The 285,956-nt window shown below is 45.5% G+C and overlaps 4 protein-coding genes and 1 long non-coding RNA gene across 17 annotated transcripts in view; 3 read left to right on the top strand and 2 right to left on the bottom strand.

Annotated features, from left to right (window-relative positions):
* Positions 1 to 21,277, bottom strand: part of PPP4R2 (protein phosphatase 4 regulatory subunit 2) — a 26,872-nt gene extending 5,595 nt beyond the window's left edge. Inside the window, exons 1-4 of one of the 3 annotated variants that reach the window (XM_079317365.1) lie at positions 21,083 to 21,276; positions 20,306 to 20,387; positions 4,508 to 4,678; positions 1 to 40 (exon numbers count right to left, since the gene is read on the bottom strand). The exon at positions 1 to 40 is cut by the window's left edge and continues 54 nt beyond it. In XM_079317365.1, the coding sequence (XP_079173491.1) occupies positions 1 to 40; positions 4,508 to 4,678; positions 20,306 to 20,387; positions 21,083 to 21,116 (327 nt within the window). In that variant the 5' untranslated portion in view covers positions 21,117 to 21,276. Of the gene's footprint in view, positions 41 to 4,507; positions 4,679 to 20,305; positions 20,388 to 21,082 lie in introns of all 3 variants that reach the window. The other 2 variants (XM_079317367.1, XM_079317366.1) reach the window with 2 other exon arrangements.
* Positions 21,278 to 24,369: 3,092 nt separating this feature from the next.
* On the bottom strand, positions 24,370 to 47,788 carry GXYLT2 (glucoside xylosyltransferase 2). 4 transcript variants are annotated; one of them, XM_079317362.1, is made up of 8 exons: positions 47,201 to 47,788; positions 46,517 to 46,682; positions 37,918 to 38,107; positions 37,582 to 37,713; positions 31,631 to 31,882; positions 30,551 to 30,674; positions 28,141 to 28,313; positions 24,370 to 27,521 (listed from the first exon to the last, which is right to left on the bottom strand). In XM_079317362.1, exons 3-8 carry the CDS (start codon positions 38,056 to 38,058, stop codon positions 27,339 to 27,341), a joined length of 1,005 nt encoding a protein of 334 aa, XP_079173488.1. In that variant the 5' UTR covers positions 38,059 to 38,107; positions 46,517 to 46,682; positions 47,201 to 47,788; the 3' UTR covers positions 24,370 to 27,338. The 4 variants fall into 4 exon arrangements, with proteins under 4 accessions (XP_079173488.1, XP_079173489.1, XP_079173490.1 ...); XM_079317363.1 differs by having other exon boundaries at positions 47,718 to 47,740; XM_079317364.1 differs by lacking the exons at positions 46,517 to 46,682; positions 47,201 to 47,788 and adding an exon at positions 45,187 to 45,848.
* A 526-nt stretch (positions 47,789 to 48,314) lies between these two features.
* Positions 48,315 to 85,863, top strand: SHQ1 (SHQ1, H/ACA ribonucleoprotein assembly factor). Of its 5 annotated transcripts, none has more exons than XM_079317354.1 (12): positions 48,315 to 48,384; positions 50,235 to 50,417; positions 50,883 to 50,947; positions 51,408 to 51,530; positions 52,315 to 52,457; positions 53,144 to 53,256; positions 55,104 to 55,231; positions 60,397 to 60,551; positions 61,779 to 61,832; positions 63,626 to 63,749; positions 66,272 to 66,392; positions 84,686 to 85,863. In XM_079317354.1, the coding sequence occupies exons 2-12, from the start codon at positions 50,275 to 50,277 to the stop codon at positions 85,332 to 85,334; spliced, it is 1,818 nt and encodes a 605-aa protein (XP_079173480.1). In that variant the 5' UTR covers positions 48,315 to 48,384; positions 50,235 to 50,274; the 3' UTR covers positions 85,335 to 85,863. The 5 variants fall into 5 exon arrangements, with proteins under 5 accessions (XP_079173480.1, XP_079173478.1, XP_079173479.1 ...); XM_079317352.1 differs by having other exon boundaries at positions 48,330 to 48,624; XM_079317353.1 differs by having other exon boundaries at positions 48,330 to 48,714.
* Positions 85,864 to 124,542: 38,679 nt separating this feature from the next.
* Positions 124,543 to 130,009, top strand: LOC306807626. The gene is made up of 3 exons (XR_013775760.1): positions 124,543 to 124,822; positions 128,710 to 129,043; positions 129,561 to 130,009. It is a non-coding gene; the product is annotated as an uncharacterized lncRNA (long non-coding RNA).
* A 2,919-nt stretch (positions 130,010 to 132,928) lies between these two features.
* Positions 132,929 to 270,106, top strand: RYBP (RING1 and YY1 binding protein). Of its 4 annotated transcripts, XR_013775757.1 has the most exons (6): positions 137,360 to 137,632; positions 138,457 to 138,582; positions 170,481 to 170,657; positions 170,770 to 170,868; positions 174,744 to 175,910; positions 270,095 to 270,106. XR_013775757.1 is itself a non-coding variant. In XM_079317369.1 (5 exons), exons 1-5 carry the CDS (start codon positions 137,601 to 137,603, stop codon positions 174,994 to 174,996), a joined length of 687 nt encoding a protein of 228 aa, XP_079173495.1. In that variant the 5' UTR covers positions 137,360 to 137,600; the 3' UTR covers positions 174,997 to 178,591. The 4 variants fall into 4 exon arrangements, 3 of the variants coding, with proteins under 3 accessions (XP_079173494.1, XP_079173495.1, XP_079173496.1); XM_079317369.1 differs by lacking the exon at positions 270,095 to 270,106 and having other exon boundaries at positions 174,744 to 178,591; XM_079317370.1 differs by lacking the exons at positions 137,360 to 137,632; positions 270,095 to 270,106 and adding an exon at positions 137,692 to 137,851 and having other exon boundaries at positions 174,744 to 178,591.
* The last annotated feature ends 15,850 nt before the right edge of the window (positions 270,107 to 285,956 follow it).

The following is a 285,956-nucleotide window of genomic DNA, read 5'->3' as shown; positions in this document are numbered from 1 at the left end:
TGTCAGCAACTCACAGAGTCGCTGGATAGTGAAGGGGATGCTGCAATGAAATAATTATTAACAATTTAATTTTATTTTAGTAAGTACAACTGTTAGGAAGCAACAACATTACTGTCTTCTCTCCCTTACTGAGAAGGTGGAACAAAACCAGTAGTGAAATTTGTAGCCATGAGCAATATTGGGTGGCACCTCAAGGCTTTATTTCCCCCCTATCTCATACAAAGCTGTTTCCTGTGCTCACCACCACAAAACCCAAGTAAAGACCTAATGCATCTTCCCACAATTCAAAAGATTCATTTAAACAATGAAAAGGAAATCAGATCATCAACAGTAAACTTTCTGACTGTGCTACTCCAATATACAGAACAGAAGCTGTAAGGGATTCAAAACAAATTTGAGTCATACACACTAGAGCTAAACAAGTCTCAACTTGTAGTTTATTTCAGGTTTTACAAAACACAGTTACAGAAAAAGCAGTAAATGTTGGAATTAGCAGAACCATTGTACTTCAGCTGTTACAAATCATCTATTTTGCTACAACTGGACAATATATTAATCTATCAAAGAACAGACCAGGAAAAATAAATAAATTAATAATAATCATCATAATAATAGATGTATAAGCTCATAAGAGCCACATAAACACATTTTTGTTTTTTACAATTCTGCACTCAGTTTCATCCCTGCTGAAGTAAGAAACTGACCTTTCAGACAAGCAACACTTTACAGACAATTCCCAGTTACCTGAGGTCTCACACATTTTCAATCCAAGTTTAGTGTCACATTTTAACAAATTTCTGTCAAAAATATTTCAGTAAAATTACGAAGTACCATGCATTTTTACAGTTAACTATTTGAAATTGAAGCCATAAACATTTAAAAAGTTACCTAAGAAGAATATTTTATACAATATTTATGAACCATTTCCTGGTTGGGAATACAACTGACACCAAATCCAGAGCAGCAGCAATCCAGACTGACATGTAAGTGTGTATATATCCCCACACTGTAAATTTCCATGTTTATTATTTTCTCAGGAAGTCAGTATGTGGTATGCCCAGCCTGTGTGGTGAGCTAACACAGCATGGATCTCAGGTTTTGCTCAGTAGCTAAAAATCCACATTAGAGGTGCCCAGATCTCCACCAGCTCAGTGCAGAGGCCAGCACAGCTGCAATCCATCATCCCACATGACACCTCACTTCAACTAAAAGCCAGTAGTACCCAGAGAGTGACTATGTATCAACAATTTAATTATGTTTTTCTGAACTGCCTGTACATTATGTTACTCAGGAAGTCCTAATACTCAACAAACCAGAAAAACCACAGGAACAAGTGTTCCTTCTAATTCAGTTTATTACATGAAGGCTCTTAAGCTTGAGAATAGTTCTGGCATTATTCATTTCTCTTTCCTTGTTCTTTATTGGTCAGCCAGCAATCTTTGACACCCAAATTCTTCATAAAATCATCAAGCTTAGAAGAGACCTTTAAGACCAAGTCCATACTCACAATATTCAGCTTCTGCACAGTGCCTTCTTTTAACAAATTCCCAACTTTTAAGTAACAAAGGATTTACTTGATCTGTTAATCTTTCAACATGGATAAAATATTAAGTTGATCTTACTATTTCTTGTGATGGTCGTTTTGATTTTCAGTTGGAATTTCACAATTAAAGAGATTTTGGGTTTTTGGGGGGTTTTTTTAAAATAGAATAGACAGTCCATTCAAAAATCCATTTATTCAACAGAAACAAAAACATACAGATTTTTTAATTACTCTACATCAGCCAGATCTGTAAGACATCCTGGGGAATCAGTATCTGGCTCATTTGGGTTTAGCTGTACTTAACTGGTCCCCTGGAATGCTGTGACATGAAATGTTCTGGAACATCATTCCCCAAGCAAGACAGAAAACTCAAGAAACTTACAGCCTGCAACTAACTCCAGAAGGAAAAGCTGTGTTCCTATTTTACTCTCAGCTACAAGAAGTTAAAAAGAAAAAGGCAGAAGCCAATTTCCCTTCCAATTCTTCACAGCAAAGTGAACTTCATGCATTGAGCAGCAGGTGGCACAATCACCCCTCTGCATGGAACTGCTCCAACATTTACACATGGTTTTAGTTGGCAAAACCCAAAGTTAACTTCACCTCAAAAACTCTTCCTGGTGAAAAAACTATTGTTTTAGAATAGATCAACAACATGATTTTAAAACAGAAGCAATTTAAATTGGTGTAAATCTATAAAGGAATATCAATGTGAAGTTTGTAAGCAGTATGAGAACTGATAGTAAATGCTCAGAAATTTAATTAGTTCAGCACATGAGCTGCATGAATAGTCCTGATCTGCCCACTTAAGGTAACCACTTAAAATTCTATACCAACACAATCAAAACTGCACTTCCAGCAATACAGCCAGAGTGAATTACAAACCAAAAATTCATTTGCACAGGATTGCAAATTACTGGGAAAATTACTTATAACAGCTATATTAAATTGTAGCAAAAAAAAACCCCAACATAAAACGAATTTGGATTATGATCTATTTCATTCATGCTGTGAAAACTTCTGTCATGACAGATTCCCAATAACTTAGCTAAGAACTTCCCTGTTTCACTAACAAAGGATAAAAGGATTTTTAAAAAGGCAGAAGTTCCTACTCCAAAGGAATTGTAAGAGAATTGTAAAGAGAATCTGGTTTTGCAAACCTGTGCAGATACCATGTCAAGTAAGACACAGACAGGTTAAAAGAAGCAGTTTGTACTTTGTTTGAAAGGCACTTCAGCTAGAAAGACCCCAAACCAGGGGTCATTCTTAATGTGTTACTTCTTCCACTCAAATTAAGAGTTTTTACAAAGTTGCTACTTTGAATGAACTCTTTCCCTCTCTCTTAAACAAACACTACTGAAAACATCCCAGTAACAAAGACACATCAAGTAGGTTCCTCGCCTGCCCTGGCACCCTGAAATGACACCCAGTTCTAAAGGAGTCTGAATATACAAATCACACCCAAATCCAATCCAAAACCTGCTGCTGCTGTTACTTTTTGGACACATCTCCACACGATTCAGCTTTTACAATCACATCTTCCCTGTGGGGGTTATGAACCACTCTGCAATCCCAGATCCTGAACATCCCCAGGCATTATTTCCTTTAAGGTAACTAATGGATGCAGTTTGCTTCCTCAAAGCCTGGGAGTTTCACTGCAAAGTATGAGGAAGTTGAGCACCCTGAGATGTTAGAGCAAAGGATGAAAATAGCACAGGCACAGCCCAAGCTCCAGACTCATCATCCAGAGGTTTGTTCAGTGCACTTGGGAACAACAGCAGATAACAGCAGCCCATTCATTAGCTGTCCCTGGGAGAACATTACCCATTCTGTGGGCAATGAAGCATTAACAAAAAGCTGGGGGAGGCGGGAGAGAGGCAGACTTGAGCATAAAGGATAGGTTTGTTTTTAAATTCCTGCAGTGAAGCAGCCCGGTATAAATATTGGGGAGCTGAGAACAAGCTGAATTTCACATTCTTAGAAGTCTCCTACATGAGAGCAACTGTGGGGGAAGTGGAGATCTGACTTAAAGACTCCTAAAGTGCAAATAAACGAAGCAGCATGGAGCCACGACAGTATAAATTATAAATACAGCATCAAATACAATATTAAGGACATGTCAGTAGCACTTCTAAAACTGAAATTTCAGAGTATCAGGAAGGCAAGATTTAGAACATATACCCATTTATCAACAAGCTGAGAAAAATGCTTCAAGTCTCTTAACAAGCACTGAGCACCACAGCTAGGATGACTCAGCTTATGGCAAGTATGTAATCCAGTTTAGAAACAACAAAAATACTACACAAGTTTGTAAAAAGAACACACCAAGTAAGACAAAAACATCAGGAGCTTTATTTGAAAGGAAACAAAAACTTCCAAAATTAGGAAACCAGCAAAGGGCACAGGTACATTTCAATCTGGGGCACTGTCAGCAACAGATCAAACACCCCATGTCCTTCATCAGTATCATTTCAACTTTAAATTTGAACCTGGCATAATTTAGTAATTCCAACCCAGGTACACCTTCACCTCCTGGTCACACCCTGTTTCTCATAGCATGATTTCTTCAAAAGGTGAACTGCCACAAAACAATCAGGAACTGAACACCAGAAGATCTCTTTCCATTTGGAATTTCAAACTGCACTAAAACAAATCTGACTTTACTGTCTATTTAACCTCCTAAATGTACACAGTAATATGATATTTCTTTGAACTGCACTGTTTAAAAACTAACTACATATTGAAAACACAAAGTGAATGACATCACACCATGTCACATGTCACACTTTTCATTCACTGACACAGTAATAAAGTTCAGAAATTACTGTAATAAATTTCCAAGGTGCCATATGTGCTTCTGCTCGTCTATTCAAGGAAGCAAAATGAACAGTCACAGTACAAACTACTATGTTAAAAACTGGGGAAATATGTTTGTTATCCTGATTTTAGAAAACAAAGGATACATACCCATTAAATCCAGTGACAATTTTCAGGATTCTTTCTTTCATCTCTTCAAAGGGAATATATTCCACGTTTGGATTGGGGGGCCCTCTTGGTTCAGGAGCTGAGGTTCTGAAATCATCCATGACTTTCTCCAGTTTGAAAATAAAATAGCCTTTAAACTGAGACCACTGAACCCTGCATAAAACACAAACATTGAGACATGGGCAAGTTAATTCTAAACCCAAAGAGTAACAGTGGAAGTTTATGTTTGAATAACAACCCTGGCATGCCAGCCCTAAGATAAACGAGGCAAGTGATGCTGTGCTCTTTTCCTTCCCGGATTTAAAGCATGGTAACTATTCCAACAATTACACTGGAACAATGTAACACAAATCAACTGCCTCTAACAGCAGGGGAAGTCATTTCCTTAAAGAACCCATATCCACTGACAATGCAAACCTAAACATGAAATACACACGTGTCTATACAATGTAAAGGGAGCCTACAGTGCTGCCTGTAGCTTTCACTGTGCTAGTAAGAGGTAAAAGCAGAAAAAAAACAACCAAACAAAACCATACCCCCCCCAAAAAAAAAACAAACCACCAAAAAACTCCAAATCACCAAAAAAACACAACCCCACACACACACACCAAAACACAAAGTGAAGTGTTTCAAGTCTGGAATCCATACAGTAACAATACACAACATTATCTGCTTCCCTCACTAAACCTTAACAAAGGCATTTTATAACTCTACACATTTTAAAAACATTTCACTCTTTTTTACTTCTTTTTCTCAAAAAAGGCAACTATTTTCTGTGTCACAGTTGGCACTTGTTGATGAAAAACTGAGCAAAACAACTTTGACTCCTGATAAACATTCCCACAGCAGTAAGCCATTAAGATGTTTTCAAACTACCTCCTGCCTTACAGCTTCATCATTCATAAAATTCTAGATTTTGAAAATTTCCAGCAAACAGGTCCCTGTGACTGGGTACAGGAGACAAGTGCTGAGCCCTTCCCCAGCCATGGCCCCCCAGGAGACACTGGGATGGTGCATGGCAGAGCAGCACAGGGAACCACGTGAAAGCTGATTCAGTTCAGGATTGATTTGTTTCTATTCCTGTTGATGCAGGAGCTTGCACAGCTCCAGAACAGAGAAAAAAGAAGAAATAGGGAGTAACAAACCAACAATAAAGAAAGAGAGAAAATGATCTTTGACATTTATCTGTAGCACATACGATCTGGCATGAGCAGCTTCAAACCAAACAAGTGTAAAATGTGAGTCCCTGGACAGCCCTTCAGTTTCTGCTCAAACCAGTATTAAACTGTCTAGAAAAGTATTTAGCCAAAGCTCTATCTCTACAGGCTGCCTTTGGCAGCCCTGACTATTTCTGGCTCCATTAGCAGCTGTCCTTCTGTGGGGCTGACCCAGCTATTAGTGCTGTGAGCCACGGGTGCTGATGCTTTTGTTTCTCCAGCAAATCCCAAACCACAGGCCAAGGAAGCTCCATCAGCCTCCCTGCACCAGAAGAGCAGGGCCATGTCATCTTTGCCCTAATTTCTCCTTTGTCTCAAAGAAATAATTAAGAGATGAAAAGGGGGGGGGGGGGGGAAATACAGCTCAGGTTTATCTATAGAGATCCAAACACAAAGCCCCTGTCTTTCACTAGGAATGATAAATTTGCAAGAATTCCAAAGAGGAAAAGAAATCTCTGTCTTCCTTCACAAGAGACCTTTAGGCAGCTCACAACAGGAGGGGTCAGAGAACTTAATGGATAATAATAATAAAAATTAATAAATAAATAAACATCAAGGTCCCAAAAGGGAATGGCATGGATTAAAGAGCACCACTGAGTCTCACTGGATTGTCTCCAACCAGCATCCTACACCCCAAGCAGAATACTATGTTCCAATGTACAAGATCAGCCATTACTACTACAAATGTTAAAATGTACAATTCTGCAGTGTTGCCACCATGAAACCAAAGTGTTAGTAACAAATCACAGATTTAATACATAAACACACCACAGCCACAGTAAATAACCCCATGACAGTGTGGGATTACTCCCCACAGAGCATCCCAAGTGCTTACTTGCCTCATTTAAAGGAAATTCCACTATTATTCTAAACATTCTTTGACAACCCCATTTGGATATATTTCTGCACTTTAAAACTTGAGCTGTTTTTTGCTTTCATTGTTACTTATTTCTTGCTGAATAGTAACACTTATCTTTTCACAGACTATTAACCCATCAGTGTTTGAAATAAATCAACAACATGAAGTTTAAAATGGCAATTTACTGCCTGAAAACAGCACCCACCAGCTCCTTCACAATGCCAAAACTACAGAAAATAAATATTGTAACATTTTGCCCATATGGAGAAGTTGAGAAAACTATCACTTGGATTTGAAACAACATTAGTATTTCTCCCATTATAAAAAGGCTAAGAACTTACATCTGTAACACACTGAACTACTGACATAGAAAGCATCACTCAAGCTGCATTCCAAACCACTTGCTAAATGACTGCTGACCAGGCAGCACAGGACAGGAACTCACAGAGGCAGCAGAGCTTAAGGATAAACTCATCCTGCAATGACAAGGTGACCACAGCTAACCCAGACACAGCACAGCAGCTGAAATCACCCCAGCAAGCTGCTGCTAAAGCAGTGGAAGCACAGCAGAAGGGGCTCAGCACAGCCTTGCTGCTCCCACTTTCACTGTTTCTCCAGCAGTTCTTTCCAGCACTGCTGGATTCTCACTGCTGGGGCTGCAGCAGCAGCAAAGCTGAACTGCTCAAAGGCCACTGAGACACTCAGTGCAATCTCAGACACAACTGCAATTCAAACAATAAACACAACACTGATATCAGTGTTGTTTAAATAATAAACTCATTTCTGACAAAAAAAGGCCAAAATTATTTCTGCAGGGACAGTATGATTTTCTCAGTTCCCATTTACTCAGTGGAAGTGATCAAAAGTGAGTGTCAAAAGAGCCAAGTCACCTTTCCTGTTTTACCAGTCTATAAAAATGACATGTACAAATTGGCATCAGCTGAATTTTTCAAACTCAGGTGTCTCATCCATAGAGAAAACCAGTTCCTTCACAACAATGGGGAGAAGTATTGGCAATACAAAATTAAGATGAAAAGTCACATATCCTACTAGCTATCCAAGTAATCCTTATCTACCCCTCTAGAAATTTTAAGTTATCCCCATTCACTGAAAGACTGGTTGATTAGAAAGACAGAAAACAGAAGAGACAAACAAGTGCCAAATATCTGTTTCCCAGGAAAAGAAAAATATTCCAGATGTATCACAAGCTTCCTGAGAAAGGTCTCTATTTTGTCTGCTTTATTACACAAGGTGAGAAACCAAAACCAAGAGAAAAGTTTGGTCAATACCTCCTATAGTTAGATCAAGAGCCAAACAGAAGCAAAAGAAAATTCTTCTACTCTCTGCTTTATGTACAAGCTCATCAAGTTTTATACACTGGAAAATAACTGATAAACATCTTCTTAAGTTCTGTAAGAATAACAAATGGAAGAAATTCCATGGAGAAAATACTGTTCATACTTTTTCCAGAGCAGGCCTGTTTATAAATACTTGCTCTTCCCACTCCCTATTGCACATAATCAGCCTTTTCTTCCAAATCATGCTCTTCCTGTCCACTTGGGAATGGGAATCAGCAACTTTGAGAGCTTTTACAGCTCAAAGAAAAAAGTTACTCAGAACGATGCATGATCTGAAACAACACCTTCAAAAATAATACTTTAAAAATTAGCTCATCCCAAAATGTTTTGGCTCAGTGTACTTTCATTCTAGAGAATGATGGCTCTGTAGTTATACATATTTTCTGTACATCAAGGCACCTTTCACTACAATAACTGGGTCACCCTGTGTAAATGTACCTGTACAAAGAGCTCTCCTGGGCTAATGAGCCTGGAGTTCCACACATGCTCCAAATCATTTAGGAAGAAATGCCAGCTTATCCTAAGAGTCCTCTGCTTCCCCCCCACCAGCTCCTGCACCATCCTTCCCTTTTATCAACCTAAATGATTTGCTCTGGCAAACAAAAAAATCATGAGGAAGAAACTGACTTGAAGTAAAAAGCACCTAACAAGAAGAAAAGTCAAAGGATTGGCTAAAGAGAATCAATCACAGCACTACAGAACTACACATTGTATCCATACAGACACCACCCATTTCAAATTTTCCCAGGACACACAAATGCTGGCAGTTGAACTCAAAAATTTGTTTTTAAAAGCACCTTTAAAAGTCAAGGAACAAATGAGACCATGGAAGCTCACAGAGGGTCCAACAATTCAGTCTTTCTACCTTACTTCAACATTTTATTCATGCTAATAATGTGCTTCAAGGTATGAGAAGATGTTTAACACCCTAACACTGTATCCCAGTGCAGGTCCATTAAACATTAAACATTAAACATAAGAGAAAAATGGATGGAAGAGATGTCAGTGTTTGAAGACACTCAGCTGTGTTTCCAAAGTCAATCAGGAAAGCAGACAGCACCTGACCAAACAGCCAATCCTACAAGGAACATCAGCAAGCTTTGAGAAGATTTACATGTAATTAGAGACAACATGACAAAAGGCTAGGAAAGGGTGAAGGAGGACATGAGACATGAAATGAGCAAGTAGAGATTTAAATAAATGACAGACTGAAAAAAAAAAAAAAGTTTGTAAATTTTTTTTTTTTTCCGAAAAATCCCACAAAACCCCAGAATGGGTCCAAAATGAGCTGAAGACAAACTTAAACCCTGAGATGAAAGCCACAAAGGAGGGAAGTGTAACTCCACAGTCAGAACAGTGCAGCAGTAACACACTGTGAGTCACTGAGAGCTGATGAAGCAGTAAAAATATCTCCCCCTCACAGGGAATAGTAAAAAACAACAACAAAAAGAAGAGAGATTAATTTAGACACAATCTAACATTGGCAGAGCAGAGCCATGGAAGAACACAATCCTAAATAGCTCTGTTCTCTAATAAAAGCAATCAATCTATTTCACACCTATACTTGAATTACATGATTTGCTCTTGGAACTAATTCATTACTACAGATCAACAGAATTTGCCAAGTTTAGAAATGCACCAATTCTACCTGATGAACAGCATCTTCAGCAGAGAACAGGCCACCTCAGACAGAAAGCAGGGCAAGCAATCTGATGCAATGCTTTGATTTCAAAGAATTACTAGCACAAAGTTGCTTGCAAGGAATGACTGCATCTCTATTAACATGATTTGCATAGGATTCATCCTTTCAAACATGGAAATAATCTAATCATATCATTCCCAGAGTGTAAAAGACATCCCCCCATTCCCTTATCTCCTGCTTATGCAAAATGCCTGTCCTGGAGAAACTCTGAAAGCAGCTTTCTGTCTTACCACAATGGGGAGGAGGAGAAGCAGCTCAACTATTGTGTGCCACAGAACTAAGTGATATTTTCTTCTGACCACTGGGTAAGTTTGTATATTTGATTCTTTTGCCACTTGGTATAGTCACTTTGGGAGATAAGGTGTCAACAAGAAGAGCAAAAAGCCTGAAATATTTAAGGAAGTTGTTTGGCAAGACCCAACAAAGATACAAATCCCTCCTACTATTAATGGAAAACTATCCACACTGAACACATTGCATGGCTCCCCCTCACACACTGAGCACTGCAAGGCTTTGCTGGAACAGTGCATCCCCACACCAACACATGACTTGGACAACAAGCTGGAGGCTGGGCTGCCAAGTCTCCAGGAGAGCAGAAGACAACTACACTGACTTACTCATTTCCCTCCTTAAAAACTGCCATACAACATCAGACATAACCCTAAGGGGTGCATATGGCTCCTACTGTAGACAAACTCCAAAGATTTTAAGGTTCAAACTCCACTAAGCTCCCATCAAAGCAAAGCAAGATAAAACCTAAAATTGACTGAAGAACTGGAGGAAGAATTCAGAGTGCCTGAAACAAGGCTAACTCCTGAAATGAAGTACTGCAATTATTCCATAAATCTTTCTGGAATTGCCTTACAGATTACAGGTTTAATTAAAAAAAACATTATGTTGAAGAGATGTTAAGCTTCCAGAGACCCAGCTATGTACTTAAAATGTGAAGAGTCCCAGGAGTCCTGGTGGGATGTCTGTCTTCAGATTTCACAGTGTTTAAGTTCATTACAAAATTACTTGATTTAAATTTTAAGAGGATGCCATCTGTTTTGGAGAGATGCTGAATACCACACAGAACATAAAATGAAACCAAAGTACATCTACTATTGATTCTGTTCATTGAGCAGGCCATAAAAGAAATATCAGAACTTAGTAAAAAGGAAGTATTTCCCTCTCCACACTTCTGCTACTATTGGCTCTTTGACAAGCAGAAATTAAAAAAAAAAAAAAAAAAGCAAAAAAAAAAAAAAAAAAAAACAAAAAACAAGCAAAGAAGCCCATTGAATTAGTATATTTAAGATGTAAACACTTGATATGCAGCTAAACTGATTTTCAGGCAATGTCATCAGAACACACAAGGAAAGAACAGAGGACAATGTCTGAGGGAGTCACATAACATGGGACAAGACATGTGAGTCACTGGTACCACCTTTGCATCCCCAATTTTTGCTGACTTACATGACACCCCCACAGAGACCTGCTAGCAGGAAACAGGTGTTTTGAAGTGTAGTAACTTGCCAACTTTAGTAACTGTTTTTTTTCTTTTGTGCCTTGTTCTAGAGCTCCTGGGAGATGAAGATACACTCCAAGACACACTAATTTCCCCAGGCTGTCAAAGACAAAATTAAAGTTTCATCCAAAATAAGTTTATTCCTTTTCTATTCTGATCTATCAATGGGATCTCCAGAACTATTTGTAAAGTGAAAAGGCAGAGAAAATGAAGTGCAATTACATATCTAATTCAAACCCCTGGCAAGGCAGCAAACTTTCCAGCATGTTCTTCCATAGCCTTGATGCAAGATGTATCCAACAGGAATATTTTCAGACCAGCAAATAGCAAAACCCAAACCTGTTGCCATTTGCTATGTTAGCTTGATTAATTATGATATAAACAGATTGCTTCTTAAGCAGGTGTGCTTTCAATTTCTTCAGAAAATGCCTGTGAAGATTTCAGGGATAAAAAGCTGCAGCACTGAACTGCCACGACCAGGGAGATGAGCCATGCTGAGGTTCCCACAGGGATCCCATCCCAGTGCAGAGCAGGAAGGTGTTGCCCCACCACACACAACCTTGTCCTTGGTCTGCACCAAAAGGGACAAGCCTGCTCTGCTGCTCCCACACATTGCTGTGATCCCACACACTGGGAGGTGAGGCAGATCACTGATCTAAGCACAGAATTAATGCTGAGATAAGGCAGAGTAAGATGTGTGATGTGACTAGCAGGGAACTGAGCCATTTCTTTAAGCAGCAGCACATATTTATCAGGTAAAGGAACTTATCTCACCTAATTCCATTCCTGTGTCAAATAGCATTTGTATTTTAAACTTATTTTTCTATTTCCCTTGCTTTATTTTAACAGTATTTTGATGCAATTCATTTTAGTGTCATGATGTTGCATGCTGCTGCTATTTTCACCAGTCACACAGTACAGATAAACACAGGAAATTCCAAACAATGACAACAGATTTAGACAGCAAAATCCCCTGTACCCCAATGGAGACTGGCTTCTCACATGCTTCTAGCAAGTAGACAAACACCTCAATCTAGCATCAAATCAAAGCCTTAAGTAAGTGCAAGATTCTTTATGAGTGTTTCTAAATGAGCAATAAATGTTACAAGTTGAGGTAGGGTGGATTTCCTGGAACACTGTGCCTTGCTGCAGTCTGCTCCTGTTAGGCACTCGTCCTGGGGGAGCATCCTGTTCCCTTTCACCTGATAACTCATGGAAAATTAAACACTCTCACATTTTATCTTCAGTAGGATTTTACCTCATGTTACCTTTCACTTTAATTAAAAATATATTGAAGAGTTCAAAGGAGGAAAAACTGGTATTTCCCACAAGCAGAGGAGGTGTTTTTCCATTTTCACTCACTGATTGTTGTCAGCCTAAATCCAGTCTTTGCTCTCCTTGGGAGCACAATGAGCTCATTCCAGAACCAGGGAAACTGTCAGACATTAGAACTACATCTACTTCAGTAGTGTGAGTGTTCACCTCTGCTGCTTGCAAATTACTACTGCTCTTGCCAGGAACAACAAAGATTAAGACTTAGTTATGGAAACAGGCAGCTGAAGAAGACATTAAAGCACTATCTGTAATCATCAAGGGACTCATTCTGATCTCTGCTGATAAATACTCGGCTGACTAACAGAATACAGCTGTCCCACAGAACAGAAAAAAAAATTTCAATCCAAAATTTTCTAGGAAATTCATTTGTGAATACAGTTAGCTAAAACCAAACTCGAGTACCCTTCTTTTTTTTTTTTATTTTAAAGTCATAAACTGACTACAGAACAAAAAAATACAAGATTACAACATTCTTCATTCAAAAATTAACTTCCTTATAGCAGAGTAGAAAGTAATACAGGACATCAGTGTTGCCTCAGGTATCACCAGTTTGCCCAGAATAACCAAATCCACACAAGAAAAGCTGCAGCTCCTCTGGTAAGTGTAGCTGTCACTGTTGTCACCTCAGAGGTGCTGCAGGCCACAATGAGATAATATGATCAGATGTTTACTGTATCAAGCAATAAAGCTGGGGAATCAGATTAGGGAAATGCACCCTGTGCAGCTACTCCTGGATGTCTATTGCAGTGAGTCCCTGTGCTTGTATGCAGTGTCCCAAAAACCCAGAGGCCTCCCTCAGGTCTCACAGCTGCACTGCTGGGATCAAAGAAACTGCACTTGTTACTGATTCCTTCCAAAAGCAGGAACAAAAGCCACTCAATTGGCTTCTCCACAAGGCAGTTCATCTGACACATTCTGAGTTTGGGATGATGAGGTGTCCCCTGCCTCACTGCCCTAATCCACAGGCATTAGGTGTTAGTGCATCATCACACTCCCTGCCACTTCCAAGGCAAGCATCAGGTATTGCCATCATGGAAATCTTGTCATTGTCTTCAAGTAGTTTTACTTCAAAAGCTGAGAGCTGCCAGACACCCATCAGCTTTGTGGAAAAGCAGCATCAGTCTGGTTCATTCACAAATTGCTAATCCACTTTGCCCAAGTCAAGCAGACTGCTTTGTATCCCTCCTTCTGTGTGCACTATTGCCTGGTTCCTTCCCCCCACGTGCCATCAGGAACAAACCTTTCCAAAAGATTCAGACAGAGAGAGGGATCAAGGCTCACAAATCACAGTCAAAATGGAAAAACATCCCTGCCACTGAGAAGTGTCCTAAGGAGTGAACAATACCCAAATGCCTGGGGAAGTCCTTCAGATGAAATACTAACAAGCACAGCCCCCACAGAACAGAGATTTGAGGCCCACTGGAAAATATCAGAGGTCACACTGAGGCACCCACTACAGCATCATCACTGGGAGGTGAAGGTACAATCCAAGAGAAACCCTGAGGATGACAACAAATCCTATCCATCAAGGCAGAGAATGGAGCTTGAGGAGAAGGATGACCACAGAATACAAGTGACCACCAGAAACATGTGCAAGTACCAGAGAATACATGGTGGGAGGTTTTCTGTGCAAAATGACATGGACTGGTTGTCAAAAAGATTATAAGATTATCAGGAAATGTGTTCACAAGAAAAAACTGTGTATAGCAACAGGGAAGGAAATCACACCAACTGCAAATCTGAAAGTGCAAAGAGCTACATTTGTGATTAAAACAGTCCAATCACTCCAAAAACCTCAGTGCTGCAATCAGAGTTTGCCTTTTGCCTTTCCTTACACGTGTATTCCATGGAGAGTCTAATGTTTATTACACTCAGTTCATCACACACATTTTATAATGGCAGTTAAAGTCTGACCTTTACACTGCAAACCCCACTCCCAATAGATATGAAGTGGCAGCACTTAAAATAAAACACTACAAGAGTGTGTTTCCCAAAGCAGCAAGTGATTTCATTGATATCACCACTGACTGCTCTGAAGTACTACACAGTTCACACACAGAGAAATTTTTGTTTCTAACAGAGGTAAAAGAGCAAGGAAGCTAAATTAGTGTTGACAAAGGTGCATCAGCAGGTTTTTTGACCAAATATCCTTCTGAGACATCAGTGAACTGTGTAACAGAAAACAGTGTCAATGGAATGGAAATTAGTGGATGCTGAATGGAATGGGGTTAGTGAGGAATAACAATGGACAACAATGCAAGGAAGTTTACTCACATCTCTTGCTTTACTGAGAACATGGAAATGGAAAAGTCTTACACTATCAAAGGCACATAGAAACTTCTTTCAGAAAAAATATGATCCTGGTTATTACAGCAGAAACTTGAGAAATTTTTCTTTTTCATGTTTTAAAAAAAATCATAAGGAATTCCATTCCCCAAATAGGCATTAAGGTTCCCAGAAAGTAAGCTGTCTCCAAATTAAAAAAAAAAAAAAATGCTAGAAGACACATGCTGAGCAAGTAAACTCATTGTTGAATAAAAAGCAGAGAACATACTTTAGGGAAAAAAAATAGATCTAAATTTAAGGATGTGAAAAAAGCCAGAAGACATATGGCTAAAAAAAACCTATACATTTGTAACAAAAGAAAGGATATTATACAAGTACTCAGAGCACATAGTTAAAACACTTAAACTGAGATGCAAACTTATTCTTGTAGGAGTTCATGGCTACTGTATCTTCACTTAGCTCTCCTGCAGCTGACAAACTATTGCACTGCTGTAATAAACTAATAAAAAAGTTAAACTGATTAAAAAAAAAAGCTTAAAAGGATAACAAGAAAAAAGTTCACAGCTACATAAGGTAATGAAACAGCATCAAAAGGTCAAAAGTATTTTTGCCATTATCTTTGGTGGAACTGCAGTTATGTAAGTTACATTTACAGTTATGTAATTTACCAAAGGCGAATCATCCCTGATCCACCTGACTGACTGCGAGCAGGGAAGAACCAGGGAATGCTGCAGCTCAAGCTGGGCCAGGCACAGCAGCACAGGCTGCACTGCAAGGCTGCAGCCCCAGTGCAGCAGCAGCTCTGCTGCAGGGATCCAAAGGGCAGCCACACCCAGTGGCAGAGGCTGCTGCTCAGAGCCCACAGCAGGGCTGTGCTGGCAGGGCAGCCTGTGCTGTGAGCCTCTGCAACACAGGCTGTGCTGGTGGAATGCAGCTGCTGCCCCCCACTGCATCCAGGGAGGTGGAAACACTCCTTTTGAGATGCACAGGTGTGGGGGGAGAGGCACTGGGGCCAGGATGCTCCAAGGGAAAGGCTCTCCCCAGGGCACATGGCTAAGCAGTGAAACAGAGCCAAACTGAGCCTATGGAATTGCCATGAGTGGAGATTTTCAGAAATGCTGCACAAAGCCCTCAGCAATTTTATTTAACTTTGGAAGTAGCTCCCCTTGAGCACAGGGTCTGCCTGGGTCACCTCCAGAAGTCTCTTCCAACTATTCTATGATGATGGTATGGATTTGCCCTACAATCACATGACTTAAACTTGACTCAAGAAAATCTGCAAAAAACCACTTATGTTGGCCCTCAGGAAAACATGTGAAGAAACAACTTCTGTTTTCAGGCTCAGATGGGGTTCAAATTAACATTTCAGAGCTTTCAAAAGAATTTCACTACAGGAAGGAATAAAACCAGAATGTATTTGAATGGCTGTTTATGCTGCACCAAGGGGAGGAACTGGTGGAACTGCATCACATCCTGGGCAGTGCTCTCTACTCAGGCCTAGGAGGATTTTACAATTAATCATTTCTGCCTAGGAACTGTATTGCTCCACATTTTGGTACTTCACTACTTTCTGGATTCCTTCACTGTCAGTAAGCTTCTGCATTATACTTGCCACTACAGTAAGCCATTAAAACTGCACTTTACAGGTTCCCTGCCCCAAGGCAGGAGTGGGCAAAATACATTAAAAAAACAACATAAAATTTTTGATTGCTTTAGTTTCCTAAGTTTTATTTTCCACTTTAGAAAAACCTAGTTTTCCTTTCCAGTCCAACATATTGGATTTTCTTGGTAAATGGCCTAAATAAATACTTTTAAAACATTTTTGCTATTGAAGTGGCAGAGTGACTCTAAAACCAAGAGAATTTCCTATGAGATAAAACATTTTAAATACAGGACACAAGATCACAATTTTTAAGTGATCTTCATATCTATTTTTAAGAATTCTTTAGAAACAATAAAAATTTTCACTGTTGCATTTCACTTCCAGTACTGCAGTGCTGCATTTTCCATCCCATCCCTTAAAGCTCTTTCTACTTCAGGAAAAATAGGTGGGTTTCTTATGAAAAAAGAGCACAAAACCTCATCCTCTTTCTAGAGGTCTCTCAGATATAGTTAAGTAGTAGAAGTAACAAATTTCCTCCCTCTTCACTTTCCTCAATGTTGCAAGTCACACTGATCTGTTACAAATTGGAGACAAGGAGGTTATAACAAACTTCCCTGACTGTACTTGGTCTCACTAGGGAAATTCCATTTTAGTATCTCAGTAAAAGTTAAGGACTATGTTACTCCTCTGAGAAGTAAAAAAAAAATCCTAATAGTCAAGACAACTTTTAAAGAGGTTGAACAACAAACTTTATATTATATTTCACCTAAGGCTAAGTCTTACCATGACAACTGTTAAGAAATGAAAATATTTCAAAGCAGCCAAGCAATCAGGCTTTTGCTTCTGTCACCTCTAATATAGGAAGTTTAGACTGGCTTTTGTAAATGTAGGCCATAATCTCACCTGCAATTAAGTGAATGGTTAACTTTGCACAAGAGGAAAACTTCAAATTCAAAATTATGAAATGAATGCACATCATTGTATGATCAGGATTTTACTGCACAGCACTGATAACACAACTAAGCTTCCACTGATAACAGAACCAAAATTAGCAATGGTTTTGTTCCACACCTCCCTTGTAAGTGAAAAAGACCTCTAATTACAATAAAGATAGGAAGAGCCTTATCAGAGCTGCAGTGGTGGCTTTGTCACCTCTCACCCTCTGCTCCTCCCTTCACCCCCTCTCCAGTTTCTCTGCAGTTGGAAGCACCAGGGACAAACCCCGTGGATCCACGATCTGAGCCTGTCCAGAGGAGTCAGGGCTGTGAGAAGCTGCTGGCCCAGCTTCCCCCTGGGCTGCAGATGCAGCAGTGACCCAGGGGCTGCAGCAGCCAAGGCAGCTGCCACAGAAATCCCAGAAGAGCAGAGCCTCAGCTAAACCTGCACCTACCTGTTGCCAGCTCCCTCAGGTGAACAAGCACTTTGGAACAAGAGGGGGCAGGGAGGTACTCAGAGACCTTACCTGAGCCTGTGCTTTCCCTCTGGGGGGAGAGCTACTTGGGCCATGACCAGGGAGCTCTGACAACCTAAAAAGTCACTTCAATTTATTTCATTACTATCTTCTAATTAATTCTACTGAGCCACCAAGATCTGCTGCAACTGTGTCTGGAAATGTATGGGGGATGAGAATGATTTTTACTCTCTAAAAAAATCAGTATTCATGATGAAGTTAAAAAGCTGACAGAACCTCCATGAAGATCATATAACTCCCCCAGAATAAAAGCTGAAAGCAAAAATATTTCACATTTCACTTGTCCTGATTTTCACATTTCACTTGTCCTCAGTACTTTTTGTTTGTTACATTAGGAACAGGCTGTGACTGAGTAAGATCCATTGTTTTTCAATAATCAAGTCTGCAAACCACGGGTGTAATTACCCCTGACTAAACCATCCTCACTGCTTGTTTTTTTTAATCTATACTCTGAACTCTGTAAAAATCCTAACAAATGTCACTGCAAACTAGTATTTTATCTTCTCACTCCAAAGTATCTATTTGTTACTGGTTTAGATTCTATTACACAAAGTTATTTTTACATACATGAAAATAAATACTATCTAGTGCATTTTAAATTTGCATGTATTTGGTAGGTTTGCCTCTTCCAGAATACTAATTGTACAACAGTCAAGCTGGGCCAGCTTAAAAATACATCAAGTTCTTAAAAGGCACATTATCAATCTTCATATGAGTGATTCCCAGATTTTAATTTTACTCATTTTTTTCCCCTGATATTTTAATACATAACACATCAGTGAGGACCACAGCATACAGACTTTGGTAGATAATTTAAAGCAAATTTAATATTATAAAACAATATTTCCATGCCTACCTCAGGATTATATTAGAACTTCTGATGTTCAAACCCAACACTTTAAAAAAAAAACAATTTAATGCAACTGAAAGGTTCAAGATGGCTGAAGAGAGCTACAGACCTCAAAAAACCCACAAAGAAAACTCTGGAAACATGGAAGGCTGGATCTGTGTATCAGATGACACATCCCAGTTCAGGTTTAAGTTTGTAAAAATAAAAGAAAAATACTAAAAAATTAACCTGGATTTCCTAAATGAAAATAAAATCAGAGAGGAAATAATTTTTCCAGTAACTTGCCCCTATAGAATCACTTTTAAAAAATTACTTTGGAATATACACGATACTGGCAGAGAGAGTAAAAACAACCTGAAGAAATATTTTAGAATGGAAAATTATTTTAAATGTAGTGTGGACTTACTGTGGTGTGTTTTTTTTCTGTATAATAAGCACTACACCAAAATATTAAGCATTACAACTGTGTATGTCTGCTGAGCATGAGCCTTCTATTCAAAGAGCAAAGTACATTTCAGAACTTGTTTTTCTTTCTAAACCATTAATCCAAGCAGCACTAGCAAGCTACCAAAAAAAAAAAAAAAAAAAAAAAGGAAAAAAAAATAAAGAAAATCACCAGAACCTACAAAAGCTTTTACAAGTTCTACTCTAGAAATTCATACAAAGCCCCTGAGGTCAGTGGCTGGTCAGAAAACACTGGTAAAAGCACATCTCCCCTGCTGGAGCCGTAGTCTGGCACTAGGCCTCAAAAACAAGGAGACAGCCTGGGCGCCAGAAAGTGAGCCACGCTCCGGCAGCGCGGCCGGGCAAGCCTTTCCCCTTCCTGCCAAATAGTGATCCGCGAGGAAGTCACAGCAGCGATCCCTGGAAGGAGCGCGGCTCCCTCCACCCGCACCTCCCGGGAAACCGCCGGGAAACCTCCGGGAAACCTCCGGGAAACCTCCGGGAAACCGCCGGGAAACCTCCGGGAAACCTCCGGGAAACCTCCGGGAAAACGCCGGGAAACCGCCGGGAAACCGCCGGGAAACCGCCGGGAAACCGCCGGGAACCGGCAGAGCCACGGCAGCAGCACGGAAACTCTCCTGAAACACTCACAGCAGCACCTCGCCTGCAAAAGCAGCCCCGGATTGTCCCCTCTGCACCAGCAGCGCCCAGACACAACCACAGGATGGTTGCAGAAAGAAACAATCCGAGCCACTGGTATCTTTATGTAAATAACACAATTAGATACTGCAAACGCGGTTATACAATAGTGTATAGCACACATTGCAACAGCAGCTGAACTTGCCACTTACAGAGCCCGAATAAAAATCCTAGAATAGCAACAGGTTTTTTTATTGTGCTGAGCAGGATCTGTAAGACCTGGCAGACATCTCACAGCAAATATAGGAGAAGCCTCCCCTCTTTAGATCAAACTATCAGCAAACTAAATTAACCTACACAAAATTAAATAGGAGCTAAGGAAAGCTTATTTAGCTCACTGAAGCAACCTACAGGCAAAAAAAAGAAACCTGGCAGAATCTCATTGACGTAAAATGCAAGAATTGTTTTAAGTCACAACTGAGGACCACCGAAAGAGTCACACTTACATCGTCTCTCCAGTCTTAGCAACATGACAAAGAAACTGATCCAGTATTGGACACACTTCCTTCTTTCCTCTCTTCTCAAAATCTGTTGGCGTGAGAACGACACAAAAAGAATGGTAAAAGGAGACGGGACAGAACAAAAATTCACAATAATTAATGATTTGCTTCAACTATCAGTACAGCTCCCACACAAACACTGTCGTGCTCTCACAATGCTCCGGCTGCTCCCATGAACTCCACCAGCCTCCCAGCCCTGGGAAACACTTATTATTTTTCCTGCGGAGAAACCGCACGCACCAGAGTGGCAAAAGTTGATTTGCAACTTCTTCTGAGCAGCTACGGCACAGACAGAGGCCGATATCCCCAAGCCGAGCCCAGAAGAGAGAGGGCTGGGGAGGGAGAAGGGGACAGGTCCGGGCTGGGCCGGGATGCGGGGGAAGGGGCCGGGATGCAGGGAAAGGGGAGGGAGGAGGGGAGGCCAGAGCGGGGGTCCAGGGCGGCAGCCGGGGAGCCCCGAGAGTCTCTGATCCCCCCTCACGCCGCCCCGAGGGTCGTTGGGTAGAAATGGGGGGCTCTGTGCCCTGCACTTTCCCCCAGCGACCCCCGGGCTCTCCCCACTGTGCGGGATCCCCCCTCCCCAGCGAGCATCCCCTCCCCAGAGCGCGGGGACCCACCGCCCTCAGCGAGGGGCGCTCCCCCCACAGGCTTTGAGGGACCTCGGTCTTGCCCTCAGCGCGGCGACACCGCTCCCCCACCCCCCGCCACCAGCCTCGCCGCCACCTTTCAGCGCCTCCTGAAGCCTCTCGACGTCCATGATCCGCCCGGGCGATTTCCCCGCGGCTCCGCGCGGCTCCCCCGCCCCAGCGTCGCGCAGACCGGGCCGCGCTCACAGCCAGACCCCGCGCTCAGCGACGCTCCAACATGGCGCCCGCGCCGTGCCCGTGCGCGGCCCCGCCGCCCCGCCCGCCGGGGGCGGAGCCGCGGGGCGGGGCCAATGGGCGGTCCCGCGGCGGGGGCGGGGTTAATGAGGACCCGCGTGAGGGGGCGGGGCCGGCGGCCGTGAGGGAGCGGCGGGAAAAGCGGCGGGAAAGGCTCGGCCCTCCCGCCTGAGCGCAGGGCTCCGGGGCGGCTCCGGGGCGGCTCCGGGGCGGCTCCGGGGCGGCTCCGGGGCGGCTCCGGGGCGGCTCCGGGGCGGCTCCGGGCGGCTCCGCGCTGCTTTCCAGCCGCGGCTTATGGTCACCCTCACCCCGGCCCCGCCATGCACATCCTCCGGGAGGGAACGCGGAGCCTTCCCCTTCACTCCCCGGCCCCTCAGACAGAGAGCTCTTGTTCTTTCCTCCCCGCTTTCAGGCTGAGGCCGCGCTCCCCCCGCCCACCCCAAGGCCTTGTTAGTAAAGGACGTGCCTCTCTTTTTATTCTCGCAAGAATTTTGTAGGTAGTTTCATCATCGCTGTGTTGTGTGATCTCAGGCAAATGGGTGAGGCAATCACACCTGAGCTTGTTCATTAATGAAACATAAATGATAATTACTCCTTGTAAGGTATTTGACACACCTTGTAATAAAAATGTATACAGGATGATTTCATTTTGTGTCAGTTCCCAGCCTGCTTGTAGAGTATTCACTGAGACCCAACAATAGGAATAATCATCTTGTTGGGGAAAATGTGATTTAAACATCTAACTAAAGAACTATGAGAAAGTGTTTCACAATCCAGGTGGGTTTTTTTTTCCTTGCACTAAACTTACACAAATAAGATTTACATTTCAGATTTAAAAACATAGTTTTTGCGAGTTGCAGGCTGTCCAACCCCTGGGCACGGATCAATAATTAAAATTATTTGTGGTTTAAGACCAGCAGCTACTTCTGCTCTCAGTAATGAAGCTCAGATTAGGTATCGAGAGATCCTTGAGCCAACCTGACTTAAAGCAGTTTCCCTTCACTGATGTGTGACAGCAATTTGTAAGGTATTTCCACCCAGTTAGAACTAAAATTGATTGTTGTGCTTTGAAACAATCTGTAGCAATTCAATACAGCATTCAAGCAAAGGAGATGCAGCAGAATCCAGTGAGAACAATAAGAAAATGAGAACAATCTTATATTTCAAGACCCACTTAGGTCTTCAGAAAATATTGTATGTCGATACACATCAAAGGGTTTACAAAAGGAGCGCAGAGATTTTGTTTGGTTTGTTTAAATTTATAGCTGCAGAAACCTAAATATGGTACAATAACTTGACACTAAAAATCACTGATCTCTGAATCATCCACAGAAAGCAAGCTGGTTTTTTTTTTCTTTGAAGTATATCACGGCCACCTCGAGACAAATTATGTTTATCCTCTGAGAAAATGACTAAAAATCAATTGTGCTTTTAAAAAACCTGGAAGACTTAGGAGTATAGAAAGATGAGAACAGCTCACACAGTGCCTTAAAAAAAGAGGCTGAAAAGAGAAAAATGATATTTGTGCAACTTGTTTCTTTTGAAAGATTACCCACAGGAGATAGAAAACAACCAAGGAACAGTCAGATGTGACTGAGAAACATTCCAGGCTTTACCTGGCTCAGCCACTGACCCCATGGGCTTGTCTCCTATTAATCCTCAGTGTGAGGAACCCTGGTGTCCTTTGGAAATGCTGAGCAAAATGGGAAGATCTCTTTTTGAAGGTGTGAACCCTGAGAAGGCACCTGTCATGCACAGCTCTAACCCTCACAGGAGGGAATTAACATTTTCAGGAGAGTCAGGAAAAGATGCTTCTATAATAACAGGTATTTAAAATAAAGAGCCATGTCATTTCTGTGTCATTATTTCAGGATTAATTACCAAACTGTACTTACACACTTTTGGGCTATACTGTAGTTTTCAACAAAGTAACAGCAACAACTGAGGTGCATCTATAGAAATGTAAAAGTGAAATCAAAATATTTTGCCTCAAAAGAAAACATTAACAAAATGCTTTGTTCATCTTCAATGCTGATTCTCATTTTGGTGTTTTGTCTCCATTTTCATTTCAAAGGAACTGTTGACAGTTTGGTTTTTATTCTGATCCAGAATGAAAGCAAAATTTCCCAACGTTGCTGTGTCTTTTGAAGCTCAGATAACAATTCCTTATCTCATCCCAGCAGGAGGTGCAGGCTGATCCCAGCACAGACAAGCACTTGTCCCAAGAGCAGTGGGGGAATGTTCCATCCTCTGCAAGGATGATCCTGGTGACTGTCCCATCCCATCTCACCTCACCTCTGGAGGGATGCTCACAATTTCCTACCATCCTACTTTATTCTACCTGATGGAGAGGAGAAAAGGATTCTCTGATGGTTGACAAAGTGTCAATATTTATTTTTTTCAGTTCATTGTATTTATTCCCAGCTTGGGAAATCTCCCCACAGCAATCCTGGCTGGGGCCACGTTTGCAAGTGAAAAACCTTGGCTCACCAAGCAGTGTGAGTGTTTAAAACACCCCCCACACCCACAGCCTGCCCAGAACCCCCACACAGGCTGGTGTTTTACAGCTGTACCCTTCCATGTCAATTAGAGTTTTATTTGATTTTGAATTCAGGGAGCTGAGGCTGAGCCCAGCACATCACCCAGCTGGGAACAGTGTCAGCACCAGGATTTGGCTGAGCAGACAGCCCAGGAGCTTCTGTCACACAGAGATGTCACAAGCAAGGACAGCAGTGGCCATACAAAAATGTCAAAAAAATGTATACAAGGAGGAAGGGGAAATAATGCTAAATTACCTCCAAGGAGTGAAACATAGTGGAGAAGCAGTAAAGAGTAAAAGATACAACTCCAGTTTGCTTTGAGAGAAGGTTCTGATCTATGCTCACTGTAACACAACTGGAGCTGCAGCATGACACACGAGCACTTTGTGGGAAGTTAAATGTATTTGTCTCTTTAAATCCAATATCAGACTCTTTCACTACAGTAAAACTGTAAAAGAGGAACATTTATCTGTGTTCCCTGCTGTCAAACCCTGTATACACACACTGTAAAATCACACCTGCAAAACTCTATCCCAACCAGACCAGCACAAAATCTTGTATTTAAAAGAAACCTAGCAAATCACAGAGCTTGCTTAAAATTTCATTTATTTGTATTGCAAGCCAAAGGATCATTCTCAACCCAGAAATGCACTGCTCAGCCTCCTTGGGAGCTGTAACAATCAGTGCACTTGTCAAAGAAAAATCCACAAGTGACAGAGAAAACAGACATTTTTTTACACACATACTCGTGCTGTGCACACACACACACTGAGCAGTTTCCAGTTTCCCCTGTAAGCAAAATGCTGGTGAGCTCTATCCATTATACCACTGGAAATAACTAAAACACGGGAGAGGAAGGGGAAATGAGGACATAAGTCTTTGAAAGTATTTACACATCCCATTATTAAGATAAATGAAGGCTAATTAACATAGAATTAACCACAAGTATGAAATACAAAATGAATTAAAACTGGTTTCTAAGTAAGATGAATATTACAATCAACTACTGTTAAAACTAAAATATAACAAGGTTTTGGAAGCTGTAGTGAAATATAAATTAATAATTCTAACAACAACAAAAAACAAAGTTATATAATTGTTTTAGAACACTTTGGAGAGCTCAAATTATTGGTTTTTTCCTCAGAAAAAGCCCAGCAGGGGGGAACCTCCCCCATTCTTCCTGCCAGCTGATATTACATTAACAAGAGCCTTCATGTTAAAGCAAATACTTCATATATTTAATAGCTGTTGAGAACACAACTCAGTTCTTCCTAAAGAAAATGTAGCACCTCCTGTGAACATAAAAAGCACTGCTTTAATCTCTAATCAGTTCATGTGCAATAATGCCTTTGTTTGGAATGAATTCCACTCCTTCATTTGAATGTGCCTGTAGTTGCAGGGCTCTGCTGAATCACAGCTTACACAACCACAGCTCCAGAACTCCAGAGCCTCAGCACTGGGGCTGCAACTGTCTGGGCAGCAAGACTTTGCTCTGCAGCCTTCTGTGGCTTGGAGACACCATGGAAATCTGGAATTCATCCTGCCCAGCATGCAGTTTCACCAGCCTTGTTAAACCTGCATCAGCTTTACCCTGATACTTGAAAATAAAGACAAAAAGCAAGATAATACTTTATACAAGCTCTTAGAATTGCTGGCCTAAAGGTTTACCTGTGTTGCATTATTTTAAACTTTTTTTTTTTTTTTTTTTTAATCAGCAGCTTTACCTTCTTTTCTCTGCCTTCTGATTCCAAAATTTTCAATGCTCATTTGGGTTACATTTCAAACTTCTCTCAGTAGGTACAAGTGTACTCTTGTTTAAACTGGCAATTGAAACCTCAGCTGAAACAGAAAATCCTAAGGCATGTTGGAAAGGCATCTCTGCTCAAGTTTAAATGAGTTTCTGGGTCCCAGGCTTTCAGTCACAACAGTAGAACTGCCTCTGCCCTTCACATATCAATTGACACTGAGGTGGTTAACACTGTGAGATAAGGGCTGCAGTCAGAGCACATTGTTTAATCAAACTGGGATCTGCAGCAGAGGTGCAAACAAGGTTTCTGTTCCTGTCATGCTGTGAGGTCTGGCAGTTCTGCTGTCCCTTACCCCAAGCCCCTGTCCCACTCAGCTGCCTGCAGCCCTGCTCTCTGCTGGGCTGTGTCACAGACACCCACACTCCAGGCTCTGGGAAAAGCTTGCTGGAACTCCATCCTGTGCACAGGCTTTATCTGGCAGCCTGGGATAGCACCAAGGTCATGTTTTCCCTCCTCCCAGGAACTGCCACACACAGACAGAGAAATGTGTGAGATAAAAAGAGACTCCTGCAGTCTGTTTTCTTGTGAAACCTGCATTAGTCCTGACTCGATGGAGGAGAACACCCAAAACTGCAATTCATCAGAAATCCTATTTCCACTTTGGGCACATATCCTTTCCCTCATCCACAGTCCCCAAGCATTTGTCTCAAACATATGTATGATACATGGACAGGATATCCCACCTGTGCCAGTTTTCCTTTCATTAGGGGAAGGTTTCATTATCTCACCCTGCTCACCCCACTCCTACTTTGCCTGTCAGATACAAAAATGAGCAGTTTCAAGTAATGGCTGATGTTTTCTGCTCAACAGACTTGAAAAGTAACATCATTTTCTCTGCTGCTTCCTTGAAGCACTCCTACACACACCCCTGGGGCTCACACCCAGAAAATGCCCTCTGGGAGTCTGCTCTTGGATCCCTGCTCTGTAGGAGTGTCCTCACTTCCAGTTCCCCAGGGAATAGTCCCAAGCACCTTTCAGCTATGCAATTTAAATAAGCTCTTTGTGCATATCACGAGATGATCATCATACTTGGGAAATTTAGCTAAATTAAGTATTCTAAATAAACATCAAAGCCATTTTGTATCTTCTTCCACTTTGAGGCTATTCATTTTGATCCCAGCATAAAGATCTCAACTTCCCCCTCCCTGGAAATGCTCAAGGCCAGGCTGGACAGGGCTGCAGTACCCTGGTCCAGTGGAAGGTGTCCTTGGCCATGGCAAGATATCCATGATGGTCCCTTCCATTCCAGAATTCTGTGGTTCTGTGATGCCAGAAATGGAAGTGCCAGACAGAAATACATTTCCATGAAGGAGAGGGGAGTCAGGGGCAGCACTGGCCATCTCCCAAGGCAGGGATGGAAAACTGTCTGGCAGTGGAATACTGCTGTTACTGTGCAGGAAATAGCACTTGAAGTGGAAAATGGATCAACAGTACCTGGGTTTGTGCTCCTCACTGACAACAGTCTTGGACTGTGCCTAATGCAATTCACATTACCAAGCCAGAGAATGTATTCTTCAGCTCTAAGGGACTGGGGAGGCAGGCCACAACTGTACCCCACAAAGAAAGGATTCTCGTGATGTTCTCAGCAACCATCTGAGTAGGCTTCTAGGATTTCCTGCTTTTTGTAATTTCAAGGGTTATTAGAAAAAGAAATGTTTTAATTCTGAGTTTCAGTAAAAGAGTTCATATTCCTCATTTACATCCTTCATGAAATGAAGTATAAAACTTAAAAGTAAGAAGAGAGCTACAGTTAGTATCTGTGGTTGGCCCCCAAGTACACAATGACACGATTTTCATACACCTTCTTCATAGTTTTCTCAATTTGCTTCAAAAATACTTGTGGAATTCTCCCACATAAAGTGTGCACTGTATCCAGAAACTTCGACTGCAGAGGGTAGTACAAGGACTGGAAGAGATTGTCTTCAAATGGAAACTAAGGAAAAGAAAGACAAAAAAAAATTAGTTTTCACTAGTTGTGAAAGGGCATTTTATAAATTCCTGTAAGAGAAATCCTTCCACAGGTAGGGAATGCCTTGCCCCTCACCTGCTGAGTGTCACCAACCCCACCACTTCACACCCTGCCTGCCTGAGAGTGTGCATTGACAGGAATTTATTAATGTAAGGATACTGTAAGGAAACAGGAGTTTTGGCAAGCAGAGCTGTACACACACAACATCCCAAGTGGACACAGGCACCTGTGCCAGTGAACAACCTTCTGCCCTCCATGTGCCTGGAGGCTTGAGTGCTCAGGGAGGACAAGCTTTCCCTGGGAATTTATGGACCAGCAGGAGAAACTCCACTCCAGCATCATTTTTCTGCCTTCAGTATTTACAGAAAAGCAATTTATCAGTCTTTTTGATTACTATAATATGAAAGAGAAATCTTTAAACCACCTCAAATGCACGACTGGCCAAAGCAACCACGATCATTCGCACCTGGGTGGGTTTTCTACAAACACAGCTCTGCTGGCAGAGCAACCTGAATGAAGCAGGAAACTGCTGTGAAACCCAGAGCCTGGGAGAGCAGGAGGGCTCTGTGGGGACAGCACTTACATCCCTGATCACCTCGTAGAGGGCTCTGAAGGTGGGCTGCTTGTGGTCGTGGTAGACGCCCCTGTTTCCGTGCAGGATGGAGACGCCCTCGTCCTCCGCCCCCCTGCAGTTGCTGCCGTACATGCAGTGGTCAGGCCTGTAGTTCCACTGGCAGGGGAACACGTACAGACACTCTGCCCACGCCAGCAGGGCACAGGGAAGGAGAAGAGACATGTCAGACAAGAGTTACAACAAATTTAACCAGACTAGGATTGATGATTGGGGAATATTCAGGTACATCTTTTGCAAGTATCCCCGACAGAGACACTTCCTTCTGTCGTGGGTGACTGCACTCCTCAGGTGAACAGACAGGGCAACACCAAATTTGGGACTTAACACAACCCAAGGGAGCCTTTTAGAAAGCTGAAGTGGAAGAATCAAACCAGAGAGCACACAGCAGGTGGCACTGTCCAGCACCCTCTGCCATAGGAAGGAGTTTCTGGAGTGAAGCACACACAGCAGTGAGGATTACGAAAAACCCAGACTCCTCCTGGAGCCAGCATGGGAAAACTTGCAAAGTACATCCAGTGTTTGTTGCTGAAGCTGTCATAGAGGCCATGACAATTTGTTACACAGCAGAGCATAAGGGGTGGTGTATTTTATCCACAGCTCTCCAAAGAGTCATCATCCATTAATTTCACAGGTCTAGGTTATTTAGAGATGAGCCTAATTTCTCAAAAGGGCTCATAACTCCCTTCCTCCTGGTGATTTTTTTAAAACTCTGTGCACACAGTGCTTGCAATCTGCTTGTCATAAATCACTGCAGTCCCTGCAACCTTTCTGCCTCAGCCCTGGGGAACAATGAATCATGGCTGGTGCCAGCAGGGCATGCAGAAGCACTAAAGATTGAATTCTTCCCTTGGCCTTTCCCAGCTTCTTGGGAAGCCTGCAGCTGGTCCCATGTGCTTCTTGAAAAGCTAGAGAAACTTTCTGAACTTTTCCTTCCTTAAGGTGTCTTCAGCAGAGTTCTCCAGAAAGGGAGAGCATTCTTTGGAGATGGGCAAAGGGAGCAGCTCCTCAGGCTGGGGGAACAGAGTTCTCTGTGGTTTTAACTCACATCTATAAAAAGGCACCTGCAGCAGTCTTGGCCAATTCCCTCCCCAGGCAGCCTCAATAACCCACAGCTTAAGACTCCAGAAAGTCCAGTTTTCTGTGTTAATTGTATCCAGTTCTTTTGATTTCTTTTCTTGAGCAGTCTGGTATTATGCAATTCATAAAAAATTCTTTACCAGTTCTGAGGAAAGGACAGACTGTGGTGCAGAGGAGTCCCCACATGTAGCTTTGATAGAGACTACTCATCTCAATATTGAAGTGTTTTTGCAATCTTAGTTTTTTCCTGCACACTTCAGTGAACAGCTGGTGTCTGACTTCACAGCTAATCTGACTCCATCTCTTTGTTTCTCCAGCAGACCATACACCCATAACATTCGTTTCTTCTTGAAAATTAATTCCCACTCTATTTTTCTCTAGGACTGGGGGTAATAATACATGGTATACAGGGACACTGATGGGTTACATCTGTCTGAAGGAAACAGATGTTTGCTTTTTGATTTGCTTCTCCTCACTCCAGCAGTTTGCCTGGATTTGGGTATATCCAATTACTACCCTGTGACACCTTAGAGAAAAAGGGAGCAGAATAAATAAAGATAATTCCAAATTTGATTCATTCTTAAGATCACTTGAGGTGACAAGGTCACACAGGAAACCAGGAGAAGAAGTAGGGATGGTTACTCAACATTAGTTGGAAGCATGAAATAAGGCTCTCAGCTTCTCTGGGAAGTGTGTGCTGTGCTCCAGTGTTTAAATCCCTGCATTTCTCACCAGCAGGACATGGATGACACCATCCTGGTGCCTGCTGAGTCCAGGCCACTTGGCTCAGAAGATGACTTAGATATTACCATGGCTGTGTCCACTTTCTCTCTATATTAGCTTTGTTACTTTTTTGCCTAAGTCATATGAATTTTGGGGCTGAAAATGGGGCTTAGCTTTGCAGAAAGTGTGGCACTTTCACATTCAGATAAATATCTGAAACAAAAACATCTTTGCAGCTACACTCTGGTCCAGTGACACCCTGCAGCACACACAGACATGAACTTCACCCCTTCACTTCATCATTAATTTTATACCTCATTATTTTCTCAGATCTCCAGAAAGCAGATTTACATATTCAATGGAACCAAGTCCAAGCCCCATCACCTGCAGCAATGCCAGAAACACTTGCACAGGTTAGAAATCCTTTGAGGATGCAGTTACACAATAACTCCATACCAGAGTATTTATGCATACTATTAATAAAAAACAGCAGTTAAAATATCAAGCTCAAGATATTTTCTCAATGCAGATAATGACAACACTGAGAATCTTTCCTTACCTGGGTTAAAGTAAAAAATGATATTTAGCAAATCCTGGTCTCCCCATGTGATGTAATTTTTGTACTTTTGGTACAATGGATATAACATTTCCTCCCAAGTCAAGCCACCTGGTATCAAGCTGTTCTGCAGGGCAGGAAAACAGAAGCAGAGGGTTAATATCATGAGCAGTGCTGTGGTACCTGGCTCAGAGTGGGCACACAAAAATCCCTTAAGTTCTGCTAAGCCATGTTGGACACACAGGTAAAAAATGAAGAACTGACAGGAAATGTGTGACCTGGACAGGGCTGTAACAGCAAAACTCACAGTGTTTATCTAAACAGGAAAACAAGTCTCATGGGCCCAGCTCTGATGTCAGCTCCTGCTATTCACAATCTTCCTATTCCAAGTAACAGGAGGAAAAAAAGTGAAAAATGTAGGGACAAGGTGAAAACCTTGTATAGGTATAAAAGCAAGGAAAATTACAGAGTAAAGATCACCTTCCTAGGAATTATGGTAGTAAGAGCAATATTTGGGTTTTTTTTCCCTCAACTGTTCCTCTAACAATGAGGGAAACCCCTGGCCTTGCCTGAAGAACCACTTGGGGCAAGCAAAGTTTTAGTGATTACAGAATATGTGTTCAACAACACAGATCTGTTGTGAAAATGTTCCCTTCTCACTTACACCAGTTCACAGTCACTTATCTGCAGCAGGATGCAAAAGTCTATTCACAACAGATGCAAAAATCACCAATTTCTCTGAGTATTCACATCAAACTTTCCAACTTTAAAAAGAATACAGTGACTGCACTGAAGATCCTTGAGCTTGTTCTTTCATGTATCTTTTCAGGGAAATGTAAGAAGTTGGGGAAGCCATTTTTAGCACTGCTACCAGACTGCTTCAGCTGCACGTTCTCACTGCTCTAGCCTTGAGGAAGCTGCATTATTTCAATAATCACATTCACAATAGATTTTGGCATCCAATTATACATCTGTATTTCTCTGATCCTCTACATTACGAACTTTATCCAATTTCACATTGAGCTTCCCAAGATGTGAAAAACAGCCATCCTGAGCTGCTGCAGCAGCTGCAATTGCTCTCACCTTGAAGTGAGTGCTGCGGATCCGTGTCAAATTCATCAGCATCACCCCGGAGTTGAGGCCGGTGGAGCCGTAAAAGGGGTGACGGGCAAAGCGGCTGTACCAGCCAATCTTGGGGATCTCGTGCTCGGGGGCCATGGCAGCCAGCTGGGTGGAGTTGAACTCCCTCAGGAGCTGCCAGATGTCATCCATGGGCCTCAGGAACAGCACATCAGTGTCCACGTAAAGCAGGGAATCCACATCCTTTAAAATCACCTGTGGGTTCGCGCAGCGGGGTGAGAAACGGATCACAGAGACAGCAAACACAAAGATTATTGGCAAAAGCACTTTTGCTTTAAACTGGTAATTTGGGAGAGGTTATTGATTTATCAGCTAAATGTAATTACACAGAGGAACAGTTATCAGATTATTGGCTTGTTGTTTGCTGTGGGGTTTTTTTGAACTGCACAATAAAACAGCTACCAAAGCACTGGGGCTGCGTTAACCTTCTTATGAAGCAGCAATTCACTGAGATCCCAACAGTATCTGCAAGGACTACTTAGTAGCTGTTCAGAGATGCAATGTAAATAATATGTATTTACAGAGCTCTTTTCAAGATCTTAACTGGTGAAGCATACAGTGTTCTCCACAGGCAGAAAGGGTAACCCAGGAGACCAGAATATTTAGACTTACCTTCATATATAATTAATGTATACAACTGTTTCAGATTAATTAAGACAACCCCATTGATCACCAATATATGTGCATCCCCCTGAAGAATAAATTTTGGCTGTTAAACAGAAATGTCACAGTGAAGCACACCAGGTTGTATTCTGAGCTCTGTTACCAGATTCTGTATGAGGAATAACCACAGCAAAGCTGGGCAGGTCAGGAGGGTGGAAACCACAAATTAGAGCCAGGATATTTCAGCAGTTCCTGCTGCCCATGTTCCCCCTTGTGGCTGCCCAAATCCTTACACACTCCTCCATTAATATCCACGGTGGGACAAATGATCTGGTGCTTCAAGTCTTTGTAAAATAATAAAGATCATTACCTACAGCTGACCATCAGTTCCAACTGCATTTTTGTTGCTTTCCTTCATTATTTGCTAAAACTGTCCAAAACTTCCTGAGGGACTGAAATTTTCTTACTTTGGTCTAGCAAAAAACTCTATCTACTTCTCTCTCTTTGAAAAGCAAATCCAAAAGGCTTTGGATTTTCACCATGTGGAACACAATAATCACTCTCTCATCCACCTGTAATGACATTAATGACAAACTCTCCTATTTATGCAGGTTACAAGAAATTCGACCAAAGAAATTGGGTTTTACATAAATTCTGAAGTATTTTGACTGAGGATTACCTGTGAAATAGAGTGAACAACATTAGGATTTTCAACAAGTGGGTGAAAAATATCACCTCTAAGCATGCTCAACAGGAATCCACTAAGATGCCAAATCCGTGAGTAAAGACTTAAATGAGATTTTTTCACCTGACTGAACACTTTGGGATTCAGGCTGACATTTAGTCAAGTTTAACAAATCCCTGACCTGTATTTCTGACAGGATAACTACATGTTCTTCCTACAGAACAGGGCAAGCAGGAGAAGGAACTGTCTCTGCATTTTAAACAGAAGTTATACTTAAAACAAATTCTAAGTCAACACATTCAACACAATGCAGATCTCTCTTATGGATGGAAGATTATAGCAATACAGCATTTTCCCACAAAAAAACCCACAAACCAGCACGTGGAGTTATCAATAAATAAATGACAAAAATAGTCCCATAATACACTAAGAGTTCAGAGTAAATATTTGCAGATATAAAGTATCCTCAAACCCAATACTAAAAAACCAAACCAATAAAAATATAGCTACTGTAAGAGTAAATCAATAGAAAAAAGAAAGTCTGAAAGGAAGAAAGATTTTCAGTTTAAGGATATCCTGGGTATTGTGTATTAATTATTCTGCAGCACCAAGGAGCCCTGATTCATAGGGACCTGCTATATGAAGTCACATAAAATCAAAAGACATTAAAAAAGAAAAATAACCCCCAAATTTAGTCTGAGACAGGAGGTAACACTGGAATACAAGCAGAGCAGAAGTTATTAGACTTTGCCTGTGAATCCACAGCACACTGCAGACCATGTAGGATTTTTGTCTAAGGGGGCAAGTTGAGTCATTTTCCAGCAGGAAAAACAAGTTCAGGGGGAAATTTAACAGGGGCCTACAGACCTTCCTCATCCTTCCCAAGCACAAATGACAGTGGTCACTGCTGGCCACTGCTTCTTCCAGCAGAAAAACATTATTTCAGCAACTTTCAATACACAAATAATTTGCATCTGTGGAAATCTATGGACTGCAATAATTTTCCTACAGATTCAAGTAGGTATTTCAGTTCTTTGTGCAGTGCCCACCAGCACACCCAACCCCACCTTGTATTCCTCCTCTCAGGATTCACATGCTCTCCTTTCTGCTGGTTAAGAGATTCTCCCCTCTTCTGCATCCCAGTGTTACCCTGCAGTAACACCCAGCTGGCTAAAAAAAGAGCTGTGCTACCTCCTTTAAGCCCTTCCCACTTTCACAAGTTGAGTGCTAAGACTCCTTGAAAAGCTGCAGATGTCAGTTTGAATTGCTCACATCTCTCCTGGCTGTGCTTTGGGTAGGGGGGGGATTCAATTTCACCAAGTGCAGCTGCAGAGTTTCTCACAGAGCAGGAACCTGCAGTGCAGGTTCAAAGTGACACGCAGTGACCTGGAGCAGGAGCTTTGCCAGGCTGTGTCTGCAGGTCTGAGCTCACACCAACCATGCAGACACACCTGGGATTTTGGAAAGGGATGGCCAGAAACACAACTGCCTCTGCTTGTCTTCCCCTTGCTCTGCAGGCACTTACAGCTTAAAAGTGTGATTTTTTTTTTTTTTTCAGCTATATAGAACATTCTTGGTAAATCTGTCAAAAAGTTCTGCACAGAACTGGCTATATTTAGCCTGGCACTTCACTTAAATACTCAATTATCTGTAATTTGATTTCACAACTTCTGTCTCCATAGATTCTCCCTGTGTTAGCAAGGTTAGCAAGGAATAACACACTTCTGAATAAACACATGCTGGTGTACTGTGAAGCTGGGCTACCTAAGGGTTGTGAGGGCTCATGTGGCACCTTAGCACAGCTTTATCCAAAATTAGGAACAAATCACTAAGCTTGATGCTAGAGTTACATTACCACAAAGTTGAGTTACTAAACCTCATTGTAGTAAGAGATTAACTCAAGTTACAGCAGAGGCTTTTGTCTAGATAAGGCCCTGGCATCTATTTCCCACTGGGCTGGATACTTGAGCATCCCTCAAGAGGAAAGCTGTAACACAGGGATATTGCTAATCTATCTTAAAAGCTCTTAAGTAGATTAAGTGTTTTGAGAAGGGCTCTAAATGTTCATCCAAAAATCATCCAAAAATCCCTTAAGCATTTCAGGATACTTGAGCAGATTGTTTTGGCAGCTCCAGAAGAGCAGCACAGAGACAGCTGCAGCCAGCCCTGAGGGACCAACATCCCAGGGACCACAGGATGCTCCTCACCTGCTGTCTTAACACCCATGTCAGGAGCACAAACCAGTTCCCAGGGACTGCTGAGAGCACTGCCCTCCTAGTTTAATGTTAAAGTTTCATTCTATGCTTAAAAAAATATCTACATCTTCCTCTCTGTGTCTCTGTAAATGCCCTGGATGGTTTTATTGCAGCAGAGTGCAACAAGAGATTGACTTGTGAGATTATTACACAGAGGCTCCATCTCCATCCCCTGCATCCAAGTGGCAAATGTGATCAGATGTCTCAGAATGTCTCTGAAAAATGCAGGGATGCTGTACAGTCTTCCTTAATATTTTAGCATCCTGGGTAGAGTCAACAAGTTGGGAATGTGCACTTCAACCTGTTGCCCAGAACAGAACAGCTCAGTACTGTAAAATGCAGGGTCACATCCCACAGCTCTACTTTCATCACCAGGTAAAACCACTGAAAGGTTTTACCCAATTTTCCCTGAGCACATTCCTCAGACCCTCCTGTCCACTTTCACAGGCCTGCTGGTGCTGCAGAGGAGATTTCTTTGGCAGGAGAGGCACTTGTGAATCAAAGACTCACATTCCACTCGGGCTTAGCATTATCAGGAGCAAGACAATTTGCACAACTGAGAGCTAAACAGCTGATAACTACTGCTCTCCTGGGGTCCTCCCTAAATCCTGGCACATTTCATGCTGCTGCAAGGAAAAATGCTCAGAACAGGGAAGGATAAAAAAAAAACCCTGATATTTTGCTGTTATTTATTAAAAATAAAAGTCAAACTAGTTCTCTAAACAGTAAAACTTGGAACCCTCTGCTTCCACTATGTGCTGACAGTTTAAGTGGGATATCAGAACCCAGTTATCAAATACCAAAAAAACCAAAATAATGGCTGGAATTACCCATAAACAACCCAAGGCTGTGTCAGCCTGTGAACTCGAGCACCAAACCTTGAGGGTCCCACAGGACATTTGCCACCTCAGCTTTTACTACAGCTTGTTTATTATACCCACATCAACTCCCTGTCAGCTGCAACTCCTCTTGGACAGCCCCTCCTACACAAAGCCATAAACCCCAGCCTGACCACACACAGCATTTTGCAACTGCCCCTGGAGAAACAAACATCTACAGTCCAAGCTGCCTCTCATTCTGCTAACACAGCGTGCAACAGTCTAATATTCCTTAAAAGAAGTAACTGGAGAACTTCAGCAATGTGAGTGACAGAAAGGGACCAGTAAAAGCACTGCCCAGCCTGAAAGAATCAGCATGAATGTATAACTCTTTTCTGTCATCAAAACAGCGAAGAGAAATAAAAGTTAAGTAATTCCTAGTTAGTCTCTCAAAATGGCAGAAAGTATCACAGAAGAACAGAGATTTCAGTTCACCCAGGACACCATGACACTGTATGGAACAAGCTAAGGCTTCAGGATTATTTTCCAGGTGCTACAAATATTTACTCAGGGGAGAAAGGATCCCTGCTGCAGTTGGAGTTTCTTCCAGCCCATCTGGCCTTTGTGCTGTTGATAGCCCACCCCTAAATGGCAGACCAGCAGAACTGCTGACAGCACATATTTTCTCACATATGTAGTCACAGGCTACATATCTGGACATGCAGCTGTCTCCTGATTGCTTCCATCTGAAAGGGGAAAGATTTCTTTGTGTCCCCCCCACTTCTCCTAAGACAGTGATGAAGAAATCTGGATCATGTGAACAGCTTGTCACTTCACTGGAGTCACCCCAATCAATAGCAGCCCATGAGATATTTTTGATAGATGTTCTCAGTTCCACAGAAATTGCTTTATGCAAAAATTCTTTCAACTTCTGATAAGCAAAACTGCTATCAACACTTCCCTTCTCTCCAAGTTATTGTTGTATACTCACTGAGTATAATACAACTTTTCAGTGAATTTGAGAAGTCCAGATACACCAAGCTCCTGCATGAAATCCAACTTCAAACACACTGGGAATTAGTACCTTAAGGGCAATTCTGACAGTCTTGGAAAAAAGAAGTAAAACTCAAGGAAAAGGGAATGCTGAGAGCATCAGTTTAAGGGCTAACATACAGAAAGGAAGATGGTGGGTAAAGGGGGCATGTTGCAAAGAATGTTATTTACTGAAGGCACACAGCATCTACCCAAAAGATCTGCCCTGAGAGAACTCTCAAGACTCTCTCTGGAGTCTGGAGAGCCCAAGAGGCTCATGGAACTGGAGACAAATCAGAAACACACATCCTTTGTTAGCCAGGAAAAAGCCAGGCTGGATTTCTGAGTTGTTTTTTTACAGTGTCTTAAAGCACGGACTAAAATTATCTTTGAGCAGATGTTTCAGCCTGAAAATGGTTTTAATATTATACCAGCAAAGCTTCCTTTCTGTGGAATTAAGCTTTTCCTGAAGCAACCCACTCAGAAATCCAGGTGTCTTACCGGGAGAAACAGGCGCTGGGCAGCACATGGTTTGAATAACTTTTTCCATTCCTGAGCATTTCCTACTGAGAAGGTTATTGGGTAAATGTTGGACTCAAACTTCTTGGTATATGAGGAAGGCCACTCCTTTAACTGAAAGACATGGTGGGAGGAAATCAGACACCACACATTATAGAGCTTTTGTAAAAAAAAAAATTCATTCATAAGGAATTCATAACTGTGTGCAGTAAACACCGTGCTCAGCTGCCACTTGTTGATGTCAATATATTTTTTCTCAGAGATGTACAACTTGTAACTAATCGCTTTATTTATTTACCAAATGACAAAGAAACTCACCTTCTTCTCAAATTCAGGCTTAAGGGAATCCTCAGCAAAGATGTGGAAGCAGAGCCTGCTGCTGCTGAAGAGAACTGCTGACTTCAGCATGATCAGAGTCTCCTCCAGCCGGTCCCCACATGCCACCACTGCCAGGTGCATGCACTGCAAGGATGAGGGCTCCTTTGGATGCTTCTGCTCTCCAGGCTTCCTGAAAATTCAGGGATGGGCACATAAAAATTACTGAGGTAGACATGAAGAGAATCCCTCATTAACAGACATCAGGGTTTGTTGTTTTTTCCTTCATCATTTTGCAGAGATCAGGATGGTTTTTTTTTCCTGGTTAGATATTTACAGAATAAGCAAATAGCATGGTAATTTCTGTCCATGATGCAGATCAATAGTGTTACAATTACAGCATAAAGAAAAAGGCTATTTTCTGTTATTACTACATTTCTGGGTTTGCAAGAATCACTGCACTACAGACACAGATGAAGGCAATTTCACAGCACCTCAAACCAGACACCACTTTGCTCTGTGCAAATGACAGCTCCTTCCCCAGCCCCGAGGTCACCAAGCCAAAACAGAATTGTAACTCCCCAGCCAACTTTCTAACACAATGCAGAACACACAACTGCATCCAGCAACTTCATTTCCAAGCCCATAATAGCTAGACTGGAAGAAGACATCCACACTTTAAAAAAACCCCATTCCATCCATAAATTGTTCAAACAGTTAATTAATTTTGCTATTAAAGATGCATGCCTTAATCCTGGCCTGAAGGTACTGGCAGAGTTTCAAAGGACTGCTCTCCATTTCACCCCATGGAATCAATGAGATTTTGCTAAAACAGAGATTTTTGAAAACAAATATAGTCACATATCCCAGATGAATCAGACTATATTCTAAGGGCCAAACTATGGGATTTTCACTCAGCACCCACCTGTGGGGGCTTTAAATACATTTCATCCCAATACAGGGAACATAGTAAGAGGCATAATGAAGCTTCCTGCTAGCCTGAAAAATCAGCTTCTCCTGGGGAGCTGAAGACCTTTTGAAAACACTCCTTTGGTTCTGTGTTTAGTGTGGAGGTAAAAATTGCATCCTCCAGGAATGTTGCACCATGGTGTATCCACATTCCAACACAGATGGCCCTTAGCCTCCATCACACGGGATGGACTGACCAAGCAACTAAATCCCAGGCACAGTAATCACTCCTGGAGAGTTCAAAAGGCAAATCACAGATCACTGCCTGCTCTGGACATCAATCCCTGCTCAGCACACACAATTACACATGCACAATTAATCACTGGAGTTAATGCTACAAACAGAAGTTCTAAATAAAGTGAAAAATGACAGCTTTAAGCTATTATTATTTTTTCCAGACATTGAAGTGCTGCTCTGTGTCACAGCAGCATTCCACCCTTCAGAGTAACCCACCTCTGTGTAAAGGAACACCAGGCACTGGCACTTCACTTACTATACAAAGCAACATGTTTCATCAAGGGTTTTACATCTTCTCCTTTTGTCTTAATTACCCCCACTTTCATCAACAATGAAATATTACATCTATGTGAAGTAGTATTTACTTTCCAACCTATTAGTGGAAAAAAATCACTGAGTTATTGACATGAATTATTAGCTGCTCACACAGATCCCCTTTTCCCCCTTCTCCCTATCTGTGTAATGCTTCCCCTTAATTGAGTCTTTAAATCAAGCCATGCACAGGCTGGGAGCTGCTTTGATGTAGTTTCTGGCAATGGAATTTACTGGGAGAGGGGCTAAACCCTGCACTTTGATTGCAACATTTCAAAACCCCACACCAAAGCCCTCAGCTTTCCTGGCAATTTAAGCCACGATGAGCTCTGCATTATGCAGCTGGTTTGCAGTGAAAAAATCCAGTACATGTAGACAACACTTCCAAAAGACAGTCTCAGCAGAAGCAATCCTTGGTAAAAGCAGAATGCCTGGAAAGCCAATGGGAATAGGGATAACAACAGACATCCAACACAGACACCATGGAAGAGAAAGCTGAGCCTTGGAGGTGAGGAATTTCCAACAGTGCAGGAGTTCAAGAGCTTGGTGTGGCCTGAATTGGAATAAAAATCCCTGAAAAATGAGCTATTTGAACTCCATCAGTCACAGTCTGGGGCATTGAGGGCAATAACCAGTGAGAGAAGCAGTAGTGAGGTACAGAAGAACTTTGGGACACAACATTTTGCATCTTCTTCATAAGTACGTAAAGAAACTTAGAGGATAGTGAAAACAAAGATGAGCTGCAATGGGAATTAAAACAGTGCCCCAGCAGGATGCATTTGACTGCAATTTTAACTTAGCCTTTAAAAAATAACAATTATCCAGAAGCCTGAGAAGGGGCAGGTGTAGAAGAGGCAAAGTCAAAAAACAATATCCCAGCTTCCCTTCCCTGCACATGCATGCACCTCATGCAGGGCAAGGAGAATGGAAGGAGAATGTTCCCAGTGAGGATCAGCAGCTGGATGAAAGCACATCCCCTAAAGATGTGCAGGACACAGCCAAGTTGTCCCACCTGTAAAATGAGAACAGCTGTTACAGCTCTAAGAATTTTGTACCTCAAGAGACTCCCAAGACATTAAAAAGCCCATAGATCCACAGAGTAATGCAATTATCATCATTAACCAATTCTTCCTACCATTTACATCCATTCCTTTATAGTTCAACTTGTCTGTTATGAGCAGTCTGTAGTTGGGTTTTATAACCTAAATTAAATGTTTAAACACACTGAAAGCAATGCAGAGACCTGGGCCCTAACATTTCATGCGTTTGACAAGAACAAATACACAAACTAAGATTAAGCACTCCAGAAAGCATCACAAAATACTTGCAGAACACATCCCCATGGAGTGGCTGAAGACTGAACTCAATCAGATGAAGCACAATAAAATGTTTACAGCAAAGACCTTCCAACAATACAGAGCAATTCCCATCCATTTGCTCACTGGTGTTTTATTTACTGAATACATTTTTTTCAGAAAGCCACTGACACAGCAGGAGCAGCCTGAGTGCTCCAGCACAACAGTGTGCATTCCTAGGTCTTAAAGTTTAGATTACATGTAATTTTCTTATTAGTCACAGCCAAAGTGTCTCAAACTTAATTAACTCAAAACCTGTCTAAATCAATCCAAATCCATTCAAAATAATGTGTTCCCACCTCATTTCAGAGCCTGCTAATCTATTCAAGCCTTCAAATTTATTCCTGAAAGATAATGCATGCAGATGCTTCCAAAACACAATACAGTTGTTAATTTTTGAAACCTTCTTCCCATTATGATCTCATTTACTTTTGCAGCACAAACAAGGGTAGATTTAGGCACAGTATCAAAACTGGTGATTCACTGAACAGGCTCCTTCCCTGACAGCCACCCCTGCCCAAGTCAACATCCCAACAACAGCTCCAGATGTGAAACACATTTTCTTGCACACTTTGAAATACAAATGTTTTTAAATCAACCTTTCTCACTTTGCAGCAGTTGCACAAAACCAACTGTACCTGCTGTCAATCCAAAAATGGCTGAAGTTTCAACCTTCTCCTACCACTCAGAGGAATGGAAAAAAGCCACTTAAAACCAGAATGTGTGTTTCTCTATCCTTTTACAAAGTGGGTTCTATATGAAACAAGTATGAAATACTTAGGGTTTAACATGTTATTAGCAAACTCAAGCCAAACTTGCATGTGTGCACACAGGCTGCACAGAAAGAAAAGTATCTTGACAGGTTTCCATGCAAGGGATGTTTAGCATTGAAAAAGTTACTTTCAGGGAACTAAATGTGCTGGCAAAGGTTCATTTCCCCAGCCTTGCCATGCTGGTTTAAGAGAGAGTGTGGTCACATCTGCCCTTCAAATGTAAAATTATCCTCCTTCTTTTCGATACTTTGCAAACATGGGTTTGGCAAGTAAATGTAAAACAATCCTCCTTCCCTTTGATACTTTGCACACATGGGTTTGGCAAGTAGTTAAAATTCTTTATATAAAGAGGCATAGGATTTTTACCAAAGGCATAAGATTGCTACTTCTAACAGGAATGAGCAGTAAAACCCCACAAAAAAAAAAAATCAAGTTTTCAAAGCTTACCAGAAACTTACCAAGATATGTCAGCATTATCTAATGACCAAAGCAGGATACATGAATGTCACAAATGAAATTAGTGAAACACCAGCCAGCTAATGGCATGTGCCTACATTAACCTTTATGTATAGCTTATGTTTAAAGAATTCTGGACTTCTTAAAATTTAGAACTTGATGTCTGATAGTATGTGACTAGAGAAAGCAATATTACAAATCCCAGTCAAAGTACAATTCATCTTCCCTGCAAGATGCTGTTTCTCACAAAGCCAACACAAATCCTAATTAACATCTTGGTTTCTGAGCTGAGCCCAAAACTTGCATCTTCTGACAAAACAACTTGACAAAACTGAATTTAAATGTTTTACATTCACACAGAGACAACTTCACTAAAGTTCTGTTAATCAATTCTGCAGTCTCATATAAGCATATACACTGTGATCACCTCACAATTTCTTACACAGTCCCAATCAGATTTGTTATTATCCTGAATGAATCACTTAGATAAGGTTGGATCTCTCACATGAAATAAAAGTAAAATCTCTCACACGAAATAAAAAATGCCTTTGCTCATAAGGAGGAACTAAAATGATAATAATGGCCCATTTCTTACAATCCAAATTTAAGCTCCTTTCACTGCTTTCAGTTTAGCTTGAATCAGGCTCTTTAAGCCCAGCAGATCCCTGATGCCTTTCCAACCAGGCAAGCATCACCTCCACGTGAACCACTTATATCACAGCCTCCCAACAAAAATTATTTTTTTACAGATACCCTCACCTGAATAAATTTTAGTTGTGACTAACATAACACAGAATCTTTCAGTAAATGGCTGAACAGGACCCACAGAACTGTGCTTCTCAGTCATACAAACTCCTGCTGGGGCCAGTGGTGCAGGATGACAAGGGAAAAAACAACCACCTAGCCCCACAAGCAAAATTCTGAAGAAAATCCACACTTTGAATACCAAATCCCTCCTTTTTTTCTTGCTGTTGTGTTGCAGACCTTGTAAAAAGGACTTGCAAAGTCAACAAATAATCAAGAAGTTAGATAATGTCAAATTGTGAAACATGAAGATGCCACTGAAAAGCTCATTAAGTGGAATGGTTGTTTACACTCGCTGGCAGCTCCATACTTTCCGAGCTCCCTCCTTCAGTGTTCTTCTTGATTTCCATGATAATCACAGAGATATGCCTTAAAGAAAAATGACTTCAGGAGGTACAGTTGCTAGTGGAAATAATCCTGCTTTAATACCAGCATTTGAATTCTGTCCATGGCCCACTCTCAGCCCCAGAAAACATCTCCTGCATTCAGTGGGGTAACAATGCTGGGGAGAAACCAACTGCTTTAATAAGTTAAGGAATAAGAGCTCAAAAAACAGGAATAGTTTTTCATTCAGAACATCTCTGTGAAATCATGAATCAGAGACACAAAGACATACCAAGTTAATTAGATATATGAGGTCACACTGACCATAATATAATTGGAATGCAGAGGGGAAAACAAGCCCTCCACCCACTGAAAGCTGCCCTTTCTCAACTAATTAGTTTTTTAAAAAATACCCTGCCTGTAAGGCGCTGGGAGAGGAAACACCAAGACTTAAAACACCTTTAAAGTTCTGCTAAATGAATCTACATATAAAAAAACATTCAAAACAAAAAAAAAGCTCCAAAGCTTAAAATCTGCCAGTGCCTCTGCAGTCCGGAATCCAGGGTCACCCCACGGCAATTGACGAGCCGCCCTCGCTTTTCCCTGGAAATCCGCAAAGCGCAGCTCCCGAGGTGACAGCAGCCCCGCATTCCAGCCAGCACCACACTGCCCACGTCAGCCCCGCAAACAAGGCCAGAAATCACGGAAAACTCGCTATTTCACCAGCTGCTCCCGCAGAGGAGGGAACCCCCCCGCCCGGGCACAGCGAAAACCTTTCCTGGCATCTCTGCCAACTACGCTGCCAGAGGAAACACGCAGGGAAAAGTTTGTACTTGCGGAGCTCAGCAGTTTGCACTGGGGTCTTTCACCATCGCCCAAGAGCGGGGGAAGAACATCTGGAGAGAGCAGCGCCGGGCACACCGGCACCAAAGCGACCCCCGAGGGCAGAGCCGGGCACACCGGCACCAAAGGGACCCCCGAGGGCAGAGCCGGGCACACCGGCACCAAAGCGACCCCCGAGGGCAGAGCCGGGCACATCGGCACCAAAGGGACCCCCGAGGGCAGAGCCGGGCACACCGGCACCAAAGCGACCCCGGAGGGCAGAGCCGGGCACACCGGCACCAAAGGGACCCCCGAGGGCAGAGCCGGGCCGGGCACAGGGGATCCCCGGGGGCAGAGCCGGGCCGGGCACACGGGATCCCCGGGGGCAGAGCCGGGCCGGGCACACGGGATCCCCGGGGGCAGAGCCGGGCCGGGCATACGGCATCCCCGGGGGCAGGAGCCGGGCCGGGCACACGGGATCCCCGGGGGCAGAGCCGGGCCGGGCACACGGGATCCCCGGGGGCAGAGCCGGGCGGTGCAGCCGCCCCCGTTACCTGGCGCTGGCGCTGCTGCCGCCCGCGGGGCTCCTCCTCGGGGGGCTCCGGCCGAGGCGCGGCGGGCGGCGGGCGGGCGCGGAGGGCGCGGGCGGCGGGGCCGCGCTGCCCGCCAGCAGATAGAGCAGCAGCAGCACTGCCAGGCACAGCAGCGCCGCCGCCACCTTGCAGGGCCGCCGCATGGCCGGGTCAGCACGGCCGCATGGCCGGGAGCGCCCCGCGGCACGGCCGGGCCAGCAGCGCCGCACGGCCGCGTCCCGCCGGCCGCATCGCCGCAGCCCGGCCCGAGCGGGGACGTGGCCGCACAGCCCGGCCCGAGCGGGGCGGGGCGGGCCGGGCCGCGCCCACCGCACTGCCGCGAGTAGGGCCGGGCCCGGCAGCGCCCGGCACGGCGGGGATCGGGATGGGGCTCGGGATGGGGGCGAGCAGGCTCGGAGGGAGCTGTGGTTTCAGGGGTGGGCAGTGCTGCAAAGCGCCGGTGGGTACAGCGAGGTGGGTCTCGACAGCGCGGTTGCTCTGCCTGTGCTGACAGCGGAACCGACCGCCCTCCGCCCTGCAGCCCCAGGTTATCACCTGTACGCGCTCCTCATTCCATCTGCACCGAGGGCAGGGAAACGATCGAGTGCGATACTTGTAAAACTGCGGAGGAACAAGGAGCTCACTCACCTGTGGGTGGCTTTGTCCCCGTGTGACCCATCGTAGCCAGTCTGCTGCGGAACGTCCGCAGAAATCACAACATCGAATTTCACAGAAGTGAAATTTCCTCCTTGGGGTCATGATCTTGAAATGTACAGAATGACAGAAATACAAGGAATCTTGCTGGCCCGTGGAGCTGGAATACAAGCTGTGCAAAGAATGGAGACACCAAGGTTGGAAAGGTGAGAGAAGGGAAAGTGGAGCCTCGCAAGTTTAATATTGGAGGAGCCTCATGTGTCCTTCATAGAGCCACTGCAGCGACACTGGCATTCCCTTGGCAGTGGAACTCTACAGTTTGTCCATTTTATACTGCTCACACCACATGCCTTCACCAGTGGGATCTCAAAATGTACTTTGCCTTAGCATCAGCCCAAATGCAATGAACAACTACTGTTTCAAGAGTTTCATCCAACTCGGATTGTGGCCAGATGTGAAAATGTAAATGACTTCATGCTAAGAGAAAACAGCAATACTAAATGAGAAACTGCAGAAAAGCCACAATGCATAAACATATGCTCTTTCCCAAGAACGTATGCACTATAATAAAACCCTACCAAACTTCATACTTTTTTACTCTATAATGAAAAAGAGTACCAGTGGCAACCTGCTGAAATCCTCCAGCTGTTCAAATGTGTGATTTTTGTATCATCAATACAATCACTTTCTTCTCTAGACGTGTCAATTAAGCCCTTTTAGTAATTTAGGTTTGGATTACCATTTCCAAGGTTGTCAAATTTACTTGTTATTATTAGAGATGTAGAGCAAATTATGCTTATCAGTTTCAAAGCTTCATGTTTCTATTTCTCAAGCAAGCAGCAAGTTGTCCTAATTACTTGCCCAAAACATTGTAGATAATGCATTTTAATTCTTCTGTGCTCCATTAAATATATACCAGCCAAATTCCCTTCATCAGAAAGATGCACTAAAAGATGTAGTCTTTTGTACATTTCCAGATAAAACTTTTTCATAAAAGTTCTAAAAAATTCAGTATGCATTTTACAGAAGAAAGCAATATACATTGCTTAGAGATGCTACTTCATCCTCTGCTTGGATGGAAAAGCAGAATGGTTGATGCACCACTTTCTTCACTAAAATCAATATATAAATAGTTGTTTTACAAGGAAAGTATTAGCACAAAAAAAAAAAAAAAAAAAAAAAGAAAGAAAGAAAAGGCTGGGAGTTCTTAGGCTCTAAAAAAGTAATTCTGAGGCAGTCTTGGAAAGTAACAGTTAGACAAGAATAAATTCTTAAATGAAACTTCTTTATCTTTCATAGGCTTGTCCTGCAAATCTGAACTTACCCAGAGAAAATGGTGCCTACTGATTCATAATCCAGCTTCCTGTCCAATAGAATTATTACAGATTACTTTGTAAGGTCCAAAAGTTAATTAGTGCTGAAGTTCTCTGGAAATGCATCAAAAGTTTCTGAGGACATGACTGAGGCCTTGGTCCAAAACAAATCAGCATCTGAAATTAGATATTATTAACTTCTTAAAATGAAAAAAAAGCTTTTTATATGCCATGCATTTTCAATTTCTGCACATGTAAAACTGGGACACGAGGAAGTTTAGGCTGAATATTAAAACCATCCATCAATTTCAAATCAGTAGGGAGAACTATCTATTATGAAGCAAATTATTTAATTGTTGTGCAGTACTTGAATTGCTGGCTCAGTTTGCAAGAGTAAAGAAATTTTCTCAAAAGATGTCATATTCAGTAAATTTCCAGCCTGGAGTATTGTTTATGTACTTTTGTTTTTTTTAAGAAAACTTTATTAGGAGAGGTTACAGAATTATGCTTTTTCCCTCCAGTAAAAATATTTGAATGCAATTCAGACGGGGCAGTAAGAGGAAGACAGTCAGCAGTATTTTAAAATGCAGAGAAAAATCTAGAACCAGAATACCTCTCATGGGCCAAACACAGAAATAAATGGAATAATTGTATGTTAGGTAATATATTTAATATACTGCAGCTTTTAAACCAACTTTTCTGCTCTTGGATCTTCTTTTTCTCCTTCGCACTGCATTTGTTTTGGTCCATCAGGATCCGTCCCCTGTTCATCCTGTCAAGATTTGCATTAATCCAGCAGCTTAAAGAGTTTTATGTAATTGGGAATTCCTCCTCTGCCAGTGCTCGTGGGGTAACTATTCTGTTTACTCATCTTCTACCTTATCTGCAGCAAGGGAAAAGACAGATGGGTGTAAACAGAGGAGAAAAGCACATTGCTTCACTGGAATTAGTACTGGATTAACCAGTGCTTTCACAGAAAAGAAACAAACCATCTCCCCAACACACTCGGTTTCCATTTCCACACTTCTTTATGAAAAGCAGCTGCTGAAATTAAATATGCTCAGTCTGTGCAAGATGCTTTATGCCATTTGTCCAGATGACAGATTGATTTTCACCCTCCACGGCCCAGCTTTACACAGTCACACTGCCCACCCCTACTGACTGTCAACCACCCGCTTTCCAACAACCCGTGCAAACACCAGGAAACTTCACCGAATTTACGGGCAGCGAGAATTTATAGCGGATGCTTCAATCGCCGCATGTTTCACACAGAGGAGTGGAGTTATAAACACGGAGAAGAGGAGCAGAGTTACAAACAGGGAGAGGAGGGACAGAGTTACAAACACGGAGAGGAGCGGAGTTATAAACACGGAGAAGAGGGGCAGAGTTACAAACAGGGAGAGGCGCGGCACAGTTATAAACACGGAGAAAAGGGCCAGAGTTACAAACACGGAGAGGAGAGCACAGTTGCAAACACGGAGAGGAGCGGCACAGTTACAAACGGGGAGAGGAGGAGCAGAGTTACAAACGGAGAGGCGCGGCACAGTTATAAACACGGAGAGGAGGGGCACAGTTACAAACACGGAGAGGAGCGGAGTTATAAACAAACACGGAGAGGAGCGGCACAGTTACAAACACGGAGAGGAGCGGAGTTATAAACAAACACGGAGAGGCGCGGCACAGTTATAAACACGGAGAGGAGGGGCACAGTTATAAACACGGAGAGGAGAGCACAGTTATAAACACGGAGAGGAGCGGCAAAGCCCGCAGGACGCGGGCGGGCGGTGGCGCTGAGGGGCGGGCACAGCCCCAGTGCGCATGCGCAGCTCCGCCCCGGTGCGGGCGGGCGCGGGAAGCGGCGGCGGCAGCGCGGGGCTCAGTGAGTGACGCGGGCGGGCACGGCCGGGGCTCTTCCCGGCGCTATTCCCGGGATTCTCCTGCTGTTCTCCCGCTCACAGCCGCCTTCCCCGAGGGCTCTGTCCCCTTGCAGGGCGCGCTGCTGGGTGGCTGAGGGAGGGGACGGCCGCAGGTCGGCGCGTGGCCCGGTGTGGCGGCACCGGCTGGAGGCTGTGTCCCGTTCTGGGCTGCTCAATACAGGAAAGATAAGGAAGGAACAAAGGTGGTGAGGGGGCTGGAGCAGCTCTGTGATGGGGAGAGACTGCGGGAGCTGGGGCTGGTGAGGCTGGAGAAGGGAAAGCTCATGAAAGGGGTGTCATTAATGTACATAAATATCGCCACGTGTGTGAGGACGGGGCCGGGCTCTGCTCAGCCCAGCCACGGGACCAGGAGCAGTGGCCGTGAAATGAGACACAGAAAGTTTCATATCCTCAGCCTGAGGAAGAAGGTTTCCCATGGCGAGTGGCAGAACGATTGGTGTTTTAACCCGAGCCTCTCATGCATCATCCCTGTCGGCCCTGCTCCCTCTGCCTCATGCACAGCACAGGCTGGAAATTGGGATTTTTTGGGATACCTGTGCTTTGGATGTGGCTCCTCAGCTGTGAGACACCAGGGATTTGTGTAGGAGCCACCCAAGAGAAGTTTGGGGTGATTAATTTGCGCCAGGAGTGCTCCCAGTGCAGCAGGGACAGCTGGGCCTGGTTTTGGGGCTGCTGTTTGTTTATAAAACTCTGACTGGGGAAAATAAAACCCCATAAAGAGTCCAAGTGAGGTGCTCGGGTTTTGGTACCTCTTAACCATGCTTGTTTTGTTGAGAGAATGAGAAAAGCCACAGAAAAGTGCATCAGGTGTTCTACAAGCCTGGTGCTTCCTATTTAGATACAGTTCCATAAAACACCTGGCAGCTTCTCAGCCAGGAATGGGTGGAATTGTTGCCCCTGAAATAGTGTGAAATGGGAAGTTTAAATATTTTTCATACATGCTAAGCAAAGCTGATGACCCATATGAGAAAAAGGGTGATCTGTTAATTGAGCCTTGTTAATGATTTCTGGCTGTTCACAAAATTGTCAGAATGGGGATGTGCTTAGTAAAGATAACTGAAAGTGAGTGGAAAGTAGTTTTTTCTTAAATAATAGTTCTAGTCTGATTTTTATTTGTTAAAACATTTTTGGTTAAAAAAGCTAATTTTTGAAGCCATGTGACTTTTTATAGGCATATCTTCCAAATTAAAAACAAAACCAAACCTCAAACAATCCATAACTGGGTTTTCAATAGTATTCTATAAATTACTTTTCATGTGCACAGGTCAGTGTATATGCATACATATGGTCCTGAGGAATATTATTTAAACTGTCCTTTAATTTGTTGCTCATATTCTGGTTAATATGTGTGTGATTTGTAAAACACAGCTCTATTTTTTTGGAAGCATTGCTTGTTTTCAGGATTTTTTTAATAGTGGTTTGTGGTCAGTTGACTAGAGAACAGCAAAGGGCTGAGGTCTGCTATTTGTGAAATTATAAATAACAGTTATGAGGAGTTTAAAAGTTTTAGGGCTGAGTTTTAGTGTGGTTTTCACATGGGATGTAACAGGTGCTTTCCTGTACTCCAGCCCTACATTCAGTTGTTGCATTAAGGTGCAGAGTGGTGCTGCCTTGTTTTTGTAACACTTTGATGTTGTTGCTGTTCTCATCAGTGTTTTCTTCTTGAGCACAAGGAGGATAATTATGTGGGAATCTGAAATGTTCTTACAGAATTTTGAAGAGATACCACTCACTCTCATCAATCAGAAGCCACAATAATCTCTTTTTTCTTTTTCCTTTCCTGTTTCTATAGGGTCACACAACCAGTGTTTGCTGTTCCTGCTGGATTCATCATGATAACTCCAGCTTTTGAACTGACCCAGGATCCAGATTTTCTTACAATAAAAATCAGAGTGCCCTATGCCAGAGCTTCAGAGTTTGACATTTATTTTGAAGGGGAAGACTTCAAATTTTATGCTAAGCCATACTTTCTCAGGCAAGTAGTGGAAAAAAAATTTAAAAATTTATTTTCATAGTAGCAAATGAACTTATTTTCAGAATGTTCTTCATCTGCAGTTCTTCTGTTGACTATAGACAGCTCAGTTCATGCAAAGATTTGGATTTTTTGATTTGGCCTTCTTGTTCCTAGGCATTAAATCATGTTGAAGGGAATTGAAAGAAATACTTTTCTGTATTTACTGTACAATGGCTTTTTAATTGTAAATGAATGGCCAGACAACTCTCTGGGTGTAAATTTTGCAGTGTGTGTCTTTTCCTGGGAGGAACACAGGAGGATTGAACTGCATGGATTCCATTGCTGTGAAGAGGAGTCATGTAGTTAAGTCCTTTGTGCTGCTTTTGGAATGTGCCTTACATTTTTAGAGGCTGAGACATTAACTTGCAGAATTAGTCAGGCTTTCAGTGAGGCATCTCTTTTTTTTTTTTTTTTTTTTGCTTGCAGATTGACACTTCCTGGAAGAATTGTAGAGGATGGCAGAGAAAAAGCATCTTATAATACAGATGAAGGTACTGGTTGATGTAATTGATATCTGTCTCATAAGAAATATTGCTATTTCTAGTAGTCTATACTTTAAAACCAAAAAATACCAATAAAGCAATACATTTGTTGCTTGCAGAATCTTTGTTACATAACCAAGACAGCATTCAGGTTGGTGAATGTAGCTTCTGTGGATTGTTTGGTGGAAGGATTAAAAATAAAGTAAAGCTTGCTTTGTTCTGTTGGTTTGTGTTTATACAATATAAGTCAGGAGACTCCAAGTAGTTAAATATTCTCTTTCATGTTTTATTATTAAAATCCTGCATTGTTATGAAATAAGGTTAAAAACATGCACAGGGATCAATGCAAAATAAAATGCTACCTGCATGTGTCCTATTTCCTCTGAGCCTTTCTCATTAGAGGAAGAATGCATATTTGTCTGTGTCAGATATTTTAATGCAATAATGATATTTTTACTTTCTTTTCCAGGTACTTTTACCATTCAGTTGCCCAAGGAGGTTCCTGGCCAATATTTTGAGGGGCTGGACATGCTGACATCTCTTTTAGCACCAAAGAAATCAAGATCAGCAAAACCCTTGGTAGAAGAATTGGGTATGAAAAAATAAGTCTTGTTTATACAAGGTGATACAAGTGTGTAATGAAACAGTTATAGATCTATAGAGTGATACATGTAGAAAAATACAGTATTTTATTTTTGACTAGTCCAAGGTATGAGAAGGGTGTGAATAAATCAAAAGTGTAGATAAGAGTAGAAATAGATACATTGCAGATGATAGATATTTCACCTTGATAGGTTTAGTTAGTTTAAATTTTTCCAAAATGTGCTTAAAATATGCTTTTAAAGTATGCTAATACTCTGTAGGTCTTTGTACCCCTCTAGTGGCTGTAGATCACACACACACAGTTGAGTTTTCTGCTTTCTACAAACTACAACTAGAATATTAGTTCAAGTGAGAAGCTAGTTAAAACCACAGGTTCTAGTGCATGTCTTGTTTAGCATCAGTATTTAACAGACAAAAATGTTTGGCTGTCTCTGATTTTTAAATACCTGCCTTAAATTATTGATAACATCCCTTAGATTCTGTCAGGGCTCTCCTAGCATCAAATGCTGGTCTTGTATTCAGTGGAACAGATATTTCAGTCTGAGGGAGTGCATTTAAAATGTAGTGTTCCTGCTTTTCATTTTTGGAAGTTGGGGAGTTTGAAGCAAGACCTGTGAGTTACAGATCTATATGACCCAATGTTGAGAGAAATTTCTTTCAAGATTCAGTAAAATGAGAAGGGCAAACACCAGTAGCACAATAAACCTTTCAAGGAAATAATATTAATTTTTCTATGCAATAATTTTCTTTTTCTGACCATGCCATAAATACAGCTGCATCTGCTGAGCTGTCTGAGGAGAATGAAGAAGAATTTGACTGGGAAATGGAACAGATTCCTTATGAGGAAAACTCTCCAGTACTGCAGCACCCCTATGGATTTGGGAATTTGCGCTCGGGGGTGTTCCAGAGGCTGCAGGTGGGTGCATTTTGTCTTTTCTGCCTTACAACTTCTGGGTAACTTGCTGTGGCTTCCTGGCTTACAAGACAACAGTTTTTCACAAGTGCAGCTCAGTTGTGTAACTCTTAACTTACTATTGTGTGATTTGTAGTACTCACAGATCTTGGAGCAGGATTGTTGTTTGTGGAGAAAGTATTCACATTCTGTTAGGGCATGTATGGTGCTTTATTGCCATGAAATTTGTGGAGAAATACATTTCCCATCAGCATTAATGGGATGAGAAATAACTACTTAATGATGTTTAAAAGGGCACTATTAACTGATGTACAGTCATTTCAGAGAGTGAGAGTATTCTCAAACATCACAAGAATGGTGTGTGATTCTTACCTTGTCTTTGTTGGGGTTGTGTGCTTTTGTTTAACATTGCAAATTTATCACAATGCAAAATAACCTCCATGCCTTATGAAAAAATGGTATTTTGATAATATAATGAATTCTAAGGAGCTTCAAATAATTGCATTTCCTTGGAATTTTGATGTTTTATTTGCACAGTGGAGCTTGAATTTGGAAGGCTTGAAAGGGAGGTTGAAACTTTTCTAGGGATTTCAATGCAATGCTGATAGGCTTCCTTCTTAAGTTCTTCCTGAATAAATCCCCTGTGCCATTCCAATGGCTTGGTCCTGTAATTTTGTTTCCCTTTGCAGGATGAGCTCAGTGATGTTATTGACATTAAGGATCCAGACCAGACTCCTGCAGAGGAACGCAGGAGGAAACGTTTGGCAGCTGAGGCTGCCAAGTTTGAGCCTGATCATTACCTGTGAGTGTTGACTTCACCTGGCCAAGTACCTCTGAATTCCCTTCTCACAAAGGATTGGTTTTAAGATCATTTTAGGAAAAAAGAGCAGGTTTACTTTTGGTCTGGCTTTGTCTTGTCAGGTACCCTAGAGGGTATTCTTAGTGTGACACTGGCACAAAGCCTTGCTCATCTGTTTTGGGGCTGCTCAGCTGTTTAATTACTGTTTGAGGGGGGCTGTTTTCAGCTGTTGCATAATTTTACTTCATTCTTCAGCATCTGAGCAGCCACTCCCTGCTGGCATTTTGGGTTGACAAAGTCAGAACTTTGTTTTCACCTTGTGAAAAAAGGATTAATAAGCCACACTTGTCTAAGAGGGGGGGAAATTGAGTTTTGAAGTTATAAACTTTTGTCTTGGCCCACTTTGTTTTTTGCCTTCATCACGTGAAATTTGCTTTACAGCAGAATGAGGAAAGCACTCAAGACTTGGTGTTTCTTTTGTGCTTCATTCCATGTAGTGAGGTGGAAATAGTTCTTTGTGCCTTTCAGGTTGTAGTGTTTCACATCAAGTTAGGTTCAGATAAGTAAAAGAAATGAAAGCCATGAGATTTTATTAATATAGATTGATTGCAGCAAGATGGGTTTGGTGGGAGAAGAGGGTAATCCCCAGTAGGGAAAATTAGTCCTGAAGTTTTATTGTTTTGTGGGGACAATAAGGATCAACTATTTTGAGTTGTTTTAGAAGGTAACTTTGGAATTTTTCCATGATTGAATGTTTTCAGAGGCAGCCTATCTTCCTGTAACATACAAGAAATAGAGGAGCTTTCTTGAATTGCATTTTACTAGAACTGAAGTAGTTCCTAACCTCTAATGTGATGCAAATTGCAGTAATTTCAAGTTTCAATTTTAGACTCTGTGTTCTGGTCTGGTAGAGCTACACGATTTACTTTAATGGCTGTGTCTTGGTTGTTTCAGAACAGATGATACCAGCCTTTCTTCAGCAAAAATTGTTTTCCTGAGGATAACAGAAGCTGTGGTAGAAACAGAGGCAAACAACTGTTCTGGTGGCCTTAAGGAAAATGCACCCTGGCTGATATCTGAGTTGCTTTGACATTGAAAGGAGGCAAAAAAAAAAAATCTGTCAGTGTGAGAGGGAACCAGATTGCATTCTGTGTTCAGGTTGTGTGGTGATTAAGAAGGTGTTGAGAAATTTCCTGTGGTTTTTTTCAAATTCTCAGTATTTGTACCGTTGTTTGGCTTGAAGAAAGAGCTCAGATGATAAGAGGAGGCTTAAAACTTGAATCCTTTAAGATAAATCCTCCCAAAATTATTTGAGATTTTTCCCACAGTGGCTGTGCTGAGATGAAGGTGATTTCTCTTCCAGAATTCATTTACAACTCTTCTTTTCCCACCTTGCTGCTTCATGTCCTTGCTTAAAATCCATCCCCATCCCTGCTTCACCTTTACCCTTCAGCTGCACAACTTCCTCCCCACAAATTCCCTGGGTCTTAAGTGGGAGAGCTGCCCAATAAAATCAAATTTGTCTGAGGAGCCTTTGGAGTCTTTTCCTTTAGCTGCATTCAGGACAAATCAGGTTGGTTCAGCTTCATGTGATGCTGCAAGCTCACTAATTCCCTGGGCTTCTGGGTGGCTCAGGAAGGGTGGAGGAAGTAAGGAAGGAATACTGAAAGGTAGGAGAATATTGGGGGTTTTTTTTAATAATTTTCTGCTTTAAAGTCAAAGAACATACTTCTAACATGGAAAATAACCTGGAGCCAAGTGAGATGTATTTTATGGATGTGTTAATATGTACCCACATATAATATGAATTGAAATAAATAGCATATGAAAGTTCTTTCTATTTTCCCTAGGGCTGATTTTTTTGAAGATGAAGCTATTAAGCATCTTTTAAAGTACAAACCTTGGTGGATTGATGCTCATAAAAAGATGACAGCCTTGCAGGGAGAAAGTCATCAGGAACATGACAGTTCTGCATTTGGTGAGAATATGCATATATAAATATATATATATATATATATATACACATTTGTTGCTTGAATGATGATTGCTGTAGTGCCATGTTATAGCTTATTGTTCTTAAAGGACATTTATTTCTCTATTATATCTATTATTTATTACTTTATGGGTCTCATAGACCTTTTCCAAAGAGAACTCTTTGTGTCCATTTGGAAACCTAGAGGGATGTTTCCAGGGTGAGTAGGTGACCTTGTGGAGCACTGCTGACAGATAACTGAGGCTGCCTCCCTGCACACAGTGATTGCAGGGAGCACTACAAGTTCCTGTTGTGCATTTTCTCCTATTGTTCTTTGTTCATTTCCTGTAGTATGAAAATCTGATATTCCTGAAGTAGATGATGATGATCCCTTCACCAGAGGTTCTCAGTGCACTGATAATACCTGTACTTCTACATTTTCTCTGGGAGAACAATGGAATTTGGGAAGATGTTGTGTATTTTACTGTGAATGTAATCTGATCTTCATTCCTGGTTGCTTTTCAGCCTCTGAAGCCAGAAATTGTTAATTATGTCCATCATAAACACTTGATTTAAAAAGCATTGGACAAAGGTACAATAGGCTTGAAAGTACAATAATGAAGGGTTCCTTTGTTTGTTTTTATCCATTCACTCCTTAGTCAATGAAACACTACTCCTGTTTGTTTGGCTTAAGGAATATAATTAAAAATGAAGAGCTGCTGGATTATTTTTTGATAAGGAATGTTTCTCCTCCAAATTGAGGCACTGAGGAAAAACATGTCTCTTTTTGGGTTTTTTGGGTAACAACAAGTTCCTCAAAAGCCTGGCAGGCCTGCTAATGGATATTACACAGGAAAAGGACTTTATACAGGATGATCTTTCCTCCAAGTAAGGATGATAAAAGAAAATCTCACCTGCATGGGGCTGAGTGGAAAGGTTCATGCATTTCTGTCAATCTTGGCACTGAAGTAACAAAAGAGACAACCTGGAGTTTGGATGATGTTAATGACAGCAAACCCACCCTTTTCCTTGGAAAGAACTCAGTTTTGGTAACATTTGTGCTGTTTTGAATAAGTGACTGAAATCAGTGGAGGTTCCTAAACCAGAGCTGTGGTGAAGGAAACCACCATGAGAGGGAGTGCAGGTTCTATTGAAGGTCTCCTGTGAGTGGGAATGCAGAAGGGCAGGAGGGGGCTGCAGGCTGATCCCCCTGGACTCTGATCACAGCAGGATGGAGCCCTGTGGATTTACACTGCTTTACCCAGCCAAAGGAATGTGCAGTCAGTCAGCAATTCCTCTCTGTCCTGTGAGGAAGGATTTGGTTTTGAAGTTAAATGTAAAAATGACTTCAGAGTGGGAAAGAATAAAAATTAGCAGGTTATTTAAAAGTTTATTTTCTTATTCAGAAGCACTGAATAAAGATAATTACTTTTTTGTCTTCTGTTTCCTGTCTTATATTGATGTCTTTTCAGTTATCTTCTTTGGTTTCTTGGAACTAAAAACTTGATTACTTTTGTCTTTATAATGTCTTTGGCTGCAAGGAGTAATTAGAAGTACAGATGGCCTTTTTTATTTTTTGCATGACATTGCAATTAACTGAAGATTTTTCTTTGGTTGATTACTGCTCTTATATTTATCCCTGGTTATTTTCTCTTTGTTTTTACATCATCAGGTTCTTCTAATGTCTCATTACCAATTTTTTTTTCCCTTTTTGGTTCATCACTTCTCATTAACATTTAAAGTTTTCATTTCTCTTCTGTCCTTACTTTGAATCTATTTTTATTTGACCTTTTAACTTTTTCTCCTGCTTTTGTGCATGATTTGTATTTTGCCTTTTTAAAATTTTTCCTTATCCCAAGTGTCTTTTCTTTGTCTTTTTTGTACATCTTACTGTGTATTCTCTTCCAGCCCTTTTTGTTCACTTAGTCACTCCTTCAAGTCAAGTAATACTCCATAAAGCTTTATTAATTACACAGCCTTTCCCATGAGGGGATAACATTTTTGGAAAGCTTGCTTTCTGCTGCTGCTGTTTAGTGTCTTGCTTCTACAGATTCCAGATGAAAGGGTTTGTATTTTCTAACAGCTTGGTTAAAAGTTCATTTTTACTCTACTTCCAATTGCACTACTGTAAAAAAAATTGCACTACTTCAAAGGCTCAGGCTGACATGTGTATTTAATCTAACATTTATATGCTCCAAGGATATCTTATTTTGTTCAGGGTAACCTCTCATGCTTACAGTGACTGTTCTCTTTCTTATTTCTTTATAGAAAGAGAAGCAATTTCCTCTCAAAGTTCCACCTTTCAATAAGACTTGGCTCAAATATATGCCATTACTGGTGGATTCATAAGTTTAAGATGGATTACTTTTCTTTTTCATCAAATTTCTGCAATTGTGCTGTCTACCTGCTTTGCTCAGTTTTTGGGGCTTTGCATCATGTGTTCCTTCCTGGCACTGCTCCTGCTGCAGAGCAGGTTTTATTATATGAGGAAATTGTGCTTTTTATGCATGCAAAACTCCTAATGATCAGGCTCCACTCTAAAATATCTCAGGCTTTAAAAGGCAAGGACAGTAGGAAGAAAGAATGATATATGGTGTTGATATGTTTGCAGGAACTGTGGATTTCTTAAAGAATAATAAAAATGGGTATAAAGGAAATTGTGAGATCCAGAAAAGGCTGTCCAAGTCCAGTGTCTGTAGAGGATGCCTGGAGGAAGAAGGTCAGAAGTGATGTGGTGTAAAATATGCTGGAAATGTTGATTTGAGAAGTGGAGGCTTGAGAGGGAGTAGATAAATGATGGAGAGAAAATTTGAATGGAAGAAATGCAAAGACAGGGATGGGATGAACAAACCAGACTCCAGTGACTATATTAGTGTGAAAATGGGTGTGTAGAGGGAACAGATCTGTGTTTTTAGGACTTTTGGCTCAATTCCTGAAAAACCTGTGCTCTTCTGATCATTTTGGGGAGTCTCATAGATGGCCAGAATCTGCAACTTTCCAAAAATGGTCCCATGTATGAGGGAAAGGGCTTTTGCTGAATCTGCAGTGCCACATTCTCAGGGGCAGGCTGTACAGGAAAACAGTGGGAAGTTCCATTAACCTCTCACACCTCAGCAAGTTGCAACAAATTTTAAGAAATTTAGCAGAAAATCAGCTGTATTGCTTCAGTTACTTGTTTAACTTGACATTGAGTGTTTTTAAGGCAGTATCCAGCAATGGGGAAGATGCTGACCCTGCACAAAGGCTTTGGGTGACTCCAGTCAGAGTTTTTCTACTTCTCTTCTTGTAATGGCTTAGGAAATGCTTGAAAATAATCTTGTTTGCTATTGATTAATATCACTAACTAACTTTATTCTGACTACTCTGCTTTCTGCTGACTGTTCTTCATCTGATTTTGCTGATTCTTTAACCTACAGAGATAGAAGCACACACTTAAAACCTTAAAATTGTAGCATAATATTTTAGTTTGGGGGGAAAAAAACCAGGAGGGGTCAGTTCTGCCAGTTCTTTCCCTTTGGGAGAGCTGTGGGATTCCAGACTTGGCTTGACAGGATCATGAACTGAGGCTCTGCTCTCACCAGCAGATTATCAGAGGTGCTTCCTGACCTGTACTTTCCTGACTGACCACTGAGTCAGCTCTCAGTGTGGGTCCAGCACATTTTATCTAAGTGCTCCTAACACTTTTAAAACTGGAAATGTCATAGTAGTCTGGAGATACAGATCTCCCAGTGATTTAAGTGGTGTTATCACAGTGTAAAATAGCAGTAGGGCTGTAACAAAACACCCTCTGGCTGTCAGACCTCATCCTCCCCTCAGAGATTAAACTCTGCTTCACTGACACTCTGCTGCTGGAGGACAATTTGAAGTATCTTCCTTTTTAACATGAGGAATGGCCAGCTTAAAACAAGTAGAAGAGGTGATTAAAATGTAAAGGTAATGTCAGCAGTCTCATCTGTCAGAAACTTTGGGATGAATGTCTAACTCCTTTAGATGTGGATATATTAACACACATTTATACTCTGGCATGGTTTTGCCACTGGCAGATACACAAAGCAATTTTAAATCAAAGTTACAAAAAATTTGCCAGTGTAGCTTACTTGATAAGTAGCAGCAAGTGCTGCTTTGCATTAGATTAATACTGATTGTGGTACAGATTGTTAGCTAAAATTTGGCAGTGTAAGTGTACAAAAGTGTACAGGCTTGGTGCAGCAGAAATGTAATTGCAATTTTAATTGTTCTGATAATTTCACACCATGTACTTGGAAGTTTTGAACAGTGAAAACAAAGTAGGTGGTGGTTTGGACATGTTAATAATGAGTTTCAAGCCTGGATAATTAATTGTTCAAAAACTTCAGGCAATGGATAGAATTTTTTTTTAACATTGAAATCTTTTCTCAGAGAAAGGTATTTTATTTTGAACACCTGGCACTTTGCAGCAACTTAATGAACATCTTGTAACATTTATCTTTGGAGTTGTCTAGTTTACATCTTACTTGCTGTTATTTTGATAGACCTGGAATTTCTGTGTTTATGGTCCAGTTGTAGATGTTATGATGGTTCAGAGTTTGAATTTTAAAGGAGGAAAACTTTACTGCTGGATTTCATGCATTTCACTAGGAGTTTGTTTGCTGTTTATAAGTAGAGTGTGGCTCATATTTACATTGAAGAATAAATTTATAAAGAAATTTACTGATAAAATAGAGATGCATCATCTCCAGTTGTGGTTCAAGGGGTGATACTGACCTGCTTTGCATGAACATGAAAAACAGAGTTGGAACTGCCACAGTCTTCCTAAATTGTCACTTGCCTCTGGATTTTTGTGCCATAAATATGGGCTGAAGAATCCTCATTTTACTCAGATCCTGATTGTTCATTTATCCCTGTATAAGATATCCAGGCATCCACAGAAATCCTTGGCACCTGGAGAGTTCAAAATCATCAGTGTGTACATGCAGTGCTGTGCTGGAGCTTGACATTGAAATGAAAATACCAGAGCTTAATAAAAGCTAAAAAGGAAAGTAAGAGTGATTTAGGCTTTTTCTTGAGTGATGGGTGACTTGTGATTAGTTACACACTCCTTTTTAAAGACACTGTTGAAGTAGTATTACCACCTGTTAAAGTGAATGTGCCAGCTTTAAATTCACAATCAATTATCCTTTTACTTTTTATAGTTGTCTTCTCTGAGGAAGAGAGAGAGCAGATGAGAAAGTTCACAAATAAATCTTATCTTCTGGATAAAAGGAGCCGTCACCACGTGTATCTTGGATTAATTGATATTCTTCTGGCATATTGCTATGAGATCTGTGTCAATGAAGGGGACAAGAATGTGAGTTTAAAAAAAGTGAAAAATGTGTTTTAGGAACCTGCTGCTGGACCCTGTACTGCCATTTAGGGAACTTAGCTTTAAAATTAACTAATTGCCAGGCATTAAACATAGATGAAGTTAAAATGAAAGACTTTATATCTCTAGATTTGGTGCACATGGGAATTAGTAGGATTTCTAAATATTTGTGTTCTTCTACAGCAGCACTGTAACAGGAGAGACACAGAGTAGCAGGAGATGGCAGACAGTTGTGTAGTTGTGATTTGTTTATCTTGGTTTATGCAAATTTAACAATATAATTGTACTTTTCTGTTCAGTGTGGATACCTTGCCCTCTTGGAATTGCTTCCCAGAAACAACTTTCATATCTCCTGTGCTGATATGAACCAAGGAGATGTTTTTTCAAATGCCTGTAACCAAAATACTGGCACATGTAATCAAAACCATTCTGACTTTATCAGATTGACACGTAGAATGACAAGCAAAATGTCCAGAGCTGCTGATTGACCAGAATAATCTGGGATTGTTGTTGTGTTGCATGTTAGAGCTGCACATCTGCCAGGACCACAGTTGTACAATTCTTTATTGGTTTTGCAGTAACTGTTTGATGTGTGTGGAAAACACACTGGGGTTTTCTCTCCTTTTCCCCCCTGCCCTTTTTTTTTAATTCCTATTTAATAGAAAAACCAAGACATTCAGGCCACACAAATCTTTACTAGAGCCAGGATTATAGATCAAGGCTTTCTGGCTTCTTGCCCCTATCATCCCACTGGACCACACTTCCACTCAAATACTATGAATCTGTCACATATTAAAAATAATGACATTTTACATGTACTGCTGGCTTTGGGACCCTCTCTGTATGCCAGAAGTTTTAAGCTATTTTCATGAACCAAGGCATTTGAGCCTGGCTTTTGTTGACTCAAGTCTCTTGCTTTGTGCAAAGGGACAGAATTCCAGTAAAATACCATTTCTTTTTGTATTGTTGTTTTATTTTAAAGATTTTGGGCATGGACTGGATTGTCCTGTTGTGGAAATGAACTCAGTTATTCAACATCTGCATTGCAATCTAATTTTTAATGCTGTCCTGTGACCATTTCAATGCACATAATGTAATTACTGCTGCTTATTCACAAAGGTTCTCAAGTTGCTGCCAGAATGTTATCTTAAATAGCTTGCCAATAGTGTTGGGTTAGATAATTCTTGTTTAACTGTCTTCTCTTAAAATCAGGTTGAATCATCTTGGAACATCAGGAAACTGAGTGCAACATTGTGCTGGCTGGAGGTAAGGTAAATTTTGTGTTGTGTTTTTGTTGAATTACTTGGAGTTTTTTTAGTGTTTTGTGTTGTTTCTGTGCCAAGTTTTCTCTTTCAGTATTGAAGATTAATTAATTGTATATCCTGTTTTTAATGGTACCAGTAATTGGTTTCTGGGCACATATTGCTTTACCTGCTCCCTTCTTTTCAGCCTTGCTCTTGGAATGGTAAGGTTGGAAAAGACCTTTAAGATGCTCAGATCCAGCCATTACCAGCACAATCACCATGTTCACCATTAAACCCCATCCCTGGTTCAGTGTTAAATCTCTGGTTTAGTGCTGCTCCCCCTCTGGAATCAGCAGAGATCAGAGGAAACCCTGAATTCCATTCTCTCCACATTCAGATTATTCACTGGAAGCACCCAGGCCTGTGCAAAGAAGTTTTTACTGAGCTGGAGGTGGGAAGGACTTGACCTGGCTTGAAATCCATTAATTCTTAAAATACAGGAAGGTGGAAAGGACTCTCCCAGCTCAGTCCTGAAATGGCTGAGCCAGGTCTCACTTTGCAGGCTCAAAACTGGAATTGGACAGGGGTTTTTGGGCCCAGCCCTTCAGCCTTTTCCACTAGTGCTGAATCTTACATTCAGGTATAACTTGTCCTGTGATAACTGGTTTTCTTTTATTTTGAGTTCTGCAGTAGCAGGTTGCAAAGGGCAAGTTAAAATGCCCTGATTGCCTTAATTAATGATTTTTTTTTTTTCCCCCAGATCCATGATCTAACCTAGTGAAGGAGTTCTCTGCATGTGATAGAGCAGTTTTTGGTGTAGCCTGTGCTAACAGTGTATTTCACACCTAGAAAACTCACAATCCTGGCACCAAGCTGTTAGTAACTATCTCTGTTAGACAAAACCATCATTCTGTACAGAAAAAAATTGCCTCAGCTCTGGTTTGTTCAAGCTGACTGCCATTTTGCTGGTCATGGCATGTACACACCTTAGCCTCTAAATATTAAATCACAAACCATAAATGATTTAAATGCTTGCTGGTGACCAATTAAAATGAACAATGGCTTGAGGTACTCACAGAATCCAAAGAAATGCTGGCTGTCAGCAAAGTGCTTTTATTAATTTTAATAGATTGAGAGTTCAAGATGAAATAGGGTTTTTTTTAAATTAATTAATAAGTGGAGCATTTTGTCTTGAAGTGAAAGCTGGAAGGGAAATCACTCTTAAGAAAGTCTTTAATAACTCCTTAATGCTTCTGGCCTGACTAAATTAGAAGTGTTCCTCACTCATGAAAGAGGACAATGAACTGTTCTCCCCAGGCAGGTATATTTATCCCTGTCTTGAATATCTACAATTTTCATGAGAAGCACAGTCACATATCATTTTTAAAGATCTTATATGTACATATGTATTTGGTTAATATCATATGGATTTAATTTTTCTTTATTCTTAAAAGGTCTTTTATAGCTTCTCCTTAATATATATAATAATGTGGGACAGATGTAATTTATTGCTTTAATCTAAAGGATGGCAAAGTCTTGAGTGAGATGTTTTATTCCCATGTTCTCTACATTCCTTTTTTAATCCCAAACCACTAAAATGAACAGGACTCCTGTTACCTTACCATGCAAACTCCATGTGCAGTATCTTGTTTCTATTTAACGTGTACATTTCCATATCTATTCAAACACAGATTTTTAGAAGCATAATAAATCAAAATGTACTTTTTCTTTTTTTCCCCTTAATGTGCTATGGCTTTTTTCCTTAAAGGAAAGCAAGCACACTGACTAATTCAGATTTTTCCCTGCTGCACACAGAGTTTCTCCAGCATCCATGATGTCTTGGTGTCTTTTGGAAGAAGAGTGCTGTGCTATCCCCTGTACAGGCACTTTGGGCTGGTGACACGTGCCCTCAGTGACACAGTCATGATTCTGCAGCTGGGTGAGTGTTCAGGGACTGGCACTTGAACACAACCATCTTTATACCTTGGCTTATTAAAGTGACCTGCAACTTCTCTGTTTTGCATGAGTTACTTCTCTGAGAAAAGCAGCACATTTATTTTTTTGGACAGAAGGATCACTGAGCAATGCTTCAGTGGTTTATTTTAAATGCTTGTGAATTGCAGGATTGAAAACCCACACAAATGGCAATATTAATCTTTACTACTGCCAAAAACTGTTGCTGATTGAAAATCCCATTGACATTATAACAGTCAGGGAGTGAAGTTTTGAGGGGAAGATGGATGCTGTCCCTCCTCACTTATCTGCACTGCCTTATGTTGCTGTTCATAAGTGTGAAAAAGAAAATTCTGATAACAAAACTGCAGTGATGCAGTGCTGACAGCCTGTGGGGTTCTTTCTGAGTGGGACAGTACATGAGAGGTAAGAAATTTGCTTTTCTTTTAATGTCACCATGGAAAATGGTGTTCCAGTGAACATTCAGTGATCCAGTGACACATTGCCTGACTGGGTAAGTTATTTCCAGGATATTTTAATTTAAGAGTTTGTAGAGTTCTCTCCTCTGTCTCAATGCTGTTCTATCAAAAAGAAACAATAATAACAGAGCCCTTGAAAGTATGGGAAAACACACAGTGGTTTGTTGGGAAAAAGAATGTAAAATAGAGAGAGGACTTAAACTTTCCTTCCAAATACACAGTATTTGGAATACAAATTTCACAAGATGAAAGCTAGTAGAATTTCATGGTGGTGTAAAATCAGATTATCATATCAAATGGCACATACAGAGTTGGGGTCAAATTCTATCCTCATTTTGAGTTAGTTTTGAATGGAAAGAGGACTGAATTTCTGAATCTGTAAAATTCAGTTTCACGCTCTTGTCTGGCAGCTTTCTCAGCAAGGAACCCCAGAAAGATCCAGTGACCTGCAGATACTCTGATTTTCCTGTTACATACATTGGAAGCTTCTTTACTTTTAAACAAAATGAGTGGGGTTGGAAATCTGGCAAATTCACAGCCTCTCATTAGAAGCTCATTAAGCTACTATAATCCAAAACTTTTAATTTATGGAGAAAGACATTTTTAGTTGTGAATTAGTATAACATTCAGTGATGTACATTGTTACTTGGCAGATGAGTAACAGTAGTGGATGTTGGAAATTGTTTGGGCTGACAGCTTGACAGCTGGAACCTGAAAAAATCAGCAAATTTTTAATTCCACACATCATTTCTTTGTAAAAGAGCACACTTCTTTTTAGTCAAAATAGTGATGTCTGACAAGCATTGATGGAGATACAATTCAAAAGTTATTAGTTTTATTTGAGGTTTTAGGTTTTCTTTGCTGATTTGGTTTTCAAAACTAATGGTTTTTTTCTGTTCTTTTTGCCATGGCTTTTTGCTCTCCCCATTCCTCCTCCATCTTCCTCACCCTTAACTTTCATTCTCTGGCTGTACTTTTTCAGCATGGAACTACTTACAAATAAGCAAACAAATTTTGTGCTTGAACAGCAGGGGGAGTTCTGATCTTTTTTGTTTCCTTTTCTTTTTTTTTCCTCCTCTCCTCTAAATCTGTAAAATGTAATTTCATCCCTGTTCAGGTTTCATAGCCTAGGAGGAGCCAGCCTCTTGGGAGAGGGTTATTAGATTCCATTTGCAGTGGTGGCTGTTTTCATTTGAATGTGGGTTTTTTCCCCACCATTAAATGGTGAAAATATTTTTTTTTTTTTTAGTGTTCCAGCACTTAACCCTTTAAGAACTGTCATCTGAAAACTAAGGGAGGAGATTCCAGCTAATTGCAATGTTGCATATGAAGGAAAAGTCAAACTGACAACAGAAAGTTTTCTGGTTGTGGAGTGAGGACACATTTTTCATGTTTTACTGTATTTATTGACTGTGTGTCAAATGACTTCTTTCCTGAACCTGAAGTGAGGTGTTTTTTCATTTTGCCAAACTACTCTGTGACTAGCAGAAGTAGAAGTTGACCCTAATTCCAGGCCTGGTGTGCTGTTAGGTCATCATTACCTTGCCCCTCACAATTCCAGGTGCTTGGCCCTGCTGTGAGCTGTGTGTTCCCAGCACTGGTATCTGTATAGGCATAAAGGCAAAAATGCTCCTCTGTAGAGAGATGATAGGACATAACTCCATGTTATTTGTGAGCTACTTTTCAGCTTCATTTTCTTTATAAATGCAGTGCCCTGCCTGTCTGTGCCAGTTTGGGGCAGCAGAGCTGGAGCAGAAGCTGGGGGAAGGGGCTGCTTCAGCTGTAAAGAATTCCATGGCTGAGCCTGCAGCCTTGGCTCTGGCAGAGATTCCTGCTGGATGCAGAGATCCCCATCCCCAGGGATGTGCCTGCTGAAGGACAAAGTCACAGGGCTGCTCTTCCCAGCCTGGAAAGCAGCCCCACTTTCCAGGGTGGTAGATGCTGTGGTTATTAAACCCTCAGGTGTGAGGTGATAAAGATGATCTGTTAGGATTTCTTGTCAATCACAAAAACAAAAATCTCTTTCCAGGGAAAGCTGCAGTTTTGAAGTGTCTGCTGGACATTCACAAGATTTTTATGGAGAGTGACCCTGCCTACATCCTCAATGATCTCTTCATTACAGACTATTGCATCTGGATCCAGAAAGTCAAGTAAGTTCTTCAGCAGTTATTGGTGTAGCAGATGCTTTGAGCATTCCTCATCTGTGAACAAATATCAGTAAAATAAATTGTCTGCTATATATGAGAATATGATCAGTTTTTTCATTTAGTGACTGTCTGTTCAGCAGCTCTTGATACAGAAGCAAAGACATTCATTGCATGTTTTTAATACAGTCACACCATTGGAGAAGGGAGGGAGGAATTGGATTTTAAATAAAAATGTGAATTTTCACTAATAAGGGTTTGGGGGGAAAAAACAACTTTGGGGGAATTCTCACTCTATTGTGATCTTTCTTAGGAAAAGAAATGTTTATGCAGCACTTATGTAACTTCAGGATAAAGGCTGAAAGGAGTTTCCATTTCAAAACTGACAGCACATGCAAAGCATTCCCAGCTGCATGGAGCATTGATTTATGGGCTGTAGCAGTTGCATCAATTGATTATTAACACCAGAACAAGTGTCACAAATCCCCATGTGCTCTGTGCTCCTGCAGCTCTCCCTGGCACTGTGGGAAGCTTTGGCTTCCACTGCTTGAGAGGAAAGAGGGATTCTGCCACCTCCAGACAAAATCCCTGCACTTTTGTCTCACCTGTGTTCTTTTAATGGAGTAGCATGGCTTATTTCCAGAGTTTTGGGTAGTTCTCAGCCAGACTGGTTGGAATACCAGCATGCTTTAATGGCTTAAAACCAAAAGTATCAGTAGGAAAACAGTGGGAAGTGGATTAAATGATTAAAGCAAGCTGCATGTTCAAATCTTACTAAGCTTTATATTGTTCTTGTCAGATTTACTCTGTTTTTCCTACAGCCTTTGTATTATTTTTCCTTCCTTTTTATATCTTCACAGCCTTCTTTGAAAGCCCTCAAAAGGTGTGAGTTGGAACAGGCATGACTAATATACACACAAAAAATGTCATTGTCTTACTTGTTAATACAGCAATGCAGACTCCTGAACCAGTAGCTAAAATAGTCATTGTACTTAACAAGAGATTGTGGGAGATAAAATATCCAAAGTGCACAAGACAGTGCACAAGACAGTGAAGGGGATATAGAGGGAAGTTGGTAATAATTGTGTTCAGAAGGGGGAATGAGGCAGAGAATTGAGACAGCCTCTTATGTTTAGGTGTGACCTTAGCAGTACTTGTTGAATTAAAGACCCTCAATTCATAACTGTTCATAATAGTTTGTAAATGTTTATTCTTATTCTGTGTGCTTTCAGTGACTCTGTTCTTATAGATAATAATATATAAAATACTTCAAAACAATTACAGGTGTTTCCAAACCTTTCGATTCATCAATCCTGCTTGTTTCCTGAAACAGCCAGTTCATTTTACACTGAATTTGAGGAGGCCTTTTTCAACCACACCTTAAATGTGTAGGAAATTCACCAAGTATGGGGAAATTCAGGTTGAAGTTGAGTAGGAAAAGTGCAGTAAATAAAGGAGAAAGTTATTTCATGGGTCTTTCACAAAGAAATGAGTCATTAAACAGTAATACCTCTGCTGCCCATATCAATGAATATAATGTCTAGCAAGTCAGTCATAAAACCCAGTTTTCTTTAAATCCAGCCCAGGAAAATGCACAGTAGCTATAAGTGACTGATAGATTAACACATTTCCTCCCAGACTCTCACATTATGTCCCAGTTAAGCAGAACTGACAGCTGCTGGAAAGAGGGCAATTAAGCTATCTTATTGTCAGAGTGACATGGCACAATGGCTGTCTGTCATTAGGAGAGCAAGAGAGAGAGGAGCTGCAGAACCCAGTCCTATTTTTAGGCCTGAATCAGGACAGCATTTAAGCATATGCTGCAGTCATTGCTGTGCAGTTCAGCAGTGTTTGAAGTTCAGCAAGTGCAGAGGGATTGGGAACACTTGGTTTTGTTCCTTTATGTTGAAGGGAACAACTAAGCTCATTTGTCATTCAGGACATTGTGTGACAGGGTGATGATTTGTCTGTTCAAGGCAGGGGTCCCAGCTCCCCAGGGTGAGCACCTGGAGAGGGGAGTGAACATCTTCCCTAGCAGGGGAAGAAAGTTGTGCCATCCCTCTGTTAATTCCCTCTGAAGCACTGGCACAGTTTCCCAGAGAAGCTGTGGCTGTCCCTGGATCCCTGGGAGTGTCCAAGGCCAGGTTGGCCCCTGGGGCTTGGAGCACCCTGGGATGCTGGAATGTGTTTCTGTCCATGGCAGGGAGGTGAATTGAGATGAGCTTTAAGGTCCCTGCCCACCCAAACCATTCTGTGATTCTATATTTGCTGTTGTGGTGGAAGAGTTTTGGGAGAGGAAGGTGTTTGTGTGTTACTGTGGTGATCTTTCAGTGTTAGTTATTTCCATCACCAGTCAGTCTGGATGCTTCTACTGTTTTATTTCTTAGCTCTTACTTGCTCCAAACAGGCTTCATTAACTTATTTTCCCTCCATTTCCTTCTGTCTTTTTGTGGCTGAGGATACTCTCAAAATCCATGGAGGGTTTTCCTTTTCTGCTCATCTTTCCCTTGTTTCTAAGCAATAAACTCCTAGCAGAAGCTGGGGCCTCTTTTTAAACAGTTATAACAGACTGTAGGTTCTTTTTAGTGAAGAATCTGGGCACTTTAAAGCCAGCTGGAAATAAGCTCCTCAGCTCACCTGTGCTGGCACAGATCTCTGGGTTTAGGAAGGAAGTTTGGCACAGGCTAAACCATAATGGATATGCCCAGTGAAAGAGAGCACACAGTCCCATCCAGATGAAGAGAAACACCCCTGGTAGGTACTGGCTTTTATAAATATTGCATGTGGATACAAAATCCTTGCAGCCAGCAGTGTGTCAATAGCTGATTACAAATTTGATTTGAGATCATAGTTTGGCTGTGGGTAAATTAGAAGAATAAGTGAATGTGTCACTGGGCTGGCAAAAGCTGATTTATTTTAAGCACAGTGTATCCAGAACTGGAAATGATGAAGATGCTGAATAAAACACACACAGGTGGCTAATAGTCAGTTGAGGATGGGGACTTCAAGCTAGGTCTGGAATTCTAAAGATTTTTTTAGTTTTTTTTTTCTTCCCCCTCCCCAGAAAAATTACTAAATTTCTTTATTCAAATGCCCATTACTAAGAGAAAAGTAGATTCCAAAATGTCTTAGACAATGGAAGATATTAGCAAGTGTAGCTTAAGATTTCATCTTTCTGCTTGCTATTATAAAGCTAGTTTTACCTGCTCCAGGTTCCTAGAATTTCCCTTCAAGCTGCTTGTGAAATGACTATTAATAATTCCATCCACTGTGTAAACTGGCATGTAAATCCTTTTAAGTGTTGTTAGGTTTTGAAGAAAGGGAGCATGTTGCTCAGCCAAACTTATCAGAAAAGAGGGAAAAGTAAATGTTAACCTGGGTAACAAAAGCTTGACAAAGACCTATGGAGGCAGCTTGTGGTAAATCTCAGCAGGTGGTGTCAACATTTCTGTTGAAAAGCCAGATGCAGCCAGATGGAAAATTGCATCTTTAACCCCTGAGGTCATAATGACATGTCATCACTTCATTTGATCCCCCTGCTAAGTGAGCTTATCATCCACCCTGCTGTCACTTCTGTTATTGCTTTCATTTCCATAATAAAATTAAATTTAATTTGCCTGGTTTGCATGCTTTTGTTCTTTAGGTCCGAGCTTTTACAAGCTGCTCTGGTACATATGGCAGCCTCTCTGAGGTGAAATCAGAACTGAATTGGTGTTCTAAGTCTGGGCTTTCCTCCATCTTTCACACCTTCCTTTAAGCAGAAGGGGATGAGGGAGAGGAGAAGGATTTTTGGGGAAACCATTGGTCAGCTAATGGCTGCAGATGGGCAGCTGAGACAGGGCAATCCAGGTGTGCATTTACTGCAGGAGAGCTTTTTCTCCTTTGTCAGGAGTGTGTCTGTGCCCCCACAGGAGCTGTGTCCTTTAGAGCAGTCAGAATGGTTTCCCCACTCTCTTGCTGTGCTGGGGTTCCTTTGTGTGCCTGCTGTCCTTCTCCAGTGTTGGTGTTCCCCTCTGGGCCAGGCTCTGTTCACAGGGTGGGTTTGGCTGCTGTTGTGCCTGTGTGCCTGCTGGCATGACAGGGCTGGGAGGCTGAGCAGCTTCCTCAGCTCCTTGGCCAGGCAGGCAGCACAGGCACCCTGCTTAAGGGAACAGCTCCAGCCCATGGCAATTTCAAGTATTTTTACCAAATATTTACATGCATATTTAGCTTTAAACGTGTACCACTTTACTATTATAAATGTGTATTGTCTGTATTCCTGGATTGGAGGTGAAGCTGTGAGTGTTCCTGGCAGTTTTCCAGGGTTTAGTGCTCTCAGGATAGAACCACAGAGTGGTGTGCATTGGAAGGGACTGTGAAGATCATCCAGTGACAACCCTTTGCCATGGGCAGGGACACTTCCACGAGACCAGGTTACTCATCCATCCAGCCTGTTGTACAGCTGTTGCTTCTCATAGATTTATGGATCTGGTGTATGCAGGAGAAAGTTTGATCCCATATATGTTTCTCTACTTTTTAACTTCCCATAAGGTTATAAAGATCATTGTTTGTGTTGTATTCTGTAGTAGCTTCAACACGTGCAGTGAAGGAGAGCTGTGAGTGAAGGCAGCTGAGCTGTTAAATTGCTTTGCTGTGTTCTGTGCAACTCTGTCTGCAACTTTTGTTACCCTTCACAAATACGTGCTCTGCACCCTGAGACAAATGTGATATTGCTAATTTTGGTGACTGTAGGTGTAACGTGCCAGTTTGAGCATGGACTCCTTGATTTAAAGTAAAAACCAGGATTCCTGGTGGCATTTATACAATCTCTGTAAAAGCTGCTGTCTTCATTGGAACTAACTCAATTAAAATCAGACATTCCTGAGCATGTCATATTTGCTTCTCCTGGTTTGCAGGTGAGACAGCCCCTGAAAGGTGGGTTGGCCTCATAGGTCTGTTTTCCTTTTCATCTCTTCCTTACAATCGAAGCCTCCTCCTTGTTACACTGTAATTACCCAGTCTGAAGCCAGCAGGGAGCTGCTGCTTGATGTGTAGGATGTGAATTTCTCCTAAATAAATGTAGGATTAATTACATTCACAGCATGTCACGGAGGTGATGAGATCCACTGTGATTGTTCAGGCCCTTTTCTCTTTTCCCCAGGTTTCCTGAATCCCTTGTTTAATCAATACAGTGTAATGTTGCCCTGAAGTGTTAAGGCCTGATGCTGCAAAGGCATGAATGAGTCCAGGACTTTTGAGGGGAAAAAAAAAAAAAATAAGATTTAAGATACAGGATTTTTACTGCCTGTGTCACATCAGATCCTAAAGTGCACAAGGGAGTGAAGAACTCAGCTTTAAGTATTGTAGTTTCAGTCCATTGCGTTGGTTTTACCTCAGGCTTTTGCTGGAATTGGGAAAATATTTTGTAAAATACAAACATCTTTAAACTTCTATAGTCATATATGATCTTTCAATGAATGTAAATAGAATTTTAAGATACATTCTGATGGCACATTAAAATAATTTGTGAAATGGATCGTTTATCTGCAAACTGAAGAAATTTGATTTAGTTATTACTTGCTAAAAGCTGGAAAACTTGGGAAAAATGTTTTAAAGTGTGTAGAAAAGATCTTGATTGTGCCATGTTTGCAGCTGTTTCTTCTTGGCATTTTTGTTTTCTTTAGTGTTTTGGGGTTTTGAAAAGCTCAAAATACTTGAAAAGACACAAGCCAGGCTTTGAAAAGCCTTTTGGTTTTTTGTTTTTTTTTTGCTGCTTGTAGGATTGATACTCATAGATTAATAGAATGGTTTGGGCTGGAAGGGGCATTAAAGGGACACCTTCCAGCATCCCAGGGTGCTCCAGCCTGGCCTCCCACCTAAACCTGCCCATACTCATGAAGTCCTGTTTCACCTTTATGGCATTTTCCTTTTCCTAGGGAGGGTTTAATTGTGACATTTGAAACTCAGCACTGTCCTGATAAATGAGTGACTGGAGTTACTCCTGTAGCATCAGCACCTCCACTGTGAAAATACTGAGTTCAGATGGCATTCAGGAACAAAACTGTCCTAAAAGGTTTTTAAATGGTGCACTGCTAATGATAGTTTATTAAATTTTTTATTTGTGATGGTGGGAAAGAAGGAATGTGTTAACACATAATAAAAATGAGTTGGTACTTCATTCTCAAATGTTAGAGGAATATGCTAATTTCAGCTGTTAACCTCCTGGATCCAGCAGCCATGGTTCCAAAGAACAAAGGCATAAGCAGTAATATATTCTGGAGGAAAATCCTGCCTCTTGGCTCTGTGGGATTAATCTGATTTGTAGAGCACGTTTAAAGCCCTTCATGCAGCTGAGGGAAAATGCCCCTGGTGTGTTGTGTTCCACTGTGGTGGAGGGTCATGGGCAGCTGCTCCCTGCTCTGCCTGCTTTGGGTTTGACTTCACCTTCATTGCTGCCCATGTCAGCCTTAGGTTAGTGGAGGCTGCAGTAGTTTCAGGTTTGATTAAAACTCCAATTTTCAGGGTGTGTGGTGCAGAGAAAAGCCAAATTGTTTTCATGGTGCTGCTTTGAAAGCAGCTTTGCCATTAGTGTGTGTTTCTAGCTTATGTTCTGCTGTAGCCAGTTGTTATCAGGTAGTGTAACAGCCCCTCACAAAACCCCTTCACTTGATCTGTTTTGATCTGTTTTGCAGTGAGAGGATTATATTTCTGACTATAGCTTTTTAATGACTGTATCATTGTGGATGCACTGAAGCCACATAATTCACTGCCCCCACTCCCTGCAAAACAAAAAACCTATTTTGAAGATTTTTTTAATTTGAAGGCTGTTAATTGCTTTGCTGTTCTGCTTCTGTGAGAGCCCTGCAGGTACAAGGACAAACCCCAAACCTTGGTGCTGCTGATGCCACACCTGGGGCACAGTGAGGGGTTTCTCAGGCTGCACCCTGACTGTCCTGTGAGGACTTCTGCAATCCCCAATTATTGTAGCTCAGGACTACAATCCCCAATTATTGTAATTCCTTCTTAGCAGGTTTTACAAGCTGGCATTACTGCTGCTGGCAGGCAGTTCAGTGTGCAGCACTGTTTGCTGCCTGCTTGGAGTGCTCATGCTGTGCTGGGTTTGCTTCCCATTCACTTCCTTGGTGGCCTGGAGTGCTGAATTAACTTTGAGCTGTCCCAGCTGCTCTTACCAATAATGAGAGTGGCTACTTCACATGTTCTTTGAGATTCATTTAATGCATATTTAAAAATCTGTAAGAAAATACATAATGCCTCCTGTTAGATTTTTTTTGTGGCATTGTTACTTATTTTAAGGTATAAAATGAATTGCACAAGCTGCCCCAGAGTTGCCTTAAGTGCTTATTTGAACAATGTGCATTTTAATACAAGTGAGTCTAAAATGACACATTCAGTAAAAGCTTGTAGAGCACAATTATGGATTAGAGAATAAAAGACAGTTGAGGGCAACAGCATCAGGAAAATAGGTTGGGTCATGCTTGAGAACAGTTTGAACCTGAGCAGGTGAGAGGGTGAGTGCACTTCAGCTGAAGAAGCAGAGTGGTATCATTTAGAAGAAGGAAGTGGCATGACCTTAAAATGCATCATTTGTAAGACTGTGTTAAAACACTGATTCTAGTGCTTGTTCAAAAAGATGTTGAAAAATGGAGAGGATTAAGGGGGGAAATACTTCATGAATGTAAATGTCTGAGTGACCTGTGTTAAGCCAAGACATCAAATAAATTGGTAAGAAAATTAAAGGTTGGTTAGGACTTGTCTGCAAGTATGATGGGACAGAGATTTCAGGTTTTAGCCATTGAGCTGTATTAAAAAAAAAAAAAAAAACAAACAAAAAAAAACCAAACAAAAAGCCCCACATGGTCTATTTGAATAGGAAAAATTCAGGCAGCAATAAATTCTCACATTTTCCTAGTAAAAAGTAATTAACTCATTCTTCCTGTGTTGTTGGGTAATTCTCTATACTCTTACTTGTTTCTAGCAAAATTGCACAGCTCAGATAAACACCTTTTGGTTCAAACCTGAGCTCTGGGTCTGATACAGAAAGTATTGGAGATTCTGAGCCATTTATTATGCTACTAAAACAGGAAATGCTACCATTTTCCTTAAAACTTAGGTAGGTCTTTACCAGTTTATCAAAGAGTGTGTTGAGTGTTGGTAGAACCCCCAAATTTATTTATTTTCATACCAGGCAATCTGCTCTTACATCTTAGATCACAGTTCTTGCATTTAAAAACAGCAACTAATAATTTGCAGGCACATTCTATGTGCCTCCTCTTTCAGTGTTTTGATGCATGTTCATACAATTTGTTTGTTTGCTGCCTTAGGTCCTGCATCTTGTCTAATGCCTGAGCTGTCATTTCAGGTGTGTGAAAAGCAGGAGGTGCACACAGAGCACTTGTAAATAACAATACCCAACTAATCTAGTACACTGATTTAAGAGCCTTGAGGCAAAACACTGCCCTGAGGGCTCAGAAAGGTGATAGACAGGTGTGTATAATGCCAGAAATTCCCCCTCATGTATGTTTTAGCAAGCCCTGTAAAACATGGATTTTTAACAAGGGATTTAATCTCTCCTTCCAGCTGCTAGCTGCAGTTTCCTTTGATGTTTTTGCTCTCCTGCCCTCTGTTGTTTTTTCTTATTTATTCCATCACTTTTCTATAGCTCAGATTCCTTCAGGCTGTGTCTGAATGTGCCTTGCTGTGGGCAGAGAAGGCAAAAGAAGAAAGCCATTTTTTTGCCCCCTCAGGCTACTGCTTTGATTTTCCAAAGTTGTTGGGAGGCAGTTCCTGTGTGCCTGCAGAAGGGTCAGTGATCTGTGTCATGTCTTTTCAGGCAGCACAGCTCAGCTGGCTGGATTTCTGGTTTGATGAGGGGAAGGATGAGCTCGTGCAGTCCTTGCTTTTCTGAGCAGGTGGAATGTGCAGCTCTGGTCCAAGGGGGAAGCTGAGCTCCAGGCTGGGAACATCTCACTGCTTTGTTTCCAACCTGCTCAGCAGCCAGCTTAGCAGTAATAATAATAACAATAATTTTTATGAGGCATGATCATGAAATCAGAACAGTTTGGTTTGGGAGGGACCTTTACAGGCATCCAGTCCAAGCCTCCTGCAGTGAGCTGGGACATCTTCAACTCAGGTTACTCCAAGCCTTGTCCAACCTGGCCTTGAATATTTCCAGCTTCTCTGGGCAACCTTTTCCAGTGTTTTATCATCCTGTTTGTTAAAAACTGTTCTTACATCTAATCCAGCTGTACCCTGGTGCAGTTTTGAGCCATCCCCCTTGTTCAGTGGTGCCCCAGAGCAGCTGGGAACAGTTACCCAAACACACCAGGGGATGTGGCAGGAGCTGGGGGCAGGCTGTTCACCTCAGGCCCTTGCAAACATCTGCCTTCCTGCCAGGAGTTTGCAGGGTTTGGTGTCTTTTCCTGTTCAGGCTGTGAGATGAGAATGAACTGAAGGGCTGCAGGTGGTGTTTTCCCTTCCAGGTGTCAGTCACACTGATGGAGCAGTGGAGGAGTTGAACTCTGATCAGCCCCACTGTGTTGTTTGATAAAGAGGTGGGATCATGTTGAAGTAATGTTTGTAATTGTACCTTCAAGCCTGTTCCCTGCCATTGTTGTTATTTTTGTAATACAGGACTTTGCTAGCATTATCCTGGCACTAAAACTCACATTTTCTGCCCTGCTGTGTGAGTACCTTTCATTCCCATGCTGTGACACAAATTGTCTGATTTGCAGCATGAGAGGAGCTTTCTCCTGCATCACCAGCAGTGTTGGTGATGACCAAGTTCTAGGTAATGGCAGCAAAGAAACTCGAGGGAGATGGGGCTAATGCAGAGCAGTTGTCAGTGTTCCATTTCTGTAGCACAGCCAATATTACTGTCATTTTATAAAATCTCTCTCTGCATCTGTTTTGTGGTGAGTTATCTATTCATCTTTCATTATTTGTGTTTATCCTATATGACTTTGGAAGCTGTGCCATTATTAGATGTTTGGACTGGCTGCAACTTACTGGAGCTATTTTGGCAACAGAGCTCCATTAAACTGTTCTTAAAACATATAAATACTCTTCAGTTTCTTTTTATAGTCCAATATTAATTCCAAGTCTGTTTTCTCTTACGAATATTTTCATAATATCATCTACATAAGTAAGCTGTACTTGATTTCTTTTATAATCCATGATCTGTTTGGTTTCAACTTATCAAAAAGACCAAGTAATGAAAGTAAGATGTTATATTGGAAAGCTTCATCTGTTTTTTAAATATTTATAAATGTGAAGTTCAGCTCATGCAGTATTTAGATTCATTATGAAAGAAGCACTGTGGAATTTCAGAATAAATATGGGGGGAAAGTCACTTGAAACATTCAGACTTACTAACATAAAAGAAGTCACTTAAATTGAAACGATGGTGCTGTGTTTTACATTTGATTTATGGTTAACAAACTGTAATACTTTAAGCTATGTAGATAGCAGTTCATGTTTACAAGACTGCCAGTTGGATTGCAGTGCAAGTACATCACTCTCTTGGTTTCAGAATCCACCTAATGCCCTTTGAAAGCCAGGATCCCAAGATTAAAGCATTTTATGTTCCCCTTAAGCTGGCTGGATTCTCCCCATCAGCCCTTGTTTATGGGGCAGGGCTGTGTTTTGTCACCTGCACAGAAAGGGGGGTTCTCCTGTCCAGGGGAGTCTCTTGGAGCTGCATTTCTGCTTTTCTGCTCCTCTCCATTTGGAGCAGGGGCATCTTGCTCACAGGGAGATGCATTTTTTTGAACCCAGCATTCATTTTTCAGTGTGATTTTCCTGTTTGCAATGAAGATTTGCTGTGCAGGGAATGCTTTTCCAGTCTCTCCTTTGTCTGGTATCTGTGAGGAAAGCAGGAAAAAAAGACTTTATGAACTTCCCAACCCAAGCCTTGTGCTCTTGTCCCTTCCCCTCATCCTTGGACATCTCCACCAGGCACGAGGAGTATCCAGAGCTGGAATCAGCAGGATCAGCTGGCTGGTGGGTGCTGCCCTGGCTCCCACCAAGGCAAGACACAATAGCTGTGTCCTGCCAGCCTTGTCCCAGGAGGCTCATTGTTCATCCCTCTGCTTATTTTCATGAAATATGTAGGAATTCAAAGATCTTTAAATTCTAGTTGCTCTTCAATTTGATGAAGTTGCCTGCTGTTTCCAGGAGTTGTTAGAAAGGAAATGATTAACAGTCAGTGTGGACATGGACAGTGTGACTGTGTAAGGCTGGGTTATTTAGGCTAAAAATCAGAGTCCATCATCTTCAGGGACAGCATGAATTCCTACCTGCAGTTTCATAAAAGATCTTGCACAGACTGGGCACTTTTTTTTTTTTTTTTTGAGTACTGACTTAAAGTTTAGAAATTAAGTAGTCTTTGATGTGTTGGGGAGATGGTTTGTTTCTTTCCTATGAAAACAGTGATTAATCCAGGACTAATTCCTGTGAACAAATGTTGTGGTTTTGCTGTTGTGTTTACCCTCATCTGTCTTTTGTTGCAGATAAGGTAAAAGATTAGTTAAAGTTTAGGTCAATTTTTACCCAAGTTCTGAAGAAAATGGTCCTGTTATTCTGTTACTCACATTCTTCCATTATCTTCTGTGCTCATTGATCAGAGCTAATGAGATTTTAATGGAGTTATTTATGGCTTCTCCCTCTTACTATAAAAGTGAATAATAAACTGAGCACATGAAACTGTTGGATGGTGCTGTTTGTTTTTATCTCTGTTAATTGTATGACCTGTTCTGTGATTCTTTCAGATCTCCTAAGCCAAGTGGGGTGTGATGAGCTAACCAGCTAATAAAGGCTGGAAAGAACTTTAGTAGATGTTACTTATTCATCCTTGTGAGGATTATGAAATATTTTCTGTGCTCTTCTGCTCCTTTGCTACCACTTTTGTTCAGGTGCTGTGTGTATTTTTCAGTTCATGCCTTAAACTTCATGGTAGTATTGGGCTTTAAGTTTTAGCCTGAAAAGAATAGTTGTGTTCCCAGATATGGATTAAATAAAATCTGTGCACAAATTGCCCAAACTTGTGGGGAATTGGGTACAAGTATGTAGTGAGGTACTTTAGCAATAAAAACAGTGTAAAGTTAGTTGTTGTCATGGTCTGTAATACAGCAGTGTGCATGCCAGGCAAAGTGGGTGACTATTAACACCAAGATTACTCTCTGCTCAGAATTTCCTTTGGAACTTCTTGGGAGTATTTTTGTTCCCTGATCTTGAACTGGCTTTTTCAAAGCTATTTCACTATGATTGGAGGTCACTGACTAGTGTATAATTGAAGCACTCATTATAAATAACCTTGAAAGTGAAATATTAAATGGTGAAATATGTGAGATGCTATAAAACACACTCTAAAGGATGTAATTGAGCCTTACTCTCATGTCTCCAGGCAGATTCTGAGGCTCAAGTTCTTTTGTAACCCATGACTTCTTAAAGAGTGGTTTGGGCAAATGGATGGTGCCTTTAGTGTGATGATTTTCTTATTATTGCACCTACATGTCCATTTGTAATGGTTCTTTTCCTGAACTGGAGGGGTTTTGTGATCTAACCTCATTGTTGGACCATTTAAGCCATTTTGTGCCTGTTGACTCGAGCTGTTCCTGCATTAATGAATTCTGCTTTAGTATTCAACACCATCATCTTTATTGCTCCTGTGTCTTACCAGTCAGAACTGATCAAACCTAGACTCTTTCATGTCTTGAATATTTTATTAAAATCAAATTGTCTGTCAATTCTGTATCATAAGAATTCAATCTTCTTTTTTTTTTTTTTTTTTTTCCCCAAGCTGCCTCAAAGTGCATATCAGGTGTGGAGGGATGTTTCTCATTGTTAGTTGACTTTCTGGAGGAATCATTGCTTTTGGGCTAAACCCCTGAAGTTTAAGTACAAGTTCTGTCACAGCCATTTGTGAATGTGCCTTTCCTCTGCTTTATCCTCCCCCCCTGGCTCTCAGAATATGCTGATCTGTGACCAGGGTGATCTCAGCTACCAGCTTCAAGGTTTCCCCAAAATCACCAGTTTGGTTGCTCCAGTAACTGTTTGGCACTAGATAGAAGCTGCATCTGAATTTTAAAGCAAAGAAAAATATTTTCTTCTTGATGGACTAGTCAAGTTCTTTGCCAACTGTGTCATTCTTGTATGAGCTCACTTTCTTACCTTCTGCTTTTGTGTTTGCCTGTAACTTGCTGATTGTCCTGCTTTGAGAGAATTTGGGCTTAACTGCCACAGGAATATGAATTTCCAAAAGAACTGTGACAGACTTCCATGGGGAGTTCATTTGGCATTATCTGGAGACTGGACATTGAACAGTGTCTCTTCATACCCCTGATGTGTGGGCAGATAAGGCTTGGGCTGGAAATGATGGATGGAATCCAGCAAGAACCACTGTGGGCAGGGGGAAAATGTGACCATCTGAAGGGTGTGGAGAGCCTGTCCCTTTTAGGTGTCCTTTTGTTTCCTGCAGAAACACCAGTGATGTCCTATTGCAGCCTGTCCTCAGCCAGTCTTGGTGGCAAGGAGAAAATGTCATTATTCCTTGTAGTTTAACTGACATTTCAATGTCTTGCAGATAGTAAATTTGCACACACTCTATCTGAGCTGCTGAGACTCTGGGATAATATCTGGTGATGTCTGAGATAATATTAACTCTAGAACTGTCTTAATACTTGCAGTGCCTCTGGCTAAATGAATAATTGTGGGAAATTGTAAGCAGTGCTGCCAGGTATGTAATTTGGAACACATTTGAAGTGGGGTTACTGGTCTGGTTGTATTGCTTGGTATCTAATCTGTTTTATCAGAGAAAGAGGCTGGCTGTGAAACTTTCTCTCCTGAGTTTTGCCAGGCCTTGTGGAGAAAGGCAGTGTAAATATAGCCTGATACTTTCTCTTTAAACTTGGTAACTGCTTGTATGTTAAAGATATAAAATTAAGGCTCTTGTGATGCAACAGACAGGAAGCCTTGTGCTAATGCAGCAGCTTTACTGTGAGTTGGATCCTGTGTGTCCAGAGCTCCTGCTGAGTGGAGATAAGTTAAATAAGTGCCCTTTGTGTGTGTGTCAGCCCTGCTGAGTGGCACAGCAGGCTGCTGGTTTGTGTTTGGCTGCATCCTGAGGAGCTGCAGGCCCAGCAGGGCTGGCTGCTGGCAGGGACACAGCCCTGCCTGTGCCCAGCCCAGGGCACGTCTGCGCTTGACATCGCTGCTGCTCTGAGACTTGTTTATCTTGCCTGCAAGGCTTAAAGTAATTAATGGAAAGTGTTCCACACTCTCAAACAGGGCTCAGCAGCCCTGTGAGCTGAGTCCTGCCAGCATGGAGCACTGATTCCCACTGGATCACTGAGTGAGCCCTAACCACGTGTGAGCAACGTAATTTGTAGTTAATTCCGAGATGAGTTAGGTCCCATTCACACACCAGGCTGGCCAGCAGAGCTGCTGTTTGTGACACTGAGGGTCCTGTGCTTCCTTCCCAGCTGTGCTGGGGCAGGAGCAGCTTGATGTGCCCTGCTGTCAGTGTTTGTGATGCTGAGGGTCCTGTGCTTGGTTCCTTTTCAGCTGTGCTGGGGCAGCAGCAGCTTGATGTGCCCTGGCAGCTCTGAGCTGTCACTTGGCCAGGGCTGAGCCAGGGGAGATAGCAGGGAGACTCTGCTGGGTTTTGCCATGTCTTACACCTTGTTTACACAGAACTTGAGAACAGGGGATGTTGGTATACATCTGTGAATGCAAAGCCAATTTGATGGGCCAGTAGAAATAATCCTTCTATTGTTTACAAAAACAAAAGCAAGCTGGAGCTTGTGCCTGTGCAGGAAAAGTCACTTTCTATTCCACAGCAGGATGTTACTGACTCCAGCTTTGGGATGCTGTGCTGCCAGTGTGAATCTCTGATAGAACCATGGGATGGTTTGGGTTGAGGGGACCTTAAAGATCAGCCAGTTTCACCTTCCACTGTCCCAGAGTGCAGCCACAGCTGTGCTGGGCAGTGACATTCACTCCCATGCTTGCAATTATCTCCAGAGTGTTTTAGATCTATAATTCCCCTGTCATGATTGAGTATGCAGTGCCACTACCATTCAGAATGAGGAGCAGACTGCTGATTTTAATATTTTCAACCTCTCTTTGAGTTGTTTGGTCTTTTTAACATAACTGCTAAAGCAAGAGTGCTGCATGTAAGGAAAGTACCAGGCAGATGGGAAGGTCTGAGCTATTAACACTCTTTCTTTAAACATTTTTCTTATGTAGTGCTGACTGATGGACATAGAAATAAATATGCTTCTGTACACTTTCTTCATTATTTGGGGACAAAAGGATTTTGTGGCTGGATGTGCTCCCTACCCAAGTCCTTCATTTGTTTTTTACTGTCAGTGACTGGGTTGTTTTTTGTCTTCCCTACCAGCTTATGTGAAATCTTCCTTGGAAACAATCAAATCCCTGATGTCTGTCTGCAGTGAGACTTTTTCCTCATAGCTCTATGTTCTGGAGATAACAGCTATCTTGACTCTTCAGATCCTGGTGCTCTCTGTGCTCCCTGGAACAAGCAGAACTGGAGCTTGTAGGAATTTGGCTTTACCTGGAGTTGTGTCCTGCTCTGCTCCCACCCTGGTTGTCACTCAGTCTCAGTCCTGCAGTCAGTCCCATCACCATCTCTTCTCCTCCTGCTGCCACAGGTGGCCTTTGCTGTAAATCTCTAATGATTTCCCTTTCCTGTTGCCATAATCCTCTTTTCTTTTTCTCACAGTTCTATCCATCTCCCTTTATTTGTGAAATCTCCTTTGATTCTTTGTTCTTTTCAGCCCAGTTTTACTCCTTTATAATCTAAGATCTGTAGAACAAGACTTTTTTTTCTTCTTCTAGCACCTGAAGAAACTCTCCTGTGCCTAGACAAGGATTACTGTAGTTCTGTCTTGGAATTTTAATTCCAGACTACATGGACAAGCCCCGAGATGCTTCTCTTATCTGTTCCTCAAAGCTATGCATTAAACAAAACATGCATCTGATCAGTTTAACCTGTAATTAAACATTTTCCTTAAGCAACTGACATTGTGATAACTAATAATTATCATGTGTAGCACCTTTAAAACCTATTATGCATGTTTATGTAAGAACACTATTACCATAATAATAAGATATCATTACCACAAATGTGCATGCTGAATGAGCATGTCTTAAAGTAATCATGGATTCCATTAATCATACTTGAAAAATTAAAGTATTTGCTGTCTAATCTCTCAAACACTACTCCAAAGATTTTTGGAAACAGCAGGGCCTATTTACTGCAGGTCTCTCTACACAAGATCTCATTTCTGGTGTCTCATTTTTGTTTTCCTGAATTGTTGCTTATCTTTCACTTTGGGAAACCATCAGCTCAGAGCCACCTTCTCCTTTTGAAAGCATTTCCATGCTGATTTTTAGTCTGTTTGCCTCCTGTTTTTTTTTTTTGTCCAGGGAGTGCTGCCACCTTTTCTTAAAGCTGATGTGAAATACACTCCTGAAACTTGGTTCTCCTTCAAATTAGATAATTTCCTTAAAGGAGATGAACTGATGGCTAATTGTAATTTACTTATTTGCACAGGGGCAGAAAAGAAACAACCCTGTTCTTCAAGTGTTCTTTGTTGTTTTGTTTTTTTAAAATGCAAAATTGCAGAGTTGGGGAGTGGAGTTTTTTGGGTTTATGTATAAAATTGCTTAGAGGTGACAGTTTTGAATTTCTCTCATATTGAAAAGTTGAATTCTATAGATTCTGGATGAGCAGAGTAAAAGTTGGGAAGAAGCATTTGAAATGAGACTTCTTTTGTAGAGTCAGAATATTTGGTGTTGGAAGGGACCTTTAAAGGCCACCTGGTCCAACCCCCATGCAATGAACAGGGACATCAAATATCTGATGTGGCCAAGAGTTAAAAAACAACTTACTGCTTTAGGCAAAGACAACTTACTGCCTTAGCTTTTGATTTGAAAATTCTAGAAATGTAAATTGTTTTCTGTTGCTTTACTTCTGGGAAAGTTGTTTCTCAGTTTCCTAGTCTGTGGGTTGAACTAAGGAAGTCTAGTGTGTTTTATTCAAAGTTTTTAAAGCATTTAAATATTGCACTGTCTAAAACATGTAAGAAGCTGCACTGAAATTCCCTTCCCCCACTTAAAAAATACAATTCCTAGGAGCAAAAAAAAAAAAAAAAAAAAAAAAAGTGGAAGCATCTATGTTATACTGAGTAATTATGCCCCCTGGGAAATAGAATATAAAGATCTTTAAAATCATTCAGTGAGAGAACAAGCACTTGAAGCTGTGCCTGGCAGGGGCCGTGCATCACATCCCCAGTCCCTGCTCCAGTGTCTGTGCTGTGCCTGCAGGTTCACAGCCCTGGCAGAGGAAATGAAACCCAGGCAGTTACTGCAGGATTTATAGCAGACCTGCTGCTGCAGGAAGTGGTGAAAAGCTGATTGATAGTCTGAGGTAAAACTCCACAACAAGAAACAGGATGTATGTTTGGGTTTTTATACCCGTTTTCCCCTCTGCCCTCACCCCCCTCTGTTTTGAGGCACTCTCTTACTTTTTTAGTCTCTGTTTATAAATCCATGGTGCCCTTTTCTGGTAAAGCACGTGCTGGCTTCCAGCACTCGAGGAAATGGATGGGACTGGACCAGAGATTTGAAGCCAATGTGGTGTGTCTGCTTTATTAGGGGCATTTATCTAAACGGTCCTGTTACTCCTGCTGAATTATATTTCAGCAGGATTCCAAGTGAAGGGTGAAGTACATCTGCAGCCAGAGTTCTGAACTCCTGCTGTGCTCGTGGGTGCACCAGGCTGGCTGGGAGAGGAGGAGCATGGATCACTAATCAGCCCTATTCTCCTGGTTCACATGCATTTCACAGATATATCTGGGAGGGTAGGAAACCAACGTGATTTTGCTGCTCATAAACTTCAGCCAGCCAGCCCTGTGCTTGCAGAATGTGGCTGCTAAAGGCAGCAAACCTGAAAAGCTTTGTTCTGAAATCTCTTCTCCCTCACTGTGCACTGCTGAAGCATCCAGCAGCAGGATCTTTCAGGAAGGTATCCTCAAAGCCTTTCAGTGGGCTATTGTCTAACCCTGTGGGGAAAAGTTACCCTAAATAATTGTTATTATGAATCCTTCTGATTTTTTTCCCCCTCCTGTAACATTGACTTTTACAATCAGTATTGAAGAAGAAACTCATTTACATACTAAGCAAACAGAAAAAAAAAATGTTTAAGATTCGTGTTGTCGCTATCAAATGGGAAAGTTCTGTTTGTCAGGTTCAATAACATATCTTGTTCTTTGTTAAAGGTCAAAAAAGTTGGCTGCACTCTGCGAGTCCTTGCAGAAAGCCACGCTGAGCAAGTGCCACATGGGGCTGGAGCTGGAGGAGCTGGAAGCAGCAGCAGAGCTGGTGCAGGAGGAGGAGCAGGCGCTAAAAGCTGCTGGCACAGTTTCCAAGCAACAGCTGCTTTGCTCCCAGTCGGAGCCGAGTGACTCTGGAGCATCCAGCAGCACTTCATCATCTGAGACAGAAGGCTCTGATTCAGATGAGCAGGAGCCCTCCACCAGTGAAGATGGGGAAGGGAATTCTTTCCGAGGCACGCTGCAGGAGGAGAGCACAGCTCCAGTTGTTGACTGTAATGGATCAAGGCAGGGCACAGGCACCTCGGCCCTGGAGGGCGGCGGTGCAGAATCAGAGGGTGCCTTGCACTCTCCAGCTCCTCCTGGAAAACTGCTGGAAGAATTAGAAATGCAAATCCACTCTGCAATGAGACTTTCAGAGCAGCCTGAAGGATTGGCTACTGCAGGCTGCGTTTCACAGGAACAAGAAGAAAGCCCTGTACCCGAGCCTGACAGATTTTCAGAAGATGCTGCTGGCAAGGGAAATTTCTTGGAGGTGTCTCCCAAGCCAAACCCTTTGCTTTTTCTCTGTAGCACAAATGAAGGTGAAGACTAAAGGACTGTGCAGGAGCACAGTGTGACCCACGAGCTCACAGCTTGTTCCATAATGAGCTGTCCCAAGGCTGTCCTGTGCTGCACAAAAATGTTTTTCTTTTTTGTTGGAGGACAAGATTGCTTTGAAAAGAACTGATAGGACTGTGTGCTACTCTTACAGTTAATTTTTATTTTTCTTCAATTCAACAGAGTCTCATATTTGATGTGAGAATGTATAATTTCAATAAATGTCTGGAAACTGTTTTCATTAAGCTTTATTCAGTGATAGAATGATGTCCTAATCAAATACAACTGAAATGACTCATTTTAATTTTCTTTAGCTGTTAGGGTTTACTTGAAAAATATCCTCATTATGTTTGTATAAACTTGTTTATGACACTGTACTGTTATTTTTCAATGCTTCATAGCAAACAACTTCAAATAATGCTTCTAAGTTTAGAAGTTTAAATACTGATGGCAAATTATTTAAAATTATATAAATTCTGTATTTTTTGTACAAAATAAAGGAAATTTCTATGCCATCAATACAAGATCAGTGGTTGTGTCTTTTGTCTAAGAGAGAAATTTCTATCTCTGCAGTTCTTCCATAAGTTCTTTCAGCAGATTTGTTACATATTAATTATTTTGTGCTGTTTTTGAAATGGTTCTGTGTTCCTTCTGTTTGCTGTTTAAAGAACAGAAATCCCAATTATTTAATGTTTCCCTACAGATGCTCTTAGTTCCACCACATCAGTGTGAACCAAAGTGAAGGAACACCACTGTGTGTGGATCTTGGAACAGGACTGAGAGCAAACCTGGCCTGGGTAGTCCTGGCTTTGTTAGTCTGTCCCACAGCTTTGGCCAACTTATTTGTCCTTTTTTTGCCTTTAAAATGTTCAAATTATCCAGTCAGGTTAGTACAGTTTGCTAGCTAATTTGTCACTGAAATCAGGTGGCAGCTCCCCATCATCTGCTTTTTTTGTTAGCTAGTTTCTGCAGGAGGATTTGGGAAGATGGAATGTGCATCACCACGTTTGGCTCAGCAGGGGCACAGATCCAACAGGAGCACCTGATTCACTCCTCTGGAGAAGCAAGTTTTGATTACTTTTCAACCTTTTATTCTATTAAAAAGTGTATAAAACCCCTAAGTTAAAGGACTTACTCTTCCCCAGTGCTGTTCCCTGCTGGAAAGCAGCAGGTGAGCTCTGTTCCTGCAGCAGTGAGAGCTGCAACCCTCACCTGCCAATATTTTTTATGTTCTTAAATACCTGCTGGTCGTTTAATCAGTCTCTGTGTTCTGTTCCCTGGGGGAGAAACCTTTCCCATCCTGTGTGGCAGGGAGCACTTATTCTTCTAAATGCCAGCAATAAAATCCACACTGGAGCTGCCAAAGTCTGATAGAAGGGGGGAAATGCACTTCAGAAAAAAAAGAGCAATGGTTCTGCTCTCCCCACATTGCAGGGGTGAACTCAGAACTTCTGCAGCTGATCAGGGGCTGGAGAAAACTGTGTAAGATTGTGTTTTCTGGTTGTGGAGCTGATAAGGGATGTTGATTGCTGTGGATTGATGGATGGTGATTTTATGTGACCTCTGTAGGGGTGGGGTGTGAAGTTATTGCATGTGGGGTGATTGGAATTTCACCTGAGGCTGAACTACCCAGCACAGTGGAGTGCTTGGGATGAGCAGTGTCTGTGTGAAAAGGAAGCTTTGATTCTCCAGAAAGAATGCACAGAGACACTTCTAAAAGAAAAGTGGAGCTTTAATACTGTTCAGCCAAAATTGAGGCTTACTGAGTCTGTGAAGTATGCACACTGGGGAAACAAAACAGAAAAACCAAAACCCCAAACACACAACAAGAAACTCCTAATAAGTCACATTTATTTAGAGCTTTTATTTAGGTCTTTGTATCCAGGAGTTGGCTGGAAAAGGATGGAGATATCTTAGAGACGTAGTACTTTAAAATGAAGGTGTTAAAAGCAACAAGTGAAACACTGGAAGCCATCAGAAAGAGCAAAACAGAAGTGGGCTTTGATTTTTATTCCTTTTTTCTCGTGGGAGCAATGCCACATTTTCCTCTTTCCCCAAATTAAAAATTAGAGCTGAATTGATTAAATATCCTTTTCTCCCCTTGGCTTTCCTTAACTCCAAACAGATTTGTGGAAAGCTTGTAAAGGCTTTGCTGCACGTCCGAACAAGAAAGCATCGATTAGCCTTGATTTACTGCAATAAATGATAAATAGGGGCAAGGCATTGATTCACAGCCCTGAGAGAAGGGGCTGGGTGACCCTCCAGCAGTGCCACAGCTGAGTGTTGTCACAGCCCAGCCGATGGCTCAAGGCTGCAGAAAACAAACAGGGAAACACATGTCAGGCAGATAAATTGCTCTGCTGTTTAGAGCTCTCCGTGGAGGCCATTTGTCTCCCAGATAAGGAAGAATGCACTCCAAAGCTGGGGGAGATAAGCTGAGAGAAGAAAATGAATGTGGAGCCACTGTGGTGGCACAGGGAGCAGAGGGTCCCCAGCCTGGCTGTCTGCAGGGACTGTCAGACCCTTCCCAAGCATTTCAGCAGTGGATGATGGTTTTCATACCTGTACAGCAAACAAACAAATGCTCAGTGCCAGTTGTCTGAGTCAGCCAAGTGTTTCCTGAGCTGCTGTGGATCTGTTCCTCCCCTTTTTCATGGTGTGTGGGCTGCAGCCTGTGCTGCTGTGGGCACATGTGAGGCATGATTCTGCATTGACACAGCTCTGGGGCTGTAGTATTGTGGTGCCCATAAATCATGAAAACACTGGTTTTGTACCATTTAGAGAAGTAACAGTCCTGCTTTGACAAATGCTGAATTTGGTGACCTGACAGATATCAGATCCAAAATGCACTTGTTAACGTTGTTTTGCATTTCTTTAAATGTTTTTTCATAGCATAAGCCACCACACAGCAGCAACTGAGCACAGCTGGTGGCACTGTGAGGATGCTTGGAGACAAAAACAAGATCTGTGTCCCTTAGGTGAGGAATAGGATGTTGGCAGAGCTCTGTGAAGAACAGCTCTGACCCAGAAGCAGCTAATTTCTGTGGAAGAAGTGATAAGCATGAAAAAAGCACAAAAAGTTTCAGGTCTAGAAAGCAGCAAGGTCAGTAGGAGATAATGTGACTTCCCAGTGACCCCAGGAGCTCTGTAGTCAGTCCCTCCTTTAATGTTGATGTGCTCAGGAAGGTCCACAGAAAGGGGAACACAGAAATGGAAAAAAAGAAGTAAAACACCAATCTGACAGTGGAAATTTCTCTGTCTGCTACTGACTTGTGCAGAGTAAGTGTGAGAAGCTCAAATCTGCCATTTCTGATGTATTCTTAAATACCTTTTTTCTGTGTATCAGTATCCCAGGGACTCAAGGCCATGGGTGCCTTGGGAGCTGTGCTGTTCACCCACACCAGCTGCTCCTCTAAATCCCTGGAAATTTGACAAAGCTGGCCAAAATTAGATCCCAGAAACCTCTTTAAAAACGTAATGTGTCTGAAGGCTTGGCCTCTGCTCCACCGTGTATCAGTAGCTCCCCAAAACACCTCTGAGCCCTCTGTCCAGGGAATCTGAGACCCCCAGCACCACCTGGACAGGACTTTGGTGGCTCTCTGGACAGGTCATGTCCTGGGGCACAGCTGGCTCTTGAGTCCATAACCCAGCATAAAACTCACTGCAAGGCCTGGAAACTGATCCTGGCAGGAGGATCACCTTCCTTGAAGAGCCCAGAAATGTAAAAGCCTCTCACTCATCCCTGCTTTGGCTTGTGCCCCTCTTCTCCATGCAGACCTCCCCTCCTGAGTGTTCCCTGCTCCATGAGATCCCACCTCTGCTCACAGGATGTTTGTCCACAGCACACCCACTCTTTATCTCAATATACTCATTTTATATTATCTTTTATTTTCTCATTCTGCCATATGGTGAGACCTCACCTGTCCTGCTGCAAGGGCTGAAGAGGCAGAGCAGAGAAGCTGCTGGGCAGGGAGCACCAAGCCAGAGCTGACCTTAAACAGAGCTGGGGAGAGGCAGGAGGAGAAGGGTCAGCAGCCCCTTCTGCCAGGAGCAGCAGCTGTGTGTGCTTGGCCTCGGCTGCTGCTGGCATTGTGCAAACCCCAGTTGTGCTCTTGGTTGGAGTCAGCGGCGGGGTGGGTGGCTGTGAACATCCCTCTCTCTAATTATGCATGTGTGAGGGATTTGGGAGTGCAGCTCATCAATGGTAATGAGATGTTTAAAGCATAAATCAACAGAACACCAAGATGAGACCGAGTTCCCCTCAGCTGTGCCCCAGACAATCCAGGTGAGTGACCTGCTGGCTGCACCCCACCCTCCAGGTGATGATTACATTCCATCTCCTGCCCGCAGTTTTTGGCAATTACGCAGAAACCTCCCATTTCCCGCAGTAAATAAATAGGGATCCGTGTTTTGCCTTGATGTAACTCCACCTCCTCTAATATGCTGCATTGTCCGTTGATTTGCCTAATTATGTGTGTCAGGAGGGCAGGAGGCGCTGGGAGGCAGCGGGGTCCGCCCGGGGAGAGGCGGGGGCGATGCTCCGGGAGAAGCGAGGGGAGGAATCCCCATCCAGGTGCCTCTGCAAGGGGAATCCCACCGCCAGCTGCTGGCAGGCGGCTCTCCTGAGCTCCCCACCTGCTTAATTACCCTACAGCGAGTCTTCCCATCTCCGATTAGAGCAGGCGATCGCTGCTGGAGCCGTGGAACAAACGGGGCTTCATCCATCTCTCTGCAGAGAGCTGCATTTCCCACCCGGCAGGATTCGTGCCCCATTCGGCCGAATTTAACAGCACTTACCTGCAATTAGGTGATCAATTTTAAAATCTGAATGCAGGAGTGCGGCAGACAAGGTCAAAGCATCCGAGCTGTGAATGTGGGTTCGGGTGATGATGTGACAAAAAAAGCAAGTGTGGGGCTTTGTGCTGTGGATTTAGGAAGTTGCTCAGGACCGTGGGAGTGCAGGGAGATGCAGGAGAGCATAGGATCAGCTGTCAGTAGTTGCTGTCCTGCACAAGGAGCTTTTTTTCCTCCCCAGCTGCTTCTCCTGTCACACTCCTGATGGATCAGAGCTGGCAACAGGGCAATGTGCTGCTGGTTCTCCTGCTGGTAACTCAGCAAATCAGGCTCTTAGTCCAGCTGGAAATTACCTGAGGGATAAAAACTGCCCAGAACCTGTTGTGTGCAACGCACAGGGACTGTAACACGCTGGGAATTACACACCTGGAGGGAGAACACACAGTTAAAGCCGTGGCGTGTATCCTGCGGTGCTTTAAATTGCCTTGGCTGATTTTTGTGGGTTCTGCACGGCAGGGCAGTGCTGTGAGGAGCTGCACAGCCTGTGCAGGCTTGGCTGTGTCCAGGTGATGCTGCAGGGTGGGAGGATCCCAGCCCCATCCACACGGGCTGCATCAGGGAGCTGCCTCAAAGGTGTTAGGTACAGAAGCTGTGCAGCTGAACCGAGCTGCTGGCTGTGCTCCAGTCCTTTATCCACTGTGAAGGATTAGACAAGGATTTGGCACAGGGCACCAGTGCAAAGTTGCCTTTTACCTTCAGGTGTCTGGCAGCAAACCCCATCAGCCTCGGTGGTGGAGGCTGTCAGAGAGCAGGGGAATAGCACTGCCTAAAAATTGGGATAAATCTCTATTCCAAGGAGATACTGGTGCTAACATGATTATGCTCTGAACTGCTGAAGGTTTGAGCTATGAATAATTGAAGTGATATGCCTTTCCTGAATCTGTTTATTGCACAGAAGGTTTGGACAATGCTGCCAGGCACGGGGTGGGACTCTCGGGGTGTCCTGTGCAGGGACAGGAGCTGCACTGGGATGATCCCCAGGGGTCCCTTCCAACTCAGGATATTCCAGGATTCTGATAGCTGAAACAGCTGGTTGTGCTGCTCTTAATGACCCTAATGGAAAGTCCTAAATCACACTCTGATTATAAACTGCAAAGCTGTTGGGTGTCAGTGCAAAGCCAGCTCGGGCGTGTGTGTGTTAATCAATTTGCTTTTCAAAGTGGCTGAAAGCAGAAGCCTGAGGAGTTCCCCCTGCGAGGTGATTTCCCTGGATGCTGCTCCTTGTGCTAATGGTATCCTCTCACCAGAGAAAACATCCCACTCCAGAGCTGAAGTGGTTGGCAGGAGCTGTAATTAAGGTGTGAAGAGACTTTCCACACAAGAACCTGCCTTCCCGTGCTGGGCTCCTGCTTGAGAACAGAGACTTTCACACATGGGCTTGGAAGCCTGTTTGCATTCTTGCTAGTCTGTTTGGATTGCTAATCCTCCAATTTTCACCTTAAATCCCTTAAAATAAAACAAGGGCAGGAATGTTATCGCACTTCTTTGCAGTAATAAGTGTAAGAGAGCAAAATATTTATAATGTAAATATTTATAATACAAGTATTTCTGGATCCAACTTTATCAAAACCTCTTCCTCAAACTGCAATTAATATATTTTTTTTAATACTGCTAGTTGCTAGAACAGTGATTCTGAGGCTTATAAATATGGTTTAGATACTTTTTTTCTTAAAGAATTGTTGACTTTATTAATTAAGTAGAGATTTATATGGAGAAAAGAGAAGTTAAAGAAAATAATGATGTATTAGCTGGGTAGGAGAAGTGATTCAATGTGAGGAAAGTCACAGACCAGCCCATTAAGAGAATCTGTTGGATTTTGGTGAGCCATGGGAAGGTATTTTCATTGATAATGTGCAGCAGAGGCTGGTGCAGGTGTCAGTGTCCATGGGAATGCAGGAGGTAGTGCAGGGAATGCCCAGCCCTGAGCCTGTGGCTGCTCAGGGATCCTCATCCTCCCTCCCATGGGCTCTGACCTGGCCAGGCCCTGCAGAAAGGGCTGGAGCTGCACTATCAGCTTTACCTGGCTGCTTCAAAACAGCCCCGAGTTCCTTGAAATAACCTGGGTATTTCCATTGGATCCCACTCCAGGCACAATGAGGGATGAGGATGGGTAATTTTGACTCATTGCTCTGCTTTCTTGAGTGACCAAGGGCACCAGCCTTTCACTCCTGGCACCCCACATCCCTTAAGATTCCAGCAGAAAACTCCCTTGCCTTGTGGTGCTCCCCATTCACAAGCAGCAAAGAGGTGAAATCTGTGCTCATATTCCATTTTCCTCTTCAATTTACATTTTGCTGGTGAATTCCTGAGATTACAGGTTAATCAATGGTACAGAGAAGCTGGGTGACCTGGTGTAACTGGGCCTGAGTGCTGGAGCAAAGCAGTGACAGCTCCAAGCTGCAGGGCCCTGCTGGGATATCAACCTCAGATGGATGTTTTATGGATTAGGGAAAATGGGCTGGGTGAGTGGCAGTGGCAGGGAAAGCACAAACACCCGGAGACGTGCAAGGCTGGGAATGTGGTTTGAGTGCTGGGCTGCCCCTCACATCACACACACAGTTACAAGCTGTGTGCTGAGCAGATGGAGCTCCAGGGAGGGTTTAATGGTGGAACATGCACAGGGGAAGGCAGGAGGAGAAACCCAAACCTGTCCCAGTCCCACCTGGATCCTCCAGGGTGTAACACCACTCTGGGGAGCTGGATGTGCTTCTGAGCCCAACCCATCCCAAAGATGTCACAAGAGGGGCCAGGGGAGGCTCTGTGGAGCCACAGGACATGCCATGAGCCCACAGCTGTGCTGGCCTTGCCTCAGCATCCCCTGAGCTCCAGGATTCTCAGGATTTGATGAAATTTCTGGGTGCTGCCATGTGCTGGAGGAAATCCCCCTGTGAGGACAAGGACAGGAGAGTCCTTTGCTTTTCAAACTCTGCTGCTGCTCTGTCCTGAGCTTGACTTTGTGTCCTTCCAGCCTGGCACAGCAGAGTCCATGGATAAAGAGGTGGGAGCTCGGCCAGAGGTGGGACCGCAGCTTTTCCTGGCCTCTTCCCTGGTGGTGAGTTTGCATCCTGCTTTGGGGAATACGGACAGGGAAAAATGGACACACGTGGATTACAAATAACTGTAATTTCCATCAACTCCAAGAGGCTCCAGGCGCCCAGCAGTGTCCTGCCCGCTGCGGGTGGGAAATCAGAACCTGCAGATTCACAGGCGGCAGAGAGCTCCATGCAAAAACACGAGGAAAAACCTCGGCGAGTCGCCAGCCTGAATTTTCACTCCACCCTAGTCCAAAACCAGCCCCTGGCAATTCTGTGCTGGCTGAGATTAATCCGTGGGCGTCTTTAATCTCAAATGCTAAACCGGAGCAGAGTTTCAGTCTGTGCGAGCCCGCCCGCCTGCGCCGGGAGTTTCTGATTCTCTTTTTCCGTTACTTTTTCCCCATTGCTACAACAATTAATTAAGAGCGGTTCTGCTGAACCCTGTTGATTCATTTGGCACTTGGAAGCTTAATGAGGTGTGAACCTGCAGACTGCGGCATCGGTGTAGCTGACACGGTAATTTATATCAATTGCTGTGATTAGTCCAGCTCCTCAATCACCGCGTTGTTTCTCGCAGCAATCTGTCACAGCCCGGACACAGGGGGGACCTCAGGGCTGGGTTTCTCTTACACTGCAAGCAATGTTCTCGAGGTGCTGCTAACAAGGAAAATACAACTCAGGGGATGCTGTGAGAAAAGCAAAGCACAAATTGCTTTGGTAATAACATGTATTTTTTCTCTCTCAGATGGCTGGGATGCAGCCCTGGTTTGCAGTTAGGGCAGCTGTGGGGTTGGGGTGAGGTTCCTGCCCCAGCAGCTTTTTGGGAGACTGTCCTTTCAAGGTCATAAGGTCTTGTTGCTTCAGCCTGTTGGGAGCTGGCTGTGAGAATCACACTGTGGGTTGCTGTGTTCGCTGGGCCGTGATGAGATTATTCATCAGGAACTTGAACTTCTGCAAATTCAGCCCAGGGCCGTTGGAGCCAGCCCAGATCTCTTTGCCCATAATCCCCAAAATGGGGTCGAGTAGAGCACAGCAAGGGCTGGGTGACTTCTGTGCCATCACATCCCCCCAGCTGTGTCCTTGTGTCCCATTAACTTCCATATTCTAACAAAAGTCATGGAATCACAGAATGGGTTAGAAGGGATCCTAAAGACCATCCTGTTCTATCTCTGCTGGGACAGAGACAGGCAGGGACACCTCCCACTGTCCCAGGTGCTCCAGGCCACATCCAGGAATCCAGGACACTTCCAGGGATCCAGGGGCAGCCACAGCTTGTCTGGGCACCTGTGCTAGGGCTGCCCACTCTTATAGCAAAGAATTCCTTCTGAGAGTCTAATCTAAACCTGCCCTCCATCAGGTTGTCACTACAATCTTTGTGAACCCTCTCCAGCCTTTTAAACTACAACCACACAAATGCAGCTATTCTGAGTTTTGGAAACAGCTCAGAGGCAGAACAAGAAAAAAGAAGTTTGGCTTCATTAGCACTTGATGCAAAAATTTTTGGCAGTGGAATGTCATCTCTGGAGGGTTTGGGCAGGTTTCCAGGTGGGACTTCAGGACACTGCAGGGCATCTGCCTCTGTTTCCCTCTTGGGGCTGGATGAACAGAAGGATACAACAATCCTTGCCCTTATCCAGATGTGCCTCCCTCCCCACCCTGGTTCTCTCAAGGAATTTGACTCCCTTTTGGCAGCTTGATTTTAGCAAAGCCACAACTTAAATCATCATCTCTGCTCTGTAAAAATCACTGCTTTATGGGTGGAAGGTGCAGTGCCTGCTGCTGCATCACCTCCAGGTGTCCCTGCCTTGTCTGTTGTGTGAGATGATGCTCTTGGGCCCCCATTGCCACATCAGGATGGGGACAGGGCAGGGATGGGCAGCAAGTGCCTTGGTGGCAGCTGCTGAGGCAGAGGAGCACAGCAGGACACAGGAGAGAGGCTGTAAATCAGCCCTGCTGATGGGCAGTGCTTTGAATCAGCCTAATTGGGTCGGTGAGGTTTCAATGGAGCTGGTGCTACTTCTGTTTATTTTATGCCTGGTTAATGGGAAAATAAACAAACCACCCCCCCCCTGAACTGAAACCAGAAATGGGAGAAACTGAGCTGCACCAAAATAAACCAGCTTTGAATCGTTCCCTTAAGCTGGGTCTCTAAATGGGAGGAATGGATGCATGAATAAATCTTAAAAGCTGAACAGTAAAGGTAAAGATCTTTTTAATGTTCACAGAACCAGCAGGAAATCTTTAAGTTGATTTTTCTTGAAAAAGAAAATTCTGCATATTCAATGTTAACGTTTTTAAACTGATCACTGAGGCACGGGCACATCATTTCTGTACCACTGCAGATGTGTAAACTAATTTTAACACCCTTCCTATTTTCAGCACAGTCCTTAGAGTAAGTGAGCATTTGACCTGTAACCACTGAGAGTAGTGTTCACTTTGGGGCCTATGTGTAGTGAAATATAATTTATTTTAATGATATTTAAGCTAATGAGCTTGGCTAATAGATTATTTTTGAAGCCCTTTATAGGGGTTCAGTCGTGGGACAACATGCCACTGGGCACAAATGCTCATTTACTCTGCAAAATGTCAGAGAATGGCCCAGCTATTAGTAAAGTGCATTCTGTTTGATTTTTAAGAATATATTTCCATAAATTACTGGCCCTAGAAATGAAATAAATCAGCCAGCCATTCAGTGAAATCTTAAATGTTAATTGAGAGCCGTGGGAGCGGCTGGAGCCAAAGGAGAGGAGGATGTGGGGGATCTCCCTGGCTCAGGGGCTGCCTCACCCCTTGCCTTGACAACAGGATGTGTTCACCCAGGTCTGGACCCACTTCTGCTGCTGGGGATGCTGGCAAGGGACCTGCCCATGGCACCCTGGGTGCCACCACTGGGCAGGCTGGGGGCACCTGGGCAGGCTGGGGCTGCTCTCCTGAGCACCTTGGACAGCCTGGAAGTGAAAAGTGAGCCCTGGGGGAGGAGGAGGATTGGGAAACTGTCTGGGGACCAGAGAGGTGATGGCCAAATGAGTCACCTGGTCTGGGTGCAGGCACTTGAATTACACCATGTGTGGGCTGGTGAAGGATCAGCTTCTTCCCTTTAGACCTAGTTTGAAGTATCAGGATGGTTCCTTATGTGTTCCTTTTTTATTTATTTTGCTCAATGTCAGCTAACCAATGTTTCCCATTGAGGGAAGATGTTTCTTTCACTGGCACAGTCATGTTTTTAGCTACCCCAGAACTTTGCAGGTCTTGGAAGGGAAAAATGTATCTGTGATGTCATTGCATCAGGGAACCCCAGAAAGGAACAGACTTGCAAGGTCTATTTCCTGCCCTCAGGCAGGTTCATCTGTGTCAAAATTATTCCCTAAAGCTGTTTGTTTATTTAATCCCTTCCTAAACTTTGCCAACACTGGAGATCCCACAGTGTGTCCCTGCCAGCACTGTCAGAGTTTTGTTACAGCCTGTGGTGTGGATGTGTGGCTACACAAGTGCTCCATAACCAGGACAGTGAGTTTCTCTTCTCTCCTGTTAGCAGCAGGGATGTGAAGCTCCTCCATGCCCCAGAACAGCCAGAGCAGAGGGAGGAGGCAAGGGCAGCAATTCAATCTGTGTCAGTGCACTCTGTGACAGGCAAACCCTGAGGCTGCTCAGGACTCTGGGTGTGAAACCCCCATCTCCTTTCCTCCTCCCTCTGTCAGGTGAAATGGATTTGTGCTGTGCCATCTCCTCCCAGTCCCTCTCCAGGGCTCCTCTCCTCTGGACATGCTGATCCACAGGTGAAGCTGTGGCACCTCCACATGCCAGCAGCCCAGGCTGAGCAGATGAAAGATTATAGTGATCAATTTGGTGAGAAGGGAGATTTTTCTCCATCTGTCCACCCTCAAGGCTCTATTTCCTCATAAACCATTCTCCGAGACATCAGGAAAATTGGAGCTGTTCAGAAATGGAAAAGATAGTTAACCCAAAAATGAATGAATATCTGACATGCTGCTGGCTCTGGAGCAGCAGAGCAGCCAGCAGAGCCCGTGGCTCCTCTGCACCATGCTGGCTTTTGTAGAGGAAACTGCCTCAGATCCTGATCTTTTCAGCCAGCATCTCTCCTCTCTGAGCTGCTCTGCCTGCCAGGCACACCCAAACCCTCCTCCCTCTGCTCAAGGATGCTCAAGGTGCCCCAAACCAGGCAAGAGGAGGGCTGGGATGAAGCCCCCAGACCCCCCAAAGTGAGCTGCTGTGGGAAGTGCTCACTAGCAGAGCCTGGGGCTGACAGGCTGGTCCTGTGGCCACCACAATTCCCTGAATTCCCTCATTTGGAATATGGGCTCTCTGCTCGTTCAGCAATTCCATGCATGGTTTGATTGGTTTGTGTTTCAAGGGAACAGCAAAAGATGAAGAACACACTTTACAGGATCTATGTCTGTGCAGCTTTCATGTCCTGCTATTCCAGCCCTCCCAGCTTCTTTAGCACTCCTTCAGCAACAATTTTTGGCAGTGGAAGGTCATCTCTGGAGGGTTGGGGCAGGTTTCCAGGTGGGACTTCAGGACACTGCAGGGCACCTGCCTCTGTTTCCCTCTTGGGGCTGGATGAACAGAAGGGATACAATAATCCTTGCTCTTATCCAGATGTGCCTCCCTCCCCACCCTGGCTCTCTCAAGGAATTTTACTCTCCTCCTGCTCCATCACTTCTTTTATTTTATTTTCCTTACTGCTACAGTGGAGAACATTTGTTACAACCCAACACAGGCTTCTTGCCAGCTAAAGATCTTCAGGCCATTCCCAGACAGACCAGAAGAAAATGGGTGAGCCCCTGGATCTGGAAACATCCTGCATGGAAAATGCTCTGGATGAATGTGCAGGTGAAGGAGAAATCCAAGGGTTTTCTGGAGGTGCAGGGGGTGGTTCTCCTGAGGCCAGGCATGGTCAGGGATCAGGAGTGGGAAGTGCTCCTTGCAGAAGCTGGGAGCTGCAGGGCAGACTCAGCCTACAGATGCTCCAAAGCCGTGAGGAAAAGATGGCACTATGTGATTTTATTTTTGCCTAAAGCCAAGTTTCTGCCAGGAAAATTTCTCCCACGTATCCTGAACGGAGCCTGCGTGGGCAGCCCCCAGCAACTGCTGCTGTCTCCCACCACAGCCCAGGGGCAGAGAGGCCAGAGCTGCATCCCAAAATAATTGGGGTGCTCAGGAGATGGGGAGCACTGAGCTCAGCCTGGAGGAATGAAAACCACTTATCCTCCAAAGATACCCCTGCAGATACCAAGGGAGAACCTTGTGGGAGCACCTCAGCCCACTGATGCTGCAGAAAAGAGCTCAGCACTTCCCACAGACACCATCCCTCTGCCATCCCTGTCCCCATCCTCCTGCCATCCCTGTGTCCATCCTCCTGCCATCCCTGTGCCCTGCCATCCCTGTGTCCCTGCCAGCCCCAACCCAAAGCTCCCTCTGCAATTCCAGCAAGGGTTGGGAGCAGCATGCTATTGTAAGCATGAATGCAGAATCAGTCCCTTTCCTACCAGCTGTCAAAAAGTATTATTTAATCTCAAATAGCTCTCAGTAGCTGTTTTTTGTTGTTGTTGTTTCCTCTAGTTTGTTTTAAGAAGGTTGTTGAGTGTGAGAAAGCAGGAAGCAGTGTCAATAACACAGTGGGTTTTTTCTTTTCACAGACACCCTTTGAACTCCCTTTACTCTGCCTCCCCTCCAGTTACATTTACACACCCTATAAATAACCTTCCAGGGCTTTGAAATGCTTTTATTAAAGCTAAGAGTGGAGATTTTTTTTTTTTCCAAATCCAGTGTTATTTGCTGCATTATCTGCAGACAACCTTCAGCATAATTACTATAAATGGCTTTAGGTTTTAACCCATCCCTGTGTGTGCTGAACAAGAAGGAAAACAGGGCAGAGAAGAGGCAGGAGCTTGGGAAGGAGATGATGGATGTGCTGGCACCCCATAGCCCCAGGTCTGTGGGGTGAGGGGAGCTGAGGCCAAGCCCATGGTCACTTTTGGGGACAGCTGCCCTGGACACCTCAAGGCTCTCCATGAGCTCTGGGTGCCTGGATCCCCCAGTCCCTGCACTGGGAGCTCTGCTGGGAGCCACTGGCACCAGCCTTTGGGGATGAACCTCTGGGCCCATGAGTCCCTAAACCCAGCCTGCCTGCCCAAAACCCTGCGGGTGCAAATGTGTCACCTCTGCACCCAGGGAGGGAACCTGGAAACATCCTCCTGATTTGGGGTCAGTTCAGCACATCTGCCTTTCTGGGATGGATAGTTCTGTGGCTTAGCTGTTACTTTAGGCTTTACCTTGGTAACTCCCAATTTTCACTGATTTAAGCCAGAAAATGATGGTGTTTCATAACAATTCTCTGCTGCCACATCCCTCTGTTCCTTGGCTTCCCATGCAGAAGCCAAGATCTTGCAATGAGCTTTTGGGATTTCTCTTTGTGGCTCAGCAAATTGAGAGGAGCCACCTGCACAGTTTTACTGACCCACATTCTGCTCTTCTCCCTTTGATTTTTTTTTTTTTCTGTTAGTCATCACTAAGGCTGTGGCTCAGACAGTGCTTGGGTTAAGTTTTGCTGTCTCCTGGAGCCAATTCCCTGGAAAACCACCTTGTGTCCCCCCAGTGAGAGCAGATGGAGCTTTCTGAAAACCTAACGAGCTGTGAGCACTCCCCCCAGCCTTGCAGCCCCCAGGAGTGTTTGTCTCTGCCTCCCACCTCACTAAATGATGAAAATCTCCTTCACCATCATCAATCTTCAATTTTCTGATGCAGGGAGCTCACCTGGGCTGGGGGTGGCTCTGCTCTGTCCCTTGCAGGCACAAAGGTTGGATCTAGATGGTCTTTAAGGTGCCCACTAACCCAAACCATTCCCTAATTCTATGATTCTACAAATTTGAAAAGTCAGGAAATGACAAAACTAACCCATGATATTTTGAATGAATGGAAATATTTCTGTGTGTGAACACTTTTTTCTTGTTTTGGTAATAAGTACAGATGTACTGCTAAAAAAAAACACCTGCTCCTTGATATGATATTAATTAGAAAGTTAAGTCTTTATCATGATTTTAAATAAAATAAAATAAAATCTTGTGACTGCAGTGGATTAAACAGTCTTTAATGCATTTATTTCTTCACAATGGACACTTTTGGTAAAGGGGGGAAAAAAAAGACTATTAGGAAAATATTATTACTGCCTAAAAATAAACCCACTATATCCTGAAATATTTATAAACACAGTGCTGGTATTATTTTGGAGGAGCTGAAGGAAGGAGGAATTTTCCTGACCAGTGTGCTGGGAGCCTGGCAGGTCATTTTCTATTCTAGATGCAGCCTTTGCCAGCGATGAAGGGCATTAGCTAAATAAGAGATGATTTAGTGGTGATGGCACTGTTGGTCCACAGATCCCACAGCTGCTAAATTTCAATATAAACTCTCTAACTCTGGAGGCAGAAAGAACTAAACACGCACAAGAGACTGTTTCTGAATATATTTTTCCCCCTCTCTCCAATAAAAGGCACAAATAATAGCATATTTTTCAAAGTGCAAAGCACTTTACATTGCAAATAGTTACATTAAATTTACATTTCATGGGTGAGTGGCCATAGCTGCTGCTTGCCACATCCTTGCTGGTGACAGTCCAGCAGTTGTAGATGATCTAGTGCCCACTGGGCTGTGTGTCTGGACTGCCCAGGAGCAGAGGGGATGAGGGCAGAGCACTCTGAGCTCCCCCAGCATCTCCACAACCTTGAATTCAAAGTCAGGGGGAAAGGAGCACAGGGGGAACAGGTGCTGGGAGAGGGTTTTGTGCAGCAAGGTGGTGAATTCTGGGCAAAGCCAAGGGGAAATTCATTCTTCCAGTACTGGGGGACACAATTCCTGTGCCCTTGAGACTGGGGGTGGGCTGAGACAAATCCTTTTCCAGAGTCACAGCCCAGCTCCTGCTCTCCAGCAGCCAGCCCGTGGTGCTTCCCTGCAAAGGTCAGCACTCTCACTGCCCCTGCTTCCTCCAGAGGTGAGCAATGAGATGCAAGCACTGTGCTGACAGTTGTTGTGGCCGTGGAAAACTCATTTTCTGCTGCTCCTCCCTGGGAGATGCAGAATGGCTGCTGTGCCTGGGTAACAACTGTGTCCCTCTGCCATGTGCCACCTTTCTGCTTTGAGCTGGCAGAGACAATTTTCATGGAATCACAGAACCATTCAGGATGAAAAATACCTCCAAGACTATCAAGTCCAGCTGTTAACCCAGCACTGCCAGTGCCAGTCTCCAAGTGTCACATCCACATGTTCTAAATCCCTGTCTCCAAGTGCCACATCCCCATCTTTTAAATCACTCCAGGGATGACAATTGCACCACTGCCCTGAGCAGCCTGTTCCAGGGCTTGACAACCCTTCAAGTGAAGAACATTTTCCTAATAGACAATCTCAGATAATTTCCTGCATCATATCCAATCTAACATTGATTTTCACGCCCTCCTTTGAGGAGTTCCCTGTCAGAGCCACCCTGGCAGTTACAGGCTCCCTGATTTTCCTGCCTAATCAGAAAAGGTTGCCCTCCTCTCCCTGTCCCTGCAGACAATTTCTGCTGTGCTTGAGGCCACTGACCAAATCCTGGGTGCTCCCTGGGGCCGGGTGGGTTGTAGGGATGAGTTTGCAACCACCTGGCCATGGTCATGTCCCTCTGCAAAGTCCCTCTGCCACCAGCATGGGAGCCCAGCACTCCTTCACTGCCAGAAGAAAACGTGAGGATTGTTTTTTTTTCTTCTTTCTTTGTTTATCTGTGACATCCTTTTCTGATCAGCCCATACCTGACCTTCTCACTCAGTGCATTGTTTCATTTCCAATCTCAAGGCTTACTGTTTGTCATTTATCTGTGTTGGCTTTGGCACCTGTGAGCCCAGGGTCTGCACCTGAGTCACTCCTCACCTGCAGGGATGATTCCTCATTACTGCTGTGCTGGCATTTACCATCCTGGCAGCCTGGTGAGCGAGGCCAGACTGAGTCACAGCTGGGTTTGCATCCGTGGAAAATTAGTGGAGACCTGAGAAGGCACAGTGGGGTCTGGTCCCATCTCCAGAGAGCACAGCAGGGCAGGGTGCTGGCACAGGGAGCCCTGTGGGAACGTGTCCCTCCCAGGCACAGAACAATCATTTATTTCCTGGGGGATTTATCCTCCTGTGGTTTTTGCCCACCAGTGCCCACACTCCCAGATTAAAAACCCACGTGGGTTTTCCAGCCTGTGTGCTGCAGCCATGACTTTGCTGATGTGTAACTCTAGCTGCCTGTTGGGATTTGCTCTTCTGGATTTGTTTGCAGGCTCCTGGGAGAGATCTCCTGTTTTATGAATCCTTTTCCCAGGGAGCAGCAGCACAGCAGCACTGTGTCACCAAGGCTCACAGTGTCACAGCCTGTGCCACATCACACTGTCAGCTCCTGCTCGCAGCATCACCATTTCCAGAGTGCTCCCTCCATGAAAAAAATCTCGAGCAGTTCCTTAATAAACTAGTTCAGCATATAAAGTATTTAACTGTTGTGTAATTTCCTGGCAAGCCAGCAGGTCCCCTAATAAATGCAGGAGCGTGGTGCTGGCTCCTGGCCAGCTCCCAGGCGTCCCTGGCCACTTGCCCTGTGCCAGCTCGTAAAATCCTCCCTTGCTGGCTCCCCTTCCACTCCAGATCCCTGTGGTGGCACAGCCAGGCAGGGGGGTCTCTGTGAGCCCCCAAATTGCCATTGAGGCTCACTGCCCTGTGCTCTGCAGGGAGGAGTGTCACCCTGGGCAGTGTCCCTGTGCCACCATGGCCAGCACTGCTGTGACAGAACCAGTTTTTCACCTCCCTTTGCACGCACCGGGGGTCAGATGGCTTCTGGCGCCTGCAGCAAAGCCACAGGAAATATCACCGACTTCAGGGGTTTCTCTGGGTTTTAGCAGTTTCTCACCTTTCCAGGCAGGAGGAAAAGCGTGGAGGAGTGATTCATCCCACCCCTGAGAGCCAAGCCCAGCCTGGGGCAGCGAGTCACACCAACCTCCCCAGCTCTGACCCAGGGCCAGGCTGATCACACAGCTCAGCTTTGGGGCTGGTCCCAGGGGCCTTGTGCCTCTCCACAGTGGCCCATCTCCTTTTTCTGTTTCTGAATTCCCTGCAACAGCCCCAGCTGCTGCCTTTTCTCCCTTGCACAGTTCCCTGCTCACGCTGAGTGCCCGTGGGTCTGTCGGGGTGCTGCTGCATCTGCTGGGGTGTTGGTGGCTCTGCTGAGGTGCTGCTGGGTTTTTTAGGGTGCTGGGGGGTCTCTTGTGGTGCTGGTGCTCTGCCAGGTTGCTGCAGCTGCCCATCCATGTGCTGTCCTGATGTGCTGGCTGTGTTTGAACTGGGATGCAGCTTCAAAAGCTCTGAATTGTTTGCCAAGAAGTTCAAAGTGGCAGATTTGGGGTTTGTTTTGAGTCTTGATACCTTATTTTTTGAGATGTTGGGATGCTGTGGTGGGGTTTGGGAGGCTCTGATGGCCTGGCTGGGTGTGTGTCTGGGAAACAGGTCCTGTGTTTGCTGCAGATCCCTCTGGGCAGGGGGTGATGCCTGACCTGGTGCTGCAAGCCTGGAGGAGAGAGGAGGAGGAGACCAGATGACTTTATGTGTGAAGGGAAACCATCTGGCCACAGACAGACAGACAGACAGACAGACAGATAGACATCCCACACTGGGCTGTGTGTGCCTGGGTGGGTGACAGGGGGTCTCAAAGGAGAAGGATGGGGAGAAGAGGACATGGAGCTGGGCTGCCTGAAAACACCTGGGCTGCAATGTGAAATATTTTTATTCACCTGGCTGTGAGACTGGGCACACTGGGCACACTGGGCTTCCTGTGACACCACCACCAAGGACAATCCCTGAGCTTGGACAATCCCCTGCATGGCAGGCTCTGCTGGGAGTTCTTCTTCTGCCTGGAATCAGGATTGTCCTAGATGATCTCTTGGGTCCCTTCTAATGATTCTTGGATTCTATATTTTGCATTTTTATTCTTCAGGTCCTCCACATCTCTACAGAAACACCCATTTGGGTGTGAGCAAAGGTTGAGTTCCCACAGCTCCTGTGTTCAACCCCATTAAAAGAGGGTGAAGGAGATCTGCTAGCAGCAGCCCTGTGCAAAGCTCACTGGGGCTGATGAGTTTTCCTGATAGCTCTGAGGACTTTGGACCCTGCCCTTTGCCACTTGTGGCTGAGTGCCCTCAGAAGAGATTTATGCTCTGTGGGTAAAAGAGGGAGGTGCTGGGAAATCCCTTCCATTTTCTCATCCACGGTGTTTTTTTGTATTAACAGATGTGTTTTGGGAAGGGCAGATAGAACTCATACAACATCATTATCCATATTTTTGAAGGAGAATCACTTACAGGCTCACTCACAGCGTTTGGGGTGATTCTGTGCTGGCCTGAATCTGTTGAGGATGCAGCTGTGCTGGGATGGTTTGGATCTGTTTGGATCATTTGTGCCAAGCCAGAGAAGCAGCAAATTCATCATGCTCCAAATGCTCATTGGAAAGATTTTGTTCTTGTGAGATTTCTGTTAATTGTCTTAGTAGAGGGTGGCATGTTTGAGTTTGGCAATTCCTACACTAAATAACAAGAAGGTAAAATCTACTGGCAGGGCTTCCCCTAGAAATGCTCCCAAACACCCACCCTGAGCCCATTTCTGATCAGCCCAGGTGACTATGGTCACATTTTAGTCCTGCAGGTGTAAATTGGTGGGATTCACACAAACATTCTCCCCACAGAAGACCCGAGCACCTGCTCATCACTCTGCAGAATCCCAGCTTCAGAGCACAACTCACAGCCATGATACAAATTAAAATTTTATTCACTATTTTGACCAGCACTGTATGTACCTTGCTGCCTAATGTGGGGTTTTTTATCTCTTTCCAGACCAATTTCAGACCAGTTTCTTTGCTTGCTTGTCCTCCATCTATTTGCTCCAACCAGCTTCTGTCATGGAAGGTTTCATTTGGAAGCACCATCCCACAAGAAAATAAATTATGTTTTTGTTTGAAATTATACAGTTTTCCATATTTCCTTATCTTTAGCTAAGTGGCCATCACCTCCTAATTATAGTTTCCTCTTTTTTTAACTACTGTGCTCAATTTACAGCCTAATTACTCTTACCTTGTTTGTTTAATGAAGCTTACATAATGATTCCTGTGATCTTCACGAAACGTTTCGCTGGGATTTTATTTTTCACTTTATAAACTGCAATTTCATATTAATGTTTTTAACCTCAGGTTTCGAATCATGAAGTCATAAGGAGTTTAATTGATTTGAAACTAGCCATGCCCTAAAGTGTGTACATGTCAGATTGATTCAAATTGATCCAACGTGTTTAAATAAAACTGTGCCAAAAGCCCCTTGCACCTTATGCTACCAGATATTTGCCCAAAGCCCTCTGGCTACTTAATTATGCTGCCATCTCAGTGTAATAAATTATTGATTAGGATGTGTTTTTATGTGTGTTTGGTGCAGTTTGGGGAGCCAGAGAAGCCCCCCAGTCCCACAAGGCAGCACAGGCACATTGTGCTGTAGGGAACTGGTGCAAATCCACGTGGGGCTGGGGCTGGATGCTCCAGCCTCTGCTCACTGCAGCAATTTGCAAATGTCTGATCACATCCTTGTGTTTTCTCACAGTTTGGGTCAGTTTGGGTGCTCTGAGAAGACACTGCTGCAGTTTAAAGAAAGGAACACAGAGTACAAGGTGTGGACCAAGCTGGCACAGCATCCACATCTGATTTAAACCCAGTGGTCAGCCTGGAAATCCTCAGTGTCTGATCTTCTGGGTCTGCTTTGCACATGGACCTGCTCAATGTGTAGGATCTGACAGACCCAAATGTTCCCAGCTCACAAACCCTCAGCTCTTGTGACAGACACAGAGGCTGCAGCCCTGCAAACTGTGACCAGCTGCCTCCCACAAGACACTAAATTTGGCATCTCTGGCTGAGGATGCAGGAGCCATTCCTGCCCTTGAAAATACCCAAGAAATATCAAAAAATCTCTGTTTCATGTGAACACTCTGAAGTCACAGAAATGCCTTTTGGGAAGTAAGATTTGATTCAAGCAATGCAAGATGTAATCAGCAAAATCAAATGCTGTATTTTAACCTGAATCTGCCCAAGCAGGTCATGTCACCATCACCAGGGTGTCTTTCCCATCCCTCCCCTGGAATTGTCTACATGCTTAGAAAAGCCTGATGAGCTGATGGACATGAGCACAAATTTGTGAAGTAAAATGAAGACATCAATCCATAAAGATGGCAACAGATTTTTATTTTTAATTAAACCTCAGTATTACTGTTAGATTTTTTTATTTATCCTGTAGTTGGATTAGATTTTAATAAAATAGCTACATGTGTCAGTCCAGATGAACAGAGACAAAACTGCTGAGTGGCCTAAAACATGGCAAAATTGGTTACAGTGACTGGTACAGTCAGAAGTAATGAAGTCAGTTTTGGTTTTAACCACCTTGGATTATTTTATTATAAATTTATGCCAAAAAGCATTGGCTAAGCTATGATATATTAATGTGAAGGTGTATAAATAAATAAATAAAAACCCAACAGGTGGATGTTGAGCCCAGTAAATATTTCCTGGCACAGCCCTCTGTCACAGCTGTCCCAGCTCCAGAGGTGAGAGGTTTTGCCTGGGGTGAAGAGTTTGGGCTGGGTGAGGAGAATCCCACAGAAAAGTTTCCTTGGAGTCTGTTTCCTTGCCAGAGCAGAGCAGGGGTGTAGTAAAATACAAAAATGCTGTTATCAGTCACCTGATTTCCAAGTTTCAGGGTAGATTTTTAAAGCTTCAAGTTTGAGCTCCAGAGTTTGAGTTTCAGAATGCTCTTTCCTATGTAGATCACACTAATTAACTAAATGAACTCTGTTCCTCCCAGACAGGACTTGTGGATTCAAAGAAACCAGAAACTCAGAGCTCAGAAAAATCTCATTTGTTTGCTTTTATTAACTGTTCTTGCCCCTGAGAGCACAGGTGAGGAAGGGGTTTGTGCACACACAAAGTGCACAGGAGGTGTGACTATATCTTGGCTGTGTGCTCCACCTTGGCCCACAGGAGACACCCACAAAAATCCTGATTTGGGCTGTCATTTCTCCACAGGCCAAACAGAGGGTTTGTGCCTTGATTCCAGGGACAATTCCCCATGGAGCACTCGTGCTTGTGCTGCCCCTGCTGGGGCAGCCCTCTGCACACTCTGTAAATCACACATCTCCACATTGCCTCGCTAGTAAAATACCAGAGCTCTAGAAATAATGTGCATTGCTCTCATGAGAATATTTTTTATCAATTGGCCCATAAAATCCACCAAGGAATTATGTGAGTACCAATATATCTCTACCATCCTCCCACTGATGAGAGCGTTTATTTGGTATAGACGAAATTGAATTTTAATTTGTTCTCCTTCACTCGGGCAGTTTTCTTCCCCGGGTGCAAATACTGTGCTTAAACAAACCAATGAGTCTTCTGGGAGGTGGCTGATGTGCATCACTGCTCCTCATGGTTGGTGGCACTGGCTGGTGGCAAACAGAGCAGTGTGTGTGGCAGCCAGCTCTGTCAGCCTCCTGCCTGCTGGCACTGCTGGTATTTTGGGAGGGACACATTTCCCTGGGTGCCCTCAGCCCTGTCTGTGCCCACACACCACAGGCAGTGGCTGTCCCTCTCTGTGGGCACACCCTGAGATCTGCAGCAGGTTCTGGCACCTGGGGACATCTCTGTGCTGCTCCACAGCTCTGAGGGTTCCCAAGTGCTGGTGTGACCCACGTGGGACCTGGGCTGCTCTGACAGCCCAGGTGGGCACTGCTGTCCCCCAGCCCAGTCACCACTGTCCCCCAGCCCAGTCACCACTGTCCCCCAGCCCAGGTGGGCACTGCTGTCCCCCAACCCAGTCACCACTGTCCCCCAGCCCAGGTGGGCACTGCTGTCCCCCAGCCCAGTCAACACTGTCCCCCAGCCCAGGTGGGCACTGCTGTCCCCCAACCCAGTCACCACTGTCCCCCAGCCCAGGTGGGCACTGCTGTCCCCCAGCCCAGTCATCACTGTCCCCCAGCCCAGATGGTCACTGCTGTCCCCCCTCCACACTGCCCACAGTGCCACCCCTGCCAGCAGTGCTCTGGGCTGGAGCAAACCCTTTTTGCCACAGCAATAGGGGAGGATCATGGAAGATCATCATCTGAGAGTGCAGCTGTCACCTCAGCACCACTGTGTCACCACTATTGTCCCCAAGTGCCACGTGCACACATCTGAACAATTCCAGAGATGTGAATCCCAGGGCAGCCTGTTCTACTGCTCAGCCATGCTGAAGAAACTTTCCCAAGTATCCAACCCAAACCTCTCCATTCAATCATCTGGCCCATGTGGTTTTCTGCATCTCACAGAGGCTCTGGGGCTGTCAGAGGTCTTGGAGGGAAATATGTGGTGGAGCCAAATGTTCCCGTGGTGTCTGGTGGCACAGAGGAGCAGCAGTGGGTGCTGGGGGGGCTGATGGACATGGGATCCATGGGATCTGATGGGCAGTGAGGTTGAAGGCAAAAAGGGACCATGGAGCTGGTGATGGTTGCCTGCAGAAAAACAGGAATTGCCCAGCTGCCCCTCAGACTCCAGCCTGAAAAGCAGCTGATCCAAACACTGGCTTGCCTGGTGCACATATTGAAGCTGCAGTGCCCTGGCTCTGTAGAACTGGCTGTAAATTGAGGAGTCCCTGCAGGGAGAGCCCCAGGGTGATGGGAAGAGCCCCAGGCACGCTCCTGGCCCTGGCTCTGGCAGCTGAGTGCTGGGAGGGCTGCGAGGGGCCAGGAGAGGTTAGGCTGATGGCAGAGTGAGGACAGGATGATTTATCCCGAGGCACTGCTGGGCAGGGGGATGGATATCTTTATCTTGCTGAGCCCCACAGCTGGCTGATGGAGCACAGCTCCCCTTGATAAGCGTGTGGGCAGCATATATAATTCCTGCAGAGCTTTCCTGCTAACCTAAACAGAGACTCTGCAAACTTTATGTGCTCAGAAGATAAAAGGTAATGAGACTCCATACATTTCCTGGCTGAGCCCCTTTACCAACCTTTCAATTGCTTCCAAAATGCCCCGTGGTAACCTCTCCATTAGAAATAGATTGGCGGTCTTAATTCTTCTCTTATCACAGACAGCGCCCAGGGGGAAGAGTCATGTCCTTCCCCTGCTGCTCTCGGGGAGAGATTTGCTTCCCCCTCCTCCTGTAACCCCCAGCAGCTCCTGAGCTGTGCCACACAGATGGGGAGGTGGCAGGGATTTGTGGCACTTCATCTATCTGCACTGATGGAGAAGAATTAAAGGAACAGGGGAGCATTGGAAGCAGACAATTGTATTCCTGAGGTCGGGCTATTACATTTTATTTATCATTTAAAAATATCGTGTCTGCTGCCCTTTGAAACCTGCTGAAATCCAGCCCTGCTGATGCTGTCCTGGATTTGCAGAAAAGAGCAATTTCTGTTCCTCATTAAACAAAGATGCCATCCATTCCATCAGCTTTTGGGTTTGGTTCCAAGCAGCTCAAAGCTATTTTATGCTTCCTGATTTTTTAAACGGTGGCTGATGCCCACTTTTCTTTGCCCCTGGCTCCCTGATCAAGCCAGTGAACAGAATCACATTGCTTTAGCCTGGTCCCATGCTGGCTCAGGACTCCAGGGCCACATCCCAGCCCTGAAGCAGCAATCCTGTTTCTAGCATTGAATCCTGTAATTCCTGTTCTGTTTCTGGAGGTGAGGTAAATCAGCTGGCACCTGTGCTTTGTGCCCTGTGGTGTTTCTGAGTGAGCTGGTCTGGTGCTGGGATGCTCCCTGCCTGCTCTCCTGCCACAGAGGCTCCAGGTACCCAAGCTCCACACTGGGGCTGCTTGTTGCTGGTCTGGGCTGGGATGTGATTCATATAAATCTGACATAAAAACCTCTCAGGGCTCCAGTGAGGCTGATGCAAAGTGTGCTGCCTGTTTTCCAGGACTTTCAGTGCTGGGGGCAGTGGGATGTGCTCTGCCCTGATGGGGAGGATGTGGAGAGCCCAGGGATGTTCCCAGGCAGCTCTCTGCCATCTGATGGGCTGGGGCAGTTCCTTGGACAGGCACAAAATGAAACCCCTGAAGGTTTGGATGGATTTATCAGGCTGTGCTGCTCAAATGGCCCCAGAGTATCTGCCCAAGGCCAGCCTGACCCTTGCTGGTTTCTGCTTGCTCAGAGACTGGCAGATGGGAGCTGCTCCTCCCCAGGCATTGCGATGCAGCCAGCCAAGTGCCAGAGTATCACCAAATGACTATTGATTTTCTAGCAGGGCGTCTGAGCTGTAAGCAAGAGAACTGCTCTTTAGCCTGGCTGCGTGTGGTGAAGAAGGGAAAATCAGCAAAGTGTCACTTACAGACTCCAGTGTGCCTTGCTGACCCTGCAAACCCTGGGTGCCAAAGACAGTGCTACTCCCAGGGGCAGCAGCAGGCACTGGGGCTGTTCTGTACCATGTGGATTGAACACTCTGAGGTCTGTGCAGGCAAAGGAATGGGGCTTTGCTTTTGGGGGGGTTGTGCCCACAGGTGCCAGTGTGAAAGTGGCTGGGGAGCTCTGAATGCTCCTGAGGCAGGTGTGCTGTAGGAAGGGGGCTCATTCCACAGAATCACAGAATGGTTTGGGTTGGAAGGGAGCACCTCATTCCAACCCCCTCCACCTGGAGGGACACCTTCCACTGGACCAGGCTGCTCCCAGCACTGTCCAGCCTGGCCCTGGCCTCTCCCAGGGATGCCCAAGCCCTTGCCCTGGGGTTTTGGTGGCTGCTGCTCAGAGGTTTGTGCAGCGAGTTGCACTCTCTGAGGAGCAGCTGGGAGTTGTGTAACTGCTGCCATCAGGACGGTGCCTGTTGCTATAACTACAGTGCTCAGCATCCTGCCTGGCCAGCAGCACTCCCAGACTGGAGGGAGCAGGAGGGCTTCTTTGATTCCAGGCTTATGGTATCACTTAGGGTGGAATTGCATCCTGAAATCAAATTCTGACAGCTCTGGCCTGGGTACAGTGCCTGCCTGAGCTGCAGGGCTCAGCAACAGGCAGGTTCACCCAGCAGGAGAGTTGTATGTCTGGGTCAGGGCACTGCAGGGATGCTCCTCCAGCACCTGAGGAACTGTTTGTGCTGCAGAGAGTGCTGCCTCAGTTTCCCTCAGTCTCTCCAGTAACCTCACACCTACCCATGGCACAAACACAGCTCCTCCCCCCTTCTGTTAGGAAAATGTGCTAAGGGCCACCCTGACCTGTGTGACAGTTCTGTCCTTGCTGCTCCATCCCCACTGCCCCCAAACATCCTGGAGGGTCCTGCCTGTCCCTGCCAAGGCTGCTCCTGCTCAGGAATCCCAGCAGTGGCTCAGAGTTCCATTCCCCTCAGGCTGGAGGGGTTTCCCTGGGAGCCACTCTCCCAGCACAGTCTGGTCACCATGCTCTGGTCCAAACTGGTGTTTTTTGTGCATCCTGCTCTGATCCCTCAATCCCAAGCATCGTCCAAGGGAGGTTTTCCAGCAGAAGGAAAAAGTCAGTTGTGCCTTGGCAAGTGCCCCATCAGGACTGATGGCCAAAATCCACCACCATTTCTTCCCATTCATTCTTGAAGCTGCAGCATCTGGGGCAGGAAGGAGAAGGCAGGCAAAGCCCCCAGGGCTCTGCACCCCAAAATGTTTCCCTTGCTTTATTCCCATCTGCCCCAGAGTGGTCAGCTGGCTGTGAGGGAGATCAGAGGACACAAAACCCTCTGCAGAATGTGGCCAGACTGGCTCAGGGTGGTTTGGAACAAGGTTTATCTGCTCCCATCAGCTCCTCCAGTGCTGCAGCAGGACGTGGTGGCCCCTCTGCAGGGCCAATGGTTTGCAGCTGTGCTTCATTTGGGGCACTGGGGGTTTCCTGGGATAAATAAAACCTCCTAGCAGACCATCTCTGTAGCTCCAGAGTGTGCACTGAGGATCTCAGGCGGGTAATGACTTTGCTTGGCTAATTTAGCCCCTGCCCAACTCTGACTAATTACAAGCCCTTTTAGCTTTATTCTTGCATAACCCTTTAAGTGTTTCCTTTGGAAAAGGCGTTGCTTGTGCTAAATGCAGAGCCTGTGAGCTTCTCAGAGCCTTTTTTCCAGGATAGCATCAAATGCAGGCTGCCAAGAAACCAGGCTGCAACTCGTGTGGAAGTGCTGCTGAGCCAGCTCGGGAGTGCCCAGGGCAGGGATGGGGCCAACAGCAGCCAGCAACTTAATTTTCCTCCTCTCCTTTATACAGAGGGAGGGAAGGAGGAGAAGGAAATGTGCTGGGCATCTTCTGACTGCACTTTGAACTGAGTAATAAAACTGCACCGAGGGATTGATTTTTGGTGCCTCGAGGCACGTCTTGTAGGAGAGGTGTGGGGTGTAAATTTGCAGCCAGGTGAGGAGGGAGTGTGGGGCTGCTGCCCTGGTCCCTGCTCCCACATCTGGGGGGTTGTGAGGTGCCCAGGGCAGTTGTTTGTCACAGATTGGGCAGTGGAGTCACCAGCAGCCCGAGAGGCTCCTTCTCCCCAGCTCTGCTCACATAGGGCTGCTCCATGTGCAGATTTGCACCCTGCATTTGGTGCTGTTTGGTGAGCTGGAGGTCATTTAGATTCATTTTATAAATGAGATGCAGCAGCAAAGGGACTCCCTGGAGGGAGCAGGTCTTGGCTGTGGCTCCCTAAATCCAGCAGCCTGGTGCTGCCTCTTGCAGTGAAGAGGCAAATGCTGGGCAGGGAGGGAGCTGGCAGTGCCCTCCTGCTGGGCTCCTGCAGGCTGTGATCTGTGCATAACCCGGGAAATACACAGGCAGTGAGGGTGTTAAAACAAACACAAACTGTATGGCATGGGCAAAGGTGATTTATGGCAATAAGCAGCTACCAGAGTTATGAAATGGGTCTGACAATGGCTTGGTGTAATAAGCTGCGAGGGGAAGACACAGGGGGAAACATGTGGCAGAGTTATGCAGGGATCAGCAACCCCTTCAAAATTCATTAACAGCAAAGATTCAGTCTTGATGTTTTAATTATCTGCTAGACACAATGCCCTGGACAACCAGTGGCTTATTTTCTCTCCTGGGCTCTAAAACAGGAATGATTCTCTCTCTCCCAGATTAAGAAGGGATGGAGCACTGCTGAAAAAAGCCAGAATGCAGGCTGGGGAGATGGGGGAGCACCTGGGTGTGTCCCACTGTGGCTTCTCCTGCAGCCCCATGGAATACCTGGCACCCACCACACCTGCAGGACAGGGAGGTGTGTGTGGCATGGCCGTGACACAGAGATGTGTTTGTGAATGTCAAAGAGTTATTTAGCAAACTGCCAGAACTGGAGGCTAAGTGATGGTAAATGGAGCAGCTGTTGGCTTCTATTTTCCTCCAGCAGCTTATCAGAGATCATCTCTTCAATCAAAGGCACTTAAAAAATCTTTGACAATCAATTCATATTCTCCTCTGTGCCAGGGAGAGAAGAAATACTAATAAAAGACCTCCCATGATTGCCTCTGTAATTTCCTTTGTACAAGATAAGTTTAGGTCCCAGTTCATAAAGTACAACACGTAGGACATTAAGTTGTTGTTTTATTCAGAAAAATGCTGCCAGCCCCTAAAGAATTCAATTTTGTGATTCATAAAACCTTTATTCCACATCTCTATGTCACGCTCTTTGAATACATAATCCCAGACAGACTTGATTGGTAAAAAGATAGTCCTATTTTTAGCTTGGAAAAACATCTACACAACAGCAAGGAAAACTTTCCTAGCAGAGCAAGGAAAAACATAAGATCCCGAAACATTAGGTAACAACAAAACACTCATTAAAACTGATGGCTTTATAGAAGGTACCTGGAGCCAGGGAAAAGCCTGTTTATAGATACTTGAATGGCACTTTGTTGTGTCGTTATCCACATCCTTGAAATGTCTCCTGCAGGAAACAAGGTGAATGTTGGGATCCCGTGGGGATGTGTGAGACTGGTGCTCCCAGTGCCAGGGGAGGATGTGACTGGGCAGGGCAGGGAGGAGCTGGCCTGGGACAGCCAGGAGCACTCTGCCCGAGGAGAGCAGGGGCACAGCCCGAGGGGCTTCAAGGCTGAAGTGTGACTGTGCTGCTGCAGCTCGTTTTAACCTTTGCACCCCGGTGAAACACGTTTGCAGACTTTGTGCTGCTCGGGGACCTGAGCTCTCCTCTTGAAGAATGAGCTGGGGTCTATAGTTTTATTGCCTTTTCCTTTTTGGTTAAGGTCTGCACAGGAGGCTGGCTGGCTCAGAGCACTGGAATTGGGATGCTTGGGATGCTTCAGAAAGCAGCTCCACTCCACTGCAGAAACAAGCCTAATAGGAAAATGCAAATTCACCAGTGAGCAGGTATCAAGTGGAGATATTCTCCCTGTCCAGGTGTTTGTGCTTAGGATACAAGTATTTGGATGTGCCAGCTTGGATTTTGCACTTTCTCCTAATTGTAAGTAATGGGAAAGCAGATGTTTAGGGCCATATTCAACAAGGCACTGAGGTATCTAATGGCCACTGAAGGGTTTGTGAGCCCCAAGCACACATATTCAACTCCCTTCCTCCAAATCCTCAAATCCCAAAATGTTGGGGTTTTTTCCTCATGATGCTCTTTCATCAATTTGAGATCAGACTAACGAGCAGATGGCAAAACTGCACCTGCAACACCTCTGCTAAAGCCTCCCCTGGACCCAGCTCCCAAACCTCCCCAGCTCCTCCTGACAGATTTGGAGTTTTACTTTGTGACTTGAATTTTCTGACTGGGCAGCTTTGGGCAGACAGATACAAAGGTGCCCAGCACTCCCACCCTGTCCAGGACCCCCCATAAATCCCCCAGTGCACCCACTCCTGGCTCTCTTTCTGCCAGCCCTGCTGGGAACAGAGCTGTTTGTGCCTCCTGATTGATGGCAGGCATAAAGCGCTGCCGCCGAGGCGAGCGTGGTTTATTGCTCTGTAATCCATCCCCCGGGGCGGGGGTGGCTGCCCTGCGCCCCGGCCGTGGCACCGCCCGTGCTGATGGATGGCTCCAAGGCCACCCAGTGCCCCGAGGTGGGACAGGGCTGGCAGAGGGGGGACAAACCCCTGGCACTGCAGGAAAGGTTTGGATCTGGCTGCAGTGCACAGTACCAGGAGAGTGTATATATGAATTTTTATATATTTCTGTATACGCACATCTAAAGACACTCTGCTCATGTTGGGGGGTAGAAAATCTCCCAGTTCGCTGGAAATTAGCCACAGGGCCATGCAGAGAGCAGCCTGTGGGCATCCACAGCTGTCTCAGGGCAACAGGTAGCAAGGCAGCGTGGTGGAGGAGCATCCCATGGCCTGACCTTTATCTGCCCGAGGAAGGAGAGTGATAACTCACCGGCAGCACTGCCACCACCGCCTTAATTGGTCTCATCTCACGAGTGAAGATAAAGGTCGCCTCGAAGCTGAGTTCAGCCAATATGTTCTCCATATGGACAAGAAATGTTGCTTTTGTGTTAGCCATGTGCTGAAGTAGGGCTTATTTTCTTTCTTTTTTCCTTTTTTTTTCCACGGGGTTTAAAACTTCGATGTAGCTAAGCACCAGTCATTAAAAGTAGCTCCAGCTATGAGAAGAACTTATGGTATTTATAGGCAGTTAAAAGAAATCGCTGCTTCCCATTTAATGCTCCGGTTCAGCAAATCACTTAAGTGCACGGTAAAATTGCAGCGTGTGATGAATCCTCCCCACGCTGGGCATGTGTGCACCTTCCCTGCTCTCCGAGGGACTTAAGTGTGCTCTTAAGAAGGGAAAAGCAATATTTATGGGCTTAACTCAGGGCTGGGCTGAATCGAGGCCATTTTATTAGGAGAAAACGTAGTGATATTACATCAAAGCTCGTGTTATTTATAAAGAGCTACAGTCCTCTCCTGATGACAAGACAATTGTGGGGTGTGATCAAAGGAGGTTTGAAGCTCTGGCGAAGGCATTGTTTGTGGCACATGGGAGAGGACTCCTCACCTCTGCTGCTTATCTGCTGCTGCTGCTCCCAAGCCAATATTGACACGGGCTGGCTGAATGGCACCGCGTGTTTAAGTAGTGGTATTTAACATAACAAACACGCTAATCGTTGTAACAACAATCCTGGCTGGGAGATTTGGCATATCTGAGGAAGGTTGCAACCCCCTGGAGCTGGTTTTGTCACAGTGAAGGGGATGGCAGGGGCAGGGGGAGCATTCTCTCCTGACCCGGCTGTTTTAGAGCAGGGGGAGATGGGGAACAGAGGTGCCCTGCAGGTCTCCATCCTCTGCCACGCTTCTCCAGCAAGCCCTGGGTGAGCAGGGCAGGGCCAAGAGGGGACACGGATTTGGGATTTTGATGCTGAGCATCGCTCCTATGAGCTGGTGTCAGCAGGAGGGAACTGGAGGGACTGGGATGCTCATGGCAGGAGGGAGCTGGAGGGTCTGGGATGCTCATGGCAGGAGGGAGCTGGAGGGTGGTGGGATGCTCATGGCAGGAGGGAGCTGGAGGGTGATGGGATGCTCAGGGCAGGAGGGAGCTGGAGGGTGGTGGGATGCTCATGGCAGGAGGGAACTGGAGGGTCTGGGATGCTCAGGGCAGGAGGGAGCTGGAGTGTGGTGGGATGCTCATGGCAGGAGGGAGCTGGAGGGTGGTGGGATGCTCATGGCAGGAGGGAGCTGGAGGGTGGTGGGATGCTCATGGTAGGAGGGAACTGGAGGGTCTGGGATGCTCAGGGCAGGAGGGAGCTGGAGGGTGGTGGGATGCTCATGGCAGGAGGGAGCTGGAGGGTCTGGGATGCTCAGGGCAAGAAGGAGCTGGAGGGTGGTGGAATGCTCATGCCGAGTGTAAGCAGCTGTGGGACATCACCCAGATCCTGCTGCCACTGGGCACAGCTGAAAGCTGAGCTACAAGTCCGAATTCTAAAGTCAGTCCTGGAGCAGGAGGCAGGGGCAGGGTGAGACAGAGTTGACATGGAGATGTGAGGTCCCTGGAGCCCAGGCTGGCAGGCACATTGCCTGGGGAACCCCAGCAGCAGGGGCCTTCGGGGACAGCAGGGGGGAAGGGGTGGGAGAAGGCAGGGAGGGCAGCCAGCTTGTCCCTGTGCTGTCCCTTCATGTCCCAGTGTGCAGATCTAGGCATGGCAAAGCACATTTCTGAAGGCTGTTCTGACTTTCTCCACCTTTGCAGCATGGTTGACAAAAAACAAAGGAACATTTCCTTTTTTTTAATTTTTCCCTCCCTTTTAAAAGGATTTCCCCCCCTTTTCTTGGAGTGCTGGCTTTCTTCAGATTACAAACGCCTGAAAAATCTCAGCTGATCTTTCTTCACTCTCCTCTTGGGACTGAGGTGTGGAAGATAAAATTCCTCCCCCTTCTTCTTGGAGTTTATCCAAAGAAATCCTGTTGTTGTCAGCAGAAATGCTGTGCAGGGGAGCTGAGCACTGGTGCCCAGGGCAGGGGAGGTGGGAGCAGGGCAGGATCCTGCAGGGATGGCCCCGGGGCTTCACGGGGGTTGAGGTGAAATCCGATTGCTTCCTTTGCAGATGGCAGTAAGGCTGTGACCCAAGGGCTCGGGAACATCTCCGGTTCCTGAATTTGCTTCCCTTCTAATTCTCAATGCCAAAAACAAAAAAAAAACAAAAAAAAAAAAAAAAAAAAAAAAAAAAAAAAAAAAAAAGGAAAAGGGAAAAAAGAAAGAAGTAGCAAGATCCCAAGATGTTTTGGTCTCACAGCACTGGGAGCTCAGAACCATTTGTGGGGGAGATGCTGAGGGCAGCACTGCCCCAAAACAGGGGTGTGGGGCAGACCCACCTTGAGCTGCCTGGGAGGACAAGCCTGCATCCAGGACCACCCCTCCTTCAGATATCTGTGAAGGCTTTGAGCCCTTGAAATCCATTATTAAAAGCTCTCTTTGACTTCAGCAGGAGCAGGATTTCATCTTTAGTCCGAGTTTTGAGCAGAGAAGGGATTTCAGCTTGGGGAAGCTGGGCTGGATTAATCTTTTGTGTATGGGCTTCAAACATCTTTCACATTCACTTTAGCTTTACCTGTGTTGAACCAGGAAATAAATAATGGATATGGGAAGTAGGGTAATGCATTGTGGCACAGAAACCCTGGAGATGGCTGAATAATAAATAAAAGCCTTTTATCAGTGGCTTATGTCCTCGCTGGCTGAGTATCAAGCTGGGCAGCGAGAAGAGCAGTGCAAGGGTGAAGGGAGAGGAGAGGGAAAAGCAGCAGGAGCACAGAGGCTCTGGGAAAAGCCCCTGGGGCAAACCAAGAGCAGCAGCAGGCTGCCAGTGCCCTGTTGAGGATGGGGTTTGTCCCACAAAGCAGTGTTCCCCTCCCAGGGGGCTGTGACTGTTTACAGGCTGGCTCTGAGACAGGATTTGGGGAGTTTTGCTCATTGCCTGGCTGAGAGGTCCCACTGAGCCCTGCCAGGGGAACATCAGCACCTCCAAAATTTAGAGTGGAACTCAGTTCAAAGGGACTAGCGTTAACTCCTGACCTCATGGAGTCATGAATTGCAGGAAATGCTGGGAGGGAGCGTGGGGAAGGGGGGGCTGAGGGGGGAGCCTGAGGCTGAGCTGAGCCCCAGGAGGAGAATGTGGTGTAAAGAGCCCGGGCCAGGAGCCTTTTCCAGGGAGGCAGAAGCCAGCCCGCGGCCCCGGACCGTGCTGCTGGAGCTGTGTGTGCATCCCCAGAGCCACCCAGCTGCTTTCACACAGAGATGCCTTGGAGCTGAATCGGGGCGTTGGCAGCGACAGGCGCCGATTGCTTCTCTCTCTGCACATCTGCTCCGAACCCTCTCACCGCATTGGTGCTATTTGCAGCAAAAAATCCTCTTTTCTACTTAATGTTTGTCTCTGAGGAATGATCCCAGGGAGGCTGTCAGATTTCTGGGGCCCCTGGCCCCCGTGTGTGCTCCCGGAGGGTTTGGGACATCTGAGAGAGGCAGCAGATGGACTCAGCCCAGAGCACTGCTCGGGGGAGGAGGCACAGGGGGATGGAGCCACTTCCCTGCCGAGAGAAACACGTGGAGGAGTTTGTCTCCGTGAGACCTGCTGAATCCCAGATAATTCCCGCAAGTCTCCATGGCCGCTGGAGTTAATCGATGCCATTTGTTTGCCTTTGGGGCAGAGGGTATCGATCCCTTTGTCTCCCTCCCTCCTTGCGTGATGCCAGGTGCCTGAAACGCGTCCAAGTTGTGCCGGTGCCAGGCCGAGTGGCAGCTGAATTATCACCTGGGTCACTCGGTTGCTGTTGGAAATGCACAATAAGCTCCCGGCTATGAAAGAGAAAGAAGAAAAAGCCAAACAAAACCCCCGGCAGCTGCCAGCCCTCTTTGCCGGCTGGAGAAAAGCGTGGCCAGAACAATGCCCTGACCTTGTGCTGGGCTTGCTGGAGAGGGTGTCCCCATTCGCTGGGGCAGGGACCCCTCCACCATGGAGGGCTGGTGGCTCCCCGTGGGTGCTGCACCCCTGGGAGGTGGCTGCAGCTCCCCAGATGTCCCTTGGGATGCTTTCCCTGCCAGCAAGCAGCGGTGGCTGCGGCACAGCTCTCCCCCTCCTCCCCCTCCTTCTCCTCCTCCTTGTCCTCCTCCTCCTCCTCCTCCCTGCAGCTCTGCTCTCATCCATAAACAGCCTAATGCAATTCCCTCCAGCCTGGCTCTGCAACAGGTACCAGCTCTAATGAGGATAACTCGAGGGGCTGCGTGCTGGCTCGTGAGCCGCCTGAGCCTTCTCGCTGCTGGGAGGTTGGAACAGGAGGCACAAGGCAGCAACTGGAGCATTTTTAAGGTCCCTTCCAATCCAAACCATTCTGTGAGTCTGTGGTTCCCAGCATGACAGCTTCCCTGGCAAGTTTTGGTGTCCATGGGCCACCTTGCTACCAGCAGAATTCTGCCCTGCCCAGCAGAAAGGGGAGCAGGATGGGGCCATCAGTGCTGGCCCCACTCGTGTGGGTGCTGTCTGTGATGTGTGTGGCAGCCCTGTACATTAGTAATATCTCTAGATATGTGCTCTGTACTGTGCATGTGCTGAAGGCACAGAGCAGCCTCCCCTCTCAGGCTGTTGGATCCAGCACGCTGAATTTTCCTCTGACACTCAGGACTTTGCCAACTGCTTAGAACTATATAGTGGGTGCTAGAAATGATCTAAGATTGGGATTAAAAATATATAATTATTACTGCTTCATTCTTTTGTGGTCATTGAGGCTCTGCGTGGACCAAGTTTTTTGGGGCAATTTGGAGAAGCAGAAGAGAAAGGTGCACAAGACAGAGTCACAAAACTGCTGGAGATGGAGGCTTGGTGCAAGGTGATTAGCATTAATTTCTCAATCAGCTAAGGAGAGGCTGTGTTGCCAGTGCCTTTTCAATGCTAGCAGAGCTGCTAAGAGCCAGGTCTGGTGGTTCCTCTGGTGCCAGCCAAGCTTGAGTGACCAGAAAGGCTCAGCCTGCATTAACTGCAGCAGGAGTCTCCCTCCTGTTTGAGCACAGGGATGATCTGGCAGCACCCCAAAGCACCCAGCCTTTGGGTGCTGGCACCTCTCAAACTGGCTAAGGCACCACAAGGGTGCTCAGAAACCCATCCCTTGATCAGCCTGGTTTCAGAGGGAGGTGCCCGTGCTGCCCCGGGAGCACAGACAAGCACTGAAGTAGCAAAGCGTGTTATTCCAGCAGAGCAGAAACCATCAGGAGTGCCCCTGCTAGGGCTGCAGAGGCAGGTTTAATGCCTCTTTTGATACACAGCAGAAGCATTAATAGGAAGCAAGGAGCATTTATCAAACACCTGAAGCATTTGCCTCTGTGTGGCTGATGGGAGCCAGCTGCAAATGCTTGTATGTGTTATATGTGTGCCTCTGTTGGGGAGCAGAGAGGGGTTTCTCTTCTGCTGCAAGAAAATGGTGTCAAAATGGAGTGAGTGTGTTTGGGCTGGGCTGCTGGGCCCACTGATCTGGGGTCTGTGACCCCTGGGCTGGGCAGTGTGATGGGACATTACAGTGAGTCAGTGCTGGACTGTGAATAAACAGCCAAAGAAAGCACAGCACAGGCTGGTTCTGGAGGGGCAGGGAGCAGCTCTCCTCAGGTGTTACACCAGGCTGACTCCATCACCCCAGGCAGCAAGGGGAAATCCCAAACCAGGGAAGAATTTTCACTGCGGCAGCTGGAATGCTTGCGCTCGCATTCCTCCATCGTGCCTTTTCATTTTCCTGTGGGAAATTGCAGAAACAGCCTTCCTCCTGTGCCATGTGCCACTGGGGAGCTCCCCATTTCCCAGTGCAGCTGGGAACATCTCTTAGCAGAGCCAGGCATCTCACCCCCACTGCGTGGCCCCTGGGTACCCGTGCTGTGGCAGACAGGAGCTGAAGGGCCCTGGGGAGCTGCAGGGCTGGAAGCATCTTGCAGATGTCATGATACCAGCCTGATCTGCACTGCCAGCTGTCTTGTCCCCAGGCACCTTCCCTGTAAGAGGATGTGGGGGATGAGTGCCACAGGAACAGCAGCACCCACAGTGCTGGGGATGGTCACCACGTTTGTGCTCTGGCTGCTCAGCCAAGCATTGAGCTCCACAGCTGCTCTCTAGATGTGATTTAAAACCCTGTGCACACGTTATTGCCATTCACCAAAAGGTATTTTGACAGGGCTTTGTGATGCACTAATTAGAAACAGTCACTTAAAATCCACATCTGAAATGCATTGTAGAATTGAGGTTCAAGGAGTGCAGGTCTGCTACAGACACCAGATTCCTAAAGAACAATTTCCCACACCTAAATAATGATGTTTTCCATCATGTTACATCCATTAGCTATAACCTGGCAGTTGCATCCATCATAATATGGTATTTCGGGGAAATAAATGAGTGTATTTTTCTCTGTGAGAACCAAGGCAAAAATATCTCACTGCTGAAATATCGAGCAGGTTTATAGTGAGACCAAGTGCAGATTCCTGCTCTAATACATTGATTCAGCCATCAACATACAGCATAGACCAGTCTGCTTTCTCCTAATCCTGCAACTGCAGAACTAACTCTTTAGTAGTTACTTCTTATTAAGGTTGCTTTTAAAGCAGGCAATCAGCTTTCCAGCAGTGTTATTAAACAATATCATGACTGCCAGAACCAGCCTGTTCCCAGTAACTTAAGTGTGTTTTAGTCTCCTTGTCTTGGGAGAGTGTTGGCTTTCCCTTCACTTTTAAAAAGCATTTAAATCAAATTTTCCAGGTTCTTTCCCACCATATGTGTGTGCCAGCAGGTCCCTGATTTTCTGATTTCCCTCTGCTTCCCTGGGTGCTGTCCTCTTGCATTTTTCCAGCTGTAACTGGGAGTAAGGGCAGTCCTTTGCAGGAGGATTAACAAGCAGCTGGCAGCACAGGGAGAGCCAGGTAAAAGCTGCACCTTGCCAGACTGGGGACCTTCCTCAACTCCTCTGAGGATGGTGGGATTTGAAGGGGATTTACCACCCATTGGAAGAAGGTGAGGGCCCATCTGGGCTTGATTTAAAACTGGCCCAGGCTGTAGTTTAACAGCATCCATGAAGCTGCTGATGTGAAACTATTCCTCATCTGGGAGGAGGAAGCAGCAGCTGCCAGATGCTCCCTGTGGGCACTGCCTGTCCTCTACAAGCCCCTGGCACTTGCAGGGATGGTGCATCCTCTGCTGCATGCAACTGAGTTGTGGGTGAGGAGAACAACACTGAACAGGAATGAGCAATCAAATATACCACTCCTTCCATGCTCCAGCCCCTGAATTTGCCAGCTGGGAATCCTTTCCCTGAAGAACAGTGGGGGAAAATTGTATTGGGGATTTGGGATTGTCATTCTATTTGGGTGTCATTCTATCTGGGACTGACACCCGGGAAGTGTTGTATTGCAACAAGTGTATTGAGGGATGGAGAACCCTGGGATGATTGATAAACAAATCACATACAAACAGCACAGACTTTGGAAAATGTGCCAGTGAAAGATTTCCAGTGACATAATCACAGGATATTTTAAAAGCTTGATTCTCAGCAAGCCTAATAAAAGGGCAGTTCCTGAACCACAACTACAAAGCGAGACCACATGCTGGAACAACACGAGCACTAATCTCAGGCTTTAATAGACTACAAGAGCTAAAAAATGCTCCTGGGATGACAGCACAGACACCTCATGGAGCGAGTGAGCAGCAGAGAGAAACAGGCTCTGGAATCAGCACCTTCCTCTCTTCCACCGGGTGCTGATACAGGAGATGGGGAATCACCAATGGGATCTTCTGCTTCCAACACTACAGCCCCCATTGATTGCTAAAGCAATAAAATTGGCCTTCAGTCAAGCACTGCAAAGTTGCATAAAGCATATTTGATGGATTACACCTATCAAAACTTTTAGCGAGAGGAACAGTTACAATTAACAGGCTGCGAACAGGATCTTCTCTGCAATTTTTTCCTTGACATCATCAGTAATTACCTGCACTAAACGTGCTGCTGCTGCTTGGCAGGGGCTTGTCAATCAAGGGGAAGCTCAGACCCAGAACATCATAAATTTGCTGTCATAAACTTTGCTGCCAGACTGAGGGAGAAGCACTGACAGAAGGGTATGCAGCATCTGTAGGGCTTGGCATCCCTCCCCATGCCCTTGTGGTTGAGGATGAGGAGGGAAATCACTCCAGAGCTGTGCCACACACCGGCTGAAAATGCCAGTGCTTCCAAAGAGAGATCCCACAATTACCTTATGCGAGCCTGGCAGTTCCCTCCACTGGAGAGATACAAGGTTATTAAGCAAATATGATTAATGAATAAAAGAACCTCTGGCATGCTGGAACGAGGCTCTGAGGCCTGTTGGGCTCCAGGAGGATTCATCAGCTTGTGCTTTGGGAACTGCGTCAGATTTCTGCAGTAATATGATTAACACGCTGTGTAATGGGCTAAATCCATCCCAAGTGTCCCTCCAGTTAAGCCTCTGCCTGGACACCTGGGATGAATTTGGCCCTTTTACGGTGGATGCACTTGACAGAGCTGGAAGAAAAGAAGGATACCGGGTTACTACCACAGCTGGGAAGGAGGATGGCAAGAAGGATGGAGGGATGGGTCTGGAAGGGATCCAGAGCAGCCGCTGCCCTCAGCACCCTCTGTGTGCTGGAGCTGCTGCGTGTGGAGGCTGCTCTGCCGTGCTGCCATCCCCACGGACAGCTGGCACTCCGTGGGACCTGGCCAGGCTCTGTCCTGCTCCAGAGAGCAGAGCTGCCAGGCCTCCTCAGCGCTGCGGGGCCGGATTGCCGGCGGCTGCGGGCAGGTCAGAGCCATGCAGAGCGGCTGCGGGCAGCTCGCTTCCCCTGCAAGGCAAACTCGCTCTCCCTTTTCCCAGCGCTCTCTGGCAGCAGCCAGGCTTGCCTTCTGGGCAGGGAATCTTCTCTGCTGCGGGGTGGATGATGTAAGAGCCGGAACCTGAGTGACTGATCTCAGTTTATTTGCAGAGTACTGCTTTATCTCACCCTGCCGGGGCTGCTGCTGCCTCCTATCTGTCCCAGCCCGGGATTGGTGCCCCCAGCACACTTGCCAGGCTTGGCCACAGGTTTTGCTCCAGTACTGGAATGCTCTTTCATAGGTAGGCTCTGTCTTGCTCTCGTGTCCTGTACTGCATTAATTGCAATATGATATTTCTTACTCGTTCCAATGTACCTTCCATTTTGGGTGAGTTCCATGTTTTTGTGCTGTTTTAGTAATTTCCAGAGAGTACCTTTGTTTTTCATCCTTGGATGGTTTCATCTGTGTGTTCACTGTGGTCTCTTGCAGTTCACTTTAGTCTCCTAATTCCTGAGCGAGGAACCGAGTCTTTAGAGGAACTGCCTAGAAAGGGATTAATCGCAGCCAGACCTTGTTAAAATCCCGTTGCCACACCAATTCCCCACACTTACAGAACCTGACCACAGTGTGAAAATTGATATTTATGCTGAGGAGTGTCAATGCACTGCCTGTGCACCGTTCCCTGATTTACTGTCCTCTGGGGGTGTGAGCTCTGGGGATGCCAGTGAGATGTGCTGGTCCATTTCCAAGCCCCCAAAACTGAAATAACTGCCCACCTGGGCCCTTCAGCACCAAACGTGATCAGCACATTAATGCTGCTGGACTCTGTGGATGATCAGCCTCCAGCTTTACTGCCTGATTTCTTGCAGCCTGGTTCCTGCAACTTGTTGTACTGGGTAAAAACAGTAGCAGAACAGCCAGATTTTGCGATAGGGATTGAAAATCTGCTTTAAATTAATTTCTCTCAGCCTGTGGTCTCCCTCTGTCGTGCTGGATAATGGGGGACAGCCTTGGCACATTGGTGACAGATATCCAGGGAGACCATTGGGGAAAGTTTTTCCAGAGGGGTGCATGAACCTCCAGGATTTCTGGGGACCCGTTTTTTCCCTGAGCAGCACATCCCATGGCTGGCTGTAGAGTGCTCCTTCCCCAAGGTCTTCAATTGGTTTTCAAAGTTTGTTGAAGCTGATAAAAATCTCTCTTAGCTACCAGGATTATGACACAACAAAATAGAAATTTTGGGGATTTTTTCTACAGTGGAAAAACTCTGCAAAGTAAGTGTCTGTTGGCTTTGAAAGTCCCTTGCTCCAATACTCTTACCAGATGGCTGATGGCTCACAGGGATGTGGCTGCTCTGTGTTTGCAGCCCTTTAGCTCCCATGGAGACGTGGCTGTTTTGTCAGGAAACAGCAAGTTCTGCCTGAGATGGTGGCTGTGGCCTCTGTGGCTTTTTGGGGTGCAGGAAGAGAGAGTGAGAATCCCATACACCACACCTGGCAGGGCACAGCCTGCCCAGCCCCTTGAGATACCCAAGGCACTGTTGTGGCAGTGATACCCTGCAGCTTTTCCATGGGATGCTGCTGTGACCTGGAAGAGCATCTTGCCACATAGGATGCCAAGGAACATGCACTGAAGCAGGGGAAATTGGTGCTGGAAGTTCTAATGGTCCTGGTGTGACCAATAATAGATCTGTTAAGGTAGTGTCTGCAGCTAGGGAAGACAGGTTTATTTCTGTACCTCTCAGGAGACAGGCTGAAGCTATTATAAAGTTATTAAGCTATTATTATACACAGGTATTAAGGCTGAATGGAGAAGTCAAGTGATAGGAGGACATACCAAAGAGAAACCTCAGAGGTGTGCAGCAGGAGTCAGGGAAGGAGATGGGGAGGCATTTGTTGTGGGAAGGGGCTGGTGCATCTGTGGGATCAACCAGAGCCAGAGGAGATAAACTCTAAGTCACCTCTGAGCTCTTGACAAGGTGAGTAAACCTTTTTCTTCTGCCATATGGCTGATTTGTGAGGATTCCTGCAGGGAGCTGAGGCAAAGAGCTCTTGTCCTGAGGACATCCCACTCACCAGGTCACTAAATGCTGTTGTGTTCTGCAGCATGAGCAGGGACCAGCCAAGATCCAAAACCCAGGGGAAAGCCCACCTGGGATGGTTTTTGTTGTGGGCCTGTGCAAGGATTATGTCATAGTGTGCAAATCTTGTGTTTTTGGTGTGAGCAAGTGTGCAAAGCCTGTAAGGTCTGAATCCAAGCAGCCAGCTGGAGGAGGGAAGCTCAGTGAGAGAGGAGGATGCCTCAAAACCCAGCGTGGGTCATGTCCTGGATCCACTCAGAGCTCAGAAGCTCTAAACACAGTGGGATACAGCAGCTGGATCTTTTTCCAGCAATCTGAGCATCCTCCACAGGGAGCAGAGCCAGGGCTGTGACACACGAGTGCAAAATGTTAGTCAGAAAGGACAAATGGAATGTGAAAAACCACCAGAAACTCCCAAAGTGGGTCAAATTCCTTGATGCCTCTAACAATAGATGTAGGACGGGAAGGACAGGGTGGATTCAGTTGCATTCCCTCCTGTGCCTCCTAAAATTTGGGCTGCACTCTGGGCCTGAGTCAATGGTGGTGAAATTCAAAGCAGGTGGCTGAAATTGCAGAAGGCAGAGGCTCCATCCAGCTCTGCCTCCTCCACCAGGGGCCTGCCTGGCACAATATCATCTTCATACTGAGCGAGGAGGGCTTGGCTTATTAAACTTGCAAACCTGCCTCGTGCTCACCTTTGGGTATCCAGCACTGCCACTCTCTGGGGCAGGATGCTCTAATGCTCCTTTCATGCCATGTCTGCCCAACGAGGCCTCTTTAATTGGCTTGTGGTTCCCACCAGCACTGCCAGCACGGAGCGAGGCATGCAGGAAAAGCTGCCAGCCACAGCTCCCGCTCTGTGCTGGTGCATCATTAGCTCACATGTTGTCTCTCTCCCCAAAGACAAACACACTGTGCAGCCAAAAAGGTCTGTGGGGAGGATGCTCAGCAAGATCCAAGCATAGGTGATGGGGGGGCACAGGTAGTTCTCATTTCACTGCTCCGTTTGGTTTCTCTGCTCTGCCAAATCTCAGATTTTCAGGGGAAACTTGCAGTGAAACAACCTTTTATTTTTTTTTCCCTTCCCCTCTCTATTTTTAAAAGGATGTCCTCCCCTTTCCTTGCTTTAATCACTTTAAAACAACCCTAGAGGAGCAAGACTTGGGTAAATAAATGTGGGAACCAGGGGAGTTCTTGAACTGTTAAAGAAATCAATATAAATCAAAGTAACCTTGCCCTGATGTCTTCCTTATCACCTCTGAAGCTCTACCTGCCTTTGTCTAACAACAATCTCAGTTAATTAGATAATTAATCTAATTATCTAATTAGGTGGAATCACTAATAGCTATTCCACCTAATTAGGCCAGTGGCTGTATCTCAGCAGTGATGGTTCTCTCTTTCTGGCTAACCCTCCGCCTTCTGCCATGCCTTGAAACCAGGCTCTGACACAATTCACAGCTCTTTGTTTGCTTTAACCAAAACCACCTGGAAGCAGTTTTACGTTTTTTAGTCAGGCTTTCCTTGAACGAAAGCAAGGTGGCCAGTTGGAAAGTAGAAAAGGAAGCTCTCTGAAGATTAATTTTTTTAGCAATGAATGCAGGAAGCTCTTCATTGTTTTAATTCATTCTCCTGGTGTAAGATTAATTTTAGCTCTGAACACAACAACCTGTTAAGAATTGATCCTAGGGAAGTATATTGCTTTGAGGCTGGGGAAACAACATAAGTAGCTTTTCCCCCCCTTTATTTGGACAAGTTTGGCTAACTTATGGCTGCAGTTCTAACTCCAGTCTCTTCCCTGCGGAAATGCGGACTGTGCTCCCGCTGCAGCTTTCCCAATCCATCCTCTGTGTGACAGCACGAGGGAGCTGGCAGGAATTAAAACCAGCCTAAGGCCATTGGTCCCCTGGCAGCAGAGTCCTGCTGCTCCTCTCTGCAGGGATGCTGTGGCTGGCAGCCCCAGATGCTTGGTTTGGATCAGCACCTCTGTCCCTTCAGGAGCTGTAGGTGCCTTTGGGGCTGCAAAGCTGCCACACAGCACTCATGGGGTTTTTCCCTTTAATGCCTAAATTGGATTTAAGGGCTTTTTTTTTTTTTTTTTTACATTCCAGAACAAATCAATGCCTGTCTTCAAAACAGCCAGACTTGGCCATGAGAAGAGATGGATGTGCTCATCCCTTGCACCCAGAGCTCTGCTTCCCTGGGATCCCACCTTATGCATCAGGAAAAGCCATTCAACATCTGACTGGTCAGGAACTGAGACTCTTCCAGCCCCAGGAATGTTTAATGGTTCACTCCATCCCTCCCTGTCACTGGAGAGCACTGCTGGATCCTCTCTGGCACCAACAGCCTTAGTGGGCACATCTTGGAGCACTGCTCTGGTTGGGCTGAGTCACAGAGACCATGGGAACCCTGGCTGGAGTCTGGAGGAGGTAAAAGGGCCAGGTAGGTTCTGCAAGAGCATTTCTGCACTGAACTCCTTGTCTCACCTGGAAATGCTTCCTTCCTGTAGTGCTCCCAGGTAAATCTGCTGCAAAGCACTCAGATCTATGATCTGGTTCTGGGGAGAGTCCTGCTCCTGCCTGACTGGAACGATGGGCAACTCACAAATCCACAGCTTTTAATTTTGTTTTTTCAGTGTTTGTTTGAGTTTTTTTTCTATATGTATATGTAACTGAAACACCATAAAATGTCTCCTTGGGGTAGTTGGATTTTTTTTCTAAAAAAACCAGGTTATGTATTATATATATATATATTTGAGCTGCTTGGAGCAAAGTTGTCTCAGCATTCTCATTTTGAAACCCCCATATTGAGGTGTTTATTACAGAGTCGTGAAAATTCACATTTAGTTGAAACTTGGCAAATGTTTTTTGGCTTGAAGCAAGTTTTCTTTTGAAGGAGTTTACTATTAAGTCTTTAGGGAGTTTTTTCCCCCTTTCTTTCTATTTTTCTTTTGAAAAAGCAACACCTTCCAGAACTGAGTTCAGAAGCAGAAGGCCAGCTCTGCAGCAAGTGTGAAAGCTGAGAGTTGAGCACAGAGCTGCAGCCATTCATGCTTTTTTCTGACATCTGTTAAGAGAATGGGAGGAAGGGAAATCAGCTGTAGTCTATGAGAAAAGAGGCTCTTTTTGTTGTTTTGGTGAGGAGTGAGTAGCTGCACTCCCCCACATGCTGGTGATCCCACCACCAGCTGCACACAGCACAGCATCTCTGGCTGCCTGGAGCTGGTGCCTGACACACCCCAGAGGGAGCCAGATCTGCTGTACCTGGGAGAAAACTGAGCGTGCAGCAGGCTTGTTGTTGTTGTGTGACTTAGATGTGTATTGAACAACAACATTCCTGACAGGGGCTGGGATCATGTTGTTACAGTTCCACTGGAGCAGCACAGCTGCTGCTGCTCTGGTTGGTGCTATGACCATACTTTGCTTTATACTCCCAAGCTTCTCTGCTTTTTCAGGTGTGCAGACCCATTGTTTCCAAAGTGCAGGTAGATAACCAGGTTTATGGAATCCCTGCTAGCAAACTGCACATCCCACAGAGCCAGGAGTGGGAATCACTGGTGGGAAATGGCTGTTGCTGCTCTGGAGAGCCCAGCCAAACCTCTCTGACCCTTTTCAGCCTGCAAGCAGGGAGATGGGTGAGGAAGAGGATGGTCAGAGCAGACAGCCAGATCTCAGGCTGCACATCAGCAGGACCAGCCCTAGTGACCTTGTGTTTGCTTATGGAGGTGGACAAACATCTCCATAGAGAGCTGGGACATCTCTGCTGCCTGAGCTGGTTCCTGAACTTGAACCCAAACAGAACCCAAAATTCTGAGATTCTGCAATACTGTAGACAGAGCTGATTGAGTTTTTCCCCCACTTCCAGTTTCTGGCAGCAGGTAGAAGCAGGAGTACCAAAGTTTCCAGAGTGAGCCTGCTTTTCCTGGCTCTACCTTGCAAACTCGGGCAGTTTGAGGAGGTCTGATAATCACCCTCACCTTTCTTATTTATCGGCTTGGTCTCCACCCGAGGGCGTTCCCAGTGCCCCAGCTGAGCTGGCTGTGCTCACACCACTGTTCTGGCTGCCTGCCACTGTAGTGCTCACTGTGATAGGAACACACAGCATTGGTAATTTTGGTCCCATCCTCCTGTGCTTTTCCCATTTTTGCTCTCCTGTTGAAGATGATTCAGTAAAATGGTGTTTGTACTGTGGAGATAGAAATGTATCACAGACAGGACAATTTCACTGCAATATTTAAGATGCCTGTCTGGAATACCTGTGGTTGGACAAATGTGAATTTGACTTTACCTGTACAGGGGCTTTTCAGCCCCTCCCACAACACATAATTAATTTAGGTTATTGAATTTCAGTGTTCATTTCCTCTTCCCTCACTTGCATTATCCCAGTAATTTAAAAATATATTTAAACAGGAGTTATTTTTTTGATACTGTGCTCCCATGTATCATTGCTATGCAGATGTTACACTGATTTAGTGACCATTTCCCACTTGCTGGGTTTCACCTGTCTATCCAGCAACTTTGTGTGCTTCCTCATCACAGGCCTCAGTGTTCTACAAACAGCATGCACCTAGGAGATCAAGGTGCTTTTTCCTGGTTGCCAGCATCTAGCCCAAAGGGGAGGCAGATTTGGAGATGTTGCTTGTTTCTATGGATAATAATCAATAAGCCCCATTAGGGAGACAAGTACATACATCACTAAACTTTGACCTCTGCTCTCCAGATCAGTCCCAAGATGCCTATTCATATGCTGGTGACATCCAGATTGCACTGTTGCAAAAGCCTCTTTGCTTGGGAGGGGATTACAGATTTAAATTGCACAGCCTTTGCTATCTGTAGAGTACAGCATGCAAGATGCTTAGCTCGAGCCTCTAGTTTTTGTTGGCTTTCTTTACTACTCAGCTGAATTTCATATTTAACACTGTTGAATGCAGAGTGTTTTATGCCTCTCTACCTTTCAGGCTGTTTTTCACTCCAGTCTGTCTGGCATTTTAAGGGTTTACAGACCCTGGAGATTCCTGGCAGTGGCTGTTGCTTGCATATTGCTCCTCATCTTTCAGATCCTTTTTCTCCTACGTTGCTCTTCGGCAGGCTGTTTCTGATAGAAAGTTTTTGGCTTGCTGTTTGAAGTTCCTGATAGTCGGTATTTGATCACTTGCTAATTCAGTTCTACAACTTTTTTTCCAAAGAAACCATGAAAGACTATCTAAAAATAGATATTAAAAAAAGAAAGAAAACTTTAAAAATACCCTTATTTTGCTGAATACAGGAAGTTTTAAGTTTTCTGGGTGAAAAAAAAAAACCCACATACCAAATTTAGAAGCAAATCAGAGATCCCAGGATGTTTGAGAAATCCATTTCTAGGCACAAAAGCTGGATGAAGAGTTTTCTTCTCTCTGTATGTATTCCTTCCCTTGAGAGAACATCTACTGAAATCTGTTGGTTGGGAACAAGCCAGATGAGATTGTTTGGTGTGGGTGGGTGAGAAGGGAGAGTCAGGACTCTGCTGACAGCATTGGGTCTGACCTCAGCAGGATCACAGGAACTGTGAGCTGCTCTGCCAGCTTCTTCCTTCTGCGAGTGATCAAGGTCCATCTTTACATTGAGTGCCTCTGCTCCTCCCACTGCAAAGCTGTTCCTGTTCCCTGTTCCTCTGAAGGTTAGAAGCAGATGTCTAGTTTCCATCCCACATGTCCAGCATGGATCAGTTGCACTCTTCATTCCTGCCTAAGAGCTCTTTCATGGCTGCAATGTGCTGCCTCCTTGCCCAGTGGATTTTACAGTGGTCGTATCTCCTCCTTTGTTTCCCCAGGCTGAGCAAGTTGAGAATCCTTTCATAAGATAGGTTTTCCAATCCCCTGACCATCCTAGAAACTCTTCTCCATGCTTGTGCCTGCTTGAATGCTTTCTTGTCTTCAACTGGAGAAGTGTCTAGAGAACTCCAACAAGATCTTGCCTGTGCACTGTTCAGTGGTGGTAAAAGCTCCCCAGCCTCTGTTTATTGGTGCTTCTGGCACCCCTGCTTGACACTGGCCTTTCCAGGAGCTAAGTCATACCAGTGGCACTCAAATACCCAAGACAGCTCTTGTCCCTCCTGTGTGCCACACCAAAGAGCTGCTGCTCCAGGTGAGAAAGGCTGGTTACAAGCAGCCAGCTGCCAAAGTCAGTAACAGTGTATTTCACCCCATTTTCATTTTGCTCTTCTTCCAGTGTGACATTCTGCTTCTCATCTTCAGGTTGTAAGCACAATATCTCCTTTTCCTAATGGAGTCACTAAAAGAAATATCAAGTAATGTTCTACCCCAGGCAGTTTTATGAGGACCTCTATCAATTATCTCTCCAGATCCTTCTTGCTTCAGCCCTTGCCACTTTGCTATGCTTGTGCTCCCAGCACAACTAAAAACATTCCATCTGAATTTGCATCCAACTCATTCCTGAAATATGAAAAATGGAACACTGTGTAGTAACTTCTGCTTAACGTTTCCTCACCCCCCAATTACCAGTAAAGTCTCTGAGTGTCCCTGTATTAAGCCAAAAAGGTTGTTAATTCTGTAAGTTTTGCTGGAGCATGCATACATCTCTGTGCTGCACCCGGGCCATCCATCAGCCAGCGCTGTGTTTACACAATCCCTAGCACGATGCTTTCCCTGAAAAGCTTATGAACTCAGCCTGGGCCACATATTCAAAGATGTTGTCAAATGCTGAGTGAGATTTCCAAGGGTAGTTTCCTCCCGATTTCCCTCTGGCATCGGCACCCAAAGCTGATGGCAGTTAACGCTGCAAGAGAGGGTGCAGCTTGTTGGCCACCAGTGCCTCTGGGCAATGCTTGTTTTCTGGTTTGCAATTTTATTTTGTGGTGAAGACTTCCAGGCTTCTGAGCACAGCTCCTGCCTGCCTTGCCAAGGATGCTCTTATGTATGGCAAACATTATGCTGCTTTGTGTGAAGTCTGCTGGCTTCCACACAGACTCTTTTTCTTCCACCCCTGGACAGTTTTCTCCTCATGCTGGAAACCTGTGGAGGCTAAACACTTTTAACCCTCCTCAGAAGGACACAGTGAAATGAATGCTGGCTGTTAAGGTGCTCTTGTGTAGCTGGTTCACCATTTCTACCCTCAATTGCTAATTTCCCTTTCTACCCACTTCTACTAGAAGGTGCTAATTGTGTGGTGATACGCAACTTCCCTGCCCCAGAGAGCAGCACCATCACTTCTCATCCTTTTAGGTCTGGCTAAACTAATAGAGAGATCTGTGTCCTGAGCCTGATTCCAACTCCTATATAACAAATTCCTTATTAAATTCACAGAAAAGTAATTTATTAGTGGTTAAACTTTGGGCTGTTCAGGGCAGCAGTCACTTCTGAGAAGTTACGCATGTCTGATGCAAAATTACAAAAATGTGTATTTACCACAGTGACCAAGGGGGCTGAGAAGCTCAAGTTAATATTTATATTTGGCTTTGAACCCTATGCACAAATAGTGACTTTGGCTGGGTGCAGCGTCCCCGTTGATTTTAAAATCCTTTTATACTGATGGTCCAGGTGCAGGGAATTACCCCTGTGCTCTTTGCACCCCAGCTTTTAAAAATCTCACTGTGCTGAAGAAGCTGCTAACAGGGTGTTTATCTCAGGAGCACATTTTGGAGCACCTCTGGACTGCTGCTGTGGGAAGGGTAGGGGCTCTCACACTGTGGGTTTGGACTGCTGCCTGTTTTCAGAGCTGAAGCAGGAATAGCTGCCCTGCCATGGGGTGAGGGAGATGCCAAGCTGCAGAGGGAGAATGATGCTCTGTCTCATCCCAATATCTACATACTGATATGAAGGATGTACTGAAGCAGTTTGCTCTGAACCTCCCAGCACAGCCTGTGGCTGCCAGGCTGGCCCAAGAGATTTGTGGCCAGCACTGTGAACCTGCCTTCCCCACTGCCCTGCCTCTTGTGCCCTGGAAACACCTGCAGCCAGCATCTCTTTACAAGGTTTTTGTCATTAAAAATCCACATGGTGAGGCAAGGGTGGAAAGAAGTGGGTTAACAGGGCCCTCTTGCAGATGAGAGTGCTCTGGAACAAGCACACATTCAGCACCAAAGAGAAAGTGGCATCTTCTGGAGGTGAGGGTGGGAATTCCTTCAGGCAAATTTAGCACCTGCTGAACATCACTGTGAAGTTCAAACCATTTAGCTGGAATGAGTTTGGTTTGAAAACTTGTGCCATGTGGGAGCCTAGAAAATTCACTCCTTACAGTTTTGAAATCCTGATTACTGGAGTTAAGGGGAAGTGTTAAATAATTTGCCAAGGCTTCCTTGCAAGGACATGAGAGCCCAAACTCCATTAAAAATCCTGAAATGCTCAGAGGGGTGCACTACCTGTGCCACCTCAGTGAATTTTGAGGCTGGCAGGATAACTCTGTGCTGATAATAGAGTGTGAAAGAAATACCCCCATCAAGGCATTTCCCCTTCAGTCTGACTGTATTTTCAGCCCTGAATTCTGCCAGTGGTTCCTGTCTTGATGTGTTGGTGCCTGGAGAGGTCAAGGGAAGTGCTGCCTGCAGGACACAGCATCCCAAAAGCTCTGGCTGGACCAGCCCACCAGTGGCCACAGCATTCCTTCAAAACCCTCCATGAAGGAAGAGACCCCAAAGTGTGGCTTGAAGGGTGTTTAACAAACTGGGAATGATCACCTCCTGATGGATGTATGGGACTGAATGAAGTCATGCTGTGCTTGGCTTGCCAAGTTTCTACACGTGATGTTGAAAGCGTTATTTGTCAAGGAAGGAAGGTTTCCAGGGGAATTGATAACGAAGGATGTAGTAGGTTTTTGGAAAGAAAACAACTTTTGCTATGAAAACAGCAACACTGAAACTTTTTTGAGGAGATAAACTGCTTTCTAAAAATGGGCCACAGCTGCCTGCTGTTTCCACAAAAACTTACTGCACGCCTGTGGTGGCTGTCACTCTGCTCAACACAACACTGTGGAGCTGAGGGAAACACCTGTGGCAGAAAATGGGAGTTGAACCATGCCTAAGTCACCCACTGAGTCAAAATTTCAGAGCTTTCTGCCTTTTGTGTTTCTCAGGCTCTCCTCTGACCTTGTCCCCAAGAATGGTGCTGCTCTTGTCCCCACACTCTCCATTGTCACAGAGATCTGGTAGTGATTGCACACCAGGTCTCTGCTTACCAGACCCCACAAGCACTGCTGAGTTCCTGTTCCCACACAGATTCCCAAAGCAAACCTTGCAGCTATAATCTAAAAGAGCAAAAATGTTTGGAAAACAGCAGATGCAATGGGAAAATGACACTTCCTACATGTGATAATTGTGCAACCTTAACTCTGCCCTTGGAGTATGTCTGCATCTTGCTGTATTGTTCAGGAACTTGTGTGGTGAAGAAAAAAGTTGTTGGAAGTCTGTCTGGAAATTGAAGTGGTTGGTAGAGGTGCCAGCAAGGGTTAAATTACCTGGGTGGGGATGAGGGGGCTGGATAGGGTAAGTGGATTACTCGTAGCTCTTAAATGCTAAAAGAGGTGACTCTGTCAGCAGGGTTTGACTGTTAAAATGGGCATCGGTGGAGGGAAAAACCCTCTGTGACTTGTGAGTCCAGATTCCTAAAGCTTTAATGCACAGGACATGGTTATGTTGCCTCCTACCATGTAGGTGCCTATCCCACGTTTAAGAAATAATTTTCTTTTTTTTCCCCTTGTACTGAGCCATAGATTAATTTTGCTGAGACTCTCCACGCTCTCCCTGCAGCACCACTCTCCCAGGTGCAGCCCTGTGCAGCCCACGTCCCTCCTGTCCGCCCCGCGCCTTGCCTGGGGATGAAGTTTGCTGTTCCCTGACGGGAGATGTTTGCTTGGCTTAGTCACCACTGAGAAAGTGGGAGAGCACATTGAAAGAACGTCTGCACTGCAAGATGTGTGGCTGTACCAACTTTTCTGCCTTCACTCCTCGCTCCTCGCTCCATCCTTCCTCAGCTGCTCATGGCCCCCATGCAGAGGGAACAGCCCGATGTGAAAGGGGCTCAGCAAAGACAGTGACAGCTCATGCCTGGCGTGTCACCATCCCAGCCGGCGCTGCCACAGGCCCTGGGGAATCTCAGGGCACGGCTGCTGCTTTTTGGGAAGCGCCACTTTGTGAGAACGCCACTTTTTTTGGGAGCGCCGCGTTTAGCCACCTCAGGAGTTTTGCAGAGCCGCAGCTCGTGCTCGGTGGAGTCGCTAGATCACTGAGGGATTGATGGGAACACTTCTGGAAGCAGCACGACAGCAGCGCTGTCGAAACACCTTGGCCTCTGGGCGGGCCGCTGCCCTGACCCCGAGCCCGGAGCCAGCTCTCGGAGGCGGCAGCCGAGGCATCCGTGAGGCACCGAGAGCCCGTCCCCGGGGTCAGGGCACGCAGCAGGAGCTGCCTCCCGCCGCCCGGCCCCTCCGCCGCTCCCAGCGCAGCACCGGCCGGGCGAGCCGCCTCTGGCCGCCCTTCCCCTCACGGAGCGGGGCCTGCCGCCCGCCGTGCGCCGCCGTCCCGCCCGCGGCAGCCCCGCTGCTCGGGGGACAAGGCGGGCGACGGACGAACCCTCCGAGGGGGCAGGGACGGGAAGGGAAGGGGCCAGCCGCGGGCTGCGCGGAGCCCGAGCGCTGCGGGCGCGGAGGAGCGGCCCGCGGGGGCTCCGCGCGGGCGGGGGTGGGACCGGCGGGGCGGCGCAGGGGGCGCTCCCGGCTCCCCCCCGCTCCCTCCCCGGCAGGGCCGGCGGCGGGGCCGCCCCCATTGGCCGCGGCGCGGCAGCAGCTCCGCCCGCCGGAGCGGCGCGGCGCGGGGAGGGAGAGAGGGAGGAGGAGGAGGGAGGGCGCCGGGCTGCGCTGCGCTGCTAGTCCGGAGCGGAGCCTGGCAGCGGCAGGAGCGGCGGCGCGGGGTGCGCAGCAGCCGGAGCCTGCTGGACGGAGGCAGCCCCGTCCCCCCGCCCTCCCTCCCCTCGCCTCTTTCTTTGTGCGCAGGGCAGGGGCGGCCCCGATCCATGGTCATGGGTGACAAGAAGAGCCCGACCAGGTGAGCGGGGGCGCGGGGGCGGGCGGGGAGAGGCGGTAAGATGGAGGGAACGCGGCGCGGCCGCCTCTGCCCCGGCCCCGGCCGAGGGGATGGCGGCGGGTAGGCCCTGGCTGGCAGCCGCCGGCGTGTGCTCGGCCCCGGCGGGGGGAGGCGGCGAGGGGCGCCTAAGATGGAGGGAGCGAACGGGGAGGGGGCGGCGAGCCCGCGCCGCCCCGCCAGGTACGCGGGGGGCCGGGGCGAGGGGGGGGAGCCGCGGGCGGGGAGGGAGTGAGGGAGGCTCCTAAGATGGAGGGAGCGTGGAAGGGCAGCAGGAGGAGGAGAAGGAGGAGTGCCGGTGTCTCCCAGGCTGCCGCCGGTGCCAGGGCTGGTGCGGTGCGAGCGCAGCCATGGCGGCTCCGCTCGCTCGCACTCCCCGCTCCGCGCACTCGCCGCTCCCAGACAAAGGGAGGTTTAACAAGGTGGAGGAGGGAACGCGCCTCCCAGCCCGCAAACTCGCCCACCCACCCTCCCACCCTCCCGCCGCGGGCGGGGGGACGCGGGCGGCCCGGCCCGGCCCGGCGGGTTCGGCCCGGCGGGGCCGGGGCGGAGCTCGGCGCCCCCCGCACCTCTCCGGGCCCGGCCGGGGTTTGTCGGCTGCTCCCGGCCCCGCGGGAGAGCGGCGGTGCGAGCAGGCGCTGGGTTTCGGGGCTCTGTAACATGGTTTCTCATGTGTGTGTTTTCTTTCTCTCCTCCTCCTCTCTCTCTCCTCCTCCTGCCGCCTCTCTCCTCCTCCCCAAACACACACGTACACACACACGCTTCCCCTCTCCCTCCCCCTCCTCAAGGCCGAAAAGGCAAGCCAAACCTGCAGCCGACGAAGGCTTTTGGGATTGTAGCGTGTGCACCTTCAGGAACAGCGCCGAAGCCTTCAAATGCAGCATCTGCGATGTCAGGAAAGGCACCTCCACAAGGTACGTCCGCTCCTTCCAGCGCGGCTCCTGCTCCGCGCTGGGCTGCGCCGACTTGTTGATTTTTTTCGCTGTTGCCTGGATATCGGCTGGTTGCATCCCTTCTTTCCCCCGATGAGGTCCCTTCTGTCCCCGTTCAAAAGCTTGTGGATTTTAAAAATTCTCTTTCAAGCGTTTAATGGGAGCTGGAAGACATGTTTCGTGGATGTGGCAGCAACCTGAATCTTTTTGTTGTTGTGTGCTTTTTTTGTTGTTGTTGCTGCTGTACAGAGAAGCTTTCGGAGATGCGCAGCCAGCCAGAAACGCTCTGACTGTGGTTTGGGGCAGACGGTTTTCTGTGGTTTCGGTGGAGGTTTACCTGTATTCTCCGCAGGAGTAGAAATGATTTAGGATTAGGGAGCAAGAAAAGAAACGGCTGAAATTAAAGATGCCGTGAGAACAACTCCCTCTCTGGGATGTTGATCTCTGGTGACTGTTGCCATCAGAAAGGAATCGGCTTTGTGCTCAGTGTGGGAATGGTGCGGGTTTTTGAAAGCTTTTGCTGTCAGGTCTCTCTGATTGCTGGTCTGAGAAACTGTGGAGTTCTTTGTGAGCTGGTGAGTCTGACATGCAGTAGTTAATTTAATCTCAAAAAACTTGCTATTTCTCAGTTAGAGGGTTCGGAAAGTTTGTCCTGGAGGTATCAGTTGATGCTAAAACAGGCAGGTGGTGCTCTGCTTTTCCTTTCTTACAGTGATTTGTTCTACCATGTTGATTTATGATTTTGTTAATATTGTGCCTTCCAAATTTGAGTTCCCATTGTGGTGCTCTGCCAAAGAAATAGTCTGTGAGGTTCCCGTTGTGAAAAGCTTCGTTTTCCTTGAGTGCAGCTGTGTATTGAGGTGCTCTCATCAGCAGGCTGTTTGCATGACTTGGCTGTCTTGGCTTGATTGACAAAGGAGGTGAAAGCGTGTTGGATTGTTATTGTTCTCACTGTGCTTTAGACAATGTGAAGTGCCTACATTTTTAATGGGGAGCATGTTTTCGGGCCATTGAAACTCTTGAGTTAGTGTTTTGTGATGCACATCAGCTACAAGTATCTGTGCTTTTTACAAAATGTACAGAGGTGTTGAACTTAAACCAGTTGTAAATAGCGTGGTTAGAGCGTTGAGTAAGGTCGGGCTTTGGGACAGCAGTGCTCTGTGTGCACCTGGAGCTGATTCTTGACTCCATCAGTCTCTGAGTGGTGCAGCTGAGCCTTTGCTTCCTGTGGGTTTCTGCCTCCTTGTCTTCCCCGTTGGCTCAGGTGCAGTCCCACACTCACCCGTGTCACTGCAGTGCCGGGGGGGCAGTGGGAGCCCAGCCCTGATGAAATGTGGGAGCCCAGATGGCATCTGTCCCCTATCAGACACTGTTGTTTTCATTGGCCACCATGCTGCTGTTCATTTGGAGAGCAGCAGCCTGCTCTCACATGCCCTAGCGTTTTTATTTTTTTTTTTTTTAAAGATCATTTTCAAACTGTTTGTTGCAGTAGTAGGATGGTTTGTCTTTTAAAGGGCCATTAAGAGCTAGAGCAGTCGATGATTTCAGGTTAAGAGCTGTAGCCTTACTTGCAGATGTGATCATCGGGTCTGGAACACTGTAATTCTGTTTAGCTTTTAATGGACCCTTATGAATGGCTTCTAATTTTAATTCATTTAATTCATCAGCTTTCTATTCATTTTTTTGCTGCTTTTAAAATTGCTTTTGTTTGTAGAATTTGAGAAACTATTTAAAATATTCAATGGCCCATCATGTCTTCTTGCATATTTGTATAATTTATGAATAAATATAACAGAAAGCAGGAGTGATTGGGTGTTGTGAGAGAGCATTGTGTGTTGGAAGTTCTGGGAGGTCACAGCTATTTGTGGTGTTACTTTGAATTTTATAGTATGTGACATACGAGTCAGTGCTGGGAAATTATTCAGAATTTTTTAAATAAATGACTGATGTAAAGATACCTAATGAGTTATGATTGATAATTTATTACTTTAAATATAAGGTGTCTGATGAGTTTGACTTTTAAGTTGCAGTTTGACAAGTTGATGATGCTTTTCCACAGTTAAAACTGCCTTGCTTCATTGTGACTTACTTCAGTAACACTTACAGAAATTTATCAAACTCACTTTTAAAAGAAACCCAACCAAGTAGTGAAAGACATGATGAGGCAACTGTTTTCCATCAAATTGTTGTGTGCAATCACAGCATGCCCAGGGATTTTTTTAAGATCTGGTATGACCTACTTCCCCCCTCCCTCCACTGTGAAGCCAGTTATTTGTTGTGGAATTTACTTTGGCTGATAAATATTCTCTTATTTACGAACTGGTGAGGCCCTTAGCTAATTCTCACCGTGTGTATATTTTTTCAGACTCAATATAATCTGTTGGCATGTGGGAGGGGTGGCTGGCAGCAGTTAGAAGTTTTATTTTCTCAGATCCAACTATCCCCTTTCCCTAGGATCTTTAAAAGGAGCTTCAAACAATGGTGAGTTTTAGAGTTGACCTGCTAAGTCAAAATCATTGTAGAGGCTAAACAGTTAAATTGCACTCGACTGTTTTTTCAAGGAGCTGTTTATAAATATTTCAGGTGCACTTTTAAATAAAAATTAGGTCAAATCCCTCTCTGAAGAGTTGTTGTGCAAAGATTGTGTTAAACCTGTAGCACTTGAATACTGGATTTGTTACAGTATGTCACTAACTTCCTTTCCTCACCTGCTATTTTATGGTTAAACTTTTATTACTTTCCATTTAGGCAAGCATGAGGTTTTATACTGTTTTTCTTCTGTGAGGATGGTGGCAAAGCCAGCAGCTCTGTTCAGCACAGAGCTCAGTTGGCTGCAGGGTGAGCAGTGGGGAGCTGTTTGCTGGGGCTTACAGTGCCTTACTCCTTTCCTGGAGATTTTTGATGTCACAGCACAGAGAACAGCTGCTGGTCACCACTTTCACTTGTGTCCTGTGGTTCTTCTGGTGGTTTGCTCTGGTGTAGCAACACCAGCTCCTGCCCTCAGGAGAAGACTGGAATTGAAACTTCTCTCAGGAAGTTTGCTCCACAGACGCATGTTCCTTTCCAATATCCATTACTTCTTCAAACACGGAAGGAAAGTTTACTTTGGATTTCCTAAGAATGTGAGGGCAGGATTTGGCCTTGTATTTCCTGTGAGTTCCTATTTGGGGGTAGGTGATGGCTCTGTGTTTCTGTTTGTTTTTCTTAATGGCATTCTTGCTCCTCTTCTCCTTTGGTTCTCAGATAGTTTACATATACTGTGTTCCTGTACACCTCTTGTAATTTCCTCTCTCCTCCCAGACAGGGCTGTGAAGTGTTTCTACATGGGACTGTTTTCAAACTTCATTGTGACGAGAATATTTGCCTCTCTCCTTATGATTTCAGGGAAACTGGTTTTTGAAACTTTCTTTTTGGATGAATAGGCCAATGGTGCAATGTGGTGCAGCTTCTCTGATGTTAAATTTGCTCTAAACTTGGGATGAATGCTTTTCCATATCCTCTTATCATGAATGTGCCTTGAGTACAGAGAAATGCAATTAAAGTCAGTGAAAAATATGAAAGCAACAAATGGATGCCTGATATGCAAATTAACAACATAATGGGAGCTTTTAGTACAGAATTGAGTTGAAATGTATGTGTCCTCTGCAAGGTATAAACTGAGCAAGTATTTCTGTTTTATTTGTTGCTAATACCTATATGACTGAAGTGCAGTGTTTGGAGTTTGCATCAAATGATGTGAGTGTTCATTGTGGAGTGCCCAAGGAGTGATGACATTAGTGCTTCACCCTTTTGCCATCCTTATTTATATTTATAAACCAAAACTTCTTATATGGAAGAGATGTCTCAGATATTGGCCTTTGTTTCCCTTTAGTTCTGCAGAAAATTCTGTGTTTGCAGGATCTGTACTACCACCTTGAAGGATGCAAACTACTGTCCATGTCACCATGGAAAAGTATTCTCTTCTGCATCTGAGTTGGGCTGACCAGAATAGGCACCAGATAGTCCTGCTATTCCTGGAATGAGGAATCAGGCTTATGATCTTGACCTTCATACAAGTAATATGTGCCCTGCTTATTTGCCATGTGTTTGCAGGACTATTCTGAAAACTCTTGCAGCAATGTGTGGCTATGGTGTAGGTTGGAAGCCAAGTGGTTTGATTTGATTCTCTCAAGTTAGTTAGCTTTCACTTGAATTAAGGTGGGTTTTATTCAGCATCATAGCTGGCCTTTACGTGACTTAATTTCTGTAAAAATTGAATATGTAACTTGTCTAAAAAAACTTTTAAAGCAATGTTGGTGCTTTTACCCTGGAATTGTTTTGTTTAAATCTATTGTTAAATCACCCCTGCTTTTCCTGTTGATTGCTGAATTTAAATGGCTGTTGGATTAGGAGAGGAGTGAGGCATGGGCTGTACTAGGCTGGAGTTGTGGCACTGTTCCACTGGACCATCCACATGCTGAGGATGTGTCTCCTCAGGGACTGCTGTTCTGGTAGTGAGGATGCAGTGTGACTCTGCCTGGCTACTGCTGAGTGCTGGAATGCACAATACCTCTTTGCCCACATGCCAGGAGTTCTGGAGATCTCTATTGTCTCATACCTTATTCACCAGCATTGCCTGAAAGTAAGTGGCTGTTACTTTGTGGATTTGGGGAGTGCTTCTGCTAGGTCTGGCAAACCCACCAAGGCAGAGGAGCCAAGGGTAGGAGAAAACACCATCTGACAAGCAGACAATGCTGATGGTTCACAGCAATCCCTGAATTCTGGGGCTGTGGTTTGACAACACACCAAGTTTGAATCTGTGACTTGTATTGCAGAACCACATGTGTCTCAGCCACATGGCTTGGAGTATTGATCCATTATGAACTGACTTCTGGTACAGATCCATGCTACACTTATTTTTAAACTGGCATGGACTTAGTCTGTGAGGCTTCAACTGAGCAGATGAAGCTGTTCAGCTTCAGATCAGCTATATCTGTCAGCCTGGTGCAAGCATAACCCTGGCATAAGATCTGTGTCTTGTACTTTGGCTGTTTGAAAGAAGTGAGAGTTGTGTCCTGATTTGCTCTTTGCGGTGTTTGGCTCTGATTAATGATCTCATTACCATCACCCCAGGATTTCTCTTAGATCTCAGCACCTCTGGGAAATCATTCTCAGCAGGGAGAATCCTCAGTGTTGATGTGCAGCACCAAGGCAATACCCCTTTGCTATGGTTGTCAAATTTGGGTACCTGAGAAGCTGTGGGTGGCAAATTCAATAGGGATTATGGTGGTTCCTGTGACTCACTTTGCTTCTGCCACTTCTTTTTTTCCTGAATGTCCTACTAAGGAAAAAACCTGTTGTTTTCCTTTTTTTTAAAATTAGGATAGAAAGATCTTTTTGGTTAAAATAAATAATAAAATCTTCAGCATGCATAAGGCATGTTGATAATATTTATGTTGAGTACCCATTTAGATTAATTGTGGGTGATAGGGTTTAATATCAAGCTCTGATTTCTTGTGCAGACTCTCTGAAGATCCAAAGGATGAACTGCAGCACTGAGTGTGTTGATACATCACTGGTAATATGCAGTGTGGATATTATTCATTTATCCCTTCCTCCCTCCATAGGCTGCTTTTCTGGGAGATGGGAATCCAAATCAAAGTGTGTGTGTGGTGTAGGAGGAGAGGGCATGCAACTCTCTCTTATTGCTGTGAACAGACATTGCATCCACTGGGATGCCGACCCCTGGCTCCCAACAGGTCCTCGTGGGGAACTGGTAGGCAGAGGAATGCAGAGCAACTTTCTCTGCATGCCTTTCTTAATTGCCCTGATTGTTTCATGTTCCCATCAGCTGCTGCTGCAGAGAGGCTGCTGCCTTTGCAGGCTGGTGGGTGTGTTTGCACCCTGATGTGGGGTTTGTCTGGGAAGGGGAATTGGCTCATCTGGAAATAAAGCAGTGTGCAGCGTTGGCTGGAGATTTAGTTGAGAGGAGGGAAGTGATGGGTGCAGAGTGTGGTTCCCTGTGGCCATCCTGGCTGAGTGTCCTGTGCTCAGTGTTCCCCAGCAGTGTGCAGCACTCTGGGACTCTGTTTTGGCTGAATTTTTAGGTCCCTGAAGAAAATGTATGAGACCCAAAACCCTCAGGGGTGAAAGGAGTCAAGAGATATGCTGTGGGCTGGATGGATTGTTTTGGCTGGCCACATCTGGCTTTTGTGCTGTCACTTGGACACCCCTGCTGTAACTCCAGGCAAATTCACTGCTGATCTTGAATCGTGTGTCACTCACACTGCTTTGCAGTATTGATAGGCTTACTGTTCCTTGCTGTGGCACTGCTCCTTTTCTTCCTGCTCCATTGTTCTTGAACAAACAGGCAGGTCCTTCCAGGGCCCCTCTGTGAGGAACACAGAAGTTCACAGCACTTCTGGGGAGTCCTGCTGCTCTGCAGGAATATGGCAGCAGCGAGACACACTTACTCCTGCAAAAATCCTGCTTGTCCTTTATTTCATGTGCCTCTCTCCTTGTCTGGGGAGTTTTTCATAGGAGGAAACCCACTGACCTATTTTATGGGATTTCAGGTGCTTCTGTAGGTTAGTGGGTTCCAGTCCTGCAATGTAGGTCACTCACAAGGTGTGCTGCAGTTTTGGAATGCGTAGCTCTGACCTGAAATCAGATTCACACAAACTCTCTCTGTGTCTGTATTTTGCAGCTGTACTTTGTCTCTTTACATATTTCTTCACAAGGTAACAGGAGAAATTTGGCCATTTCCAAAGGGAAGGTGTCTTACAGGAGGGTCCATGAGTATTTATTTAAAGTTGTTTCAGGCAGGTAAGGGCAAATTTCTCTTATTGCACTTTATATTAAGGGCACAGCAAAAAAAGCAGACCAGAAACACTGAGTAACCCATCCATGCTACCCTAAGCAGATGTCCAGGATTACAGGATACAACAGAAATAATGTGGAAATGCCTCCATTACGTTTATGTAAGTTTCTTTTGCAGCTGACATATGCTAAATACATTGGTTGTCTCTGTGCACACAAATTTCCTTTACATCAAGCAGAGCTTCTTTTGCACTTTTGGTACATCTGGAGGTACAACCAAATCCTTAACGTTGCTCTTCCCATAACCCAGCTATTAATTAGGAGCATGTTCTTTGTAGCAGAGAGCTAATTGGTACACCAACAGAATCACTGCCTGTTGAACATGGGAAAGATAGTAATTCTGTCTGGCTCAAATGTAGGTGAGAGAAAAGCATCACTTCTCTTTGCTGACCCACTGGGTTTTGTTTGACTGTTCAGTAACTCATTGTATTTCAAATCATGTGAATCTCAAGTTCTTAGTACAAAACCCAAAATTCATTGCTTAAAATTGGGTGTTGCTTTGATAATATTTTGTTGCTGAAGTTCTTTGTATGTTTCTGAAAGTTAAAATTTCACCCAAAGCCCATCTTCTGTTAAGCAATACTGGAAATTCACAAGGAAAAGGGCTTGTAGGCATCTGAAATATGGATCATGAAACCAGGAGACCTGATTTGAACTGTGTGTGGTCTTTACTGAGACACTGGCCTGGGATTGTGGAGCACACCCTTGTGCCACAAGGATCAAGCTACTAAAAATTTGGAGAGGGAATTTTTACAAGGGAGTGATGGGGCAGGACAAGGGGAATGGCTTCAACCTGGACAGAGTGCAGGGTTAGATTAGTTATTAGGAAGAAAATCTTCATTATGAGGGTGGTTGTCCAGAGAAGCTGTGTCTCCCCCATCCCTGGAATTGTTCCAGACCAGGTTGGACAGGGCTTGGAGCACCCTGGGATGGTGGAAGGTGTCCCTGCCCATGGCAGAGTAGCTGGAACAAGGTTTTCTTTAGAATCCCTTCAAACCCAGCCCATTCTATGATTCTCTGTTCAGAAGTTCCAAAAACTTTAGTTTTAGGGTCTTACCAGATTGGTTGTCTTGAAATAAAATGGAAGTAAAACAAGTCAGTTTTGGATTTTGTTTAGGGCTAAACAAGGAATAAATGTTTAGACATGTTTTCTCGAGCAGATTGTTTATGGGGATTTCAGAGTTATAATGAATTGTTTGTAACATGCAGAGGTGCTAAGTGAGACAAAATATCTTGCCTGAGATAAAACTGCCTTCTTCAGATTTATATTTTTGAGTAGACAGAAGTGAGACTGATCATAATCTAAAACATTTTATCTGAACTAAATTGTTTCTGTGGATGTGGAACTGTGTCTGGTAATTCATGTGCAGCTTCAAGTGGTTGATTTGGGCAGGTGGACAGAAGATAAAGAACTGCTGGGATTTGGTGGCTTCAGTGATGTAAAGTTGATCAGAAAACTGCCTGATGAGTGGGGAGTGTGGATTACTCCCTCCACCCCACTCCCATATGTGCAGCATTTATAAATTATAGGGATATTTATTAATGGAATAGGATTGCTCTCTTTTGTCATCTATGTAGTAAATAAATACATGGAAGGATTTATATTTTCTTTCACTTCTGTTTGCAGGTGACAGTGGTGCTTGTATGATGTTCATGTGATTTCAGCCTGTGTAAGAGATGCTGGAATTCACCCTTTAGCATGTCAGCAAGCTAAATATCCTCAGGATGCCATTTTTAATCTGTATGATTATACTCACTGTCTGTGTTATAATTTGATCAAGGAATTTATGTCTATGGTATGTGTTTCATTCCTTTGTTTAATTAAAAAGAAAAAAGATCTAGTTTAGCAGAAGGACATAAATCTTACTTGTCCTGGGTGGACAAAGCATGCTGATCTGTTCAGGTTGCTGGAAATGTGTGTCTCTGCTCTTATATTTAGCTCTCATTATATATCTTGGAGCTCTTATTCTGAAAGTGCTTTCACTGTTTTTTTTCGGAAGTGGCACAGAGCACTTTCTCTTGCTGAGATGAGATTTCAATAAGAGAGGCAATACATTGATGGATGATGGCCCTGTGATGGAGTCAATCAGCCAGTGCAGTCATTTGTCTCCTGGGGATACAGGGTAGAGCACATCATTAGCAGCAGAAGGGGAGGCTTTCCTCTGTAATGCTAATAGGGCCAGGGAGCTGCTTGGTGCCTGTTTGCTGCCATTGCTCCCTTATTACAGGTGCCTTGTGAAGAAATAAAACCATTTTCATTTGTTATCTGTAGGTGTGGATCAATTTAACAGAAACATTTAATAAGCTTTAGGAAATGTTTGTGATTCAGCATAGTATTAGCAATTTGTAAACCTGCATCACGTAAAAATGCTGCCCATAAAAATGGTGAATTATTCTGGGGGAATTGTGTGTGGCTTATTGGTTTTACACACAAGTAGCTTGGCTGGTGGAGAGAAGACAGGCAGCTGGCTGATTTGAAGGGTGGTGGGCCTTAATTGGAGGAGAAGTGTTGCAAGGGAAGCCTGTGGGTTGCAGAAGTTGCTGCAGCAGTCTGGTGGCACTGGGTTTGTGTCACAGCAAAAGGCAGAGCACAGGGCAGTGAGGGAGGGTGGCTTGTCTGAGGGACAGCTGGGCCTGAGCTGGATCCAGGGCAGCTTGCTGTGCTGGGCATCATCCAGCTTTGCCCACTGAGGATGAGTTAACCTGCAAGCTGCTGCTCCTCCATGGCTGCTTTGCTCCTCTCAGGGCTCTTGGCAGCCACAGCAGTGATCCCATCAGGAGCAAGCATGGACTAACCTCAAGGTGGGCAGGAGTGCTGCTGTTATGGGATACAGGGCTGCAAACCTTGTGTAAGAAGAATCCATGTCCAGAGAGGGTCAGTTCTGACAGAGCACACACAGAAGTTGTAAATTTGGAGGGAAGGGTTGTTCTGAGTGCCTGGTGGGTGTTTCTGTACCCTCCAGCACGTGAGCAGGGGGCTGGCAGCTCAAACACACACAAAAAAAAGCTTTAACTAGCTGTAAATCTGGACATTTAGGTAAGTCACTTGCATACATGCATATCTGTAAAGTAAATGCACTGTGAAGTCCATATGCAGCTTGTAGGGGGTAAAGTTCATTTTTGGGAAGCACTTTAGGTTCTGAATTGTCTTCTCAAAAACTGCAGGTGATGTCAAACTTAACAACATTTATCTTTCTTTCTCTGAACTGTATAGATAATGGTTAAAAAGAAAAAAACAGGGACAGCCAGGAAGCAAGTGACGTTGAGCTGCTGGAATGGTGTGGTGGGTGCTTTTTGTACAGTCTTTGCTCCTGAAGTATGGGAGGAATGGCTCAGCTCTGTGGTACTAAAGGCATGGGCTTGTCAGAGTTGTGCAATTTTACATAGGGCTTAGCAGAGTGAGGAACATGCTTTGTCATGGGTGTGGGAATACAGGGCTCTGGCAACAATTAAGAGTCATTAATTAGGAGTACTTATTGCCGGATGTGAGTCAAGTTAGTTACAAGTTGCTTAACTTCTGAGGTCAAGAAGATCTGATGCATCTGAGACATGCTTTGTTAGCATCCATGGGACTGTGGGGCTGTCCACAGGGACAGGCTGGAATAGCAGAGCACAAACTGGAATTTTGAGCTTCATTAGATGACTTATTGACAGTGACAGTTTGGCAGCACCTCTGCCAGCTGGGACCACACATTTGCATTCAGAGCTGTAGACCTGTGAAGGGTTCCTTGAGGCTCCTGGGTTGCATCAGCTGGGAACATACAAGTGCAGGCCAGGAATTTACACTGCTGGGCTGAGACCCACTGAATCAGCATTTTAAAAAGCAACAGTGAAACTTTCTGGTAAGGAAAAGCTGTCCTGTGTCTATGACAAACAGAACATGGGTAGAATATCATGCCCATGTGCTGCATACCTGCTCTGTGAATGCATGGGAAATCAAACCTTCATGTTCAACCTGTGCACTTTCCAAGATGAAAAACACAGGACAGTCTTGTGCTGCCAATAGCCCAACATGTCAAGCAAGCACTGGAAAAAGATCTGTAACAGTTTACCTGTTATAGTTCTCAGGGTTTTCCCTAATGTGCAAGGACAGTGAAGGATAGCACTGAGCAGTAGTTTGGCTTTATTCCCATCTAGTTTTTCCTTTCTTGCCATTTTTTTTTGAGTTTTAAGCCAGACTAACTTTCCCACTGGCACTCTGAATTCAAAACTCTGCAGTTGTACAGCTGTGTACTGCACTTACTTGTTTATAAAAGCTGTCACAAGCATGAGTGGTTTATTTATTTTTTTTTCCACTAAGGTGTAGTGTGAGGAGCAGGTTTACTTAGTCACGGGTGTGTGGGAATACAGACATTGTGCTTAGAAATGAGTTTAATAACAGTTGGTTGCTTTATTTCCGAGTGTGCTGGCATCTGCAAGTCTGTCTTGGTTCAACAGGTAGTTGATGCTTGGGGAGAATGTGACCTTTTGCTCCTTGCATTGATTTTTTGAGTCATGTCCAGAGGCTGCAGAAGTCAGTGCAGCACTTTGCTGTCAGCTGCAAGGGCTGGTTCAGGCCTCTGGGATTGATGCACTGAGAAGAAAGGGAATAAGTTGACATGAAACTTAACATGGTTGTCTTTTGTGATCTTGCTTTTTTCCCAAGACTGTTTATTCAGGTAAATGTTTTTAACAGATAAAAAAGATTTGAGAAATGTGTTGGATACAGCCCTAAACAAAGACTTCAGGGAGCAGCATGGTCTGTGTCCATGTAAGCAGAGGACTCCTCAGACTGCTCTTTGCTCTTGGGGTTCCTGGAACTTCTAAAGTCTGAGCAGGGCATGAGACTGCTACAATTCTGGATCTGATTCTTTTCTGTTTGTTTTTGGGTTTGTTTTTTTTAAAGAGTGTGCCTTGGTGACCAAACATTTTCTTGTTTTCAAGCAGACTGAAACAAAATACCCAGAAAAACCTGAGAGATTCACCAAATTTTGCAGAGCTGCAGTTTTCAATGAGTCTCATCTATGTGCTCACTTGTACCAAAAAGATTACATTCCTTCTCCCTGGAGTTGTATCCATGTCTTTGCTTGTATAGCCAGGATTATTAGTAGGTAAGACAGGTCGATTATTGTGGCTTGCTGCTTTCCCTGCTTGTGCCAGTTCAGGGTATTACTGTTAACAGCTTTTAAAGTAAAGTTCCTCCTGGAAGAATTGCTGGCTCCAGGCAGAAAAAGTTTTCCAACCAGTTCTGAACTACTGGGACTGTTGAATTTTTTGAGATGCTGTTCATCACTCCACAGAACTGCTGTGAGTACACCTTGAATCATGCATAGCCTGAAGAGCATCCTGGGGGTAGGGAGACACAAATAATTGTTTAATTGCTCTGCTGTGTAGCTTACATCATGTTGAGTGTATAGAAAGGACTGATTCTAAACAGTGTTTTACTGTATCAATTCTCTGAGTCTGAAGGTGAGTGTTTATCCCAGTAAAGTTTAATGTGGTTGTAAGCAAGACATGCAAATGTGTCTTGACTTGAGTTTAAGTTTGTTAATAAAAATGTTGCCAGTCTCTCAGCTTTCAGATGTTTGGTAATTATGCTAACTGAAGTCTTGAATAGTTTTAAAAGGAAAAAATCATTCTATTGGAAGGAAAAGCTTTGTCATTAACATGTTCAAATTGTTAATAACTTTTCATCTTTCATTAGATTAATGAGAAAACATGTATTCTGTGGTTGTTAGCAGATAGGGCAGAAGTCAGATAATATACTTACATTGTTTTAATTAAGAATACATTGATAACTCTAAAAATTCACTTTTGACATCCAGCTCTTAGGCTTGAAGTTAATGTCAAACTTTGTCTTTTTTATACTGCAGGAAAATACACTCTTTTCTCAAAACATGCAGCTAAAGCAAGCTCATGAAAATCAGTAAAACAGAGTACAGCCATTGGAAAATATCATTACAGTAGTTAAGTAATTAGCCCACTGGCTGACTTAGCAGGAGGGATAAATAATGCATGTAGAGCTGTTGGAGCTTGCAGGGAAGGTCCAGGCTGGCAGAGTGGCTGGGAAGGGCCAGGCAGAGCCCATGGCACAGGGGGCTGTCTGCTGGGTCCAGGAGCTTTCAGTGCCTGTGAGGAAATGCAAACCAGACCCAATTTTTTCTTTTCCCTGTGAATTTGAGAGTGGCCATTGGGAAGAAGCCTTCCTTTGCTGTGTTAGCACAGCTTGGCTCCTGCTGCTTCCCAGAGGTGTCCCATGGTCAGCAGGAACATTGGCTCTTCTTGCAGCAGGCAGATGAGGGCTTTGATTTATCTTCCTTTCAGCTAGAACTGAATATTCTGAATCTGTCAGTTGCTGTCAAGAGGATTGTACTTTGGATTAGTGAGCTCCTGGAAGCAGTTTGAATCATTGCAGTTAAAAGCAGGCTGAACAGCAGTCTAATTAATAGTTATATAATGTACCCAACAAGCTTAGGAAGCCAGGATGTAACTTGGAAAGAAACACAGCCCCATGCAATCCCTGCATTTCCTCAGGACCACTGTGCATTTAGAGGGTGATGCTTTTTGTCCCAGGACCATCATGGTCAGGGCAGGTTTGTTGCTGTTGTGTCAGTTCCACCACAAGACTTATGGAACATCTTCTGCACCTTTCCCCTTCTCTTCATTTTCTCTGATGTCCTTTTTATCAGGCACTGGTCAAACCAAGAACATTGCTCATGTTAGGCTTGTTGGAACTATTATTTGCTTCTGTGTTTGCAGAAATCTTTGTCTGCTGTGTAATTATGGGTGCCACATAAAAACTCCCCAGTTCCTGAGAATAAAACACTTTTCTGTTGTGGAGTTTTTCAATAGACATTTCAGGGCAATTATGCAATACCTTTCTGCTATGCAGTACCTGTCATCCCTTAACCACTTGTGTTTTTAGGGGAGCTGAAATGGCTATTGAGCCTTCCAGAGTAGCTTCTGCTTTGTGACAAGCTCAGACCTGTCAGGCAAAGCTGTGTATTTCAGCAAGGCAGCAGGTGAGTCTGTGCACCTCAGACCTTCAGTCTTGTAGGGATGGGATTGGAGGTGTAATGCTCTCAAATTTTTTATATTAATGTCTGTGAATATCTTATGCACACAGAGGTGGTGATCAAAATTTTGAGGTGTTGCTCTAATTCTGGGTGAGTTGGGTAAAAAATTAATGTAATTTTCTTCCTTTAGCTGTCTGCTGAACACTTCAGTTGTCTTAAACCTTTGCACTCCAATGTCTCAAAATGTTTTTTCCTCTTAGTTGATGTATAGGTGTGGTGTTTGCAGGCATGGTTTAGTGGTAGACCTGGCACTGCAGGGTTGGACTCTATTAAAGGTTTATTCCAACCTATGTGATTCTGTGAAAAAGGGAACATTTTCCTGCTACAGAACTTAGTATTCCTGTTTCTAAAAAGTCACCTTAGCAAATGTGATTGGTGATTGGTTGATTGGTGATTAATTAGAAAGTAATTCTTATCTGTAAAAATAACTACTTTATATTAAAATGGAATACTACTGCTAAGCAAATGTAAGGCTGCCTGCCCTCCTGGTTTCTATCTACATTGCTTCCCCAAGTCAGTTTGCTCAGCATTCACTGCCACTGACCTTGGATAATTAAGAAAAAAGTCTGCTGTTCTGAGAAGATAAATGCAGCTTCTGTTTGGAATGAGGCTGATTAGCTCAGTTGTGAAGGTGTAATTTAATGTCAGTAGTTTCTGGTGGGATGAATGCTGCCTCTGCCAGGCTTGATGTCCCTCTTCTGCTCCCTGATACCCAGCTGAAGCTCTTGCTGAAAATCCCCTGGGCCTCCAAGATCTGAAACTTGCAGTGGACCTCTTCAGTTTCCAGTGAAAAGGAATGAAAGGCTTCTTTTCCTTTCTGAATCACTGACACTTTCAGCCTATTGCCAGTGCAGCTGCAGTGCTGCAGTTGTGCCCTGGGTGGGGATTTGGGATTGCTGCTTGGAGCAGCAGCTGGGCCAGGGGCTGGTGCACGAGGCTGTTCCTGTTCCACTGCAGGGTCAGTGTCACTGTGCTCAGGGGCTCCGTGGAGAGCAGAGAAACACCAGTGGACAGAAAAGGCCAAGTCGCAAAAACAACAAAAAATTAAGGAAAAGAAACATTTTTTCAGACCTGTGAAAATATTTCTCATAATTTGTCTGTTGGATAAATCCCTTGCTCTCTTATTTTTCTCTGTGCTGCTGCTTGGGCTTCATTTTTTACTTCTCGTTTTGCTCTCTGAGTTACTGGCATTGTTAGTGACTTAAAATACCTGCTTGTTTACAGTGTGAAGGCTGCTTGTTTTTTAAACATCTTCATGATGATCATGCAGTTGCATGGTATTTTAATGGGCTTTTTTCTTGGTCTAGGTTTTCCACGAGACACTTACTACTGTATTTGCTCTGGCACAGTACTCCAGGCTGAAGATGGTTCATAAAGTTAAAGTTATGTTGTAGTGATCTTTTTTTGTTTTTCTTTAGCTGGTGTCAGACTCTTCTTTAGAAAGTATCATCTGGTGGTAAATTGTGTATTTTGTCAGGTTGTCTTTTGTTATTACACTGTGGGGGACTGTTCCTGGTGGGATCTTTGGGTCCTGATGTGGTAATTACCAGTAAGATTTTTGAATGGCATGTGGACTTGTAGCTTTTGAAGCCAGATCTGCAGCCTTGAGAATCTTCAAGTCATCATAATCTTTCCCCCTACAAAAGTAGAAATTTATTTGGGAAATTGCATAAGACTTGTTATGCAAGCAGTCTCTTTTTAGCCTCTGTGTAAAGTATATTATAGAAAAAAGTGTTAGGTTTTTTTTTTCAAATTCAGGCAGCAAGTGGCACAAAAATCTCACAACTGAGATGTTTTAATGAAGAGAGGCTTTAATGAAGGTTGTTTTGTATTTGGAGCAGAGGTAAGGCAGAACTGCACACAGCTCCAGCAAATGCTCACACCTGTTCCCACAGAGAGATTCAATTCCCACCATGCATCCAGTTCCAAGGAACAGTGATTGAGTGGACAGACTGTGGATAAAATCAACATAGGTCTGTTAATTGAACTGCATTTTTCTTGGAATGTTGCTAGTAAACAACTTCTTAAATGAAATCTATCCTTACCTTACTTTACATCTCATTTAAGGATTTGCTGCTTACCCTAAGTTCTAGGTCATTTTTCACATGTCTGTGCATGTCCTGAAGTAACTCATTTTGTAGGCATCTCTCCCTTTCCTCTGCAGCCTGGTGCATGGCTTAGTTTTTGAGTTTCCCTGGGAATCTGGTTTTACATAGAATGAGTTGGTGCAGTGAAGTATTGCTGGGGTTGTAGGAGGGCACTGACCCCTAGTCCACTTTACACCTTTAACTCCACAGCACTAAAACACAGTGTGGCTGCTTCCCAACATCAAGAACCTTATGGGTTTTGCATTCAGGTTCTAGCTGTGTGCTTTGAATAAATCTCTTTAGTTGAGGAAGGGTTGTTTCATGTAATATGTCTGAGTGGAAGAGTTACTTGAACAAAAGAGACTTAGAATGAAGCTGTTAATTGTCACAGCCAGTGACTTTTTTCTATGCATTGCTGCCAGCTGAGAGCACTTTAAACTCCCATCTGAGGTATGAGAAGGCCCATGCCTCTTATCTGCACCTCCCTGAGTAAGGAAAGCAGTTGTTCAATTATTCTCTATAATTAGTGTGCTTCAGTGGGTAGGCAGGTATTAGTTATTCACAGCCTCTTTCACTGTCTCCTGCTTTTCCAGGAGTGTTTGCTGTCCTGAGGCATCTGGATGAACCTTGCCTGCTAAGACCTGGGTAGTGGGTGGGCTGTTCCTAACAGTTGTGAAAAAGGGGAAGTTTAGATCAGTACAAAAGAATGTCTTACCTAGGTTGAAAGAATTTGAGAGATGCTGTGATTGTAATAATGAATAAAATATTCTAAATAACTTTTCCAGTTTTCCAAGTCTGAGGACCTATTTTTCAGCTTCATGGGGTTGATTTAGATTAAGCTTTTATCTTCCTGTAGGTATTATTGAACTTAAACCAGCAGATCACCACAACCTTAGTACTATGTTCCTGCTGCTTTCTATAAAATGCTTATTATGAAGTATTGCAAGATCCAAAAGGTTTCTCATCACTTGTAACAGGCAGGTTTGTTGTGCATCTGTGTGTGGTGTGGAGGGTATGTGCATATAGAATTGGCATAGTTTATCTGCATGGAGAACTTTATGGTCTAAAATTCTGAGAGAAAACTTAGACCCTGTGTTATGGGAATGATACTCTGTGACTGTCTGAGGGGGAATATATGATCTGGTATTCTTGCTGATATGAACAAAGAAATACAGAAGAAGATTTTGTTGCTGGAACCTGTATTATAAAAGGTGAGTGTGAAGCTGTTGTGGTTTTTTGTTTAGGCAGTGAAGAAATAGCTTATCAGAGGCTTTGTGTTCTGGTTTTGCCCATTAACAGGTCAGCTTCTTGAGATTTTATCATTCAAGGTTCTTTTATAAGCTTATCAGTTATTTTGTGTCACTACATGTCAGTCATTGAGATGGTAGCCTTTGAGACAACATCTGTTCAGATTAAAAATCCACTTTCCTGAGAAAAGCCTTTTCTTGGAGGCACCTTTTACCAGGTACTTTGATGGGAATGTCTCTGCTTTGGTGAAACTTGTGTTTCAGCTCCTGCTGTAAAGAAGAGGGGACTGCTGGGGGAGAACAGTGATAGAAAAGCACATTGCATTTTTGCTGGCTGGGTGTACCTAGGTTGAGAGAATGAGGGTCCTGGATTTTCACCTTAATGCAAGCACACCATTCCCAAAGGAAGTAGAGCAAAGAAGAGCACTACTGCAGATGTCAAAATGAGCAAAAATGTGTAGTATCCAGGTTTTCTGCTAAAAAAATGCATTTAAAAGGTTCATGTTACTGTTCCTTCAGCCCTGATCCCTCAGTCAGTCTTTGCCTGTGTAAGGCAAAGAAGTTTTCTTGAACCTGGTGGAATTGGTGTCACTGAGGTTAAACTTCATTGTGGGATGTATTGTCAGAAACACCACCAAAGTGCATTTGTCTGTGAGCAGAGAAGCCAGATGCTTCCCAAGCATTTGCTATCTGTACCAGCATCTCTGGGAAATGTCTGCAGCCTCCAGGGAGGGAGCAAAGGATTCTCTTCCAACTCACACTGGTAGTTTTTTAACCACTGTGTTAGAAGCATTTAAGCTACATCAAGCTTTGACTGTGTAACTTGTTGGCTTTTCCCTCTTCACCTCCACCACCTTCTTTGAGTTTCATGTGACACTTGGGGTCAAACATAGGAATTCTTTTCAAGGAAGCTCTGAGGTGATTTGCTACTTTTCCTTTAGAGAAGACTTGAAGTTTTTTCCAGGCTCACAAGGACACGGCTATCTGTGTTTCAAAGAGCAGCATGGAGTGGCTGGCAGGCTCTAGGGCTGCTTGTTGGTTTTGGATGGAGCTTCCTGCATGTGCTGCCCTGGCTGCCACCGGGAGGGGGAAGAGCTGAATAAACAGGGAAACTGTGAAATAAACAGAAACAAAACCAAACCAAGCCCCTGCCTCGGGGCGTGGGCTCAAGTCAGTCAAGCAGACTTTCTTTTGTTAAAAGGAGGCACATCAAAGCTTTTCTGCTTTTGTTTTTGTGCCATAATGATAATTTCCATGTGCTTTTCTGTGGTATTTGATTGCTTTCAATTTCTTCCAAGGAAACTTAGTGGAAAAGCAAAAATTTGTGTTGCTGCAGGTGAGGGGGCTGCTTCAACCTTTCTTACTGCACATACTCCAGTGTTTTTAGTAGAAAGGATCAATTTCAGGTAGTCAGCTTAAGCCTGCATGTTCTTCCAAGTCGCTACTCAACTTTTAAAGATGTTATTAGATGTTTTGGATTCCAGGTCAGGCTGTAAATACTCATTCTGGGGCTTCAGTACTCAGAACTTCCTCACAGTTCACTACGAGTGACAAAGCTGCCACTGCACTGATGCCAACCCCTCAGGCTTTGTGTGTTCCTCAAGGGGGAATAGGTGGCTTTGGGAGGCAGGAATGGCAGGAACAGGCAGGGCTGGCTCATGTAGGCAGTGCAGACAGATGGGGGAGGCTTGTTTGGTTTGGATCCTGGCACTTGCTGCTGCTCTGAGTGACTCTGGAGATTATGAAAAGAGATGGTGATGAAAAATATTTTCTTGTTTTTCCTCTAGATGGTTCATATGTGTGTAATTGCTCACAAGGTTATGCTAACCCCAAAGCTTGTGCTCTTTTACTCCCCAGTTTTGGTGCAGAGTGCTCCTTAGGAAGTGGTTGCTCAACTCCGTTTTCCGCAATGCGTTCGAGTAAAAACAAGGTTCTGTTTTTAGCTTGCTTTAACTTGGAAATTCTAGTGATAAGCATTTAGCTGCACAAATCCAGTAAGAAATTGGAGGAGGAAGCAGCATAACATAGTAGAATCCCACTGAGTCATTTTTGTAAATCTCCAGAAGCGAGTAATTTCTCTAATCTGGTTGATGTGTATCATCAGTGGGGTGTAGTCTCAGAGCTCAAAAAAACTTCCCCTTTAGTTAAATAGAAATAAACCTAAACCAAGAGCTATCTTAAAAAATACACCTGAGATTGAGGTGCTTGGGTATTGTGATGCTGGAAGCTGAGTGATTGACTAAAACCAGAACCCAACCTACTGTAGCTTAGTAGTGTCTTTCTTTAAGTTGTTTTGCTACTATGTTTTCTTATCTAAAATAGTTGGTATGTGTTTGTTAACACAAAAAAATTTGTAACATGTTGTCTAAAAATCCCTGGTTTTAGTTACATAGTTGGTAGTTCTATGTTTTGCTGCTCATACAACTCACAAAAATCTGTCACGTGACATCAGATATAAAGTAGAAAGTCTTGGTGTCAGGGCAGTGTGTGTTGTCTGAGGAGGTTGTAGAGGATGTGCCATGTGGTGTTCTTGAGCTTTCTGTTCTCTTTTGCTGTACAGAGGAAGTGAAACTTCAGCTGTATTCTGAGTATTCTTTTCTTCAATTTCCAAGTAACATCTCTGCCAGCTTTTGTGTTTCATTCATCTACAAACCAGTTTCACTTTCATGACACTTCTTAGTTTCACATGATGGTAAATTTGCATTTATTTGCTATTTGCACGTTGTGTGGTATTTCCTGTTGTATATTCATCCTGTCAAAATTTACAGTGGGATTTACGGGGTTGATGCATTGTCTCACACCTAAAAATACCTCAGTATATCTTTTATACAGAAAAATGCCCAGGCCTCATTTCTTTCTGCCCTGACTAATTGCCAGGCATAGAGACAGTTTGATACCAACCCCTTAAATCCATAAGTGACAACTGACATGGCCACAAATAATTTTTGAGTCCATATCTTTACATTTTCACTATCATTATTTAGTTTAACAGAAGGTATGTTATATAAAAAGAAACTACTCAGATCTACATTCTTAATGTGCAGCTTTTGAGTCATTGCAAGACAACAGTCAAGCAAGGATGGATGTTTTGTACAAGAGAGCCTCGTGTTGCCTCTCCAGCCTTTGGTCAGAGAATTGTGCTGGATACTGCTGTTCTTACCTCACCCAGACACTCATTTCTGTAGCTCCTTTTCCACCAGGGCTGGGGAGTGAAGGAGCTGGAAGTGCAGGGAGGCTGCTGTGCCTGTGCTGGAGCATTAGGCTGACAGAGCCGCACGTGTTGCGGGTCAGGCAGGCAGCCAAGAGCTCCGCGCCCGCCCGGGGGACAGAGGCATTAGGAATCCCAGTAATCCACACATCACTCTGTGTGCTGCCTGCCCAGTGGAGACCCAGCGAGTGAGCTGTGGAGAGATGGTGGGTATTAAGTGGGATGGGTAATGAAAGGCTGTGCTGGCGCTGATGTGAGAGTCTTTAAATGGAAAATGACTTTAAATGATGGTGCCAGGGCAGTTGGAGTGATTTGCTGCTGGCGCAGGATCACAGTGTAACTGGTAGTTTTCAGTGAGATTAACCACTTCTCCAGGGTGGAACACCAGAGTTGTTTGAAGAATTAAGAAGTGGGGGGAAAAGAACTCTTCTCTGAATTTGCTTGCTTTCCCTCCTTGGGACTTGTACCAAATTGATGTCAATTCAGGATTTTGGGTGTGTTCATGCACATACAAATAAACACACCACGTGAGTAGATGTAAAGCTGCAAAGTAGGGAGTCATCAGGATGATAACAGTAGTAGGACAATAAAATCAGCATTAGGGCTCAAGATTATCTTATCTGAGAACTTTCTTGAAAAATGATAGTTTGTCTGGACAAGTAGATAGCATTGTTATCCATAGATCAGAAGTTGGCTCGTGGAGAGCTCGGAAATGTTTCTGTTGTTGTAATTAGTTATTCCTGGCTTTTTGTTGTGTAGGAGAACACTTTCTGCTCTCTGTTCTATTTACAAAGGTAGCTGTGTTGCCCTGTCCTACAACACTCTTGACACATATAGGTAACTCACGCTGGTGCTCCAAGTGGGAACCAAAGTTTACTAAGTAGCTTCTTCTAAGGCTTTCTAGCTAGTGGGAGGAAGAGCTTTCAAACTGAGTATTGTAATATTGTTTCCTGGCAAATTTTGAAACCATCTGGGTCAGTTCCTCACGCCCAGGAGAAATAATTCTGAAAGCAAAAGTTTCAGTGCTCTGGAGCTGTGTTGCTCCCACGGTGCCTGCACAGCAGCTATCGACAGCAGCCTGACTTTCCCTGCGGCTTTCCCGGGCAGCAGCAGCGTGTGCTGGATTGCTGGAGCTGGACACCCCCAAATGTCACTGGTACATCTGTGTTCACTTATCACATTGTGTTCAGAGAACACAATGGAGAAAAAGAGCTCCTCTGAGCACATGGTGGCCTTTTGAAAACGCATTTCTGCTTGCCCTGTCCTTCAGAGCTGCTTTTATTTCTTGGCGTGTTTAGAAAAGCAAGCTGGGTTATTGAGCAGTGGGGTTTTCTCTAAACCACTGGCTGTGACCTTTTCACTGCTGATGGTGCTGGGATAGAGGTGTGAAGGGGTAGGTGGGGTACCACTCACTGGTACCAGTGGGACCAGCTCCCTGTTCTGCTTCTGGGCAGTGTCTGCTCCACCTTGGAGCAGCCCTGATGTCTCAAAGTTCGTGGCTGCTGCAAGCTGGGGCTTTGTCATGAAGCTGCATTCCTGCCTGTTCAAGGGCTCTTGAAATGCTGCTTTCATATGAAAGGAAATCCTACCATTGATGTTCTTTTAATAAAAAGGAGGTTTGGCTTGCTGGAAAAGCTCAGTTTTTGCTCATTTAGGTAAAGCCTGCAGTGTCTGATGTAGCTGAATTAAAATTACTGCCTCGCTCAATTGGTGCTTTTTTCTTCTTTTTTTATGGCATCCCTAGAGATTTAGGGCCTATTAAGTCTATTCAGAATCTGTTGTAGAAATGGTAGTTTGTCATTTTGCTTCTATCTGGACTTATGCTGGTTGGTAAATGATAGAGAAGTCTGCATTCTTAAGTGTACAGTATTGCAGTATCATGCAAGCATAGCAGAATTTTGCTATGATAAACTGGCCCATGTATTCTGGGGCCACTTTGCAAGAGTTGCTTAGTAGAAATTCTTTCACTGTTTTTAAGAAAAGCCATTTTGCCTCTCTATCCACTGGTTGGGTATTCAAGTGATTTGCATTTCTCAAGCAGTAAATATTATGTGTGTTTAGGCACTATTCTCCAAATTCTGGACTGGTTATAAGGGAGGTATCAGGTTGAGAATTTATCTGATATATCTTTTTTTGGGTTTTTTTTTTGGTAGGGAGCATATTTTCTCTACATTCCTCCTTTCTGTTCCTTGTTTTCCAAGTTTGGTCTCTCTCCTGCTGTGATTTTGAAGTGTGAGACTTGAGTGTCCCAAAACCTGGAGGCAGATGCTCCCAGATGGGACATGTCAAGCTGGATTATATGTGACAATTTCCATATTGGTTGGTATTTCAGTGTCTGAAACAGAAATACATGTATTGGCTGCAGTGATAGGGTACTTTTATAAATACCAAGCCTGGTATTCCTAGTTTCTAGCTTTAGTGCTAAAAACTTACTTTCTTCATATTTTTGTTGCTTGAATTTATAATATAATAACCATGAGCTGTTGTTTTGGGGAATCTACAAGTTAAATTTTTATCAGACTCATTTATCCCCTCATGCTGCTCAACTGCACTTTGTTACTCACCAGGAAGTTTTGAGCCAGTGTGCTTTTTTCAGGATTATACATAACTTAATAAACAGTTAAAAGAAGTATTTTAAGTAATTGATTTTTGTTGTAAATCCATGTATTTTATGATACACATCTTGGTTGCTGTCAGCTTTATGAACTGTTTTCAAATTTTTGCTAGTGAGTGCAGCTTATTTTTGTCAAGCAAGTAAAATGGTCTTAGTTTTATCATCATTCTGGTGCTTGTAGGCAAGTAAATTTTGTGCTGAGATCAGTGATTTTCCATAACAACTTTGTAAGTCTGTGTAAATCATGGAACATTTGGTATTTTGCAGTAAGGTATGGCCATAGATGAAAACACCAGAAGCAGCTGCATGATAAATTCTTCTCTTTGGGAATATGAAGTAGTGATTGGAATTTTCAGTGATGGATTAAACTGAAGCTCCAAGTGGATCTGTGATGGGTCAATAGCATGAGCAGGGCAGTTCAGTAAGTTTCCAGAAATTAAGCTTGTGCAGCATTTACAACATAGAACTAAAATTATTGGTGACCAAGGCAATTAGCAAACCTAAGTGGGATGACTTTGGAGTCTCAAGGCCATCTTTTCAAGTTTGAGCTCAGGATGATCTTTACATTTCCTGTTGCATCTCATTTCAGTTATGGTTTTTGTGTATACTAACACAATTTTTCTGCTGCTGTGGAACTTCTTCCCTGTAAATGCAATCAATGAATAGGAAGCAATGCTCTTTCTGGAATGCATAGGCATGGACCAAACCAGTGCTAGTGGCAGAGGGCAAGAAGGGGAGTTGTAAAGTTGTTTTTGTTCAGCTGGAATTGAGGGTGATGTTGCAATTGGAAGTTGATGCCATTTTAATCTATTATATATTGCCAGTTTTGTTTTAAGCAGAGGAGATGTATTGTGCTGTATTTGCTTAATTTATGATTTTTTAAAATGGACCACTAAAAATCTTAATATAATTTTTTTTAGTAAAATAATAGAGCAAGAAATCATCTGAAAAACTGTGTTTCTGGCTATGTAGAGTCATGAAATCCTGGAATGGTTTGGGTGGGAAGGTATCTTAAATGTCATCTTGTTCCACCCTCCTACCATGGGCAGGGACACCTTTCACTAGGCCAGTTTGCTTAAAGCCTCATCCAACTGAGCCTTGAACCACTCCCAGGGATTGGATGTTTTCTATACAGTCATGAATCAGAAGTATTTTATAGTATTTGTAAGCATAATGAAGTTATGATCACTTGCACAGTTCTGCTTCCCAATCAAATGAGAAAAAAATGGTCTTAAAACATGGTAAATTTGGTGTTTTGCCAATTCTTTACTAATTTTATACTTAATTGTGTCAAACCCTTATTTAAGGCAATGTTACTTTTTAAATGAAATCAGAAAAAGCTGTTTCACACATTTCCCCACTCTAGTCCTTAAAAGATGTTCTGTTGGAAGTTAACTGCAGCAGATAAACAGAGCAATCCTTAGAGTGCACTGTCCTGCTGGGTGTGGTGTGTGAATATATTTATTTATACACACCCAGAGCTCCTGCACTGCCCACTGACAGGGAGCTGTGGGGGCTGCAGCTCCAGGGATGGAGCTGGGACTGGCTGGGAGCATCCAAGGGAGTGTTTTGCAGGGATTTGGCTGGTCAGACAGCAGCAGTGGGATGAGTCTCCTGGGCAGCCTCGGGGCTTTGGCTGGCACTCATTAGCACAGATTAGATACCAAATGATCTGCTTAGATGGGTGCTACAGGTGAGCAGGCAGGTGAGGCTGCCAGCACCCACTGTGCTTGCAGGCAGGCTTTTCCTCAGAAAGGAGGAGCAGCAGCCTTTCTAGCAGCACTTCAGCATGACTTTTGTTTTGCCTCCCGCAGACACAGTAAGTTAAATTTCACGGTATTAGCGCTTAAGTAAACGTCAGGCTCTGTTCCAATAGCTGATACTCAGCGTTGTTACTCATCACCACTGCTGTTTCCAGTCCTCACTCTGGTAGCTAAGAAGCCTGAAGAGCAACTTCTGTTTAACTCTTGCTTTTGGCTGGCTGTTCTCCAGAGTGTACAGGAGCTGCTGCTTGGTATCAGGAGCCCTCCACGGAGGCACATCAGGATAAACCTGTGGTCCAAACCACCTGCAATACAGTGTCAGACACCTCTTCTTGAATGATTTTATGGTCTTGTGTGTTAGGCATGCACAAGGAGCAGAGCCCATGGGACTTGGTAGAACAAACCCAGGTTTGTGGTCACTCAGGTTCAGCACTTTTTATCCAGAAAAGTGCTCTGTGATGTATCCATTTCCCTGGGGGGAAAAAAACCCCAAAACAAAACAAAAGAGAGGCCAAATGCTTGCAAAAATGCAAACAGTGATGCTTCTCTGCTGAACATTTTCCAACAAAATCCCAAATAGCCCTGTTTTCTGGCTCAGGGCTCCTTTCTTGTTGGCAGCCCACCAGGTCCTAAGTCCAGCTGTGCAAGCAGCACCATATAAGATATTTCTTAGTTTGATAGGAGATGAATGGTCCAGATTCACTTCCATGATTGCAACTGTTATGCCAGCAAAAGGCATTTGCAGTTTCTACTTCTGTACTGTGTTAGAATGGGTGTGTTGAGGAATTCTGTGACTACTCCATTTTGGTCAAACTGCTTCCAAAAACATCTTACAGCCCTGACTTTAGATTTTTTTAATGGGATTATATGGAACAATGTATATTAACAGGGAACTGTAAAAGTATTGGAAAACCTATTACACTGTGCTATTGAGCAGTCATAGTGAAAGAGTTTATAGAACAGTTCTGGTACTCTCTTAGAACTGCTTTTGCATGTTTTCACTAAAAATAATCAGAATTGTGAGCTGCCGAATCTGTGCAGTGACAACTCTGGGAATAAATCTCTTATTTATACACTTTGATTTGTAAACATGCCCAAATATTTTTTAAAAAAGTAATGCTGAGACTCCTGTGACAAGCAGGAATGGAGTATTCTTTTTACTTCCCAGCAATCAGGAATGCCTGTCCTGTTCTGTGTATGCAGGTGACAGCTTGCATTTCATTTAATAACCTTCTCATTCTTGTTTGATTCAAAAGAAAAGTGGGAAAAATAAGAGGAAAATATGTATTTATAAAAAAAAAACCCACAAAGAACTATCAGCTGTGTGTGAGCCCAGTAAATGTTAACTACTGCCAATATTTTTTAACATTTTAAAGTTTACAGACATAAGTATGGGATGGCATGGGGACAGGGGAGGGTTGTTCAATCTGTGGGAAGTGACCTGAAGTCTGTAAACTTCTGGTGGACAAACAAAATTTTAAAACACTCTTCTGAAATATGAACAGCTCAAGGTTTGTTGTCATGGCCAGGAATAGTTATCAGCAAAGCTGAAGCTTCTCTATCTCTGTTGGCTGTTCTTGACTCTTGCAAGGAGGTGGAAGACAGGAGCTGGATGGTCAAGGAGGATGAAACAGTTGAACAATTTTTGGAGGTGTCTGTACACTCTTAAATGTACTTAGTTTATTTTGTGACAAATAGTTGTTTTCTTTGTGTAAAGCTGTTGTTTTCTTTCATGTTTTTTCTAGAATATTCAGACTTGCATTCAAAGTCCTTCAAACTTGCTGCTGTGCCTAGTACCTGGGGCCCACAAGTGGGTGTTCCTTAGATGGACTTGTGTGTTTTTAAGCATCTGTCTTCTACATAAAAACACAGTGCTGGCACATTAGTGTTAAAGGAAAAATCTGGTTTTCCATCAAAATATTGTTCAGTCACATATTTCTTGCAGTTTGTCTTTCTAGTCTTCTTTTTCTGTTGTTGCTTTGTTTCCTGGATCACATGGAGGACTTGAGATAAATGTATACAGCTTCCATACTGCTTTGCAGTTCTATTCCAGAACAATGTGTCTGTTCATTCTTGTTCTTGTTGCTAAAAAGAACCATGTGGTCATCACAAATGAGCTGGAAAATATTCATGTAGGAATGGGAGCTCACCCCATCATGTTTATAGCTTAATTTCTCCAAAGCTTTGGTTCTTCTGGATGTAAAATTCTTTTGAGGAGATGTGAATTTGGTTTGTGCTCGTGCTTCATGCTCAGAAGGATGCTTGTTGTGTAAGCGTTTTGGCAGTGTTTTATAAACACTGTAAATACTTTTAGTCTTGTTTTCTTGTTTTTCTTTGAGCAGAGATATATTCATGTGTGACTGGGGTTATTAAAATAATCATGTGCTTCACACTGCACAGTGCCTGACACACATTTTCTCCGAGCACCGCAGAGGTCGGCTGCTATCACCACGTGCATCAAAGCCAGAACAGCATGAAATTATCCAAATCCTCCCCACTTCACCTTACGAGAGGCTTTGACTCTGAAATCCACTTGATGCCACTTTCATTCTTCTGATAACATAGTTGTAGGGGAGTCAGAGCAGTTGTAATTAGATCCACGTTCCTGGGGATTGCTGGGGTCCCTCCAGGTCTGTGTTGCTGTAGGGATGAAGCTCAGACACTTCCCCATCCTGTGATGTCTGCAGGAGACAAGTGCCTTCCCTTCTCTCCAGGCAGAGGGGCCAGAGAAATCCCAAACAGACACAGAAATTAGAGTCACATGAAAAATGAGGTGCAGCTTATCCTCCTATATCCCTCTTGAAATCCAGGTCTGAGTAACTCCCGTGTTGGATGTGTGGTGATTTGTGCTGCTGCACTACTAAGCCTGCTGGCAGGGGTTGTGTGTGGAGCAGCAGAATTCCTGGGAATGCTCTGGATTTGGTTCTGAGTCATGCTTTAAGGGGAAACTTTGAGGAGCAGAAGGAAATGCAATTATGAATGAAACAGTCCTTGCCAGAACCTTAAAGTTACACTTTGCTTTTTAATTTTTGATTTATTAAAAGAGCACTGCAATGTAGGCAGTGAGCCCCTCAGGAAAGTCCTGCATTTATTCCACTTCCCATGAGTGAAACATCACAGTGTCACTTCCCATGGCAATCTGAGGGTACAATATTTGCATATAGTGTGTATATATATATTTGTGTATTTGCATATAGTATGTATTTGCAGGCACAGTGTTTCTGTGAAGTCTGTTACTAAAAGGTAGTAAAGATTATTTATTTGCATCATTTACAGGAGTTGATGGTGAAGAGACCCAGGTGCCACAGCCATTCTTAGAGCAGACAAATACATTTCAGCTTTTTCATGCAGCAGTGTGTCCTTGCTGCAGAGGTCATGGGCTGTGCAAATGTCTGCTCCTGGGATGTAAACTACAGTTCAATTAATGTACAACAATTTATTTGTGTATACTTAACTTAGAAAGCACATTTTAATTTTGTTTAATTGCTCTTACTTTTAGAAGGGGAGAAGACAATCCTCTTCATGTTATAAAAAGAAAAATTATGTGCATTTGTTCATCAGCTCAGTGTTGGATCTTTACTCAGGCTGTCACCTAAATTAGGGGGAAAGTGCCCAAGCAAAGCATAGCTTTACAATCATAAAGAATCCAGGTAGCAGAAAACACACCTATTTCAGATACTTGCATTGAAAATTCAAGAACTAAGTGTAACACTAAGTATTGCATCTCTTTAGATAATTTTTGGGAAGTTGAGGCTTTTTAGCTGTGAGTTGTGAGTAATGTTGATACTTCCAACCTTCTAGTAGGCTACAGCACAGTACTTGTTAAGCATAAATGCTGGTTAGAAAGTCTGAGGAGGCTGAGCTAGAGTTTGATTTTGTTACTTAGATGTATTCTCCGTGTACCTGAGCACTTTAATGTTCCAGAAAGTCAACCAATGGGATTTTGGGATAAACAATGGTTAATAGTTGTTTCTGTAGCTGTTTGTTCTTACAAATAAAATTTAGAACTAGCTGCAACTTTCTGTTCAGATTGTTTTAAGTGATAACTGCTTTAATGTTATAGTGATGTATTTGGGTTGAAACATTCGATTTGGAGGTGGCCAAATAAATCATTTTTGGTCGGCAGGGAAACTTGGAGTAAGTTTTGGATGTTGCAGCTGCTTTATTCAATTGTGGTTCCTATGGTTATAGTTTGCTGTGGTTGAAAATGTGCTGCTCAACTTGCTTTGCTTGGCTTCTTAGTAAAGAGCTTTTAACCAGTGTGTCCTGGCTGTAGTGGCAGTGTGGGCCTTATTGAAGGATTTTATTTCTCCTATTATTATTACTATTACTGTGCCAGTTACTTAAATTACCTGGATTTTATCCTTTTCCTAAGCTTGCTGCTGGCATGGGTGAAACAGATTAGGAGCTGGAAAGTTGTTGGGTTATTTTCATTATTAAAAAAAAACTGTTCTAGTAGTGCAGCAGATCTTGAAAGATGCTCAGTGCAGACCAGAGTCTCAGCAGCTTTGTGCTCCCTCCCTCGTGCAGGAGGGATCCCATGGGCAGGGCTGCCTCTCCTTCCCACAGCTCCCTGCCTCCTTCCCACTCTCTTCCCTTCCAGTTTTGGCTTTGCCCTCACCAGCAAACCATCCTGGTGGGTAAGAGGGACTATGTAAATATGAATTTTGGAGAAGTTATGCTGGTTAAGTGAGTGACTGGCCAGGAAATGATAAAACTTAATAAATGCAATGTGCTGTCACAGGCACAGATAAGGAGCAGAAGAGCACAGGGCAGCATCTCCACAAGAGTGCTTTAAGATTGGTCCTTTTGCCATTCCAGCCTCTAGGGAAATACAGAGGGACATATTTATGGGTTTGGTTTTTATTTTAGTTTGCATTTTAAAATTTGTGTCTCATTTTGAGCAGTGCAGCACTCCTGCAGCAGGAAGGGCAGCTGGGCAGCTGCACAGGTTGGGCACAAGGCTTGGAAATCACATCACAAGGAGCACATCAGGGTTGTGCAAAGTGGGAAAATCTCTCAGATTCATGAATTGGGATTTCCCATGAATGGCTCAGGTTTCTGACTCAGCTGCTTGTGTAAACAGCAAATAACTGTAAGTCTGGGCAGAAGTGGCAGCTTCAAGCAGTGAGGTTAATCATGTATAATCATGCAGGGAGATGGTATCTGCCCTCTCTTTGAAGATTTCTTGACATTTTATCTTTTTTTTCAGTAGGCGGTGAGCGGGTTGCTTGACACAAGTTACTGTTGTCAGCTTTTAGTGTGGTTGCATCAATCTGAAAATCTTTTCCATGTAACCAAAGTGCTTTTTACGTATTTATTCTGTCATAGAGACAGAAATTGCTGTGTACTGGATTTCAAGGATGCTAAATATCTTCAGTGTTCTGTGGAACAGGTAGCTGCTTGATCTGACCTACAAAACATTTCAGAAGCACAGTTATTTAAGGCTGAATATGAGATCATTGTTCACTCAGATGTGTATGCAGATTGTAGCATCAGATGAGTTACAGTTTCTATGTTGTTGTTGGTTTTTTTGTTTTTTTGGTTTTTTTTTTTTCTATGAAAAGTTGAAATGCCAGAGCTGTCAAGATGGGTCAGAGACCTGATTACAACCTGTTGCATAGATTTTATAATAATCTGTGGTTGAGAAATGAAATACTTGAGTATATCTGGCTTTAATAAGAACATCTTGGTACCATTATACAGGAAACCAATACCAAGAGAGACCTTAGCAGATATTTGGATTTTCCCATGACAGGGAGTAGAAATTCTCTGGGTGTTCCCTTGTGTGTATCATCTCTCAGTGCAAATGTTATGCATGAGCAATTAATGTTTTATAGTATTTTTTTCAACACATCACACCACTAAGTAGGTGCTTGAAACCTCTCTAGATGTTTGTAGTAAAAGCTGGGTGCAGGTACAGAGCTCTGCAGCACAAACCCCTGGGGTTTTGTGTGCCAACTGTAGAGCTGATGGTACTTGGGTGCAGCTTTCACTGGCAATCTGTTGTAGTCTGATCTAGGTGCAAAATTTGAATTGTATTTATGAACAATTTAACAGCTCTGGACAAGCCCGTGCAACTGTTGCAATTAGTATTTGGTTTATTATGGATAACTCAGGGAGTTGATAACCTGGTTTTGTTCCTCTCCCATGAGATGTGTGGTCGCAGGGAGCATAGATCTTTCTGGAGTGTTGAAGGGATTAAATCGATGATAAATAGTCCGAGTATTTGTGATATGCCAGGAGGGAAAGTTTTTGAGTTGTCAGGAGAGGACATCAGAATTTGGGTGAGGAATGCAGGAGAGACAAAGGTACCGATTCCTGTGGGAGATGTGAGGATCAATAGCCAAGGTGTTGGTGCTCAGCCCCTCTCTGTGTAAGGCACACTTTGCAGTGCAGCAGCCTGTGGCAGGCACTTCGGGGCTGTGTTTTGTTTGGGGACAATGGGGTGAGCTCGGTGTGTCGGAGGCTGGCACGGCTGTCCCAGGGAGTGTCAATGTCCCCTTGTCTCCTGTGCTCGGGCCAGCCCAGCCCTCGGGACAAAGGCGTCTCAGTTACCTTCTCATGCTCTTTGTTATTTGGGCAAGGTTTGCTGCTGCTGAACCAGAAGCTTACTGGAGACATTAAACTGAAGGATATGAAGGAGGCTGATGTTTATCAGGAAACTTTTCTTTTGTCACATTCTGTTCCTTTTCTTAGAGCATAGCCACAGTGTATGGCTGGCAGCTTCTTGAAAGCTGCTTTTTCACTATAGTCTCCCCCAAAATTGGCTGTGATTTCATGACATAGATGAAGAAAGGGAGCATTATACTTAACAGTTAGATGCTAAAACCTGATGAAACAGCAGTTCAGAGTATTTCTTTCTTTAAACATTTCTGTCTTGTTTGGTTACAGCAGTAGTACTTCACATCAAATAAGGACATCCATTTGGTTCTTTAAGTGGAGTGTTCTTCCCTGGTTGCTGAAATAAATCTTCATACTGCTCTCGGTATAGTTTTTTTTACTATATAAGACTGACTATAGATCTCTCTTTTCATTGTCATTATAGAAAACCTAGAATAAACTCTCAGCTGGTGGCACAACAAGTTGCCCAGCAATATGCAACCCCACCACCACCTAAGAAGGAGAAGAAGGAAAAAGTGGAAAAACAAGACAAAGAAAAACCTGACAAAGAGAAGGAAATTAGTCCAAGTGTTACAAAGAAGAACACTAACAAGAAGACTAAGTAAGTTTGAAGGATGCAGTGTGATGTGATGTGATTTCAGTAGCACTGTGCAATGGTTAATTGTGCAGTTAAACCAACATTCTAATTTCCCTCTTCCCTCCAATTCTTGCAGACCAAAGTCGGATATTGTGAAAGATCCTCCTAGTGAAGCAAACAGCATACAGTCTGGGAATACTACAACAAAGACCAGCGACTCAAATCACACTTCAAGGTAACTAGACTAAAGTTGAGCCTGTGGTATCTGAGAGCTCTGTTAAAAAGCAAACATTTCTTTTCTTGATGTATGAGCACATGAGCACTCTGCTAGTGAGGATAGATTCAGGCTTTGGAAATACTAACTCTGTTGTCCATTCTGTTTTCATTTCTCTGCTGAAATAATTGTATTGTCAGTTGGGTAGTAATGCTTTTGGCTGTAGACACAGTGGGGGAAAAACATTAACCAGCAATCGTATCAAATTCTTATCATGGCTCGATAACAGTAACAAAGGTTACTTTTTTACTTCCTTATCCGTAATTCAGTCACTGTAATTGTCAAGATAATTTTCCAGGTATACAGGAACTAAGTATACATGAACAGATTTGTTGGGATCTTGCTATCAGCAAAAAGCACAAATGGCTGGTTTGATATTTGTCTAAGTTTGAAATGAGCGTATGGAGAGCAGTTTATTCCTAGTCTTGCCTGTACTGTTCTTCCATTTTTTTAATCAAAAATTCAGCATCACAGAACAGCTTTTGTATTATTGAACTTGAGAGCTACAAGAGGCAGAGCTGAACTGGGCTTTGCCTGTGTGGGCTGTAGAAGAATTGCAGCTCTCTAAGTGCTGTAAAATAGGTGTTTTATAGTGAAGCCACATGAACTGGGGCAGTATCAGCTGCAAACACTTGTAAAGCACATGGGAGATATGGGTGGCACCACTGTTGGCAACAAGTTGGCAAGGTGTGACAGCAGAAAACTCTTTGTCTTGGAAGTTTTTAAGTAATAGCATGAAAATCTCTAAAAAGAGGGAATATCCTTTGCACAGTAACCCACTGGAATGTAGTGAGGGCAGTGTGAAACCTGCTGTACTCCAAGCCTGAGCTGTTTGCAGGGACTGCTGTTAACTCTTCCTCAGCCCCCAAAGAGTGAAGTGTCCATTCCTGATTTGGATACAGAGAGGCAGTTTTATTACAATAACTCTTTTCTTGTCCTATTCTTCTTTCAATGGTACTTATTTTGAGACTTAGGATGCAGGAGACTTGATGTACCTGACTAATGACATAATATTACATTGAGAGATTACATCAAATAATTGTTTTTACTCATTAAAGGAGTCACTCTGTCTGCTGCAAAATATTTTAGTCCGTGTTTTGTGGCAAGCTTTTGCCAGGCCTAATTAAGCCTTAATAGTACCAGGTCTAGCTGGGTATTTTTAAAGGATACCTCATCTCCTTTACTACTTAAACTGTCTGTTTAAATGTTTTGTTTAGTGGAACTTTTCTGGCAATTCTGTTCTCAGGAGTGCTGTCTAGAGTTTTTTCTGATTTTTACAGAATGCTAAGTTTTTTCATGCCCAGATTGCTTAACAGTTGTTCTGGGCTTTTTGTAAATTGTCTTTTAGGGCTCTCTGGATTTTTAAGGAATCCTGTTTAAATTTGTTGGATACCATGCCTGTTTCTGACAAAATATCTTGGTTTATACCATGCCTTCCTGTGTACTTTCAGATTGAATGTTTTGAAACACTTCACTTATTTAGCCATAAAACTTTTTTTGCAGTAAACATGAAGCATCAGGGTGTTTAATTTTGCAAAATAACATGAGTGGGCCAATCCCTTTCTTCTATAAGATGCAAAAATTGTATACATGTGCTGAAGAGATTGGTGGTTTCCATCTGTGCTTAATCAGCTCTTTGTACAGGGGAAACCCTGAAAACCTCCCAGAGAAATGACTGGGAGTCTCAGTTCTATAAGTCATAATTGGAATGTTTAATGTTTGTGAGTGGCACTGTGGGGAAATCCTGTACCTCAGCCCTTCCATGTAACTTTGTCATGGCATTTAAAGATGCATGGCCAGTTCCATATTTTTTTTCTTTTTATTTATTTTTTTTTAAACTAATTACAACTCAGCTGCCTTTCAACAAGCAGTAGCTGGATTTCACATCCAACCCTGCAGGAAGGTGGAGGCAGCAGGCTCTGTTCAGGTATCTGGGCCAGCATTTTGGCTCTTTCTGAGTACAAGAGGAAACAAATGACTGAGGCAAATTCCAGGAAGAGCTGGGTTTCCTAGAGGAGCTCAGGGCTCGGGAGGAAAACACGTCCTCGTGCTGCGCTTCCGGGAACAGCGGGGGATCTGCCGGGACAGAAACCCCAAAAGCTGCTGAGCCAGCTGGCCTTGATGTCAGCCACAAACCAGGTGGCATCATTTCATCTCCCCCTGGCTGTGTGTGCAGCTTGGCAGCTCCTGTGAGTGGGGCTGTGCAGCGTGGCTGCATCTCCCTGCCCTGGGAACCCAAGCTCCAGGCTTGGACACGCCGGTCCCAGAGCCAAGGGGCTGCTGCAAGTAGGTGTTTTACTGAGTGTTAGCCCAGTGCAGCAGTAGTTTGGGTTTTTGTTTGTATTTTCTGTCTATTAAAAATGCTTTTCCTCTGATACTTGTTACAAATTGCAGCAGTCTCCTAGGTTAGATAAGAAAACACTATTTTTGGTGTGGTAACTTCATTTTTGGTGAGGAAGTTTGCAGAAATGCAATTGTTCTATTTTGGAAGTTGTATATCCATCCTCAATGCATTTTTCTCTTCTCTCTGATTCTGGAATACCACTTGGACAACTGCTTAAGGACTTTTCTCCTTGTTAATTTACCACTGCAAGCCATTGCGTATTCATAGTGGGTAGAAAATGAGCTTAATTCCCTCTTTTTCTGTTTCACTGCACTAGCCTTGTGTGCTGCAAGTGAGGAGGAGAAAAGGCAGAGTGGTTTAAAAGCTGGAGCTTGATCCCAAAGTAAACTAACCTTCCCTCCATCCCTCTCAATAAGGCAGCTCTCAGCAAGCTACTTTTCACTGATGTATAAAGACTCTCCTTTTTAATTTCCCTATTGGGAATATTCCACTGCTTAAGCCTGACCCTTAATTAGGAGCAAAAGCTGTAAATTACAGCAGTCACCGCAGCTGACTTAGAATTTGCTGTAGCTGGAGGAGTGTCCAAAGCTTGTTGAAGCAGAGATTTGGACCAGCCCATGAAATGTGCTTGAGAATGTCAGCTTCCTAGAGCTTCGACCCTTATTAGCTACATTACTAATTGAATGATAGCACAGCATGCAAATTACCGAGATAATCCTGAGCAATAAATACCAGCGGGTTCTTTTCAGGTGGTTTGTAATTTTTTTTCTCCCCCTTTTTTCCCCTAACCAAAAGCTCTGGCTGCAAAAAATACCGTTGTACATTCTGGATTTTATTTACAATAGTCTCGATTCCAGAGGGAACATTTTGAGCCACTTTATCCATAGGCTGATTGGGCATCTGATTTGTATAAGCTCAAAGCAGCTGAAAGAGAAGCCAAGTTGTCCCAGTGCCTGTGTTGTTTGCAGCTGCAGAGTTCCAACATGGGAATGAAAGAGCCGTGGCCGAATGCTTTCATGTGGTTTTGTATTGCAGAGTCACAGCCTTGTCTCATAACATCAGGGCACATGATGAGATGGTGAATTTAGATAAGAGAACTCTTTCATCTGCCCCTTGGGGAGGAGATCCTTCGCTCTGTCTGGCTCCTGTCCGCTTGGCTCTGCTCTGGTGTCCTCTTTCTGGCAGGGTTGGATAGGGAGAAGCCTGCAGGAGACTCACTGTGCAGAGCTTTGTGAAGCAGGTTGTTCTGTGGGGCTGAGTGTGCTCCACAGCCTCAGAGGCACAGGGAGCCTGGCTGGCACAGGAGCAGGTCACACTTCACCCTGTGCTCTGCAGCACTCTGCCTGCCTGGCTTCTCCTCCCAGCCACTGCTATCTGCACAGGCAAGGGAGCACGAGTCACACCGAGTTTGTTTTCAAATGCTTTTCCTAATGAACTTTCCCTTTCTCCTTTATTTTTATCCTTTTATTAAATATCTTCTCATTCATTTTAGACCCAGACTGAAAAATGTGGACAGAAGTACCGCACAGCAGCTGGCAGTCACAGTGGGAAATGTCACAGTAATTATCACAGACTTTAAAGAAAAGACTCGCTCTTCATCCACGTCGTCTTCTACAGTGACCTCCAGTGCAGGATCAGAACAACAGAATCAGAGCAGCTCGGGCTCTGAGAGCACAGACAAGGGCTCGTCCCGTTCCTCCACGCCCAAGGGGGACATGTCGGCAGTCAACGACGAATCTTTCTGAAAAATTGCACATGGAGTTGTGGAAACTATGAATCAGGGTATGAAATTCAAACACTCCACCTGCCCACGCTGTTCAGATCCTGGAGAGCCTCTTCTGTGCTTGAACACACTTTCTCGGACATCGACCTCTTACTGATGCAACCAGGATCATTTCTGCTTGCCGTGGGCATCTGGCCACCAAGGAATTTCTCACCCTAGCAATTACTCTTGACACTTTTATGTATTCCATTGTTTTATATGATTTTCCTAACAATCATTTATAATTGGATGTGCTCCTGAATCTACTTTTTTATAATATCTGCTGTGCACAATTTTCCATGAACATGACAACTTTTTGTTTTTGGGGTAGGGAGCGGGTGGGGTGGGAAGGGGGCTTTATTTATTGCATTCACAAACTCCATCCTCTTTCAACATATCCTTTTTAAGTTCAGTTCTTCTTCCAGTTATACTGTGTACTATCAGTTTTGATATAAATTATATATAAATATATATATAAATAAATATATATAAAGGGTTATTTGAAACCAATACATGGAAACGCTGGTGCTTGAAACACTGTGAAGTGATAAAACAAAATAATTGAACAGTTCAAGATCTGGGGCAGTCCCCTTCTGTGAAAGTACTGAAACTGAAATGGAACTGGTCTTAGGTGAAAAGTGTTCCTGAAGGTTTGAACCTGGATGGGACCTGTTCTCTCTATCGTTCCTCCCCGTTTCTTCCCTAAGCAATGGCTAGAGTGTACTGGACACAGTTTTCATTGTTACAGCTTGGGATCTGAGATGAGAGGGGATTGCTCCAGGGAGCTGGTGTTTCCCCTAGGGTCACTCAGGTTGGTGATGGGCAGGTCCATGCCCAGCTGGAGCAGAACCATTCCCAGCCAGACTGCTGGTGTTGCACCACGGATCCGTGTGTTCGGTAACACCAGCCTGGCTGTGTCATGCACAGCCAGTCCCACACGTGTTGGTGTTGTTAATGAATTCCAGCCAGCAGCCTCAGTGCCTGAGGTGACTAGAACTGGAGTGGTTGCTGTGGGTTGAAGGCAGCAGGGAGCCTGGAGCAATCCTGATTCCAGGAACCGAGCTGGTGCTTGCTCCAGCCACATGTGGGTCGGTGCTTGTCAGCCCTGTTCCGTCTGTCCTGTCCGTGCTGTTGGGGTGGCTCTTATCCTTGAAGTCCATCTGTATCCCAGGAGTGGTTTCTGAACAGCATCTTGTCCAGTGATGGGCTTGTCAGCATTTGGACACTTCCAAGTCTCCTGCTGTGGGAGCAAAAGTAGGGAAAAGTTTTTGTGCTGGCAAGTGAGCGATGCGTGACTCGTGCTCATGACCAGCATCTCCTTCATTCTTACTCTAAAGCTATCCAGACTATGATTTCTTTTCCTGGCCTGTTAGTGTTGCTTTACAGTTTACCTTCCATGCATTATCCTGCTAAAACATTAGGCTAAAGAGGTGAAACAAACTTTGTTTTAAAAAGCAAAACAAACCCCCAGACCTCTTTGGCTTTTCATCTTTATTTAGTGGCCCCAGGGTGCTTTGCAGTAATTTCAGGCACAGAGGCTGTGGCTTCATCTGACATCAAATGCATAACTTTTGGGCATGATGAAAGAGGGCCACATTTTGACAACTTTGTGCCTGTTTGTTATATTTTGAATTATTTGCTTGGCAAGAGAAATTTCTCTTTGTGGAGGCAACTGATTTAAGATTTCTTTTAAAATCTGTGTGGTTTTGAGTAGCAGATGTAGGTTCCTTTCACACTGGTGACAGAAATGTGTGAGTAAGGGATCTGGTAGAGCCCCTGCTTCAAGGCATGTGCAGTGGCAGTGCCTTGGCAGCAGTGGTTTTATTCTGAACATGTTAACATGGGCACCCCAACTTAATTCTGCTTATATTCACAGTATAGACTGTCTTTTGTAAGCATTTTTAAAAGTACTAAAGAACCAAAGGAAAACAGATGCTTCCTATGAGCATCAAGACAATTTATTATACATAGTTTTAAATACTATGAATATCTCAATCCACATTTTAACATTAGTGGGATATTGCAAAGACATTCCTTTTCCAGTTTTTACTATTCCTTTAAGGGTCTCAGGGAGGGTAAACTGGTCAGCCATATTTATTTATTTTACTGAAATGTATTGGAATAATTTTTTAAGAGAGATTTTTTGAAGATGCCCCTGAACTTGTATATTTTGCACTGCTTTATAAATGATCCATTATCAATTAGGCTTGCGTGCATCTCGGCCGTGATCCAACCAAGAGCGTGAGCGAGTGGCAGGTCCTGCCTGCCTCAGCAGGGCTCATTCTGGTGCTTCAAGTCAAACCACGTGCTCACCTTCTTCGTTGGATCTGGGAATTTGTGCAAAAAAAAAGAAAAAAAAAAGAAAAAAAAATAGCATTGTGTGTACCAGGAAATTGCTTCTTTTTCAAGTGAAACTAGACCTGTAGATCAGTTAAAAAGCTTTAACGCCGTACCCTCGTGGTAAAGTCGGTAACATCTGTCCCTTGGCGTGCCTCCCCGGTGAAGTAGCTTGCTATAAACAGATGGGAAAAAACTTCTTTGGAAGGAGTGACCTGTAATTCTGCAATCAGTTAGGAAGTGCTAGCTAAGCATTGAGCCCCCAGCCTGCTCCCTAGCTGCTGCCTGGTGGGTTTGAATGAAGCTTTTCTCCCTTGGTTTGGGAGGCTGGCGTTGCTGCAGGGGGGGCTCCCTCCGCCGTGGTGGGGAAGGTGTTCCAGAAGCAAACCAAGCAAACACTAGTGTAGGGAAGGACCAGGTTCATGGTGTTCAGTGCCCAGGTAAGTGAAGCACAGTGTTCCGATGGCCAATTTCGACTCTTACACAGACACACACAGACACCCACACAGCTTGCCTGACTCGCTCAGTTGACGTAGTTCTGCAAAGGAAAGGTGACAGCGTTTTACACCACCAGGCTATTTATTTCAATTGGAACTTTGCTTCAAATTGGACAGATCCAAAATTTGGCAGCAGCTTCTGTGAGTTTATTTCCACTGAGATATTTTCACCTGCCTTACCAAGATCATTCTCAGTCTACTTTTTTAAGCTCTACCATAAACTTAAATTATTGAAAATTTATTAATTGCTGACTATATAATAACCTTTGCTTGTATGTAACCGAATGGTTTTAAGAGCCAACATTTAGAGTATGACAATGGAGCTGAACAGTTTTTAATGCGCAAGCAGTTCTGTTCTTGTGTATGACTTGTAACCTTAATTTACTGTGTAAAGATGGTTACATTATTTCCTTAGCTTTGTTTGTTGGAGACAAATATAGAATGCTTGTTTAAGTATGTCAAAACATAATCTTATCTTGTGGATTTTTATGTTAATGTATTATACGAGCTCTATTTTTCATTTGCCCAGAAAGACAGCTTGTATAACGCTTCTGAAAGTTTTTCCGCTCTGTAAAGTCTTTAGAGCTGACAGTCCTGTTAGGTTTGTTTTAATCTTCATGCTAAAGTGTCAATGGTGGTTTTGTGAACTGGTCAGAAATTCACAGGTCTTAAATGTTTTTGGGAAATTTATATTGGACACTGCTCTTTGTCTAGCAAATAAAAGATGTTAATATATTCCTGTTACTGGCATGTGCACGACTGTTATTAGAAGCCACTTTATCATTTTCCTGCTTTAAATAGAAATGTCTATTTATTAATTCTGCTTGTAGTTTTTTCACAAATAAAATAGTAAAATTTAATTAAATCTGAAAGCTCTCTTTTTTGGGAGATGCCAGTATTCAGAAGAGGTGGATAGTCCTGTTGTTGGAGCAGCTCCTCAGCGTGTCCAGCTCGTTCCTGAGCCACAGCTCGAGCACCCACCTCTGCAAACACAGGTTGTGCCCATGGAAAACCTCAGTCCAGGGAGTAAATCCAATTTGTTCCCTGAGACTCATGACATGGGGAGACTTTGGGGCAGATGTGTCTGCAGAATTTGGGTTTCTGGTCCCTGGAAATAATAATTTTTCCTGTTTCTGTAGCTGCTGGAGTGGCAAAGCTTAGCACAGAGGATTTACTGAGAGCCCTTGGGAGTTCCTTCGCTCTAACAAAGTCCCAGGGGTAAATTTAATAAAATGTAATTGAGAGTCTAATTGTATTTTGATAGCATAAAAATAGTGGTATTTTGCAAGCAGTGTTTTGGTGCTCTGTCTAGGAAACAAGGTGATGTGAATTACTGTGCTCTTTCTGGTTCGTGTTTCCCCTCCACCACCCAAGATGGGAGATATGTGATAAAACTGTTCAAATATGAAGTTGAAATTTGAAAACAAAGCAGCAGATAAAAGGCTGAGGGGACAAAATATTTTTCCTGGGAATACCAGGGCAGTTCCTAAATGAAAAGGCATTTGGACACTTTTAGGTATGCTGAGGGAATGTGTGTTGCAAATAGAGGTCGCTTTAGAAAACCCCATGTGCAAACAGACACTTGAATGCTTTTAACCTCAGCTGGAAGCGATTCAAGGCCTTTGTGCCAAGAATGAGAAGAAACAGGAAAGGTAGTGGTTGTTCCACAGACCTGAAAAGCACTTTCTTGGCATGCTGAGGACTGAGCAGAGGAACAATCCTTGTTTGAGGAGTGTACAGACCCTGTCCTCAACCTGTGACCAGCCAAAGGTGCCAGAGCCACCGTGGGGGCAAAGCCCAAGAGCTGCAGGGAGAGGAGGAGGCAGCCTCATCTTCATCACCTGGATGCTTGAATGTCAAGGTAAAGGCTTGAATGGAGCCAGCAAAAACTTCCATGGCAGTGTGATCTCCATCAGAGCCTGCCCAGTTTGCTGGGATTTCAGCTGACTGGTCTGGAAATTCCTTGTCTTGGAGCCGTGTGAGCCAAGGGCCAGCTGCAGTGCTGGAGCTGCTGCTGGCTGTCACTGCAGGAGGATGCTGCAGTGCCCCACTCACGGATTTGTGGATCCCTCCAGGATGCACGTGTTCAGATCCTGGCTGGTGGCTTGCCTGGCAGCAGGATGGAATTATTCCTACAGCCCCACTTGGCTGTTTAAAGGCAAACCTGAGTCCATAATGCTTTAAACAGCAGAGCTGTGAAACTTCACATGTGATTCACAAATGGATCAGATTAAAAGAAAACCAGAACAAACTGAATTGGAGAACCAGCAGGATCTGGAATGTGGAGGGAGACTGGCTGCATTTTATAACACCTGGATGCCCTCTTGGCTTTTTAGTTGCAACAAGGAGAGGGAAGTGTTGGGGCTCTCTGCCTGCCTTTCTCTTGGCTGTTCCTTGAATATTTACATGCCCAAGTCTTGCTTGCCTTTGCTCCTGCTGTCAGCAAACACAGCAAGGCTTGTTTGCTGTTTTTCCTTACGATGATGGATTGCTTGATATTTGTATGGAGCCTTTTCCAGACAGGGCTGGGGCTGATGCTGATTCCAGCTGAATCCATCTGATAGGAAGACACTGGAAACTTCAGTCGTGTTTTCTCATCGTTTATTCTCAGCAGAGGACAAACCTGCATGCAGAGATCACCAATAACATCAAAAGCTGCTTCAGAATTTCCTAATCAAAGCACTTCACACCACTGCAATTATCCCACTTGCAAAACTTCCCCATGGCAGAGCAGGGAAGCCTGTGGCAGTGAAGAACACTCTGTGCTGACTGGTCTGCAGTTAGTATTGATAAAGGTAAAAATGCTGCCTTCCTGCAGCCAGTGCTGCACATCTCAGCACTTGCTGCAGTCCCCTCTTGCTCCTCAGACAGGGATCACTCCTCACACAGCAGGAGCTGATCTGGCAGCCCTGCCTGTGCAGGAAGCACAGAAGGCACGAGCCAGTTGTGCTTCCTAGATGAGGAATCAAGAAACAAATACTCCCTGTTCTCCTCTGTCTCAAGCAGAAAGGAAAAGGAAAAGAGAGAGAGGTTGCTCTCCACCGTGACTATTTGTTATTCCCAGGATACTGAAATTTCATTACTTTCTAATAGTCTTAATTTTTTCCATCTTCTTTTCTTTCATCATTAGGAGTTGTCAAAAGTGTTCTGATGTCTTTAAGAGGCTGTTCCACCTCCCCCCTTCTCCAAAACCATTCTGAGAAGGACTGAAAATGGCACAGTGGCAACCAGAGAGTCCCAGTGTGAGAATCCCTGCTGCTCCACATCCCTGCCTTGGCAATCCTCCCTTCCTCCTGCCAGCAGGTGAGGCAGAGGCATCCAAAGCTGAGATTCCCAGAAATACTGTGAAATTCCAGTGTTGCACACACTTGATAACAATATCTCAAAAGGTTTTTAGGAAGCTTTTTAATTTACCACAGCTGCTGGAGCTGGACAGTGTGAGAGGGAGGGGATTTGAAGTGTTTAAGTTTCTCTCATGTGTTGGAAAAAGCCAATATGGGGGCTGAATTTGGGTACAGAATATCCCTGTGAGCAGGAGGGGGCTGGAATGCTGTAGGAACAGCATGTAGTGGCCCAGGTAAGTGGAATGGGAATGGATAAAGCTGATTTTTGTTCCTCCTCATGCTGTGCTGTCTGATTCATGCTGCCCAGGAGGTTTGGTGTGGAGTTGGCAGGAGGAGTTTTCCATGTTTGTGTGTGTATTTTAGGAGGGATTAAAGCTCACAGCAGAGAAGCAGAACCACTGAAATTTTAATTCTGCCTTCACCCAGGAATTGATACCTATCTAATACATACAAGCTGTAATCTTAAATATAGATAGTGTACTTTTACATAGGTTGTAGAGATTTTCTATGGGGCAGGCTAAAAGTGCAGAGAAGTTTAAAAGCACAACTTGTTAAAAGTTGTCTCTGATAGGGATTTACTCTTTTTCTGACTCTCTTGAGGAATCCCCAGTATAAGCCAAGAGTAAATAGGGCCAACAATCCCTCCCACCCCTTTTGGGTGGTTATTGCTGTCTTACTCTGCAAATTGGCTTCCACAGCAAGTAGGCTGTCTCTGTTCATATGCTTTACTTTCCTATGGGGTTTATAAAAATGAGATGAAAAAAAGGCAGGAAAAAAGTAGCTTTCTATTAAATTAATTTCTTTCTGATCCAACAAAGAAAAAATTATGGAGCAGCAGAAGGAACTGGTTAGGGATCAAGGCTGATGCTACTCTCTGGGTGGGTTAATTTATTTATACATCCAGGTTTTTTTAAAGGTTTGAAGAGACATCCATCAGCCTTGAGCCTCCCAATGGCTTTGGAAGAGGCTCCACAGAGAGCCTGGAGGCAGAAGCTGCCCTGCAGCCAGGGGAACCCTGTGGGTGCCTCTGCAGCAAACAGCCAGTGCCTTTCAGCCTTTCTCACATGCACATGTCCCCTTTCTTCATCCCCAGCAAGGAGAAGCCTCTGAAATCTCAAAATCTCTCTGCTCAGCCTCTGTGAGAGGTTGAGGCTTTGGCTGAGGGTTAGTGCTGCATCCAGGCTTTAACAGATTTGACAGCAGAGCCTGAAAAGCCTGGCAGCATCCCTGCATCCATGCAAGGGCTCGTGCTGGCTACCAGGAGACAGGGGATGGAAATGCACTTAGCTGCTGCTATTGTTCTCCTCATTCATCCCAAGTTTTGTTGGTGTGAAGTTAAGGAAGGAGAATGTGCCCTGCAGCTAGGGAAGCAATCCCTGGAAAAGGAATACTCTGTTTCCTGGGGCAGGGTTGTTGTGGCAGCGTGGATGTGATGGCTGTGACAGCCTCTGGCAGGGACCCACCTGGGAGCTGCTGTGCCACAATGGCACGGGGGAAATGAGTGATGGAACCTCCCCTGACTGCACAGCTCCCCAGTTGTGGTGACACTCAGAGAGGGAAATGCCTGGTGGGGGGTGGGAGAGGCTGGCAGGGGTGCCAGGTTTTGGGAATTGTGTGCAGGCTGGTGTCTGTGACAGCCCTGGCTGCTGTCTGTGTCGGCTGCCTGCACGTTCCCAGTTATCCCAGGAGGGTCTGCCATTCCCCTGCCATTCCCCTGCTATTCCCCTGCCATTCCCCTGGCTTCTGCAGGGTCTGCCATCCTCCTGCCATCTCCCTGTCATCCTCCTGCCATTCCCTGCCATTTCCCTGGCTTCTGCAGGGTCTGCCATCTCCCTGTCATCCTCCTGCTATCTCCCTGCCATTCCCCTGCCATCCCCCTGCCATCCCTCTGGCCTCTGCAGGATCTGCCATCCCCCTGCCATCCCCTCTGGCCTTGGCAGGAGGAGCCAGGCAGCAGAGCAGCAGGAGAGCAGCCTGCATTCTGTTTTTCCAGCAATCCTGTAGCAGGCTTGGGGAGGTGCCCCTCTGGACACCTCTCACCAAGAGCTTTGTCAGGCCTTGCACTCATTCCCTGTATCAGTTTATCTCACCATACAGGTCCATCTCTGCTTTTGGGTCCCAACAAACCCATGTATCCTCTGCAAGTCCTGTTAGAGATGCCAATCATCATTTTCATTCTGTGCCAAGTTATAAATCCCACAGATTTATATATCCAAAGACCTCATCAATCAGGATATTAGGTCAAAGGCAATGAGTTAAAACAAGTGGGAGGTGACTCCACTGAGAGCAGTGACGAGCCAGCACTCTCCTGCAGAGCTGGTGATTTGCCCTGAGCTGGGTGTTGTGGGCTCACTCTGCCCTCTCTGCCAGCCAGAGAGCTAAATCAGTGCAGAGAAGGGTTTTATCTAAAGGATTTCATTGGAGTGGTCCCTTTCCTCCCCATATCCACACACTGTGAGAAGCAGGAGCAGGATGTGAAGCTCCCAGGTCTCCTGGCTGAAACCAGAGGGCAGATCACCATCCTTCCTCACCTTGGGGAGAGCCTGCCCTGGGTCACTGGAGTTACTCTGCTGATGGGTTGAGTGTTCTACTTGACACATGGCTGGGAGTTTGTGCCTTGTCCTGCTGGACACTGGGAGATGATTTCACCAACAGAGGATCAGCAGTTCATTTGTAGTGGGATAATGACTCTCCTGGTGCTCAACATGTTTGAGTTTGCCAGAAGGGGATTGGCATTCCAAAAGTGGATCTCAAACAGCTCTGAAATCCAGTAATGCTTTTTTTTTTTATCTAGCATGAGATCTAGCAAGAGATGCTTATCTCTTTTCTTTTTCTAGCTCTAACAATACTCTCAATGTCTGGACTAGGGTAAATAGAGATTTTCTAACTGTCTCTCTACATCTGGATTATTTCCAGGATGCTGGCAAAACTGGAGCTAATCTGTTCCTGCAGGGACAGGGGCCTGGGATCTGGTCACAGATCTGGTGACACACAGAAGCAGAGGGTGAGCAGGGAAAGCTGCCTCTTTGCTTTAGTCATCCCTGGCTTGTCATGTGTGTTTGGACCTTGAGATGCTCCTGCTGAGGCTTTCACAAGCTCTCTCTTGGGATTTTGGCCAGTGCAAGTAATTCCACTTGGGAGTCTTTAAACTGCTGTCCGGGGAGGCAGAGCTCAGCCTGCAGCTCTGTGTGCATATATCCTTGCTATTCCATAGATTAAAAAAAATATAATAAAATAAACAGTGGTGCTCTTACCTCAGGCTATCCATTAGGAGTGTGATTTAGTGCAGGGAGGGCTATAAAGGCAGTTGATAAATCTTCTGTGCAGCACAAATAAAATCTCTTGCGGGAGGAGGAAGAGCCCTGGATAACGAAGCGGGGAGGGAACAGCCCTTTCTCCCTCGTCTAATTAGGCTGTCCAGGAGGAGTTAATATAAAATAATAGATCTGGAAAGCCCAGATCTTCCCAGCCTCAGGAAGGACTTCATCCCCTGAAATTAGGAAGCTAAGAGCTCATTCAGCAGTGCTTTGAGGGAGATCAGCCGGCAGTGCTATTCACGGCGGCTGCGGGCGCGGCGATTGCAGCTCCTTCTGAAGAGCTCACTCCTGCTCCCATTGAATGCTACTATTTTTATCCTCCTTAATTTCTAGAAGGTATTTCCAAGTGGGAAGCAGAGCAGAGAATAGCAGATCTTAACTCTGCTCCGTGTAACAATTGCTGTAGGAAGGAGGGAGGAGTGTTTGAAATAGCTCGCATCTAATTTTGGTGCCACTAAAGTGGTGGCAAAGCACCTGGGGGTGTTTGCAGCCCTTGGCACCCTGAGGTGTGGGGCATGGGGTGAAGGGGTCACTGCTGGCCCTGTCTCCCCTGGGGCTCCCGACTCTGCTTGGAGCCAGAGGTACCTGGGGATTTTTGGAGGGGCCACAAGGAAGGGTGATGCTGGCAGGGAAAAAGGGGGTGTCTGTGACTGTATCCCCCTCCCAGCCCAGGAACCCTTCCTGTCTTACCCCTCCTGGGCCCCCCTTGCCTTTGCAGTGTGGTGGGGAGAGCTTTGATCCTTTCCCATATGGGAGGCAGAAGAGCAGAGGGACTTAATTAGGTGCAGTTACCTCACCCAGGCTGCTGGCATGGGGTCAAAGAGGAAATCCAGGGACCACCAGGGCCAGAGTGCCTTGGACCTTGTGCTCTCTCCCACTGAGCTGTAAAAGGCTCAAAGTCTTCCAACATCAGGGAAAAGCTCAGAACTGGCCCCTGGATTGCTGTTGGAGCAGTGGGGTGAGAGGAGTGCTTGGGGAAAAGGGTAAAATAGGACAGATCCTGGCTGGAAAACACAGCCTGGGACTGAGCATTGTGCAAGGGGGCAAATAGGGACAGCGATTTGTGAGTCCCCATTTCAGTTTGTGACCCTGGCCACACAGTTTTGGATGTGTAACAGGGCTTTTATCTTGTGATTATTCCCTTCTGCAGCCACAGCTTTTGCTTTTCTCTGTGCCCAGGTTCTCTGAAGCTGCTGAGCACAATGCTGGCACACACAGCTCTTGTGCTGGACAGAAGCGTCCTGCTTCACTTGAACATGAAATATAAATCAGAGATCAAGTGAATTATTGTGCCATGCTGCTGCTCAGGCAATAGGGAGTCTTTAAATCAATCAGGCCCCAAATAAATAAATAAACGTGGAGCAGACATGCTGGAGTGCATGTCTGATTCCTATCAGAGGCAGTAATTCAAGGCAGATGCTTGCAGTTCTCTGCTTCCAGCTCTGTTACCTGGGCTGCTGGAGTCGCAGGAGACAGAAAGCAGATTTTTTCCTAAGCTTTCATTATTGTTGCCAAAGAAACCATTTCATTTGGTTGCCACGTGTGCAGCAAATCTGGTTCAATCCATCTGATGCCGAGGGATGAAGGAGAAGGTTTCTGGGGAGGGAAATCTGCAGGGTGCAGCCACCTCAATGCCCGTGATGTGCCTTGACCCTGGTGCTGTGGATGGGAGCTGCAGGAGGCAGAGCTGTGCTGGAAGAGGTCCCAGCTCAAGGGTTTGACCTGCACGAGCATCCCCCAGCAGTGTGGACAGCTGGGTGAGCTGAGCCTGGGGGGCTCATCAGACCCCACCCCAGGGAGCAGCAGCACTGCTGTGAGTGCCTGGCTGGAGCATCTTCCACCCTCCAGCATTAAGACTTCCCTGGTTTTCCTTTCAGCTCACACTGGCAGTCAGGAGAGAAACATCTGAAGTGTTTGATCTTTCTGGCTGCTGATTCCCTCCCGCAGGCATCAGGCTTGGGAGCAGAGCTCCCTGAGGTCCTGAGTCTGCTGGGCACCATCCTGCTCCTTCTTGGCTGGCACCATCCTGCTCCTCTCATGGCCAGCATCAACCTCTTCCTCCTCTGACTGCCATCATCCTGATCCTCATGGCCAGCACCATCCTGTTCACCCCTTGGCTGGCACCATCCTGCTCCTTCTTGGCTGGCACCATCCTGTTCACCCCTTGGCTGGCACCATCGTGCTCCCTCATGCTGCCCAGCCTGGCCAGGAGCATGCAGGGTGCTCTGGGTGACTCTCTCCATCACTGCCCAGCCCTGGTGATGGCTCCAGCACCAGCAGTGAATGTCAGCAGCCAAGCCTGGGCTGGAGGGGACTGGGGTGACAGTCTCTCTCTGTGTCTCTCTGCCAGGGAGAGCAGAGGCTGTGGGTGGGTGTTCTGCCCCAGGAAGGTGACACTGAGGGCTTAATGCAGTTTTTGTCACTTGCAAATGGTCCCGGGCCCCTCTCACAGCCCCTGAGGCTGGAGGTGTGTGTTTGGATTTCTCAGGAGCTTTGCCTGCAGCTGCAGTCTCTGCCCTTGTGTGTGCCCAGTGCTGGTGCTTTGTAAAGTACAGAAGCTCTGGTGCTGAGGGGAGGCTGCTGGCACAGCAGGGCTTTCCCTCACACCATTTCTTCTGTCCTGAGCAGACCTGGCAACATCAGTCCAAGGTGATGATATTTCACTAAGTCAGGGCCTCTTCTCCCTTGAGTTCCTCCAGGAGAGTGTTGAAAGTGAACCTTGGACCAGTGGAGCTGACACTTTGTGATAAAAGATAAAGTGGTTGCAACACTGGGGATTTTTCACCTGGATTTCTGAAGATTTATCCCCAGGGGAGGGCTGAACTGATGCATGGGTAAGGTTTTTCCCTCCTAAAACTCTACTTATAATCCCAAAAGAATAAAGGTCAATCAGTTAAACCCACTCACATACTCCTGTGCCCTTCTGAGCTGGCACAGTCTGTGTAAGAGCAAGGCATGCTGACACACCTAGAGGAGCTGGACAGACAGTTTATCCCACAGCAGGTTCACCCCTCAGCTCTGAGAGCCATTTTTGGTGTGTTCCTCCTCCAGCAGCTCATCCCAGCCCTGGACAGCAGTGTAAATCCTTCTTTGCAAATCATTGACCCAATAGGTCATAAAAGTTCCTTTATGGCCTGTCAAGACCAGCGAGGTTCTTTACGTGCACCCTAAGTCAGCACAGTAAAACTTTTATGGTGTTTTCAATAACAAGAGCTACTGCACATGAACAGCAACTAATTTTTAAAGCCTTGGTATTTCAGCTGAGATGAGGTTTTTCCTCTCTTCTGTTGGAAAAACACTTAGATTAGTGTGCTCAGCAGTCAGAGCCTGGAGCTGGACTCTCTGCCTGACGTGGTGCTCCAGCTTCCACAATTACTGAGCACCTCTGGAAAGGAACTTGTGCAAACCAGGCTGCTCTTCTGGTGGAAGGGGAGAAGCTGAGCTTCAGGCCTGCCCTGGGGGAGCAGGAATCCCTAATCCCAACCACTGCTGCAGCAAGGGCTGAGTGTGGAGATACCCAAAGGGAGGAGGGCAAGGGGCACTCACCATCCTGGGACACTCATTAGTGAATTCACAGGGTTTATCCAGAGTGCTCAGCCTGCTGCTTGCTGCAGTCATGATTTTGGTCCTCCAAGGTTGCTGCTGGGGCCATGAGTGCCTGCTCATGAGATGGGATTTGCTGACCTGCACAAGGCAATTGCTTTTTTGTGGTGTTGTTGTGTTTTGTTTGTTGGGGTTTTTTATAAGAGAATATCTTTGTCTGAGCTCTGCCAGGCCTGAGCTGTCCTGGCTCTGCATCTCACCTGAAATGTCCTCAGACAAGGTGTCATGAATGTTTTCCCTGTGCCCTTTAATTACCTGGTGGGAATGACTGGGAATGACTGCAGCAGCCAGGGGTTGTCCTGTCTCTCTTCTTCACTGGAGCCTCAGCCACTTCATTGCTTCTCCTCACTCCTTTGCCTCTTTGGACTCAGGCTTGCTTGGAGCTGTGCTGCCCCATGAGTGGGATGCACACTGCCCCTGACCCCAGTGGGTTACAGGATGGGGGGCTGTGGTCCCTTGCCAGCAGTGGGGTCCCTGCTGGCTGGAGCCTCAGCCCAGAGAGCTGCTCATGCATGGTGAGCAGATGAGCTCCAGGCACTGGGGTGGCAATTGATGCTGGGACAGTCAGTTCTGATTTCCCAGCCCTGACAGAAGCAGGGAGCAGAAGGTGAGAGAGGCCCTGCTGTTGGGGTTTGGTTTGGATTGATTTTACCACATTTTCATAGATAATCTGTCTGGCTTTGCTTTCTCTTTTCATTTTAAAGCCTTCCTTTTATGAAACATAGAAACGTGGGGAAACCCTTCCTCTCCCAGGTCTGTCCCTGGACAGAGGACATGGGACATGGACTGTGGGTCACAGCCCAGACCAGGGTGTGTGTCTGGGGAGGAGGGGATGCTCCTGCTCCTGTCCCAGCTTTGGGTGGGTGTCCCTGTGCTGCCAGGAGGGCTGGAGCCATTGCAGCCCCTCCATCTGTGTGCAGAATTTGGTTTTTCCTCCGTGTCAGGAACGACAGTGATGCTGGAGCAGCAGCACAGCAAAGGCTGGGAATGCTCAGGGGAGCTCCAGGGAGGAACTGTTGCTGTCGATCTGTTAATTAAGATTAATGTGCTAGCTGATAAGGATGACTCTGAGCCAATTGCTGTTAGAGCCAAGATCCTGCGAGGCAGCAGCAGCACATTCCTGCTTCCTCAGCACTTGGAGCCTCTGCCTTGCAGCCTGAGGCTCAGGGCAGCAATTGGGGTCTGCACAGCTCCCCAAGCCCCCAGGGCCCCTGGGCTCACTTGCTCTGTGGTGAGATTCTCGAGAGTTGGTCTTGTGCTCTCTTGGCAAAGGAATGTTTTTAGCTTTCCAGAGGGTGTTAAGGCAGAGCTTTGCATCCTCTCCTCCTAGGATTAGTGTGGAAATTTCTCCACCCAAAAAGTGTATGAAATGAGGGACATCCTTGAAAAATATATGTGTGCAATTATTTTTTTGCCCCCACAGGTGGGATATCTGAGGAAGCTGGATGTGCCTGGTACAGTAGGATGTGATGAATTAGGACTTGGTTTGCCTTTGCCACAGCTGAGAGTGCAAGATTTTGGAGCAGAGGCTGCTTGCTGAGCACCACAGCACCTTATCCCATCCTGGGAAGAGCCTGCTGAATCAACACCTCCACAGCCCCTGAGAGAACCCAAAGAGCCAGCAGAGAAAATGAAACTGGAACAGCTGCAGGTGACCATGTGCTCAAGGCTTCAGAGCATCACAGATCATTGAGGAGCTCATTTTAATGTTCATTACCCACTTCTTTGCTTTTACAGCCTCCTCATTCCCTTGGTTTCTGTGTCTGGTACCAGCTGCATTTAAGGGCAGAATTTGTGTAACCAGTGTTATTAAAACAAACAGGTTTGCCAGAGCCTCCAAGTTCACCCTATTGGATAGCACCATTTTATTAGTAGAAGTGGAAGGATTGAATTGTCCCTGAATCCCAGATTAATTTCCCTCCTGCCTTCCCCCCTTCCTGCCCTGACCCCTCCTGCAGCTGCTTTCATTTCCCTGCTGTTCCCCACAAAGGCTCTGGCACCAGCCCTAATGAGCAAGTGGGATTAAACTGTGACACCTCCCAGTGCCTGCCAGCAGCATGGGGACAGGGACAGTGGCCATCCTGCCCTGCTGCCTTGAGATGCAGCACTGATGCAGCCAGGCAGGGACCAGCCCTGGCTGTTTGGGGCATCACCTGGGTCAGGGGCACTATCAGCTGTCATGCAGAGCAGACATTTTGCTGAAATAACACTGCCCTGGGGGAGGAAATGCCATTTTCCCTGCCATAAAAGCAATTCACCTTACATCAAAGGGGGAAGCTAATATTTTTTTTTTAAACTTTGAAGTGGAATATGATTTTGAAGCCTTTGCTGTCCCAGTTTGTTTTTCCTTAAAGTCACTGCTTGCTGGCCTCACCAGCACCCCTTTCCCACCCTGTTCCTGAGCTCCACAAGTTTCAAAGTTGAGCCAAAGGCTTCTTGCCCTGAGAGTGTGCAGCCTGCACACAGATGCCCAAGTCACCCATGCAGGAGGAGAGAACCTTATCCCTGCACCCACCAGTAGCTCCTGTGACTGCCAGCTCCTTGCAGACAGAGGAATCTCCTAGCAACCCTCCACTGGCTCTTTGGATGCAGCCTAATTCAGTTTCTGGTCATCCAGAACAAAACCTCATGAAGGCATCTGGCAACCAGAGTGACAGACAGGCTGTGGTGGAGTGCTGGAGCATCTGGCACGATGATTATTTCAGCAAAATCCCTGCTTGGGGCTGATTTTGAGGTTTTTATAGTGAGTGTAACATTCAGGTGAGGGCTCTGCAGCATCCTGCTGAGTGCTGGGTACCACCTACCTGAGCTGAGTGCTCAGAGGAATGATCCTGCTGCTGCTGAGGGTGCTCCTGCTTCTTTTTCTTTCATCCTTGTTTCCCAGTAAAAAGGAGTGAGAGAATGTGCTGATGGTTGTGATGCCAGCAAAAGAGGAGGAAAGAGAGGAGGAGTGAGGAAAAAAGTGGCATTTCTCTAGCCTAGGGGAACAACACATCCAGCTCAAAAAATCTGAAAAATTTGGCAGCCTTCCACTGCCAGTAGATCTTTTTGCAAATTGCAGCAGTGGAAGGATTTTAGCCACATCTGCTCTCCTGTCTGTAGGTGACTCACAGTGATGCCCAGTAACATGCTGGGCACTGGGAGCTGCTTTAGTGGAAAGTTTGAGCACTGCTGTCTCACAGAGCCAAGCTCTGACTTGGCAGGATGGGTTATGGAGCCCAAATTCCAGCATTTACTGGCTGGTGAGCATTTGGCTCTGGGCTCTGAGCACTGGTCTTTACCCGTGCTTCCCATGCAGAATCCATACAGGCAAAGCAGTAAGTCTTCCTGAAATAAATTAAATGCTGATGCTCATTTAGAAAGGATTTATAGGAGGCAGTGTGCAGCTCCAGCTGGCAGAGCAGGAGTGGAAAGTGGAGCAGGAGGCAGGGATGGGGCAGGATGGGGGTCAGGTCACTGAACCCCCCATGGCAGCTGCTGTGGCTGGAGGGTGGCTCTGTGCCCGTGCCCTGTGGGGACACAGCTGTGCCACCCCATGGGTCACTGTGCTCCTGGTAACAGTGCCCAGCACTGCCCAGGTCCCTGGGAGCTGCCTGGAGCTGAGTGTGGCCAGTGGCTTTGAGTGCTCAGTCAGGATGTTAAAATTTAAGTACAAGCCATTTCGTGTGGAGGGGTGAGAGCTCTTTGTGCTGTCACTGACTCAGTGACTCCCACCAGGGATGGCTCGTGCCCCTCATTGTGCTCCTGACCTGGAATCCCTCCAGAGGTGTCCAAACCCAGGCTTGGAGCCAACCCTCTGATCCAGCACCAGCTGAAGATCTGAATTTAAACCCAGACACAAAATCTGAGGGTGCAGGGAGAGTTTCCTTTGTGCCACCCCCTCTCTCCAGCTCTCCCATCCCTGTGTGAGGTGGCTCCAGGTCCAATCCTGCACACACAAACCCCCTGGCACTGCTGATTCTCTGCAGTTCTGCAGGGAAGGCTTTTCCTCATATACTGCTCTGGGGCAGCTTATTCTCTTGGCATCTGGTTTTACCCTGCCCTGGCTGCTCACAGAGGGTTTCAGAGAACAAGGGGCCAGTTTCAGACCTTGCTATTACAACCTCACATTCAAGAATTACTACTACTATTATTTCCAAGGAAACAGGGACTCACACTCGTATCTTTTATGTGATTTCTCACATCCGGAGGTTCTCACGTGACTTTGCTGCCTATTTTTAGCTCCTCAAACATCTCTGCCAGGATGAAAGCTTTAAAGAAAACCCACCCTTGAAAGGGATGAAACAGGCATTTGCTTTAATGGTAAATTTGTGACAGTGACCCCCGAATCCCTACATTTCAGCAGGCAGGAGCATCAGGCTGCAGTTAACTGTTTCTGTGTTTGCTGTTCCACCCTTCTTCTTCAAACAGCAAAGACTTGTTGTAAAACAGAGCTGTTTCTAGAACCAGATCCACCTACAAGTCATTTAAAAGCCTCCTACCTCAATTTTGCAGGTAAAATGTTAGTCTAGCAGGAATTGAGAGGAGGGATTTTCCCCTCCATCTGCTTTTTGGCTGGTTTGGGGGAGGAGAAAAGCCACCCTGGCTGTTTTCACTTGCAGCACCCACCTTGGGGTGGGATGGGTGAGGATGGGCTTGGGGTGGCAGTGGGAACCCACCTGGCCCTGCCCATTCCAGCACATGGGATGCAAAACTTGGCATTTCCTTTGGATGCCTCACAGGAAGCATCCTATTTAAAAACCCCAGCCATAAATAACACAGTTGTATGCAGCTATCCGAGCGGGAGCAAAATTGTTCTCATTGTCACAAACTTTCATTTCCATTTTTGTCTCAATTGCAGCTTCATTAACACACGCTGACCTGCCTTATCAATTATAGCTATTTCTAGTGTGGGCATTTTGGTAATTGGCATCAAAATGTCAGGACAGCCAGTTGGAGCTCTCTGGGTACAGAAACCTCAGCAGTGCCTCTGGCTGATTACAAGCTTCAGTAATTAGTGATCAGCAGAGTGCCACCCTCGCTGCCACAGCTGCAAAATCCCCAGTGCTGCCACACTGGGAGCAGAGCCCAGCTGGGGTGCTCTCCTGGGATGTGCTGGGTCACTGAGCACAGAGCAGGGTGGCAATCAGCCCCTCCCTGGCACCCAGAGCCACACTGAGCTCTGCACCCTGCCAGCTCTGTTGAAGGTGGCAAATTTATCCTGGATGAGTCAGGGCTAAATTTGTTCTCCTTCCCCCCCTCCACGGCTTTGCTCTGGCTGCTCCTATCCCTGTTCTCTCCTGGATTCAGGGTCAGAGCCCTGGAGCTGTCTGGGCTGTTGGGGTGATGGCAGAGCCCATTCCTGTGGAGGAGGAGGATGGAGGGGCTCAGCATTCCAAGCACTGGCAGGCTGGGGGTGCTGGGCTGTAGGAGGGATGAGCTGGGAGCTGGAACAAGCTCCTGCCAGACAAGTAACTGGTGCTGCTCCAGCAGTGGGAGGTGGGGATTTTATAGGGCCTCTTGGTGTTTGGTTTCCTTTTAAATACTGGTCTCCAGGGCAGGGGTTCTGCTGCCTGCAGAAATCAGTGAGAGGAGCAGGTTTGGAGCTGCCTGTCTGCAGCAGCTCAGTGGCAGGGCTGTGGTGAAGGGCTGGCATCAGATGTGGTCAGGGCAGGTCACTGCTGAGCATTGCCTCTGCCAAATTTCCTTTTCCTTTGGGATGAGGAGAAGCCTCTGCCTCCATCTGAGGGGTTCACTGCTCTATCTCTGCCCTAGGGCCAGTCTCTTGCAGGGAAGGGGCAGCTCCAAGCACTGCTGGATGTATTTACCTTTCCATGCTGAAACCACAGAGCTGTGGAGACCTGGTGACCCCGTGTCACACACTGCCCTGCCACAGGGACAGGGCTAATTGAGACGTGACAGCCTGGGAAAGCAAACTTCTCCTCAGAGGTCAGGAAGGCAAAGCTCATGGGCAGATGCACAACCTGACACTTTGGAGCTCCTGGAGGAGCATCACAGGCAAGTGAAGGCACATCCCAGCCGTGGCTGCACTGGGCTGTGTGCTCCTCTGTGCAGACAGGGGATTTGGACAAATGCCTGGCAAAGCCTGGGGGTTTTTGTGGCTGGATGCTGTGGAGGTGTGGGGTGGCTGGTTCCTGGGAGAAGGGCTGCAGATAACAGGCAGATAACACAGATCATCAGGTGATTTGGGAGGGAAAGAGAGTGGGTGATGGGAGAGCAATCCTGGACACCTTGTGTCAGAGGCAAATTAAAATGGAACAAGAACTGCCTGGCTGAGGTGGATTAAGTGTGTGCACCTGTATTTCCCTTCAGGAGCAAAAAAAAGCATAAACAAAATAGAGCTAACAAGAAGCTGACAGCATTTTGAAATGAGGTAAGGCTATAATTCTTAAAAATCCACCTGACTCACATGGTGCAGGGGGACCCTGCTCTGGCTGCCCTCTCCCATCAGCACGGGCAGTCAGTGATCAGCCTGGTATCAGGGTGACATCCCAAAGATAAATGACTCTCATTACTGCCTTCATCCTGGTGACAGAGATGCTCAGGGCTCTTCACTGCAAACCCCTGAGGTGCTCAGGGCTCTTCACTGCAAACCCTCCTGACTCTGCCTGTTGGTGCAGGTGGGGCTTGCACGGGCTCTGATTCACCTGGCATGGCTCTGAAAATCTGAGCCATGCTCTGGGAGAGAGCTGAGGCTGCTCAGTGTTTTACCAAGAGCAAACCTGCTGCCAATGTCCCCTGGACTGGGAGAGAACATCTGTGCCTGGCCCTTCTGCAGGTGTTTTTGTGGCACCTCCTCTGCTCAGGTTTTGCAGAGGCAGTGAGATGCTCTGGTGCTGTGCACTGCATCCATCAGAAACTCACCTGATGCTCTGTTTTAATCTTTCCCCCTGCTGCTTGTCTCCATTCCCCACCTTCTCTTTGTGTTTGCTGTGCCCCACTAGCACCTTTCTCACCCCCTGGGGTGGAAGAGCAGGTAAAACTGTAAAGTAAAAACTCTGCAAGCCACAGCCAAAGGCACAGCAGAGTTTGAACTTGTTACCATCAGCACAAGTGGAAAATGGCTTTGGGGTTAAACCATTCTCACAATCATCAGGTTTCACAAATATCTCATTGTGCCTGGAACTAATGTGAGTTAATTTGTGCAAAGAAGTCCTTTATGGAGGTTTGTGCTACTTTGGCTTTCTAGAAATAGAGATGCTTCCTGCACAGTCATGGGAGCAGAGATCCTGGCTGTCTGATCTCAGCCTCAGGACACCCCACAAGAGGTTGAACATGAGCAGGCTCAGAAACAGCTCCCAGTTCAGCTCCCCACCCCAGGGGCTGGCCCCACATCTGGGGGATGCTGAGAGTCAGAGATGTGATCTGAGTGGTTTAATTCTATTACTCATGAGCTCTGAATAGCTGCTTTAGACACCCTTGACCTTCTGCTGCAGAACAGATCAAAGGAAATCTCTCTGTGGTGATATACTTTATCTGATTCAAAGGGGAAGCATCCAATGAAGGGCTTGTTTTGAAAACATTATTTTACGTTGTGCCCCATTAAATTGTTGACATGTTGCCCTCTGGCTATTTGGCATTAGTTATACTCAAACACTATCTACAGCCTTAATCTAATTTTGCCTTTCCTCATCTTTATTCCTTGATCTTCATATTGCACTGCTTAACAAATCTCTTCAAGGACAAAATTGTTTCAAGACAGGGTTTGATAAGCTGGGGGAAAGGGCTGCAGAACTGGGCAGGAATTGTGTCTGGGGTCCCAGGCACTGGAATTCAGGGAGTCAGAAGGGATCTGGTTTGTCTAAACTTTGCTCCTTCCCTGCACGAGTTCAGATTTCTGCTGGTCACGAGCTGTGCCAGGAGGGGTTTGTGGTTTGTGCCATGGATGGGAATCTGACTCTGGGGTGGTTTTTGTGTCCCTCCCTTTGGGGAGCTGCAGAGCCCTGTGTGTGCCCTGGGACAGGCTCTGTGCCCTGTCCCCGGGGGTGGCACTGCTCCAGGGAGGGGCTGTTGGTTTGTTCTTCTTCACAGCCAGAGCTACAGATCTTCAGGATGGATCAGCTACACATTTCAACAAATATCCTGCTGGTTCAGGGCTGTTGGGGGTGCTCTGCACCCCTCCTGAGCCCTGCCACTCCTGTGCTTTGGTATTTTGCTGGGCTGCTGCTGAAGGAATAATTTATTCAGCAGGGCTGGACCCCAGTTTCCATCATTTTTGGTGTAAACCTCCTAAGGAATCCAGAGGGAGAAAGAGATTCCAGTGCCTCCCAGCCACTGATCCACCAGTCTGGAGGGAGAGCCTTTTGCTCCCACCCCTCTGAGCTGCTCCATGCCTTGGAGGGTTTATGCTGGGTATTGAGTCATATTTATTCTGTGCTCCTTTGTGATAAGCCACAGGATTTGGTGGGGAATTTGGGAAAAGTGAGTCCTGCTGTGCTGGAAGTGTGCTGGATGCTCTCACTATTTGCATTGCAAGTCTAGATTGAAACCAGGTGAAAAAACGTGCTCACAAAGCAGCCAGTGGGAAAAAACCAGCTTGATTTTAAAAGTGTTTCATTTTGAGAAAGGGAAGAGAAGCTAAACAATCAGTGCTATTAAAATTTTCCATCACTATCCTTTTCATGCAATAGGACTTTTCCTGTGCTCCAAAGCTCCAGCAGCAGCACATGGCTCCTGGGAAACTGCTTTCATTACAGGAGCATGGAAAAGGTCCTCAGAAGTGGACCAGGGGTTTGCAAAATGGGAACAAGGGTTTTCATGAAAGCCTTTTCCACCTTTATAGTCCTTTCTGGGGGCTTAGAGTGGATCCTCTTTGTGCTGGCCAAGTCATTGTCCCCAAGGATCTACAGCAGTGGGCATGGAATCCTTCAAATGGCAACCTGGCAACCCTGTCAGTCCCTCCAAGGGCTTCAGACAGGGATCCTAGCAATTTTCCTAGGAGTAAAATATAAATTTATACTTTCTGTTTCTAGTAAACTGTCATGGGAATAAAAAAATAATGGCCCCTGACAAGATAAGAAGACCCAAGATGTTGAAAAATCCTTTGGCAATACAAAACTGAATGAAAACCCAACAAACTGGACATGTTTAGCACCAGCTCATCTCCTTCTGACATCCAAGCAGTTGGAAATATAGATATAATTAAAAGGATTTGCAAAGCCAGCATAGCACTAAGAAGGCTATTTTACATTATTTTTATAATGAATTTTAGTATTTACACTATTGCAGCAGGAATCCAAATAAATGTTCGTGGTTTATCTCTTTTCTGCCTCCAGTACATTGACTTTGGTTAAACAGCTATATTTATCAGTGCAATGCTGGCTATAAAAGTGAAAGAAACAAACTATAAAATGTCCAGTGAAGCTGTGTATTTCTTTAGGTGGGTGGGTACATGGACAGTTCATAATTCTGGGGGTGGTATCCACCTTTATTGCACATGAACAATGTCATCATGATGGTTCAGATTTACCAAGGCTTTTAAGACTCAAAAGCAATAGATATGTGTTTATCATGATCACAAAATGGTTGGGGATGGAAGGGACCTTAAAGATCCTCTGGTTCCAAGCCCCTGCCATGGTCAGGGATGTCACTCATTGCACCACAGCTGCTTGGGGAACCCTGTCCTCCCTGTCTGGAGAGGACAAACTTTGGGAGGCACATCTGGGTCCCTCCTGGGTGACCCTGCCTTCCTAATGGGAATGAATAACACGAGGTGACTATAACTCTGCTTTTTAAAAGATTGAATCCATCACCTGATGTAAAGGGGGAAATGTGCTGCAGAGGCAAGGATGAAGATCAGCTCCAAAGCTAACAAATGAGCAAAAGGCCCCAGAAGAAGGAATAAGGAGCCAGATCTCCAAAGGACACAATGGTTAAATGGCCTCGATCTCCACGGGACTCTCTATGCCAGAAAAGAAAAGATAAGGATGATTCTTCACTCCTTATGCTCTGCCTAATTCTGTAATGGCCCATGGTGAATGGCCCATAGCTCTGCTCTGGAAGTGATGGTTCTGCTTGGGGTTGAGCATCATTTGCTCTCATACAGGAATTTCTCTTTAACTCTGTGCCTGGAGAGCCCCTGTTACAGCCCTGGCAGGACCTGTCCCCATACCAGGAGCAGAGTCCAGGCTCTTACAGGGCTGTGCAAGCAAATAAATACATGGGGCTTTTTGGAAAGGAAAAAAAAAAGGTAAAAAAAGAAAAAATTGTGGTAGAGTGCCTGGTTGAGTTAGAGTAAATCTTAGGAAGCAAGAGCAGAGGGCAGCTCCTTACATCTGGATTAAAACTAATTGATCACTCTTCCCCCAGCACACAGACCTGTCTTTATACTGAGCCTGTAAAGAAAAGTTCCCTGAAAGTCACCGGAGACAAATAATCCTTCAGGAGTCAGTGCTGACACAGAATTACATTTTCAGTCATTTTTCAGTTGTATGCGTCTCCATCCTGTCACATTAGTTTGCTAACACTTCCAATGCAACAATGAGACAAACAGAGCATTGTGCTGGTCCAAGCCAAACATTCATCTCTGCTTGGCACGGGTTCAACAGGCCTGTCAAAACTGCTGCAGAGCTGGCCAAAGCTCATTAAGTGGTTGGATGCATATTTAGCATGGAAAAGAGCTTTACCCAGGGCTCTGAGTAATGTGTGGGCTGAGCGGGCAGGGAAGAGGAGGGATGGGAGGAAGGGGAGCAGGGTGTATTCCTTGTGGATTGTACCTAAGCTGGAATAAAAGAATAATGTAAATATCTACTGAGGGAACATATTTCAAGGCAGAACAGAAGTGAATTGCAAAATCCCTGGGCCCAAAGCCAACCTTAAATGTGTCTCAGAAGAGACGTGGATGTTAGTGCTCCTTGATGTGGATGGTTTCCTGAGATTGGCAGCTGCTCTGCTGGCCTCAGCTTTCCTTCCCAGCCTGAGCTTGCTGGGTTTGGAGAGGTCTGCCCAGAGGCTTCCCTTGCACACTGACTCCACCACAGCCCACGGAAGGATCTGGTTTTTGGGAAGCCTGCAGGAGCTGGAGTAAAGCATCCCGAGGTGGCTGCAGGAGCCTGGCTCAGCCCCCAGCTCTGACACAGCTGTTAACAGCTGGTGAAGCATTTCCTCAGGAGGAGACAAATTAAGAGAGAGATTTAATTGCAGAGCCTGGATGTTTGTGTTGCCTTCTGGTGTTGAGCTGATGTCAAGGAAAGAATGATCAGGGCACAAGTGGCACTTCCCAACTGGTCCATGTTCCCGTGCCTTTGCTTTCTGGGCTGCTCACTTTCTGTACATCTCTGCAGCAGGCTTTCCAACCTGCAGGAATCCTGCTGATTTTCACAGGCAAATGGTCAAATATTAAAGAAATTTACCTCCAAACATGTATATACTTGACAAAAAAATTCCTTTCCTTCTTCATGTATCCATGTTCATATACCACATAAATCTGAGTTTCCTAAATTCATACCTAAAACTCCCAGCACTGTTCCACTAAGTGTTCACTCCTGGACAAGGAACAATGAATGACAAAAAAAAAAAAAAAAAAAAAAAAAAAAAAAAAAAAAAAAAAGGTGGGGGGGAAGGGGAAGAGAAAAAAAACTTACTGGTTAAGAAAGAAATTTGTCTGTGTGCACTGAGATGATCCAATATGAAGGCAAATAATTAGGATGCTGGAATTGAGAAATCCTTTATTGCAGATGAAGAAAGAAGCCATTCATGGACCAATTAACAGAATGCTTCAAGCAAATATTAACAATTAACCGATTGAGTGTTTAAAGATGTGGTTTATTTTAAACCTAGCACCTCTGATTGCTTACTTGCTTGCTTACTTGTACTCTTGCAAACAATTGCTCTGTTCATTCAGCTTGTCTTCATCCCCCACCTTTTCTTTTCTCTAATGGTAAGTTCTTGCAGGGCCTTAGAAGGGGTCCTTTAATTTGCAGTGATGCTCATCCTGATCTGTGCAAGAAACTCAGGATCATCCAGGACTGTGGTCTCTGTGCCAGGATCCATCCTTGCTGAGCATCTCCTGAGATCTCTTTGGAAGGTGCTGAGAGGTTATTGCTGCTGGATTTTGTTGTAGCTGTCAATCAACTATGAATTGTTGAGCTTCAGTGTCTGTGATTTTTAAAATGCAAGGTAATTATGCTTAAAAGTGTACAGAACTACCAGAACTGATTTAAAGTCTGTGAAAGGCAAAGAAGTTCAACCTTCCTTGTCTAAGTAAAGAGCTTAATGAGCTTATCAAGGAGCAAGGTAATTTCCTGGATAACTCTGATGACTTCTGGTGGATGAAGCTGAAGCTGAGTCTGGCTGTAAAGGAAGATGAGGAGGTTCATGTTACCCTGGTTGTCACCAATCCCTCCTGTGTGTGATTCACAGGGGACAGGGTGGGTAGTCTGAGCTCATTGCTTCAAGTCTGGCTTTGTGGTTACAGGTGAGCATGGCCAGATGAAGACAGAAATTTTTCCTCCTTGTGGAATCACATCAGATGGAGAGTGGCAGAGACGTGCTGGAGTTTGATTAGCTCAACCACTCCTCAAGGCAGAACTTCAACCTCACAGCAGATATCCCTGTAATCTGCCTCTTGCAAAGCCCCTTTTTGGCTGAGTGATAAGATCCCATCCCTCTGCAGGCTTTGGGGAGTTAACAGGCTGCAATGTTTCATTCCCACAAACCGGAGACATGAGCTCTGAGAAGACATCCAGAGCAGGATTTGCTTTATCTCTCTGGCCTTTGGGTGACTTTTTCTCTCACTATGGTGAGCATTGTTCCCTCTGCATGCAGTTACCTGACACACTTACCTGACACTTAATCACTGCTGCCTGGGGTTGCTGTTCTGCTGGGTGTGCTCAGCAAAGGAGTGCCTTGGAGGCAGAAGTCTTTGGCAAGGGTAAAAACCCCCTCAAAACTTGGGTTTGGGAAATTCTTTTTCCCCACACTTCTCAAGGGCTTATTATTGAAGGACTCCAGGCTCAATTAGACCATAAAATCTGCCTGACACTGTGATTTATGAGACCTTAAAAGTGAGTGCTGCTTATCAGCCACGGCGTGCAGCAAAGCCCTGCACTCAGAGCTGTTCCTGCAGGATGGAGCTGGGCTCTGCACTGAGGGAGCCTTGGGAATTCTGCTGGGGGAAGCTCCAAAGCCCACCTGAAGGGCTGGACCACACAGAGCAAGAGGGAACGAGCAAGAGGGCAGCACTGATGGATGGCAAAGGCACTGCTGCTGCCTGTGCATCCACAAGGAAGGATTTCAGGGATGCCCAGCTCCAGCACGCTGAGATTCAGAGCTAAGGATGTGTCACTCAGGAGTGTTCTTCCTTTTTGCAGCATTTGGGAGTTTCTTCATTTCTAAAGGCTCTGCATTGTCTGGAGTGACTGGGAATGTACAGCCCCATGACAAACATGCTGATTCTGATCTGTTTTAGCTTTTCTCCAGCTGACAGAATGGCTCAAATGTGTCCCTTCTTACAGCTGGCCAGAAACCTCCAGTAAATTACTGTGGGTTTTCAAAATCAACATCTTTAAACCTATTGCTTTTTGGAAAACTCTGGTGCTTATCTCCAGCACTTGCAGAAGCTGCAGTCACAGCTGCACACTGAGATCCACAAGTAGCAGCTTGTGAGAGCTGTGCCTAAATTCCTGCCTATCCCTGCCTGTCCCTGCCTGTCCCTGCCATCCCTCCCTGTCCCTCCATCCTTGCCTATTCCTGCTTGTCCCTGCCTGTCCCTGCCTATCTCTGGCATCCCTGCCTGTCCCTCCATCCTTGCCTATTCCTGCTTGTCCCTGCCTGTCCCTGCCTATCCCTGGCATCCCTGCCTGTCCCTCCATCCCTGCCTGTCCCTGCCATGCCTCCTGTTCTGGCCATCCCTCTGCTCTGGCTGTGGCCAGGAGGAGCTGATGTTACTGCTGTGACTCACAGCATTCCCATTCTGCCTTCCCCAGCCAGGACTGGGTTTCTCAGCCCACAGGGAGGCAGGAAAATATTTGACAGTCCTGTAGTTAGATGCCTTTGTGACAAGCCCAGTCTTAACAGCTCCAGGTCTAAGGTTGCTTTTAAATGTATTATAAATTTATTTTTTTCCCAGGGTTCAAGCATTTTAATGTGCTATGAAAGAAATACCTCATGACTGAATACTGTTCTTCCACAATAGATGCCATAGCATGCAGCTGCTGGCTCCAGCACAACATCTGTTAAGAATCTACACATTATTGCTAATGGGATTTTTCACCTTAAATGAGGTTTCTGTGATCTGCATAGTTTTGTTCGTGGTCCTCAGGTGATGAGGGAAAATGTAGCTGCACAACTTTGATCTCCAGTGTACTCTTATCCCAAACCACTGTTGAGAGGCTTAATTGTACAAGATGCAAAACAAAGCCTCTGTTAAAGCAGCAGTTAGATATCTTAAGAAGACTTAAATTTGCAGTTACAATAACAAACTACAAAAGGTACCAAAAGGTAAAGTTCCAACACTGCTGGCATGATTGTGTTCTATATACTGTGTATTTTTTTGACATGAACCCTAATACACACATCTTACCCAAAACCCCTGGGTTTAATATTGGGTTTCTTGGAAAAAATTCATTCCCCAATAAGAGCAGCACAGAGCCTGACCTGACCCTTGTCCAACCTGGTGCAGCCTGTTTTTGGAGCACCCTCTGAGCTGGGTGCTGCCTCCTTCCACCTGTGGGTAGATCCTCTCTGGCTTTCACACCACCTTTCATCCCTCTCCCTGCCTCCAAAACTGCACTGGGGCTGGCTTGGTTTGGAATTCCAGCCTCTTGTCTTCACCTTTTCACAGCTCTAAAGCACTAAACCATGTCATGTAACACCAAGTTATGGGACATAAAATCATTTCCCAAAAGGTTTTTAAGTGTCTCCAAACTAGAGTGTTCAATCTGATAGTTCATAGCCAAAGCACAAAGTTATTTTTCTACTTATGCATGTTTCAGGTTGGAGGATTTTTTTAATGGAAAATAGAGTTAAAGGAAGCCCAGGTGGTGACTGAAGCTGGAGTATCCTGGAGGAGCAGAAAGATGTGGCCCAGGCAGATGCAGGGGGAAGAATGCTGGCAGGTGTCAAGGGGAGATAAAGTAGGTGATGCTGGGGCTGGAGTGGAGAGCTACAGGATAAAATTGAGATATAAAACAGCAGGAGAGTAAAACTTTGTCTCTGGTAATAAGATTTGTATTGGGGAAAGGGAAGAGCAGTAAAGACTTTTAAGAGTTACTATGAAACTTCAGGGTTTTTAAAAATATATTACTTTGTCCTTCAAAGAGACTGACTTTATTTTTATTTTTTTAATAATGCAATAATCAATAATAGATTAAATCTCCATTCCATTACAAATCCTTTTGCACAGTAACAACAGAGCCAAAATCTCTCGTGGTACATTAGAAAACGTAATTTGAACCCAAATCTGGCTGGAGTGTGCTTTATTCCAGGCCTAGCAAGACTGTCTGCCCAGACCTTTCCCTTTTACAGGCTGTGCATTTGATGAAAGCCTGTCTGGAAAACCAAAGCCTGTGAGTCTTACCCAGCCCTCTCATTAGATTTAGCCCTGCAATAGACACCCAGAGTCTTCAGTGCCTGCAAATTAATTTTCAAAGCCTCTCCAGACTCTGGGATGGGCTTTGCTGCCAGCATGAGGAGCTTGGCATGTTCCTGGAGTGCCAAGGATGCCCTGCAACATGACCAGAAAAACAATGGACTGCTGCAGGGTCCAGCTTGAGGGCTCCTGGAAATCCTGTGTGTCTTTCAAACCTAACAGATTTCCTCTCCATTGGCTTCTTGCCTCTCCCTGCACTCCCTCCATGCTCAAGAAAATTCCACACACTCAAGCTGCTCTGGCTGCCCTGGGTGAACAGGAGGTTTCTATCCATGCAGGATGGCTCTGAGAGTGGGAGTAGTGATGAAGAGTTCCTCCTTCCTCATCACAGGCATAGTGGGACAGTGAGAGGAAAAATTGCTCCCTGTTCTGCCCCTGTGTCTGGGAGGTTTTCGTGGCAATTATCCCGTGAACAGACCTGCTGCTGGGAACCTGCTCTCTCTTCTGGAAACAGCAAATCCCACTCTCCCATGCTGTCTGACTGCATCTCTCCTGAGTATTAACATCAGCTCAGAAAGAAGTGTTTGTGAAGGAGAATTGAAGCCCAGAGCTGCTTGCTTGGCAAAATGCAGGGAAAGCACAGGGGAAGGAGGAAGAGCATTGGGGGACCTTGAGCTTCTGACACAGTGATGCTGAAGCACATGTGGGAGATGTTCCTTCCAGTGACACCTTAAAAATGCCTACTAAGCACAGGCCAGGATGCAGATAAGTGTGGGGCTGATGAATGCTTGCATGGGGGAGCAGAGCTGGACACCATATGGTCAAAAAAATGCAGGCAGAGAGTGAGTGGAGAAGGTTTTTATTTCTCCAGCAAAGTCTCTGCTAATTTGGGATTTGGCTGCTTGGTCCTTGGAGTGGGGATGGCTCCCAGGGCTGGGTGACAGGGCTGAGCTGTGTCTGTGTGCCCCTGGTCCCAGCAGCTCCTTCAGCCCTCACCTGGTTCAGCTCCACTGCATCATCTGCTGTCTCAGTGTCTCTCACCAACGATGCAAAACACGGGGTGACTCCTTCAGCAGTGCTTGCACACAGTCCTGAGCAGCAGCTCTGCAACTGAGGATGTGCTGCTCTTTTCTGGGACATGTGTGCTCTCCTGGACAGAGAGGTTGATAGATCCCATCAAATACCAAATGTTGTATTAATCACCAGAGTTAACTAACACGTAAAACCTGTGGAGCTCATTGCCAGGAGGGCAGGTCAGTGCTGCCCAAGCCTGGGGTAATTTTTGCTGCTTTTCTCTCTTAAACTGTGTTTTCCTGCAGCTCTGCAGGATATCAGACCCTTTGGAAAGGGAGTGGGTGTTTGTGTGTGCACACCTGTGTGCAGACCCCAAGCCTGGGTTCTTTGAGGCTCCTTGTCCAGTGGGTCCCTGTGCTGTGTGTGCTGAAGGAAAAGCTGAATTTAACATCTGTCTGGCCGTGGCACAAGGTTTCCATGTGAAAGTGAAGCAGAGAGCAGGGTGGAATTCCTGCCCTAATTGTAGTCAATGGGAATTTTGCCACTGACCTTGATGGATCCAGGCTTTCACCCTGACTATACAGTAGCTGATCCAGCCCTTTTGTCCATCAATCTCGTGGCAGCAAGTGCCTCTATAAATCGCTCCTTGAAAGAGAAGAAAGGACAGGACATCAAAGTCTGTCCTGGCAGTGTCCTGCAGAGGCTGCTCTGCTGGGGCTTTGGAGGGAGATGCAGCTTCCAAAGCACTTGGCATCCAGCCACGGGCTTTGCATCCACCAGCAAGAAATGGGGAGTCCCTGGGGCAGATTTACTGCCTGGTAAAGAGGAGCACTGCTCCAAAAAGTGCCACAATTAATTTTTAGCACCGGTGTGTCAGAGCAGTGGCTGTGTGCTCTCTCATGCACAGCAGGTTACAGAGTGAGCTCTGCAGCATCCCCTGGTTTGCACTCATCAAGGGGCTTTCTCAAGAAGCATTTGCTTTTTGGCTTAGTCAAAGCCTTTTTACTAATTTGGATGTGACATTCAGACGAGATAATGTCTCTGCCACGAGTTTGGTATCCTCTGGTCCAAAGGGAAATCTGTGGAATTGTTTCGGAGCAGGAGGGGATGCAGATGCCGTGGGACACCGGCTGCAGGGAGCTGCCCATCCCACCAGGCAAGGGCTGCCTTTACAAAATACCATCCAGATAGTGATTTGCAGGGCTGAGAAAACAAAGGAAGGATCCCAGCGACAGGGCAGGCTGTAACCACTTTGCAAAGCACTTTCTTCACCTCACAATGTCCTCAGGGCTGCTGGAGTTTTTCCCCCATCGTGAGCCCCCACTGACTTGTGGGCCTCTCGCTGGCAATTTGGGCAGAATCTGCTTTGTTAGATGGCCTCCTGCTGCTCTTTTCTTTCCTTGCTCCCCACCCCTTTCTCTTTTCTTTAAAAGCTTTATTGCAAAGCAATAAGTCGTTTCCCACCTCCCTGCCTCTCCCTTCCCAGACCCCTTTCCTAAATCACTGGGGATTTTTTTACCTATATGTGTAAGTTGACTCAAACAACATTCACCCTACTGTCAGTTCTCAGCCAATAAAATAAACAGATTGTTATGAAAGTCAGAAGTTTAAAAAACTTGTGACTTTGGGTTTAAAAAACTTGTGGGTTTGGGTTCCTTTTTTTTTTTTTTTTTTTTTGCAAGAAGCCTTGTGCTGCTCTGTGTGATGATTGGGAGAGAAAAATGCATACTCAGGACCCAGACAGTGCTTGGGCAGAGCTAATTAAAATAATAATCCAACTTTTCACAGCAGCTGAAGTGTTTGTAGGCTCCTCCAGAGCCCCAGGCACTTCTCTGGGTGAACCCAGGAGCATTCACCACAGGGCAGTGGGTGCTCTCCTGCTCTCAGCTGTTTGTGTCCTTAAATGCCTTTGATACAGAAGCTGTTAATGGATTAAATGGACAATTTTGGTCAGTCTGGAGGCCAGAGCTGCAGAGGCCCTCTGATGTTTGGCACCTGGACTGCAGGATGGAGCAGGACCAGGGAACAAGGCAAACCCCACTGGGATGGGGTGCCAGCTCTCAAGGGCCATTTGTGACCATCCAGAGCTGTGTGAGACCCTCCCATGTGCCTCCTGCTCACCAAGGTGACCCCCCAGTCTCCACTGCTGTCATAAGGCTTTGTGTTAATTTGTGTGGAATAAATGAGCCACTGGAGTATAAAAACGTGTCTCTGCTGCTCAAACAGAGCAAAAAAAGTGACATGAGGTCTAGGGCAAAAGCCCTAAGAGCTTCACTTGCCTCTTCCCAGAGTAACAACTGCCATTATAAATAATTTGCTCCTTTCATTAAAGCTCCAGTAAAAAGAAAATTGGCTTCAAAATTTCAGATGTACAGAACTAAATTGGAGGAGAGGTTAGCTGGAGAAAGAGCTTTTCCAAAGGAGCCTTTTTGGGCAGCCCTTCAGATGGCATTAGCTGTCATGTTCAGGGAAGAACTCACCTAGGGCCTGTCTGATCAAAGTCCCATATGGTGTCATTTAGGGCAAAACAGAAGCTCCAGAATGGGAAGGGAGGGATTAAAACAGGCAATGCAGTTTTCACCTCTGCCTCTTTCCCAGAAAGGCTGTTAGCTGGCTGAGGCACTGTTATTATTGCATCCATGGTGAGATCCCATTCCACACACAGGAACTGTGCTCCAGCCTCCCTCTTCTTCTGCAGGCAGAGCTTTGGCACCAGCTTCAGGTGCCCTGAGCAGATACTGATCTTTTTCTCAGGCTAATTCAGCCTGTTTTCCATTTTTTATCCTTTTAAAGCTGTTTTCTGTCTCAGTCCAAGGGGCAGCACAGAGAACCTGCCCAGCAGGACACAAACCCCTCCTGGGAAATCTCTGCTGGCTTCTCATAGACCTTAATTTATCTGGTAAAGGCCAAATTGTAAACAACCTAATACTCCCTCAGGCCTCACAAGTCCTTCTAATTACTAGCACCAGAAGGAAGCTAAGTTAGATTCCCTCTCCACTGAGCTGGGGGGATTATTATTGCCACTTCCAGGCCTCTCCCTAATTTTTTAACAGCAGCATGTTTGGGGCTGTTCTGGCAGCCAGCAATAAATTCTAAGTCTTTGCTGAATGCTCTTAATTTATTTGGGCTATGAGAACCACAGGCTTATTTTGATGTCTTGTGGAACTTTATCCTGAACTGGAGTTTTGTGATTTACCACCTTCATTGCAGCTTGGGGAATACAAAGGATGCAAAGAAAGCACGTGGAGGAACTCTGCAGTTTTTTGTGTCCTCCTATTTCTCTGTTCATTCCTCACAGGTAAAGAGTTCTCTTTCTTCCCAGCCTCTTTTTATCTCAGAAGCTGTAATATTCATCACTGAAAAAAGGAAAAAAAAGTAAATGTAAAGAGGTAAATCTGCAAAGTCTGGAGACCACAGAGCTGCTGAATAAGACAGAGCAGTGTGAAGGTAATTGCAGGGGGATAAAGGATGTCTGTGCTGTAGGATGTCCTCGTTGTAGGACATGGTTATCAGATACACACTTCCTATATTTTATGGCACTTCAAGATATTCAGAGTGAGTTTTGTCTGTCAGCTGGAGCTGCAGGGTCTGTATAAAACAGCTGAATTTAAGAAATTCAGTTATCTGGACCCACAAATCTGCATTTTTTCCCCCAAAATGAGAAGCAAAAGGTGCATTTCCACTTGTACCTGCAGCCAGGTTTTTGTTTGCTCTTGTGTCCCCAAAGCTGCCATGTACTTTTAAAACCAGCATTGAATTTGCATTCCAGATGGAATTCCAGAGTTTGTAATGTGACTGTGGCAAATCAGAGGGTCTTGAGGAACAGGGTGGCTCAGGTAAGGACAGTCTTACCCTAGTCTGTGCAAAATATTAATTCTTCATCCAGTATTTGCACAGACTTCACCCCCTCTCCATTCTCTCCTTCTCAGCTGCCCAGGAGAGTTTCTGCTCTTTTCTGTCCTTTTTCTCACTCATCCTCTCCTCCTTCCCTTGGATGATTTCTTACAAAATAACATCCTTTGCAAAGGAGGGGGGGGGGGTCACTTTTCCAGTGGGTTTCCCATCAGTGCATTGCTCTGATCCTGATTTCCTCAGGCACCCCCTGATCTCTTTTGGCAGCACAGAAAGGAGCTGTCTGCAGGTGCCAGCCCCTGTGCTGCTGCTGGCAGTGCCACACCAGTGTCCCTGTGCCAGCCTTGGCTCTGCCTGCTCCTCCCAGCAGCAATCCCTGCTGCTGCCTGCAGCACTGGGTGCATTCCAAGCTGCTGCAGGGAAAAACATCCCCATATTTTGGAGGTCTGAGTGCTCAGGGGGTGAAGGGAGCAGCCCTGGCAGGGAGGATGGGCATCACCCTAAAATTACTGCCTTACTTCTACCTAAATGTCTACTTTATGTTTGAGTGATTTAATACACTGCAATCCATCCAAAGGCTTTAATTCAATCCCTGCACCTTGATTTCTCTCTGAAAAATTCAGAGACCCCTGACTCACTAATTCCAACAGGCAGGAACCAGCAGAGCTGAACATTACTGGGCAGTGATCTCTGATCTCTGGGATATCTCTCCTGTGCCTCCCTGGTGTCCTGTTCAGGGGCTCTGAGCCACATTTAGGGGCAGGTTAAGCATATTTTTTCTTTTTTTTCTTTTTTTTTTTTTTTTTTTTTTTATCATGAAACTGGGCTGTCTGGGCAGCATTTGCTTTCTTCAGCAGAGTTTGCTGTGGTCTGGGCTGTTTCTTGGCACCAGCAGAAAGGGTCAGGGCACTGCCAGCTGTCTCCATCTCTTGTCTTTTTAGTGGCATTTCACTATTTAATTACTTTCTTTATGGTCCTTTTTAGATCAGCTGTTTGCTGGAAGATGTCAGAGCTACTGGAGGTGCCAGATGTTTCTGTAAACACCTCAATCCAAGCACCCTCATGGTTAGATGAGGCCAGTTTGCTGCTGACACCTGCCTCTGCCAGAAGGGCTCAGACTGGAGAATATGAACATTTCACAGATGAGATTAACCATGGACAAGCCACTCCTGTGCCCATCCTTACTGGTCCCTTCAGGAGATTTGTTTGTCTGGAGCTGCTGGAAATCAAGCATTCCCCAGTATGTAACTTATTTCAGTGCTGTTCCAAAGGCTGTTGGAATGCAAGAGACTTCCAGAGTATTTTAATAAATATAAAAATTTAAAACAAGTGCAGACGTGCTGGTTTCTGCCAATTCTCCTTCCTTTCTCATTCCGGGTGTGTGCTGCATTACTTTTTTTCTTAAAGCACCAGCTGAGGAAAAATTGAGACAGGCTGTAACCGTGTGGGAGAAAAACCATCCCTGCCTTGCTCCTCCAGCCTCTCTGAATAGCTCATCCTGTGCCTCTCTGTCCCCCCTTCAAGCAACCAACCACGTTTTCCCACAGGAAGCCTCTTAGGGATTAGAAAGCCGAGATTCTTCATAGGGAGCGTGTTTGTTTCTGGGATGGGGCAGGAGCACAATGCCCGAGTCAATCACTTGCCAGGGAGGGCTCCTGTGGAGGGCGAGGGCAGGCGGTGCCCGCGGGGAGCGCGGCACGGGCAGCGCCCTCCGAGAGCCCCGCACTGTCCATCCCCTCCCGGCCCCAGGGCATGCGGGATGCGGGATGCGGGATGCGGGATGCGGGATGCGGGATGGGAGATGAGGGATGAGGGATGGGGGATGAGGGATGGGGGATGCGGGATGGGGGATGCGGGATGGGAGATGCGGGATGGGGGATGGGGGATGGGGGATGGGGGATGAGGGATGCGGGATGGGGGATGAGGGATGCGGGGATGGGGGATGCGGGATGGGGGATGCGGGATGGGAGATGCGGGATGGGGGATGGGGGATGGGGGATGGGGGATGCGGGATGGGGGAGGCGGGATGGGAGATGAGGGATGGGGGATGAGGGATGGGAGATGCGGGATGGGGGATGCGGGATGCGGGATGGGAGATGAGGGATGGGGGATGCGGGATGGGGGATGAGGGATGGGGGATGCGGGATGGGGGATGAGGGATGGGGGAGGCGGGATGGGAGATGCGGGATGGGGGATGAGGGATGGGGGATGCGGGATGGGGGAGGCGGGATGGGTGATGGGGGATGGGGGATGCGGGATGGGGGATGAGGGATGGGGGATGGGAGATGCGGGATGGGGGATGGGGGATGCGGGATGGGAGATGCGGGATGGGGGATGCGGGATGGGGGAAGCGGGATGGGGGATGCGGGATGGGAGATGCGGGATGGGGGATGCGGGATGCAGGATGCGGGATGGGGGATACGGGATGTGCAATGCGGGATGTGGGATGCGGGATGCAGGATTAGGGATGCGGGATGTGCAATGAGGGATGCGGGATGTAGGATTAGGGTTGCGGGATGCTCAGCCCAGCTCCCGCCGCTGTCGCTGCGGTGTCCGCGCCCCGGTGGCCGCTCCAAGGACGCGTGCAGCCCGGAGTGACCAGGACCAGCCCGTCCCGCACCTTTCCTGCTGCACATCTGCTGCTCCTCATTCCCTCTCGGCTTCCCGACCCGCCACGGGGCTCAGCGCTCCCCCGAGCTCCCGAAATTGCTGTGAAATCAGGGCAACGCTAATTAGTGCAATTAGTCCTTTGCTCTTTCCCTGATGGAAAATGAAGGCAGCGGTCGCCCCGCCGAAGCCAGGCGGAGCTTTTTGCCCGGGGCTGCGAGGATGTGCGCAGCGGGTACGGGCTGGCACCTCCCTGTGCCTGCCGAGCTGACCTGGGGTTAATTGAGAGCAGGTCCCTTAACCCATTTTGCAAAGACAAATTTGTTGCCCGTGTCCCTCCCGGCTGTGGGATTGTGGCTTTCTCGCCTCGCTGGTGTCCCGCCAGCTCCAGGGCAATCTGTGGGCTCTCTCGCCTGGAAACAGGAGGAGGCAGCGGGAACATCCCCAAGCCAGAAGTTAATCCAGCTCCACGCGACCAGAAACTTATGCTCTGTAGCTGCAGAAAAGAGCTTTCCTCCACCATTCCAGAGCTAATCCTGCCCAGAGCTGGTTTAGCACAGCCTCGCCTCCCCGGTATCTACAGGCACGGAAACTCAGCCATTTTGACATTTCTGGCTGCGAATCCTGCCCTCAGCAAACACACTTGATGCTGATACAAGGTCTCTTGGCTGCCTGTGCTCGTACCCATCTGTCGCCGTGGCACCGTGCCCGTGAGCAAGATGCTCTGCTATATTTGCTGCAGCTTAGGTGCCAAGCAGACCAGATGTTTTCAGCAGGAAAGTGAAATGGGGAGGCAGGGTCCTTTTTTAAAACTCCTGGCTCTCTTGGCAGCTCTGTGGGGTGTGATGGCCCTTTGCCTGTCCCTGCCACCCCCGGCCACTCACCCTGGGTCTTGGAGGGTGCTGGCTGAGCCAGCTACACGCCTGCTGCCTGTGGAGGGACAGTCACACATTGCCTGAGGTGGCTGGGGGCAGCAAGTCCCATTTGTGGCCCATGGGGACAGCCAGGAGGGCTGGCTGATGCTGATGTGGGTACTGGTGCCAGTACAGGTGCAGGCAGTGGTGTGGGGCTGAGGAGAGCTCACAGCTCACAGCTGGGGTTTGCATTTCAGCACCTCTCCACAGCCTGTGAGTCAGCACTTGCTCAGCCCTCAGACGAGTCCCAGGAGAGACGGTAAATAAGATGTTATTTTCCTCTCCGGCTGAGCAGTAATTTTCTGCCAGCCCACACGAGCAGGGAATTGCAGCTCCTAATCGCAGCCCCTTATCCCCTTGGCAGTGCTGCTCAGCCCCGGGAGAGGAGGCAGGAGAGGCAGGGCAGAGCAGAGAGAGGGAACCAACACCCAGCAGGGAGAGGAGGATGCTCTGCCTGCATCTGGAGCCTCCTCTGGCAGATGGGCTGCATCCAGCTGTGCTTCTGGGGCAAAACACACGCCTCCAGTGCAGGCAGCAGCCTTCCCAAAGCTGGGGGAGAAAGGAGAGGGAATGTCTGGCTCCTGGTTGCTCTGGGGAACTCAAAGTTTTTCAAGCAAGGTTAAAAAAAAAAGCATCAGTAGCAGTTGTGAGTGTTTCAGGAAACAACTCGTTGGTGTCTGTTCTCACCAGTGAGAGAAAAATCAACCCTATAGGATTACAGCCTGCTTAAATCCGGGAATAAAGGATGTTTGAAGTTTGTCTCTATTAACAAAACCCCTGGAGTTTTTCCCTTGATATCGTTGTCAGGGAAATGTTGAGGTTGGAAATATCCGCCCCATGCATATACTGGCTTGCCTGTCAGATGGGAGAGCTGGAAGAAATGTGTGTGGGAGCTTTTTCCTAGTGCTGACACCATTAAATGAGACAAATTCCAGGTAAGCTGAAGAGTGACCACCTACAGCCATGCCCCTTGGCCAAAGAGGGAATGTGATTCTTCAGGGTTACTTACTGACAAAATAGAAAAATTGCATTAAAAACACAAAGCAAGGAAAATGTTTGATTAATTATTGTGAAAATCTGTTGGTTCTATGTTTATTGTTCTGATCAACTTAAGAACTGAACTGCATCTGTGTTATTCTAATTAAGCAGCTCAGTGCTTCTGCAGTGTCGTAGTGAGCATCTTGTCATGCAGTCCAACTCTGGAAAATAGTTTGAAGGCTCCTGAGACCAAAACCTGTATTTTTATTGCTTTTGGCTGCTGGTGTTTGTGGAAGTTGGAGCAATGACCTGATAATTTGCCAATCACCATGAAACATGCACTGTTAAACTTCTCTCCCGGGTGTCCCATGTGAAATCTCAGCTGCTTTAGATGCTTTGTGAAACACAACTGAGCTTTTTAAATTTATGGGAGTTGTGATAGACCTGGGAAGGAAGATTTGATGCTGCTGGCTTTCAAACAGATGAAACTGGTGTTTTTCAGTACAGAAAAATTGAACTTCTTGCTCTTTGTATTAGCTAGTGCCTATGAGGACTGAGCCAATTTGCTGAGCCAACTCCAGAGCTCACAGTATTTGTTTGTTTTAAAGTAGTGCTGGCCAGAAAACAAAGATCCTGTAATACTACTGTAGTGAGGCCTTGGGTTTCCTTACCTTTAATTACAAAACCTTGGAAAACTTTTTCTGCTGGAATTAAAAACTGTTGAGAGACAGAAATTCATCTTCTGTGGACAACAAACGCCTACGGAAGAGCCACCGCCTGCTACCGCTGCTGGAGATCCTCATCAGCAGTTCTGTTCATCAAAGCTGATGTGCTTCCCTCAAAATGAGCTGGTTTCAGTAGATCAGTGCACTTTCCCCCACTCCCTTTCAAATTCAGCACCCAGGAGCATTCAGAGAGATTTCTGACCTGCCCAAAGCAGAGAAGGACAAGTCCTTGTGAAGCCTTCTCCCGGTGCAGGGAGGCTGGAGCAAGGTTAAAGGCAAGAAAAGAACTCCTGGCAAAATTACTTAAAGCCTCAAGGTGTGTTTAATGAGATTAAAGTTCCCTGGTTGCTCTCTCTTGCTCTCTGCCTGTCCTGTTTAATTTCCAGCTGAGCTCCCTTCCCAAGCCACCGACCTCACTGGAGTCCCTGGGATTTTCTGCTGGCTTGGAGAGCTAGCTGTGCCTCTGCAGCACCCACAGGTGACAGGGTGGAGCCCCAGGGTGCCTAAAGGTCACCTGGAGTGCTGGATCCTCCTTGTCCCAGCAGGACCCCAGGGACACAGAGGACCCCAGGAGAGGAGCAGGGCTTCAGGCACATCCTCAGCCCCAGGATGAGGAATGGAAGCACTTCAGCATTCAGGACCTGCCCTCCTGCCTGTGGCTAGATTTGTCACGAGTCAATAATTTGGAGCAGAGGAATGATTTGTTACTATTTCTTCTCCCTATCACTTGGTCTCAGTTCCTGCCCTCCTCACATCTCTGCTAAGATGCTGCTGACACATTCCTGGGACTTTTCCCATCTTTCCAGCATGGGTCAGGAAGGATTTGTGCCAGCAGAGATGCTGGTCATGTTTCTGCCATGTGGTGCAGATGCCCAGAGGAGGTGGGCATGGAGGATTCACCCTGCAGGGCCAGCCCAGCCATCAGCCCATCAGCCCAGGTCCTTGCTGCAGCCTTGGAGGAGAAAAGAGAAGTTGGAGAAGATTTGCTTTACCTGGTAAATTAATGTGAGAGGCAATGAATGAGATATCTGTTGGACCCCCATCCCTTCTGCCAAGGGGCTGACAGGGTTCCCCTGGACTCTTCCCACCTCCCTTCTTCCAAGGGCTGCTCTTGGATGACTTTCAAATCTGCTCTTCCACCCCAGCCAGTCATTGCCTGAAGCCTTATGGAAAGCTGGGACCTGTGCAGCCCCCAGTGCTGGCTCAGGATTGACCCCTGGCATGGTGAATCCTTGGGAGGGGTTGGAGAAACCCAAACACAGCACAGCAGCTGCCTGCACTGCCAGCCCTGGGGGACTCTGCTGGCACTGGGATGTGCCACACTCACTGCAGACCTGAGGGCACCTGGGAGGGGCAGATGCTGTCCTGGGGAGCTGCAGATGCTCTCCTGGGCCATGCCCCTTCCCAGGGATGTTGTCCCTGTGTCCCATTTGCCCCTGGCACTGCTGAAGGAGATCCCATCACTGAAGGGTATTTTTAACATCACCTTGGTAAAGTGTAAAGGCTCCAAGTCTGTTGGCAGACAGAGAGCTATTCTTCTCTTTCTGATGAAGAAACTATTTCCTTGTACATCTGGTTCATATTTTTCTTTAGGTTTCTGCCAGAAACAATTCTGAAAACAAAACGCAGAGCCGAGTGGAGTGGATGTATACATTCCTGAAAGATTCCTTCACCGCTCCTCTCCGACCCAAACCTACCAGTCCTCTTCACAAACCTCCTCTTTTTTTTTCCTTTTCATTTTTCATTTCTTTTTAATTAGTTTTCTTTTCAAAATGTGGAAACATATGGCCTGATTAGCTCTGGAATACTGCTGCCTGCATCGTATATAATGATCTACATTTAGAAAATAATTACAGCGAATAGGATGAGAAAATACTCCATCACCAAAATTTTTAATTCTTTTTTTTTCTTTTTTTTAATTGTTTAAGCCTATTATCTCTCCAGTCAGATTTGTCTGGAAAGCCTTATTAATGACTGTGTGACAGAAGTCTCATGCTGAGGTCTTGCAGCTCAGAGATGTGTTTTTTCTTCAAAACCCAGATTTCAGGTTAGAAAAGGGGAAGCAGCAGCGAGTGGAGTTTGAGGCTGCACACATCCTGCTTTGGTCCACTGCCACAAGCAAATGTGGGCAACTTGCCAGGGGGGCTTTGCTGCTGCAAACAAACCCAACCTGGGTGGGTTGGGCTGTGAAAAAAAAAGATTTTAAAAAGGGAAAAAAAAAAAAAAAAAAGGAGAGTGATATTCTAGATGCAGCCCTGGTAATTGGGAGGGAGGGGCTGGGCAGGTCACGGGTGGGTGCACCTGGGGCTGCCTGTGCCACCTGTGAGATGGATGGCACCCACAGGGTTGTCATAGCACCGCTGCTGAAAGCCAACAGCTCTGCCTAATTGGGAGCAGAGGCAGTGTGCTGAGGAGGAAATGTGTAGCCCCAAATTATTTATGTTCCTGGTGGGAGGAGTGCAGTTGCTGTGTGACAGTCAGTCTCCTCTCCCTCACCGAGGTATCCAAGTGATGCCCAGCCTGGAGGAGCACATGTTCTGCAGGTGATGCTCTGAAAATATTTGAAAACCTTTTTTTTTTTTTAGGTTTGTGTTGTGAGAAAGAAATCAGCCTTGGGAGTAGGATCCCACTTTACCTCCTCCACAAACATCTCCAGGTTTCCCTTGCTGGCTGAGGCAGCAGTTCAGGTTAGGATAGCAGAGGTGAGTGGCTGGGACACCACCTGCAGAGCACTCTGTATGTCTTGCCTTGACCCTAAATGTTTCCTTAACTGCCCGTGGAAGTGCAGGGAGTGCTGTTTGCAGAGAAATGGGCTGGCTCTGGAGGGGGGACACCTTTGCTCGGGGCTGTGAGGTGCCCTGTGGGATCAGAGGAGGGCTGCAGGGTTGGGAACCAGAGCCTGCTCCCTCCCTGCTGCCTTCACTCCAGTAATTGCACGCTTGGAAACGCTCCTGCTAAAAGACCAAAATGACTGATTACAAAAATTGGAAAGGATTAAAATCTCTGAAACAATGCAAAGGGAAGAAAATAGATGAACCAGCGAGGGAATGGGCTTATCGCTTCTTGAGCAAACAAACAAGTGAAAGCTAATTTTCTGAGCCAGCAAATGAATGATTAATGAGGCAAGCTGCGATTAACCCTTCATCAGGATCTCACCTCCTCGGGTGGCTGCTCTGCCTCACACTGGGACAGAGACACAGCCTGATGGGCGTAGATCTGCTGCTCAGGTTGTGTTTCAAAGGGCTCTGGAGTAGCAGGTTTATCTGGGGAAGGAGGAAAACACGGTTTAGAGATGTTCCAGATGTACAGTGGGGTGTGGTGTTGTTTCAAGAGCCGCCCATTTCTTTGCCTTTCCCAGCATGGTAATAAACAAGCCCCCCTGACAAAGGCACAACATATTTTGAAATATGAACTTGTCTTTTCACCGCATTTTGTTAAATGATTAATTTGCCTTATATTAACTTAAAATGAGCTCATTAAAAGATTTCTTTTTTTCTTTGAAAGCACTGCTCATTATATTATCATTTTAAGTAATTAAATCAGAATAAATGGCTCTGTGAAGCTATTTTAATGTAACATCTAATTATATCTGACCTAGACACTGAACTATAATCATTAACTACATGAACTGTGTAATGTTCTGCAGACTCTTTAATAATTTATACGGGCTGAATTCAGCTGTGTGGAGTTGTAAGCTGGAGTGGTTGGATGCTGTGCACCTGTAGTGCTGTGGCACAGCTGATGGGAGTTTGCTTCTCAGGCAGTTTCCAGCCTTGCCTCGGCTCTGGGAAGTTTTTCCTGTGAGGTTTTGTCAGCCACAGGCTTGGTTGGACCTGCCTGGGGTTGTTTTTCCTTTATTGTGTGTACAGAGGTCAAGCATATGTGTCTTGGGCACACGTATGGTGATGTTTTCCTCTGCAGGATGCTCTAGTCAAGGTAACTTATTTATACAATATATTTAAACTGTGCTAGATTGTGATTTAGATGTTTTCACACGAGTCAGCCTCAGTTACAAGAAGTTTTGGGTTTGCTGTGTTAAATTGTGTTCTTGCTGTGTCTCCTACAGAAGCTCAGTCTACCCTTCCATTTAAAGCAATTTTTTCTGATCTATTTGCATACAGCTTCTAGACTCTTATTCCCTGAAAGACTCATTCAACTTGGGTTTATTCCTGGAAATAAGTTTGTTTGAGGAAGGAAAAACTGGCTTGTGGGAATTTTAACCTTTCCCTCCCCAAAGGAAGAAGAGATGGGCTGGGTACTGCCATGCCAATGCATGGCCCATCCATCTTCCCTGCCCTGGGCTGATGCCTTGTGGCAAGGGAACAGATGTACCATGTTGTAGCACATCCAAAAATTGCTGGTGCCACCTATTGGTGGAAAACTGCAGATTAAAACGTGATTAATGTGCGTTATTATACCCTCTGCTTATCTCTCCCCAGCTGACAGGTGGGCAGGACCAGTTCTGCTGCTGGTTTTAATATCAGTGACCCTTGGCAAACATTGCTGGCATTCCTGGTGTATCTGGGGTGTGATTTGCAAACAGGAGGGTTTGCTGTGGGCAGGCAGCTGCCAGGGCACACGTGCAGCCCCAGGGATGCCTGTGAGGACAGGGCAGGTAGGCAGCTCTGCAGTGGAGGGCAGGAAAAGCCAGGCTGGTGTCAATGGCACTGCTGGATGTGACGATAAATTAGAGAAATTTGGAGTATTCCTGCAGCTGCTGGCCACAGCTGGGATGCAGGGGGAGAGGTGGTGGGTATCCCATGTGGGTGATGATGCAGAGCTGCCCAGGGGCCCCACAGGCACAGCTCAGAGATGGAAAATCTCTCCAGCCACAGGAGATCTGGGGATGGATGCAAAGGCTTTGCTGCAGATCCTCTGCTCTGTGGATGTTTCCAGCCTCAGGGGGTTTTCCAGCCTTGCTCAGGAGGTGAGAGAAAGCTGAATCCCTGCCTAGGGCCCTGCTTCCTCCTGCCTTGTTGCAGGGGACCTTTAGCCAAGCCCTGATAGCCACAAAAAGCCCTGCTGGCCTCCTGCCTGTTAGCTGAAGCAGTTTTATAGCTGTCATATAGAACAGCCCTGTATTAGCATCAGGTTTAGTACTCCCAGGAAACATCCAGCCACAGCACTGACATCATGGACCAAAGGCTCCAAAGGTTCACTTGCTTAAGTGGCTATTTGTAATAGAGTCTTTTAATAAAATCTCATTACAGGAGCTCCTGCCTGAGCCTGGTTCCTGAGATTGCTGGAACACAGCACCAAGAGCAGCCTCGAGCTGCTGCAAGAGGCAGGGGGGAGGAAAAGGGGCCCTGCAAGGCTCTAGTGGGGGCTGGAGAGAGGGGCTTGGTGCTCATCCCTGCTGCCTGTCTGGATCCAGGGGAGTAAAAGAGCCTTGCAGAGTGCAGAGGGAGAGTCAGTCCCAGCTTTTGCACAGGGATCACCCTGGCTAGGAAGGATTGGTGGGAGACAAGAAGGGCTCAGACTCATCTTCAGTTTTCCCTCCCCACCACAAGCTCAGAAATGCTGGTTATCTCAGCCCCTAAGCAATGGACAGAGGATTCAAGCTGCTCCTGAGTGAAGACACTGTTAGGTTGGGGCTCTGGTGCTCCCAGGACTTTTTTTTAATGTTTCCTGTTGCAGTTTGGCTGAACCTTTTTTACAGTGTGCTTGAAGAATAATCTGAATTCCAGGGAAGAGTTTTCTAAACACTTGTCTCCTCTGTAATTTTACTGTCATGTCATAGAGAGGAGCTGCTTGAAAGATTTCAGGAAAGAAATTATTCCCTACTTCAATCCTAGGGGTTTTTTTTTTTGTTTTTACTTTTTTTAAATACCTAAAAAAATTACCCTTTGATGTGAAAATTATATGCACTTAGAGATATGCTAATATGAAAATGATTGGAGAAATGTTGAACATGGAGCACAGCTCATTTCCAGGCTCTTTCCTTCCCCACCTGCACCCCTGACAACCTCAGTCCCACCCTTCCACTTCTTTCTCTCAAGCTGTTCTAAAAGCTGCTCTTATTTTATGTGGGCTCATACACAGATACTCTGTTCTAATTGGGGGGGAATTTTAAAAATTCTTTTTCAAGTGAAGGACTTCTGCCTGTTCTCTGGATTTGTCAGAAGGATGGTGGTGAAATTCCTGCTCAGGATGATTCCTGCAGGACCAGCAGTGCTTTTCCAGCCTGGACTTGGGCTGTGCATGGATCCCAAAGCCAGTCATGGCAGAGCTAAGGCTTTTCAGCAGATCCCCCTGATCCTAAATACCAGAAGTGGCCCCCAGCCTCCCTTCCTTAGGCACAGATTAAAAACCTGCTGCTGAATGAATGACAACTGTGCTGGCCATGATCTGGGGGGATGCAGCAAGCTCTGGTGTCTGTTTACTTTCAGAGATGTCTTGCCTGTGGTTCTTTACATATGTGAAATGAGATAAGCTGGGAGGAAAAAAGGATGGTTGTAGAGTGGCAGCCAGGATTGCATCTTCTTGTTTTCTTCCCTTGCTGTCTTCAAAAGCAGAATTTTAGAGTCAACAAAGGCAGAGCTGGTATCATCAGCTGAGGGTGGGTTTGTTTATAGCAGGTGCCCTGCTGTGTGCCTGGTGTGCTGCTGCAGATAGGAAAAACTCTTTGAGAAGCCTGAAAAGCAGCAGATGTGTCCTGTCTGTGAAGTGGGGTGGTGGCTACCAGGGGCTAAGGTTTAATGTGCCTCTGCTGTAGTGTCCTGCTCCCTCAGTGCCCCAAGTCCCTGGTGGCATTGGTGATGTCAGGGCAACATCTCCTCAGGTGGTGCTTGGTGCCATTAACACAGAAATTAGAGCAAATATGGTTTTTTTCCTTCAGAAATCAGCACAGTGTCACAGTGAAAATTTCCAGTGAGCAGCTCCTGCCTGTGCTCCCAGCCTGAAAGGGGCACAGGAGGCATCCTCTCACTGATTAGCTCTGATTCCCCTGCTGGGGAATAGCCTGCCTTGCTTTATCAGTGCTTTTCCAGGTGGAATTCTTGCTAGATAATATGCCTGTGAGATGTTAGCATAAGGCAGCTGCTGCTGCAGCCTTACCTCATGTTGTCATCACTCAGTGAGCTCTCCTGGGTGTGCCTTTCCCTCCTGCATCCCTGTGGATGCCCTTCCTCTTTTTGGGGGATGATCAGCAGCCTCCAGAACACTCCAGTTTCCTGGAAATCCATGTCCTAGTGTTGTCTTTCCCCTGCTGTTGGAATCTGGGGTGAGGGGGAAATATTCTTCTTGTGTCTTCCTTTTCCTGCTTGCTTTTTTTCAAATGAACATCTGTTGAGCCACAGGTAGTCATGTCAGGAAAAAAAATCCTCTTCAAAAGAACCATGATATATTGAATTTCCAGCTGTTTTACAGGGCTGCTCCAAACCAACTGGTTGCATTAATTAATTAAAAGAACTTTGATTTCAAGGGTCCCCAGAGTTTATACCCAAATCCACAAAAGCAAGCAAATCCCATGTAGTAAATGTTGCCTTTACTCATGCATTATTTGTTTCCATATTTTTTCCAATTGAGAGAGGCATTAAAAATATCTATGAAATGTAAAATTTACATTATAAGAAGAGGCACCTTTGGCACCAAAGGAACTCTGAATACAGGAGCACACATGCACCCACCACATCTGTTCCAAGGAAAGCTGCTGAGCACTGTAGGGCTGGTGACCAATGCTCAGAGTTACATCACACACTCATCCGAGTCCAGCAAAAGCTGAAATCTGGTATTTAGGGGTGGAGACACTCTTCATGCCTGGTTTCCGTTGGCAACTTGCTCCATGCTCAGTTTTGTTTCTGGCAGGAGCACACTGGGCTCTCTGTTTGCTCAGGCCCTGGTTCTGCAGACAGTTCAGATCCCCAGCCTGGGCTTTGCATCAGTGTTAAACAAATCACTTCATGGAAAACTTGCATCTGGATTTGAGGGCTTGGCTGTAGGCAAAAAAAAAAAAAAAAAAAAAAAAAATCTGCATTCAGTCCTAAATTTAAATCCCTTGGAGGCACGGGCAAATTTTTTAACCTTGACAATAGGCAGAGGAACAAGTGAAATTTCCCTGCTAACAAGGCCAACTTTGGATGGGCTGGGCCTCTTTGGGGGGTAAATAATATCCAAATTATTTACATACATATATATATATATATATATATATACCAGTCATGGCAGAAAAAAAGGCCCTATTTTTGAAGCCTTATATTAAATAAATCAGCTGTAACAAGCTCTGACTTTCCCATAAATGTGCCAAACTATGAAGTAACCTGCATAGGGTTGCACAAGTGCATTTTGGAAGGTTACTGTTACCTGTCACGTGGAAGCAGTTTTGATCCTAGAATCTCAGATTTCATCTGGGAATGGAGATATTCTGGCTCTAGAGAGGCTGTTAGAGGAAAGGCATTTTAAATGGCAAAGATGTGTGTGTTGTGAATGCATTTAAAACTGTAGGTACTTGGAGCCTGGTACCTGTGCAGCAATGAATCAAAATAAATAAATGCAAATGTCCAGAAGAACAAAAGGAGCATTAAACAGATAACAAACGCTTCACTGGGAAACAGCACCATTTCAGAGTCCATAAATAAAACCCCCTAATCTAATAAATGTTCTGGAGATAACTGGAAAAAATACAGAAATGGTCACTTGGTTGTAAGGGAGCATATTTCACTTCTGCCTAGCAAAGGACTTGAAGCCTCTGCAGTTGAGTTGATTCATAGCCCTCTGTAATGTCCTGGTTATCCCAAATCACAGCAGGTTTCGTGCAGCAGCCACTCCAGTGTGTCAGTGCCTAGTTAATATTTTAAGGGCAACGAGAACAACCACATTGTAGTTTGCTGATGGGTTTTTTCCTTCCTCCCCCCACCCCCCTTCCTTGTTTTTAGGAAATGGGCTGCTGATAAGAGAAGGAGCTGCACAGAAAGGACTGCCTGGTGTGGGAATGGCTGGGAAGATGAAACTTCCTTTGAAACTGGCAGGAAGAGAGGAGGAGGAGGGAGGTGAGTCACGGTGGATGGATGGTTGAACGTGTGCCAGGATGGAGCAAACAATGCAAACTCCCGTGGGATTCCAGCTCAAATGCTGGGCCAAACTGGTGTAAAGTGGTTTCGCTGCTGGGTAAAGCTCTGATGTGTGCAGAAAAACCGGAGAGGTTTGGTTTGAGCTCTCCTTTCATTGCTGGAGTTCCTTCTGGTCTTCCTGCTTGTGACCAACACAGTCTGTATTTTACAAAACCCTGAGAATCCCTGCTGTGTGCTGGGACAGGTGAGAGCAGCCTGTCTCCACCCCAGTGCTGCTCAGAGTCATTTTTTGCCCCTTTCCCCTCACAAGTGATTTCATCTGATGCTGGTGTCACATCTCCATCACTGAGAAACACAGATGCTGCTGGTGGGCTTCCTCATCCCAGACCTGCCAGAAGCCCTGTGGGCTGGTTGCTGCTGAGGAAGGAGCTGTTGGGTGTTCTGTTTGGGTTCTTTTCATGCTGAGCTGAAGAAGGCTAAATTTGGTGTGTGGTCTATGCATTTCCATGAGGAGAAGCTCTCAGTGCTCTGTACCTGTTCTGGGCCTGGTTTATCCAGGGAAGGATGGTTCCTGGTGCCTCCTTAGGATGCATTTAGATTGTTTGAACAGCAGCATGCAGCACAAAGCACCTGGTGCCAAATCTGCTATCACTGAGCTGTGAGGTCTGTCCCTTCTGCTGCCAGCTTTGTGTTCTTTTCCAGGCACAGCTCACCTGAGATTGTGCTTGACTGAGTTATCAGAGGAGAAAAAATCAGCAGAAAGGGGTGTGTGGGCACCCTGTGTCCCTGCAGGTGTGTCCCTCCTCTGGGGAGGTGGCAGACAAGGGTCTTGCCTGGCAGCTGAGCCCCGGGCTGCTCCGTGCCTGCTGCTGAGATCCAAGGCTGTCTGTGTGCAGTGCTCACGCTGTGCTCTCGAGTCAGCTCTGTCTGAACTGAAGAGACTCCTCAGAAGTCTATATTAAGCACATTAAAAGCTGGAACAGGCTGCTCGGGCGGGTGCTTTGATAGATTTCCTGACTGTGCACAGCGTAACGTTACAGCAGGGGAAAAACTCCCAGCTTTGGCTGAGTCTCCCCCTCTGCTCTGAGTGGTTTTTTTTTTGCTGTGAGTGATGGGGATGGTGAGACAAGACCGACCTGCAGTGCTCTGTGTGAATCCAAAACCTATTAACCCCTTTGCATCAACAGAAGATCCCTGGCTCCTGCTGTCCCTGGGCAGCTTGGAGGAAGAGTATGGTTGGATTATAAATTGCAATTACAGGTCCCTTTATTCATCGTAGTCAGATAATGTTGATTTTCATACTTGTAGATGTTTTGAATTTGTTTTGGTAGAAATGAGACAGAATCCATAAAGCTTGCATTTCTCCAAGTAATAGTCCCAGAGCATGACAGTGTGTACCTGTGCAGATACAATTTAACAGTATTTTAGAATGCTAATGGTGATTTAGATAGGGATTAAAAAATATTCAGTGGAATAAAGCATTTTTTTTCCTTCAAGAGCTCAAACACAAGCAAAACCATGTGATTCCAGAGCAGCAATGCTTTTCCAGGGCTGTTTGTCACAGTTCAAGCACCGGTGAGGGTGGGGAGGAGTTTGGGATCTGGGCACCTGGAAAAGGCATCGGCACAGAGACGAGCTGAGAAAAGTGAGAAATTGTGAGGTGTTGCTTTTGGCAGGGCTACCCTGTGCTCTGGGGAGCTTTTCAGAGCTGTATTCCCATTTTCTTTTGGGAGGCCTTGGCTGGGTGAATACCTTACACCCAGAAAATCCGTTTTGTGTGCAGCCTGTTGTCAGGGCTACAGAGACTTGCAGATGTGCACGTGTGAAAACTGCTCAGTAAACAGCCAGAGATTTTTAGGTGGAGGATTTTAGGAGCATCACATCCTGTTATCACACATTTATCACCTTCTGCCGGTGTGGTCCTGCAAGTTTCACCTCGCTGGCTGGAGCAGGGATGTTCTGTGGTACATGGATGAGCAGGAACTCCATCCATGGGAAGCTCACACTCCCTGCTGTGAATTCCGTGCCCATGCAGAACCCCTGATGTGTGTGAAATGGGGTACACGACCTGCTTTATCTTCTGCCTCTTGTCAAAAGGTCTTTTCCCCCCTCCACACACCATCCTCAATCCCGTTTTTAGCTCTTGGCTTTCTCAGCCTTTCAGCATCCAAGTGGTAACATCTGGTCTAGCACTGAAAGGGGAATAGCACTTGTAGGAGATCATCGGGAAAAAGATGAAACTCTGGGTTAGCCTTGGAGCTCGCAGTTAATTCCCTGCTTTCAAATGGCGTTTTCTGAGTAGGTGATAATCAGCGGGCCTTTCCCGATTAATTAAAGGGCTTTACAAAGCAAATGAAGTGGAGAATATGCAGCCTGGGAGAGCAGTGGGTAGCAGAGGCTGTTGGTGTGATTTTCATCTGGTCTGACAGCCTGCCTTGGTGGGAGGGGAGGGGGAAGCGAAGTTCACTCCTGGAAACAGCCTGGACCTGGTTTTGGGGCAGGAATTGGGATTTGTAAGGTGGGAAATGGGTGAGACACTGGTTAACTGGGAAGGATTGAGCCTCTAGTGGAGAAGCAAACCACAGTCCTGCTGTTGCTGCCAGTGGAAGGCAGGGCAGTGTCACCATCAAATATTAATGTGTGACCTCCAGATGATGCTTCAGAAATGTACACCACTGCTCTTCATGTTTCTTTAAAACCCATGGGAGCCTTTGCCACTGAATTCTATAAGGAAAAGATGATATTCCAAGATTGCTCATTTAAAAACTTTTCATCAGTAGCACTGCAAAATGAAAAAAATATAAAAAAGTTCAAAGCTGTATCTGTTGCAAGAATCAAACTTGGGTTTGAGGAGTTTTGGTGGTGCTTGTCTTTCTGCATGCAAGAAAAATTAACTCAGATGAATTCTGAGCTTGTTCTCCATCGTGCCTTTTACCATCTCTGCAGTCTGTTTCCAGAGAGACTCTGCCTCTTGAATTGAGGCTTTCCTGGGTGTAATTTTAGTTCTTTAAAATTCCAACTTCCCTGCTAATTTTTACTGTTGGGATTGATAGTCTTAAGGCTCTTTTCCAACCTAAATGATTGTTTGATTTTACTTGGTAAATGGGGAAGATCTGCAGGTTTAATTGAGAAGGGAGCCTACCTGCAAGGAAACTTTTCTAAGAGGAAAATTTTATTCCCCAGGATGGGATCACATTATTCCCTCCCATCTTTTATCCAGGTTTGGGACTTGGGTGAAGATGGCAGCACTGGTAATTAGTGTGCAGTGGCCAAGGAGGGTGGTTTGACTCTAAACTTTTACACTGGGACTGCAGGAAGTGTGCCTGGACTCTCAGCATGACTGTGATCAGATCCATATGAGGACAGGGATATCAAATTCCCCAGCTCCCCACAAAAATGTTGTGATTAATCACGCTGAGAGTTGCAATTAGACCAAATAAAAGCAGCATGCTAAAGAAGCTCAGAAGGAGGTGATGTGAATGTTATTAATGAGCAGGAGGTTTTGGCTTTGTGGATCTTGCTTGAGATGTGTCAAACAAATAGAACTGAGATAAATGTAAAATCAGCTGACTGCATATTACCCTGGAGGATTTGAGATGAGTGTTGGGGAGGGGAAGGAAGATCATAATTACCCAGAGGAAAAGGACTAAATCTATGGAGTGGAATAGTTATTCATGTTAATTGTGTCATCATTGCACAGATGCCGAGGGCGATGCGCTCTGTGTGCTGTACCAGGGGATGTTAATGGGATGGGCATTCAACACCCCTTAAAGCACGTGGAGCCATCAGACCCCCTCCAAACCTTCACCCCTGCTACAGGAGAGGATGTGGGAGATGGGGAGGGGGGAATCTCAGCTGGTACAGCACCATATTTGCAGAAAATATCCCAAACTTGGCTTGTCCTGCTTTCATCTGCTCTTCTGAAGCTTTTCCATCAGCAGAGTGATTATCATTGATTAAGATCTATTGTGGCTTAATTAAGCATCATATGGCACCTTTTCTGCAACTCAGTTAAACTGACAGAATTCTTAATCTGTTTTTTTTTTTTTTTTCTCCTCTTCTTCCCTTAGTTATAAACCCTGTATTGGGTAGATTTTATGTTGGTTCTTCCCAACATGTTTTATGGCTCTACAGCTTTCCTTATCTGTTTTTGTGCTGTGTGCTTGCAGAGATTTATGGGCTGAAGTATTAGATGCAGAGCAGGAAAAGGGGAAACAGAGCTAAACCCATTAAAATCCTGGAATCCAAGCACTGGAGGCATTAAGTCTCTTAAAGAAATGAGAGGAAAGCCTGAACTAGGACATGTATGTGAAATCTTTGTGCTCTGGCCTCTGGAAAGAGCAGGCTGGGGTTGTCATCCATGTCCTCTGGTTCAGGCTGGGGAAATTAGGAAACTGGCAGTGGGGGATTGTTCAGGAGGTGCTCTGTCACAAGCCCTGTGTGCTTGAAGAGCTGGGTTTTACAGGGGGCATTTAGGGGGTGTTGGGATGAAAATTGGATGAAAACTGCAGCTGGGGGGAGTGGTTGGTGAAAGCTGAAGGGACCCTGAGCAGCCTGCTCTAGTGTAAGCTGTGCCTGCCCATGACTGGAGTATTGAAACAAGGTGATATTTAAGGGTCCTTAAACCCAACCATTCTGTGAGGTTTTCTGTGGGCCCAGCCCCATCCCCCGTGTTGAGTTCACCAGCCTGAAGTTCTGTCTTGTACAAAAAGCTGAGTTTTTACCTGTCTGCACACTGCTGGCTGACAGAAGTAATAGCTGGGCACCCCAGAGGAACAAAGCTGCTCTGGGCTTTGAGGACAAGCTCTGCTGCTGCCCTGCCTGTCACTGCCCAGAGTTGGCCCTCAGGAAACTCCTCTCCTGCTTTGACATCCCCCATGTCCCAGCCACGTGAGTGGCTTCCTCCTGCTTCCTCAGCCTCAAGGTCAAGTCTGCTTCCCTTGGTCTAATGGGTTTTTTGTCATATTTATTAGGTGTTTGCATGTGTCTACCACTCAGCCTTTGAAGCTGTCCCCTCCCCTACCTGAGTCTGGCTCATTCATCTGCACAGTTATTGGTTGTATTTGGGTATTATCTGAGATTGAATGTTGTAATTGTTAATTTGGGATTTTTTTACAGGGCTTTAAAAATAAACTCAGATATTGCAGAACACTGGGGAAGCAAGGGCTGAGTACATTGGCTCCTGAGCCCTTCCCAGCCAGGCTGAGCTGGCAAATGTCTCTTAACGACAGAGAACAAGTCATGTGCACTGTTATCCTGCCATAAAAACAAAGGACTCTTCTTTCCAAGTGATAAAGCCTGGGCTTCAGTTTCCAGCTGAAGCAGACCAACAACTTTCAGCCTTTTTATTGCAGTTCTTCAAAACTCTCTCAATTCTCAGCATTTTATTGCAGTGGTTGTATCCTGTGCCTGGACCACTGCTGCTCTCTGTGTCCTCTGGCACAGCCCACAAGGTGCTCTGGTGTTTATCTTGCTGTGGGCACTGCTTTCAGTCTCCAGTCTGCTTTCCAGTGCCTCTTCCTTATGCTTGGGTGCAGCCACTTACCTGCTTAAACATCTCCCAAATGCTCATTTTAAGTAAAACAATGTTAATCCAGAGCAGATGCCCAAGTGCATCTTGGAGAAAATTGCTCGTGGCTGAGGACCTGTCACTGCTCTGCTCATTTTCCCTCACTCATGTGGTGACCACCTGCAGCTGCTGGTAACACACTGAGGGCTCCCACCTCCAAAATCCAACCTCTGTCTTTGTTCTGCAGCTCATGAGATTTCTTCCCACGATCTGAGGATGATGCTCCCAGATTCTGTGCACTGTGGAATGTGCTTGGAGGCCACACAGACCCATCTCCCACACCTCCCTGCCTGAGCACCAGTGCAAACCTGGCTCCTTTCTGCCCAGGGAATGTGGTGTGACAAGGTTCTGCCAGCTGTGTCTGCAGCAGCACTTGCTGACTCTCATCTAAACAGAGCTGATCTCCAGCTGACATGGCCTGACCCATCTCTCAAGCCCAAAGAAGCTACAATTTCTTGTGTGGCCCTTAGCATTATTCCTCTTCCTTGGGATTCAGCTTCTGGAATGGTCTTTCCTTGCCTGTGCAGCTCTGAGGATCTTTGGCACATGTGAGATTTCAGCCAGTGTGCAGGAAAGATCTTGGGAAATGTGTGAAACCACACAGTACCCAGTGTGACAGCAGGGCAGCAGCTTCTCAAAAGGTGCAGGAGGGAGTCCAGGCCCTCCAGGGCCAGGAGCAGATGACAGATATTGGAAGCTGCTTTTTACAAAATGAGTTGGCTTTTATTTATTCTTGTGGCCCCTGTAAGTCAAGGGAAAGGCCTTGAGGTTTTAATCTATATATTGGTTTGCTCTGCTGCCTTGTGCAGACTCATAAGGAGGGTGGAAATTCACTCCCTGCTCCATCCTGATGGCTCTGCTGTCTCAGCAATTATTAGATTCTTCTCCGAAGAAAGCAGAGGAGGTAGAAGCTTTATAGGGAGAAGAGGCTTTATATGGAAACAGCTCTTCCCACTCTCCTGTTAATATACATCAAATTCAGGAGGAAAATTGCATGCAACAAAGATGTCTCAGAACTGTAAGAGATTATTTGGATGAATCTTTCATGTCAGAGTTATGGTTTTTGTCTTGCATGAACATCTGTGATACTTTTGAGTGTGATGTGTCTCTCCTGAAAATTGCAGAGTGTAGTGACATCCCAGGCAAGTGCTGATATCAGGAGATGTGGGTAGATACTGTTTTATCAGAAGGTTCCTTTGTAGATAGAAGTCCAAGAAAAGCCAGGCTTTTGCAATGGAAGCAGAGGTCTGAGCCTACCCCAGCTCCATGTCCAGCAGGACCTGGGGGAACTCTGAACTGAGAAAGGCAGGTGAGTGACACAGCACTGTTTTTGGGAATCCAGTCCCCAATGACCTGCCTGAACCTCTACTGGGAAACTTCTACATGCCCACAAAGTCAAAAGAAGGTCAAACCCACCTGGAACCAAGATAACTTCATTATTCTGAGTTCACAGGGCATAAATTTGACATCCTTGGCCAGATCTGGACTGTATTCAGAGTGATCTTTACCCAAAGAAACACTGGTGCTCTTGCTCTGGGCAGAACCTCACATCATGCAGACTTCTGGTCCAGCACCTGGCTCATTCCTGTGACTCCTTGGCCATGGTGAATGCAACTCCCCGATGAAAGCTGGGAAGTGTCAAATGAGATTTCAGTGCAGGGAAGAAAAACATGCAGCTGGAAAATAAGCCAGAAGGACTTTTCACCCAGGAAAAGGCTCTGTGCAGCTCTCTGGGCTGGGTCTCCTCCCCAGCTCTGAGCTGCTGTGCTTCCTTGAGCTAATTTCCAGCCCTGTTGGTCACATCTTTGCACACATAATCTCATGTGGCCAGAGATCCCCCAGCAGCCTTGATTTTCCTCTGGCCCATCATATGGGAGAAATTTAAGATAGCTCAAGTGGATTTTGTTTATTTATTCTGCACCTCGGCCATCTGAGACTGCCAGTGCCGTGGTGTGAATTACAGCAAAATAAATAAATGCACTAATTGCTGCTGCTTTATATTGGAAGTCATTCTTGCTTATGAAAACATCTCAAAAGGTGTAGAAAGGAGAAACATCCAGGCCAGACCAGGCAAATCAACTCTTTTAATGAACCATTAACACAGGCTGTTAAAAAGCTCAGGCTGAACCCAGGTGAAGTTCCCATACTGATCTCTGAGCTTTGGGTAAAACTCATGATGTTCATCTTCTAATAAGCACAGGAGTGTTGGTGGAACAGTGTGAATTGAAGTGGAAGAAGAGCAAAACAAGGTAGAGGTAACTCAAGTTTATGCCATGAAGGAATTCACACCCACTGGAGTTGTATGCATGGCTGTAACCACGTTCTGCTGCAGTCCCTGAGCCAAAAAATTGACACAAAAAGAAAGGATGGGGTGTGGGGGGGGAGGGGAAATGCTAATCACCATCTTTCCTTTCATATAAATGTGTTAATGGTTTAGTAAGTGTTTCCAAAAATGTGTATGTGAGATTAAAATAGAAACCACGGCCAAGTTTGAAATGAGATATTGGATGGGGAGCAGACAGTGGGGTAAATCCTGGTGATCCCATCCTGCCCAGGGCAGAGGGAAATGTGCAAATGCCATCCAGCCCAGGAGGATGGAGAGGGTGAAGTGTTTGTGCAGGGAACTTTGCTGCTCTTTGGGGAGCTTGCTCATCCCAACAAGTGGGAGCAGTGCTCCACATAAGCAAAAAAGTACCACGAACCAAAGCATGTGAGGGTTGCCATAGAAATCAGGAGTTGTTACTGGGAAAGCAGGAAAATCATGAATGATCTGGAAAACCAGGGATTGTTGGGGCTTCCTGTCCTCTCCTATGTAGAACCCCACCCCAGATTGTTGGATTCTTTTCTGTGTTTGTCCCTGATGCTGCTGTGCAGGACAGCAGGTTGTACATGCATTTTTGGGGGGCACATAACCCACACTTTTCACTGCAGCTCTGGCCCACTGACTGGTCCAGAGAAGGAACTAGGGACTATAACCAGGGCATGGAAATTACCTGGGAAGTCTCTGCTGAGGGTCACAGCAGGGTGTGACAAAACCCAGGCAGAAAAGCCCCAAAATTATCCATGAGTGTCTCATCTGGAAGGCTTTCCCAGACATGTTTCCAGGGAAGAGAGAGAACCAGGAGATAGGATCAGAAAGCTGGGGATAGTCTCCATAACTCACCAGTGGCTGGTGGAGGATGCCCTTGATGGAAAGGCTGGGAGGGAGGTGGAACTTGCCAGAGGATCTGGGAAAACACTCCTGCTCCCAGTATCCACAGCATTCAGAGACCCACACCCATGGTGAACAGGAATTGGCTCCAGGACAGGTCAGATGGAAGCCATGCTTGAGTGAATGTAATGATGTATGGAAGTAAAATGTTATTTTGGAACTAGAAGTTTAAATATATATAATAGTAGCAAAGGCAGGAGCTCTGTGTTGGGAATGCCAGCACACTTGCTGCTTCCAAGGTTTTATTTTAGTCAGGATACTGGAAATGATGTTCAGCATGTTTCCAATGAGCTGCTAGGCCTCCTGGAAGTGCTAAGGCCATGTCTACTGAGAAACTGCATGGTAGGTCCTGCTGGAGGCTGTTTGGGAGCTACTGACAGCCACAGGCTTCCACCATCAGTAGTTTCTGTGCAAAGCTGTCCAGAGTCTGTAGGATGAATTTCTGATCATTTCTGGGCAATAATGGGAGCAAAAGCCCTCGGAGCACTCACTGCACCTGCAGCTGTGCCCTGCCCCATCTCTGCCAGTGCCCTGAGACAGGAGTGTGTCCCAGTACAGTCCCTTCCCTGGCACTGCAGTGTCCCAGCTCCTCCTTTTCTGGGTAGGACACAGCCACAAGGATGGATCCATTTCTCCCACCCTGCTGCTGGGATGTTTTTGTTATTGTTGTGATTAACTTTCTGTTGTTCACTTCTGCCCGTGAGCTCGTAAACTCAAGCTGTCAGTTTGCTACAGGTCACAAAGCATCATCTTACAGGGAGAGGAAGAATTTTCATTTATAATCCATGAGACCTATTCAGGGATGGGCTGTCCTCCCCCTCCCTCTGCCAATAGACCTCTAAGTGAACAAACAAATGTCTGGAAATACAGGCAATTTAGCTCGGAAGAGATATCATCAGTGAGGTTCAGAGGTTAATGGGCATGGAGGATTTATAACAACCCAGACCTATAAAAAAAAGAGAGGGGGGAAAAGAGGAAGAGGAGAAAAGAAGAAAAGAGTGGGTAGTAATCTAGTTGACATCTATTGTTCTTTGTATAACAGCTCATCTGTATTCTATCTGGTCCAGGGTACTGCAAAGAGAATTTAAAAACACATGTGTGCAAGCACACACACACACACATCTATCTCTATATATGTATGTGCACATATAAACTGAAATATAATGAGGAAAAAAGCCCCTGTAAGTTTGAACCAACAACAGCAATCCATATATCTTTATCTGCTGCCAGCATCCAAGTGCTGAACTCTCAAGGAGCCTGGATCTGTGCCATGGTGTGTCCGTGTCTGATCTCTTTGGTAAATACCATGGCTGCCAAGAGTGAGGCAAACAGATTAGAAAGAAACACATGGCAGCCAGTGACCTGCTGAAATCATAAAATACGTCATGAAGTAAGAGAAGAGGGGAAACAAATCATCCTCTCAGGGACTGCCCATCTGCTCACATAAAGCCACAATCGTTATTGCAAATAAATATGTTCAGAGCAGAGAAGTCTGGGAGTAATTTGGGGGAGGTGGGTACCTTTTTGTGTGTGTCTTTGGAGCCCTCTGGAAATTTTCCTACATAAACAAGGTGAGATCATCGACCAGAAATAGATATCTATCAATTAATTATGTAGGCAGCAAATCCTTACTTTATGGGTACAATTAGGGGGAAAAAAAAATTCCAAGACAGGATGGGGCCATAGCATTGAAAAGGAACCTCTGTGGAAATCACAGATCTATGTTTTTCCAGTGAAGGATGGATCAGTATTTATCATCTGAAAGACTCTGAAATGTGAATAGTGGCTGTTTTTTTGCTATGAACTGAAAGGATACATATATTGCTCTGCCTTTTTATTCCCATGGTGTTCCACAGGGATTTATCCAGCTATTAGATTCAATGCAAGGGTCTTATTTGGGTTGGTTTTGGGGTAGATTTTTTTTTTTGTTGGTGGGATTTTTTTTTTTTTTTAGTTTTTAAGACTTAACAGCTTAAATTTGACTGGAGCCTGCTGGGGGCCTGGTGTAGTACATGTGTCTTCCTAAAATCCAGGATTCTGGTTTCCATAGGGGTTGATTCAAATATGCAGGAGGAGAAGGCTGAAAACAGGAGCTACTTTGAGAAGCTGGTTCTCTCTTTTTCTTCCCCTTTGTTCTTTTCTACCAAACTGTGCTGAAAACTTTTCCTTTGAGGGTTATCCTGTGTTTGATGGTACTCTATTCCTGTCCAAGACAAAGTTGCAGGTACAAGGCATTTTGTAACTCAGTAATATTTTCCTAAATATGCACACGAGGGTGTGCAGCATGTCCAGGATGGACTGAGCCTGCAGTGGGTCTGTGTTCCCTCATGTTCCCACCACAGGATTCAAACCATGTGCTCTGGATGAGGAAAAAAATATTTGGGTTTGGGATTTCCTATGGAGACCTGTGTGAGGGTGTCCTGGTCTGGTATCCAAAGGTCTCCATAGGAAATCCTACCCTCAACTGATTTTTTTCCTCACCCAAAACAGGTGGTTTGAGTCCTGTGGTGGGAACATGAGGGGAATGTGTTCTGTGCATCTCCATCTCCCATGGGAGGCATCTGGTGGTGTCTGGGAAATCCAAGAAGTTGATTTTGTGGTGTTTAGCCAAGTATCTTTTTAAAATGCTTGGGTCAGGCAAAGCAAAGTTTCAAAACCACCAGAACAGAGACATAAAGGTGATTTTACAGGTTTATTCCTTCCCATCTGGGTAAGCAGCTGAGCATGTGGTGTTGGCATCTCCAGCTGCCCTGGACCTGCTGTGTGTACACACACAGGGACAAACCTGAGGTGCCTGGCAATGGCAGAAATGCTCCCCTGAGGCTGCTCTGTGCTGGAGGTTTGGTTACCTGGCTGTGCTGGTGTGCAGGCTGTGCCTCAAGGTGTGTTTGAGCTCTCCAGGGAGGTGTCTGAAAGCCCAGGGAAGCTGCAGCTGTGGTGAGCAGCCACCTCAGAGCTGCAGATCCAGCTGCTTTTAGCACATCTGGCCAGTGGTTCTGGTAGGAGATCATGTGCTCAGAGCTGTTTGAACTAGGAAAACACCAAACCTCTCTGAACAGGCTTTTTCATGATGCACTACAAACCCCCACGTGCAGCACCAAACCTGTGTACTCTGCCTGGTGTAAAGCAAACCCCTCAGCCTTTTTACCATTCAGTAAAATCTCAGGCTTTGAGAGGTTACATGCTCCTGGATGCTCAGCAAATCTCTCATGTGAAATCTGGGGCAGGATGAGAATGAACTGCATCCTGCAGCTCTTCCCCTGTTGACTTGCTTCCCCTTGAGTGGTGATGTGAAGGAACAGTAAAATGCTTTAAGCCTTAGGGACTAAAAACCCCACAAACTCATAACCTTCCCAGTCTCATTTCAGGGTTTCAAGAGTTAAAAGAGCAGCAGTTATACCAAGAGAGACTGCCACAAGATGACTTAGCAGAGTCAGGAAGAAAATGAGGGAAAATTCCCCAGCCCTGCGTGCAGGCTGGCTCCCTGACCCCTATTTTTTGGGAAAGCCAGCAGGGTAGTGGAATCTTGTCACCATGTGCTAATGTATAGGTTCCTCCCCAATATCCAAAATTGAAGATTTCACACTTGGTGCCAAGCAGCTCTAAAAGAGGGGTTTCCATTCTCTGCCAGCTGCTGCTCTTGTTACACTGTTGTGCCTTTAAAACTGCATGAAGGATCCCAGCTTTCTGCCTTCTCCCAATTTATTTTTAATATTACTCAGCTTTCCACTCTGCAGCTTTGTCTCCAGATTCCTGTGGGAGTATTTTCTGTGGGTAAATCCCAGTGCAGGGCACAGTGTCCCCTCTGCAGGAGATAACCTGCTGCAGGGGGTACCCATCCACTCTCCCTGATTATAAATCCAGAAGGTGTTTTACCATAATCTCCTGAGAATTTGTTAGCCTGTATTATTTCCCTCGGATTTGTGATTATCTTTACACACTTTGCAGTTATTTTCTGATCTTGTAATTCTCTTAGTTTTTCCTAACATTCAAGCTAACTTGATTAATTATATCTTTGCTTAACCCTTTGACTGCTGTTGGCAAGGGAAGCTGGTGATGTCCTCTTCCTCCCTTGTCTTAAGGGACTGGAATTTCTGGCTTATATTGTTAATAGATGGCTTTTTACCAGTATTTATTAGTTTGTGGAATGGCAGAAATTATTTTTTTCTCTTTGACTTACTTCGTGCCAAAACTTTTATCCTTAGTGACAATAGAAATCTAGATATATAACATGAGCTGCAATATGTCATCTTCAGAAAATAATGATCCAGCCTATTTATCATTTTTTTAGTTTCCTCTTTATGGATCCCAGGGGGTGCTCTGTTTTGTTTTCCTTTGGTTTTTTGTCTCTGTTCCAAGAACAGTGATGAAATGGCTTATCTTCCTTATTCCCTCGAGATCCTGGGCTTGCATGCTTGCTGTGCTACAAAAGTTAAAGCTCCTCATTCCCTCAGGGAATGTTGTCTCCCAGTTGCTCAAGTCTTCGTGGGGCTCTGTGCCAAACTGTGCTGGATAGCACGTTCCAGCTCTTGTAAAGCCAAGGATGGGGTTAGAATGTTGGGATTTTGCTCCAGCCCCCCTCAGCCTTGATCCTGAGGATGCTTCTCCCAGGAGCTCCTACCTCAGGTGCTGGTTCCACCTCACCCTCCCTTGCTGCTGCAAAATCCAGCTGAGCTGGGGACCTCACCTGGCTTAAAATTAATCCTGTGCCATGCTGAGGAGCAAGGATTTGATTCCTGCAGCTGGCTTCCCTCTCCTGCCTCCCAAATCTCCCTCCCAGTGCAGGGCAGTGTGTGTGTGCAGGGGCTGCAGTGCCCTGGCAGCAGGAATTGCTGCAGGAGGGGTTGCTCAGGGACATTGCCTGCTCCCTGCTCCCCCACCATGCCCAAACCTCCCCACCCCATCCATTCACACCCCAGCCACAGCCTCCAACCTGCTCTGTTAATCACACCACTGAAATGAGCTGGACTTCTGAAAAGGAGGAGAAAGTTTCTCTCATTTTTGGTTCATGGGAACATCCCAAACAGGCTTTGCCAGGGGAAGATGCTGGTGGGATGTGCTGCTTCTGAGCAGCTCTGGCAGCACCTTAGAGGGGCTTCACCAGGGGCACCTGGCTCTCTGTGTTGCAGCCCTCATCTTCTTTCTTAGTGCTGAAATTATTAAGGCTGCTAACCTGAATTTTTAGACAGCTGTTTCACCATGGCCATTGTTAATAGAGATAAATGCAGGATGTTAAGCTTCATGCTGAAAATGAAGCAGATCCTGTTGATATGGGCTGGTCCCAGGCTTGCTGGGGAAGGGACCCACAGCCCTGTGGATGGAGTGCTGAGGTGAGGTTGCCCAGTTCTGGTCCAAGGCAGGAAAGGTTGATGAGAGATTGATGTAAAAACCTCTGAGATCATAGAGTCCAGCCATTATTTGAGTCCAGCCCCATCTGAGTTTCTCTCTGAGCAAGGTGCACGTCAGGCTGAGCTGCACTGAGGCTGCTGCAAGGATTGCTTGAAAACCCAACCTGAAAACCAACCAGATCCTGTGTCTGCTCTCTCCTGCACCCCTTGCAGCCCGTTTGGGTGGTTTAAGGAAAGCTGATCCCATGCCAGATCACATGCTGATGAACCATGTTGGGCTGTTATGAAAATCATTGCATTATAAAGCACAACATTGGCAAAGGTTCTCTTCTTTAAAAGTGCATCCTGGGGAAATGAGATGTCTCACTCCAGCTGAGAGCAAAACTTGCTTTGAGCCCCCAGCTATTTGAGCATGTTCCCTCTCCCATATGGCTGAGGTGGGAAATGGAGGCAGCCCAGAAATGTGGGTCTGTGTTGTCCTCCTGTCCTGATGCTGGGCAGGAATCAGACTCTTGCTTGCTCTGTGTTAAAGGGGGTGACCTTGCTTTGCTGAAGGGTTTAGGGCTGCTGGGTTGATGTGTGTCCTTACACAAACAGAATTATTTCTGCTTGAACCAAAATTAAATAAATTTCTTTATCAGGTTTTAGATCCCAGGTAGGTTCAGGGAGCTCTTTAGCCTTCCAGCCATGTAGGAAAAGACATGGTGTTTTCTTCAGAAATATCTGAAGGCATAACAAGAAAAACACTGTGTTTTTCTGGATTAGGAAGCTCTCCATTGCTTTGGAGTGAAGTGATGGCCATCTCTGCCAAAAGCAACCAACAAATCCATGGCACTGAGGGCTGGGGAAAGCAGCAGAGCAGGAGGACTAGGATTAAGGAAGACAAAAGCTCTGAGTATGCCAAAGTCAGGAGAGGATGTTCTTCTGTGCATGTTAATATCCCTTAATAACCTCATTAGGTGGAGAGGCACTCGATAGACAAAGCTCCTCCTTCATTCTTTAAGAGAATTTCAAGATTTGAGGGTAAATCAAGGATTAGCAGGCCTTTCAAAGGCTTAGAGAAGCGTTTTGTGTGGCTGGGATTAAATCACATTTTTATCAGGCTGTGGAAAGGGGCTCTACTTCCATCTCCCAGTGTGTGACAGGTGGGGCTGAGTCCCACTGGCAGTGCCAGCCCAACACTGAGCTCAGGAGATCCCACCCAGGGCTGGCTGGGGATGACCTAGAGAAACCCTCTGGGGCTGGGGAAGAGAGCATTTATCCATCCTCTGCCTCCATCCCAGCCCAAACACAGCCTGTAGCTGCTGCATCCTGCACATGGGGCAGTGCCTGCTCTGGGGGTAACCCAGAACCAAGGACTTGTGCACCAAAGAGCACCCAAAATTCAGCAAAGACCTGTATGTTTGCACTCTGGTAAATCCTTAGGATTCTCCTAAAGAAAAGGCCATTGTTCTGTGCCAAACAGTTAATTATAAAGAGTCTGCAACCCTGCTAACCCTGTTTTATTTCCTCTGACATTGCTTTGCTGAATTTGGCAGAGGATGGCCCATTTGTTTTGGTGAGAGCAGTAAGGAGAGAATGGATCACTCTAGGAACATCTCTTAGGAGAATTTAATCACTCTAAAAAGCAAAGGCCAGTACTGTGCCTGCAGAGCAGCTGGTCACAAAGCTGTCCTGGTGGGACAACACTATAATATCAGCAATAACAACACCAGGAGCCTGATCAGCTCCCTTGGCTGTGGATGAAATCCCCTGTCTGTGGACAGGGCAGAGCTGCAATCATGCCAATTGCTTGCTTTATTTTATGCTGTGTGGTTTAACAATATCTTTATAATTGAGCTTTGCCATGGTAAAAAACAGGTCAGAGGTGCACCTGGGGATTGGGTGGTGAATCTGTGGCTGCCTTGAGGGAGGGGGAGAGATTGGCTGACCTAACAGAGTCTGTGTGCATGTGTGTGTATATATATATATATAATATATATATATATATTCAAAGAAGAAGGTTCTGGCCACTTTCCATGCCCTTTGACCAAGTGCTGTGCTATTTCAAGCAAATTGGACCATGAGACCAATAGAACAAACTGCAATTTGCTTTAGCAAACATTTGCAGAGGCAGAAACCAGGCTCAGCTTCTTGATGCAACAGAATATAACCCCACATACCAAGGGAAGGGGAGCAACCTTACAGCCATGCCCCCATGGCAGGGAGGGACCCTTGGGCTTTGCAGTGATAGAAAAGCCCATTTTTGAAAAATCACAGCTCATTCACATTAGGGTTTTGGACAGGTGTTAAAATCCTCCCCACAGCCCATCCTGTGCATCTGTGGAGCAGGTCTGGGTTAGCCTGCCTGGACCACCTGTCCCTTCAGATCTGACTTTATTCTTTGCTTACATTCCCCTAAACGCCTTGGGCAAACAAATGTAGCTCTCTTAATGAAAAATGCATATATTTTGGTTAAATGGATCTTGCTGTCACTGCGTGGCTGCCTTCCCCTCAGTCAGGGCTTGCTAACAGGCTGGGCTCCACACATGTGCTGAATCTATCATCTGTCACAAGTGTGCACCGAGCCATGGAAGGACCCAGCACTAACTCTATTTCCTAGCAACCAGAGGAAACCATCACACACACCACTATTTTTCCTCTGTCAGCAGGATTGCTCCAATTTATGTAACCTACAAAATGTGTGTTATCACCACAATAAACCATATATTCTGGGGTGTTATTTACAGCCAGATAATCACAGCCCTGCAGGCCTGATGCCTGATACATCCTCACTTGGGACCTCAGTTCTTTGGAAATCCCATAGAAATGTCATCCAGGGCTTCTTGGACAATGGCACTAACCACTTAATTCTTGAGGAAGATATCAAATGGCGTGTGGCATGCTGGAGTGTGAAAAAATTGTTGAAACCAAGTGGTGCTGGAGGGCCTTCATTTACAGGCTATGAAGCTGTAACTGTGAATAACCAGGTGGGATGTGGCTAAAGGAGCTGCTGGTGAAGCTTAGCTCTCAAAAATAAGAAAGATGAAAGTATGGAGGGGCAAATTCATTGTGGGGAAGGTCTAGAAACAAGGTTTGTTGGTGACCAGCCCTGCTGCTGGGTACCTGTGTTAAAATGAGGCTGAAAGGATGGGGCATCACTCCAGGCCAGGAGCTGCACAGGCTGCTCAGGACCTCTGCAAAAAAATGGGGTGTTAAATTCTTGCAGAGGGTGGTTTCTCAGGAAATTTGTCCCTTGTGGTGTCCTTAATCCCAGCTCCCCACGCTGCTGGGTGGCCTCTCTGCCGTGGTGGAGTCAGGGGAAGCCTTGGTAGGAGCTGGTGCCACCTGCCAGTGCAGGATGCTGATCCAATTAACTTTTCTGGAAGAAAAAGAGCTTCTGGCTCTTTGGCGCATTTGCAAATCACAAGAAGCAAATGATTCAATCAACAGATGAATATCAAGCAACCTTAGTGAGTGCTTCTGCATCATGAGCCTGTTTAACAGCAGATTGAGCTGCAGATTAGTGAGACATTAGAGCACAGTGTGATGCATCACAGCATAAATGGGAAGGCTGAAATCAGCACGAGTTTCCTGGAGAGCTGCTTTATTTTCCTGTAATGCCAAGCCCATTATAGCCCAAAGGTTCTTAAATAACTCTTCTTGCAATAGATAATAATACAGACTATGGAAGAAAATTGGGGAATACAAAAGGAGTTAGAGCTGTGGTGAAGGAAGCACCATTTGCAGAGGGTTCAATAGAGTGGGAAAGCTGTGCAGCAGGAGGGGGCTCAGAAATTCATAAGGGCTCATAATGTGAGCCTTGCTGTGGTCTAATCCAGAGCCAGGGTGTCCCATGGAACACCTGCTTGGATCAAACACCCTCCCAGCACCCTACATTTCCTTCCCAATGCGAGGAGACATACTCAGCACAGCTGAATCCACGTCAAGTCCCCACAGCAACTGTGATGATGATGATGTAGGGGGAGTACCACATCAGTTTTGGGTCTCACAGAGGAGCCAGCAGTGCCAGCCTGACCCTCCAGAATGCCTGTGCTGCTGCAGCCAGCACCTAGGTGTTTGGATTGTGACAGTGATGCAGAAGCCTCTCGTGCTGTGTGATGGATGCCTCGCCTTCAGGATGCATAAAGGCACCCATTGCATCAGTTGAACAGGAGTGTGGCAGGCTGGGGAGTTTTTGTTTGCTCATTTGTTAGCTATTCAACTCGAAATAGCAGAGCCTATTTACACATGTAGCTTATTATTTGGGAGTAGGCAGCATGATGCATAATGTGGCCTCCCAGTTTGAGCAGAGCATCATGATAATGACAAACAAGCCCAGGAACGTAAGGTAATGCTTGTTTTTCTTGGCTGAAGCTGCTCCCTATTGAGGTAGCAGCTCTGCCAGCTGAAAGTGCAGAAAAGGTGTTGACACACATCCCTGGCACTCTGCTGGGCTTTGAGGGGACTGGCTGGCTGTGAGCACCCTGTAAGGGAGGTGAGCACAAAGCCTGCTCCAAACCCAACAGCCAGTGCTGTGAGGGGAAGCTCTGGCAGGTCTCTGGAGTCTGCAGGGTGTGCTGGGCAGCACTCACCCTCCCCTTACAGGACCTTTCCTCAGCTGGGGATGTGTGTGCAAGGAGCTTTGTGGTGATCTGGGAAGGGGAAGTGAGCAGTTTAAGAATAACAAACTGAGATCCAAAAAATCCCCACAGGATAATTTTTAGCTCGCAGCAGCTCCTGCTGTGATTCAGCATGTGGTCTGTGCACGGCTGACTCAGCCTGGATGAGGATGTCATGCAGGGAGAGGGATGGATGGTGCAGAGTTACTGGAGTTCCCCTGGCCCCTTCAAGAAGTCCTGGTCCAGTGAACTCTTTCAGCTGGAGCTGAGTTACACTGGGATCTTGGCAGCAAGGCTGGTGTAAGAAATTCCACTAGTTGGAATAAGGCAGAAAATGTGATTTAAACTGGTTCAGATAACTGTATCTGTGTCCAGAGAGCACAGCAGAGCAACCTGGTGTGAACTAACTCTGTGCCTGGCACTGAAGGGTGGAGAGCCATCATCTGAGCAGATACAAACTGGGCACCTTCGTGGGCCAGGCAGGAACCAGATGGGGAGCATCAGCAGGATGGAGTGGTTTGGCTGAGTAGAATGGCCATAGCTGGAGGAGGAGAAGGGAAAAGAGCAGCTCTTGAGATCCTGCCAGCCCAAACCTGTTTCCCTGTGGAAATGTGGATGCCTCTGCCTGTAGCATAGGTGAGAGGGATGAGGAGGGAGTGTAAAGGAACTCCAGGCAGGGTGCTCAGACCCTGGTGTCAGAGGAGGTGACTGTGACAAAAAGTGCCTCTTTGTCCTCATGCAAACCTTGTTCTTTGGCTAAAAAATACACTCAGCATCAGCTCCTCGCTCTGTTGGAGGGAGGCAGTGTTAGATTGAACATCAAGAAAAGAGTGGTGGGGCACTGAACAGGCTCCCCAGGGCACTGGTCACAGTTTCAAAGCTGCCAGAGCTCCAGGAGCATTTGGACAACACTCTCAGGGGTCATGGTGTGATTCTTGGGGATGGTCATTGCAGGAATCAGATTTGATGATCCTTGTGGGTCTCTTCCAACTCAGGATATTCTGCAATTCTGACCCCTTTACTTTAAACACTCTCCAATACACTATGTGGAGTTTCTCATATTTTCTTATCCCTTCAGCCCCTTGTACTAAATTAAGAGGCTGTTTTGACACACGAGTATTTAAAGTGCTCTGGGGTGGTTCAGGGCTTTCTGGAGGCTTTCCTTGCTTCTCCCTCCCAAAGCCCAGGTGCCAAGGCTGGTCTGGGTGCCTGATGAAAGCCCAGGGGCTCCTTTGTGCGCACAGCATTTTCTGCTCAGCTGTTTCCCACCGAGTGATTTCAGTGTGTAACAGCATTAGCGGGGCTTTGGCTCTGCTGAAACAGTTGCAGCAAATTAAACTTTCTCCGGGGCCGTGCGGGCATGTGCGCTCGGAGCCCTGCGGGCTGCGCTCCAGCCTGGGCTCTGGGCTGCTGCCCTGCAGGATTCATCCGCCTCTGCTCACAGCTCAGCCGCTCCTTCCCCTCAGCCTTTGGTGGAGGGAGCTAGGCTGATTTTAGTGCAGAGGGAATCCCTCTCCCACCTCCCCGTGCTTGCTCCTCTCATTTCAGCACAGCGTCATTTTCTGCATGAGTGGGGCAGGTCCAGCCCTCAGTGAGTGATTTACACGCAGTGATGCTGGGGATAATCATGTTTTAAATGCAGCTGAGCAGGCTGGCTTTGCAGAGAGCCCAGAAATACATGGAGCAGCTCTGGAACGTGCTGTGACCCCACCTGTGCCAGGCAGGACTCTGCTTTGCAAAGAAACCAACAGCCTATTCCTCACAAAAGATATGACTTTATGCTTTAATTGTTTAATTGCATCCCCTTTCCCTCCCACAAGCACAGCACAATCCAGATTCCCCCAAGGACTTTTACAAGCCCTTCCAAGGAGGGAAGGATCAGCAAGGCAAAGTTTGCTGTGAGCTCCACATATATTTTGAAGTGTTTCCATCTTGTGTCGATACCCATCTGTGTATTTCTGTGTAAGCATCTTCAAATCGAAGCTCTGATGTGCTAAAATATGTCCTAGACAGTTTTGATGAGACATGACACTCCCAGATATGCATGTTAATGATAGGCTGGCTCCCAAATTCCTGCAGTATGGGTAACCTGGGTGCAGAAAAGAGTCACCCCCAATGCTGTTGGTACAGGGCACAAACCTGCTCTTCCCATCTGGACAGAACTCACTAAGGTGAAAAACACACTCTTGATTACATTTCTTTTGTCCAATATGATATTTTCAAAGAAAGGCTGCATCCGTTATCTTCTATTCAGGATTCTATTTTACTAACCCCAAGTGACCAATGTACACAGATGGGTTCCCTTCTGCTTCCCTGATGTTCCTGAGATTCATCTGAAGGTGTCTGGGATTTGGTCATCCCCACTGGCCAGGCTGTCCCATGCTCCTGCTCCTCCTTGCCCAGGAGCATTCAGGATGCTCTCACAGGTGCCTCTCATGGACAACCAACCTCCACAATCCCCCTAGTTATGGATGTTTTGCTTTATTTTTCCTGCCCCCTACTTATTTCAGAAATTGGTTGTTTATAAACAACTTTTGTATCCCTGCTTAGCTCAGGAGGTGTAGTTTGAGCTGCTGGAGTGGTCCTTGCTGGGTTCTAAGCTTGGCTGTGAACATTCCTTCACATCCTTCCCCAGACGGCAGGGGACTGGTGGCAGAGGTGAAGGTGGATTTAGGATCACAAGCAGAGCTCTGTTCCAGGCAGCAGCACTGGGTAGAAATTTGTTTTACCGACATGTGCACCAGACACTCAAGAGCCAGGGTAAACTGCAGCCTGCTCTGGGTGTAACCTGGGATTTCTGTGAGCAAACTGCTGAAGCCTTTGAACAGCAAAGCAATGTTTGTACCTTCATGTTTGTGTGCTAGACATAAGCTGAAATCCTCTGGCAATTCACGGGCTCATCCTCGCAGCAGTGACTCCACCAGCAGACACACAATGATTCCTGGCAATCCTTCCCAAACCCGACTTTCAGTGCTGCTCCAGTGTCTCTCTGGTTTTGCTGCTGCTGCTGCTGTTGTTGTTGTTAAATAGCCTGTGAAAGCCTGGGAGGCAAATAAATATTTTGGTGTAGTTGGGCAGAGGAACCTTTCTTTATTTCCATGGTAACTACTTCCACCGTTTTGGGAAGCACATTTCCCAGGCAGAGGATTTGTCGACCTCGCTGTGCCGGGGGGGATGGCAGGGCAGGTAGAGATAACCCTCGACAGGAGCGGTGCCGGCGCCCCGCGATGTCCTCGGGGTGCAGGGATGTCACATCCCCGCCCGTCCCTTCAGGGTCCCGTCTGATCGGCAGGGAGATGGAGCTGTTTGGGGCTGGCACCTCCCTGCCAGCTCCTCCAGCACCAGGCTGGCAGCTGGGAATTGTCTGCCGAGGAAGGATTTGCTGGCAGTTTAAGCAGCAATGATGCTGCGGGGAGCCGGCAGGCTGCGGGCAGAGGATGCTCTGCTCGCTCCGGTCCTGTCCTCTCACACCTTCGGGCTGGGAGCTCCAGCCGCTCCTGGATATTCACAATCGTGTTTTATGCCCTTTGATGCAGACTCGCCAAAGTGGATTAGTTTACATGAGCTCCATATGCAATTTGCTGGCAAATGAGGTGCAGCCACCTCTTGTGCGAAGCTGGAAGGCTCCGAGCTGGGAGTGAGAAATAATAAAGCTGGCGGGTGAGAGTGCAAGGGAAGCTGGGTGTGGGAGGGAATGGAGAGGCAGAGCAGGAGCATCCTTCTGCCGGGAGCAGCACTGCTGCTCTGCACTTTGCACCACTGTCAAATTTGGGGGAGGGAAAGGCAGCTTGCTCTTTCAGCCGCCGTGTCTTCCTTGGTTGTTCATCCATTTCATTCCCCTCCTTGCCTCCAGGGTGGCTGCCTGATAACTGAGAGGACTTTAGCCCCAGCAGGGGACCCCACCAAGCTCAGTGCAGTGGGTTTTTGGGGAGGTACCTGGAGCCTTGCAATGCAGCCTCCTGCCTCTGACCTTTCCCAGCCACAGCTGGCTCCACGCTGAGTTATAAATCAAATTTAGGATGGAAAGGCTCAGGTTTAGAGGTTTAAAAGTGTATTGGTGCAGTGTCTGGGTTGTAACTAGACAAAGTGCTGTCTTTCCTCTGCCCTGTGGGAGCTGGGCACACAGGGAGGGTGTGGACACTCATCCTACAGGGTCCTGGTGTTTCTGACCTCTATAAAGCCAAGCAAATATGAGATCCTTAAGTTTGAAGATCCTTAATAAATGTAGGGGAAAAGAGGATTAGACTGATAAAATCAAAACAGAATTTTCTTCAGCTAAAATGGGGACAAAAAAATTAGTCTTGTATCAAATCAAATGTTTGACCTGGAGCAAGGTTGTTCCTTCCTTTCAATCCTAATTTACCTTTTTAAATTCAGCTTCATCATAAATCACAATTTTATTTCAAATAAGCAATTTAGTTTTTAAAGACACACTCAGAAATTTCAGATCTGGTTGTCAGAAACTTTGTAGAAAAGGAGGGGTTTCTATTCTCCAGTGGGCAGAACTTTGTGCTCATCCATTAACTTCCTCTCTAACAGAGTTTGTGGGGTTTTCACTTCTTGCTGGGTTTGTGGCTCTGCCAAAAATAACAGTACTCATACTGAAAAGGTTTGATCCCACAAACAGGGAGTGTGCAAGTTCAAGGCTCTAATCTCTGCTTTTTAGTCACCATTGAGGATCTACAACAGACCTGAGCTCAGGTGTGGTGCACATGATGACTCTAATGATGAGTAGATGAACATTTTCTGATTTAATAATGACAAAGGTGGGGGTCACAAGGCTGTGAGACAGACTGGTGATTTGCAAAATTGCACACAATCGTTTGGAACAAAAGGCCATGTAAAAGCACCCCAGGCCAAAGTGATCAGGGCCAGGCAGGATGGGGCTTTGAACCTGTCTGGTGGAAGGTGCCCCTGCCCATGGCAGGGGGTTGATCTTTAAGGTCCCTTCCAGCTCAAACCAGTCTATAATTCTCCAATTCTATAAGCAAATTCACAAAAGGCAGCTTTGGCTACCATCTGCATTTGAGCTGAGCTAAATGCCTATTGCTACCTCAGCCCTTTTGTAGCAGGGGAGCCCTAAACCTGAACATTCAGGTGGCCTGTGTTTCTAAAAAAGTTGGAGTTGACTAAGAGTGTGAGGAATAAGCCCATCAAGTGCTTCTGTGTATGTGTGTATACAAGGTCACCTTTGCAGCAGCTGAGAATTTTTTGCCCACCTGCTAAGGGAGCAGTTTCTCCCCCTGGGATGCTTTGCTTGGGATCTCCATCTCTTTCACAGGAAGCTTTAAATAAATGACTTTAAATGGGTAAGATTCACATCAGCAGGGTTGATAGGGATGTTATCTTCCCTTCTCTCCTGCAAGTCACAGTCTCTGCTCACATCCAGAGGCATCAGTCTCCTGGGAATGCTGTGCCTGCCTGCAGTGCTCTGCCAGCCCAAGACACCACAGGCAGGGGACAGTCACCAAAAGACACAGGATGGACTTTGACAGTGCATTTGATCTGCACGTGAAGCTTTCTGCTTTCCAGGGGAAAATCTGTCTGCTATAATTTCCTGCCAGTGGGTAAACTGTGCTTGTCAGCTCTCGTTAGGAGAAGGGCTGTTCCTGGAGATGGGTTTGCTGAGGCTGTGCATCTGTCTCCCCAAAGGAGGCCTGCAGCTCTTGCTGAGTGTTGTCACTTGCACTTCAGTTTCCAGGTCAGACCCAGCAAATTGCAGCTCGTTCATAGGAGGTGAATACAGTGATCCCACGGGCAGTGAGCCTGGGTGCAGGATGGTGTTGTTTCACTACACTCGTGTTTCCCTCGGTCAAGGTCAGGGCTGCAGCCAGTTCATAGCTCAGCAAAGCTGCAGAAGGTCAAGGCTTTTCAGGAGGGACAGTAAAGACTCTGTGGGTTTACCTGTCTCTTCTTCTCCTGGTCCTAAAGCTGTTAGCTGGGAATCCAGAGAGGAGCTGCCCTGGTAACATCAGCTATGGGGAACTGAGGGATCAGTGAGAAGAATAGCTAAAGGTATTGATGAATTAAATAACTTATTTGTAGCTAAAAAAGCTGGTAGTATCCTGGAAAACAGCTACCTGAATGCTTTGAGAAAGTTAACAACAGAGGAGCTGGAGTTTCAAAGGTGATTCATTTAATGCTTCCCATCCTCCCTGCCTGCTGCCAGCAGGGAGCCTTCACACCTCCTTCTGCAGAGAGTTTCCCTTTGGCCACTTCTGTGTGACAGATGGATCTTAAACTGTCCAGAAAAGGTGATTTTAAAGTAGATCAGAGCCATCTCCTCCTGCTGTCCATAACACTGTCAGAATTCCTACACTAGCCATAGTGACAACCCACTCAGATGGTATCTTCTCCAACTGGTTAGGTCAGGATAATCTGTTTTTGTCAGCCCAGTATCATCTTTCCAGGTTTGCTCCATTGATTGTTATAATTAATGCTTAATTTATTCAAAGTGTCAAATTGCTTCTGGATGAAGCAAAGGAGAAGCACTTCACTGTAGAAAACACGACAGTGTATTTAATTGGTATTGAGTTGCAGCCACCACTAATGGATTTTAAAAATACAATAATCACAAGGAAATTGGCATAACATGACATGGAGATAAAATGGTCTGACATATCTGGTGACCTGCCCTGGTGCATTGTACTGCTGCCACTTGGGTCAGGCCAGAATACAGAAACAAACTTCATCATTCTCAAGCAAAATAAAAACAACCCAATAATAATAATAGCATTAATAATATTATTGATAATTTTGGGAAGACATTCAGTGGCTTTTCTGTTTTCAGTTGTCATAAGCCATTTTATGTCTTGTGTTGACAGCAGCAGCTCAGGTCAGCCCAGCAGAAGCTGTTCCATGTTCTCCTCTGGTATTTCACATTAGACCCTCTTCCTGCCAGACCTGGCACTGTGATTCCTTGGTGGATTGAGTAATCCCTGTTATCTGTGGTGAGCCTGGCAGGGTGGGCTGTGCATGGCCAAGGGGATTGTCCCTCCTTTAAAGGCAGGGGAAGGGGTGGCTGCACCCCAGAGCACCAAACTCTGGCACTTTGAGCACAACCTCATGAAAAACTTGGAGGAAGGCAAAGAGACCTCTTTTTAAAATGCGTTTTCTGCCATCCTTTAACTTATCAAACACCAGGTGGGGTTTGTTTGAAAAACCCATTTTGTGGAAACTGCCTCTGCCTTAGCCAGCCACAGATTCCTCCTCTCTGCTCAGCTCTCTGCAATTCTCTCTGGCGGGTTAACCACCACCCAAAGGGCTTTCACAAACCCTACCAGCTTCCCTGCCAAGCCATAAACCTGCTGTGTGTCCCCACGGGGCACAAACCTGGCAAACAAATGGCTTTGTCACACTCAAGCCGCGTCCTTTCAGCAGGCACCGTCATCTCCCTGCCGGAGCCTTTGCCGCAGCTCGCCTCATGCCTGAATACTTCGCTGAATGTGATGGACTTAAACATGTGCTAACTGCTCTGCTGAACTGGGTCTTTCTCCTGATTTATGCCAGGGTAGATTAAAACAGAATCAGTCCCTTAAGTGGTCTGTGCTGCGTGTTGTCGGCGCACCGAGACACGGCGACGGTGCTGGTGTTTTAATTAAAGGTTCCACCTATTTACACCGAGTCAATCCATCTCAGCACAAAAATGGCCTCGCAGTGGATTAGCACCATAGTGCAGACAAATGGCACTAAGCACAAATGGCTTTCTGGAGAAGTAATTCATCTGCATGGAGATGAAAAATGCAATTATTTTAACTGATGCTGTTGTGTAATCAATCATGCTGGGCACGCCATGTGTCCCCCGTGTGTGCAGGGATGTGCTGGCTCTTCTGGCTCTGAGCTGGGATGGATGTGCTCATACTGGTGTGCTGGGCACCCAGAGGGATCCAACTGCCTCCCAAAAAACACCACCTGCCTCTTCATGGGCTTCCAGGTCCAGAAATAGTATTTGAAGCTGGGTTCAAATCCCTGTTAATGTTGAGCAGAAATGAGCAGAACGTGGCTGCACTGACAGGGTTTTAGTGGGCTCAAGGCTAATGGGTGTTTTAATGGGAAAACACAGCATTCCAGCCTGTTGGAACAGCAATAAGGGGATCTATGGGCCATCATTAATATACTCCTGGTGATTAAAATCATTCTTCTCTCAGACCTGCATCTCAACACACTCAAGGCATTTATTAGTGGTCCATTATATGCCCACTTCAATCTTACTGCTTAATTTGAGCACTAATTAACATCATCATGCCTTCTAAAGCACGAATGGCACTTGGTAGGATTTCATTATCTCCATGCTCTGTCTGCAAGCAGAGAGAGCTGAGCTTCACCTGACAAACCTCCTTGGACTCATGGGGCCAGGGAGGGTTCCATGTCCATGTCCCACTCCCAGGTCTCACAGTTAGGGGGAAGTTGGTGGGAAGCAAGGCAATGACTTCATTTCCCAAGGCACTGGGGGAGTAGCCAGCAGGACAGCTTAGATGTCTAAACACTGCTTAATTATCTGACTGAACAGGGGCCCAGAGCTTGGGTTTGCTGCTGCTGTGAACTCTGCTCACTCTCACTGGCTTGCCTGGAGCAGGAGGAAGGCAGAGCCAACCCCAAATGGAAAGGTTTACTGGTTCCAGCTCTCCCCTGTGCATTGTGCTGCCTTCTCAGGAAGGAGAGAGTTTAATCAACCTTTGAAAGTCAGTGAGGGGTGTTTTCCCCCATCTAAATTTCTTAAAATAGATTTCCTCTGCTGCAACTCAAGCCCTACCTCCTCCCCAGCAGTAGGAAAAATGGACACCAAATCTTTCTGAAGGAGACTTTTATAGATTTGGGGGCTTTTATCATCTTTTCCCAAGGCTTTTCTACTCTCTACACTGAATTATGATCATTCCTTCTGCACATCCCTATGGGGCAAGAACTGTGCTCTGTATCCTTGTCCCCCTCCATTTCAGTTGCTCCAGCTCCTTCCCACTTAGGCACTGTAAGGATCCTGCTGCTGTCACCTCTGGCAATAGCTCCTACTGGGACATTGGCTTCCCCCTACTCCAAAACAATGAAAGCTTTTTTTCCTTCATGATATAATTTCTAGGTCCTCTTCTATCTCTTAGGGCTGCTGCCTAAGCACTCATTTTGTATTTCACATTTTTACAGCTAATTATTCTTAGTTAAATGCTGAAGGTTCTCAAGCTGCTGGGCTGCTGCCTGTTTTTTTTAATAGTACTTCTTCACTTCTCCAACCAAACTCTTCTCAGTGATATTTGAGCTTCTCTAGAGTCTAATAACTTCTATTATTAGTCTTTTGAAACAGCAATAGACCCCCATGTGACAGCATCCCTAATAGTTTGAATACTGAATATGAGAAAAAGCATTAGAGGGAAAACCTGCCTGGTGTGGAGGGACTGTTCTGCTCTCTGCTGCTCCCAGGCTTTGCAGCAGTTAGTTTTCCATCTCAGAAATGCATTTGTCACCATCTCCTTGGCATTGCTCTAACTGGGAGGTGGGAGGGGGCTGTGTGAGTGGGGGTCCCTCTGTGCCCCAGTGCAGCAGAGACAATGGCTTTGCAGAGAGCTGAAGTGACAGCAGGGCCAGAGCCAGTCCCCACAGCATTAATACTTCAGAAGGATCTGAGCTGCCATCAGCTTAGCAGGGCAGCAGATAGGCAAAGGTTGGGGATGCTCTTTTCCCCTTTGGGACTGCTCTCTTTGGCCTTTTGGCTCAGACTGAGGGCAGCACCAGTTTAAAATCTGATCCATCCCCTGTCAGGAGGCTGCCAGTGCTTTTGCAAGGGATTTGACACCTCACAGATTTCTTTTGCTGCCAGCTTGTAACGATCCTGCCCTGTCACGATCTGGGGTTTAGCCTTCACACTGATCTATGGACTGGTGTGGGGAAGCAGCAGCAAAATTAAGTCCAATTTCTCAGCACAGTTAAGCAGCCCCCAGAGTGAGCTCCGTCTCAGCAGCAGGCACAACTTCCTCTGGAACAGCAAAGACAGACAAGGTGTTGGTATGAATAAAAACTGGGTGCCAGGGAGAGGCTGTCAGTGCCATTACTACCTGTCACACGTGTGCAAAGTCATCAAACAGCGGGTGGGCAGCTGTGACAGCCTGGGGGAGACATCTCTATTAGCTCAGCACCGTGCTGGGGCGAGGCTGCAGCACGCTGAGGGCAGCAGGCTGTTCCACTTAAGGTGGAAAATGATATATTCAGCATCAGCAGTAATTCGATTTGGCCGAGCTTCACAGCGTTCTGGAGTCTGATGTGACTCTTCCTACTATTGGAGACTGCCCCAGATTCCCAGTGCTGCAGCATATTGCATCTCCCTCTTGGGCTGCCTGGAGTAAATGAGCTTCTGAGCATGATGGTTTGGATTTTGTACCCAGATGGGCAACTTCTCTCCTCTTCTGTTATAAACTGGATTTTAACTTCGCAAGAAAATATAGCAAGCAGGATATTCCTGCACCATCTGACTTATAAAAACAGCCAGTGATTGCATCCAGAGGTTTTTTTCTGTCCCAAAATTTTCTGCCCACCTCAGATTACACCTGCTTTCTAGAAATAGCCTTGGCCAATGCTGGTTTGGTACTGAAGGGTTGCCAGGAGCAGGATATTTTGTCCATAAAGTGATTGAGGGCAACTCCTACAGCAGAGAGGCATGGATGTGATGGAGTGCACTGGCATCCTCACAGCTGGATCAGCAGGGACTGAGCCTGACACCTGAAAATCACCAGTTTAAGGAGCTGAGGATCTAACTGGAGCCACTGTGGGCACCTGGAGAAAGAGCAGGCAGTGTGAGCTGGAAAAGAGGGAGCAGCACTGTGAAACCAGCTGGAAATGCATCCCCACAGGCTGTGTGTGCCAGCAGCTGGATGCTGTCCAGCTGCAGCCACCTTGTTAAACTGCTTTCCTTCCCCTGGGTTTGCTCCAGCTCCATGGTTGGTATCAGAGCTGTGCTTTGTGCTGGGCTGGGTCACAGCTCAGAGGCAGTGCTGGGGCTGGAACAGAGAGGCTGTCCCCTCCTCGAGCCACCTGGGAATGGCCCAGCCTTGGGGAGCCCTGTGGGGACAGTGAGGTGACAATCACAGTGCAGCAAACCCCACTGCAGGCAGAGCACTGTGAGGACATGCACCAGCTGCTGCTCCGAGCCCGCCCACGCCGCCAGCAACACCCTCGGATTTTGTGCCAACTTTTAATTGCATGAATTTAATTATAGGGATTTTCTGGCTGTGTCAGGGGCTGTGAGCATCTCCCCTGCAGCTGGGAGTGTGCAGCTCTCTGTGCAGCCAAAGCAGAGGCAGCAGCAGGGGAGATCAGCACAGGGAGAGCAGGTCCCTGCTGAGCTGGTTAGGAAACAACCCTCTTCTTCCTGGGATCTTGTGTATTTTTCTGCAAAAGTCCTTCAGCACTGAACCATCAGTCCTGCCTTTCTCTGATCCTCTATAACATGGTTTGGAGCTTGCAGAAGAGCTGAGGTCTATCAATTCACCAACCCTATCCATGGTGGTGGTACAGCCACCAGTGCTCATGGCCAAAGCCACTCTCTGCATGAACTGTGCCTTCCTCAGGCTTACAACGGGTTCTAAAGCAAGGACAACTCTCCTAGATCAAGGATGGCTGGAAGAAGAGATCCTTCCCCCTGCTCATGCATCCAGCTAGATGCTGGAAAGGTGTTTTTGGCTGTGTCACCAGAGATGAGCACATCTGTGAGTTTCAGGCAGTTTTAACTACTGAAGATCCACAAAGAGTTGCTGTTTGCCCCCATGGCTTGAAGTTGAGCTGAGTTTGGGGTAGAAGCAGTTTAATTCCTCCCTGCTCCCTGTGGTGTTTTGCTCTGCCACCACTTGACCTCCAGTCCCTGCAGTAATAAGGTCAGCATGTGGAGCAGCTCTGCCTTCCTCCCACCAGCCCTTCCCTCTCAGGGGTCCCTGGAGCTTTCACTGCTTATTCCTGCCATTTTCCCACTTTGCACTGTTTAAAAACAAGCAAGCAAGAGCTCCCTGGAGCCAACAGCTCATTTGCTGGCAAGGACTGCCTGTTAATCAATTAGAGTTCTGTGAATGTATTTGCAGCAGGGTGGATGATTAAGATGCTTTCTGTGTCTAATGCTTGCCTGGGGGAGGCTTGCCTGTGTGATAAGGGCAGGTGTGTTGGGTTGGAGGTCCTGCAATCCTGATTTTATAGGTCTTGGAATAAAGAAGTCAGACATCCAGGACAGTGAGGGAAGGGGAAGAGGTTTGGCAAAAACCAGTGTTTTCCTAATGGATGTTATTACCTGAGCCCATTCTCCAGGGCAGGATTTGCTTATCTGCTCAAAAGTGGCTCTGGGGGAACATCCCCTCAGAGACCATCATGTGCAGAAGAGATGGCTCATGTGGGCAGTGAGGAAAATGGGCTGATGTGGAGGATATTCAGGAAAATTGACAGAAAAGGTACTGCTGAGGCCAGCACTGAAACAGCAGCAGGAGTGTTTGTACCCAGACTAAAAACCATCACTGTCACTAACTGAGGTTCATGCTTGTGATTTTGCACTGCTGTCAGAGCAAACCTCAGCTGTGGGAGCCTGTCAGCCCTTCTAAGCACTGCTTTCATTTCCACCACTGATCTTCATTTCCAGGCATGAATTTGGTTCATTTCAGAGCCTTAAGCAGGGAAATCAAAGGACAAAAACCATTCTCTAGCTCTAACAAAAGGGTGCAAGGTCCTCGTTGGGTCTATGTGTTATTTTGGATATTGCAATGGATTCATGAGAATTTCATTTTCGTAACACTGATGTGCCATAAATTGTAGTGTAGTCCTTGTAAAATGAAAATTGCATTCATGCTTGCATTTATAGGGAGGTCATGTACCAGCCCCTGAGCTGGCCACCAGTTCAAAATCTACAGTAAGTCAAGCCAAAGAAGTCTTTGCTCTGGCACAATTTGCTGAGATGTGATTTAATAGAAAGACTATTAGTGAATCAAAGGGCAGCAGTGCCTGGCTTAGGTTTGATCTTTAGTTAGATATTATGGTATTTGGCAGGAGCAAGATCCAAATCTTGGCCCAGGGCAGGAATCCTGGCTGAGGAGGACTTTGCAGCATGGTGCTGTGGGTGTGGAATTATTTCATGGGTGGAAATTCCAGGATAGAAGGAAAATGACTGGGGAAGCAGCTGAATTTGGGAAACTGAGGCATCCACACAGGTTGCTCAGTGTAGAACTCAGGGTGGTGCTGGATGGGGGGATGAGGACCAGGGAGAAGGGGCAGATGGATCAGAGCAAATGGGAAATGCATGTTCTGCCAGGAGCACTTTGCATCCTCACCCCAGCACGGCCCCAGGGAGAGCACATTGCTCTTTACAAGCTGCAAAAACAAACCCACCAATCTGCCCATGCACTGGGAATACTCCAAGAGAATTAATTGAGCCAATTAGTGATTTAAAAGTAAATATATATTTACTACTTTGATAACCAGGTTCCAGGCTATCACTTCGCTCATAAAATAAATTAAAAATGTGGTGGCCAGTGCAGAGCCCTGCCCTACAGCTACCACCAGAGAGCATCCTTGTATACTTTTTCTGTGGAAAAAACAGCACCAAGCTAGGAAATAACCCATCTTTCAGCAGCCTGTCTCTTTTTAAGTGCTTCCCAGTCAGTAAAGATACAATAATTGAAAGTTGTCTATCAATCATGTTAGCAGACAAAACAACATTGTTTCTCTTCTCTTTTTCTCCAAAGTACTGGAGCTTGATTGGCTTAACAATGAGAACAAAGGCACCAAGTCAAAAATCCCACTTAAATGTTTTCAGGTATAAAAGCACATCATCTTTGGGGAGGGAAGGTGCAAAATTCATTGTTTAGAAGCGTTCTAGGGGAATGCTCAACAGGGAAAAAAAAAAAAAAAAAAAAAAAAGTGGAGAATAGACTACCTCAGGATTAAATATATTTAGAGATTAATTAAAAATCCTGACTAGAAATTTGCATGTCTGTAGCCTGTTTTATCTGAAGCAGCTGATGTGGCCAGAGAAATAGGTCAGGGGATCAAACTTTGACTTCTTTTAGTGCTTTCTTAGAGTGTAAAATGATGCTAAATGTGGGTTTGCAGTCCAAGTCCCTGAGGATGCAGGGCCAGGATTGCTGGGATGGGCTGTGGATATTGCCTAAATAATGCTCCTATTTTCCCCTTTGCCATCCAGGTGTTGCCCAGGTGCAGCAGTCACCCTGGGGCTCCTCCTCAGTTTTTAGGAGCAGCTTGCAGTTCTCATAAGCACATTTTCCCCAGAAATCCTTGGCTGGGCTGGGGCAGGGTCTGTGTGTGTGACACCCTGGAGGGTTGGGCAGGAGCTGCTCCCATGGCCCACAGGCAATTTTGCTTTGCAGAGAGCAGCTTCCAATGTTTATTTCTCTTCACCCAGGGCTTTCTGTGGAGAGCTCCTAAGTGGTTGCAGTAAAAAAGAAAAAAAAGATTTGTTGGCTACAGGTCTGAAAAGTGACAGCTCCTCCAGGCTAACAGGAACCTGTTGTCCATGCAGTAACAGTAAAAGGTTTGCCAGAATTTTCTGCTTGGTTCAGGGCAGATTCTGCAATGCTACTTGCTGTGCTTGTTTTTGCAGCAGTGTTTGTGCTTTTATATATACATTTATACAAAGTGATTTATCAGAGGATGCTGAAACTGATCTAAGGTTAGTCCATGGAAGAGCAGAAGATCCATCTCCCAGTGAAAGTCATTCCCCTTTCTCAGTCAGTCAGGGAAAAGGGAAATAAATAAACAGTGAGATGCACCATCACTTTTATAATCACTTGAGCAAGAGCAGGACCAGCTCTCTGTGAGTCACAGCAGTGCTGCTGCTTCCCTTTGCAGACATTAACCAGTGGTTTTAGGGAGGTTTGAAATTAGTGGTCTGTTAGTTACTGTGTGTTTCACTCTCTGTGCAGCCTGCTGGGAATGCCACAGCCTTTATAGCTCATAGACACCATCCCCAGGATGACTTTTAGCTGTGGATGAGTGCAGCTTGGGTAACTAAAATGCAGACAGCTGCAAAGATGTGGCCATTGCACCTTGGTGCCTCACACCTGTGGTGTTCATTGCCTCCACCAAGTGTTGTTCGAGTTCATTTGGGGTTTTACTGAATATTTAGGGGGGTGGGAGGAGGTGTCTGAGCTGCCCTTTCCCTGGTGTGGTCCAAGCCAGGAAAATGCTTCAGTTATGCTGAAACCAGGGTTTCCTTCAGCTCAAGTCTTTGAACTGTGCAGTCACAGGTCAACCACAGACCAAACACATTTCCAGAAGTTCTCATCATGTGTGGTTCTGGTCAGACGGGCAAAAAGATTCAATCTGTGGTTGCAATATTTTAGTTTTCTTTCTCCTCCCTGCACAAGTTTCCTTTTCAGATGATTTTCTGAGTTAATTCCAATTCTGTTGCAAGAAACTCATAAAGCTGTTATTGCTCAGTAACTCTCAGTCTCCTTGTTAATATAATGCAAGGATAAGCAAAGTTCATGGAAACTGCCTACACTGGAGGAAGGAAACAAGAAGACATTTCTGAGCACTGCAGGTTTTTCAAAGCTTCTTTGTTCAGAGATAGGGAAAACAACCTGCAAAACTTCACCCTGACAAAGGGAGCTGCAGATTTAAGGCTATTGAAAAGAGTCATCTCTCCAGATGTAGGTTGGCATGTGGGTTCACAATTACAAATATGATTTATGATTCATTCCAGCACACTGGGATGATGGGGGGAGAGAGGATCTATATAAGGACAAACCTTGAATGATGAGGGACAGCTCACAACTTGAAGAACATGGAGAGTGAGGTCATTTGAGATGAAATGCTTCAGCATTGCCAAGCACATGCTAATTTACCCAAAGAGCAGAAATTTAAAGTGATTTTCATAAGGGGAAATATTTATTTGTCAGCAGACAGTAATCTCTGAGTTTGTTTTAGGTTTGGAGCAGCATTTTACCAGCCCAGCAGGTACCACTCCAGGGCACACTGCTCCCTCTGCAGTGTCCTGTGCCCTCAGAGGCACCACACAACCAGGTCTGGAAAATAATGGTTGTGCTTGAGAGACACCTTATGCCAAGAGCGTGGTAATTTTCTAAATAAATCAGTTAAAAGGCTCTTTACAACCATATTGTGATGTAAATGCAAACCCTTGTGATTGAAGCTGTGCACTACCCTGTAACTGAGGCACAAGAAGATTTTTCTCTGATTTTCACATTTTGCTATAGCTTTTATCTGGAAGGCTGCTGATTTTCTGCTTTGGAAATAAGATGCAGGACATAGAGAACCATCAGCTTGGTCATTTTGGCATTTCCAGGGGTGCAGCTTTGTGATCCCACAACCAGCAGTGATGGCTCTGTGCTGTCCTTTGCCTCTTGTTTGAACTGTCTGAAGGCATTTTCTTGAATCTCAAGAGAGATTAAAGTCCTGCAGACACCCCTTGGCTTGCCAGTGGCAAAGAAAAGAGTGGGGGGATTTCACCTGGGAGAAGCAATGTGGGTATTTTATTGGTGGTGATGCCAAGCACCTGCCTCAGTTCATTCTCTCCTGGGTTTCTGTGGTGCCCTGAGTTCTGGGTGCAGCCAGCTCTCACCAGTCCATGGCTCTGTCGTGCAGACATCCTCTCCCTGTGTCAGAGGGATTACCAGATGCTTTCAATACACTCATGCAAAGCAGAGAGTTAAGCCTCAAACTTCCATCTGTGCATAATAAAACATCTTCACTGGCTGAATTGGACCAATTTAGTGAGAGCATGGTCTCTCCAAGTCCTCCAGCTGTTGCACCATGGAAAGCCTCTTGCCTTAATGTAAAGGGCTGCAGTCATTTCCTCTGTGGTTTTTATCTAATTTTGTTGCAATAATTCAGCAAGTCCACTTTGGCCAGCTGTTCTTCAGGCCTCCTGGCCCACATGGCTTATGAACTGCTGCTGCTGATGATGTTGAATCAGTCTTTCCTGCAATTTTGCATCTGTCCTCAGCTCCTGGAGTTGTTCCAGCAGTTCTCAATACACAGCTGATAATTTCACAGCACCCCCACGGTGATTCACTGGCCTGTGAAACCTCTCTGTGCTCCAGTTCCTCACTTCCCAGGCTGGGGATAGACAGTGAAAATATTGTACAGGTGACACTTCCAATAAATCAGTATTTATTATAAATAAACTCCTGGTAGTAATTCACAGACCTGGTGGGTTTTGCCTGGCAGCACCTCACAGATCAGGATGTGGGTCTGTCTAAACACAGATGCAGCATTATCCAAAGTCTGCAAATCTCAGACATCTAATGGTGAGGGAAACTCCATAGGGTGGACAAGAAACTATGAAATTATACTTAAGATGTCTTTGGGGTTGTTTATCCTGGGGAAATGAAGGTTCTGGGAAGATCTTTTTGTGGCCTTTTAATACTTAAAGGGGAGTTAAAAGAGATGGGGACAGACAGGGCCTTTGTGATAGGACAAGGGATGATGATTTAAATGAAAAGAGGGTAGATTCCGCTTAGATTCTAGGAAAAATTTTTTACAAAGATGGTGGTGATGCCCTTGCACAGGTGTCCAGAGAAGCTGTGGCTGCCCCTGGATCCCAGGCTGGATATTGGGCTTGGAGCAGCCTGGGACAGTGGGAGGTGTCCCTGCCATGGCAGGGGGTGATTGAGATGATCTTCAAGACACCTTCCAACCCAAAACATTACATGATCCCCAGGACAGATAAAGGGCTCATGCCTCCCTTTCACTGCCTCCTGTTCCCTAGTGTCTCTTCTCCTGGGCCCACTTGTTGCAAGCAGAGATCAAAATCTCCCCAGCTGTAAATGTTGTCTTGGTTCGCTTTGCTATTCCTCAAACCCAGGGTTGGCCCCTGATTTCCTGCACTGGTTTCATTCAAGCACATCTCCCCACACTGTGCCATCTTTCCTGCTGCAATGCCCTGTTGTGCTCACCCCTCTTTTTCTCCTCTGGGTTTGGGCTCAGCTTTGCAGAGGTGTTGTTGGATACTGCTGGGAACCAGGGGAAAAGCAGCCTTGAAGCTTTTGGTTTCTCAGGCTGCACAAGGACAAGAAACTAAAACAATGAATATGCACCTGCAGGGTGTGTGAGAGCCATGTGTCTTGTAATATTTTGCAGAAAGTTTGTTTTCAAAAAGGTGTTGCCTTCTTGGACCAATGAGTCTTTTCTATCCTGTTTTGCAGGTACTACCCAATATAAACTGTAGTGTTTCTTTAGATAAAGCTCTCTCTCTCTCTTTTGTTTCTCTATTACATGAGGAACTATGTTGCATTATCCTTTTCACTGCTCTCCTATAGCCTAAAATGACACACAGAGGAATTTGTCAAATATTACAGTGAGGAAATCCCAGCTTTGCTCTCTTTTTCCTCTCCAGAAACATGGATGAGCATGTAGCATCCTGCTTTTCTGTGCCTTAATATTCTCTTCCCTTGCAGTGGAGAGGCAAAGTGTGGCTCTGGCAGTCCCTGAAATCCTCACAGAGATGCTGAGGCATTGGTCCACACTGTAATCACCAAAGGATTACAACCAGTGTCACTCCATATTAGTGGGATTATTAAGTAAAATTGGCTTACAGGATCCAGCCTGCTGGCAGCTCACCCCAGCTGAGCAGCAGCTGCACGTCCCTTCTGCCCCTGCTGCCTTCCTGCCACGCTCCCCATTGATTTTAAATTTCACCATTCACTTCTCACAGGCCTGGGGTGTTCCTATGCCATTGATTTATTGCTTTCCTGGGAGTAAGGACAAGCTTCAGGATCTTCATTCATCAGATGGCTGTTGCCAGTGTCAGGGTTTTGCCCACAGATTTCAGCAGTGAAATGATTCTGGCTCGGCATCAGTGGTGTTCAGTCAAAATTTGAAGCCTGTTTATTCTTAACAACTGGTTTTGCTTGCTATAAACCATCTCAATTTGTAGCAGAGGTGATCACTGCATTATATTTGTTTCCCTGTTGCTGGCACTGGGGTCATGTGCAGTGCAGGATGGGTTATGGGAAGATGCTGCCCAGCATCCTCCAGATTTGGGAGAAGTCATTAGGAACTGTTTTGGCCTTTACATTGATGCCTCCTGCCCAGCATGTGTGCTGAATAGCCTGGAGGTGGAGAGACCCTTTTTTGAGATTATTACTTCCATTCTTCAGATTTTCAGAAAGGGAGAGGAAAAGCATCAGAGTTTCCCAGCCCTCTAGTCACCAGATGGAAGGAATTTTTGAAAGCTTCAGAGGGTAATGGAGTCAGGGAGGGCTCAGTGAGGATGTGTGTGTTTCACTACAGCAAGAGAGTGCTGTGCTGGGCACACAGAAAAATAGGTGAAAAGTAGGTAAAAGTTCTGCTGCTCCAGATGATGCTCCTTTAATGAAATTCTTGTCCTCCTTTTACATCATTGGGATGAGTAACTTTTTTTTTCTTATTAATGATGAAATAATTGGTTCCAGTGCAGGGTCTGTGTCCATTAGCACATCTGCTCAGACACTTGTGCTTTCTGATACACACTCTGTGTACAAGAAACACTTTTGTTCCTCGCCTGAGTATGTGCCTGATCTAATTCACCTCATCTCCTATCTGAATTTTAAAAAGAAAATTAATAGAGAAGATTATTGCACCGTGACAATAACAATGCTAATTGATCATGGGCATAGCCATGTCTTGGGGATGTTTCTGGAAGTTGCTTTGGTGAATTCTTCAGTGCATGAAGGCCCTGTGGTTTAGCAGAGTCCCTACCTCAGGCAAAGGCCACCTTGACTTGGTTTATAATTCCATCCTCAGTATTATCACAAGAATTGTTATAATTGAATAATCCCTTCTTTTTTATTTTATATTTTTATTTTATTTTATTGCCATAGCAATAACCTTTGCTCCACTCTGAGGCTGGATATTGTGTTTGATGCACAGTCCACCCTCTTTCCCATTTTGTCTGGGAAGGTCCATTGCCTCCAGCAGCCAGGCTGGGGAAATCTGGGGAAAGCACAGAGAAAGTTTAGTCACTGCTAAAGGTACCAGAGCCAAGCAGGTGCCCTGCTGGAAACCAAGGAGAAAAAATAACCCTTGGTTATGAAAATCATAGAACAGAGCTGAAAATTAATACAAGACAAAAGAGGGCTGAGATGACTCAGGTCTTGCCCAAGGAATTTAATTGAAAACTGCAACTTTGGGAAGAGCTGGGGTTTTTTTCTCTGTGTTTGTGTGAGCAGTGAGCAGTGTGAGGATTACTGGGAGCACAAGGCTCTGCCTGGCATCCCTCCAGAGGGGGAGTGTGAGCTGGAGCTGCACAAGGCTCCTCTGGTGTGCTGGGGAGCTTTGCTAAGCTGCCTGACACCACTTGATCCTCCTGGATATAGAGAGGGGCTTTCCATCATCTGCAAGAAATTAGCAGTTGTGTGTGCAGCACCATGAGGAATATCTGCCAGGGAATCAGTGTGCTGTGCAGCTCTCCCCTGCTCAGGGACACCTGGATCTGAGCCTTGCCCATCACCCAGAGCTCTGACACTCCCAGAAATCCCCAGCAGGTGTTTCATGCCCTCCTGTGCTGTGGGAGGGGTGGGCAGCTGTGAATTGAGAGTGGAACCCAAAGGAAGCCCAGCCCTCGTTCAAACCTGTCCTTGTGACAGCTCTGGATGCTCTGAGCTCCAGCAGCTCCTGCAGGGCAGCACATCACCAAGGGCACCAGGGGCATGGGGAGCATCCCGGGGCTGCACTGGAGCCTGTGATCTCAGCAGGAGGCAGAGGTTGGAGAGAGGACACAAGTTCACACCACACTCCAAACATCCTTGGCCCAGGCTGTTTAGGAACATTTTCTGAGTAAAAAATGGCATCTATTAGGGTCTGGTTTTGCTGTGATCAAAAAGAAAAAAAGGTTTACTGGCTGTTTCACATAAAAAGGGTGAAATATGATGCAGGTATCAGGCTAATCCTTTCTTGCAGAAATAGATTAACAAAGGTCGGTGCAGTCCAAAGGGCAAAACCATTTGCAAGACATCCTTTATGTCTTAACAATTCCTGCCAGTCCAATGAGAAAATTCCTACCAGTCCACTGAGAAAGTCCCAGGGAATTCCTGAATTTCACCAGAGATAATTGTGGTGCTTTCCCTTTTCTCTTGTCTAAACCTCCCTTCCCGTTTCTGCCCAGCCCTGAGGAGCTCTTACAGGGAGTCCATTCCTTTTGTTTTGCCTTGCTGCAACTCCTGGTGTGTCTTGTGGACCAGAGGAGTGGTGCCAGTGCTTTCCTGGCTGCTCTTGAAGGCTGTGGAGCCCCTTCCCTGCCGTGCTGAGCACATGGTGGTGCTCCCAAAAACCACAGTGCACACAGCTAGAGCATGACTGCATCCCACTTGCTCTCTGCATTGCAAACTCTGTGCAAAGGGTGAAATAAATAAATGAATAAATCATTGGCATTGTAGCACTGCAGACAGCTGGAAACATGATATAAATACTAAAGGCTGGATCTGTGCTTCCCAGCAGTGTTTGATGTGGGCCACAGACACAGCTCCCCAAAGGGACTTCTGGTCCCTGAGGAGCTGATTTATGCCAGTGCTGGAGATCAAAAGCCAGGATGTGGTGCTGCACAGCTATAATAATGGATGTCCAAATTTCCTTCAGCTCCAGGTCTGGTGAGACAATGCTAAAATTCAGCCACTGGCAGACCAGGATTTAAATGATTTGTGTTGGCTGGCTTAGGGAGAGGATTCACTGTTTTCATCACATGCCAGCACTGGTTCAGTCACATATGGAGAAAAAGAAGAGGCTTTATAAGTCTTTATGAATTGGCTGGATACCAGAACTGAGCCCTGCTGGATGTGGAGTTTATCCTTACAAAAATCATCTCATAGCTGTGGATACGAGTGGGTCTGGATTTCCCTCAGCCAGCCAGGACTGCTGCAAGTGTTAATGAGAGCTCTGGGTTCTCCAACTTGCAAAAAAATCATTGTATAAAGCTCTGAAGTGACTGATGTGTTGTTAGCAGGTTCCATTATTTACTTTTGAATATTTATCATGCCAACCATTAAGCAGGGTGGCTCTTACCACAGAGGAGTGTTTGCCCCTGGACACGAGCATCTGCTCCTTCTGGTTAACCAGACTGGGGGCACCCCTCAGCTCTAAGGACTCCAAATTGTGGAGTCCTGCTCTAGCATGAGGCCATCCTGCAGATCCATGGGATGCTCCCACTCTGGGGATCCCCAGCATGATGTGGTCTCCAGCCTTTGCTGGCTGTCACAGCCTGAGATCACAGTGTGAGATTTCTTCCACTGGAGAATCTGGATCTCTGGGTATTCAGGATTGTGCCCTCCAGGAGACAACATCTAAACTGTACATCACTGCAGATTAGTCTACAGCTTCTACAAATATGAATTTAAACAGTCTATTATCTTAAAGCACTGTTAATGTTTTTATTCCCACTTCCTGGATGCATGCTCCATACTGAATATCCTCCAAGTTCATTAGCTTCCATTTCATGTTGCATAAATTTGTAGTCTGCTCTTCTAAAGGGAAGATGAAACCTGACTGTAAAATTTACTGAACAATTGTTCCAATGTAGCTTAATTAGTATCTTGCAAAGATTTTGCAAGCATCTGAGATCGCTTGGAACGCTTGAGTAATTTTATTATAAGATTTAGGGTTAATATCTCAGATTAATAATACATATGAACGTTTATTAAACTCTAGGCAGCACTTTAAAACAACAAAAAATGGTTTATCATATTTATAACTGCCTCAAGGAAGAGAAACTTGCAAGTGACTCAGGCTCTGCTCTCTTTTCCTTGTGCTGAGTTGTTGCTGGAGTTCTGAGGGAGGATGAATTCCCTGGGAGGAGGACAGGCTTCATTTCATGGACTGCCCTGTCACTCCCAGGTTTTCTTCTGGGAACAAGAATTATGGCAAACTTTAAATCAGACTTGGGATGTGGTGAAGGAGTCTGCTCTTTGGAAAGGAGCTGCTTCAAAAATGTAATTTCCTATGAGCGTGTTCAAGATGGGTCCTAAACTTCCAGGCATGAAGCACCACCCTTTGCTAAAGGACACCTTAACCATTATTTGACATGTTTTGGAGGGCTCATGTACAAACCCCTGTGGATTTTAGTCTCACACATCCCTGATTTAAACACCACTGCCAGGAATACCTTGTTAACAGGCAGCACTTCATGTTCTAACATAAAAAGAAGAACAGGTCTCCCAGTGTGGAGATTTCAAACTTTCTTGACTGGGTTTTCTTAATGTTAGGAGATCAAACTTTCTCCATGTTTGAGTGAGAGCAGCAGCACCAAAAATGTAGGAATGCAGCCATTTATGTCAGCAGAGACTTTTAGCCAGGCACTGAGCTGCACTCCTGCCTGCTGGAGAGAGGGAGAAGGAAGAAAGCAGTGCAAGTTAAATAAAAAAACAATGTCTAGCTTGGAAGTGAAGCCTTAGGAAGCAAATTTAAAACTGGTGCAAGAACATGGCAGAGTGCAGGACCATTGGAAAGGTCCAGCAAGTGTGATTAATCCATGGGCTGCTCCCCAGTGCACCTCCAGTGCAAGTGCCACGCCAGGCTGGGTAGGGAAGGCTTTGCCATCACAGGGCTGGCAGCAGTGACATCAAATGTATTCAGGGAGCTGAGCTCAGCCCTGTGTGTAAAGGCAGTGTCTAACTCTTTAATTTGGGGGTTGTGAGACACATTAGCCTAGTGCTGGCTCTCTCCATGGGACTGGGTTTCCTCTGAACTGCTCTCACGTGGAGTGCAAACTGGAAACAGTGATGCTCCCAGCAGGGCAGAGGGCTGCAGGATGACTCACAGTAACAGCCTTGTCATCAGCAGGGAAGGGGGAAGAGCAGGGGGGACCAAAGGGGGCTCTGCACCCACAGCCAGGCTGGGCACCACATCAGGCTGGAGCCAGGGGAAGGGGGTCTCAGGGATGCTCCCACTGCTGCCCTATCCTTGGCTGATCTATCCTGGGAGCGAGATGACCAGGAGCTGATGGGAGGAAAGACTTTATTCCTTGCTAATTCTTTCACTGAGGCTTGTGCAGTGCATCCAAGAGCCCCTGTCTGAGCTCTCTTCTAGGTCTGGGGGAGGGAAATGTTGGTGGGAGAGCAGGGCACAGCACCCAGGACATGTTTCAGCTCATTTTGTTCGTGCTGTTCACAGCTCTTCCAGCCCAGCTCTCTTCTCCTTCTTGCTCCACCTCCCATCCAGCCCATAAAAACTTCTCAGAGTGTTGCCACTGAATGGTGCAGGGGGATGGGATGTGCTGAGCTGGCCAGAGCTTTCTCCTGGGGCTTAGGAGATACCAATGCAGAAATTCAGCTGGATATAACATGCAGTGAAGGTGGGCTGGGGAACAACTATTTTGTACTTTGTCCATTTGATTATCCTGGTCTCTTGAAGGAAATGTAGGTCCTGCTAAAAATGGTGCTGGTTCTATTTTTAGTATATCTAGGTCAAGATCTCCCTTTTCATGTCTGAGATCAAATTCATTATTCACTTTCTGGGCATTGCTTTTATCCTCTTGTTATGTTCAACTACATGATTAGTGGACCTGACTGTGTTGGTGCTTTTCAATGGTGCTCTCAAAAGAAATAGGAAATTATGATGTTACAGAAACAACCCAAATGTGGTCTCTTCAGAGCTGGTACTTGGGAAGTTTTCTTCATCAAATCCGAGTAAATTTTGAGGTCACTCATTCTGTATCACCTGTTCATTTCTGTGTCCACCCAAGTATTTACAATCAAGTAAAAAAATTCTAGCACTCAAAACATAAAACCCCAGACCACCCACATGCTCCTAATTTGACACATTTCTTGCCCAGACAGGACAAGCCCAGCAAGTTTGGTTCAAAGGCGAGTCTGTGTTGCATGAAGGACTTCCCTCTGCTCCTGCCCACCCAGCAACACCCAAGACAAAAATCCTCTGCAGCCATCCAAATCAATCTAATTGTAAGCAACAGAAAATGGTGCTTTAAATAAATCTCATTTGCATACTGAGAAAAACTTCTCAGCTTACTGAATATGGAAATTACTAGTGGAAAATTATTTATCGCTTCAGCATCAAAATACCAGAGGTTGGCTGGTGCCTTTGGGAAAATCAATTGTGATACAGCAATATTTCTCACTTCCCCATATATAATGTGATCTGCCAAATTTAATCCAGTTTTGCATTTGATGGTCCCCAGTAGGATGAAAAGGTGAAGCTAATGTCATATAAACAATGCCAAGCATCATCCCCCATGAAATTTTATGTGACAGTTGAAAGGTGCTGAATTATCCCAAAATAGCCTGGGGACTTCACAGTTCATGCAACCTGGCAGTTTACAACAATGCAAATATTTTGCTGCTCACTTAGCTGCTGTTCTCTCCTTTTAATTGTGAATTCAGTCCCAGTATTTCAACCTAGAAGGTGAGAGAATGGAGAGGGTTCATGCTGTGCCATGCACTATCCTCAGTAAGGAAATTCTGCAGAGTGAGAATGTGGAGGCAGAAGCAAGCATTTGCTCAGCCCAAATGCCTCCCTCTGCTCATACTGTTGATCAACTAAAAATCTAATTTGCTGCTATTATAGGGTAATTTTCCCCTAAATGTGGTCAGAATGAGAGATTTGTCCAAGGACATATCATGAGCCAAATTGTAGGGTTTTTACCATGTAAAAAACATCCTCCCCTCCTGCATTTTCCCTGCCTTCCCAGCTCCTGAGAGCTGTCTCCATTACGTGGGCACACCATCACTAAGGGAACTCCTTGTTTTTCTTGTCATTAGCTGCAAAAGGAATCTGATGTATATGTAGGCTGTTAGAAATGTACACATTTATTGAAAATTGTCTGAGTAAGATGAACTGCTGTTGAGAGTATTTGAGTTCAGCCTACAAAGTGCTGCTGGTTCCCAGTCCAAGGAAAAGCCTGGATGTGTTTTTCTGTTTCTTTCAGATTCTCTTGGGCAGTATTGTCGATCTTTAACATCCAAGATCTGTAAAAAAAACCAAAAAACCCCAAATCAAACAAAAAAAAATAAAGGGAGGGGATTTGGAAAAATCCTTTTGTGTTTTTATCTGTGTTGATGTTTTCCAGTCCATCCCAGTGGAGCATGGAAGGGTTGGAAGGATGTGATGAGAGATGCTCACTGCAGAGGGTTGTGACAGCTGGGCTCTTTTCATTTCTCATCCAGATCTGCATCAGAGACCAGCATTGTCTATCAGTCCAAATTTGTCAGGAGCTGCATTTCTATTTATTTTAGTGGGCATAAGAGCTTCTAATCCACCTATAATGCAGCTGATTTCCAAAGGAGCTAAGAAGGTCTCGATACACAGCATGGGACCCGAGACCACTCTGTCCTTCCTTTTGGAAGGGCTTTGCTTTGCCTCTTCCCCTCCTTGTTCTGCTGCCCACACAGACCTGGGGTGACACCCAGTCCCTCTGCCCCATCCCCAGCATCACAGTGCCAGCTCACAAAGGGACACAAACTGAAACCACAGAGCCTGGTGTGTCCAGAGGGTTCATCTTGCTGGGATTTGTGAACTCGGGCAGGATCAGACCTCTGGCTGAATTTCAATTTTCATTCATCATTTTTTGGCTGGCCCCAAAGCCCTGGGGAGTAGCTTTTTCCATGAGCTGTAGTGGGTATGAGGTTTAGAGGGGAGGGAGCTGGGGGTCCTGGCCACAGCCACCACCTCTGCCCTGCTCAGCCATCTGGGGCTGTTGGGGACTGTCCCTCCTTTTGGTGCCATCTGGGACCTGGCCTCTGCACCAGCCCCCTTGCAGGGCACAGCAATCAGCAGGGTCCTGTCCTTGGGAGCACTGGGAAATCCTGGAGCTGCTTGGAGATATTGTCCCTGCCCTCAGACAGGGCCAGAGCTGAAGTTCCACTGCAGGGTGGGTCCAGAGCAGTGCAACAATTTGGGAAGTGGGCTGGGGGCAGGAATTCTGCAGAGCAATTGGCTGCTCAGAGCAGCTGCAACCCCCAAATACTAAGTATTTGCTCCCATTTTATTTATGAAAATTAGACTGATAATCCTAAAGGCAAAAATAATGTTAGCTAATGATGAGACATCTTTAGCTAACCCAACCAAATATCTGTTCAAATACTGGTATCTTGCATTTCCAATGTGAAATGGGAATATCTGCATTGCATAAAATATAAGAAGAGAAAGGCATATTATTGTTTTAATGCACTCTTTCCAAACAAATTTGTATTCACATTGTATCTTAACAGAGAGATGCAGGAAGCAGACAGAAATTTATCTTCTCCAGAGAGTGATAAATCAGTGCCTGGTTCACAGGAACATTTTTCAGACATCTCAAGAGAACCATGCACAAAAATATACATGCCATGAATTTCCTGAGTGGACAAGGGCTAGCTGGAATGACGACAACAGTAGGAAGAGCACAGACCAATAGCAAAAACCTGGCAGGAGAAATCTGAATTACTCCTCTGGAAATGCAGTGAAAACAGCTAGGAAAAGTTTGTCTGCTCATTAGGCAAATGATTTGTATTTCCTTCACTGCCTGTCCTCAGTGTGCCTTTCATGTAGAGTTCAGCTTGCAGGATGCTCAGGGCTCCTGAGGAACTCACTCCCACGGAAGCATCTCTTCCCTGCTCTTTGGAGAGCTCAGCCTCAGAGAAATTTCAGCCCGTGGAAACTTTTGGAGTTAAGTATCACTGTCAGGAAGAGGCCAGCTGAGGTCTCTAAAAGAGCATTTAGTAGGAAAACACAACTTCTTTGTGGGACTTGCACCCCTCCAGCCTAATTTCCCCTGACAAGTCAGCAGTGGCAGCAGGGTTGTAGCACCAGTGGAGCAGGGACTGTTTTCTCTCCCTTCCTGTAGACATTAACAACTGCTCTCTCCCTTTTAAACAAATCCACACAATAGAAGATAACTTGTCAAGAAAGATTAAATCAGTCTGTAATGCATCCAAAGCTTGGACTCAGCCTTTGCATCTGAGAGGGCAAAGTTTTCCCCAGGATGGGTTGTGGCTCCACCAGGGGTGGCAAGGACACAGTGCTGGCTTGGGAGGAGAGAGCACACCTCAGGTGTGAGGTGTTTTGGGGTGCTGTTTCCCAGGTTTTAGTGCAGGTTTCTTCTTCCAGAGGCATTATCCACACTGGGACTCTGTAGCCCCAAGGCATTTTCTGACTTGCCTCAGTGCTGTCTCCAAGTTGTGTTGAAGCAAAACCAGACAATAATGCAACTCCTGAGAGGGAGAGTCCTGGGCAGGCAATTGATGATGGGAATGGATTTATGTCAGGTCTGGAAAATCAATGCACAGGAAGGAGAAGTGCTGTACAAATCTGATGACTCTTCACTTGGCCTTTGTTTGTGCAGGAGAATAATTTTATTGAAGGGACCTAAAATTGAAAAGGCTGAGTTAACATGGTTATCCCAGTTAAATATTTAACACTGTGTTGCAATTTCCATCAGTGGATATCAAATGTGTTGCAAACCTTTTGGTGTCACTGCTGTGTTACAGGTGACCCAATCACACCTTGTCCTGGCACTTTTGGGACTGAGAGGTCTGTGCAGGGAAGTTGGTCCCATTGTGGTGAGGGCAGAGAGAGGGACTCTGGCACTGTCCTTGGGTCACAGCCTGAGTTTGTCACCCTTTGGGGACCACTGATGCACAGTTCCTGGGTCATCACCTTCCTTTCCTTCTGTAAATCATTTGCTGACTCTTCCTCAAACGAGAAGCCACAACCATGAGCATCAGTCTTGCAGCATCATGCACAGAATTTACTGGGGCATTTGCTCTTTATCCTTGCAGAGCAAGTTTCCAGTAAGAGCTGTAATGGATACATAAGCATCCAAAATAAACCAGCTAAGAGTGAGTGATTGGCTGGCTTTGCCATAACAAGCCAGGAGGGACTAAGATTGATGGCACAAAATGCAAAGCAGCAAGTGGGAGCTTCTCTGTGAGTGATTTGGATGTGAAGTGTGTGATGGTGGAGAGCATCAGCTGGTGTCAAGGTGGGGTGGGAGAAGAGGAGGTGCAGTTCATCAAGCCATGTCATCCAAAGGTGAAACACTGCAAAGAGCTTGGGCTCTTGATTTGGCTTTTTTTTTATTTATTTATTTTTTCCTCAGGAAGGTGTTGGAGGGATGGGAAAAATCTCCATACCCACACAGGTGGTACAGGGGAACATCTCCCAGCCCAGGCAGTTGGCAGGTGGGGTTAAGCTGTGGTGAAGGAGAAGCAGTGAAGCTGTTCTCAAAGCCACACTGTGCATGTTCAGTGCTGCTGAGGAGCACTGGAGGATATATAAACATGCCAGCACCCCAGCTAGCTTCGAGCTGCCCCTCTCCTTGCAAGGGCTGGGAGCTGCCTCCTGAGCAGGGAGGGCTCATCTGGCACCTGATTGCTGCCACCCCATCCCAATGGCTCCCATAAAGTCCCCAGAAGCAGTGCAGTGTGTCCCACATTGGTGCCCTATTGCTGGTGCTGTTGGCATCTCGGGGCTCATCAGGGCTGCCGTGTCTTGAGGCTGCCGCAGCAGGAAAAAAATATTCCGTGCCAGACATGAGTCTGTGGAAAGTATGGCCTGAAGCAGACAGACAAATCCCAGAGCAGGAAGGAGGGGAGAGCTTTCAGTGTTTTTTGGATCTGTGTGGGCAGCCAGAACCTCGGATCACCTCTGACCCCAGCAGGCAGGGCTTGCCCTGGTGTGGGAGATGCAGTTTCTCAAGTGGTGCCTGTGATTCGGGCTGTGTCAGCTGCTGCAGGGGGACTGAAGGCACAGTCTGGGCTGGCTGCAGAATGCTGAGGCTCCTGCAGGCTTATCTGATGGGCAGCACTTCAACAGGGATCCTGTGATAAGGAGGATGCTGTGATTTGCTGCTCCTGCTGCTGGATGTCAGCGTGTTTTTAATGCCTCAAGGACAGAGTTTGACTAGGGAGAGAATTCCAGGAATGGCAGATTGTTCTTAATTGGTGATGTAATTAGTAACGCAATTATAAATTGTCTAATGCCAGAAGTGCATTGTGGCTAATAACAGCCTGTGCCATGAGAATACATTTGGATTCCAGCTCTGGGCCTGCATCCTGTGCTGGCTGCTCCCACGGCTCATCAGTTACAAAGAGCAGATCCTGGTGGGTGCTCCCCTGGAAGGAGGATGGGTGAATGGCTGTGGTGGAACTCCTGCAGCACTCCAACAGCCTGTGCTGGCAAAGCTCTCCTTGTTTGTTCCTTGAAATCCCAGCTGTGTGGAACACAACCATCCTCCTTTCCCCCCTCTCCTTTAGATCACAGCCTCTCTGCACACAGGGAATATTACTGGCTCTCAATCTGTGCTCGGGTTTTTAACACCTGGAAGTTTCCATGTCTGTGTGGCTCATTGCTGAAATGGCAAAAATTGGCTGGTCTGCACCACCAATACCAAGGGCAGTGGCAAAGTGTGATGACCTCCCTGGTGTTGCTTGGAGTAGAAAAGGAAGGAGCACAGAGCCCAATAATTTGAGAGTGTACCTAATAGTGTGACTTATGTGTTTTTCAGCAAACTGATTTCAGGGCAGGAGATTTGTGTTTGCATGGGTACCCATGGAAATGAATGTCTCTGGCCATATGCCTCCTGTTACAAGATTAAGATCTTGGTCAAAAATTCTGGAATGAAGAATACTCCTATTTTATGTAGCTCTAAGAAAGAAAATAGTTTTGACAATATGAGGCAAGATTATGAGAACAAAGATGGTGCTTTCTTGCATAATTATTAAATTATCATTATCCCTTAAGTGCAAGCTTCTGGGTAGCTCAGCTAGTGTCTTAAAGCAAACATTTGTTATAACTTGCTCCAGAGTTTTCATCACATGACTTTAGATTTCTCTAACTTCTTATCCTTCCCCCAGTCAGCTGAATAATTAAATTGCTAGTCTGAGGATTTTATTGTGCTGAAAATCTGCAATTGAGCATTTGTTGCACTGAAAATGGATGCATTTCTTTTCCAGATACATTTGGACACAGTAGGGATCTGAATCTCTAGTGATTTCATTTATAGAAGTTCCACAAGTGCTAAGTGGTATTAAATTAAGTGAAATGAAACACTCAGAGTCTAAATATTTCACATCTCTGTGTAAATAGCTTCTTCTATTATTGAAGCATAAAAGTTGCAGGCTTGCCCCTCCATTTCATCCCGGTGAGTGAGGATTTAGCCCTGGGACACCTCGTGAAGGTGATGAATGTCACTATGCCCATGCACCACTTTCCCATCTGTGCAAGGTGAAATGCAGGCAAGCAGCCTTTTCATTTCCTCACCTTCACAAAATGCCTCACAGTGTGTTTTCCTCTGGCCTAGCTGGGGCTCTGTTGACACTATACATTAATTTTTCCTTCGGAAGCTGTTTGCATTAGGGGCCTGGCACTGCAGCCCAGTGAGTAACACTCTGTGGCAGCAGCTGATCCTGCAGAACGGGTTTGGCACAGCCCCGTGGCCTCTGCTTTCAGGGGTGGACAAGCACACACAGCATGGCAGGCAGGACAGACAGGGATGAAGGGTTTATGCTCAAGCTTTGGGTTTTATTTTAAAAGCTGCCTCCAGTGAAGCTTATTAAAGGCTGAAAGAAGGAAACCAGTGATTCGACTTTCAGGAGCAGCAGCAGCAGCCCAGCTGTTCCCCCCCAGCTAATCCCTGTGTCCTGGTGGAGGTTTACCAAAATTAGTATTTGCTGACTTTCATGTTGGAGAAACCTTTAATATTTGGTTCCTCAAAGCCTGAACCCTGACATTAGCAGGGGTTATGGAGGCTGCAGTGAGGTAAATCTTGTTATTTCACAAAGTTGATTGAGTTTGTCTTGATTTTAGATGGCTCAGTGTGTGGTGCTCTCTTCAGGCTTGACCCACTGCCTGCTGAAGTCACTAAAAGACTTGTGTGGGTGTCAGGCATTCAGTGTGATAATGATGCCTTTTTAACCCACTGACATCATTCAGAACCTGTTTATTGCATAAAAAAAAAACACAAACAGATTTCTGGGTCTGTAGCTGGCTCTTGCCATTCTGTCAGCAGCAATATTTGGGGGGGTGCCCACTCTGTGCTGGGGTGAAACAAAGGGGGATCAGGGTGCTGAAAGCAGCACATCCACAGTGCCCTGCTTCAACACACAGAACTGAATGCAAAAATATCTGTCTTGGTTTGCTTAAACTCTTGTCATTTAAAAAAATCTTCTCAGTAGCTCTTTGATAAAGGTGCTTTTGAGTCCAGCTGGGCTAAGCTTTGCTCCATGGTGGTTTATGAAGCTTTGTAAGCATTGCTGGGATGTCTTTTGAACAAATACCAAACAAATGGTGCCAACCAAAGGCCTTTGGGCCTCCTCAGTGGTTGGATCTCCTGTGCCTGGTGTATTTTCTCCTCTGAATTATAATCTCCCTCCCCTTGTGTACAAGAACCTCTTGAGCTGACCCATCTGTAAAGCATCATGTGTCTGCTATAAAAGCACAGCTTTTTTTCTCTGCTCAGCTATCTGGGCCCCTGGAAATCTCTTGTGTCTGCATCCTTTAAGGTTTGATGCCTCCCAAATCTCTTCTCTCACCTTGATTTCTGTATTCTGTGGTTTGTTTGCTCCCTGACATGAGTGCCCAGCTTCAAAAGACACACACAGGAAAATTTTGCTGCTTTTTAGACAGAAATCACTGGTGGAGTTCCTCCTTTGGTGGTTTCTTCCCTGGAATGGGAGTCACCAAAACCTCATAATTTGTTATCACTATTTTGAGAGTTGCACATCAGAGACCCATAAGCAAACACTGATCCATGACACATGGTCAGTGAAGGAGCTGAAAAATATCCTCAAGTAATTAATTGTTCATACTGGAATATTAATTACCCATCTCAGAAGAAAATTAGGAGGTAGAAATCAGTGTGCTTTCCTGCAAGCAGGGTGAGGACAGGGCAGTTACATGTCCCAGGACCTGAAGAAGGTCTGGGGTAGCACTGCACCCCAAAATTGGGGTTATCCTCAGTGTCCTGCCCCTACCACACTGCCTGCCTGCTGCCAGCCCATCTGCCTTTCAGGCACCACTGGAAAAAGCCTTTATTTCATTCCAGCACATGTTAGTGACTGAGAAGTCTCCCAAGACAGTGAAAGCATTTAATGTGTCTCTCAGGAACTATTGGAAGGTTTCTGCAGGCTCTGCTTGGGAGGCTGTGGCTGCTGAGGGGCTGTGGGTGGGGGACAGAGCAGCAGGTTTTGGAAGCCTGGGCTGCTCCCTTTGGTGCCTCCACTGCTCAGGAGCAGGAGGTGAGTCTGGCCTCACCCCGTGCTCTTGCCAAGGCTCCTACTGCTGCCCTGTGTTTCACTTCCAATTATGATGATTTGCATACAGAACGCTGGCTGTGTGGATATTTTTAGGCTGATAAAATTACAGAGATAAGCTGGAACAATGAATTGAATCAAGGGAGTGGCTTTGGGCTCCTGTTTCCCCTGCAAAGATCTCCTGCTTTATTTATATCTGCACGTATGTGCGTGTATGGCTACGTGTTCACCTCTTCCCCAAAATCAGATCAAATCTTCCTGGCACAGATGACTCCCAGTCCATGTTCCCTTATTCATCAAAGGCCCATCACATCATGTTTCATGTCTAAGTCATACCTAGAAGTGCATGAAGCAGAGCTTTTTTGAGCTGAATTAAGATCAAATGAGTAGGAGGTGCAGCTAGGAGTCTTTGATGCAGACAGACCTGGAAAGCTCTCTCCATGGAGAGGGGCTGGGAGACACTCTCTCCTTCCCAGCACAACTCAATTCCCTCTTCTTGTAAATTGCTTGAATAACTAATGGCTTAAAGGGATGGACCCATGAGCCCTCATTGGCTTTCTGATCACTTCAGAGCTGTCCATCCCATTGGTAACGAGACCTTTGTGCTCTGTCTCCATAATGCTGCTATAGGAGTTGTAATAATAATTAATAACATTACAACTACTCTTGATTCACTGCTAAGGCTGGTCAGGGAGAAAATTGTGTTTGGATTTTGGCCCACTGGTTTTAATCAGGCTGCTGAAACACTTCTGACTTGTTTAAATACCTGTGAGCCTTCATCTAAAGTGATTGTTTCTATTACTCACAGGGATGTATTGCTCAGGGACTGAGATTCAGCCAGAGTTGTATGGCTGGGGAATGGGTTGGGCTATAAATACCCATAACATCATGGGCATGGACTGTGCAGGGCAGAGGTTTTGTGCTTACAGGACTGCCTGTAATGTTTTTGCATGTTTTATACAGAAATGGGGAAAGGAAATGGGAACAAAGCCCACCCTGTCAGGGCTGGAGAGAGGGAAAAGCTCAGGTTTTACTTTGTTTTACAGGATTTAAGTCAGGGTCGGTCTGTAAGGGAGGTGGGAGACAGAGCTGTAAGTTTTGTCAGTCACAAATCTCTCTGCCATTCCCATATGACATTTCTCACAGTTCAAGATGTTGCAACACTGATTTAAGCCAACAACAAAATGTGGATCCAGTCCTGACTGTAAGGTTTGGGTTCCTTTATTATCCAACTTTATTTCTCTGGCTGCTTCAACCCTGACATAGAGGACAATGATTCAGTCAAAGCTGCCTAGGAAAGGGCTCTCTGTACTTTTTTATCAGCAGAAGTTTCCTTGATCATCATGTTCCTGCTATTTTCCAGGCTCTGATATTAGCAGCATGAGTTGCCTGTAAAGTAGCACAAGACAGGGAAACACCACAGCACCTCTTCCTTCTGAGCAGCTCTTCTAGATTCCTCTTCTTGGTTGCTAGGATGATCTGGGTACAGCAGCACTCAAAGTGACAAATTAAAAAACAAGTCACTTTTTCCAACTTTAGGTGCTGCAACAATTAAGCACAAACAAATTAAATGAAAATAATTAAAGTTCAAACAGAACCTTGGTATCATTAAAGATCTGCAATCATATCTGTGCAGACCATAGTAATTACAATGCATGCACAGTAATAGAAGCCTAATGGTTGCAAAATGTTCTTTGGATTAATTGGCTTTGGCAGCTTACACACTCACATGATTTTCTACATTTTTGCCCATCCTGACAATCATTCTGTGCTCTAGGCAAGCTTTGCCTGAGCTGTCTGTCTTTATAACCATCACATTATTCTGGCTTTTTGAACATCATAGTGCAGTAGTTTGCCTCTCAGCATCCAGTATGGTTTCATCATGTCCTTATTTGTGCACTGTTATGCAGGGGATGGCTGCTCCTTCCCTTTGGAGAGCAGGCAGCTTGCACAGGAATGCCAGCAGTGCTCCTGGAGCCATGGAAGGAGAGTGGTGGTGCCTGTGGGACTGTGGGCAGTGACACTGATCTGGCTTCACAGAGAGGGACAGCACTCAGGGATCAGCACAGAAACAACAGGAGATCTCAGCATGGATGAGGGAATGAGTGCCAAACCATGGCTATTTCCATTGAATAAGGTTCATTGTGAAAAACACCGAGCAAGGGCTGGGAGTGTGGCCTCAAACCAAATCTGGTTTGATAAACTCCTTCCAGAGCACTTGCAGCTGGGAGACACCTTTGCTCCTAATTCCCCAAATCTCCCCAAAGCAGAGCACTCAGCAGGGCAGCTGCAGGTCAGCAGGACCACGACCCAGAGACATCCTGTACCCCAAATCACACAGAGCCCCATCCTCACAGCAGGAGAGGATTTCACAGTGCTCCAGCTCTGACTCTGCAAGAGCTAAGGTCCATGTATTGAATTAGATGTCACTTAAGCATGGACTTAAGTGTCTTACTGCATCAGAGACTAAATTGCTTTGAATAAGAGGACTTGCAACAGAGAGGCCACAGTATGGCAGATTAAGCCTGCCTTTAAAAGTTAGAGTTAAGGAATTAAATTAGCTCCAGTGTTAGCCCTAAAGTAAACCTGTAGTAGGACAAGGCATGGTGGAAGCATTTTTTGTTGCCCCTTGCTGTGAGTTTCAGAAAATCTGCAATGTGGTCCTACCAGAAAGATGCTCTCACTTCAGAAAAGAACAACAGCATTGCTGGTATCTTATAGAACATCCTGAGGGAAATGAGGAAAACATCCTTAAACCAATGTACAGCTCAGGTCCTGCAAGGGATGTGGGTTTGTTTCTGTCACAATTCAGCTGTGCAGGGCATTAGGCAGGGAGCAGCAGGGGCTGTGCACCGTGGGAAGCTGCAGGGAAATCCTTAACCTGCGTGGTCTGCATGCAGAGCAGTGCTGGAACTTTGAAATATGGACTTGTTTGAAGCTGAAACTTGAAAGCAAACCTCCAGGGAGGAAGCAATGTGAGCTTTTTTTTTTTTTTACCCTGGAAACTAAGAGCACTTTCTGCTCACAGCTTCACATAAAGTCGACTAGATGGGCTCTGAAAAGTCTCTTGACTAAGCATCAGTTCAGTTTTCATACCTGGTCCAGCACCCAAATATAGGGGTATGATGGAGTTGTGCCATCTCTTTGTGGTTCAGGACTCAAACTAAAGCAAGGGCTGGGTGAGAGGATCCTCAGCAGGTGCTGCTCCTGTGGTGGGTAGAGGAACATTTGTGCAGCAGGCAAAAGCCCTGGCTGGTGGCACTGAAGGTGTGACAGAGCCAGCTGTGCAGCACAGTGACCTTCAGGTACCAAACAGCCTCATCACAGCCCCTTTTGCCATTGCTAGTGTTTGTAGAAAGGTCTTAAAGTTTTCCCTTCCAGAATTTGGGCTGAAATACTCCAGAATGTCCCATCCTGTAGCATCTGGGCTTCTTGCAGCTACCCTGCAGTGTGTAGGACACTGCAGCCAGCTTTGGGAGGGCAGTGCTGTAGCCCCTCTCACACACAGCTGTGCTGTGGGTACCCTGCAGCTCTCCAGCCTCTCCCTCTGTAACAGCCCCTGGCTGGAAGGGGCCACAGAGGGCTCTGACCCTCTGTCTTTGGAGTGTCAAAGATCAGCCACAGGCTGCTGCAAGCTTCCCAAGCAAGCTTAGCACAGCCAGGGATGCACGAGGGGTTCCTGTTGGGTCTTGTGCTCATTCATGCAAAACCCATCAGCAGGGCTCTGTGTATGGGCTAGAGAGATCCAGCCTGTGCCATGGGGGGGACCCAAACAGCACAGACCACCATGGACCCCAACCCCATCACCAGGGTCAGCAGCGGGCACTGGGGATGGGGTGTGATGTGAATTTTAAGCAGCTCCTATTTTGGGACACGAGCTGCACAAGCCAGCAGGGCCTGGCTACCTGGAAAGCTCTATGCAGTGTTCCAAATTGCTAATCAGCTTGCCTGGCAAGGCTCAGACACCTTCTAAGAAGCACATTCATTTTCAGAGCCCAGCAGCAGAGCCAAGGTCACATCTCTGACGCACCCAGGCAGTGCAGAGCGTTGTGACAGTCCTTTAAAGAATGATTAAACAAACGTAATAGGCAGGCACGGCTACCGAGGTCCCATCTGTCTGAGGAAGAGTCAGAAGTTAATTTAAGTGACTCCTCCAACATGTTGCCTAATTCCAGTGGCAGCAGAGCTAATTAAGATGGAGTTGGTCCATCAGTGCTAGGGAGCAAACACTGCCACCCTAACGAGCCACTGAGCACCGGGCATTCAGAGCCAGGGGAACTGCTCAGCAACATCATTAACCAGATATCCTGGTCCCATTGAGAACCTCATGAATATTTCATACTCTTTTCCCACTGGTCTGTACTGGCAACTTGTGACACAGGACTAGCTGGAGTAAAATGTACTTAATATGCACTTGCCAGAGCTGTAAATTTATTGTCAGATGTTATTTTCTTAAGAATACTCTTCCAAGAGCCTGACCAGCTACTCAGCGACTCAAATGAGCTCCAAAGGCCAAAGAGCAAGAGGAGACTTCTCTAATGAGTGCTTTAATGGTTGTGGTAGCATAGAGCAAGTCAGCAGCTGGGTCTGCTCCTTGTTAGGGAATGTGGAATTATCAGATCTCTGAGGATGGCAGGGCCAGCTCAAAGGGGTCATGCCTGGAGAGCAGATGCACCAGTGGCTTCTTTTTCTCTGATGAGAATGAGTGACTTGGTGCAAAATTTGCTTGCTTTTGTAGAAGAGTGACATGAGGGAGGTTGTGTCTTTGTGTGCCAGGTTTGGGATGGCCTTCTTTTGTTTTCTGACTGTCCACTTCATATAAATTCTGCTTTTAAAACCATTCCATGATGGGAGGGTGAGGGGTGTCATGCAGGGAAGCTGGGGCTCTGCTGCCATCATCACTCTCTCAGCAGTGAACCTGCCAAGGAGGTTGATGCAGTCTTTCCCAGGAAAACCAGCCATGGAAGAGGGAGGACTTGAGGTACGTGGTCCAGGGACAGCTGTGAGCATCTTTACCCACCAGCCCCAGCAGAATGAGCAAATGAAGTCTGTGTATTTTACTGCAACTCCCAGCAAAAGTGAAGCAAAGCCTGTTTTGTATGGATAAAATGTGTTAGAAGACCCTGGAACAGTGAGGAGCAGTGGAGGGTGGCATTGAGCTGCTGGAAGTAGAGCAGGAGCCACAGCAGTGCTAAAGCAGGTTCTGCTGGTGGGGGAAAGCTGAGAACTTGCTGTGCCTGTAGAGGGAAGTGCCAGGGTTCCCAAAGGCTCACAGCATTCAGTGCTGTGGCCAAGGCACCTGGCAGTGCTGCAGATGGCCAGGACAGCCATGGGACAGTGGCCAGGGGTGACAGGGAGCCCTGGTGGCACAGCAGTCCCCTGTGACACAGTGGTCCCCCCAGTGGGATGTTACATAGTGATTCGTGTCATCATGAAAATGCACCATGGGATCAATATAAACAAGAATATTGAATCCAAAGTAAACCATGGACATGAGGCATAAGAATATTTAATCACTTTGTAAATTGTCAGTTCTTTTGTTTTCATTATTATTTTTACTATGATCATGAATTTTATCCACTTTTATGTGTCGGGAAAATTAGCTTGTTTAGAACATGATCAGGCTTGTCCCTGCTGTTACCTGCCTGCTAGGAGTGTCACCTGAACATGTTCAAGCTTTGTCCAGACCTGGTGGGGGCTTCCAGCCATTGCTGCTTGGGCCCTAGCTAAACATGCTTGAGCTTGCTTGAACTTGTACCCCAGCACAGAGGCATGTCACAGCCCACCAAGAAACTGCCTATAAAAGGGGCAGGACAAAAAAAACCAAACTAAACCATAACCTTTTAGAGAAGGACTTGCAGCTTCAGATTGAAAGCAAGCTATATGTTTACATAAACCTTCTGTTTTCAAGGCAAGGCTGTGATTCAAGGGGAGGGCCTGGGTTAGTGGGAAGGAAAGCAGATCCTTTCCTGTCTTGTCTGAGCTCCTGGGCTCATCCAGGCAGTAAATACACTGCAGGAGGCTGGCATGGCCACGCTGACACCTCCTGCAGCCAGCCCTGGAACAAATGGCAGTGATCTCAGCTCAGAAGGACACTGTCCCCTCTTTTTCCATCACTGCAGCAAAGGGGCTGGGAGCAGAAAAGTGAAGTGAGGAGCTCCAAGAGCCCTTGAGGCAATCTGGCCATGAATTTGGTTCTGTGCTCCTTGCCCATAGTTTTTGCATTGCTCTCTTCATCAATTTAGGGGCTCAGACATTGTGCTGTTTTTTCCAGCACACAAAATGGGTTACTAAGGAACACAGAGATAAAAACCACAAATGCAGTGTTGTGCATCATTGTTTCCCCTTGTGCCTACATCAGAATTTCTGTGCAGAGGAGCCAGTGCTGCCCAGGCTTGGCAGAGGGCTGGCAGGGAGGATGTGGATGAGCAGAAAGTCCTGTGCAGGTGGAGGCAGGGCGTGTTGAGCAGGTGATCTGGAGAGGAGCAGGAGCAATCTGTTAGAAAGCAGCTGTCAGGGAGGGTCTGCCAGGGCCTGATGCTGCTCTGGGGCTGGGCACAGGCTGCCTGGGTCCCCTGCAGCTCTGTGAGGGGTGCTGGCAGCCCCAAAAGGCAGCAGGCACAGCCCTCACCCTGTGCTCCATCAGCTCAGCCCTGGTGGGTGCCTCAGCCCCAGCTCCCTGCAGCAGCATCCTGCCACCCCCTGCACTCAGCTCTGCTCACTCAGACCTTCCTCCCACCTTCTTCAGCCTGCCCTGAGCTCCCAGCACAGCTGGGAGACTCAATTCCCACACATGCTGTATTCCCAGGGAGCTGCAGTGTGCTCACACCAGATTCTTGCCTCCACTGTCAGGTTTGGAGGTTTGGCTGAACCATGGATTTGCATTTTCTCAAATGCAAAACTGGCCAGGGTTGTGTCCTTGCATGAGGGGAACCTGTGGGGCTGCCTTGATGTGTGGAGGGTGAGCAGCTCCCAGCCAGGCACAGGACCAGAGGGATGATGTCCAACCAAGTGTTACCCACAGAGGCATTGAGGTGTGATGGTTGGCAGGATATCTTCATTTTTAAGGCAGATTTGAACTGTCTGGGCTGGCAGCTACTTTACCTCTCTCTACAATGCAATTGATTTAGAATTTGTTGCATTTTTAAGCAGCACTTAATCAGAAGGGTCAGATGTTAATACTACATAATTTATTCTTAGTTAACTTTCAAGCAATACACTGAGAAAGATGAATTCTGCATCTCTCTGTCACCTCTGCAGCTGGGGCAGCAGCAGAATTGCCACAGACATTGCAAGCAGCTTCCTACATTTTATTCAGTTGAGTTCATTTTTATCTCTTTAATCATAAAAATATAAAAACAGGATGATATTGCCACTAGTAATTACGTAACAAGCCACTGGACAAGAAAGAGCACATTTCAAGTTGTGGTATAAGCAAAGGATATTTTGGGGGTTTTAACGACCTTGAGTACTGAAGCTGAGAGAGTGAAACAAATGTATGGGGTTACAATGCATTTAAAATACAGGAGGGAAATAATAAATCAGCTGAATAGTTGTAAGGAAATTGAAAATTGTGGAGAGAGAGTAACAAAACTACATGGAGATTGAAGGACTTACGTCTGTTGCTAAGAATGGTAATGAGAATATGCAATTTGAATAGGTCTAAACTGCCCTTGAAATATCATTATAACTTATTTGAAAAGACATTTACCATTTGTATGGTTTTCCCAAATGCAATATATTTCCTTGCATCTTGGTTTGTTGAAAGCTTGGGAAATATGTCTGAAATAAACCCATACTGGAGTTGAAAACAACAGAATGTTCTAGGAAATCAAATCAAAAGCATTTTTTTCATCAGTAGGGCTTCCACAAGAAAGTATCACACCACAGAGACACAGCAGCAGGATCCAGGTTAATTCTCTTTTCCTTTTTTTTTTTTTCCTCTCCTATAAATAAATGACCAAAGGGAATGAGGAGCATTGTCCACTCTGCAGAGTGAACCATCACAGCAGTGCTCTGCTGAGCAGCAGAATGCTGAGTATTCATTCTGTTAGTGCTGCTTATTTCTCTCTCTGTCTCAGTTAGCTGAGACCAGTGCCTGGGCACAAGGACTGCTGTACCTGTGGTGGGTATCTGCAGGAAATTGGGAATGCCAAGGAGGCAGCAGGGAAGTGAAACAGGCAAAGGGATTTAGAACTTAATCCAGGGGTTATCATCCCACAAAGACCCTTTCCCTGTAAGCACCTCTGAGCCACAGCAACAGGCATTACTTCATAACTTTCAGCAGAGTAATAGGAGAAATTTTGTTTGAAATTTTTTTTGAAAGTATGTGCCAATCTGCCAAATACTATTTCCAGCAAAAAGGCCACTTAACAGCTCCTGCCACTGCAAACAGAAGAGGAAAATGAAGTGTTCCTCTCCTCTCAATTGCCACTGTGCAATGAGTGCTGGTAAATGGCTCTGAAATAGGGGTTCTGGGTTGCTCCAGCTGCATTTTGATAAACTTTGAACTGATGTTGTAAGCAGTTGCAGACAGGGATAGCTTAGACATTGTTGCACATCACCCACAAGAAAGTGGCAGAGTTTATTTTAAAAGGTTGCTGCAAGCAATAGTTTAGTAATGAGAACTGAGGAGGCTTCAGTGTTTCTAATGCAGCCTCCCCAACCTGGTCCTGTAAGGACTGGAACTGTGTGGGAAGATGTTGCCTCATCCAAAGAATCATTGATTCCTTCAGCTTGGAAAAGACCTCTAAGAGCATCAAATCCAGCTGTTCCCCCAGCAGAGCCCTGCTCATTAGTAAACTGTGTTCATTAGTAAACCATGTCCCTCAGAGTCACATCTGCACAATTTTAACATCCCTCCAGGGACAGTGACTGCCCTGGGCAACTTATTCCAATCCTTTCAGCCAAGAATTTTTCCTGAAGAAGGCACAGGTTGCTTCTTTGAAACAACTATTCCTCTTCATGTAGGCAAAGCCCACAGTATTAACTGGCTGTGAAGAGGCAGAGGAACAGAAAAGGAAGTGGAAATAAAGTCAGACACATATTTGCTACCATCCAAACAAGCAGGTTGGGGTTTTTTTCCCTTCCTTGAAGATTCAATACACATAAGTCAGGAAAATCAAACTTATAGTTCCCCCAGTAGCCATAACTCTGCTCCTGGCAGAGAAAGAGCAAGACATAAATATAACCTCATACCCAGCAGCACGTGTGACATATGTGCAAGGGGGTGAGTTATGGGTGCTGTGGGGACTGTGATTTTGAATGTTCTGACTGGAGAGTTTGAATTTTCAAGTCCAGTGTTTTGGGGAGTTAGTTTCTTTCCTCTTCCCTCCCATAGTTATAAAGTGTATTTCAGCTCTTGCTTTGCTCTGGCACGGCACTTTGGATCCTGCAAGTTGCTGAGAACTTTGTTTTTCATGAGAATCACAGAAACACAGGATGGTTTGGGTTGGAAGGGACCTTAAAGTTCCTCCAGTTCCTACCCCCTACCATGGGCAGGGTCACCTTGAAGCAGGCAGGGTTGCTCCAAGCCCCATATCTTGTGCTGAGAAAGGCAGTAAGAGGAGGATGAAATCCAGGGCTGTTCAGTGGCTGGAAATTTTTCAGACCATAAGTGGTAATCCTGATCATATATATGTGAAGGCAAACATGACTCTAAGTGCCTAAATCATTTCCTTCCAGTGTTGTTAAGATTACCAGGGGTGTTTCCCCTGTGGATAGCTACATATATTCTGGTTTTAGAGGTAAATCCCAAGCTGATACTGCATCTAAGGAGACATCTGTGTTTCTCTATGAGGTCAAAGCCTTTTTATATTTCCAAGACTGCTTCAAACATCTTTCTCCTGTAAATCCACTTGGCTAGAGTCAAGTGGAGACTACAGAATTTTTGTGTTAATGTGTGTTTTGAAAAAAAGTTTGGCTGAAGCTGCGAGAACTTTAGTGGAATTCATCCCTGAGCAGTCCAATGTCTCAGATCCACATGTGTAAGTTCACTGGGCAGGTTCAGAAAAGCTCTTAAATGCTCTGCAGATTTGTGAGCAGAGTTTGTAAACTTGATCTTGGGCTGTATCATCATGTTTAGAATACATCCAAACAGGCAGGTCATCCTCTAACCATCCTGTCCAGCTGCAAATCTTCACTGCAGGAATACTCAACCATTCCAGACCTACAGGAGACTTATGTAAGAAGGAATAATGTGGCATAAATATGCTCCCTCTGACTTTTTCTTGCAACACTCTGTGCAAATTTAACATGCACATCAGGTGTCAGGGTAGCTGTTAGAAATCCGTAACGCTGACAGTATTTGGTAATAAAATAATAATCGCTGCATGTATCTCTGATGGAAAGAGATTCCCATCCTTTTGAATCCCTAATTGTGTGCCACACTACATTAGAGACAGATAGTTCATTGTCTCCACCTTTCAGAGATGGGAAATTCAGAGCAACACGCAAGACGTTCCAGAAATAAGCTGGTTTAATGAAGCAGCAAATTAGACCCTTCTATCTCTTTATTTAACATGTAGTCCCTTGAATTTATCTGACTTCATTACAGAGGTACAAAATGGAAAAGAAGCTGCAAAATTCATTTGTGATTAGAGCTAATGATTTTGAAAATGGCTTTTCATATTTTCCTAGATAACAGCTAATATTTATTATTAAATTTATGTCACGTTTGCTCTAATGAAATTTTATTCCCTGCCTTCCCTTGTTTCTGTTGTTTATGGTTTGGATTTTATGAAAGGAAGAATCATAAAGATGCTATATGTTTCTTGCCAACTGCAGTGCCTTTGACATGGCCTTTGATAGCTTATTCCTGTGACTCATGTCAGAAGAATGGTTTTAAAATTTCCTTCCCAATTTATTCCTTCTATACCGCTTGACAGATAATGAATCCAAGTAAATGCACAGAAGATTTTTTTTCCTCCCCCATAATTTCAATTTCAGACATGGAGTGAGTAATGGACTCAAAACTGTAAGGTTAAAGGAAGGAAAAAACATTTAAACAGCAAAATAAAAACATTCCAAATTCTTTTCTCTTTCCAAGTTCTGCTCCCCATCCTGTTCCTGGCAGGTGAGTAGGTGCAAACTGAGGGAGGTTTACATCCACCCTGCTGCACATCCCAGCACACCCCTGACAGCACCCACCCTGCTCAGGGCTGACATGAGGGAACTGGGCAATGGCAACAAAAATTTTAATTAAATCAAATCTTATCACATGCTGGGGTACAGGAGCCAGTGCCAGCCACCCAGGTGCAGCTGGAGTTGGAATGGGGACCTTTTGTGAGACCCTTCCAGGGCACAGAGAGCTTCAACAGTTTTCCTGATTTCAGCTTTTTCTCT

Source organism: Erithacus rubecula, assembly GCF_903797595.1.
Source record: "Erithacus rubecula genome assembly, chromosome: 13".
Taxonomy (NCBI): Eukaryota; Metazoa; Chordata; class Aves; order Passeriformes; family Muscicapidae; genus Erithacus; species Erithacus rubecula.
The sequence above is the reverse complement of the archived record's forward strand: the minus strand, read 5'-3'. Positions and strand labels throughout refer to the sequence as shown.

Bases quoted from the DNA above. Each gene is read 5' to 3' on its own strand.
- RYBP (XM_079317368.1), top strand. From the start codon at position 136,826: ATGGGAACACTTCTGGAAGCAGCACGACAGCAGCGCTGTCGAAACACC.
- SHQ1 (XM_079317354.1), top strand. From the start codon at position 50,275: ATGATAACTCCAGCTTTTGAACTGACCCAGGATCCAGATTTTCTTACA. The intron at 63,750-66,271 runs GTGAGTGTTCAG...ATCTCTTTCCAG, and splicing joins AGTCATGATTCTGCAGCTGG to GGAAAGCTGCAGTTTTGAAG. The intron at 66,393-84,685 runs GTAAGTTCTTCA...TCTTTGTTAAAG, and splicing joins ATCTGGATCCAGAAAGTCAA to GTCAAAAAAGTTGGCTGCAC.
- GXYLT2 (XM_079317361.1), bottom strand. From the start codon at position 44,702: ATGCGGCGGCCCTGCAAGGTGGCGGCGGCGCTGCTGTGCCTGGCAGTG. The intron at 30,675-31,630 runs GTGAGAGCAATT...CCTGCCCTGCAG, and splicing joins TCCGCAGCACTCACTTCAAG to AACAGCTTGATACCAGGTGG. The intron at 28,314-30,550 runs GTAAGGAAAGAT...TGGCGTGGGCAG, and splicing joins CATTTTTTACTTTAACCCAG to AGTGTCTGTACGTGTTCCCC.